Below are 288358 nucleotides of genomic sequence, written 5' to 3'. Positions count from 1 at the left end.
TGGGCTTGCTCCTACCTACCTCTCTGATTTGGTCCTGCCGTACATACCTACACGTACGCTACGGTCACAAGACGCAGGCCTCCTAATTGTCCCTAGAATTTCTAAGCAAACAGCTGGAGGCAGGGCTTTCTCCTATAGAGCTCCATTTTTATGGAACGGTCTGCCTACCCATGTCAGAGACGCAAACTCGGTCTCAACCTTTAAGTCTTTACTGAAGACTCATCTCTTCAGTGGGTCATATGATTGAGTGTAGTCTGGCCCAGGAGTGGGAAGGTGAACGGAAAGGCTCTGGAGCAACGAACCGCCCTTGCTGTCTCTGCCTGGCCGGTTCCCCTCTTTCCACTGGGATTCTCTGCCTCTAACCCTGTTACGGGGCTGAGTCACTGGCTTGCTGGGGCTCTCTCGTGCCGTCCCTGGGGGTGCGTCACCTGGGTGGGTTGATTCACTGTTGTGGTCGGCCTGTCTGGGTTGCCCCCCTTGGGTTGTACCGTGGCGGAGATCTTTGTGGGCTATACTCGGCCTTGTCTCAGGATGGTGAGTTGGTGGTTGAAGATATCCTCTAGTGGTGTGGGGGCTGTGCTTTGGCAAAGTGGGTGGGGTTATATCCTTCCTGTTTGGCCCTGTCCGGGGTGTCCTCGGATGGGGCCACAGTGTCTCCTGACCCCTCCTGTCTCAGCCTCCAGTATTTATGCTGCAGTAGTTTATGTGTCGGGGGCTAGGGTCAGTTTGTTATATCTGGAGTACTTCTCCTGTCCTATTCGGTGTCCTGTGTGAATCTAAGTGTGCGTTCTCTAATTCTCTCCTTCTCTCTTTCTTTCTCTCTCTCGGAGGACCTGAGCCCTAGGACCATGCCCCAGGACTACCTGACATGATGACTCCTTGCTGTCCCCAGTCCACCTGGCCATGCTGCTGCTCCAGTTTCAACTGGCCTGGGCCCCTAGGACCATGTCCCAGGACTACCTGACATGAGGACTCCTTGCTGTCCCCAGTCCACCTGGCCATGCTCCTGCTCCAGTTTCAACTGTTCTGCCTTACTATTATTCAACCATGCTGGGTCATTTATGAACATTTGAACATCTTGGCCACGTTCTGTTATAATCTCCACCCGGCACAGCCAAAAGAGGACTGGCCACCCCACATATGCTCTCTCTAATTCTCTCTTTCTTTCTCTCTCTCTCTCGGAGGACCTGAGCCCTAGGACAGTGCCCCAGGACTACCTGACATGATGGCTCCTTGCTGTCCCCATTCCACCTGACTGCTGCTGCTCCAGTTTCAACTGTTCTGCCTTATTATTATTCGACCATGCTGGTCATTTATGAACATTTGAACATCTTGGTCATGTTCTGTTATAATCTCTACCCGGCACAGCCAGAAGAGGACTGGCCACCCCACATAGCCCGGTTCCTCTCTAGGTTTCTTCCTAGGTTTTGGCCTTTCTAGGGAGTTTTTCCTAGCCACCGTGCTTTTACACCTGCATTGTTTGCTGTTTGGGGTTTTAGGCTGGGTTTCTGTACAGCACTTTGAGATATCAGCTGATGTACGAAGGGCTATATAAATAAATTTGATTTGATTTTGATTTGATCTACTGTCTCTATTATAAAATGACAGACCAGGTAGATATACTGTCTCTATTATATTATGACAGACCAGCTAGATCTACGATTTCTATAATATAATGACAGACCAGCTAGATCTACTGTCTCTATTATATTATGACAGACCAGCTAGATCTACTATTTCAATAATATAATGACAGACCAGCTTGATCTACTGTCTCTATTATATTATGACAGATCGGCTAGATATAATGTCTCTATTGTATTATACCAGACCAGCTAGAACTACTGTCTCTATTGTATTATGACATACCAGCTAGATATACTGTCTCTATTATATTATGACAGACCAGCTAGATCTACTGTGTCTATTATAATATGACAGACCAGCTCGATCTACTGTCTCTATTATATTATGACAGACCAGCTAGATCTACTGTCTCTATTATATTATGACAGATCAGCTAGATCTACTATTTCTATAATATAATGACAGACCAGATGGATCTACTGTCTCTATTATATTATGACAGACCAGCTAGATCTAATGTCTCTATTATATTATGACAGACCAGCTAGAGCTAATGTCTCTGTTATATTATGACAGACCAGCTAGATCTACTGTCTCTATTATATTATGACAGATCGGCTAGATCTAATGTCTCTATTAGATTATGACAGACCAGCTAGATCTACTGTCTCTTTTATATTATGACAGACCAGCTAGATCTACTGTCTATATTATATTATGACAGATCGGCTAGATCTAATGTCTCTATTGTATTATGACAGACCAGCTAGATCTACTGTCTCTGTTGTATTATGCCAGACCAGCTAGAACTACTGTCTCTATTGTATTATGACATACCAGCTAGAACTACTGTCTCTATTGTATTATGCCAGACCAGCTAGAACTACTGTCTTTATTATATTATGACAGACCAGCTAGAACTACTGTCTCTATTGTATTATGACATACCAGCTAGATATACTGTCTCTATTATATTATGACAGACCATCTAGAGCTAATGTCTCTATTATATAATGACAGACCAGCTAGATCTACTGACTCTATTATATTATGACAGACCAGCTAGATATAATGTCTCTATTATATTATGACAGACCAGCTAGATCTACTGTTTCTATTATATTATGACAGACCAGCTAGAGCTGTCTCTATTATATTATGACAGACCAGCTAGATCTACTGTCTCTATTATATTATGACAGACCAGCTAGATCTACTGTTTCTATTATATTATGACAGACCAGCTAGATCTAATGTCTCTATTATATTATGACAGACCAGCTAGATCTACTGTTTCTATTATATTATGACAGACCAGCTAGATCTACGATTTCTATAATATAATGACAGACCAGCTAGATCTACTGTCTCTATTATATTATGACAGACCAGCTAGATCTACTATTTCAATAATATAATGACAGACCAGCTTGATCTACTGTCTCTATTATATTATGACAGATCGGCTAGATATAATGTCTCTATTGTATTATACCAGACCAGCTAGAACTACTGTCTCTATTGTATTATGACATACCAGCTAGATATACTGTCTCTATTATATTATGACAGACCAGCTAGATCTACTGTGTCTATTATAATATGACAGACCAGCTCGATCTACTGTCTCTATTATATTATGACAGACCAGCTAGATCTACTGTCTCTATTATATTATGACAGATCGGCTAGATCTACTATTTCTATAATATAATGACAGACCAGATGGATCTAATGTCTCTATTATATTATGACAGACCAGCTAGATCTAATGTCTCTATTATATTATGACAGACCAGCTAGAGCTAATGTCTCTGTTATATTATGACAGACCGGCTAGATCTACTGTCTCTATTATATTATGACAGATCGGCTAGATCTAATGTCTCTATTAGATTATGACAGACCAGCTAGATCTACTGTCTCTTTTATATTATGACAGACCAGCTAGATCTACTGTCTATATTATATTATGACAGATCGGCTAGATCTAATGTCTCTATTGTATTATGACAGACCAGCTAGATCTACTGTCTCTGTTGTATTATGCCAGACCAGCTAGAACTACTGTCTCTATTGTATTATGACATACCAGCTAGAACTACTGTCTCTATTGTATTATGCCAGACCAGCTAGAACTACTGTCTTTATTATATTATGACAGACCAGCTAGAACTACTGTCTCTATTGTATTATGACATACCAGCTAGATATACTGTCTCTATTATATTATGACAGACCATCTAGAGCTAATGTCTCTATTATATAATGACAGACCAGCTAGATCTACTGACTCTATTATATTATGACAGACCAGCTAGATATAATGTCTCTATTATATTATGACAGACCAGCTAGATCTACTGTTTATATTTTATTATGACAGACCAGCTAGATCTACTATTTCTATAATATAATGACAGACCAGATAGATCTACTGTCTCTATTATATTATGACAGACCAGCTTGATCTAATGTCTCTATTATAATATGACAGACCAGCTAGATCTACTGTCTCTATTGTATTATGACAGACCAGCTAGATCTACTGTCTCTATTGTATTATGACATACCAGCTAGATATACTGTCTCTATTATATTATGACAGACCAGCTAGATCTACTGTCTCTATTATATTATGACAGATCGGCTAGATCTAATGTCTCTATTATATTATGACAGACCAGCTAGATCTACTGTCTCTTTTATATTATGACAGACCAGCTAGATCTACTGTCTTTATTATATTATGACAGACCAGCTAGATCTACTGTCTCTATTGTATTATGACATACCAGCTAGATATACTGTCTCTATTATATTATGACAGACCAGCTAGATCTACTGTGTCTATTATAATATGACAGACCAGCTCGATCTACTGTCTCTATTATATCATGACAGACCAGCTAGATCTACTGTCTCTATTATATTATGACAGATCAGCTATATCTAATGTCTCTATTATATTATGACAGACCAGCTAGATCTACTGTTTCTATTATATTATGACAGACCAGCTAGAGCTAATGTCTCTATTATATTATGACAGACCAGCTAGATCTACTGTGTCTATTATAATATGACAGACCAGCTCGATCTACTGTCTCTATTATATTATGACAGACCAGCTAGATCTACTGTCTCTATTATATTATGACAGACCAGCTAGATCTACTGTTTCTATTATATTATGACAGACCAGCTAGATCTACGATTTCTATAATATAATGACAGACCAGCTAGATCTACTGTCTCTATTATATTATGACAGACCAGCTAGATCTACTATTTCAATAATATAATGACAGACCAGCTTGATCTACTGTCTCTATTATATTATGACAGATCGGCTAGATATAATGTCTCTATTGTATTATACCAGACCAGCTAGAACTACTGTCTCTATTGTATTATGACATACCAGCTAGATATACTGTCTCTATTATATTATGACAGACCAGCTAGATCTACTGTGTCTATTATAATATGACAGACCAGCTCGATCTACTGTCTCTATTATATTATGACAGACCAGCTAGATCTACTGTCTCTATTATATTATGACAGATCGGCTAGATCTAATGTCTCTATTATATTATGACAGACCAGCTAGATCTACTGTTTCTATTATATTATGACAGACCAGCTAGATCTACTATTTCTATAATATAATGACAGACCAGATGGATCTACTGTCTCTATTATATTATGACAGACCAGCTAGATCTAATGTCTCTATTATATTATGACAGACCAGCTAGAGCTAATGTCTCTATTATATTATGACGGACCAGCTAGATCTACTGTCTCTATTGTATTATGACAGACCAGCTAGATATACTGTCTCTATTGTATTATGACAGACCAGCTAGATATACTGTCTCTATTGTATTATGACAGACCAGCTAGATATACAGTCTCTATTGTATTATGACAGACCAGCTCGATCTACTGTCTCTATTGTATTATGACAGACCAGCTAGATCTACGGTCTCTATTGTATTATGACAGACCAGCTCGATCTACTGTCTCTATTATATTATGACAGACCAGCTAGATCTACTGTCTCTATTATATTATGACAGACCAGCTAGATCTACTGTTTCTATTATATTATGACAGACCAGCTAGATCTACGATTTCTATAATATAATGACAGACCAGCTAGATCTACTGTCTCTATTATATTATGACAGACCAGCTAGATCTACTATTTCAATAATATAATGACAGACCAGCTTGATCTACTGTCTCTATTATATTATGACAGATCGGCTAGATATATTGTCTCTATTGTATTATACCAGACCAGCTAGAACTACTGTCTCTATTGTATTATGACATACCAGCTAGATATACTGTCTCTATTATATTATGACAGACCAGCTAGATCTACTGTGTCTATTATAATATGACAGACCAGCTCGATCTACTGTCTCTATTATATTATGACAGACCAGCTAGATCTACTGTCTCTATTATATTATGACAGATCGGCTAGATCTAATGTCTCTATTATATTATGACAGACCAGCTAGATCTACTGTTTCTATTATATTATGACAGACCAGCTAGATCTACTATTTCTATAATATAATGACAGACCAGATGGATCTACTGTCTCTATTATATTATGACAGACCAGCTAGATCTAATGTCTCTATTATATTATGACAGACCAGCTAGAGCTAATGTCTCTATTATATTATGACGGACCAGCTAGATCTACTGTCTCTATTGTATTATGACAGACCAGCTAGATATACTGTCTCTATTGTATTATGACAGACCAGCTAGAGCTAATGTCTCTATTGTATTATGACAGACCAGCTAGATATACTGTCTCTATTGTATTATGACAGACCAGCTAGATATACGGTCTCTATTGTATTATGACAGACCAGCTCGATCTACTGTCTCTATTGTATTATGACAGACCAGCTAGATCTACTGTCTCTATTATATTATGACAGATCGGCTAGATCTACTGTCTCTATTATAATATGACAGACCAGCTCGATCTACTGTCTCTATTATATTATGACAGACCAGCTAGATCTACTGTCTCTATTATATTATGACAGATCGGCTATATCTAATGTCTCTATTATATTATGACAGACCAGCTAGATCTACTGTTTCTATTATATTATGACAGACCAGCTAGAGCTAATGTCTCTATTATATTATGACAGACCAGCTAGATCTGCTGTGTCTATTATAATATGACAGACCAGCTAGATCTACTGTTTCTATTATATTATGACAGACCATCTAGATCTACTGTCTCTATTATATTATGACAGACCAGCTAGATCTACTGTTTCTATTATATTATGACAGACCAGCTAGATCTACAATTTCTATAATGTAATGACAGACCAGCTAGATCTACTGTCTCTATTATATTATGACAGACCAGCTAGATCTACTATTTCAATAATATAATGACAGACCAGCTTGATCTACTGTCTCTATTATATTATGACAGATCGGCTAGATATAATGTCTCTATTGTATTATACCAGACCAGCTAGAACTACTGTCTCTTTTATATTATGACAGACCAGCTAGATCTACTGTCTTTATTATATTATGACAGACCAGCTAGATCTACTGTCTCTATTGTATTATGACATACCAGCTAGATATACTGTCTCTATTATATTATGACAGACCAGCTAGATCTACTGTGTCTATTATAATATGACAGACCAGCTAGATCTACTGTTTCTATTATATTATGACAGACCAGCTAGATCTACTGTCTCTATTATATTATGACAGACCAGCTAGACAGACCAGCTCTACTGTCTCTATTATATTATGACAGACCAGCTAGATCTACAGATTTCTATATATATACAGACCAGCTAGATCTACTGTCTCTATTATATTATGACAGACCAGCTAGATCTACTGTCTCTATTATATTATGACAGACCAGCTAGATCTACTGTCTCTATTATATTATGACAGACCAGCTAGATCTACTGTCTCTATTATATTATGACAGACCAGCTAGATCTAATGTCTCTATTATATTATGACAGACCAGCTAGATCTACTGTCTCTTTTATATTATGACAGACCAGCTAGATCTACTGTCTTTATTATATTATGACAGACCAGCTAGATCTACTGTCTCTATTGTATTATGACATACCAGCTAGATATACTGTCTCTATTATATTATGACAGACCAGCTAGATCTACTGTGTCTATTATAATATGACAGACCAGCTCGATCTACTGTCTCTATTATATCATGACAGACCAGCTAGATCTACTGTCTCTATTATATTATGACAGATCGGCTATATCTAATGTCTCTATTATATTATGACAGACCAGCTAGATCTACTGTTTCTATTATATTATGACAGACCAGCTAGAGCTAATGTCTCTATTATATTATGACAGACCAGCTAGATCTACTGTGTCTATTATAATATGACAGACCAGCTCGATCTACTGTCTCTATTATATTATGACAGACCAGCTAGATCTACTGTCTCTATTATATTATGACAGACCAGCTAGATCTACTGTTTCTATTATATTATGACAGACCAGCTAGATCTACTATTTCAATAATATAATGACAGACCAGCTTGATCTACTGTCTCTATTATATTATGACAGATCGGCTAGATATAATGTCTCTATTGTATTATACCAGACCAGCTAGAACTACTGTCTCTATTGTATTATGACATACCAGCTAGATATACTGTCTCTATTATATTATGACAGACCAGCTAGATCTACTGTGTCTATTATAATATGACAGACCAGCTCGATCTACTGTCTCTATTATATTATGACAGACCAGCTAGATCTACTGTCTCTATTATATTATGACAGATCAGCTAGATCTAATGTCTCTATTATATTATGACAGACCAGCTAGATCTACTGTTTCTATTATATTATGACAGACCAGCTAGATCTACTATTTCTATAATATAATGACAGACCAGATGGATCTACTGTCTCTATTATATTATGACAGACCAGCTAGATCTAATGTCTCTATTATATTATGACAGACCAGCTAGAGCTAATGTCTCTATTATATTATGACAGACCAGCTAGATCTACTGTCTCTATTGTATTATGACAGACCAGCTAGATATACTGTCTCTATTGTATTATGACAGACCAGCTAGAGCTAATGTCTCTATTGTATTATGACAGACCAGCTAGATATACTGTCTCTATTGTATTATGACAGACCAGCTAGATATACGGTCTCTATTGTATTATGACAGACCAGCTCGATCTACTGTCTCTATTGTATTATGACAGACCAGCGAGATCTACGGTCTCTATTGTATTATGACAGACCAGCTCGATCTACTGTCTCTATTGTATTATGACAGACCAGCTAGATCTACTGTCTCTATTATATTATGACAGATCGGCTAGATCTACTGTCTCTATTATAATATGACAGACCAGCTCGATCTACTGTCTCTATTATATTATGACAGACCAGCTAGATCTACTGTCTCTATTATATTATGACAGATCGGCTATATCTAATGTCTCTATTATATTATGACAGACCAGCTAGATCTACTGTTTCTATTATATTATGACAGACCAGCTAGAGCTAATGTCTCTATTATATTATGACAGACCAGCTAGATCTACTGTGTCTATTATAATATGACAGACCAGCTAGATCTACTGTGTCTATTATAATATGACAGACCAGCTAGATCTACTGTTTCTATTATATTATGACAGACCAGCTATATCTACTGTCTCTATTATATTATGACAGACCAGCTAGATCTACTGTTTCTATTATATTATGACAGACCAGCTAGATCTACGATTTCTATAATATAATGACAGACCAGCTAGATCTACTGTCTCTATTATATTATGACAGACCAGGTAGATCTACTATTTCAATAATATAATGACAGACCAGCTTGATCTACTGTCTCTATTATATTATGACAGATCGGCTAGATATAATGTCTCTATTGTATTATACCAGACCAGCTAGAACTACTGTCTCTATTGTATTATGACATACCAGCTAGATATACTGTCTCTATTATATTATGACAGACCAGCTAGATCTACTGTGTCTATTATAATATGACAGACCAGCTCGATCTACTGTCTCTATTATATTATGACAGACCAGCTAGATCTACTGTCTCTATTATATTATGACAGATCAGCTAGATCTACTATTTCTATAATATAATGACAGACCAGATGGATCTACTGTCTCTATTATATTATGACAGACCAGCTAGATCTAATGTCTCTATTATATTATGACAGACCAGCTAGAGCTAATGTCTCTGTTATATTATGACAGACCAGCTAGATCTACTGTTTCTATTATATTATGACAGATCGGCTAGATCTAATGTCTCTATTATATTATGACAGACCAGCTAGATCTACTGTCTCTATTGTATTATGACAGACCAGCTAGATATACTGTCTCTATTGTATTATGACAGACCAGCTAGAGCTAATGTCTCTATTGTATTATGACAGACCAGCTAGATATACTGTCTCTATTGTATTATGACAGACCAGCTAGATATACGGTCTCTATTGTATTATGACAGACCAGCTCGATCTACTGTCTCTATTGTATTATGACAGACCAGCTAGATCTACGGTCTCTATTGTATTATGACAGACCAGCTCGATCTACTGTCTCTATTGTATTATGACAGACCAGCTAGATCTACTGTCTCTATTATATTATGACAGATCGGCTAGATCTACTGTCTCTATTATAATATGACAGACCAGCTCGATCTACTGTCTCTATTATATTATGACAGACCAGCTAGATCTACTGTCTCTATTATATTATGACAGATCGGCTATATCTAATGTCTCTATTATATTATGACAGACCAGCTAGATCTACTGTTTCTATTATATTATGACAGACCAGCTAGAGCTAATGTCTCTATTATATTATGACAGACCAGCTAGATCTACTGTGTCTATTATAATATGACAGACCAGCTAGATCTACTGTTTCTATTATATTATGACAGACCAGCTAGATCTACTGTCTCTATTATATTATGACAGACCAGCTAGATCTACTGTTTCTATTATATTATGACAGACCAGCTAGATCTACGATTTCTATAATATAATGACAGACCAGCTAGATCTACTGTCTCTATTATATTATGACAGACCAGCTAGATCTACTATTTCAATAATATAATGACAGACCAGCTTGATCTACTGTCTCTATTATATTATGACAGATCGGCTAGATATAATGTCTCTATTGTATTATACCAGACCAGCTAGAACTACTGTCTCTATTGTATTATGACATACCAGCTAGATGTACTGTCTCTATTATATTATGACAGACCAGCTAGATCTACTGTGTCTATTATAATATGACAGACCAGCTCGATCTACTGTCTCTATTATATTATGACAGACCAGCTAGATCTACTGTCTCTATTATATTATGACAGATCAGCTAGATCTACTATTTCTATAATATAATGACAGACCAGATGGATCTACTGTCTCTATTATATTATGACAGACCAGCTAGATCTAATGTCTCTATTATATTATGACAGACCAGCTAGAGCTAATGTCTCTGTTATATTATGACAGACCAGCTAGATCTACTGTCTCTATTATATTATGACAGACCAGCTAGATCTACTGTCTCTATTATATTATGACAGACCAGCTAGATCTACTGTCTCTATTGTATTATGACAGACCAGCTAGATATACTGTCTCTATTGTATTATGACAGACCAGCTAGAGCTAATGTCTCTATTATATTATGACAGATCGGCTAGATCTACTGTCTCTATTATATTATGACAGATCGGCTAGATCTACTGTCTCTATTGTATTATGACAGACCAGCTAGATATACTGTCTCTATTGTATTATGACAGACCAGCTAGAGCTAATGTCTCTATTGTATTATGACAGACCAGCTCGATCTACTGTCTCTATTGTATTATGACAGACCAGCTAGATCTACTGTCTCTATTATATTATGACAGATCGGCTAGATCTACTGTCTCTATTATATTATGACAGATCGGCTAGATCTACTGTCTCTATTGTATTATGACAGACCAGCTAGATATACTGTCTCTATTGTATTATGACAGACCAGCTAGAGCTAATGTCTCTATTGTATTATGACAGACCAGCTAGATATACTGTCTCTATTGTATTATGACAGACCAGCTAGAGCTAATGTCTCTATTATATTATTACGGACCAGCTAGATATACTGTCTCTATTATATTATTACGGACCATCTATCAGGTGGTGATGTTGTACTGTAGAATCAGGTGGTGATGTTGTACTGTAGAATCAGGTAATGTTGTATTGTAGAATCAGGTAATGTTGTACTGTAGGGGGTTGGGGGTGAATTTTAAATAGTCCGGTGGCCATTTTATTAATTGTTATTGGGGTAGAAGCTGTTAAGGAGCCTTTTGGTCCTGGACTTGGTGTTCCGGTACCGCTTCCCGTGCGGTAGCAGAGAGAACAGTCTATAACTTGGGTGGCTGGAGTCTTTGACAATTTATTTGGGCCTTTGACACCGCCTTGTATAGAGGTCCTGGATGGCAGGAAGCTTGGCCCCAGTGATGTACTGGGCTGTATACACTACCCTCTGACACCGCCTGGTATAGAGGTCCTGGATGGCAGGAAGCTTGGCCCCAGTGATGTCCTGGGCAGAGAGACAAAACACACACTACTCACAAGACTTCAACTTTCAGCTTTTATTTCAAAATAATGTTTTCCCCCAGGCAGAGAGGTTCTTGAATCCACAGCGTTCTAGAACTGAAACACCACTTGTTATTGCTATGCCACTGCTCTGCCAGTTTCAAACACAGGAGTGACAATTCTCAAACTTTTCTACATCTGCTTAAAAAGCCGCAAATATTCTCCATGGCAACACCTCAGTTCAGGGTCAAAGGTCACCTGTGATGTCATAGGAGCCTAGTTTGACCGCTGGGTCTCTGATGTCATAGCCGGAGATCAAATTAATTTACAGTGATGTCATCAAAAAGAGCTATCTTAGTAGAGGATATGACGTCATTATTTAGAAAGGACGTGAGATACATTATAATGGTGACCCTGTGAGGCTCCTCCCACTGCCAGAGGAAGAATAGTTGCAGCCATTTTTTAAAAACATGTCACTTCATTCTGTCTTTCAAGAAAAGGAAGAGGAGAAAGAGGGTGAGGAGTAAAACAACAAAATGGAAGAGAGAGGAAAGGATTGGAAAATAGAGCGAGTGATAGAACTGCAAGGAGGAGTGTGGACATGGGGTGTTGGTTTATCTTCGCTAATATCACAGGACCCAAAAAATTCAGCATTTTACAAAATCCTCGTAAAAAAAGATCCTTTCTTTGTTTCCATGGTACCGGTTTGGGAGAAGTCAGAGAAAGACACACCCCCAATTTCCTCATTCCTTCTCCTCGTCAGACCCCGCCCCCACAGCCTCAGTCTCCTGCAGACAGACACAAACACTTAGAATTAGGAATCAGAACACTAGAATGGACATGAACCTTCCTATGATGGGATGAAAGGTCAGCCATGCTGGTCAGGGAGTTGGTCAACCATGGTTTGCCAGTGCTGTGATAAGATAGTGTAAAATAATGAATTTGAAGAATGTATCTACACTGTATGTTTGTTAGCTAGCTTCTAGCTTCTAAGCTAGCTTCTAATCCTGTATGCTGATTGGTTAAAATCACATTCCAGGCGGTGTCTACTCACAAGTTACCACCTGTTAAATCTATTACTTTAAAATGCTTATTTACTCTGTTCCATCTGACTGCTGCAATACACTGCCTCCTCAGCCCAGCCAGGCAATTTATAAACTTGATCTCCACTATAAAAAGCATCTAGACATTGTCTCACATTTCTTTTTCGACCAACATATAGTTTTCAACATTTGTATAAACCTTGCTGTCTGTCTCTCCGACATTTGCAACATTGTTTCAATATTCAAATTGGATCACCAGCTGTCCCATAGTAATATACAAGTCGGTGCAGAGACAGACAGGCAGGCAGCGTTTCTCAGCCAGTCCAAATCATGAATCAGCTGGCATTATTTTTATGGATATATACAAAAGAAATGCTCATTGTTATAGATGCAGCTAGTTTGCAGTATTTCCAGCTTCAGTTTAAAGTGATTGAGTGACTGTGGCTGTGTTGCTGGCTAGCTCCTCCGAGAGAGAGCACATGTTCTATGCCAGGCCAAATCACACCTCAGTAGCTCATTGTTACTAGATGTAGCTCCAAATAAATGTCACTAGAAAACACCTTAAACAGATGAGTCCATAGAAACTAAATGTCACTAGTCAAGTATGACAATGGAACATTTAGATACTGAACGACTGGGTCGAAAGATAGATGCCGCTGGGTCTTTGCTGTTATTCTGGGTCGAGTCCATGCTGACTTTTGGACCATTTTGGGTGACCATAGATACTGAACTGGGTAGTCCATGGGTAGTTGACTAGCGACTGGGTCAAGGTACTGAAACTGGGTCGAGTCCATAGATACGAACGACTGGGTGGAGCCAGTATGACAATGGGTCATTTAGATACTGAACGACTGGGTCGAGTCCATAGATACTGAACGACTGGGTCGCCATAGATCCATAGATAGATACTGAGCGACTGGGTCGAGTCCATAGATACTGAACGACTGGGTCGAGTCCATAGATACTGAGCGACTGGGTCGAGTCCATAGACTGAACGACTGGGTACCATGAGCGAAGGACTGGGTCGAGTCCATAGATACTGAAGGACGACTGGGCCGGGTCCATAGATGGGTCGAGTCCATAGATACTGAAGGACTGGGCCATAGGGTCCATAGATACTGGACGACTGGGTCGAGTCCGACTGAAGGACTGGGTCGAGTCCATAGATACTGAGCGACTGGGTCGAGTCCATAGATACTGAACGACTGGGTCGCGTCCACTGGGTCGAGATACTGAGCGACTGGGTCGAGTCCATAGATACTGAACGACTGGGTGGCGTCTCTGGCAACCTGGAGTGGTCCATAGATACTGAGCGACTGGGTCGAGAGGGTCGAGTCCATAGATACGAATAAGATACCATGGAGTCGGCTCTGGGTAACAAACCCGAATAACCATAGATTTGTGTCGGGACGATATCTGGTGGCAGGATGAAATGTTATGAATAAATTCATCAAAATAACTATTTCATTCAAATATGTCGATCATTATTTGAATATGTTGGTAACCCATTGTATAAAAGGGATAATGCCCACGAAGACTGCGTTTGGAAGATGTACTGGCATGGTTCGACTTCTCGGGCCCAGCAACACCAGCGTCAATATATCATCCAAACACTGGCTCAGTTGGTAGAGCATGGCGCTTGTAACGCCAGGGTAGTGGGTTCGATTCCCGGGACCACCCATACGTAGAATGTATGCACACATGACTGTAAGTCGCTTTGGATAAAAGCGTCAGCTAAATGGCATATATTATTATTATTATATTATTATTATTATCAGGACATTACACTTAAATATTTTAGTATTTTATTTTATACAGAAAATGTATATAAAACCTGTATCCCCTGTATTCATAATTATATGACAATATTTTAGGTTGACAATTCAATTACACAATTAAGAAATAAGGCCTGGGGGGGTGTGGTATATTGGCCAATATTGGCTATTATATTATTATTATTATTATTATTATTATTATTATTATTATTACACCCCCGGAGGTGCTTTGTTGCCATTATAAACTGGTTACCAATGTAATTAGAGCAGTAAGAGGTGAAGAGGGACTGTCGTACTACTATGACCCTTGTAATACATCACATTACACAGTGATAATATATATTATTATTATTATTATTATTATTATTCATTTAGCTAGTGACAACCTAGTTCCATGGCCGAGGAAAAGAGTTAGTAGTATCACTAGTGATCCTGATGTGTTAACAGACTGTACATACTGAAGAGTGAGCACACACACATTTCATACAATTACTGTGTAGTAACAAGGACACACAATGTTAGTGCCCACACACTCAGTGGTTAAATCACACACTCAGTTTACAACACACAGTGGTTAAATCACACACTCAGTCCGCATCCCAAATCGGACTCTGTTCCCTATGTCTATGGCTAGGTCTAGGTCTATGGCTAGGTCTATGGCTAGGTCTATGGCTAGGTCTATGGCTAGGTCTATGGCTAGGTCTAGGTCTATGGCTAGGTCTATGGCTAGGTCTATGGCTAGGTCTATGGCTAGGTCTAGGGCTAGGTCTATGGCTAGGTCTAGGTCTATGGCTAGGTCTATGGCTAGGTCTATGGCTAGGTCTAGGTCTATGGCTAGGTCTATGGCTAGGTCTATGGCTAGGTCTATGTCTAGGTCTATGGCTAGGTCTATGGCTAGGTCTATGGCTAGGGCTAGGTCTATGGCTATGGCTAGGTCTATGGCTAGGTCTATGGCTAGGTCTATGGCTAGGTCTAGGTCTATGGCTAGGTCTATGGCTAGGTCTATGGCTAGGTCTAGGTCTATGGCTAGGTCTATGGCTATGGCTAGGTCTATGGCTATGGCTAGGTCTAGGGCTAAGTCTATGGCTAGGTCTAGGTCTATGGCTAGGTCTATGGCAAGGTCTAGATCTATGGCTAGGTCTATGGCTAGGTCTAGGTCTATGGCTAGGTCTAGGGCTAGGTCTATGGCTAGGTCTATGGCTAGGTCTATGGCTATGGCTAGGTCTATGGCTAGGTCTAGGTCTAGGTCTATGGCTAGGTCTAGGTCTATGGCTAGGTCTATGTCTATGGCTAGGTCTATGTCTATGGCTAGGTCTAGGTCTAGGTCTATGGCTAGGTCTAGGTCTAGGTCTAGGTCTAGGTCTATGGCTAGGTCTAGGGCTAGGTCTAGGTCTAGGGCTAGGTCTATGGCTAGGTCTATGGCTAGGTCTATGGCTATGGCTAGGTCTAGGTCTATGGCTAGGTCTATGGCTAGGTCTATGGCTAGGTCTATGGCTAGGTCTAGGTCTATGGCTAGGTCTATGGCTAGGTCTAGGTCTAAAATAATGCTCTACGGAGGGAATAGTGTGCCATTTGGGAGACCCCCTAACAACTCTGGTTCAAATCCACAGCACTCTGTCGGTCTGTCTGTCATACCGTTGACTCGGACTGTCTCACTCGGTCCTCTGACAGACATGGAGTAGGGAGCAAGACTTCTGTAGTAGGTCACACTGACACTGGAGCGAGACACACAGATCTGTGTGTGTGTGTGTGTGTGTGTGTGTGTGTGTGTGTGTGTGTGTGTGTGTGTGTGTGTGTGTGTGTGTGTGTGTGTGTGTGTGTGTGTGTGTGTGTGTGTGAGAGAGACAGATATTGAGACAGGAGAACATTGAAGGAAGACATGTTAGATGATTATAATCCCACAACCAGCCCCCTCCTCCGATGGAGGTGTGGCCTAGCGTATCTCCTCTACATTCTTTGATGGAGGTGTGGCCTAGCGTATCTCTACATTCTCTGATGGAGGTGTGGCCTAGCGTATCTCCTCTACATCCTCTGATGGAGGTGTGGCCTAGCGTATCTCCTCTACATCCTCCGATGGAGGTGGCCTAGCGGCATTCTCCGATGGAGGTGTGGCCTAGCGTACCTCTACATTCTCCGATGGAGGTGTGGCCTAGCGTATCTCCTCTACATTCTTTGATGGAGGTGTGGCCTAGCGTATCTCCTCTACATTCTTTGATGGAGGTGTGGCCTAGCGTATCTCCTCTACATCCTCCGATGGAGGTGTGGCCTAGCGTATCTCCTCTACATTCTTTGATGGAGGTGTGGCCTAGCGTATCTCCTCTACATCCTCCGATGGAGGTGTGGCCTAGCGTACCTCTACATTCTCTGATGGAGGTGTGGCCTAGCGTACCTCTACATTCTCGGATGGAGGTGTGGCCTAGCGTACCTCTACATTCTCTGATGGAGGTGTGGCCTAGCGTACCTCTACATCCTCGGATGGAGGTGTGGCCTAGCGTACCTCTACATTCTCTGATGGAGGTGTGGCCTAGCGTACCTCTACATTCTCTGATGGAGGTGTGGCCTAGCATATCTCCTCTACATTCTCTGATGGAGGTGTGGCCTAGCGTATCTCCTCTACATCCTTTGGAGGTGTGGCCTAGCGTACCTCCTCTACATTCTCTGATGGAGGTGTGGCCTAGCGTATCTCCTCTACATCCTCCGATGGAGGTGTGGCCTAGCGTACCTCCTCTACATCCTCTGATGGAGGTGTGGCCTAGCGTACCTCTACATTCTCTGATGGAGGTGTGGCCTAGCGTATCTCCTCTACATTCTCTGATGGAGGTGTGGCCTAGCGTATCTCCTCTACATCCTCTGATGGAGGTGTGGCCTAGCGTACCTCCTCTACATTCTCTGATGGAGGTGTGGCCTAGCGTATCTCCTCTACATCCTCTGATGGAGGTGTGGCCTAGCGTATCTCCTCTACATCCTCTGATGGAGGTGTGGCCTAGCGTACCTCTCTACATCCTCTGATGGAGGTGTGGCCTAGCGTATCTCTGATGGAGGTGTGGCTCTACATCCTTTGATGGAGGTGTGGCCTAGCGTATCTCCTCTACATCCTCTGATGGAGGTGTGGCCTAGCGTACCTCCTCTACATCCTCCGATGGAGGTGTGGCCTAGCGTACCTCTACATCCTCTGATGGAGGTGTGGCCTCGCGTATCTCCTCTACATCCTCTGATGGAGGTGTGGCCTAGCGTATCTCCTCTACATCCTCTGATGGAGGTGTGGCCTAGCGTACCTCCTCTACATCCTCTGATGGTGTGGCCTAGCGTACCTCCTCTACATCCTTTGGAGGTGTGGCCTAGCGTATCTCCTCTACATCCTTTGGAGGTGTGGCCTAGCGTATCTCCTCTACATCCTTTGGAGGTGTGGCCTAGCGTACCTCCTCTACATCCTCCGATGGAGGTGTGGCCTAGCGTACCTCCTCTACATCCTCCGATGGAGGTGTGGCCTAGCGTACCTCCTCTACATCCTCCGATGGAGGTGTGGCCTAGCGTACCTCTACATCCTCTGATGGAGGTGTGGCCTAGCGTACCTCTGTAAGAGTCTGTCGGTTATGGGAGGGGCCATCTTCCCTCTTCAATTTAGCTCCTCCTTTCTTTCCCTTCATGGCCTTGTCGTCCACCTTGTCCACCGGCTTCTAGGCAGACAGAGCCAATCAGAACACAGCATAGAAACAGAGAATACCAATCCCAACAGAGGACAGAGACAACCAATTAAAAACAGCTCTGAGAACATTCAAACGGACAGAAACTTTGAGACTTTAAAACAAACACAACATGCATTTATGGATACGCACTTTAACACCTGGACAGTGTGTGTGTGCTCGATTGCATTACCTTGGCGATAGCCTTCTTGACTTGACCTCAACCGGTTTGGGAGGAGCTGGTTTCTGTAGGTCAGAGAGAGAGAGCCATTAGCTTTAGCATTAGCCTAGTTAAAGAGTGGGGAAACGCTATAGAATTAGCTTAGCCTAGCACAAAAAGTGGGAAACACCATACAATTATCTTAGTTTAGAATGGGGCATTTCTATAGAATTAGCTCAGCTGAGTGAATTGGACATTTCAATGGAATTAGCTTAGCTGAGTGAATGGAGCATTTCTATAAACATAGCTTAGCAAAGACAATGGGAAAACACCATAGAAATAGCTTAGCATAGGAATATGTGTATCACCTGAACAATAGTGCATTGTGGGCTATAGGGGAGGCCATACAATACCCACTATGAGACGGCAACACCTCAGCTGAAGGTACGTACAGACAGCGTAATCATAGTTACCACGTCATCATTATGTAAACAGGGAAGACTATCACTGGATCCTTTTGGTTATTAAAATGACTAAAATAGAGCCGTGAGAACCTGTTGGTTAATAACCTGATCACATAATCAGCTATAACAGTAATATTGAGATAAGGTCATGTATTAACATGGCTGTGATAATGTAATATATAAACATGGCTGTGATAATGAGTTATATAAACATGGCTGTGATAATGCATCATATAAACATGGCTGTGATAATGCATCATATAAACATGGCTGTGATAATGTGTTATATTAAATATGGCTGTGTAATAATGTTATATAAACATGTTATATTAATTAACATGGCTGTGATAATGTGTTATATAAACATGGCTGTGATAATGCATCATATAAACATGGCTGTGATAATGCATCATATAAACATGGCTGTGATAATGCATCATATAAACATGGCTGTGATAATGCATCATATAAACATGGCTGTGATAATGCGTCATATAAACATGGCTGTGATAATGTGTTATATTAACATGGCTGTGATAATGCATCATATATTAACATGGCTGTGATAATGCATCAATATATCATATAAACATGGCTGTGATAATGTGTTCATATAAACATGGCTGTGATAATGTGTTATATTAACATGGCTGTGATAATGTGTTATATTAACATGGCTGTGATATTAACATGGCTGTGATAATGAGTTATATTAACATGGCTGTGATAATGAGTTATATTAACATGGCTGTGATAATGAGTTATATTAACATGGCTGTGATAATGAGTTATATAAACATGGCTGTGATAATGAGTTATATAAACATGGCTGTGATAATGAGTTATATAAACATGTTAATGATGAAGGGCTAACGTTCACAACAAGCTGAAGTTACCAAGACCATATATCCCAAATGACACCCTATTCTTTATGGGGTCAAAAATAGTGCACTACAAAGGGAATATGGTGCAGTTTGAGATCCGGCCCATGTGCGCCATGCTTGAAGACAGTGAAATCACGACAGACCGAGGATGAACAGAACAGATAGATGTCAAGTCTGGTAAAGGAAATGAGGACGAGAGAGAGAAAACAAGCGCAGGACCAGAAGCAACCTGCAGGGACCTTTTCCCCCCCACCACCTTTACAACACTGAATTCTGTCATGATACCCTGATGAAGACAGCTTGCTGTTACGATACCCTGATGAAGACAGCTTGCTGTTGATACCCTGATGAAGACAGCTTGCTGTCGCGATACCCTGATGAAGACAGCTTGCTGTCGCGATACCCTGATGAAGACAGCTTGCTGTCGCGATACCCTGATGAAGACAGCTTGCTGTTCAAACGATACACTCGATAAGACAGTCTGAATGAACACTCCGATAACCCTGATGAAGACAGCTTTGTAACCCAGTCTGAATAGAACCTTCTGAATAGAACACTCCTTTATAACCCCGTCTGAATAGAACACTCCTTTATAACCCAGTCTGAATAGAACTCTCCTTTATAACCCCGTCTGAATAGAACACTGTCTGAATAGAACACTCCTTTATAACCCAGTCTGAATAGAACACTCCTTTATAACCCAGTCTGAATAGAACTCTCCTTTATAACCCCGTCTGAATGGAACACTGTCTGAATAGAACACTCCTTTATAACCCAGTCTGAATAGAACTCTCCTTTATAACCCCGTCTGAATAGAACACTCCTTTGTAACCCAGTCTGAATAGAACACTGTCTGAATAGAACTCTCCTTTATAACCCAGTCTGAACACTAATAGAACACTCCTTTATAACCCAGTCTGAATAGAACACCTTTATAACCCAGTCTGAATAGAACACTCCTTTATATCTGGTGACAGTCTGAATAGACTGCTTCTGTCTGAATAAGAACACTCCTTTATAACCCAGTCTGAATAGAACTCTCCTTTATAACCCGACTGAATCACTGAGACAAAGGGGAATAGAACACTCCTTTATAGAGGGGGAGAGAGTCTGAATAGAACACAGCAAGGGGGAGAGGGGACCAGCAAGAGAGGGGGAGAGAGACAGCAAGAGAGAGGGGGAGACTGCTTCTGAATAGAACTCTCCTTTGAGAGAGAGACAGAGGGAGAGGGAGAGAGACTGAATAGAGGGAGACTGACAGCAAGAGAGAGAGGAGAGACAGACAGCAAGAGAGAGAGAGGGAGAGAGACAGCAAGAGAGAGAGGGAGAGACAGACAGCAAGAGAGAGAGGGAGGGGAGACACAAGAGAGAGGGGAGAGACAGAGAGAGGGAGGGAAGAGAAGAGGGCTCCTTTATATTGAGGGTCCGTTAGTCTGGTGACAGTGAGAAGAGATGACCCACAGACTGCTTCTGGGGCTGGAGAGGGTAAGCTAGAGAGAGAGGGGTAGAGAGAATAGAAGGCTCCTGTACTAGGGCAAGGCAGGACTGATAGAAGGGGCAGTGTACTAGAATGACATACTCTCTAGACCGTCTGAGTGAGAGACAGAAGGGGAGAGAGAGGGGGGTCTGTAGAGGGGTAGAGAGACAGCAAGGGAGAGAGGTCAAGAGGGGCAGTTAGAGAGTCTGAAGGGGAGAGAGGGAGACAGCAAGGGGGAGAGAGACAGCAGGGGAGAGGGGAGAGAGACAGCAAGAGAGGGGAGGAGAGAGAGACAGCAAGGGGTGAGAGGGGAATGTACTCCTTAGTAAGAGAGAGAGAGGGGGAGAGAGACAGCAAGGGGAGAGGGTAGAGGAGGGAGAGAGGGGTAGTGACTGAGAGAGAGAGCACAGCAAGGGGAGAGGTAGAGAGGGAGGGGGAGAGAGACAGCAAGGGGAGAGGGAGAGAGACAGCAAGAGAGAGAGGGAGAGAGGACAGCAAGAGAGAGGGGAGAGAGACAGCAAGAGGAGGCAAGAGAGAGGAGGGAGAGGCAGACAAGCAGAGAGAGGGAGAGACAGACAGCAGGGGAGAGAGGAGAGACAGCAAGAGAGAGAGAGAGGACAGCAGTAGGGGTAGAGACTAGGGGAGTGAGGAGGAGCAGAGGGGGTGTAGAGGGCAGTGTACAGGGGGCATTGAGTCTGTTGTAGTGTACTAGGGTAGTGTACTAGGGCTAGTGTAGGAGGGGTAGTGTACTAGGGGTAGTGTACTAGGGGTAGTGTAGTGTACTAGGGTAGTGTACTAGGGTAGTGTACTAGGGGTAGTGTACTAGGGGTAGTGTACTAGGGGTATAGTGTACTGGGGGTAGTGTACTAGGGGTAGTGTACTAGGGGTAGTGTACTAGGGGTAGTGTACTAGGGGTAGTGTGGATGTGTGTACTAGGGGTAGTGTACTAGGGGTAGTGTGGATAGTGTACTAGGGGTAGTGTACTAGGGGTAGTGTGGATAGTGTACTAGGGGTAGTGTACTAGGGGTAGTGTGGATAGTGTACTAGGGGTAGTGTACTAGGGGTAGTGTGGATAGTGTACTAGGGGTAGTGTACTAGGGGTAGTGTGGGTAGTGTACTAGGGGTAGTGTACTAGGGTAGTGTGGATAGTGTACTAGGGGTAGTGTACTAGGGGTAGTGTGGATAGTGTACTAGGGGTAGTGTGGGGTAGTGTACTAGTGTGGATAGTGTACTAGGGGTAGTGTGGGGTAGTGTGGATAGTGTGTTCGTATAAAGATCCTCTTCATGTATCAGGGTGTATAAGCGTTTGCTGTATGTGTTTGTGTGGTGAATCCGATACATACATAATGAGCGTGTTTGCGGTTGTGTAAAACACACACACACTGTACACTGCACACACACACACACACACTGCACACTGCACACACACACACAGAGCTCCTACCTCTTGTTAGCGACCTCCTGCTTAGCGACCTCCTGCTTAGCGACCTCCTGCTTAGCGACCTCCTGCTTAGTGACTTTAGAGGCGTCCTTGGCACCAGCCCCTTCGGCAGACTAGAAGAAACAGAGAGAGGACTGAATACACAACACACCCGGTATCCACGGCTAATGAACGGCCTGAGATGTCTGTCACGTTGTACGGTGAGCCAGTGGTCACCAACCAATCAAGATCACTTTCACAGTCAAAAAGCAAACCGAGATCTATTAAATCGGATTTTATTTTAAAACATGAAGCTAATATAAACAGTTGTGTAGAAATTGTGTTTGTGCCGTCGACCTAATGCATTGTTACCTCATATGGGCTATATAACTGGTCTGCCAATATCATTATTCTCAGAACATGTTATATTTCAACACTCAAGTTTTGATAACAAAATAGATCAGTTGGTGTAGCAATTGCGAGGCACAGCTGAGCATAAATGGAGCAAATCATTTTATTTTTTATTTTCCTGGACTGATGGTACGGGACAAATGCATGTGATGGCATGGTGCTTTCAAGAAAACTGGGAACTGAACGAGGGAAAATCATCACGTCAGAGTTTCCGAGGTAGGTGACCGTTGAAAACTATTTTTTCTCGTCGGATCTCGTTTATTTTCTGAGTTCCCAGTTCTTGAACACACCGAAGTCTGAGATTTCCGAGTTTCCAGTTGCTTTGAACACGGCATTAGTCTCAGCGGAGGGAGGGAGGGAGAGAGAGCACTGTGAAGGGGCCGTGTAGTGAGGAGGGGCCGTGTACTAGGGGTCGTGATGAGGGGTAGTGTTCTAGGTGTAGTGAGGAGGGGCCGTGTACTAGGGGTCGTGAGGAGGGGTAGTGTTCTAGGTGTAGTGAGGAGGGGTAGTATTCTAGGGGTCGTGAGGAGGGGTAGTGTTCTAGGGGTCGTGAGGAGGGGTAGTGTTCTAGGGGTCGTGAGGAGGGGTAGTGTTCTAGGGGTCGTGAGGAGGGGTAGTGTTCTAGGGGTCGTGAGGAGGGGTAGTGTTCTAGGGGTCGTGAGGAGGGGTAGTGTTCTAGGGGTCGTGACGAGGGGTAGTGTTCTAGGGGGTCGTGACGAGGGATAGTGTTCTAGGGGTCGTGACGAGGGATAGTGTTCTAGGGGTCGTGACGAGGGATAGTGTTCTAGGGGTCGTGAGGAGGGTAGTGTACTAGGTGTAGTGAGGAGGGATAGTGTTCTAGGGGTCGTGACGAGGGATAGTGTTCTAGGGGTCGTGACGAGGGATAGTGTTCTAGGGTCGTGAGGAGGGGTAGTGTACTAGGGGAAGTGAGGAGAGGTAGTGTACTAGGGGTAGTGTGCTAGGGGTAGTGTACTAGGACTCATGCGGAGGGTAGTGTCTCAGGGTAGTGTACTAGGGGTAGTGTACTAGGGATGGGTATATGAATACACTCCTGATCACACGCAAACACAGTTCACTGTCATAGCAGCCACACACAAACAGCATGATCACTGTCATAGCAGACACACACAAACAGCATGACCACTGTCATAGCAGCCATCATACAAACAGCATGACCACTGTCATAGCATCCATCATACAAACAGCATGACCACTGTCATAGCAGCCACATACAAACAGCATGACCACTGTCATAGCATCCACATACAAACAGCATGACCACTGTCATAGCAGACACATACAAACAGCATGATCACTGTCATAGCTACAAACAGCATCACTGTCATAGCAGACACATACAAACAGCATGATCACTGTCATAGCAGACACATACAAACAGCATGATCACTGTCATCAGAGCAGAAACACATACAAACAGACACATACAAACAGCATGATCACTGTCATTCAGACACATACAAACAGCATGATCACTGTCATCAGACACATACAAACAGCATGATCACTGTCATTCAGACACATACAAACAGCATGATCACTGTCATTCAGACACATACAAACAGCATGATCACTGTCATTCAGACACATACAAACAGCATGAGACACATACAAACAGCATGACCACTGTCATTCAGACACATACAAACAGCATGACCACTGTCATAGCAGACACATACAAACAGCATGACCACTGTCATTCAGACACATACAAACAGCATGACCACTGTCATAGCAGACACATACAAACAGCATGATCACTGTCATTCAGACACATACTAACAGCATGACCACTGTCATAGCAGACACATACAAACAGCATGATCACTGTCATTCAGACACATACTAACAGCATGACCACTGTCATAGCAGACACATACTAACAGCATGACCACTGTCATTCAGACACATACAAACAGCATGATCACTGTCATAGCAGACACATACTAACAGCATGATCACTGTCATTCAGACACATACTAACAGCATGACCACTGTCATAGCAGACACATACTAACAGCATGACCACTGTCATTCAGACACATACAAACAGCATGATCACTGTCATAGCAGACACATACTAACAGCATGACCACTGTCATTCAGCCACATACAAACAGCCACTGTCATAGCACATACAAACAGCATGATCACTGTCATTCAGCCACATGTGATCATTCAGCAGACACATACAAACAGCATGATCACTGTCATAGCAGACACATACAAACAGCATGATCACAGCCACATGTCACTGTCATAGCAGCCACATACAAACAGCATGATCACTGTCATAGCAGACACATACAAACAGCATGATCACTGTCATTCAGACACATACTAACAGCCCGTTGTGTATATATAATTCCTTCTCGCATCTATCTACTGTTCTCATCCTCTCACCTTTCCCCTTTGCTTGTGGACTTCAGTGCACAACATCATCTGCTGTCTGTGACCGGGGAAAAAAACTTTCCAAACCTTCATATCATGACTGCTAATCGCACACAGCCACATTGTTGTCATGTCATAGTCAACATAGCTACTAGAACTAACGCGTTAGTGAACCCGCCATAGCCAGCTAGCTAACATAGCATCCGTCTCTGAGCTGGTTTTTTAAAATTAAATTTAACCTTTATTTTCAATGGTGGGAACAGTGGTTTAACTGCCTTGTTCACGGGAAGAACAACAGATTTTTACCTTGTCAGCTCAGGGATTCAATCCAGCAACCTTTGGGATACTGGCCCAACGCTCTAACCTGCCGCGTAGGTTAAACTAGCTAGCTGCATTTGACACCAGCCGAGTAAAGAGAAAGTGAAAGTCAAAATATATATTCTATGATAGCTCTCCTCTTCCTCTCTGCTTCTCCTTCATTTTGGACGAAGTTCAGTTGTTAAACTGGTTACCTATTGTCCTTCTCTCTCTGAGTCAATCTTGATTTCAAACAAGGTTTGATTTCGGTCGGTTTGATCATGTTTATGGTAATAAAGTTAGCTAGTGATAGAACAGAGCAGCCTTTGTCTGGAGGAAAGATTCAACTCCGTTTCTCTGACCTCACTCATAGCATGAGGTGTCTCCTCCTCTTCATTTATAACACACTTAACCCCGGGAGGCAGAATGTGTGTGTAGCAGGTCCGTGTGCAGAGGAGGCCCATCCTCCTCAGTGAATTTCATTATAGTAGTCATTAAAAAGTCACCTTTTTTGATAAAACTATACTAAATATATTCACATCACCAAATAATTAAATAAAATACAGTTTTGCAATGAAGGTCTATCTCACCCTCTCGCTTCTATTTCATTGTGGAAGAAATTAATTTGTTCAAAACCTTTCAACTATTGTCTTTCTGTCTCTGAGTTAACTACTCACCTCATGTTATGCACTGCAGTGCTAGGTAGCTGTAGCTTATCCTTTCGGTACTCGAGCCATTCTCTGATCCTTTAATTGAGTGGACAAATGTCAGTTCAACTATGCAAGAGCTCTGATAGGTTGGAGGACATCCTCCGGAAGTTGTCATAATTACTGTGTAAATCTATGGAAGGGGGTGAAAACCATGAGCCTCCTAGGTTTTGTATTGTAGTCAATATACCCAGAGGAGGACGGAAGCTAGCTGTCCTCCGGCTACACCATGGTGTTGTTTTCCAAGCAACTGTAGATCTTCATGGTAAAACCGTGTAATCAATCAATCAATTTAATCAATTATTTGGTGACGTGAATATATTTTTATTAAAGTTTTATCTAATAGAAAACTTTTATAATGTCTAGAGATCACTATTTAAATTTTTCTCACCGAGTCCAAACAGACTTTACTGAGTTCCTCCCCTTCCTCCTCTGGTAGGCAGCCTCCTCTGGTGTTTGTATCCCAGATCGATCAAGGCGGAGACCAAACATCCATTTGATCATAAAATACTAATGAATATTAACAAAGTCTCTCAGAAACACCACCTCACTAAGACATTAGGCAGAGTTTAGAGTTGGCTCACAGGTAGACAGATCGGCGACACAGATTACTGTAAACAGGTTGTCCTGGACGGGGCCAGGAGAATCTCAGGATTTCTTAGTCCAGTGGACCTGGCAGAATCAGGAAGTTTCATGACTAATAGTAATTATGCAAACACCCTGATGGTTTAGCCAGAGGACAATGCATCATTTACATAGCAGCAACCTCTTTCACTATGTCCCCCCTCCCGCCTCTCTGCCTCACTCTCCATGCCCCTATCTCTCTCTGCCTCATCCCCCTCTCTCCATGCCCCCTATCTCTCTCTGCCTCACTCTGCCCCCCTATCTCTCTGCCTCACTCCATGCCCCCTATCTCTCTCTGCCTCACTCTCCATGCCCCCCTCCTCTCTCTCTGCCTCACTCTCTCCTGCCCCTCCCCCTCTCCATGCCCCCTATCTCTCTCTGCCTCACTCTCTCTCTCTGCCCCCTCCTCTCTCCCCCCTCACTCTCTCTGCCTCACTCTCCATGCCCCCCTCACTCTCCATGCCCCCTCACTCTCTCTCTCCTCACTCTCCATGCCCCCCCTCACTCTCTCTCTCTGCCTCACTCTCCATGCCCCCCCACTCTCCTCTCTGCCCCCCTCACTCTCTCTCTCTGCCTCCCTCTCTCTCTGCCTCACTGCCTCTCTCTGCCTCTGCTCTCTGCCTCACTCTCTCTCTCTTGATACATCCCACTCACTCTCTCTTCATACGTCCCCTCCCTCTCAATTTAATTTCAATATATGGGCTTTATATGTTTACATTGCCAAAGCAAGCAAGTGAAGTAGATAATAAACAATAGTGAAATTAACAATATAAAATTAACAGTAAACATTACACTCACAAAAGTTCCAAAAGAATAAAGACATTACAAATGTCATATTATATGCAAATATTTAAAGTACAAAAGGGAAAATAAATAAACATAAATATGGGTTGTATTTACAATGGTGTTTGTTCTTCACTGGTTGCCCTTTTCTTGTGGCAACAGGTCACACATCTTGCTGCTGTGATGCAACACTATGGTATTTCACCCAGTAGATATGGGACTTTATCAAAATGTCAAATTCTTTGTGGATCTGTGTAATCTGAGGGAAATATGTCTCTCTAATATGGCCATACGTTGGGCAGGAGGTTAGGAAGTGCAGCTCAGTTTCCACCTCATTTTGTGGGCAGTGAGCACATAGCCTGTCTTCTCTTGAGAGCCATGTCTGCCTACGGCGGCCTTTCTCAATAGCAAGGCTATGCTCACTGAGTCTGTACATAGTCAAAGCTTTCCTTAAGTTTGGGTCAGTCACAGTGGTCAGGAATTCTGCCACTGTGTCCTCTCTGTTTAGGGTCAGTCACAGTGGTCAGGTATTCTGCCACTGTGTAGTCTCTGTTTAGGGTCAGTCACAGTGGTCAGGTATTCTGCCACTGTGTAGTCTCTGTTTAGGGTCAGTCACAGTGGTCAGGAATTCTGCCACTGTGTAGTCTCTGTTTAGGGTCAGTCACAGTGGTCAGGTATTCTGCCACTCTCTGTTTAGGATCAGTCACAGTGGTCAGGTATTCTGCCACTGTGTACTCTCTGTTTAGGGTCAGTCACAGTGGTCAGGTATTCTGCCACTGTGTACTCTCTGTTTAGGGTCAGTCACAGTGGTCAGGTATTCTGCCACTGTGTACTCTCTGTTTAGGGTCAGTCACAGTGGTCAGGTATTCTGCCACTGTGTCCTCTCTGTTTAGGGTCAGTCACAGTGGTCAGGTATTCGGCCACTGTGTACCTCTCTGTTTAGGGTCAGTCACAGTGGTCAGGTATTCTGCCACTGTTACTCTCTGTTTAGGGTCAGTCACAGTGGTCAGGTATTCTGCCACTGTGTACTCTCTGTTTAGGGTCAGTCACAGTGGTCAGGTATTCTGCCACTCTCTGTTTAGGGTCAGTCACAGTGGTCAGGTATTCTGCCACTGTGTACTCTCTGTTTAGGGTCAGTCACAGTGGTCAGGTATTCTGCCACTATGTACTCTCTGTTTAGGGTCAGTCACAGTGGTCAGGTATTCTGCCACTGTGTACTCTCTGTTTAGGGTCAGTCACAGTGGTCAGGTATTCTGCCACTGTGCACTCTGTTTAGGGTCAGTCACAGTGGTCAGGTATTCTGCTGTTTAGGGTCAGTCACAGTGGTCAGGTATTCTGCCACTGTGCACTCTCTGTTTAGGGTCAGTCACAGTGGTCAGGTATTCTGCCACTGTGCACTCTCTGTTTAGGGTCAGTCACAGTGGTCAGGTATTCTGCCACTGTGTCCTCTCTGTTTAGGGTCAGTCACAGTGGTCAGGTATTCTGCCACTCTCTGTTTAGGGTCAGTCACAGTGGTCAGGTATTCTGCCACTCTCTGTTTAGGGTCAGTCACAGTGGTCAGGTATTCTGCCACTGTGTCCTCTCTGTTTAGGGTCAGTCACAGTGGTCAGGTATTCTGCCACTCTCTGTTTAGGGTCAGTCACAGTGGTCAGGTATTCTGCCACTCTCTGTTTAGGGTCAGTCACAGTGGTCAGGTATTCTGCCACTGTGTACTCTCTGTTTAGGGTCAGTCACAGTGGTCAGGTATTCTGCCACTGTGTCCTCTCTGTTTAGGGTCAGTCACAGTGGTCAGGTATTCTGCCACTCTCTGTTTAGGGTCAGTCACAGTGGTCAGGTATTCTGCCACTATGTACTCTCTGTTTAGGGTCAGTCACAGTGGTCAGGTATTCTGCCACTCTCTGTTTAGGGTCAGTCACAGTGGTCAGGTATTCTGCCACTATGTACTCTCTGTTTAGGGTCAGTCACAGTGGTCAGGTATTCTGCCATTGTGTACTCTCTGTTTAGGGCCAAATAGCATTCTAATTTGCTCTGTTTTTTTGTTAAGTCTTTCAATTTTGTCAAGTAATTATCTTTTTTGTTTTCTCCTGATGATTTGGTTGGGTCTAATTGTGTTGCTGTCTTTGGCTCTGTGGGGTCTGTTGGTGTTTGTGATCAGAGCCCAGGACCAGCTTGCTTAGGGGTGTCACGCCCTGGTCGAAGTATTTTGTGTTTATCTCCATGTATTGGGTCAGGCCAGGGTGTGGCATGGGTTTTGTATGTGGTGTGTATATATTGGGATTGTAGCTAGTGGGGTGATCTAGCAAAGTCTATGGCTGTCTGGAGTGGTTCTCAATCAGAGGCAGGTGTTTATCGTTGTCTCTGATTGGGAACCATATTTAGGCAGCCATATTCTTTGAGTTTGTCGTGGGTGATTGTCCTGAGTTAGTTGACACAAGTATAGGCTGTTTTCGTTTCATTATTTACGTTCTTTGTTTTGTAGTGTTTGTTCATGTTTATGTTTTTTATTAAACATGGATCGCAATCTACACGCTGCAGTTTGGTCCGACTCTCCTTCACCACAAGAGAACCGTTACAAGGGGACTCTTCTCCAGGTTCATCTCTCTGTAGGTGATGGCTTTGTTATGGAAGGTTTGTGAATTGCTCCCTTTTAGGTGGTTGTAGAATTTAACGTCTCTTTTCTGGATGTTGATAATTAGAGGGTATCGGCCTAATTCTGCTCTGCATGCATTATTTGGTGTTCTACGTTGTACACAGATGTTTTTGCAGAATTCTGCATGCAGAGTCTCAATTTGGTGTTTGTCCCATTTTGTGAAGTCTTGGTTGGACCCCAGACCTCACAACCATGAAGGGCAATGGGTTCTATAACTGATTAAAGTATTTTTAGCCAGATACTAATTGGGATGTCAAATATTATCAAATGTATTTACAAAGCCCTTCTTACATCAGCTGATGCCACAAAGCTCTGTACAGAAACCCAGCATAAAACCCCAAACAGCAAGCAATGCATGTGTAGAAGCACATTATGTTCCTTTTGATGGCATAGAAGGCCCTTCTTGCCTTGTCTCTCAGTTCGTTCAAAGCTTTGTGGAAGTCACCTGTGGCGCTGATGTTTATGTCGAGGTATGTATCGTTTTTTTTGTGTGCTCTTGGGCAACGGCGTCTATATTGAATTTGTATTCGTGGTCCTTTTTTGAAACATTGTTATTTTTGTCTTACTGAGATTGACTGTCAGGGCCCAGGTCTGTCAGGGCCCAGGTCTGTCAGGGCCCAGGTCTGTCAGGGCCCAGGTCTGTCAGGGCCCAGGTCTGTCAGGGCCCAGGTCTGTCAGAATCTGTGCAGAAGATCTTGGTGCTGCTGTAGGCCCTCCTTGGTTGGTGACAAATGCACCAGATCATCAGCAAACAGTAGACATTTGACTTCAGATTCTAGCAGGGTGAGGCCAGGTGCTGCAGACTGTTCTGGTGCCCGTGCCAATTCATTGATATATATGTTGAAGAGGGTGGGGCTTAAATTGCACCCCTGTCTCACCCCACGGTCCTGTGGGAAGAAGTGTGTTTTTTGGCCATTTTAACCGCACACCTGTTGTTTGTGTACATGGATTTTATAATGTCGTATGTTTTACCCCCAACACCACTTTCCATCCATTTGAATAGCCAAATGCCTCATGCCAAACTGAGTCGAAGGCGTTTTTAAATCAACAAAGCATGAGAAGACTTTGCCTTTGTTTTTGGTTTGTTTGTTTGTCAATTAGGTCTGCAGGGTGAATACGTGGTCTGACTTATGGTCATTTGGTAAAAGACCATTTGACATTTGATAAGTACATTGTTTTCACTGAGGAAATGTACGAGTCTGGTGTTAATGATAACGCAGAGGATTTCCTCAAGGTTGCTGTTGACGCTTCTCCCACAGTAGTTATTGGGGTCAAATTTGTTGGGGAAGATGTTAAAGAGTTGAGGATGATGTTAAAGAGTTTAAGTATAGCCAATTGGAATTGGTGGTCTGTATATTATAATTATAATTCATCAACATGTGTTTTTGCTGTCTGTTCTTTATTATAGTTTCAAACAGATTGGAGGTTTAGTTATATTATTATATTAAATATACCCAAATAGTGGGTTGAGGAAGCAAAATAGTGATTGCTTTGCATCACAGTTAGCCACTGAATCCTTCCAAACCACTCATTGTTGAATTTGTGATTTCCGACTTGCTGTGTAATGTCCAATGGCCGATGAGCACCGATACGTTTTATCTATAATTTCTCTGAATATGACAAGGATTGAAAAGGATTTGCCAGTAGATTGTCAACGTGATTCATGATGATGACTGCTTGTCTGGCTAGCATGTTAGCCAATATTTTTTAAGTATGCTGTTGACATGATCAGTCCTAATCAAAGCTACGGCAGAAATAACCTGATTTGTCGTAATTGTATCTGTGGCCAATGATCTTGAGCCTTCATGGACAGGCACTTCTAATGTAAATGTATGGCAGCACCCAAATGGGCTTGAAGTGCCTTGCTTTCCCTGGAGATTCTGCGGTGACAGCGTCCCCATGAGTGACGGAACACTGAGCCAATCACCACATAAGTAGAGAGAATGACCAACGCCTATGTTCTCGCTGCCTGCCTCTCCACCACAGTCAGCACCGAGCCGGGCTGAAACGCCTGCATTTAACAGCCTTACCCAAGAGACCATGCTTCTATGCATCTTTAGCAACTCAAGGATTACATTTTTTGTTTACATTGTTTGCAAATTTATATTTTTAGGTAAACAGGTAGGGAAACAAAATGACAGGTCGCCACAGTGAGAGAGAGAGAGGAAGAGGCTGTCCTTCTAGAGGGAAAAAACATCTGAAATCCTTCTTCCGTCGACAGATTTAAAATCCCTACCGGTAGACAGGAGGTCTAACACGTTAAAATGCACTAAAGGCACAATAATCTCCAAGCAGTCACTACGGGGATAAAGCGGCCACTTCAAACCGCCAGCGGCGGTGGTACGGCACGCATCCCTACCGGTCGGTATTCCGGAGCGCGAGCTGTGCACTGCGTGGTTACAGACAGTCCGGTATGTGTGAACAGGGAGTACACACCGGCCATGAACAGCGAGAGCAGGGCTTCGACTGAAAACACACCGAATAACATGGAGGAACGCTGCCATGTCCCGCGCATCCACTCTACACTCCCATCAGACCGAAAAGGTCCCAGTTGAACCGTTCTAACAGGCGGTGCTCGGGTTTGGAAACTTTCGCATCAGCTCACCTGCTAGGAGAGACGCGCCGCTTATCCTGTCTCTCACAGATACACCGTTTTAATAAAACTAAAATAAACAGAGCGACTCACCTTCCTTTTAGGCATGATGTTACAGAGATACTATTTCCGTCAGAAAGGATCAGATAGTCCACCCTGCAGGTCCACAGCTCGAGTTTAGAAGTAACCTTCCACCAGATACCGGATCAATACTAAACACCTTCTATAATCACATGGTAATCATATGCAGACCTTTATCTCTGCATCCCGCCCACCCATAGGCCAGAACCCGCAAAACCAGCTCCTGTAGTGACAAGGGATTGGTCAAGCCCCCTGTATGCAAATATCACCGCTGCGCACATTGGTTGAAGCGTAAGAATAGGGGATCCCATGGCTTGTCTGATTGGCTACGCACTCTTTGTAAGCAAATCATGGCCGCTCGTGGGTGATGGCCAGATGTGTAGGTTGAAAGAAAGCGAGAAGAGTAGAGAAGGGAAGAGAAGAGAAGAGAAAAGTAGAGAGGCCAATAGAAAGATGATGGGGCTCTAAGTGGTTCTGGGAAGTCTAGGCGGGAAGTAAAGGTCTTCACGGGTCTGGCTGGACCCAATATACCTGAGGCCTGACCTGGGCACGATTTGCTTTCGGGTCTGAAATTGTAATTTGTCCCTCAGGTCCGGGTTGGGTTCTGTTTGATTGTCATCTGGTCTATCAAACTACAGCCGATAGACCCGAGTGGACCTAAATGGACCCGACCATGGCTCTGCATAGACTATATAAGATTTATTTTAAGCTAATAAGATGAATTTATTGACTTATAGGTCCTCATATGTTGACTAGGACTTCTATTTGTTAACCAGAAGAGCAACTTGGCTGATCTCTATTTTTTTTTTTTTTTTTGTCACTCGGGTCTAATCAGGTCTGGACCTGACCTAATAGGGTACGGGTCGGGTCTAGGTTGAGTTGTCTTCGGGTCCATTCGGGTTCGGATCTGGTTTTTGTCAGGGTCCTTCCGAGTCCGGGTTTCCATTTTAAAAAGGAATTATTAGGTCCATTCGGGTCGGGTCTGACTGTCCTCTGGGCCGAGTCCAAGTTCTTACCAGCTGGCAGGGACCAGGCCAGAAGAATGAGACTATAGCAGTCTAAAGGGAAGTACAAACACTATCGATCACTATCAATCAATAAGGGCTGTGTTATAAATACTATCAATCATTAACAATCAATAAGGGCTGTGTTATAAACACACTATCAATCATTATCAATCAATAAGGGCTGTGTTATAAACACACTATCAATCATTAACAAATCAATAAGGGCTGTGTTATAAACACACTATCAATCATTAACAAATCAATAAGGGCTGTGTTATAAACACACTATCAATCATTAACAATCAATAAGGGCTGTGTTATAAACACACTATCAATCATTAACAAATCAATAAGGGCTGTGTTATAAACACACTATCAATCATTAACAAATCAATAAGGGCTGTGTTATAAACACATCAATCATTAACAAATCAATCATTCATTAACAAATCAATAAGGGCTGTGTTATAAACACACTGTCAATCATTAACAAATCAATAAGGGCTGTGTTATAAACACACTATCAATCATTAACAAATCAATAAGGGCTGTGTTATAAACACACTATAATATTAACAAATCAATAAGGGCTGTGTTATATAATATATATATAATAATTTAGCAGACGCTTTTATCCAAAGCGACTTACAGTCATGTGTGCATACATTCTACGTATATAAACACACTATCAATCATTAACAAATCAATAAGACAAACATTGACAGAGTAGCTATATTGAACAGTCAATATTGCCACGTCTTCCACAGTATGACACAGTACAACTCAATTAAGTGGTGTGTGTTATAACTTTACATGAAACATGCCAAAGGTCTGAACAATATAAACATTCACACACAACTTACTTATGCCACTTAATCACCACAACTCTTTCAGTATCCCCAAATGTACATTTTGTCATGTTTTTCACTTGTATTTTAACTTTAATGTTTTATTGTCTATTTATCAATGCAATATCCATGTATTTATAGTATATATATATATATATATATATATATGACTGCCAAGTTGAAACACAGATTAATTGATACATCTATTGGATCCATAATAGCAGCATTGGCTTACTCAACACATTTCTACACACAACAACTTAGAAGTCCAGGGAAACTCTGGAATGAATGAATGATTCCACCACCACATCCCTGACGATATTTCCAGAGTAGCTATAGACTATAGGCACTAAGGCTACTATGACACGTGACAACAGAACTCAGCCCAGTTCACACAACCATTCTACTCTACTATGACGTCATAATGGTTGGATCTCACACAACGTTCTACAAAAGCATCACAATGGAGCTCACTTCACACAACATTCTACAGAAAGAACCCTCTGAAAAAACAATGGCTATTGGCCATCGCATCGCAACATTCTACAGTGACATCACAATGGGGAAAACCACAGCACAGCACAGCACACCACAATAGGCTACAATACAGACACACACACACACACACAACAAACCCCCCCCATCCAGGCTAACTGCATGTGTGGACCAGAACCATACAATAGCGTTTCAGGAACTAGAATACTCAGGAGCAGCCAGGTAAGACTATGGGTATGTTAGTAAATCCGCTCTGGCAGATGAGGTGGGTTGATGCACTCAAGCTAACTGACTAAAGTTGGCGAGCTACTTCCAGACACAAATATGAGAATACCTCAACCTGACCGTTTTACTCGCCCTAGCAGAGCCGGTTAGGCATATATATTTTTTTAATGTGATCTAGAGCGCTGGTGACTGTAATTGTGCTGCTGGCAGGAATTTAATTACGTTTTTTTTCTCCAAAATGTACTGACACAGGTCATATTCAACAGGTGTTGCGCATTACACAATTCCTCAGTTATTCTGTGCTCTGGCACACTCAGACAAGAGTGCTCTGAAATATGAGTTGATAGCCAGAGTTAATTTTGGAACGCACCCTATATAATTAACTAATAAGGCTCGAGGTGAAGTGGTATATGACCAATATACCACGGCTAAGGGCTGTTCTTATGCACTACACCTCCTCGGGCCTTACTTTACACAATACAATATATCAGGGTCTAACTTTACACTATATAATATACAGTATATCAGGGCCTAACTTTACACTATATCATATACGATATATATCAGGGCCTTACTTTACACAATACAATATATCAGGGTATAACTTTACACTATATCATATACAGTATATCAGGGCCTAACTTTACACTATATCATATATGATATATATCAGGGCCTTACTTTACACAATACAATATATCAGGGTATAACTTTACACTATATAATATACAGTATATCAGGGCCTAACTTTACACTATATAATGTACAGTATATCAGGGCCTAACTTTACATTATATAATGTACAGTATATCAGGGCCTAACTTTACACTATATCATATACAGTATATCAGGGCCTAACTTTACACTATATCATTATATAATGGGCCTTACTTTACACTATATCATATACGTATATCAGGGCCTAACTTTACACTATATCATATACGATATATATCAGGGCCTTACTTTACACTATATCATATACGATATATATCAGGGCCTTACTTTACACAATACAATATATCAGGGTCTAACTTTACACTATATAATATACAGTATATCAGGGCCTAACTTTACACTATATCATATATGATATATATCAGGGCCTTACTTTACACAATACAATATATCAGGGCCTAACTTTACACTATATCATATACGATATATATCAGGGCCTTACTTTACACTATATAATATACAGTATATCAGGGCCTAACTTTACACTATATAATGTACAGTATATCAGGGCCTAACTTTACACTATATAATATACAGTATATCAGGGCCTAACTTTACACTATATCATATACGATATATATCAGGGCCTTACTTTACACTATATAATATACAGCATAAAGGCCTAACTTTACACTATAAGGTAGAGTATATCATGGCCTAACTGTACACTATATAATCAACAGTATAAAGGCCTAACTTTACATTATATAATATACAGTATATCAAGGCCTTATTTTACACTATATAATATACAGTATATCAAGGCCTAACTTTACACTATATAATATACAGTATATCAAGGCCTTATTTTACACTATGTAATATACAGTATATCAAGGCCTAACTTTACAATATATAATATACAATATATCAGGACCTAACTTTCCATTATATAATATACAGTATATCAGGGCCTAACTTTACATTATATAATAAACAGTACATCAGGGCCTTACTTTACACTATATAATATACAGTATAAAGTCCTAACTTTACATTATATAATATACAATATATAACTTTACACACTGAACAGAAATATAAACACAACATGTAAAGTGTTGGTCCAACGTTTCATGAGTTGAAATAAAATATCACAGAAATGTTCCATACGCATACGCACAAAAAGCTTATTTCTCTCAAGTTTTGGGCACACATTTGTTTACATCCCTGTTAGTGAGCATTTCTGCTTTGCCAAGATAATCCATCCCCCTGACAGGTGTGGTATATCAAGAAGCTGATTAAACAGGATGACCATGACACAGGTGCACCTTGTGCTGGGGACAATAAAAGGCAACTCTCACACAACACAATGCCCTTTTTCAGACTGCAGTCCACCAGAGCTGTCAAATACTTTTCAAGTTGTATTTCCAAATACATTAAAATATGAAAATACTCTTGTCTTTTAAAATAAAAATATCAGAATACTAACTTTGAACGTATGTGAAAGTAATTGAGATATTTAAAATTTTATTTGAACCAAGGTCTGTTTTAATAAATAGAGAGCTGTATTACAAATGTAGTGTCTCTTTCGTTATTATTTAATCAGTTTATCCATGAGGATTAGCATGGTCCTTAATATACATGGTCCTAAATATACATGGCCCTAAATTCCCATGAAAACTATGCTTCAGAGCCCATTAAGGTCCTGATAGAGGCGGTCAGTAAGGCACTGTGATGTTACCTTTAACCCAGAGTGATACTGTGACCTTACCTTAGAACCAGTGTGTCTCTGATGTTGCTAGGTCCACTGGTCAAGGTCAGGGTCTCAGTCTGTTACAGGCATTACAGCTAAACACTGACCTGTGCATGGATAACTGACTGACTGGCTAGCTGGCTGGCTAGATAGCTGGCTGACTGGATAACTGACTGGCTGGCTGACTGGTTAGCTGCCTGACTGGATAGCTGACTGGCTGACTGACTGGCTAGCTGGCTGGCTAGATAGCTGGCTGACTGGATAACTGACTGGCTGGCTGACTGGCTAGCTGGCTGACTGGCTAGCTGCCTGACTGGATAGCTGACTAGCTGGCTGACTGGCTAACTGACTGGCTGGCTAACTGGCTGGCTAGATAGCTGGCTGACTGGCTAGCTGCCTGACTGGCTAGCTGGCTGACTGGCTAGCTGCCTGACTGGATAGCTGACTAGCTGGCTGACTGGATAACTGACTGGCTGGCTGACTGGTTAGCTGACTGGCTGACTGACTGACTAGCTGGCTGGCTGGATAGCTGGCTGACTGGATAGCTGGCTGACTGGATAGCTGGCTGACTGGATAGCTGACTGGCTGACTGACTTACTAGCTGCCTGACTTACTGGCTAGCTGACTGGCTGACTGGCTAGTTGACTGACTGGCTAGGTTGCTAACAAGCTAACTGGCTGGCTGGATGGCTAGCTGACTGACTGGTTGACTGGCTGGCTGACTGGCTTACTAGCTGCTGACTGACTGGCTGGCTAGTTGGCTGACTGACTAGCTGACTTACTGGCTGACTGGCTGGCTGACTGTCCAGCTGGCTGATTGACTGACTAGACTGAATTAATGACTGACTGACTGGGTTGTGTTTTTATCTGAAGGGTCACAAAAGCATCTAACAGTCTTTAGTCGATGGGATTCCCTATGGGCCCTGGTCAAAAGTAGAGCCCTAAATAGGGAATAGTCTGTTATCTGGGATGCAGACTCTGTTTCCCAAAGTCTTTCTGGGTCCCAGACGACTTGATCCTCAGACACCTGAATGTCATTATGACAAGCCAGCGGAGGACACACAACTAAGTTGTTGATTGTTCATTGATCATGTATTACGCTGGCATGGGAATTGGTGAATGAGAGAATTGGAATGTAAAGACCAAGCAGCGGGAGATTTCATTATGTTGAAACCTGCTTCAGTCCGTCCAGACATCTCGCTAGACCAGTCTGTTGTGGTGTCATCAGATCCATGACATCATTGGTTGTAGTCGAGCCACAAGATCAGCTCTACACCTGACTGACACCTTGTGGACAAAGCAGTACTGTATCCAAACAACATCATGGGTACAACATCATGGGTACAACATCATGGGTACAACATCATGGGTACAACATCATGGGTACAACATCATGGGTAAAACATCATGGGTACAACATCATGGGTACAACATCATGGGTACAACATCATATGTACAAGCAGAAATCAATTAGAATATTGTAGTAATAGTCTAGGACCTGGTGGTGGTGGTGTCTCTGTTCCCATAGTAATAGTCTAGGACCTGGTGGTGGTGGTGTCTCTGTTCCCATAGTCTAGGTGGTATGGTGTCTCTGTTCCCATAGGACCTCTCTGTCCCCATAGTACTAGGACCTGGTGGTGGTGGTGTCTCTGTCCCCATAGTAATAGTCTAGGACCTGGTGGTGATGGTGTCTCTGTTCCCATAGTAATATTAGGACCTGTCCCCCATAGTAATAGTCTAGGACCTGGTGGTGGTGGTGTCTCTGTCCCATAGTAATAGTCTAGGACCTGGTGGTGGTGGTGTCTCTGTTCCCATAGTAATAGTCTAGGACCTGGTGGTGGTGGTGTCTCTGTCCCCATAGTAATAGTCTAGGACCTGGTGGTGGTGGTGTCTCTGTCCCCATAGTAATAGTCTAGGACCTGGTGGTGGTGGTGTCTCTGTTCCCATAGTAATAGTCTAGGACCTGGTGGTGGTGGTGTCTCTGTTCCCATAGTAATAGTCTAGGACCTGGTGGTGGTGGTGTCTCTGTTCCCATAGTAATAGTCTAGGACCTGGTGGTGGTGGTGTCTCTGTTCCCATAGTAATAGTCTAGGACCTGGTGGTGGTGGTGTCTCTGTTCCCATAGTAATAGTCTAGGACCTGGTGGTGGTGGTGGTGTCTCTGTCCCCATAGTAATAGTCTAGGACCTGGTGGTGGTGGTGGTGTCTCTGTCCCCATAGTAATAGTCTAGGACCTGGTGGTGGTGGTGTCTCTGTCCCCATAGTAATAGTCTAGGACCTGGTGGTGGTGGTGTCTCTGTTCCCATAGTAATAGTCTAGGACCTGGTGGTGGTGTCTCTGTTCCCATAGTAATAGTCTAGGACCTGGTGGTGGTGGTGTCTCTGTCCCCATAGTAATAGTCTAGGACCTGGTGGTGGTGGTGGTGTCTCTGTTCCCATAGTAATAGTCTAGGACCTGGTGGTGGTGTCTCTGTCCCCATAGTAATAGTCTAGGACCTGGTGGTGGTGGTGTCTCTGTTCCCATAGTAATAGTCTAGGACCTGGTGGTGGTGGTGTCTCTGTTCCCATAGTAATAGTCTAGGACCTGGTGGTGTCTCTGTTCCCATAGTAATAGTCTAGGACCTGGTGGTGGTGGTGTCTCTGTTCCCATAGTAATAGTCTAGGACCTGGTGGTGGTGGTGTCTCTGTTCCCATAGTAATAGTCTAGGACCTGGTGGTGGTGGTGTCTCTGTTCCCATAGTAATAGTCTAGGACCTGGTGGTGGTGGTGGTGTCTCTGTCCCCATAGTAATAGTCTAGGACCTGGTGGTGGTGGTGTCTCTGTTCCCATAGTAATAGTCTAGGACCTGGTGGTGGTGGTGTCTCTGTTCCCATAGTAATAGTCTAGGACCTGGTGGTGGTGGTGTCTCTGTCCCCATAGTAATAGTCTAGGACCTGGTGGTGATGGTGTCTCTGTTCCCATAGTAATAGTCTAGGACCTGGTGGTGGTGGTGTCTCTGTTCCCATAGTAATAGTCTAGGACCTGGTGGTGGTGGTGTCTCTGTTCCCATAGTAATAGTCTAGGACCTGGTGGTGGTGGTGTCTCTGTTCCCATAGTAATAGTCTAGGACCTGGTGGTGGTGGTGTCTCTGTTCCCATAGTAATAGTCTAGGACCTGGTGGTGGTGGTGTCTCTGTCCCCATAGTAATAGTCTAGGACCTGGTGGTGGTGGTGTCTCTGTTCCCATAGTAATAGTCTAGGACCTGGTGGTGGTGGTGTCTCTGTTCCCATAGTAATAGTCTAGGACCTGGTGGTGATGGTGTCTCTGTTCCCATAGTAATAGTCTAGGACCTGGTGGTGGTGGTGTCTCTGTTCCCATAGTAATAGTCTAGGACCTGGTGGTGATGGTGTCTCTGTTCCCATAGTAATAGTCTAGGACCTGGTGGTGGTGGTGTCTCTGTTCCCATAGTAATAGTCTAGGACCTGGTGGTGGTGGTGGTGTCTCTGTCCCCATAGTAATAGTCTAGGACCTGGTGGTGGTGGTGGTGTCTCTGTCCCCATAGTAATAGTCTAGGACCTGGTGGTGGTGGTGGTGTCTCTGTCCCCATAGTAATAGTCTAGGACCTGGTGGTGGTGGTGTCTCTGTTCCCATAGTAATAGTCTAGGACCTGGTGGTGGTGGTGTCTCTGTTCCCATAGTAATAGTCTAGGACCTGGTGGTGGTGGTGTCTCTGTCCCCATAGTAATAGTCTAGGACCTGGTGGTGGTGGTGTCTCTGTCCCCATAGTAATAGTCTAGGACCTGGTGGTGGTGGTGGTGTCTCTGTCCCCATAGTAATAGTCTAGGACCTGGTGGTGGTGGTGTCTCTGTTCCCATAGTACTAGTCTAGGACCTGGTGGTGGTGGTGTCTCTGTTCCCATAGTAATAGTCTAGGACCTGGTGGTGGTGGTGTCTCTGTTCCCATAGTAATAGTCTAGGACCTGGTGGTGGTGTCTCTGTCCCCATAGTAATAGTCTAGGACCTGGTGGTGGTGGTGTCTCTGTTCCCATAGTAATAGTCTAGGACCTGGTGGTGGTGTCTCTGTCCCCATAGTAATAGTCTAGGACCTGGTGGTGGTGTCTCTGTCCCCATAGTAATAGTCTAGGACCTGGTGGTGGTGGTGTCTCTGTTCCCATAGTAATAGTCTAGGACCTGGTGGTGGTGGTGTCTCTGTTCCCATAGTAATAGTCTAGGACCTGGTGGTGGTGGTGTCTCTGTTCCCATAGTAATAGTCTAAGACCTGGTGGTGGTGGTGTCTCTGTTCCCATAGTAATAGTCTAGGACCTGGTGGTGGTGGTGTCTCTGTCCCCATAGTAATAGTCTAGGACCTGGTGGTGGTGGTGTCTCTGTCCCCATAGTAATAGTCTAGGACCTGGTGGTGGTGGTGTCTCTGTCCCCATAGTAATAGTCTAGGACCTGGTGGTGGTGGTGTCTCTGTTCCCATAGTAATAGTCTAGGACCTGGTGGTGTCTCTGTTCCCATAGTAATAGTCTAGGACCTGGTGGTGATGGTGTCTCTGTTCCCATAGTAATAGTCTAGGACCTGGTGGTGGTGGTGTCTCTGTTCCCATAGTAATAGTCTAGGACCTGGTGGTGGTGGTGTCTCTGTTCCCATAGTAATAGTCTAGGACCTGGTGGTGGTGGTGTCTCTGTTCCCATAGTAATAGTCTAGGACCTGGTGGTGGTGGTGTCTCTGTTCCCATAGTAATAGTCTAGGACCTGGTGGTGTCTCTGTCCCCATAGTAATAGTCTAGGACCTGGTGGTGGTGGTGGTGGTGTCTCTGTCCCCATAGTAATAGTCTAGGACCTGGTGGTGGTGGTGTCTCTGTCCCCATAGTAATAGTCTAGGACCTGGTGGTGTCTCTGTCCCCATAGTAATAGTCTAGGACCTGGTGGTGGTGGTGGTGGTGGTGTCTCTGTCCCCATAGTAATAGTCTAGGACCTGGTGGTGGTGGTGTCTCTGTCCCCATAGTAATAGTCTAGGACCTGGTGGTGGTGGTGGTGGTGTCTCTGTCCCCATAGTAATAGTCTAGGACCTGGTGGTGGTGGTGTCTCTGTTCCCATAGTAATAGTCTAGGACCTGGTGGTGTCTCTGTCCCCATAGTAATAGTCTAGGACCTGGTGGTGGTGGTGTCTCTGTTCCCATAGTAATAGTCTAGGACCTGGTGGTGTCTCTGTTCCCATAGTAATAGTCTAGGACCTGGTGGTGTCTCTGTCCCCATAGTAATAGTCTAGGACCTGGTGGTGGTGGTGGTGTCTCTGTTCCCATAGTAATAGTCTAGGACCTGGTGGTGTCTCTGTCCCCATATTAATAGTCTAGGACCTGGTGGTGGTGGTGGTGTCTCTGTCCCCATAGTAATAGTCTAGGACCTGGTGGTGGTGGTGTCTCTGTTCCCATAGTAATAGTCTAGGACCTGGTGGTGGTGGTGGTGTCTCTGTTCCCATAGTAATAGTCTAGGACCTGGTGGTGGTGGTGTCTCTGTTCCCATAGTAATAGTCTAGGACCTGGTGGTGGTGGTGTCTCTGTTCCCATAGTAATAGTCCTAGACTACCTGTGCTGAGTGGGCTCTATCTGTGAATTATTTTTTAATTTGAACGTTTATTTTATCAGGGAGTCATACTGAGACCAATATCTATTTTACCAATGAGCCCTGAATTACAGAAATGACAGATGATACACACTTTAAATGTGAATGTTAAGTCTCTATTTTGATTTGGCCGGGGTGGGCATTCTATGTTCCTATTTCTATGTTTTTGTATTTCTATGTTTTGGCCGGGAATGGTTCTCAATCAGGGACAGGTAGCTTTTTCCCCGCAGGGTTTTTGTGTGTAGTTCATTTCTGTTTAGTGTTTTGCACCTTTCAGGACTGTTTTGGTTACCACACATTCACCAGTAACACGATCCTCCATCAGCTTTCTGAATTTACCTCGAGACACCAGAACATCACATTCATCAGTAACACGATCCTCCATCAGCTTTCTGAATTTACCTCGAGACACCAGAACATCACATTCATCAGTAACACGATCCTCCATCAGCTTTCTGAATTTACCTCGAGACACCAGAACATCACATTCACCAGTAGTAAGATCCTCCATCAGCTTTCTGAATTTACCTCGAGACACCAGAACATCACATTCATCAGTAGTAAGATCCTTCCTTGGTTTTATTTTAGTTTTTTATTTCACCTTTATTTAACCAGGTAGGCCAGTTGAGAACAAGTTCTGATTTACAACTGCGACCTGGCCAAGATAAAGCAAAGCAGTGCGACACAAACAACAACACAGAGTTACACATGGAATAAATAAATGTACAGTCAATAACACAATTGAAAGGTCTATATGCAGTGTGTGCAAATGAGGCAAGAGTAGGGAGGTTAGGCAATAAATAGGCCATAGTGGACCTGGTAATTATTACCAAAGTAATTACAATTTAACATTAGAGTGATAGATGAGCAGATGATGATGTGCAAGTAGAGTTACTGGGGTGCAAAAATAAAAAAATAAAAATAACAATATGGGGATGAAGTTTTTGGGTGGGCTATTTATAGATGGGTGCAGCGATCGGTAAGCTGCTCTGACAGATGATGCTTAAAGTTAGTGAGGGAGATATGAGTCTCCAGCTTCAATGATTTTTGCAATTTGTTCCAGTCATTGGCAGCAGAGATCTGCAAGGAAAGTCGGCCAAAGGGGGAGTTGGTTTTGGGGGTGACCAGTGACATATACCTGCTGGAGCGCGTGCTACAGGTGGTTGTTGCTATGGTGACCAGTGAGCTGAGATAAGGCAGGGTTTTACAGAGCAAAAACTTATGAATGACCTGGAGCCAGTGGGTTTGGCGATGATTATGAAGCGAGGGCCAGCCAACGAGAGCATACAGGTCGCAGTGGTGGGTAGTATATGGGGCGTTGGTGAAAAAACAGATGGCACTGTGATAGATTACATCCAATTTGCTGAGTAGAGTGTTGGAGGCAATTTTGTAAATGACATCGCCGAAGACAAGGATTGGTAGGATGGTCAGTTTTACGAGGGTATGTTTGACGGCATGAGTGATGGATGCTTTGTTGTGAAATAGGTAGCCGATTATAGATTTCATTTTGGATTGGAGATGCTTAATTAATGTGAGTCTGGAAAGAGAGTTTAAAATCTAACCAAACACCTACATTTGAAGTCGGAGGTTTACATACATTGAGGTTGGTGTCATTAAAACTAATTTTCAACAAATATCTTGGTGACAGGGGGCAGAATTTTCACATCTGGATGAAAAGCCAAAGTAAACTGCCTGCTACTCAGGCCCAGAAGCTAAGATATGCATATTATTAGTAGATTTGGATAGAAAACACTCTGAAGTTTCTAAAACTGTTTGAATCATGTCTGTGTATAACATAACTTATTTGGCAAAATTCCGAGGACAAACCATTCAGATTTTCAGATTTTTTTTTTTTTTTTAGGTCATTGGGAATCCAGATTTCTAAGGGACTTGCTTGCAGTTCCTATCGCTTCCACTGGATGTCAACAGTCTTTAGCAATTGGTTGAGGTTTTTCATTTGAGAAATGAAGAAGTAGCACTGTTCCGAACGAGGGTAGATAGAAGTGTACTCTTTGTTAGAGGCCTGAAAGCTACACTTTGTTTTCCGTCTGAACACCGTCTATCCCGTCTTAAATTTTATTGATTATTTACGTTAAAAAATACCTAACGTTGTATGAGGAAAGTTGTTTGGACAAAGATTACAGGTGACTTATGAGATATTTGTGGTCATGTTGCGCGAGTTGGAACCGGTGTTTTTCTGGATCAAACACGCCAAATAAATGGACATTGGATATATATATCGAGTTAATCGAACAAAAGGACCATTTGTGACGTTTATGGGACATATTGGCCAACAGAAGAAGCTCGTCAAAGGTAAGGCATGAATTATGTTTTTATTTCTGCGTTTTGTGTCGCGCCTGCAGAGTTGAAATATGATTGTCTGTGTTTGTTTTCTGGGGTGCTGTCCTCAGATAATAGCATTGTTTGCTTTCGCCGTAAAGCCTTTTTGAAATCTGACACGTTGGCTGGCACAACAAATGCTTTAATTTGGTGTATTGCATGTGTGAATTCATGAAAGTAAAAAAAAAAAAGTCATTTATTTGAATTTGGCGCTCTGCATTTTCACTGGATGTTGGCCAGACGCAGAGAAGTTAATAAGCTATAGTTTTGGCAAGTTGGTAAGGACACCTACTTTGTGCATGACACAAGTAATTCTTCCAACAATTGTTTACAGACAGATTATTTCACTTATAATTCACTGTATCACAATTCCAGTGGGATAGAAGTTTACATACACTAAGTTGACTGTGCCTTTAAACAGCTTGGAAAATTCCAGTAAATGATGTCATGGCTTTAGAAGCTTCTGATGTGCTAATTGAAATCATTTGAGTCAATTGGAGGTGTATCTGTGGATGTATTTCAAGGCCTGGCTTCAAACTCAATGCCTCTTTGCTTGACATCTTGGGAAAATCAAAAGAAATCATCCATGACCTCAGAAAAAAACATCTAGACCCCCCCCCCCACAAGTCTGGTTCATCCTTGGGAGCAATTTCCAAATGCCTGAAGGTACCACGTTCATCTCTATAAAGAACAGTACCAAAGTATAAATACCATGGGACCACGCAGCCGTCATACCCCTCAGGAAGGAGACACGTTCTGTTTCCTAGAAATGAACGTACTTTGGTGCGAAAAGTGCAAATCAATCCCAGAACAAAGGACATTGCTGGAGGAAACAGGTACAAAAGTATCTATATCCACAGTAAAACGAGTCCTATATCGACATAACCGGAAAGGCCGCTCAGCAAGGAAGAAGCCACAGCTCCAAAACATCCATAAAAAAGCCAGACTACGGTTTGCAACTGAACATGGGGACAAAGATTGTATTTTTTGGAGAAATGTCCCCTGGCCTGATGAAACAAAAATATAACTTTTCGGCCATAATGATCATCGTTATGTTTGGAGGAAAAAGGGGGAGGCTTGCAAGCCGAAGAACACCTTCCCAACCGTGAATCACAGGGGTAGCAGCATCATGTTGTGGGGGTGCTTTGTTGCAGGAGGGACTGGTGCACTTCACAAAAAGATGGCATCATGAGAATGAAAATTATGTAGCTATATTGAAGCAACATCTCAAGACATCAGTCAGGAAGTTAAAGCTTGGTCGCAAATGGGTCTTCAAAATGGACAATGACGCCAAGCATACTTCCAAAGTTGTGGCAAAATGGCTTAAGGACAACAGTCAAGGTATTGGAGTGGCCATCACAAAGCCCTGACCTCAATCCTATAGAAAGTGTGTGGGCAGAACTGAAAAAGCGTGTGCGAGCAAGGAGGCCTACAAACCCGACTCAGTTACATCAGCTCTGTCAGGAGGAATGGGCCAAAATTCACCCGACTTGTTGTGGGAAGCTTGTGGAAAGCTACCCAAAACGTTTGACCCAAGTTAAACCATTTAACAGCAATGCTACCAAATACGAATTGAGTGTATGTAAACTTCTGACCCACTGAGAATGTGATGAAATAAATAAAAGCTGAAATAAATCATTCTCTCTACTATTATTCTGATATTTCACATTCTTAAAATAAAGTGGTGACCAGGAATTGTGAAAAACTGAGTTTAAATGTATTTGTCTAAGGTGTATGTAAACTTCCGACTTCAACTGTATGTATTTGTAGTTGTCCACATATAAGTCAGAACCGTCTGGAGCAGTAATGCTAGTTGGGCGGGCGGGTGCGGACAGCGATCGGTTGAAGAGCATGCATTTAGTTTTACTTGTATTTAAGAACAATTGGAGGCCACGGAAGGAGAGTTGTATGGCATTGAAGCTTGGAGGTTTGTTAACACAGTGTCCATATAAGGGCATACACAGAAGTATACAGAATGGTGTCGTCTGCGTTGAGGTGGATTGGAGAATCACCAGCAGCAAGAGCGACATCATTGATATTTACAGATAAAAGAGTTGGCCTGAGAATTGAAGCCTGGGGCACTCCCATAGGGACTACCAGAGGTCCGGACAACAGGCCCTCCGATTTGACACACTGAATTCTATCTGAGAAGTAGTTGGTGAAGCAGGCGAGACAGTCATTTGAGAAAGCAAGGCTATTGAGTCTGCCGATAAGAATGCGGTGATTGACAGAGTCGAAAGCCTTGGCCAGGTCGATTTTGACGGCTGCATAGTAATGTCTCTTATCGATGGTGGTTATGATATTGTGTAGGCCCTTGAGCGTGGCTGAGGTGCACCCATGAGCAGCTCAGAAACCAAATTGCATAGCAGAGAAGGTTTGGTGGAATTCGAAATGGTCAGGGATCTGTTTGTTAACTTGGCTTTCGAAGACTTTGGAAAGGCAGGGCAGGATAGATATGGGTCTGTAGCAGTTTGAGTCTAGAGTGTCTCCCCCTTTGAAGAGGGGGATGACCGCGGCAGCTTTCCAATCTTTAGGGATCTTAGACGTTACGAAGAGGTTGAACAGGCTAGTAATAGGGGTTGCAACAATTGCGGCAAGGGTAATTTCAGTGTAGGAAAGGATGAAACAGCGTCTGTGCCACCAGTAAGTACAGATAGTAGTATAAATCCCCTGGCACAGTCCCCGCAGCCGGACAACTTTCTCACGGTTTCTGGAAGGAAATGCTGTAGGAATGCTCAACCGGTGTCGCTCATTCAGCAGACAGAAACTTTCAACCGGTTCTCCCCATTAAGCAGCGGGTCGGTGTCAGAGGCCGAGTCTTCTCTGGTCTCTACTCCTCCCGTTACGGGGTCTGAGACGCCGAAGCTTCCCACCATTAGCTCTGACAAATTGAAAACTCTAGTCATTGGCGACTCCATTACCCGCAGTATTAGACTTAAAGCGAATCATCCAGCGATCATACACTGTTTACCCGGGGCAGGGCTACCGACGTTAAGGCTAATCTGAAGATGGTGCTGGCTAAAGCTAAAACTGGCGAGTGTAGAGAGTATAGAGATATTGTTATCCACGTCGGCACCAACGATGTTAGGATGAAACAGTCAGAGATCACCAAGCGCAACATAGCTTCTGCGTGCATATCAGCTAGAAAGATGTGTCGGCATCGAGTAATTGTCTCTGGCCCCCTCCCAGTTAGGGGAGTGATGAGCTCTACAGCAGAGTCTCACAACTCAATCGCTGGTTGAAAACTGTTTTCTGCCCCTCCCAAAAGATAGAATTTGTAGATAATTGGCCCTCTTTCTGGGACTCACCCACAAACAGGACCAAGCCTGACCTGCTGAGGAGTGACGGACTCCATCCTAGCTGGAGGGGTGCTCTCATCTTATCTGCCAACATAGACAGGGCTCTAACTCCTCTAGCTCCACAATGAAATAGGGTGCAGGCCAGGCAGCAGGCTATTAGCCAGCCTGCCAGCATAGTGGAGTCTGCCACTAGCATAGTCAGTGTAGTCAGCTCAGCTATCACCATTGAGACCGTGTCTGTGCCTCGACCTAGGTTGGGCAAAACTAAACATGGCGGTGTTCGCCTTAGCAATCTCACTAGGATAAAGACCACCTCCATTCCTGTCATTACTGAAAGAGATCATGATACCTCACATCTCAAAATAGGGCTACTTAATGTTAGATCCCTTACTTCAAAGGCAATTATAGTCAATGAACTAATCACTGATCATCATCTTGATGTGATTGGCCTGACTGAAACATGGCTTAAGCCTGATGAATTTACTGTGTTAAATGAGGCCTCACCTCCTGGCTACACTAGTGACCATATCCCCCGTGCATCCCGCAAAGGCGGAGGTGTTGCTAACATTTACGATAGCAAATTTCAATTTACAAAAAAAAAAAAAAATGACGTTTTCGTCTTTTGAGCTTCTAGTCATGAAATCTATGCAGCCTACTCAATCACTTTTTATAGCTACTGTTTACAGGCCTCCTGGGCCATATACAGCGTTTCTCACTGAGTTCCCTGAATTCCTATCAGACCTTGTAGTCATTGCAGATAATATTCTAATCTTTGGTGACTTTAATATTCACATGGAAAAGTCCACAGACCCACTCCAAAAGGCTTTTGGAGCCATCATCGACTCAGTGGGTTTTGTCCAACATGTCTCTGGACCCACTCACTGTCACAGTCATACGCTGGACCTAGTTTTGTCCCATGGAATAAATGTTGTGGATCTTAATGTTTTTCCTCATAATCCTGGACTATCGGACCACCATTTTATTACGTTTGCAATTGCAACAAATAATCTGCTCAGACCCCAACCAAGGAACATCAAAGTCGTGCTATAAATTCACAGACAACACAAAGATTCCTTGATGCCCTTCCAGACTCCCTCTGCCTACCCAAGGACGCCAGAGGACAAAAATCCGTTAACCACCTAACTGAGGATCTCAATTTAACCTTGCGCAATACCCTAGATGCAGTTGCACCCCTAAAAACTAAAAAAATGTCTCATAAGAAACTAGCTCCCTGGTACACAGAAAATACCCGAGCTCTGAAGCAAGCTTCCAGAAAATTGGAACGGAAATGGCGCCACACCAAACTGGAAGTCTTCCGACTAGCTTGGAAGGACGGTACCGTGCAGTACCGAAGAGCCCTTACTGCTGCTCGATCGTCCTATTTTTCTAACTTAATTGAGGAAAATAAGAACAATCCGAAATTCCTTTTTGATACTGTGGCAAAGCTAACTAAAAAGCAGCATTCCCCAAGAGAGGATGACTTTCACTTTAGCAGTGATAAATTCATGAACTTCTTTGAGGAAAAGATTATGATTATTAGAAAGCAAATTACGGACTCCTCTTTAAACCTGCGTATTCCTCCAAACCTCAGTTGTCCTGAGTCTGCACAACTCTGCCAGGACCTAGGATCAAGAGAGACGCTCAAGTGTTTTAGTACTATATCTCTTGACACAATGATGAAAATAATCATGGCCTCTAAACCTTCAAGCTGTATACTGGACCCTATTCCAACTAAACTACTGAAAGAGCTGCTTCCTGTGCTTGGCCCTCCTATGTTGAACATAATAAACGGCTCTCTATCCACTGGATGTGTACCAAACTCACTAAAAGTGGCAGTAATAAAGCCTCTCTTGAAAAAGCCAAACCTTGACCCAGAAAATATAAAAAACTATCGGCCTATATCGAATCTTCCATTCCTCTCAAAGATTTTAGAGAAGGCTGTTGCGCAGCAACTCACTGCCTTCCTGAAGACAAACAATGTATACGAAATGCTTCAGTCTGGTTTTAGACCCCATCATAGCACTGAGACGGCACTTGTGAAGGTGGTAAATGACATTTTAATGGCATCGGACCGAGGCTCTGCATCTGTCCTCGTGCTCCTAGACCTTAGTGCTGCTTTTGATACCATCGATCACCACATTCTTTTGGAGAGATTGGAAACCCAAATTGGTCTACACGGACATGTTCTGGCCTGGTTTAGGTCTTATCTGTCGGAAAGATATCAGTTTGTCTCTGTGAATGGTTTGTCCTCTGACAAATCAACTGTACATTTCGGTGTTCCTCAAGGTTCTGTTTTAGGACCACTATTGTTTTCACTATATATTTTACCTCTTGGGGATGTTATTCGAAAACATAATGTAAACTTTCACTGCTATGCGGATGACACACAGCTGTACATTTCAATGAAACATGGTGAAGCCCCAAAATTGCCCTCGCTAGAAGCATGTGTTTCAGACATAAGGAAGTGGATGGCTGCAAACTTTCTACTATTAAACTCGGACAAAACAGAGATGCTTGTTCTAGGTCCCAAGAAACAAAGAGATCTTCTGTTGAATCTGACAATTAATCTTAATGGTTGTACAGTCGTCTCAAATAAAACTGTGAAGGACCTCTGCGTTCCTCTGGACCCTGATCTCTCTTTTGAAGAACATATCAAGACCATTTCGAGGACAGCTTTTTTCCATCTACGTAACATTGCAAAAATCAAACTTTCTGTCCAAAAATGATGCAGAAAAATTAATCCATGCTTTTGTCACTTCTAGGTTAGACTACTGCAATGCTCTATTTTCCGGCTACCCGGATAAAGCACTAAATAAACTTCAGTTAGTGCTAAATACGGCTGCTAGAATCCTGACTAGAACCAAAAAATTTGATCATATTACTCCAGTGCTAGCCTCTCTACACTGGCTTCCTGTCAAAGCAAGGGCTGATTTCAAGGTTTTACTGCTAACCTACAAAGCATTACATGGGCTTGCTCCTACCTACCTCTCTGATTTGGTCCTGCCGTACATACCTACACGTACGCTACGGTCACAAGACGCAGGCCTCCTAATTGTCCCTAGAATTTCTAAGCAAACAGCTGGAGGCAGGGCTTTCTCCTATAGAGCTCCATTTTTATGGAACGGTCTGCCTACCCATGTCAGAGACGCAAACTCGGTCTCAACCTTTAAGTCTTTACTGAAGACTCATCTCTTCAGTGGGTCATATGATTGAGTGTAGTCTGGCCCAGGAGTGGGAAGGTGAACGGAAAGGCTCTGGAGCAACGAACCGCCCTTGCTGTCTCTGCCTGGCCGGTTCCCCTCTTTCCACTGGGATTCTCTGCCTCTAACCCTGTTACGGGGCTGAGTCACTGGCTTGCTGGGGCTCTCTCGTGCCGTCCCTGGGGGGTGCGTCACCTGGGTGGGTTGATTCACTGTTGTGGTCGGCCTGTCTGGGTTGCCCCCCTTGGGTTGTACCGTGGCGGAGATCTTTGTGGGCTATACTCGGCCTTGTCTCAGGATGGTAAGTTGGTGGTTGAAGATATCCCTCTAGTGGTGTGGGGGCTGTGCTTTGGCAAAGTGGGTGGGGTTATATCCTTCCTGTTTGGCCCTGTCCGGGGTGTCCTCGGATGGGGCCACAGTGTCTCCTGACCCCTCCTGTCTCAGCCCCCAGTATTTATGCTGCAGTAGTTTATGTGTCGGGGCTAGGGTCAGTTTGTTATATCTGGAGTACTTCTCCTGTCCTATTCGGTGTCCTGTGTGAATCTAAGTGTGCGTTCTCTAATTCTCTCCTTCTCTCTTTCTTTCTCTCTCTCGGAGGACCTGAGCCCTAGGACCATGCCCCAGGACTACCTGACATGAGGACTCCTTGCTGTCCCCAGTCCACCTGGCCATGCTGCTGCTCCAGTTTCAACTGGCCTGGGCCCTAGGACCATGTCCCAGGACTACCTGACATGAGGACTCCTTGCTGTCCCCAGTCCACCTGGCCATGCTCCTGCTCCAGTTTCAACTGTTCTGCCTTACTATTATTCAACCATGCTGGTCATTTATGAACATCTTGGCCACGTTCTGTTATAATCTCCACCCGGCACAGCCAGAAGAGGACTGGCCACCCCACATATGCTCTCTCTAATTCTCTCTTTCTTTCTCTCTCTCGGAGGACCTGAGCCCTAGGACCGTGCCCCAGGACTACCTGACATGATGGCTCCTTGCTGTCCCCAGTCAACCTGACTGTGCTGCTGCTCCAGTTTCAACTGTTCTGCCTTATTATTATTCGACCATGCTGGTCATTTATGAACATTTGAACATCTTGGTCATGTTCTGTTATAATCTCTACCCGGCACAGCCAGAAGAGGACTGGCCACCCCACATAGCCCGGTTCCTCTCTAGGTTTCTTCCTAGGTTTTGGCCTTTCTAGGGAGTTTTTCCTAGCCACCGTGCTTTTACACCTGCATTGTTTGCTGTTTGGGGTTTTAGGCTGGGTTTCTGTACAGCACTTTGAGATATCAGCTGATGTACGAAGGGCTATATAAATAAATTTGATTTGATTTTGATTTGAGATCATTTTAGAAAGAGGGGGTCCAGATTGTCTATCCCAGCTGATTTGTAGGGGTCCAGATTTTGCAGATTTTGCAGCTCTTTCAGAACATCAGCTATCTGGATTTGGGTGAAGGATAAGTGGGGGTGGCTTGGGCAAGTTGCTGCGGGGGGTGCAGAGCTGTTGGCCGGGGTAGGGGTAGCCAGGAGGAAAGCATGGCCAGCCGTAGAAAAATGCTTATTGAAATTCTCGATTATCGTAGATTTATCAGTGGTGACAGTGCTTCCTAGACTCAGTGAGGTGGGCAGCTGGGAGGAGATGCTCGTATTCTCCATGAACTTTAACGTGTCCCAAAATTTGTGTTACAGGATGCACATTTCTTTATGAAAAAGCTAGCCTTTTTGTAGTTGGGGATGGAAATTTCTGAATTTTTGGTGGCCTTCCTAAGCCAGGATATAGATACGGCTAGGACATCATGGTTGGTGGAGTGTGCTAAAGCAGTGAATAAAACAAACTTAGGGAGGAGTTTCCTGATGTTAACATTGCATGAAACCAAGGTTTTTACAGTTACAGAAGTAAAAAATGAGAGCGCCTGGGGAATAGGTGTGGTAGTGGGGGCTCTAGGGCCTTGGTTAACCTCTACTTCACCAGAGGAACAGAGGAGGAGTAGGATACGGGTATGGCTAAAAGCTATAAGAACTGGTCATCTAGTGCGCTGGGAACAGAGAATAAAGGGGCAGATTTCTGGGCGTGGTAGAATAGATTCAGGGCATAATGTACAGGCAAGGTTATAGTAGGAAGTGTGTACATTGGAGGTTAACCTAGGCATTGAGAGATTGCATCTCTGGAGGCACCAGTTAATTAAGCCAGGTGAGATCTCCACGTGTGGGGGGGGTGGGACAAAAGCTAAGGCATTTTGAGGGGGACTGGGGGCTCTACAGTGAAATAAAACAATAAGTACTAACCGAGACAGCCGTAGACAAGGCATTTTGACATTAGAGAGAGACATAAAGCAATCACAGGTTTTGATCGGGAGAGCTAAGACAACAACGGATATATGGCGATGAATGGGCAGAGAGGGTCGTTAGGTACGCACAGGACCTGAGTTCGGGACTGGGGCGACAGATAAATGGCGATGAATGGGCAGAGAGGGTCAGTTAGGTACGCACAGGACCTGAGTTCGGGACTGGGGCGACAGATAAATGGCGATGAATGGGCAGAGAGGGTCAGTTAGGTACGCACAGGACCTGAGTTCGGGACTGGGGCGACAGATAAATGGCGATGAATGGGCAGAGAGGGTCGTTAGGTACGCACAGGACCTGAGTTCGGGACTGGGGCGACAGATAAATGGCGATGAATGGGCAGAGAGGGTCGGTTAGGTACGCACAGGACCTGAGTTCGGGACTGGGGCGACAGATAAATGGCGATGAATGGGCAGAGAGGGTCGGTTAGGTACGCACAGGACCTGAGTTCGGGACTGGGGCGACAGATAAATGGCGATGAATGGGCAGAGAGGGTCAGTTAGGTACGCACAGGACCTGAGTTCGGGACTGGGGCGACAGATAAACAAAAAGAGGTACCGTGTTAATGAACAGTCCAGCAGGCATCAGCTGTGTAGCCGACTGATCATAGGGTCCAATGAGCAGCAATAGGTGATTCAGGGAGCTGTTCGGTAGTCGCTACTAAGCTACTACTACGGTATTCAGAAAGCTAGTGGGCCGGGGCTAGCGGATGGGTCTTCGGCGACATCGCAACGGAAAAGCCTGTTGAAACCACATCCGACGATTACTTCGGCAGACCATTCGTGATGGATCGACGGGGCACCGTGTCGACAATAAAGAGTCCAGGCCAATTGGCAAAAGAGGTATTGTAGCCCAAGAAGTTAGCTGGTATATGGGCCTAGTGTAACTGACAGTTAGACTTACAGGTTATGTCGTTGTCTTTTGTTTGAATTGTTTATGTGTCCGCTGTGCGGGGGAAATGATAATACAAGCGGAACTACGTAGCTAATACTGTTGTAACGGGGATCCTTATTGTAGCAACACACCTTTGGAGGGAAGGCAATCCTGCGCTGCGTTAGCTAAGTTTTCATGTCATCGGGTGTAGTTCATAAAGGTTGAAGCGTGTATGTTAGGATGAAGTGTGAATTCATGCCAGGAATAATAAGTGTGAAGTTTGATTTCCTCCCTTCTGTAATAAGCAGCCAATGAGGTATTTGTTCCTTTATTCATGTGTTAATCTGAACCTGTTATAACGCCGGTTAAACTGTTATGTATGTAAGCACTTCAGAGTTATACCAAGCTAATAAGTCACTCGTAAGATAAGGTCGTAAGAGTGTGCTTAACTGTATTTTTCATTTACTTTATAGTTCTCACGGAAGGTGATAATTCTGACTAAAACTACAGAATAAAGCCGCCAGTTAAAATCAAGGAACGGTTGTGCTCGTGGTTACTGAAGGGAGCTACACCTAGCTCGAGGCTAGCTCGTGCTTGCTTCAGGACAGAGGCTTTAGCTAACAGTAGCCACTCGATTGCAGCTCGCTAGCTGCGATGATTCAGTGTAATGGTCCAGAGCTTGCGGCAGGAATCTGGAGATGTGGTAGAGAAAAGCAGTCCGATATGCTCTGGGTTGATATCGCGCTGTGCAGACTGGCAGATATTGACCAAGCTGAGGCTGGCTGGTGTCCGAGTTAACGGTGAGGACGGCTAGCAGTGGCTAACTGGCTACTAGCTAGCTAGGTATGACCGAGTATCGAAGAAACAAACGTTTATTTCTAAAACAGGGACAGGCCAACCACAGGTCAACTGCAGGCAGGGGTCAGTAATCCAGATAGGTGTAAGGGTCCAGAACAGCAGGCAGTCTCAGGGTCAGGGCAGTCAGGGGTCAGTAATCCATAGAGGTGGTGTAAGGTCCAGAACAGCAGGCAGTCTCAGGGTCAGGGGTCAGTAATCCAGACAGGTGGGGTAAGGTCCAGAACAGCAGGCAGTCTCAGGATCAGGGCAGTCAGGTGTCAGTAATCCAGATAGGTGTAAAGGTCCAGAACAGCCGGCAGCCTCAGGGCAAGGTCAAAACAAGGCAAGGTCAAAACCAGAGGGTTAGAAAACAGCAGCAAGAAACAGGCAGGGGGGGAAATGAACTGGCAACAAACAGAGAACACAGGTATAAATACACAGGGGATAATGGGGAAGGTGGGCGACACCTGGAGGGGGGTGGAGACAAGCACATAGACAGGTGAAACAGATCAGGGTGTGACAGAAGCTTCTGAATTAGCAGTGAGTGATCAACAGTATTGAAATCCTTTGACCAGTCAATGAAGAAGACAGCAGTAGTTACAGTGCCTTGCGAAGGTATTCGGCCCCCTTGAACTTTGCGACCTTTTGCCACATTTCAGGCTTCAAACATAAAGATATAAAACTGTATTTTTGTTGTGAAGAATCAACAACAAGTGGGACACAATCATGAAGTGGAATGACATTTATGGGATATTTCAAACTTTTTTTAACAAATCAAAAACTGAAAAATTGGGCGTGCAAAATTACTCGCTCGCTTTATTTGTGCATATTTGTTTTGTGCTCTGATTACACACAAGTTTTTTAGGTCAGCAATTTACACATGATGACTTCATCCGTAATATGAAAAACCGTTCTTGGCTAAATATAGCTATCTAGATGTCCTCGCAAGTTGGTTAGCTATCTAGCCAACGTTAGTTCTCATCTTTCACTATTAAACAGTAACACGCAAAACACTAAAAAATGCCACAAAGAAATAAGAAAAAATATAAAATAATGCAAATCCACATTATATCAATTCAAATACAGACATGTAGCGAATAAATAATTTTGACATTTTTTTTGTGTGTTTTAATTTTATTATTTTTATTTAATTTCATTTTAATGATTCTAAATCAGATGTCAAGTTAAACCAAATCTTCATCAAGTTTGATTTGTGAAAAAATAAAGAAAAAAAAAATAAAAAAATAAATAAAGAGATGAATGACATTTTCACGTTAAATTGTGGATTCAGTATTGTGAAAATAACATGGCAAACTGAGATATTTCAATGGTTGTTGCCAAGATATAGTTTATTTAAAAAAAACATGTTTTATATATTTTTATTTTTACCTTTATTTAACCAGGCAAGTCAGTTAAGAACAAATTCTTATTTTCAATGACAGCCTGGGAACAGTGGGTCAACTGCCTGTTCAGGGGGAGAACCACAGATTTGTACCTTGTCAGCTCGGGGGTTTTGAACTTGCAACCTTCCGGTTACTAGTCCAACGCTCTAACCACTAGGCTACCCTGCCGAACACTTCACTATATAAACAATGACAGAATAAGTGTTCAATAGAGTCAGTTTCTAGTTCACAAAAACTGCATTCACTGGTAACATCAGGTATATATTTAGAAATCAAGCTACGACACGGATAGAATCTATGGAGCATCTTAAAGGAGATCTCCTTTAAGAATCTATGGAGCATCTTAAAGGAGATCTCCTTTAAGAATCTATGGAGCATCTTAAAGGAGATCTCCTTTAAGAATCTATGGAGCATCTTAAAGGAGATCTCCTTTAAGAATCTATGGAGCATCTTAAAGGAGATCTCCTTTAAGAATCTATGGAGCATCTTAAAGGAGATCTCCTTTAAGAATCTATGGAGCATCTTAAATGAGATCTCCTTTAAGAATCTATGGAGCATCTTAAAGGAGATCTCCTTTAAGAATCTATGGAGCATCTTAAAGGAGATCTCCTTTAAGAATCTATGGAGCATCTTAAAGGAGATCTCCTTTAAGAATCTATGGAGCATCTTAAAGGAGATCTCCTTTAAGAATCTATGGAGCATCTTAAAGGAGATCTCCTTTAAGAATCTCTGGAGCATCTTAAAGGAGATCTCCTTTAAGAATCTCTGGAGCATCTTAAAGGAGATCTCCTTTAAGAATCTATGGAGCATCTTAAAGGAGATCTCCTTTAAGAATCTATGGAGCATCTTAAAGGAGATCTCCTTTAAGAATCTATGGAGCATCTTAAAGGAGATCTCCTTTAAGAATCTATGGAGCATCTTAAAGGAGATCTCCTTTAAGAATCTATGGAGCATCTTAAAGGAGATCTCCTTTAAGAATCTATGGAGCATCTTAAAGGAGATCTCCTTCAAGAATCTATGGAGCATCTTAAAGGAGATCTCCTTTAAGAATCTATGGAGCATCTTAAAGGAGATCTCCTTTAAGAATCTATGGAGCATCTTAAAGGAGATCTCCTTTATGTTATTGATGATCACCATACATTTGTTCTGAGTGAGCCAAGCACAGCGCCAGTCTACATCAAACAATGAAGCTCAACAAAATATTGCAGAGGGAATAGACTTCCTGTAGAAAATATCCCATAATAAACAATTGTTGATTTTCTTATCTAGTAAATCTTTGCCATTCACCTGGATATCGCTTACTCTTACTGGTATAATGTCAGAAATGGGCTTGCTACCAAATCAAATCAAATTTTATTTGTCACATACACATGGTTAGCAGATGTTAAATGCGAGTGTAGCGAAATGCTTGTGCTTCTAGTTCCGACAATGCAGTGATAACCAACAAGTAATCTAACTAACAATTCCAAAACTACTGTCTTATACACAGTGTAAGGGGATAAGGAATATGTACATAAGGGTATATGAATGAGTGATGGTACAGAGCAGCATACAGTAGATGGTATCGAGTACAGTATATACATATGAGATGAGTGTGTAGACAAAGTAAACAAAGTGGCATAGTTAAAGTGGCTAGTGATACATGTGTTACATAAGGATGCAGTCGATGATGTAGAGTACAGTATATACATATGCATATGAGATGAATAATGTAGGGTAAGTAACATTATATAAGGTAGCATTGTTTAAAGTGGCTAGTGATATATTTACATAATTCCCATCAATTCCCATTATTAAAATGGCTGGAGTTGGGTCAGTGTCAATGACAGTGTGTTGGCAGCAGCCACTCACTGTTAGTGGTGGCTGTTTAACAGTCTGATGGCCTTGAGATAGAAGCTGTTTTTCAGTCTCTCGGTCCCAGCTTTGATGCACCTGTACTGACCTCGCCTTCTGGATGATAGCGGGGTGAACAGGCAGTGGTTCGGGTGGTTGATGTCCTTGATGATCTTTATGGCCTTCCTGTAACAACGGGTGGTGTAGGTGTCCTGGAGGGCAGGTAGTTTGCCCCCGGTGATGCGTTGTGCAGTCCTCACTACCCTCTGGAGAGCCTTACGGTTGAGGCGGAGCAGTTGCCGTACCAGGCGGTGATACAGCCCGCCAGGATGCTCTCGATTGTGCATCTGTAGAAGTTTGTGAGTGCTTTTGGTGACAAGCTGAATTTCTTCAGCCTCCTGAGGTTGAATAGGCGCTGCTGCGCCTTCTTCACGACGCTGTCAGTGTGAGTGGACCAATTCAGTTTGTCTGTGATGTGTATGCCGAGGAACTTAAAACTAGCTACCCTCTCCACTACTGTTCCATCGATGTGGATAGGGGGTGTTCCCTCTGCTGTTTCCTGAAGTCCACAATCATCTCCTTAGTTTTGTTGACGTTGAGTGTGAGGTTATTTTCCTGACACCACACTCCGAGGCCCTCACCTCCTCCCTGTAGGCCGTCTCGTCGTTGTTGGTAATCAAGCCTACCACTGTTGTGTCGTCCGCAAACTTGATGATTGAGTTGGAGGCGTGCGTGGCCACGCAGTCGTGGGTGAACAGGGAGTACAGGAGAGGGCTCAGAACGCACCCTTGTGGGGCCCCGTGTTGAGGATCAGCGGGGAGAAGATGATGTTGCCTACCCTCACCACCTGGGGGCGGCCCGTCAGGAAGTCCAGTACCCAGTTGCACAGGGCGGGGTCGAGACCCAGGGTCTCGAGCTTGATGACGAGCTTGGAGGGTACTATGGTGTTGAATGCCGAGCTGTAGTCGATGAACAGCATTCTCACATAGGTATTCCTCTTGTCCAGGTGGGTTAGGGCAGTGTGCAGTGTGGTTGAGATTGCATCGTCTGTGGACCTATTTGGGCGGTAAGCAAATTGGAGTGGGTCTAGGGTGTCAGGTAGGGTGGAGGTGATATGGTCCTTGACTAGTCTCTCAAAGCACTTCATGATGACGGAAGTGAGTGCTACGGGGCGGTAGTCGTTTAGCTCAGTTACCTTAGCTTTCTTGGGAACAGGAACAATGGTGGCCCTCTTGAAGCATGTGGGAACAGCAGACTGGTATAGGGATTGATTGAATATGTCCGTAAACACACCGGCCAGCTGGTCTGCGCATGCTCTGAGGCGCGGCTGGGGATGCCGTCTGGGCCTGCAGCCTTGCGAGGGTTAACACGTTTAAATGTCTTACTCACCTCGGCTGCAGTGAAGGAGAGACCGCATGTTTCCGTTGCAGGCCGTGTCAGTGGCACTGTGTTGTCCTCAAAGCGGGCAAAAAGTTATTTAGTCTGCCTGGGAGCAAGACATCCTGGTCCGTGACTGGGCTGGATTTCATCTTGTAGTCCGTGATTGACTGTAGACCCTGCCACATGCCTCTTGTGTCTGAGCCGTTGAATTGAGATTCCACTTTGTCTCTGTACTGACGCTTAGCTTGTTTAATAGCCTTGCGGAGGAATAGCTGCACTGTTTGTATTCAGTCATGTTGCCAGACACCTTGCCCTGATTAAAAGCAGTGGTTCGCGCTTTCAGTTTCACGCGAATGCTGCCATCAATCCACGGTTTCTGGTTAGGGAATGTTTTTATCGTTGCTATGGGAACGACATCTTCGACGCACGTTCTAATGAACTCGCACACCGAATCAGCGTATTCGTCAATATTCCCATCTGACGCAATACGAAACATGTCCCAGTCCACGTGATGGAAGCAGTCTTGGAGTGTAGAGTCAGCTTGGTCTGACCAGCGTTGGACAGACCTCAGCGTGGGAGCCTCTTGTTTTAATTTCTGCCTGTAGGCAGGGATCAGCAAAATGGAGTCGTACCTTTTTCCACTGTTCGTTAGCTTTTCTTTCAGCTGACTGGTGTTCGTTAGCTACAGAGGTTAGCTACTGGACTTTGTACAAGCTAGTTAACGTTAGCTAGGTAATGTTAGCTACTTAGATACCTCGCTAATCAAAATATCTGTTTGCATTTATTGAATAGTTACAGTTACAGTTTAAAGAAGTGGTGTAAAGTACTTAAGTACTTTTACTTTTAATACTTATTAAGTATATTGTATCAATTATATTTACATTTGATGCATAAGTATATGTAAAACCAAATAGTTTTAGACTTTTCCTCAAGTAGAATTTTACTGGGTGACTTTAACCTGAGTCATTTTCTATTAAGGTATCATTACTTTTACTCAAGTATGACAATTGGGTACTTTTTCCACCACTGGTTTTAAAGCACATTCTCTTGCAATTCTATTCCTTTTTCCATGTCTATTGTGTATTCATGTGATATTTGAGAGACTCGAAAACTACCACAATATCTATGGAATAAAAAACGTGAGCTGACTTGGGATAGTTGATCTGGACATTACCCCCACGCCCCTCCAGCTGACCCTGCCTGACAACCACGGGGCGCACCCCACAGTTTGGGAACCACTTGGTTACAGTGTCTCTGGTCTATTCAGTAGGTCAGGGTTTCGCAAACTCGGTCCTGCCCCCCATCTCCCGGTGCACGGTTTTTTTTAAGGGGGGGGGGGGGGTGCTAGCACTACACAGATCAAGTGTAGTGATCAAGCTTTGGTTATTTTGGGGTGGGGGCAGGAACCGAGTTTGAGAAACCCTGCCGTCGGGCTCGGTACCGTCGGGAGGGTGTACGTCTTTAGTCGACGACAGTGTGTCTGGGTAATGAATACAGAGGTCCATTACGTCATTCAGACAGGTGCTTTTTTACTCAGTGTTTTCAGACTATACAGCAGCTGTCCATTTAGCACTTGCAGCATAGCTTTTATAGTTGATGCACGTCGATAACTTATATTACGTTAACATTTAATTAAATAAGCCAAATATTCAGTCTCTTGACTAGAATAACATTTGCGCTGTGCAATTGGAGACTGCTGTATATGGGCGGGACTTCCTTGTAGCCTACACTGTTTATTTGTGCGTGTTGCAGAAATAGCAGAGAGATCTTGCACGGAGCAGATACGAAGGTAAGTTTGACTTTAGTTCGTCTTTTTAGTCTTTATAAATATCCGCACTCTAAAACGACGTTTAGTCTTGTTGAATCTTCATCTCGAACATTATACATTATTATGAACGTCTCCCTTTGACCGTGTTAGTGACAGTTGGGCAGCAGTCACTTCGGGGATAGTAGATTAACAGCTGATGATTAATACCATAATAATACCATTTTGCAGTAGGTAACTACCGAGCTACGGTATATTGGTTACATTTCCGACTGTTGCATTATTGGGAGGTCGGTCGAGGTGACCGCTGTCATTTAGATGCAGTTTGTGCCCAGTAACCCTCCGGATAACTCATAGGTAGCTACATCATAACAGTCCTACTACTGTCTGTCGTTTTACTCGTTGCAATGTGATGTGTGCGGTACAGCTGTGAGTGGGTTTGCTTTTGCACTCGTTTCATATGGATTGTCATTGTTTGTACATTGTTTTAATAAGAGTGCAGTAATAAACATGTTGTGCGACATCATTCTACTGTAGCAGTAACGCAGGACTAGTAGCCGTCTCTTCTCCAAGCACATAGGCCAGGATACTGTAGCAAGTCACAACGTGTTTTGTAAACAAGCCAAGGAGGATCATTAGCGAAGTGCACGTAGACACACTACTGGACACTCAACACTGTCTATATCCACCACAACACTATATTCAACACTGTCTATATTAACCACAACACTATATTCAACACTGTCTATATTAACCACAACACTATATTCAACACTGTCTATATCAACCACAACACTATATTCAACACTGTCTATATTAACCACAACACTGTCTATATTAACCACAACACTATATTCAACACTGTCTATATTAACCACAACACTATATTCAACACTGTCTATATTAACCACAACACTATATTCAACACTGTCTATATTAACCACAACACTATATTCAACACTGTCTATATCCACCACAACACTATATTCAACACTGTCTATATTAACCACAACACTATATTCAACACTGTCTATATTAACCACAACACTATATTCAACACTGTCTATATCCACCACAACACTATATTCAACACTGTCTATATTAACCACAACACTATATTCAACACTGTCTATATTAACCACAACACTATATTCAACACTGTCTATATTAACCACAACACTATATTCAACACTGTCTATATTAACCACAACACTATATTCAACACTGTCTATATTAACCACAACACTGTCTATATCCACCACAACACTATATTCAACACTGTCTATATTAACCACAACACTATATTCAACACTGTCTATATTAACCACAACACTATATTCAACACTGTCTATATTAACCACAACACTATATTCAACACTGTCTATATTAACCACAACACTATATTCAACACTGTCTATATTAACCACAACACTATATTCAACACTGTCTATATTAACCACAACACTATATTCAACACTGTCTATATTAACCACAACACTGTCTATATCCACCACAACACTATATTCAACACTGTCTATATTAACCACAACACTATATTCAACACTGTCTATATTAACCACAACACTATATTCAACACTGTCTATATTAACCACAACACTGTCTATATCCACCACAACACTATATTCAACACTGTCTATATTAACCACAACACTATATTCAACACTGTCTATATTAACCACAACACTATATTCAACACTGTCTATATTAACCACAACACTGTCTATATTAACCACAACACTATATTCAACACTGTCTATATCCACCACAACACTGTCTATATTAACCACAACACTGTCTATATCCACCACAACACTATATTCAACACTGTCTATATTAACCACAACACTGTCTATATCCACCACAACACTATATTCAACACTGTCTATATTAACCACAACACTATATTCAACACTGTCTATATTAACCACAACACTATATTCAACACTGTCTATATTAACCACAACACTGTCTATATCCACCACAACACTATATTCAACACTGTCTATATTAACCACAACACTATATTCAACACTGTCTATATTAACCACAACACTATATTCAACACTGTCTATATTAACCACAACACTATATTCAACACTGTCTATATTAACCACAACACTATATTCAACACTGTCTATATTAACCACAACACTATATTCAACACTGTCTATATTAACCACAACACTATATTCAACACTGTCTATATTAACCACAACACTATATTCAACACTGTCTATATTAACCACAACACTATATTCAACACTGTCTATATTAACCACAACACTATATTCAACACTGTCTATATTAACCACAACACTATATTCAACACTGTCTATATTAACCACAACACTATATTCAACACTGTCTATATTAACCACAACACTATATTCAACACTGTCTATATTAACCACAACACTGTCTATATTCAACACTGTCTATATTAACCACAACACTGTCTATATTAACCACAACACTATATTCAACACTGTCTATATTAACCACAACACTATATTCAACACTGTCTATATTAACCACAACACTATATTCAACACTGTCTATATCCACCACAACACTGTACTCAACACTGTCTATATTAACCACAACACTGTACTCAACACTGTCTATATTAACCACAACACTATATTCAACACTGTCTATATGAACCACAACACTATATTCAACACTGTCTATATTAACCACAACACTATATTCAACACTGTCTATATTAACCACAACACTATATTCAACACTGTCTATATTAACCACAACACTATATTCAACACTGTCTATATTAACCACAACACTATATTCAACACTGTCTATATCCACCACAACACTATATTCAACACTGTCTATATTAACCACAACACTATATTCAACACTGTCTATATTAACCACAACACTATATTCAACACTGTCTATATTAACCACAACACAATTCACTGTCTATATTAACCACAACACTATATTCAACACTGTCTATATTAACCACAACACTATATTCAACACTGTCTATATTAACCACAACACTATATTCAACACTGTCTATATTAACCACAACACTATATTCAACACTGTCTATATTAACCACAACACTATATTCAACACTGTCTATATTAACCACAACACTATATTCAACACTGTCTATATTAACCACAACACTATATTCAACACTGTCTATATGAACCACAACACTATATTCAACACTGTCTATATTAACCACAACACTATATTCAACACTGTCTATATTAACCACAACACTATATTCAACACTGTCTATATTAACCACAACACTGTCTATATTAACCACAACACTATATTCAACACTGTCTATATTAACCACAACACTATATTCAACACTGTCTATATTAACCACAACACTGTCTATATTAACCACAACACTATATTCAACACTGTCTATATTAACCACAACACTATATTCAACACTGTCTATATTAACCACAACACTATATTCAACACTGTCTATATTAACCACAACACTATATTCAACACTGTCTATATTAACCACAACACTGTCTATATCCACCACAACACTATATTCAACACTGTCTATATTAACCACAACACTATATTCAACACTGTCTATATTAACCACAACACTATATTCAACACTGTCTATATTAACCACAACACTGTCTATATCCACCACAACACTATATTCAACACTGTCTATATCCACCACAACACTATATTCAACACTGTCTATATCCACCACAACACTGTACTCAACACTGTCTATATTAACCACAACACTATATTCAACACTGTCTATATTAACCACAACACTATATTCAACACTGTCTATATTAACCACAACACTATATTCAACACTGTCTATATTAACCACAACACTATATTCAACACTGTCTATATTAACCACAACACTATATTCAACACTGTCTATATTAACCACAACACTATATTCAACACTGTCTATATTAACCACAACACTATATTCAACACTGTCTATATTAACCACAACACTATATTCAACACTGTCTATATTAACCACAACACTATATTCAACACTGTCTATATTAACCACAACACTATATTCAACACTGTCTATATTAACCACAACACTATATTCAACACTGTCTATATTAACCACAACACTATATTCAACACTGTCTATATTAACCACAACACTATATTCAACACTGTCTATATTAACCACAACACTATATTCAACACTGTCTATATTAACCACAACACTATATTCAACACTGTCTATATTAACCACAACACTATATTCAACACTGTCTATATTAACCACAACACTATATTCAACACTGTCTATATTAACCACAACACTATATTCAACACTGTCTATATTAACCACAACACTATATTCAACACTGTCTATATCCACCACAACACTGTACTCAACACTGTCTATATTAACCACAACACTGTACTCAACACTGTCTATATTAACCACAACACTGTATTCAACACTGTCTATATTAACCACAACACTATATTCAACACTGTCTATATTAACCACAACACTATATTCAACACTGTCTATATTAACCACAACACTATATTCAACACTGTCTATATTAACCACAACACTGTCTATATTAACCACAACACTATATTCAACACTGTCTATATCCACCACAACACTATAATCAACACTGTCTATATTAACCACAACACTATATTCAACACTGTCTATATTAACCACAACACTGTCTATATTAACCACAACACTGTCTATATTAACCACAACACTATATTCAACACTGTCTATATTAACCACAACACTATATTCAACACTGTCTATATTAACCACAACACTATATTCAACACTGTCTATATTAACCACAACACTATATTCAACACTGTCTATATTAACCACAACACTATATTCAACACTGTCTATATTAACCACAACACTATATTCAACACTGTCTATATTAACCACAACACTATATTCAACACTGTCTATATCCACCACAACACTATATTCAACACTGTCTATATTAACCACAACACTATATTCAACACTGTCTATATTAACCACAACACTGTCTATATTCAACACTGTCTATATTAACCACAACACTGTCTATATTAACCACAACACTATATTCAACACTGTCTATATTAACCACAACACTATATTCAACACTGTCTATATTAACCACAACACTATATTCAACACTGTCTATATTAACCACAACACTATATTCAACACTGTCTATATTAACCACAACACTATATTCAACACTGTCTATATTAACCACAACACTATATTCAACACTGTCTATATCCACCACAACACTATATTCAACACTGTCTATATTAACCACAACACTATATTCAACACTGTCTATATTAACCACAACACTATATTCAACACTGTCTATATTAACCACAACACTGTCTATATTAACCACAACACTATATTCAACACTGTCTATATTAACCACAACACTATATTCAACACTGTCTATATTAACCACAACACTATATTCAACACTGTCTATATTAACCACAACACTATATTCAACACTGTCTATATTAACCACAACACTGTCTATATTAACCACAACACTATATTCAACACTGTCTATATCCACCACAACACTATATTCAACACTGTCTATATCCACCACAACACTATATTCAACACTGTCTATATCCACCACAACACTATATTCAACACTGTCTATATCCACCACAACACTATATTCAACACTGTCTATATTAACCACAACACTATATTCAACACTGTCTATATTAACCACAACACTATATTCAACACTGTCTATATTAACCACAACACTATATTCAACACTGTCTATATTAACCACAACACTATATTCAACACTGTCTATATGAACCACAACACTATATTCAACACTGTCTATATGAACCACAACACTATATTCAACACTGTCTATATTAACCACAACACTATATTCAACACTGTCTATATTAACCACAACACTGTCTATATTAACCACAACACTATATTCAACACTGTCTATATTAACCACAACACTATATTCAACACTGTCTATATTAACCACAACACTGTCTATATTAACCACAACACTATATTCAACACTGTCTATATTAACCACAACACTATATTCAACACTGTCTATATTAACCACAACACTATATTCAACACTGTCTATATTAACCACAACACTGTCTATATTAACCACAACACTATATTCAACACTGTCTATATTAACCACAACACTATATTCAACACTGTCTATATTAACCACAACACTATATTCAACACTGTCTATATTAACCACAACACTATATTCAACACTGTCTATATTAACCACTATATTCACTGTCTATATTAACCACAACACTATATTCAACACTGTCTATATCCACCACAACACTATATTCAACACTGTCTATATTAACCACAACACTATATTCAACACTGTCTATATTAACCACAACACTATATTCAACACTGTCTATATCCACCACAACACTATATTCAACACTGTCTATATTAACCACAACACTATATTCAACACTGTCTATATTAACCACAACACTATATTCAACACTGTCTATATTAACCACAACACTATATTCAACACTGTCTATATTAACCACAACACTATATTCAACACTGTCTATATGAACCACAACACTATATTCAACACTGTCTATATTAACCACAACACTATATTCAACACTGTCTATATTAACCACAACACTATATTCAACACTGTCTATATTAACCACAACACTGTCTATATCTAACACTAATTCACAACACTATATTCAACACTGTCTATATTAACCACAACACTATATTCAACACTGTCTATATTAACCACAACACTGTCTATATTAACCACAACACTATATTCAACACTGTCTATATTAACCACAACACTATATTCAACACTGTCTATATTAACCACAACACTATATTCAACACTGTCTATATTAACCACAACACTATATTCAACACTGTCTATATTAACCACAACACTATATTCAACACTGTCTATATTAACCACAACACTATATTCAACACTGTCTATATTAACCACAACACTATATTCAACACTGTCTATATTAACCACAACACTATATTCAACACTGTCTATATTAACCACAACACTATATTCAACACTGTCTATATTAACCACAACACTATATTCAACACTGTCTATATTAACCACAACACTATATTCAACACTGTCTATATTAACCACAACACTATATTCAACACTGTCTATATTAACAACACTATATTCAACACTATATTCAACACTGTCTATATTAACCACAACACTATATTCAACACTGTCTATATTAACCACAACACTATATTCAACACTGTCTATATTAACCACAACACTATATTCAACACTGTCTATATTAACCACAACACTATATTCAACACTGTCTATATTAACCACAACACTATATTCAACACTGTCTATATCAACCACAACACTATATTCAACACTGTCTATATCCACCACAACACTATATTCAACACTGTCTATATTAACCACAACACTATATTCAACACTGTCTATATTAACCACAACACTGTCTATATTAACCACAACACTATATTCAACACTGTCTATATTAACCACAACACTATATTCAACACTGTCTATATTAACCACAACACTATATTCAACACTGTCTATATTAACCACAACACTATATTCAACACTGTCTATATCCACCACAACACTATATTCAACACTGTCTATATTAACCACAACACTATATTCAACACTGTCTATATTAACCACAACACTATATTCAACACTGTCTATATTAACCACAACACTATATTCAACACTGTCTATATTAACCACAACACTATATTCAACACTGTCTATATTAACCACAACACTGTCTATATTAACCACAACACTATATTCAACACTGTCTATATCCACCACAACACTATATTCAACACTGTCTATATTAACCACAACACTGTCTATATTAACCACAACACTATATTCAACACTGTCTATATTAACCACAACACTGTCTATATTAACCACAACACTATATTCAACACTGTCTATATTAACCACAACACTATATTCAACACTGTCTATATTAACCACAACACTATATTCAACACTGTCTATATTAACCACAACACTATATTCAACACTGTCTATATTAACCACAACACTGTCTATATCCACCACAACACTATATTCAACACTGTCTATATTAACCACGACACTGTCTATATTAACCACAACACTATATTCAACACTGTCTATATTAACCACAACACTATATTCAACACTGTCTATATTAACCACAACACTATATTCAACACTGTCTATATTAACCACAACACTGTACTCAACACTGTCTATATTAACCACAACACTGTACTCAACACTGTCTATATTAACCACAACACTATATTCAACACTGTCTATATCCACCACAACACTGTACTCAACACTGTCTATATTAACCACAACACTGTCTATATTAACCACAACACTATATTCAACACTGTCTATATTAACCACAACACTATACTGCAGTTTGTATTACAGGGTGGTATGATGTTGTGGAGCGTAATGCTGGGTTGCAGCTCACGAAGAGAAGGAAGCTGCTATCTGGGATGGCTTATGACCTTAACCCTGACCCTGCCTCTGGCCTCCCTACAGATGGACCGCCATGGACACCAAGGTAGGGTCAGGGAGCATGGAGTAGGGTCAAGGACCCGGGAGCATGGGCCAGGGAGCATGGGACAGGGTCAAGGGGCAGGGAGCATGGGAAAGGGTCAAGGACCCGGGAGCATGGGGCAGGGAGCATGGGGCAGGGAGCATGGGGCAGGGTCAAGGACCCGGGAGCATGGGGCAGGGAGCATGGGGCAGGGTCAAGGACCCGGGAGCATGGGGCAGGGTCAAGGACCAGGGAGCATGGGGCAGGGAGCATGGGGTAGGGTCAAGGACCAGGTAGGATGGGGTAGGGAGCATGGGGTAGGGTCAAGGACCAGGGAGCATGGGGCAGGGAGCATTGGGGTAGGGTCAAGGACCAGGGAGCATGGGGCAGGGAGCATTGGGGTAGGGTCAAGGACCAGGGAGCATGGGGCAGGGAGCATGGGGTTAGGGTCAAGGACCAGGGAGCATGGGGCAGGGAGCATTGGGGTAGGGTCAAGGACCAGGGAGCATGGGGCAGGGAGCATGGGGTTAGGGTCAAGGACCAGGGAGCATGGGGCAGGGAGCATTGGGGTAGGGTCAAGGACCAGGGAGCATGGGGCAGGGAGCATTGGGGTAGGGTCAAGGACCAGGGAGCATGGGGCAGGGAGCATGGGGTAGGGAGCATGGGGTTAGGGTCAAGGACCAGGGAGCATGGGGCAGGGAGCATGGGGCAGGGAGCATGGGGGTAGGGTCAAGGACCAGGGAGCATGGGGCAGGGAGCATGGGGTAGGGAGCATGGGGGTAGGGTCAAGGACCAGGGAGCATGGGGCAGGGTCAAGGACCAGGGAGCATGGGGCAGGGAGCATGGGGTAGGGAGCATGGGGGTAGGGTCAAGGACCAGGGAGCATGGGGCAGGGAGCATGGGGTAGGGAGCATGGGGGTAGGGTCAAGGACCAGGGAGCATGGGGTAGGGAGCATGGGGGTAGGGTCAAGGACCAGGGAGCATGGGACAAATGCAAGAGATATACATTGCCTACCCCTTTTACTAGCAGTGTTGGTCCCTCTTGTTGCAGGCTTTATGTTGCCTGTTGTCATTCTAACATTACCCTCTCCTCTCTCTATACCCCAGGACACCCCCTCCATCCTCACCACCAGGCTCGCCCCAAGCTACTGCTGCTGTCCTTCGATGGGTTCCGCTGGGACTACGTGAACCGTGTCCCCACCCCTAACTTCCATGCCCTGATGGAGGAAGGGTCAACAGTTGAGCAGGTTGAGAACACCTACATCACCAAAACCTTCCCTGACCACTACACCCTGGTCACCGGGCTGCATGCCGAGACGCATGGCATCGTGGGTAACGAGATGTACGACCCAGACCTTAACGCCTCCTTCTCCATGGAGACGCATAGCGCCTACGAGCCACGCTGGTGGGCTGGGGCAGAGCCTCTGTGGGTGACCAATCAGAAGCAGGGTGGGCGGAGCGGCGGGGTCATGTGGCCGGGGTCGGACGTGGAGATCGGGGGGGCGTACCCGTCACGCTACCTTCCGTACAACGTATCGCTGAGCTTCGAGAGACGCGTGGAGACGATGGTTGCCTGGCTGATGGGGGAGAGGCCAGGGGAGGGGGTTCGGTCTGTGCAGGGGGGTGTGGACTTTGGCGTGTTATACTGGGAGGAGCCTGACGAGAGCGGTCACAACCTGGGCCCAGAGAACCCTCTAATGGACGCGGTCATCGCTGATATCGACGACAAGCTGGGCTTCCTCCGCAATGAGCTGCGCAAGATGGGTCTGTGTACCTGCTGTCTATGTACATTATACATTATGATCTAGATAAGGGGTTGCTCATGTTCCCCCCTGCAATGTCTATTTGTATAGGCACAAGCACTGTGACAACTGTTCACCCCCTTCCAGTATTAAACTGTTCACACCCCCTTCCAGTATTAAACTGTTCACCCCCCTTCCAGTATTAAACTGTTCACCCCCCTTCCAGTATTAAACTGTTCACCCCCCCCCCCTTCCAGTATTAAACTGTTCACCCCCCTTCCAGTATTAAACTGTTCACCCCCCTTCCAGTACCCCCTTCCAGTATTAAACTGTTCACCCCCTTCCAGTATTAAACTGTTCACACCCCTTCCAGTATTAAACTGTTCACCCCCCCTTCCAGTATTAAACTGTTCACCCCCCTTCCAGTATTAAACTGTTCACCCCCTTCCAGTATTAAACTGTTCACCCCCTTCCAGTATTAAACTGTTCACCCCCTTCCAGTATTAAACTGTTCACCCCCTTCCAGTATTAAACTGTTCACCCCCCTTCCAGTATTAAACTGTTCACCCCCCTTCCAGTATTAAACTGTTCACCCCCTTCCAGTATTAAACTGTTCTGTTCACCCCCCAGTTCCAGTATTAAACTGTTCACCCCCCTTCCAGTATTAAACTGTTCACCCCCTTCCAGTATTAAACTGTTCACCCCCAGTTCCAGTATTAAACTGTTCACCCCCCTTCCAGTATTAAACTGTTCACCCCCCTTCCAGTATTAAACTGTTCACCCCCCTTCCAGTATTAAACTGTTCACCCCCCCAGTTTAAACTGTTCACCCCTTCCAGTATTAAACTGTTCACCCCCCTTCCAGTATTAAACTGTTCACCCCCTTCCAGTATTAAACTGTTCACCCCCCTTCCAGTATTAAACTGTTCACCCCCCTTCCAGTATTAAACCAGTATTAAACTGTCCCCCCTTCCAGTATTAAACTGTCCCCCCTTCCAGTATTAAACTGTTCACCCCCTTCCAGTTCCAGTATTAAACTGTTCACCCCCCTTCCAGTATTAAACTGTTCACCCCCCTTCCAGTATTAAACCGTTCACACCCCTTCCAGTATTAAACTGTTCACCCCCCTTCCAGTATTAAACTGTTCACCCCCCCCTTCCAGTATTAAACTGTTCACCCCCTCCCTTCCAGTATTAAACTGTTCACCCCCTCCTTCCAGTATTAAACTGTTCACCCCCTCCCTTCCAGTATTAAACTGTTCACCCCCCCTTCCAGTATTAAACTGTTCACCCCCCCCCCTTCCAGTATTAAACTGTTCACCCCCCCCCTTCCAGTATTAAACTGTTCACCCCCCTTCCAGTATTAAACTGTTCACCCCCCTTCCAGTATTAAACTGTTCACCCCCCCCTTCCAGTATTAAACTGTTCACCCCCCCTCCCTTCCAGTATTAAACTGTTCACCCCCCTTCCAGTATTAAACTGTTCACCCCCCTTCAGTATTAAACTGTTCACCCCCCTTCCAGTATTAAACTGTTCACCCCCTTCCAGTATTAAACTGTTCACCCCCCTTCCAGTATTAAACTGTTCACCCCCCCCTTCCAGTATTAAACTGTTCACCCCCTTCCAGTATTAAACTGTTCACCCCCCTTCCAGTATTAAACTGTTCACCCCCCCCTTCCAGTATTAAACTGTTCACCCCCCCTTCCAGTATTAAACTGTCCCCCCCCCCTTCCAGTATTAAACTGTTCACCCCCATTCCAGTATTAAACTGTTCACCCCTCCCTTCCAGTATTAAACTGTTCACCCCCCTTCCAGTATTAAACTGTTCACCCCCCTTCCAGTATTAAACTGTTCACCCCCCTTCCAGTATTAAACTGTTCACCCCCTTCCAGTATTAAACTGTTCACCCCCCTTCCAGTATTAAACTGTTCACCCCCCTTCCAGTATTAAACTGTTCACCCCCTTCCAGTATTAAACTGTTCACCCCCCTTCCAGTATTAAACTGTCCCCCCCCTTCCAGTATTAAACTGTTCACCCCCCTTCCAGTATTAAAAACTGTTCACCCCCTTCCAGTATTAAACTGTTCACCCCCTTCCAGTATTAAACTGTTCACCCCCCTTCCAGTATTAAACTGTTCACCCCCCTTCCAGTATTAAACTGTTCACCCCCCTTCCAGTATTAAACTGTTCACCCCCCCCTTCCAGTATTAAACTGTTCACCCCCCCCTTCCAGTATTAAACTGTTCACACCCCCCTTCCAGTATTAAACTGTTCACCCCCTTCCAGTATTAAACTGTTCACACCCCCTTCCAGTATTAAACTGTTCACCCCCCTTCCAGTATTAAACTGTTCACCCCCTTCCAGTATTAAACTGTTCACCCCCTTCCAGTATTAAACTGTTCACACCCCCCTCCCAGTATTAAACTGTTCACCCCCCTTCCAGTATTAAACTGTTCACCCCCTTCCAGTATTAAACTGTTCACACTGTTCCCCCCCTTCCAGTATTAAACTGTTCACACCCCCCCCTTCCAGTATTAAACTGTTCACACCCCCTTCCAGTATTAAACTGTTCACCCCCTTCCAGTATTAAACTGTTCACAGTATTAAACTGTTCCCCCCTTCCAGTATTAAACTGTTCACCCCCTTCCAGTATTAAACTGTTCACACCCCCCCTTCCAGTATTAAACTGTTCACCCCCCCTTCCAGTATTAAACTGTTCACACACCCCCCTTCCAGTATTAAACTGTTCACCCCCCTTCCAGTATTAAACTGTTCACCCCCCTTCCAGTATTAAACTGTTCACCCTTTCCAGTATTAAACTGTTCCCCCCTCCAGTATTAAACTGTTCACACACCCCCTTCCAGTATTAAACTGTTCACCCCCCTTCCAGTTCCAGTATTAAACTGTTCACACCCCCCCTCCCAGTATTAAACTGTCCACACCCCCCCCTTCCAGTATTAAACTGTTCACCCCCCTTCCAGTATTAAACTGTTCACCCCCCTTCCAGTATTAAACTGTTCACCCCCTTCCAGTATTAAACTGTTCACCCCCCTTCCAGTATTAAACTGTTCACCCCCCTTCCAGTATTAAACTGTTCACCCCCCCCAGTCCCAGTATTAAACTGTTCACCCCCCTTCCAGTATTAAACTGTTCACCCCCCCCCCTTCCAGTATTAAACTGTTCACACCCCCCCCTTCCAGTATTAAACTGTTCACACCCCCCCCCTTCCAGTATTAAACTGATCACCCCCTTCCAGTATTAAACTGTTCACACCCCCCTTCCAGTATTAAACTGTTCACCCCCCTTCCAGTATTAAACTGTTCACCCCCCCTTCCAGTATTAAACTGTTCACCCCCCCCTTCCAGTATTAAACTGTTCACCCCCCCCCCTTCCAGTATTAAACTGTTCACCCCCCTTCCAGTATTAAACTGTTCACCCCCTTCCAGTATTAAACTGTTCACCCCCTTCCAGTATTAAACTGTTCACACTCCCCTTCCAGTATTAAACTGTTCACCCCCCTCCCAGTATTAAACTGTTCACCCCCTTCCAGTTCCTGTTCAGTATTAAACTGTTCACACCCCCCTTCCAGTATTAAACTGTTCACACCCCCCCTTCCAGTATTAAACTGTTCACACCCCCACCCTTCCAGTATTAAACTGTTCACACCCCCTTCCAGTATTAAACTGTTCACACCCCCCCAGTTCCAGTATTAAACTGTTCACACCCCTTCCAGTATTAAACTGTTCACACCCCCCCCTTCCAGTATTAAACTGTTCACCCCCTCCCTTCCAGTATTAAACTGTTCACACCCCCCTTCCAGTATTAAACTGTTCACCCCCCTTCCAGTATTAAACTGTTCACCCCCTTCCAGTATTAAACTGTTCACCCCCCCTTCCAGTATTAAACTGTTCACTGTTCCCCCCCCTTCCAGTATTAAACTGTTCACACCCCCCTTCCAGTATTAAACTGTTCACAGTATTAAACCCCCCCTTCCAGTATTAAACTGTTCACCCCCCCCTTCCAGTATTAAACTGTTCACCCCCCCTTCCAGTATTAAACTGTTCACCCCCCTTCCAGTATTAAACTGTTCACCCCCCTTCCAGTATTAAACTGTTCACCCCCTTCCAGTATTAAACTGTTCACCCCCCCTTCCAGTATTAAACTGTTCACCCCCCCTTCCAGTATTAAACTGTTCACCCCCCTTCCAGCATTAAACTGTTCACCCCCTTCCAGTATTAAACTGTTCACCCCCCCTTCCAGTATTAAACTGTTCACCCCCCTTCCAGTATTAAACTGTTCCCCCCCCTTCCAGTATTAAACTGTTCACCCCCCTTCCAGTATTAAACTGTTCACCCCCCCTTCCAGTATTAAACTGTTCACCCCCCCTTCCAGTATTAAACTGTTCACCCCCCTTCCAGTATTAAACTGTTCACACCCCCTTCCAGTATTAAACTGTTCACCCCCCTTCCAGTATTAAACTGTTCACACCCCCTTCCAGTATTAAACTGTTCACCCCCCCTCCCAGTATTAAACTGTTCACCCCCTTCCAGTATTAAACTGTTCACACCCCCTTCCAGTATTAAACTGTTCACCCCCCTTCCAGTATTAAACTGTTCACCCCCCTTCCAGTATTAAACTGTTCACCCCCTTCCAGTATTAAACTGTTCACCCCCCTTCCAGTATTAAACTGTTCACCCCCCTTCCAGTATTAAACTGTTCACCCCCCTTCCAGTATTAAACTGTTCACCCCCTTCCAGTATTAAACTGTTCACCCCCCTTCCAGTATTAAACTGTTCACACCCCCCTTCCAGTATTAAACTGTTCACACCCCCTTCCAGTATTAAACTGTTCACACCCCCCCCTTCCAGTATTAAACTGTTCACACCCCCCTTCCAGTATTCCAGTATTAAACTGTTCACACCCCCTTCCAGTATTAAACTGTTCACACACCCCTTCCAGTATTAAACTGTTCACCCCCCCAGTATCTGTTCAGTATTAAACTGTTCACCCCCCTTCCAGCATTAAACTGTTCACCCCCTTCCAGCATTAAACTGTTCACCCCCCTTCCAGTATTAAACTGTTCACCCCCTTCCAGTATTAAACTGTTCACCCCCTTCCAGTATTAAACTGTTCACCCCCCTTCCAGTATTAAACTGTTCACCCCCTTCCAGTATTCCAAACTGTTTCCACCCCCCCTTCCAGTATTAAACTGTTCACCCCCCCTTCCAGTATTAAACTGTTCACCCCCCTTCCAGTATTAAACTGTTCCCCCCTTCCAGTATTAAACTGTTCACCCCCCTTCCAGTATTAAACTGTTCACCCCCCTTCCAGTATTAAACTGTTCACCCCCTTCCAGTTCCAGTATTAAACTGTTCACCCCCCCCAGTTCCAGTATTAAACTGTTCACCCCCTTCCAGTATTAAACTGTTCACCCCCTTCCAGCATTAAACTGTTCACCCCCCTTCCAGTATTAAACTGTTCACCCCCTTCCAGTATTAAACTGTTCACCCCCTTCCAGTATTAAACTGTTCACCCCCCTTCCAGTTAAACTGTTCATTAAACTGTTCACCCCCTTCCAGTATTAAACTGTTCACCCCCCTTCCAGTATTAAACTGTTCACCCCCCTTCCAGTATTAAACTGTTCACACCCCCCTTCCAGTATTAAACTGTTCACACCCCCCCTTCCAGTATTAAACTGTTCACCCCCCTTCCAGTATTAAACTGTCACCCCCCTTCCAGTATTAAACTGTTCACACCCCCCTCCCAGTATTAAACTGTCCACACTGTTCCCCCCCTTCCAGTATTAAACTGTTCACCCCCTTCCAGTATTAAACTGTTCACCCCCTTCCAGTATTAAACTGTTCACCCCCTCCCAGTATTAAACTGTTCACCCCCCTTCCAGTATTAAACTGTTCACCCCCTTCCAGTATTAAACTGTTCACCCCCTTCCAGTATTAAACTGCCCTCCCAGTATTAAACTGTTCACCCCCTTCCAGCATTAAACTGTTCACCCCCCTTCCAGTATTAAACTGTTCACACCCCCTTCCAGTATTAAACTGTTCACACCCCCCTTCCAGTATTAAACTGTTCACACCCGCCCCCCTTCCAGTATTAAACTGTTCACCCCCCTTCCAGTATTAAACTGTTCACCCCCCTTCCAGTATTAAACTGTTCACCCCCCTTCCAGTATTAAACTGTCACCCACCCCTTCCAGTATTAAACTGTTCACCCCCCTTCCAGTATTAAACTGTTCACCCCCTTCCAGTATTAAACTGTTCACCCCCCTTCCAGTATTAAACTGTTCACCCCCCTTCCAGTATTAAACTGTTCACCCCCCTTCCAGTATTAAACTGTTCACCCCCCTTCCAGTATTAAACTGTTCAGTATTAAACTGTTCACCCCCTTCCAGTATTAAACTGTTCACACCCCCCTTCCAGTATTAAACTGTTCACACCCCCCTTCCAGTATTAAACTGTTCCAGTATTAAACTGTTCACACCCCCCTTCCAGTATTAAACTGTTCACCCCCCTTCCAGTATTAAACTGTTCACCCCCCCTTCCAGTATTAAACTGTTCACCCCCTCCCTTCCAGTATTAAACTGTTCACCCCCTCCCTTCCAGTATTAAACTGTTCACCCCCCCCTTCCAGTATTAAACTGTTCACCCCCCCCTTCCAGTATTAAACTGTTCACCCCCCTTCCAGTATTAAACTGTTCACCCCCCTTCCAGTATTAAACTGTTCACCCCCTTCCAGTATTAAACTGTTCACACCCCTTCCAGTATTAAACTGTTCACACCCCCTTCCAGTATTAAACTGTTCACACCCCCCTTCCAGTATTAAACTGTTCACACCCCCTTCCAGTATTAAACTGTTCACCCCTTCCAGTTCCAGTATTAAACTGTTCACCCCCTTCCAGTATTAAACTGTTCACACCCCCCCCTTCCAGTATTAAACTGTTCACACCCCCCTTCCAGTATTAAACTGTTCACACTGTTCCCCCTCCCCCCTTCCAGTATTAAACTGTTCACCCCCCTTCCAGTATTAAACTGTTCACCCCCCATTCCAGTATTAAACTGTTCACACCCCCCCTTCCAGTATTAAACTGTTCACCCCCTTCCAGTATTAAACTGTTCACCCCCTTCCAGTATTAAACTGTTCACCCCCCTTCCAGTATTAAACTGTTCACCCCCCCTTCCAGTATTAAACTGTTCACCCCCCCTTCCAGTATTAAACTGTTCACTCCCCCTTCCAGTATTAAACTGTTCACCCCCCCTTCCAGTATTAAACTGTTCACCCCCCTTCCAGTATTAAACTGTTCACCCCCTTCCAGTATTAAACTGTTCACCCCCCCCTTCCAGTATTAAACTGTTCACCCCCTTCCAGTATTAAACTGTTCACCCCCCCCTCCAGTATTAAACTGTTCACCCCCCCTTCCAGTATTAAACTGTTCACCCCCCCCCTTCCAGTATTAAACTGTTCACCCCCCTTCCAGTATTAAACTGTTCACCCCCCATTCCAGTATTAAACTGTTCACCCCCTGTTCACCCCCCTCCAGTATTAAACTGTTCACCCCCTTCCAGTATTAAACTGTTCACCCCCCTTCCAGTATTAAACTGTTCACCCCCCTTCCAGTATTAAACTGTTCACCCCCTTCCAGTATTAAACTGTTCACCCCCCTTCCAGTATTAAACTGTTCACCCCCCTTCCAGCATTAAACTGTTCACCCCCTTCCAGTATTAAACTGTTCACCCCCCTTCCAGTATTAAACTGTTCACCCCCCTTCCAGTATTAAACTGTTCACCCCCCTTCCAGTATTAAACTGTTCACCCCCCTTCCAGTATTAAACTGTTCACCCCCCTTCCAGTATTAAACTGTTCACCCCCCTTCCAGTATTAAACTGTTCACCCCCCTTCCAGTATTAAACTGTTCACCCCCTTCCAGTATTAAACTGTTCACCCCCCTTCCAGTATTAAACTGTTCCCCCCATTAAACTTCCAGCATTAAACTGTTCAACCCCCTTCCAGTATTAAACTGTTCAACCCCCTTCCAGTATTAAACTGTTCAACCCCCTTCCAGTATTAAACTGTTCAACCCCCCTTCCAGTATTAAACTGTTCACCCCCTTCCAGTATTAAACTGTTCACCCCCTTCCAGTATTAAACTGTTCACCCCCCTTCCAGTATTAAACTGTTCACCCCCTTCCAGTATTAAACTGTTCCCCCCTTCCAGTATTAAACTGTTCACCCCCCCTTCCAGTATCTGTTCACCCCCCTTCCAGAGATTACCTTGTGCTTTAATCAATTTAGCAAGAAACGCATGTAATTGATCAATTCACAAAATAAATATTTAATTATTGGTCAATTTGAATGTAATTAGTTGTGTTTTGACGTATTCCTAGGTCTGTACGAAACTGTGAACCTGATTGTGACCAGTGATCATGGCATGACTCAGCTCTCCAAAGACAAGGTGATTGAGCTGGACCAATACCTGGACAGAGACCTCTACACCTGGGTGGACAAGAGTCCTGTGGTGGGGATACTGCCTAGAGACGGTAAGATCCTGGGGATACTGCCTAGAGACGGTAAGATTCTGGGGATGCTGCCTAGAGGAGGTAAGATCCTGGGGATGCTGAGAGGAGGTAAGATCCTGGGGGATAAGATTCTGGGGATGCTGCCTAGAGGAGGTACTACCCTAGAGACTGTAAGATCCTGGTGATGCTACCTCCTGGGGATGCTACTGTAAGATCCTGGGGATAGAGGAGGTAAGATCCTGGGGATGCTACGTAGAGACAGTAAGATCCTGGGGATGCTACCTAGAGGAGGTAAGATCCTGGGGATGCTACCTAGAGGTCCTGGGGATGCTGCCTAGAGGAGGTAAGATCCTGGGGATGCTGCCTAGAGGAGGTAAGATCCTGGGGATGCTGCCTAGAGGAGGTAAGATCCTGGGGATGCTGCCTAGAGGAGGTAAGATCCTGGGGATGCTGCCTAGAGGAGGTAAGATCCTGGGGATGCTACCTAGAGGAGGTAAGATCCTGGGGATGCTACCTAGAGACTGTAAGATCCTGGGGATGCTGCCTAGAGAGGTAAGATCCTGGGGGGATGCTACCTAGAGAGGTAAGATCCTGGCTGGGGATGCTACCTAGAGGAGGTAAGATCCTGGGGATGCTACCTAGAGGAGGTAAGATCCTGGCTGGGGATGCTACCTCCTGGCTGGGATGCTACTGAGAGGTAAGATCCTATGCTAGAGAGGTGATCCTGGGGATGCTACCTCGACTGTCCTTGCTACTTGTCCTGGGGATGCTAGGTAAGATCCTGGGGATTAGAGGTAAGGGGGATGCTACCTAGTAAGATCTGGCTGGGGATGCTACCTAGAGGAGGTAAGATCTGTCTGGCTGGGGATGCACCTGAGGAGGTCCTACCTAGAGGAGGTAAGATCCTGGTAAGATCCTATGCTACCTAGGAGGTAAGATCCTGGCTGGGGAGAGGAGGTAAGATCTGAGGAGGTAAGATCCTGGCTGGGGATGCTACCTAGAGGAGGTAAGATCCTGGCTGTGCTACCTAGACAGTGCGCTGGGGATGCTAGAGGAGGTGTACAGTGCGCTGGTTGAGGCCAATCCCAACATGGTGGTGTATAGGAGGGAACAGATCCCCGAGCGTCTCCACTACCGTCACAACAACAGGATCATGCCCATAATTATCGAGGCCAAGGAGGGCTGGACCATCACCCAGAACAGAACCACAGGACCACACATGTGTAAGGAAATACTAGATCAACTAAATTCCAATTTTGAAATATGCAGTATTATTGTAACTCTCAGACTTTCACAAGTTCAGATCTTTAGGCTGTCCGTTAAACATTTCAGAGTTACCAAATATTAGGATTCAGTGACAGCTAATTAAAGGTAAAGCTGTTCTAAATGTTTTAATCCTATTTAATGCTGTTCTCTCTCTGTGTTTCACAGTGGGTAACCACGGCTACGACAACACCCTACCCAGCATGCATCCTGTCTTGGTGGCGCGTGGCCCCGCCTTCCGTCAGGACTACGTGAAGAGTTCCATGCGTTCCGTTGACCTCTACCCCCTCATGTGTCACATCCTGTCTGTCCGGCCCCGCCCCAACAATGGTTCTCTAGCCCGGGTTATGGACCTCCTCTCCGAGCCCCCCCCCCACACACTCCACCCCGCTGGAGGGCAGATACCAGCCTTCCTTCGCCACCGCCCTGGGCGTGGTCCTGGGGGTTGTCATGGTGACAGGGTTCCTGGTGGTTATCGTCAAACAGATGACGCTCCGACAACTACCCAGCAGGCAGAGCGAGATGGCCCAGCCGCTATTACTTGAAGAACTACAGCTTTAGAGGAGAAGACAGGAGAGGGAGTTAGGAGAAGAGAGAGAGAGAGGAGGAGAGAAGAAAGTAGAAGGAGAGGAGAAGATGAGAGTTGGCTCCGTACACCGGTAAAGGACAGTAGCTTCAGTGTGGTGGTGGTGGAGGAGGAGGAGAGGATAAAGTGTGGCTTTGTTCTGATGGTTATTTTGTTGTTTATCTCATCAGAGAGGAGCAGTCATAGTAACAATAAGAACCAATAGTACACTGAACACAAAGCATAATGAGTGAGTAAATCTAGTATGTGGTTGAGTTGTAATGCTAAGCTGTACAGTGACTCAGAGGTTTTAGACCACTGTGGGATCTGAGTTCAGTTAGTCAGGCTGTTGCTTTCAGTCTTCAATAGATCCATGACTACCGCGTTACTGCTTTAGTCCATGTTGTTGTTGTCATGACTACTGCGTTACTGCTTTAGTCCATATAGTTGCCGTCATGACTACCGCGTTACTGCTTTAGTCCATGTTGTTGTCATGACTACCGCGTTACTGCTTTAGTCCATGTTGTTGTTGTTGTCATGACTACCGCGTTACTGCTTTAGTCCATGTTGTTGTTGTCATGACTACCACGTTACTGCTTTAGTCCATGTTATTGTCGTCATGACTACCACGTTACTACTTTAGTCCATGTTGTTGTCATGACTACCACGTTACTACTTTAGTCCATGTTGTTGTTGTCATGACTACCACGTTACTACTTTAGTCCATACAGTTGTCGTCATGACTACCACGTTACTACTTCAGTCCATATAGTTGTCGTCATGACTACCACGTTACTGCTTTAGTCCATATAGTTGTCGTCATGACTACCACGTTACTGCTTTAGTCCATATAGTTGTCGTCATGACTACCACGTTACTGCTTTAGTCCATATAGTTGTCGTCATGACTACCACGTCACTACTTGTTCCTGTTCAGTACTTACAGTTATCCTCTACTTCATAGGAGATCATCTTTCTTTTATATGTGTTACTGTCTGTAGGGGGCGTGTTTCTGTCTGTAGGGGGCGTGTTTCTGTCTGTAGGGGCGTGTTTCTGTCTGTAGGGGGCGTGTTACTGTCTGTAGGGGGCGTGTTTCTGTCTGTAGGGGGCGTGTTTCTGTCTGTAGGGGGCGTGTTTCTGTCTGTAGGGGGCGTGTTTCTGTACAGACGCATGTGTATTGCCCCTATAAAGAATCAGAAACCACTAATAACCATTCAGGGCTTGACATTCAGGTACATTTGTCAGTGGCACACCTTGCCAGTACCAAGTGGAAAACTACTTATAAAAAACTATATATATATATATATATATACACTACCGTTCAAAAGTTTGGGGTCACATAGAAATGTATTTTGTTTTTTAAAGAAAAGCACATTTTTTTTGTACCTTTTTTAAATTACATCAAATTGATCAGAAATAAAGTGTAGACATGACTATTGTAGCTGGAAACGGCCGTCTAGGCAGAGTTCCTCTGTCCAGTCTCAACGTCAACAGTGAAGAGGCGACTGGGATGCTGGCCTTCTAGGCAGAGTTCCTCTGTCCAGTCTCAACGTCAACAGTGAAGAGGCGACTCCGGGATGCTGGCCTTCTAGGCAGTGTTCCTCTGTCCAGTCTCAACGTCAACAGTGAAGAGGCGACTGGGATGCTGGCCTTCTAGGCAGAGTTCCTCTGTCCAGTCTCAACGTCAACAGTGAAGAGGCGACTGGGATGCTGGCCTTCTAGGCAGAGTTCCTCTGTCCAGTCTCAACGTCAACAGTGAAGAGGCGACTGGGATGCTGGCCTTCTAGGCAGAGTTCCTCTGTCCAGTCTCAACGTCAACAGTGAAGAGGCGACTCCGGGATGCTGGCCTTCTAGGCAGAGTTCCTCTGTCCAGTCTCAACGTCAACAGTGAAGAGGCGACTGGGATGCTGGCCTTCTAGGCAGTGTTCCTCTGTCCAGTCTCAACGTCAACAGTGAAGAGGCGACTGGGATGCTGGCCTTCTAGGCAGAGTTCCTCTGTCCAGTGTCTCTGTTCTTTTGTCCATCTTAATCTTTTCTTTTTATTGGCCAGTCTGAGGTGTGGCTTTTCTTTGCAACTCTGCCTAGAAGGCCAGCATCCCGGAGTCGCCTCTTCACTGTTGACGTTGAGACTGGTGTTTTGCGGGTACTATTTAATGAACCTGTAAGTTGAGGACTTGTGAGGCGTCTGTTTCTCAAACTAGACACTCTAATGTACTTGTCCTCTTGTTCAGTTGTGCACCGGGACCTCCCACTCTTTCTATTTTGGTTAGAGCCAGTTTGCGCTGTTCTGTGAAGGGAGTAGTACACAACGTTGTACAAGATCTTCAGTTTCTTGGCAATTTCTCACATGAAATAGCCATGATTTCTCAGAATAAAAATAGACTGAGTTTCCTTGCGTCAGGTCCTGAGGTACAGGATTAGATTTGGGTCGGATCCTTGAGTTGTTTTTTTTAACAATGTCTACACTTCAATTTGATACTTTAATGGGAAAAAAATGTGCTTTTCTTTCATAAACAAGGACATTTCTAAGTGACCCCAAACTTGTGTGTGTTACAGAATAGCATTCATACAATAGGGACCACCCATACGTAGAATGTATGCACACATGACTGTAAGTCGCTTTGGATAAAAGCGTCTGCTAAATGGCATATATTATTATTATTATTAACATAACTCCTAACCCTAACCCCTAGTTAATGTTAGCCACCTAGCTAACGTTAGCATTAGCCACTTAGCACATATATTATAATATTATTTTTCCTTTTTTTTTTTCTTGAAGAAGTGATTTGTGTAAAGATGTCTTGATAAGCAAGCAGCTACGCAGTGTAGGCCTAGTTCTAGGTAAACCTTTCCTTGCTAATAATGATATGAAATAATACTGACGATCAGGGGGAGGACTTTTTAAAAATTCTGCCTCTGCTGAGAAGGGTCTGACGCGAGTATCTAGGCCATACTGTGACGGGGCTTACTCCAGATGGAATTTCAGGCTTTGCCTCAGCTTGGAAACCAAATGCTGGTTGATAACAAGTGTGAATCGTCAGACGTCAGGAAGATTGTCAAGGATTAAATCCAAATATAAATAATTTATTTTCTGTTTTGTAGTTTGGAAATGTACTGGGCCAAATGGGTCATGTGAAAGCTTGATTTAATTGGCCCGATGAGCTTGGCAGAAGTTGCCAGCTCGCAGGCCTGAATATCAAGCCCTGCCCATTAGTTGGTGATGTCATAACCATTCGCTGGTGAAAATTGCTATATGTTTTAAGGACTGTGATGTGTGAAGTGCAATAGGTTTTAAGGACTAGGAGGGATTCTTAATTTAGGAGGGATTCTGAATAATATGTGTAATTCTTAACTTTCTGTGTTGATAGTTGACTACTGAGTTGTGTGGTCTGAGAGGCCATTTTGCGCTAAATGAACTGAATCGTGATGAAGGGGGAGCAGTGCGATGAACTGCTGTGTAGGACATGTATGTTTTTGCACTCTTTATTTACAGAGCCTTCGGGAAAGTATTCAGACCCCTTGACTTTTCCACATTTTGTTACGTTACAGCCTTCTTCTAAAATGGATTAAATAGCTCATTTTTCCTCATCAATCTAGACCCATTATCCCATATTGACATCACAATACCCCATAATGACATCACAATACCCCATAATGACATCACAATATCCCATAATGACAAAGCAAAAACTGTTTTTCTGAAATGTTTGCAAATTTATAAAAAAGCAACAAATGAAAACATTTACATAAATATTCAGACCCTTTACTCAGGACTTTGTTGAAGCACCTTTGGCAGCGATTACAACCTCCAGTCTTCTTGGGTATGACTTGCCTAGTTAAATAAAGGTTAAACATATATTTATAAATTCAAGCTTGGCACCCCTGTATTTGGGGAGTTTCTCCCATTCATCTCTGCAGATCCTCTCAAATTCTGTCAGGTTGGATGGGGAGTGTCGCTGCACAGCTATTTTCAGGTCTCCCCAGAGATGTTCGATCGGGTTCAAGTCCAGGCTCTTGCTGGGCCACTAAAGGACATTCAGAGACTTGTCCTGTTGGAAGGTGAACCTTCGCCCCAGTCTGAGGACCTGAGCACACTGGAGCAGGTTTTCATCAAGGATTTCTCTGTACTTGGCTCCGTTCATCTTTCCCTCGATCCTGACTAGTCTCCCAGTCCCTGCCACTGAAAAACATCCCCACAGCATGATGCTGCCACCACCATGCTTCACTAGTCTCCCAGTCCCTTCTGTTGAAAAACATCCCCACAGCATGATGCTGCCACAACCATGCTTCACCGTAGGGATGGTGCCAGGTTTCCTCCAGACGTGACACTTGGCATTCAGGCCAAAGAGTTCAATCTTGGTTTCATCAGACCAGAGAAACTTGTTTCTCATGGTCTGAGAGTCTTTAGGTGCCTTTGGAAAACTCCAAGTGGGCTGTCGTGTGCCTTTTACTGAAGAGTGGCTTCCGTCTGGCCACTACCATAAAGGCCTGATCGGTGGAGTGCTGCAGAGATGGTTGTCCTTCTGGAAGGTTCTCCCAGCTCCACAGAGGAACTCTAGAGCTCTGTCAGAGTGACCGTCTGGTTCTTTGTCGCCTCCCTGACCAAGGACCTTCTCCCCCGATTGCTCAGTTTGACTGGGCGGCCAGCTCTATGAAGAGTCTTAGTGGTTCCAAACTTCTCCATTTAATAATGATGGAGTCCACTGTGTTCTTGGGGACCTTCAATGCTGCAGAAATTTTTTGGTACCCTTCCCCAGATCTGTGCCTCGACACAATCCTGTCTCTGAGCTCTACGGATTCCTTTGACCTCATGGTTTGGTTTTTGCTCTGACATGCACTGTAAACTGTGGGACCTTTTTATATAGACAAGTGTGTGGCCTTTCCAAATCCTGTCCAATCAATTGAATTGACCAACGTGGGTGGACTCTAATCACATTGTAGAAACATCTCAAGGATGATCAATGGAAACAAGATGTCTGAATGCTTTGTTTTTGCTTTGTCATTGTGAGGTCATAATGTGTAGATTGATGGGGCTTTTTTGTCATTGTGAGGTCATAATGTGTAGATTGATGGGGCTTTTTTGTCATTGTGAGGTCATAATGTGTAGATTGATGGGGATGTTTTGTTGTATTAATCCGTTGTAGAATAAGTCTGTAACGTAACAAAATGAAAAGGTCGAGGGGTCTGAATACTTTGTAAATGCTTTTTGATGTTGATAACTGATAGGTGCCTCCTGTCAAAATGTTTTTTTTTCATGTATTCAAAGAGACGTAGCAGCTTCCTACTCTGCCATAGGATACCTTGTATTGTATTATATTTATTTAATTCTGATTATTGAGTGGTAGAAAATGTCCTTTGTGCGATTTTGTTAGACTCATTGATTGATTGATTTAATGAACACCAGACAAATAGACAACTTCACTGTGATGTAATAAATAAGGAAACACTCAACGTAGTCAGACCCCGTGACTTTTCCAAACATTTTTTTACAACCCAGTCTAAAATGTATGAAATTATTGTCCTCTTCAATCTACACACAATAAAACCATAATGAAGTGTTTTTAGAAAATAAAAATCAAATGTATTAAAAAATAAAAACAGAAAAATGCGATTAATATTAATTTGATCTAATATTAATAAAAAGGAAAGTAATATCTCAGTCTAGCGTTTTATGATATCTTACAGTATTAGATGTGTTGTAACTAATGAGGTACGTTAGAGGTGTTGCATTTAATGAGGTACGTTAAAGAGATGTAATTAATGAGGTATGATAAAGAGATGTACTTAATGAGGTATGATAAAGAGGTGTTGTAATTAATGAGATACGTTAAAGAAATGTTGTAATTAGTTATGTACATTAAAAGGAGAATCTGGGCTTGTTTTCTTCATGTCTGAGGCATTTTCCATGTTATACTGATTGCACTGTATGTTTTTGTGGGTGTCATGGCCAAACGTTTTGAGAATGACACAAATATTAATTTCCACAAAGTTTGCTGCTTCAGTGTCTTTAGATATTTTTGTCAGATGTTACTATGGAATACTGAAGTATAATTACAAGCATTTCATAAGTGTCAAAGGCTTTTATTGACGATTACATGAAGTTGATGCAAAGAGTCAATATTTGCAGTGTTGACCCTTCTTTTTCAAGACCTCTGCAATCCGCCCTGGCATGCTGTCAATTAACTTCTGGGCCACATCCTGACTGATGGCAGCCCATTCTTGCATAATCAATGTTTGGAGTTTGTCAGAATTTGTGGGTTTTTGTTTGTCCACCCACCTCTTAAGGATTGACCACAAGTTCTCAATGGGATTAAGGTCTCTGGAGTTTCCTGGCCATGGACCCAAAATATTGATGTTTTTGTTCCCTGAGCCACTTAGTTATCACTTTGCCTTATGGCAAGGTGCTCCAACATGCTGGGAAAGGCATTATTCGTCACAAGACTGTTCCTGGATGGTTGGGAGAAGTTGCTCTCGGTGTAACGTCTCTCTTCTATCTCCTCCTCTGACGAAGAGGTGGAACAAGGATCGGACCAAAATGCAGCGTGATGATGATTCATGATATATTTTAATGAAGAAAAAAACTATACATGCAGAAACTACAAAAATAAAGAAAATGTGAAAAACCGAAACAGCCCTGGTGCAAACACAAAGACAGGAACAATCACCCACAAAACACTCACAGAATATGGCTGCCTGAATATGGTTCCCAATCAGAGACAACGAAAATCACCTGCCTATGATTAAGAACCGCCTCAAGGCAACCATAGACTTTCCTAGACAACCCTACTCAGCCACAATCCCAATACCTACTAAAACCCCAATACAAAAACACACCACAAAATAAACCCATGTCACACCCTGGCCTGACCAAATAAATGAAGACAAGCATACATACTTCGACCAGGGCGTGACACTCGGAGGATGTGTTGGTACCATTCTTTATTCATGACTGTGTTCTTAGGCAAAATTGTGAGTGAGCCCACTCCCTTGGCTGAGAAACAACCCCACACATGAATGGTTTCAGGATGTTTTACTGTTGGCATGGCACAGGTCTGATGATAGCGCTCACCTTGTCTTCTCCGGACAAGCTTTTTTCCGGATGCCCCAAACAATCGGAAAGGGGATTCATCAGAGAAAATTACTTTACCCCAGTCCTCAGCAGTCCAATCCCTGTACCTTTTGCAGAATATCAGTCTGTCCCTGATGTTTTTCCTGGAGAGAAGAGGCATCTTTGTTGCCCTTCTTGACACCAGGTCATCCTCCTGCCATTCCTGAGCAAGCTCTGTACTGGTGGTGCCCCGATCCCGCAGCTGAATCAACTTTAGGAGACGGTCCTGGCGCTTGCTAGACTTTCTTGGGTGCCCTGAAGCCTTCTTCACAAGAATTGAACTGCTCTCCTTGAAGTTCTTGATGATCTGATAAATGGTTGATTTCGTTGCAATCTTATTGGCAGCAATATCCTTGCCTCCGAAGCCCTTTTTGTGCTGTGCAATGATGACGGAACGTGTTCCCTTGCAGGTAACCATGGTTGACAGAGGAAGAACAATGATTCCAAGCACCACCCTCCTTTTGAAGCTTCCAGTCTGTTATTCAAACTCAATCAGCATGACAGAGTGATCTCCAGCCTTGTCCTCGTCAACACTCACACCTGTGTTAACGAGAGAATCACTGACATGATGTCAGCTGGTCCTTTTGTGGCAGGGCTGAAATGCAATGGAAATGTTTTTTGGGGGATTCAGACCATTTGCATGGCAAAGAGGGACTTTGCAATTAATTGCAATTCATCTGATCACTCTTCATAACATTCTGGAGTATATGCAAATTACCATCATACAAACTGAGGCAGCAGACTTTGTGAAAATTAATATTTGTATAATTCTCAACTTTTTGACTAGATATGGTTGTCCTTGTTCGATAGAGTCATTGGACGTCTTTCAGTGATTCAAATTCATTGCTAAATATACAAGTCGACACGTTTTCTCCAATCTCTGAAAGTCTACAATTTGTGTGGGGCGATGCTTCATCCTTCCATCCCTCCCCCAAGGCATTTTTGAATAGGAAGCTGACGCTAACAACATAATCCTTTGGACCGTAAGAACTGACTAGACTACAATGGCTTCATGTGATTCCTTTCATCAACACAAATTTGCCGATGGAGCATCTATTAGCTACATGCTGACGTTCAACCATGCAAGTTTTTCAATTGAGTTAGTCTTATTTGCTAGCATTAGTTAGCGTGAATCCAAGATAGAACGAACAAACGTTTACTCTGCTGAAGGTTGCTACCACCTCTTCGATGTCAAAGGTTAAATTGATTGACGGCTATATCATTTAGCTGATGGCTTTCAGAGTTCAATACAGGACAGTAACGTCCAGATAGACTTGCAAGCTAGCTAATGTTTTTATTTTTATTTTATTTATTTCACCTTTATTTAACCAGGTAGGCTAGTTGAGAACAAGTTCTCATTTGCAACTGCGATCTGGCCAAGATAAAGCAAAGCAGTGTGAACAGACAACACAGTGGATGGAGTAAACAATTAACAAGGCGGTAGCGTAGTGGTTAGAGCGTTGGACTAGTAACCGGAAGGTTGCGAGTTCAAACCCCCGAGCTGACAAGGTACAAATCTGTCGTTCTGCCCCTGAACAGGCAGTTGACCCACTGTTCCCAGGCCGTCATTGAAAATAAGAATGTGTTCTTAACTGACTTGCCTGGTTAAATAAAGGTAAAAAAAATAACAGAGTAGAAAAAGCTAGCTAATGTTAAGTTACCTCTAATCGAGAATCATCTGTTTTGTTGTGAAGGGGGGAAAATGATGGGATCGCCTCACCTCTCAGCTTTTGTCGAAATGGATTCCCCATCCACTCAGCCTGAAAACCCCATCCACTCAGCCTGAAAACCCCATCCACTCAGCCTGAAAACCCCATCCACTCAGCCTGAAAACCCCATCCACTCAGCCTGAAAACCCCATCCACTCAGCCTGAAAACCCCATCCACTCAGCCTGAAAACCCCATCCATTCAGCCTGAAAACCCCATCCACTCAGCCTGAAAACCCCATCCACTCAGCCTGAAAACCCCATCCATTCAGCCTGAAAACCCCATCCACTCAGCCTGAAAACCCCATCCACTCAGCCTGAAAACCCCATCCATTCAGCCTGAAAACCCCATCCACTCAGCCTGAAAACCCCAGATCCTAACTCAGACTCAGAGCACAGCCCGACTCAGAGCACAGCCAGACTCAGAGCACAGCCCAACGCAGTGCACAGCCAGACTCAGAGCACAGCCAGACTCAGAGCACAGCCAGACGCAGAGCACAGCCAGACTTAGAGCACAGCCAGACTCAGAACACAGCCCGACTCAGAGCACAGCCAGACGTAGAGCACAGCCAGACGTAGAGCACAGCCAGACTCAGAGCACAGCCAGACGCAGAGCACAGCCAGACTCAGAGCACAGCCAGACGTAGAGCACAGCCCGACTCAGAGCACAGCCCGACTCAGAGCACAGCCAGACTCAGAGCACAGCCCAACGCAGTGCACAGCCAGACTCAGAGCACAGCCAGACTCAGAGCACAGCCAGACGCAGAGCACAGCCAGACTCAGAGCACAGCCCAACGCAGAGCACAGCCAGACTCAGAGCACAGCCCGACTCAGAGCACAGCCAGACGTAGAGCACAGCCCGACTCAGAGCACAGCCAGACTCAGAGCACAGCCCATCCAGTCAGCCTGAAAGAGCCAGCCAGACTCAGAGCACAGCCTGAAAACCCCATCTAGTCACAGCCAGACTCCCAGCCATTCAGCCAGACTCAGAGCCCCAGACTCAGCACAGCCCAACCCCATCCATTCAGCCAGCCAGACTCAAGCACAGCCAGACTCAGGCACAGCCCAACGCAGTCATTCTTGACTCAGAGCACAGCCATACTACACAGAGCACAGCCAGACACAGAGCACAGCCCAACGCAGAGCACAGCCAGACACAGAGCACAGCCAGACGCAGAGCACAGCCAGACGCAGAGCACAGCCAGACTAGAGCACAGCCAGACTTAGAGCACAGCCAGACTCAGAACACAGCCCGACTCAGAGCACAGCCAGACGTAGAAAGCACAGCCAGACGGGCACAGCCAGACTCAGAGCACAGCCAGACGCAGAGCACAGCCAGACAGAGCACAGCCAGACACAGCCCGACTCAGGGCACAGCCCGACTCAGAGCACAGCCAGACGTAGAGCACAGCCCGACTCAGAGCAGCCAGACTAGAGCACAGCCCGACTCAGAGCACAGACTAGCACAGCCCGACTCAGAGCACAGCCCGATGGTACTCAGACACAGAGCACAGCCCGACTCAGATCACAGCAGACGCACAGCCAGACTCAGAGCACAGCCAGACTCCGAGCACAGCCCAACGCAGAGCACAGCCAGACTCAGAGCACAGCCAGACGTAAAACAGCCAGACGTAGAGCACAGCAGCCAGACGCTAGAGCTGCCAGACTGAGAGCAGAGACAGGGATGTGCCAGACTCAGAGAACCTTTAGACAGCCAGACTGTGAGCTGCCAGACAGAGCACAGCCAGAGGATCAGAGCACAGCCAGACGTAGAGCACAGCCAGACTCAGAGCACAGCCAGACTCAGAGACACAGAGCACAGCCAGACTCAGAGCACAGCCAGACGTAGAGCACAGCCAGACGCAGAGCACAGCCAGACTCAGAGCACAGCCAGACGTAGAGCACAGCCAGACTCAGAGCACAGCCAGACTCAGAGCACAGCCAGACTCAGAGCACAGCCAGACGTAGAGCACAGCCAGACTCAGAGCACAGCCCGACTCAGAGCACAGCCCGACTCAGAGCACAGCCAGACTCAGAGCACAGCCCGACTCAGAGCACAGCCAGACTCAGAGCACAGCCAGACTCAGAGCACAGCCAGACTCAGAGCACAGCCAGACTCAGAGCACAGCCAGACTCAGAGCACAGCCAGACTCAGAGCACAGCCAGACTCAGAGCACAGCCAGACACAGAGCACAGCCAGACTCAGAGCACAGCCAGACTCAGAGCACAGCCAGACACAGAGCACAGCCAGACTCAGAGCACAGCCAGACGTAGAGCACAGCCAGACACAGAGCACAGCAAGACTCAGAGCACAGCAAGACTCAGAGCACAGCCAGACTCAGAGCACAGCCAGACGTAGAGCACAGCCAGACTCAGAGCACAGCCAGACTCAGAGCACAGCCAGACTCAGAGCACAGCCAGACACAGAGCACAGCCAGACTCAGAGCACAGCCAGACTCAGAGCACAGCCAGACACAGAGCACAGCCAGACTCAGAGCACAGCCAGACTCAGAGCACAGCCAGACACAGAGCACAGCCAGACTCAGAGCACAGCCAGACGTAGAGCACAGCCAGACACAGAGCACAGCCAGACTCAGAGCACAGCCAGACTCAGAGCACAGCCAGACACAGAGCACAGCCAGACACAGAGCACAGCCAGACTCAGAGCACAGCCAGACGTAGAGCACAGCCAGACACAGAGCACAGCCAGACTCAGAGCACAGCCAGACGTAGAGCACAGCCAGACACAGAGCACAGCCAGACTCAGAGCACAGCCAGACTCAGAGCGCAGCCAGACTCACAGCCAGCACAGAGCCAGAGACTCAGAGCGCAGCAAGACTCAGAGCACAGCCAGACTCAGAGCACAGCCAGACTCTGAGTCGTGGAGGTATTTGACAGCCTTGAGGTTAGCCTAGCATCGTGTAACACCGAGAGATAATTGCTTGGGAAGGTTTAACGAGTTCATGTTCCCATGGGATATCGGTTACGGCTAAGGAGTACTGTCTGCATTGATAGGTGTGCTTGCTGTGGATGTTGTGAGAAAACCTCAAGGAACTGCCATACTTCGCTGAAGGAATAGTAGTGAGTAGTCACAACGTGAGGTGCTTCTGGACTTTGTGTGTCGTCATTTTTTTTAAACTCCAACGCGTGCCAACGGGTTATTAAGCTTGGACTTGGGTTGTGCACGACTCATTGGGGTTTATTTTTTATATGTTTTGAAAATGTAATCATACACATATTGAACCTTATGTATGTTGCCTTGGTGGAGTCATTTAATGTTTCAATTTAATTTAATTAATTTAATTGAATGCATGGAATAACCTATCCTGACACAATAACATAAACCTATAATCACTTCATCTTTAGTTAATACCCTATTGTCATCACCCTAGACAGTTTACAATAGGAATCCTTATTGGTGATGTTGGTAATGTCCTTCCCACCTAACATCACATGCTGTTGAGATATTCTACGTAAGGTAATATCATGAGAGTCAAATTCGAGCCTGGTGAGAGGGTTACCTGTCTTAACAGAACACAGAAGGTGTTCTTTAATGGAAGCCTCTAAAACATAATCCAGATTGAATCAGGAATTCCCCAGGGCAGCTGTCTAGGCCCCTTACTTTTTTCGATATTTACTAACGACATGCCACTGGCGTTGAATAAGGCCAGTGTGTCTATGTATGCAGATGACTCAACACTATACACGTCAGTGTCATGTGTCAATGTGCAGCGGTTAGGAGGGAGTCAGGCACAGGACTGAGTAAAAGACATACTTTACTCGAAAATAAATAACATTTCCACGCAGGGAAAACACACCAGCTCACAGAAGTCTTGAACACTAAACAAAGAACAAGCACGCACAAAACCATGTGGGAACTAGAGGGTTAAATAGGGAATACATTATAACGTAATGGGAACCAGGTGTGTACAATCAAGACAAAACAAATGGAAAAAAGAAACGTAGATCGGTGGCAGCTAGAAAGTAGGTGACGCCGACCGCCAAACGCCGCCCGAACAAGAAGAGGCAGTCAGCTACTACAGCTAATGAAATGACTGCAACCCTTAACAAAGATCTGCAGTCAGTTTCAGAATGGGTAGCAATAAATAAGTTGGTCCTAAATATTTCCAAAACTAAAAGCATTGTATTTGGGACAAATCATTAACTAAACCCTAAACCTCAACTAAATATTGTATTATTATTAGTAGTAGTATAGTATTATTATTATTATTATTAGTAGTATGGTATTATTATTAGTATAGTATTATTATTAGTAGTAGTATAGTATACTTAGTAGTAGTAGTATAGTATTATTAGTAGTAGTAGTATAGTATTATTAGTAGTATAGTATTATTATTAGTAGTAGTAGTAGTATAGTATTATTATTAGTAGTATAGTATTATTATTATTAGTAGTATAGTATTAGTAGTAGTAGTAGTATTAATAGTGTGTAAATATTGTAATATTGTAATAAAGAATGTGTATTATTAGTAGTAGTGGTATAGTATTATTATTAGTAGTAGTATAGTATTAGTAGTAGTAGTAGTATTAATAGTGTGTAAATATTGTAATGTTGTAATAAAGAATGTGTATTATTAGTAGTAGTAGTATTAATAGTGTGTAAATATTGTAATATTGTAATAAAGAATGTGTATTATTATTAGTAGTATAGTATTAGTAGTAGTAGTAATAGTATTAATAGTGTGTAAATATTGTAATATTGTAATAAAGAATGTGGAAATTGAGCAAGTTGAGGTACAGTGGGGCAAAACAGTATTTAGTCAGCCACCAATTGTGTAAGTTCTCCCACTTAAAAAGATGAGAGAGGCCTGTAATTTTCATCATAGGTACACTACAACTATGACAGTGAGAAAAGAACTTCCAGAAAATCACATTGTAGGATTTTTTTAATGAATTTATTTGCAAATTATGGTGGAAAATAAGTATTACTAGTATTATTAGTATTAGTAGTATTAATAGTATTATTCGTATTAGTAGTATTAATAGTATTATTAGTATTAGTAGTATTATTAGTATTATTAGGATTAGTAGTATTAATAGTATTAATAGTATTAGTAGTATTAGTAGTATTATTAGTATTAGTAGTATTAATATTATTATTAGTATTATTAGTATTAATAGTATTATTAGTATTAATAGTATTATTAGTATTAGTAGTATTAATAGTATCATTAGTATTAGTAGTATTAATAGTATTAGTAGTATTAGTAGTATTAATAGTATTAGTAGTATTATTAGTATTAGTAGTATTAGTAGTATTATTAGTATTAGTAGTACTAATAGTATTATTAGTATTAGTAGTATTAATAGTAATATTAGTATTATTAGTATTAATAGCATTAATAGTATTATTAGTATTAGTTGTATTAATAGTATTATTAGTAATAGTATTATTAGTATTAATAGTATTAGTAGTATTAGTAGTATTAGTAGTATTATTAGTATTAGTAGTATTAATAGTATTATGAGTATTAGTAGTATTAGTAGTGTTAATAGTATTAGTAGTATTAGTAGTATTAATAGTACATTTACATTTACATTTAAGTCATTTAGCAGACGCTCTTATCCAGAGCGACTTACAAATTAGTGCATACACCTTATGACAACCAGTGGAACAGCCACTTGCATCTAAATCTTGTTGGGGGGGGAGAAGGGGGGTAGAAGGATTACTTACCCTTACTTACCCTATCCTAGGTATTCCTTGAAGAGGTGGGGTTTCAGGTGTCTCCGGAAGGTGGTGATTGACTCCGCTGTCCTGGCGTCGTGAGGGAGTTTGTTCCACCATTGGGGGCCAGAGCAGCGAACAGTTTTGACTGGGCTGAGCGGGAACTGTACTTCCTCAGTGGTAGGGAGTATTAGGCCAGAGGTGGATGAACGCAGTGCCCTTGTTTGGGTGTAGGGCCTGATCAGAGCCTGGAGGTACTGAGGTGCCGTTCCCCTCAGCTCCCAGCTGTAGGCGAGCACCATGGTCTTGTAGCGGATGCGAGCTTCAACTGGAAGCCAGTGGAGAGAGCGGAGGAGCGGGGTGACGTGAGAGAACTTGGGAAGGTTGAACACCAGACGGGCTGCGGCGTTCTGGATGAGTTGTAGGGGTTTAATGGCACAGGCAGGGAGCCCAGCCAACAGCGATGCAGTAATCAAGACGGGAGATGACAAGTGCCTGGATTAGGACCTGCGCAGCTTCCTGTGTGAGGCAGGGTTTTGCGGATGTTGTAGAGCATGAACCTACAGGAACGGGACACCGCCTTGATGTTAGTTGAGAACGTCAGGGTGTTGTCCAGGATCAAATGTTCTTGCGCTCTGGGAGGAGGACACAATGGAGTTGTCAACCGTGATGGCGAGATCATGGAACGGGCAGTCCTTCCCCGGGAGGAAGAGGAGCTCCGTCTTGCTGAGGTTCAGCTTGAGGTGGTGATCCGTCATCCACACTGATATGTCTGCCAGACATGCAGAGATGCGATTCGCCACCTGGTCATCAGAAGTAGTATTAGTAGTATTAGTAGTATTAGTAGTATTAATAGTGTGTAGCCCAAACTGTTTCGGACGCTACAGACGATTTTCAGGATGTCTCATGATCTGACACACCCCCCGCTCTAGCTCTGACACCTCTCACCGCAGATACGGAAATGTGACATCGAGGGCTGAAGGAGACACACCCAACAATGCAGATATCTCTAGCTTAAACTGACAGCTTTATTTTAGTTTTTAATATTCTAATTATGTTTCAGAGTCTAACGACTCTAACGGGTGAAATGGTTTGATTATAAAGATCTGTTTACACTTGACTAAAATATCCAGATACAAATGTTCCCTGTCTACCTCCGGAGGTCTGATCACAATGCAGCTTTTAATCGTCTACACCAGTCTCAAAATGTGGGCGCAATCAGAAATGTGGACAAAATCAGGACAAAGGATGCATGTTAGCAGCAGGTATAAATGGACCTCTTGAGGAAGGAGTTTCTCTGTAGTGATTTCAGACTATATGCTATGTGGTGATTATTGTGAAGGGTTTGCCCACCTGCACCCACCCTGCAGGGTGTTATGTCACATTCCAAATAGCACCCTATTCCCTATGTAGTGCACTACTTTAGACCAGAGCCCTATGGGGGTAGTGCACTACTTTAGACCAGAGCCCTATGGGGGTAGTGCACTACTCTAGACCAGAGCCCTATTCCCTACATAGTGCACTACTCTAGACCAGAGCCCTATGGCACCCTATTCCCTATATAGTGCACTACTTTAGACCAGAGCCCTATGGGGGTAGTGCACTACTCTAGACCAGAGCCCTATTCCCTACATAGTGCACTACTCTAGACCAGAGCCCTATGGCACCCTATTCCCTATATAGTGCACTACTTTAGACCAGAGCCCTATTCCCTATATAGTGCACTACTTTAGACCAGAGCCCTATGGGGGTAGTGCACTACTCTAGACCAGAGCCCTATTCCCTACATAGTGCACTACTCTAGACCAGAGCCCTATGGAACCCTATTCCCTACATAGTGCACTACTCTAGACCAGAGCCCTATGGCACCCTATTCCCTATATAGTGCACTACTTTAGACCAGAGCCCTATGGGGGTAGTGCACTATATAAGGCATTGGGGAGCCTATATGTTCCCGTCTGTACCAATGTTTTCACTTGTTCATAGACAGGATGTCACAATGATGTCATACCTTCCTTCCTTTAGAAGTATAGACATGTGACATCTCCAATGTTATTATTATTATTATCGGCTAATGGGGATCCTAATGGATCCAATCAAATAGTGTGAAATACCAGCCATCGTTAAAGGCTAGTCTTTCTAACCAGGTCTCCTTACAAGCAGCCAGCTAGGGCTTGAATCACCTGAGACCGGGCTGCTACTGTAGGATCAAAGTTCTGTCTGAGTTATCATTGCTAGAGCTCACTCATGCGAGTAATCAGGGGGAGGGGGAAGAGAGAGAGGGCAAGCCCATTGCACCGAGAGTGAGAGAGAGAGACCAGCGCGCCTACAGACTATCACCAGTCAGTTAGTTGCAGCAACCTTGTAACGGACAACTCTTCCCCCAGTCGGCCCTGAACATTTAGCCAGAGAAGCGGCCAGCATGGATAACTTGTACGAGACCGTAGCGGAGGGGAGCGTGTATGAGCGGCCCGACAGTCCTGCCAAGGCCACGTATGAGAACCAAGGAGCTATCTATGAAACTCCCAGTGAGGTGGAAGAGGCGTTGCACAGAGAGGAGCAGGTGTACTCATCCCTGAGAGGGAAGCAATCTTCACCGGACTACATGGACACCAGAGACGCGCCGGAACGGGCAGCAGATAAAGATTGTTCTTCTTCAGCCTCCTCGTACGGCAACAACGAGGACGATAAGTGCATGGTGGAGGAGATTAAATTAGCAGCAGAGGTTGAGGCTGTCCTCGAGGTTAACGGTGATGGAGCTGGCTCGAGACGGTCATCGTCATCATCATCCTCCTCTTCCTCCTCCAAGCACGAGGGCAACCTGCAGGACAGGCTGGCGGATGCCTATAGCCACAGTGAGAAGAGTCTGAGCGACAAGGAGGAGGAAGAACCGGTGGACTACAGTCTGAAGACCATCGAGACTCTAGAAGCCATTACTCTGAACGAGGACAGTGCCACTCCTGATGACCCCAATGCACCCGAAATCTCCCTGTTTGTCAAGGTAAGGAAGAGGAATTGTCAACTTTCTCAAACTGTCTCCAACTGTCTCAGAAGGGAACCGTGGAATAGGTATATACAGGCTCCGAGATAAACAGGAATGGGATTAAACAGCTGTTTCTCCAACTGTCTCAGAAGGTAGGCCTAAAGAATGGGATTAAACAGCTGTTTCTCCAACTGTCTCAGAAGGTAGGCCTAAAGAATGGGATTAAACAGCTGTTTCTCCAACTGTCTCAGAAGGTAGGCCTAAAGAATGGGATTAAACAGCTGTTTCTCCAACTGTCTCAGAAGGTAGGCCTAAAGAATGGGATTAAACAGCTGTTTCTCCAACTGTCTCAGAAGGTAGGCCTAAAGATTAGGATTAAACAGAACTCCCGTTGTGTTACAGTTGGAGAAACACAGATTATGTTGGCCTATATATATATATATATATATATGTGTTTATAACTGAGGAAGAGGAATATATATATAGGCCGACATAATCTGTATTTCTCCAACTGTCACAAATGGTTTCAAATGTTTTCAAATGTCATTAGTCTTCTGAGGGATAAAGGTGATGTTTAAAACAGCCATAAGAAAGCAAGCATTGACTAGCACGTGTGTTAACGGTTGTATATGGTCTGTATACGATCTATCTTCATCAGATAGTGTTTTTCAGGGAAAGACAGGGTCATTGAGTTACCGTCTAAGATTGGCCCGTACCCTCCTCACCACTCTGCAGTAGTCTGAAGGTCGTTATAAGGTGTGGCTGTGTGAGTGGTCATCCCCCTCCACATGGACTTTGCTATAGTAGGCCTCACAGCAGGATAGACCTCGTCCAGGGCTATTCACATCCGAGCCTGGAAGTCCAGACAACAGCAGGTTTCCTGTTCTACCTGATAATAAACCCACCTGGTGTCCCAGGTTTAAATCAGTTCTTGAAATAGAGGGTAAGAATGAAAATGGTGAAACTGTCTTCGACCCTCAGGTTTGAAAACACAAGAGTCCGACAGAACACAGTGGTCATAGAGAGTTCAGAGAGGCACTTGGCCTCCTATTAATGTTTTCTTTATCAACAAGCTCAGTTCTGTGTGTAGAGCAGTTACTGCTGTTTTATTCCACTGTGTCTATATCCTCTGTACACCGTCTTTGACTTTGACAAGCCCCGGAGACAGCCTTGTAATCATTAACTATAGTTCACTGTACCACCATAGAAACAAGAGGTGAGCTCTATGGCTCACACACACACACACACACACACACACACACACACACACACACACACACACACACACACACACACACACACACACACACACACACACACACACACACACACACACACACACACACACGCGCTGTAATCAGTGTTTTCTGTTCTAACACGGACACCCTGATAATTGAGCAACACAGATGAACAGAGAGAGAGAGAGAGCGGTTTGAACAAGAGAGTGGTTGGACAAGTTTGAGTCTGAGAAGGTCCAGATATTTTTTTGTATTTTTTTTTTTACCTTTATTTAACCAGGCAAGTCAGTTAAGAACATATTCTTATTTTCAATGACGGCCTGGGAACAGTGGGTTAACTGCCTGTTCAGGGGCAGAACGACAGATTTGTACCTTGTCAGCTCGGGGGTTTGAACTCGCAAGCTTCCGGTTACTAGTCCAACGCTCTAACGATGATGTCACCACACCTCTACTCCTCTATTGTCACCACTCTAGTGTCACCACTCCTCTAGTGTCACCACACCTCTATTGTCACCACTCCTCTAGTGTCACCACACCTCTATTGTCTCTACACCTCTAGTGTCACCACTCCTCTAGTGTCACCACTCCTCTAGTGTCACCACTCCTCTAGTGTCACCACTCCTCTAGTGTCACCACACGTCTATTGTCACCACTCCTCTACACCTCTAGTGTCACCACTCTAGTGTCACCACTCCTCTAGTGTCACCACACCTCTATTGTCACCACTCCTCTAGTGTCACCACATCTCTAGTGTCACCACTCCTCTATTGTCACCACTCCTCTATTGTCTCTACTCCTCTAGTGTCACCACTCCTCTAGTGTCACCACTCCTCTAGTGTCACCACTCCTCTAGTGTCACCACTCCTCTAGTGTCACCACTCCTCTAGTGTCACCACATCTCTAGTGTCACCACTCCTCTATTGTCACCACTCCTCTATTGTCTCTACTCCTCTAGTGTCACCACTCCTCTAGTGTCACCACTCCTCTAGTGTCACCACACCTCTATTGTCACCACACCTCTAGTGTCACCACTCCTCTAGTGTCACCACTCCTCTAGTGTCACCACTCCTCTAGTGTCACCACTCCTCTAGTGTCACCACACGTCTATTGTCACCACTCCTCTACACCTCTAGTGTCACCACTCCTCTAGTGTCACCACATCTCTAGTGTCACCACTCCTCTATTGTCACCACTCCTCTATTGTCTCTACTCCTCTAGTGTCACCACTCCTCTAGTGTCACCACTCTTCTAGTGTCACCACACCTCTATTGTCTCTACACCTCTAGTGTCACCACTCCTCTAGTGTCACCACTCCTCTAGTGTCACCACTCCTCTATTGTCACCACTCCTCTAGTGTCACCACTCCTAGTGTCACCACTCCTAGTGTCACCACTCCTCTAGTGTCACCACTCCTCTAGTGTCACCACACCTCTAGTGTCACCACACCTCTAGTGTCACCACTCCTCTAGTGTCACCACTCCTCTATTGTCACCACTCCTCTAGTGTCACCACTCCTCTAGTGTCACCACTCCTCTAGTGTCACCACTCCTCTAGTGTCACCACTCCTCTATTGTCTCTACACCTCTAGTGTCACCACTCCTCTAGTGTCACCACTCCTCTAGTGTCACCACTCCTCTAGTGTCACCACTCCTCTAGTGTCACCACTCCTCTAGTGTCACCACTCCTCTAGTGTCACCACTCCTCTATTGTCTCTACACCTCTAGTGTCACCACTCCTCTAGTGTCTCTACACCTCCACTCCTCTAGTGTCACCACTCCTCTAGTGTCACCACTCCTCTAGTGTCTCTACACCTCCACTCCTCTAGTGTCACCACTCCTCTAGTGTCACCACTCCTCTAGTGTCACCACTCCTCTAGTGTCTCTACACCTCTAGTGTCTCTACACCTCTATTGTCTCTACACCTCTAGTGTCTCTACACCTCTATTGTCTCTACACCTCTAGTGTCACCACACCTCTATTGTCTCTACACCTCTAGTGTCACCACACCTCTATTGTCTCTACACCTCTAGTGTCACCACACCTCTATTGTCTCTACACCTCTAGTGTCACCACACCTCTATTGTCTCTACACCTCTAGTGTCACCACACCTCTATTGTCTCTACACCTCTAGTGTCACCACTCCTCTAGTGTCACCACTCCTCTAGTGTCTCTACACCTCCACTCCTCTAGTGTCACCACTCCTCTAGTGTCACCACTCCTCTAGTGTCACCACTCCTCTAGTGTCACCACTCCTCTAGTGTCTCTACACCTCCACTCCTCTAGTGTCACCACTCCTCTAGTGTCACCACTCCTCTAGTGTCTCTACACCTCCACTCCTCTAGTGTCACCACTCCTCTAGTGTCACCACTCCTCTAGTGTCACCACTCCTCTAGTGTCACCACTCCTCTAGTGTCACCACTCCTCCACTCCTCTAGTGTCTCTACACCTCTAGTGTGATGGGTGATTGTTGTATGTTTTATTCCATGTTGAATTCAGGCTGTAACAACAACATGTGTAATAAGCCAGGGGGTCTGAATACTATCTGAAGGCACTGTATATATGTTTGTATAATAATATTATGAATCTAAATCAAATAATATTGTCATACTTAGTGTTATTTTGTTCCCAGTTACCGCAGTGTTCTACAACTAGAAGTGGGTAGAACACCTGTCACACCCTACCTTGATGTTTCAATGTCCATCCGGAAAGTATTTAGACCCAATTGTGATGTTTTTCGTCATCAATCTACACACAATACCCCATAATGACATCACAATACCCCATAATGACATCACAATACCCCATAATGACATCACAATACCCCATAATGACATCACAATACCCCATAATGATATCACAATACCCCATAATGACAAACTAAAAACGTGTTTTTAGAAATGTTTGCAAATGTATATAAAAAAAATCCCAACTGAAATATCACATTTACATTATTCAGACCATTTACTCAGTATTTTGGCATCGATTACAGAATCGAGTCTTCTTGGGTATGACGCTGCAAGCTTAGCAAACCTTTATTTGGGGAGTTTCTCCCATTTTCCTCTGCAGATCCTCTCAAGCTCTGTCATGTTTGTTGGGGAGTGTTGCTGTACAGCTATTTTCAGGTCCCTCCAGAGAAGTTCGATCGGGTTTAAGTCCGGGCTCTAGCTGGGCCACTCAAGGACATTCAGAGACTCGTCCCGAAGCAACTCCTGCTTTGTCTTGGCTGTGTGCTTATGGTTGTTGTCCTGATGGAAGGTTTAACCTTTCCCCAGTCTGAGGTCCTGAGCGCTCTGGAGCAGGTTTTCATCAAGGATCTCTCTGTACTTTGCGCCGTTCATTTTCCTCAATCCTGACTAGTCTCCCAGTCCCTGCCGCTGAAAAACATCCCCACAGCATGATGCTGCCACCACCATGCTTCACCGTAGGGATGGTGCCAGGTTTCCTCCAGACGTGACACTTGGCATTCAGGCCAAAGAGTTCAATCTTGCTTTCATCAGATCAGAGCATCTTGTTTCTCATGGTCTGAGTCCTTTAGGTGCCGTTTGGCAAACTCCAAGAGGGATGTCATGTGCCTTTTACTGAGGAGTGGCTTCCGTCTGGCCACTCTACCATACAGGCCTGATCGGTGGAGTGCTGCAGAGATGGTTGTCCTTCTGGAAGGTTCTCCCATCTCCACAGAGGAACTCTAGAGCTCTGTCTTTGTGACCATCTGGTTATTTTGACACCTCCCTGACCAAGGCCCTTGTCCCGATTGCTCAGTTTGGCCGGGCGGCCAGCTCTAGGAAGAGTCCTGGTGGTTCTAAACTTCTTTCATTTCAGAATGATGGAGGCTGCTGTGTTCTTGGGGACCTTCAATGCTGCAGACATTTTTTGGTACCCTTCCCCAGATCTGTGCCTCTCGGAGCTCTACAGACAATTTTTTCAACCTCTTTGGTGGAAATTTAGTTCTGAGAGACTTCTTTTATTTCTTCAAACAATCATCTTTATTTAATATCGATTAATTATTGCAATAATGAAACCGTCACCCCAACAGTCTTGACTGTTGGACTGAGAGCCTTCCCTTTACAGACAATGCACAGTTTATATGGCTAATACCCAGAATCCTTGGTTCCACCCCTCCCATATAGATTGGGGGGCACCATAAGCCACTTTGGCTTCATCCTCTGATGTGGTCTCCCAGATGCCAGGATAATTAGGAATATTGAGGCCTTTGTTCTGTTCCTCCAGACTCTATCGGTTACAATCACCCCACAACCTGTCCATGGAATACATCTCCCTAAGTTCACCACTGATCATAGAATGGAATGTGGCTGTAAAGTTTTATCGCCCTCTAGTAAAACCCATTTCCTCAGTTCACCACTGATCATAGAATGGAATGTGGCTGTAAAGTTTTATCGCCCTCTAGTAAAGCCCATTTCCTCAGTTCACCACTGATCATAGAATGGAATGTGGCTGTAAAGTTTTATCGCCCTCTAGTAAAACCCCTTTCCTCAGTTCACCACTGATCATAGAATGGAATGTGGCTGTAAAGTTTTATCGCCCTCTAGTAAAACCCATTTCCTCAGTTCACCACTGATCATAGAATGGAATGTGGCTGTAAAGTTTTATCGCCCTCTAGTAAAACCCATTTCCTCAGTTCACCACTGATCATAGAATGGAATGTGGCTGTAAAGTTTTATCGCCCTCTAGTAAAACCCTAAGTGCCCAGGCAAGCTGCAGGAAGCCAGAGTGGACACCATAAAACTCAGCCTTAGCAGGCCAGTCTTACTCTTAGTTAAATATATAATCATTTACTTTTAATATAAAAAAAATCAGGTAATTATGTAATAGTTCTATCATACCTCATGGCTTGGTTCTTTGCTGTGACATGAACTGTCAACTGTGTGACCTGTATAGACAGGTGTGAGCCTTTCCAAATAATGTCCAATCAATTGAATTTACCACAGGTGGACTCCAAAGTTGTAGAAACATCTCAAGGATGATCAATGGAAACAAGATGCAGCTGAGCTCAATTTCAAGTCTCATAGCAAAAGGTCTGAATACTTGTGCAATTAAGGTATTTCTGTTTTCAAATGTTTATACATTTGCAAAAATGTATATATTTAAAAATATATATATAAAAACCTGTTTTCGCTTTGCAATTATGGGGCATTTGTTAGGCCACAGAAGATGTTCTCATAATTCTATTAATTCCAAGTACGTTTTTGGAAATGTTTAGAATGTATAGAATAAATGTATAGAATATTTGTTTTAAGTTTAACACAATATTCAATTGATGTTCAAGCATTATACATTTTACCAAGTCTTATATTTAAGTTTGACCTAATATTACCACTAGACTCCCAGCATGCGCATTTCTATCTCATTAAAGGCATGATGAGATCAGACTGGAATGCATCCCCATTATGTTTCCCTCCAGATTAGAATTACATCCCCATTATGTTTCTATAGACTGGAATACATCCCCATTATGTTTATATAGACTGGAATACATCCCCATTATGTTTCTATAGACTGTAATACATCCCCATTATGTTTCTATAGACTGGAATACATCCCCATTATGTTTCTATAGACTGGAATACATCCCCATTATGTTTCTATAGACTGCTAGACTGGAATACATCCCCATTGTGTTTCTATAGACTGGAATACATCCCCATTATGTTTCTATAGACTAGAATACATCCCCATTATGTTTCTATAGACTGCTAGACTGGAATACATCCCCATTATGTTTCTATAGACTGCTAGACTGGAATACATCCCCATTATGTTTCTATAGACTGGAATACATCCCCATTATGTTTCTCTCCAGACTGGAATACATCCCCATTGTGTTTCTATAGACTGGAACACATCCCCATTATGTTTCTATAGACTGTAATACATCCCCATTATGTTTCCTTTCAGACTAGAATACATCCCCATTATGTTTCTATAGACTGTAATACATCCCCATTATGTTTCTATAGACTGTAATACATCCCCATTATGTTTCTATAGACTGTAATACATCCCCATTATGTTTCCCTCCAGACTGGAATACATCCCCATTATGTTTCTATAGACTAGAATACATCCCCATTATGTTTCTATAGACTGTAATACATCCCCATTATGTTTCTATAGACTGTAATACATCCCCATTATGTTTCCCTCCAGACTGGAATACATCCCCATTATGTTTCCCTCCAGATGGGAATACATCCCCATTATGTTTCTATAGACTGGAATACATCCCCATTATGTTTCTATAGACTGGAATACATCCCCATTATGTTTCTATAGACTGGAATACATCCCCATTATGTTTCCCTCCAGACTGGAATACATCCCCATTATGTTTCCCTCCAGATGGGAATACATCCCCATTATGTTTCTATAGACTGGAATACATCCCCATTATGTTTCTATAGACTGCTAGACTGGAATACATCCCCATTATGTTTCTATAGACTGGAATACATCCCCATTATGTTTCCCTCCAGATGGGAATACATCCCCATTATGTTTCTATAGACTGGAATACATCCCCATTATGTTTCTATAGACTGGAATACATCCACATTATGTTTCTATAGACTGTAATACATCCCCATTATGTTTCTATAGACTGTAATACATCCCCATTATGTTTCCCTCCAGACTGGAATACATCCCCATTATGTTTCTATAGACTGTAATAAATCCCCATTATGTTTCTATAGACTGGAATACATCCCCATTATGTTTCTATAGACTAGAATACATCCCCATTATGTTTCTATAGACTGTAATACATCCCCATTATGTTTCTATAGACTGTAATACATCCCCATTATGTTTCCCTCCAGACTGGAATACATCCCCATTATGTTTCCCTCCAGATGGGAATACATCCCCATTATGTTTCTATAGACTGGAATACATCCCCATTATGTTTCTATAGACTGGAATACATCCCCATTATGTTTCTATAGACTGGAATACATCCCCATTATGTTTCCCTCCAGACTGGAATACATCCCCATTATGTTTCCCTCCAGATGGGAATACATCCCCATTATGTTTCTATAGACTGGAATACATCCCCATTATGTTTCTATAGACTGCTAGACTGGAATACATCCCCATTATGTTTCTATAGACTGGAATACATCCCCATTATGTTTCCCTCCAGATGGGAATACATCCCCATTATGTTTCTATAGACTGGAATACATCCCCATTATGTTTCTATAGACTGGAATACATCCCCATTATGTTTCTATAGACTGTAATACATCCCCATTATGTTTCTATAGACTGTAATACATCCCCATTATGTTTCCCTCCAGACTGGAATACATCCCCATTATGTTTCTATAGACTGTAATACATCCCCATTATGTTTATATAGACTGGAATACATCCCCATTATGTTTCTATAGACTGTAATACATCCCCATTATGTTTCTATAGACTGTAATACATCCCCATTATGTTTCTATAGACTGGAATACATCCCCATTATGTTTCCCTCCAGACTGTAATACATCCCCATTATGTTTCCCTCCAGACTGTAATACATCCCCATTATGTTTCTATAGACTGGAATACATCCCCATTATGTTTCTATAGACTGGAATACATCCCCATTATGTTTCCCTCCAGACTGGAATACATCCCCATTATGTTTCTATAGACTGTAATACATCCCCATTATGTTTCTATAGACTGTAATACATCCCCATTATGTTTCCCTCCAGACTGGAATACATCCCCATTATGTTTCCCTCCAGACTGTAATACATCCCCATTATGTTTCTATAGACTGTAATACATCCCCATTATGTTTCTATAGACTGTAATACATCCCCATTATGTTTCTATAGACTGTAATACATCCCCATTATGTTTCCCTCCAGACTGGAATACATCCCCATTATGTTTCCCTCCAGACTGGAATACATCCCCATTATGTTTCTATAGACTGTAATACATCCCCATTATGTTTCTATAGACTGTAATACATCCCCATTATGTTTCCCTCCAGACTGGAATACATCCCCATTATGTTTCTATAGACTGTAATACATCCCCATTATGTTTCTATAGACTGTAATACATCCCCATTATGTTTCCCTCCAGACTGTAATACATCCCCATTATGTTTCCCTCCAGACTGTAATACATCCCCATTATGTTTCTATAGACTGTAATACATCCCCATTATGTTTCTATAGACTGTAATACATCCCCATTATGTTTCCCTCCAGACTGTAATACATCCCCATTATGTTTCCCTCCAGACTGTAATACATCCCCATTATGTTTCTATAGACTGTAATACATCCCCATTGTTTCTATAGACTGTAATACATCCCCATTATGTTTCCCTCCAGACTGGAATACATCCCCATTATGTTTCTATAGACTGGAATACATCCCCATTATGTTTCCCTCCAGACTGGAATACATCCCCATTATGTTTCTATAGACTGTAATACATCCCCATTATGTTTCTATAGACTGTAATACATCCCCATTATGTTTCTATAGACTGTAATACATCCCCATTATGTTTCTATAGACTGTAATACATCCCCATTATGTTTCCCTCCAGACTGTAATACATCCCCATTATGTTTCTATAGACTGTAATACATCCCCATTATGTTTCTATAGACTGTAATACATCCCCATTATGTTTCTATAGACTGTAATACATCCCCATTATGTTTCTATAGACTGTAATACATCCCCATTATGTTTCCCTCCAGACTGTAATACATCCCCATTATGTTTCTATAGACTGGAATACATCCCCATTATGTTTCTATAGACTGTAATACATCCCCATTATGTTTCCCTCCAGACTGGAATACATCCCCATTATGTTTCTATAGACTGGAATACATCCCCATTATGTTTCTATAGACTGTAATACATCCCCATTATGTTTCCCTCCAGACTGTAATACATCCCCATTATGTTTCTATAGACTGGAATACATCCCCATTATGTTTCTATAGACTGTAATACATCCCCATTATGTTTCTATAGACTGTAATACATCCCCATTATGTTTCTATAGACTGTAATACATCCCCATTATGTTTCCCTCCAGACTGGAATACATCCCCATTATGTTTCCCTCCAGACTGGAATACATCCCCATTATGTTTCTATAGACTGGAATACATCCCCATTATGTTTCTATAGACTGTAATACATCCCCATTATGTTTCTATAGACTGTAATACATCCCCATTATGTTTCTATAGACTGGAATACATCCCCATTATGTTTCTATAGACTGTAATACATCCCCATTATGTTTCTATAGACTGTAATACATCCCCATTATGTTTCTATAGACTGTAATACATCCCCATTATGTTTCCCTCCAGATTAGAATACATCCCCATTATGTTTCCCTCCAGACTGTAATACATCCCCATTATGTTTCTATAGACTGGAATACATCCCCATTATGTTTCTATAGACTGTAATACATCCCCATTATGTTTCTATAGACTGTAATACATCCCCATTATGTTTCCCTCCAGACTGGAATACATCCCCATTATGTTTCTATAGACTGGAATACATCCCCATTATGTTTCTATAGACTGGAATACATCCCCATTATGTTTATATAGACTGTAATACATCCCCATTATGTTTCTATAGACTGTAATACATCCCCATTATGTTTCTATAGACTGGAATACATCCCCATTATGTTTCTATAGACTGTAATACATCCCCATTATGTTTCTATAGACTGGAATACATCCCCATTATGTTTCTATAGACTGTAATACATCCCCATTATGTTTCTATAGACTGGAATACATCCCCATTATGTTTCTATAGACTGTAATACATCCCCATTATGTTTCTATAGACTGGAATACATCCCCATTATGTTTATATAGACTGGAATACATCCCCATTATGTTTATATAGACTGGAATACATCCCCATTATGTTTCCCTCCAGACTGGAATACATCCCCATTATGTTTCTATAGACTGGAATACATCCCCATTATGTTTCTATAGACTGGAATACATCCCCGTTATGTTTCTATAGACTGGAATACATCCCCATTATGTTTCTATAGACTGGAATACATCCCCATTATGTTTCTATAGACTGGAATACATCCCCATTATGTTTCTATAGACTGCTAGACTGGAATACATCCCCATTATGTTTCTATAGACTGGAATACATCCCCATTATGTTTCTATAGACTGTAATACATCCCCATTATGTTTCTATAGACTGGAATACATCCCAATTATGTTTCTATAGACTGGAATACATCCCCATTATGTTTCTATAGACTGTAATACATCCCCATTATGTTTCTATAGACTGGAATACATCCCCATTATGTTTCTATAGACTGGAATACATCCCCATTATGTTTCTATAGACTGTAATACATCCCCATTATGTTTCTATAGACTGGAATACATCCCCATTATGTTTCTATAGACTGCTAGACTGGGATACATTTACATTTACATTTAAGTCATTTAGCAGACGCTCTTATCCAGAGCGACTTACAAATTGGTGCATACACCTTATGACAACCAGTGGAACAGCCACTTGCATCTAAATCTTGTTGGGGGGGGTGAGAAGGATTACTTACCCTTACTTACCCTATCCTAGGTATTCCTTGAAGAGGTGGGGTTTCAGGTGTCTCCGGAAGGTGGTGATTGACTCCGCTGTCCTGGCGTCGTGAGGGAGTTTGTTCCACCATTGGGGGGCCAGAGCAGCGAACAGTTTTGACTGGGCTGAGCGGGAACTGTACTTCCTCAGTGGTAGGGAGGCGAGCAGGCCAGAGGTGGATGAACGCAGTGCCCTTGTTTGGGTGTAGGGCCTGATCAGAGCCTGGAGGTACTGAGGTGCCGTTCCCCTCACAGCTCCGTAGGCGAGCACCATGGTCTTGTAGCGGATGCGAGCTTCAACTGGAAGCCAGTGGAGAGAGCGGAGGAGCGGGGTGACGTGAGAGAACTTGGGAAGGTTGAACACCAGACGGGCTGCGGCGTTCTGGATGAGTTGTAGGGGTTTAATGGCACAGGCAGGGAGCCCAGCCAACAGCGAGTTGCAGTAATCAAGACGGGAGATGACAAGTGCCTGGATTAGGACCTGCGCCGCTTCCTGTGTGAGGCAGGGTCGTACTCTGCGGATGTTGTAGAGCATGAACCTACAGGAACGGGACACCGCCTTGATGTTAGTTGAGAACGTCAGGGTGTTGTCCAGGATCACGCCAAGGTTCTTAGCGCTCTGGGAGGAGGACACAATGGAGTTGTCAACCGTGATGGCGAGATCATGGAACGGGCAGTCCTTCCCGGGAGGAAGAGGAGCTCCGTCTTGCTGAGGTTCAGCTTGAGGTGGTGATCCGTCATCCACACTGATATGTCTGCCAGACATGCAGAGATGCGATTCGCCACCTGGTCATCAGAAGGGGAAAGGAGAAGATTAATTGTGTGTCGTCTGCATAGCAATGATAGGAGAGACCATGTGAGGTTATGACAGAACCAAGTGACTTGGTGTATAGCGAGAATAAGAGAGGGCCTAGAACAGAGCCCTGGGGACACCAGTGGTGAGAGCGCGTGGTGAGGAGACAGATTCTCGCCACGCCACCTGGTAGGAGCGACCTGTCAGGTAGGACGCAATCCAAGCGTGGGCCGCGCCGGAGATGCCCAACTCGGAGAGGGTGGAGAGGAGGATCTGATGGTTCACAGTATCGAAGGCAGCCGATAGGTCTAGAAGGATGAGAGCAGAGGAGAGAGAGTTAGCTTTAGCAGTGCGGAGCGCCTCCGTGATACAGAGAAGAGCAGTCTCAGTTGAATGACTAGTCTTGAAACCTGACTGATTTGGATCAAGAAGGTCATTCTGAGAGAGATAGCGGTAGAGCTGGCCAAGGACGGCACGCTCAAGAGTTTTGGAGAGAAAAGAGAGAAGGGATACTGGTCTGTAGTTGTTGACATCGGAGGGATCGAGTGTAGGTTTTTCAGAAGGGGTGCAACTCTCGCTCTCTTGAAGACGGGAGGGACGTAGCCAGCGGTCAGGGATGAGTTGATGAGCGAGGTGAGGTAAGGGAGAAGGTCTCCGGAAATGGTCTGGAGAAGAGGAGGAGGATAGGGTCAAGCGGGCAGGTTGTTGGGCGGCCGGCCGTCACAAGACGCGAGATTTCATCTGGAGAGAGAGGGGAGAAAGAGGTCAGAGCATAGGGTAGGGCAGTGTGGGCAGAACCAGCAGTGTCGTTTGACTTAGCAAACGAGGATCGGATGTCATCGACCTTCTTTTCAAAATGGTTGACGAAGTCATCTGCAGAGAGGGAGGAGGGAGGGGGGGGAGGATTCAGGAGGGAGGAGAAGGTGGCAAAGAGCTTCCTAGGGTTAGAGGCAGATGCTTGGAATTTAGAGTGGTAGAAAGTGGCTTTAGCAGCAGAGACAGAGGAGGAAAATGTAGAGAGGAGGGAGTGAAAGGATGCCAGGTCCGCAGGGAGGCGAGTTTTCCTCCATTTCCGCTCGGCTGCCCCATTATGTTTCTATAGACTGGAATACATCCCCATTATGTTTCTATAGACTGTAATACATCCCCATTATGTTTCTATAGACTGTAATACATCCCCATTATGTTTCTATAGACTGGAATACATCCCCATTATGTTTCTATAGACTGCTAGACTGGAATACATCCCCATTATGTTTCTATAAACTGGAATACATCCCCATTATGTTTCTATAGACTAGAATACATCCCCATTATGTTTCTATAGACTGCTAGACTGGAATACATCCCCATTATGTTTCTATAGACTGCTAGACTGGAATACGTGCTACGTGGAATATGTGCTAAGAACATCATAAAAATGTACTTATTTAGAAAATTGTGGAACATTATGTAGCATTGTGGGAATGTTCTGTGCAGCCTTTGAATATCACAATAATATTCTTGCAACATTAAGAGAATGTAATCTCTTGTAATGGTTCCTGCTCAACTCGACAGTCTTAGTGTTTTGGGAACATGTCTTTGGTTATGTCCCCATAATGTTCCCACAACCTAATGAAACATTGTGGGAACCTTTTAAAGAACAGACTAAATGGGTTCTGGGAATGTTCTTGCAATATCAGGCGAATGTTTTATGCAAACATTGTACAATCATCATCATGAATGGACAGTTTTGGTGTTATGAGAACATTTACCGCAACCTAGCGAATGTTCTTTCAGAGACACAATTTTGGTTTGCTGGGAAAACATTACTGTTCCATTGTGTTATTACATTCCCTGGAAACCTAATGAGAACGTTTGGGGAACGTTCTGTTGTAGTTGTAGTGCACAACATTTAAGGTGAATGTTAGGAGAACATTCCAAGGATAATTCATTTAAAACATATAAATATTTTGTTATCAAAAACGTTCTTTGAATGTTTTTGGGGATGTTATCCTCCTAACGTTCGATAAAACCCTAACTAGAAGTTAATAGGAATCGTTTGGTTATGTTCTTGGTTTGCTGGGATGTGAAACATTCCTGATATGAGTGACATCACAGTCTTTAGTGACATCACAATACATTCAACAGGTATTATATGTGAAGAGTTTTAATGTACCACTGGGTATTGAGAGGAAGAGACAGTGATGTTTGACTAGTCAAAGAACAAAAGGAGATCAGCTCTGAGATCACTGTGCTGTTTCACTAATCATTCACCTCAGCACTAAATCATTGACAGATGGGCTGTGTGTGTGTGTTGCACTGCGTCATAAGCTGCTCTGTACAGAGAGGCCTTTGAACCCTGTAGTTACTATAATAGAATAATAACGCCACTGACGGACTGACTGACTGACTGACTGACTGACTGACTGACTGACTGGCTGACTGACTGGCTGACTGGCTGGCTGGCTGACTGGGTAGCTGACTGGGTAGCTGACTTGTTGGCTGTCTGACTGGCTGGCTGACTGGCTGGCTGGCTGGCTGGCTGGCTGACTGGCTGACTGGCTAGCTGACTTGTTGGCTGTCTGACTGGGTAGCTGACTTGTTGGCTGTCTGACTGGCTAGCTGACTTGTTGGCTGTCTGACTGACGGACTGACTGACTGGCTAGCTGACTGGGTAGCTGACTTGTTGGCTGTCTGACTGGCTAGCTGACTTGTTGGCTGTCTGACTGGCTAGCTGACTTGTTGGCTGTCTGACTGGCTAGCTGACTTGTTGGCTGTCTGACTGGGTAGCTGACTTGTTGGCTGTCTGACTGGCTAGCTGACTTGTTGGCTGTCTGACTGGGTAGCTGACTTGTTGGCTGTCTGACTGGCTAGCTGACTTGTTGGCTGTCTGACTGGCTAGCTGACTTGTTGGTTGTCTGACTGGGTAGCTGACTGGGTAGCTGACTTGTTGGCTGTCTGACTGGGTAGCTGACTGGCTAGCTGACTTGTTGGCTGTCTGACTGGGTAGCTGACTGGCTAGCTGACTTGTTGGCTGTCTGACTGGCTAGCTGACTTGTTGGCTGTCTGACTGGGTAGCTGACTGGCTAGCTGACTTGTTGGCTGTCTGACTGGGTAGCTGACTGGCTAGCTGACTTGTTGGCTGTCTGACTGGGTAGCTGACTGGCTAGCTGACTTGTTGGCTGTCTGACTGGGTAGCTGACTGGCTGGCTGACATGCTGGCTGACTGTCTGACTGGCTAGCTGACTTGCTAGCTGTCTGACTGGCTGGCTGACTTGCTGGCTGACTGGCTAGCTGACTTGTTGGCTGTCTGACTGGGTAGCTGACTTGTTGGCTGTCTGACTGGCTAGCTGACTTGTTGGCTGTCTGACTGGGTAGCTGACTTGTTGGCTGTCTGACTGGCTAGCTGACTTGTTGGCTGTCTGACTGGGTAGCTGACTTGTTGGCTGTCTGACTGGCTAGCTGACTTGTTGGCTGTCTGACTGGCTAGCTGACTTGTTGGCTGTCTTACTGGCTAGCTGACTTGTTGGCTGTCTGACTGGGTAGCTGACTGGGTAGCTGACTTGTTGGCTGTCTGACTGGGTAGCTGACTGGCTAGCTGACTTGTTGGCTGTCTGACTGGGTAGCTGACTGGCTAGCTGACTTGTTGGCTGTCTGACTGGCTAGCTGACTTGTTGGCTGTCTGACTGGGTAGCTGACTGGCTAGCTGACTTGTTGGCTGTCTGACTGGGTAGCTGACTGGCTAGCTGACTTGTTGGCTGTCTGACTGGGTAGCTGACTGGCTAGCTGACTTGTTGGCTGTCTGACTGGGTAGCTGACTGGCTGGCTGACATGCTGGCTGACTGTCTGACTGGCTAGCTGACTTGCTAGCTGTCTGACTGGCTGGCTGACTTGCTGGCTGACTGGCTAGCTGACTTGTTGGCTGTCTGACTGGGTAGCTGACTTGTTGGCTGTCTGACTGGCTAGCTGACTTGTTGGCTGTCTGACTGGGTAGCTGACTTGTTGGCTGTCTGACTGGCTAGCTGACTTGTTGGCTGTCTGACTGGGTAGCTGACTTGTTGGCTGTCTGACTGGCTAGCTGACTTGTTGGCTGTCTGACTGGCTAGCTGACTTGTTGGCTGTCTTACTGGCTAGCTGACTTGTTGGCTGTCTGACTGGGTAGCTGACTGGGTAGCTGACTTGTTGGCTGTCTGACTGGGTAGCTGACTGGCTAGCTGACTTGTTGGCTGTCTGACTGGGTAGCTGACTGGCTAGCTGACTTGTTGGCTGTCTGACTGGCTAGCTGACTTGTTGGCTGTCTGACTGACGGACTGACTGACTGGCTAGCTGACTGGGTAGCTGACTTGTTCGCTGTCTGACTGGGTAGCTGACTGGCTAGCTGACTTGTTGGCTGTCTGACTGGCTAGCTGACTTGTTGGCTGTCTGACTGGGTAGCTGACTGGCTAGCTGACTGGCTGGCTGACATGCTGGCTGACTGTCTGACTGGCTAGCTGACTTGCTAGCTGTCTGACTGGCTGGCTGACTTGCTGGCTGACTGGCTAGCTGACTTGCCTGCTGTCTGACTTGCTGGCTGACTGGCTGGCTGGCTGATATGCTGACCGATTTTATTTATTAGGATCCCCATTAGCCGACACCAATGGCGACAGCTGGTCTTCATGGGATCCCCATTAGACGACACCTTAACCCTGAACGCAGGACAAGGGAGAGCTGTCTAACAGCTGACATGCTCTGCTGTTCCAGTTGAAGTCGGACGTTTACAGCAAAATACATTTAACTTTTTATGGCTGCAGAGGCAGTATTGAGTAGTTTGGATGAAAAGGTGCCCATTGTAAACGGCCAGCTCCTCAGTCTCAGTTGCTAATATTTGCATATTATTATTAGTATTGGATAGAAAACACTCTAAAGTTTCCAAAACTGTCAAAATATTGTCTGTGAGTATAACAGAACTGATATTGCAGGCGAAACCCTGAGGAAAATCAAAACAGGAAGTGGCGTCTATTTTGAAAACTCCATGTTCCATAGCCTCTCTTTGCTGGATTTAAAGAGATATGAACCAGATTCATTTTCCTATCGCTTCCTCAAGGTGTCAACACTCTTCAGACATAGTTTCAGGCTTTTATTTTGAAAAATGAGCCAGAAAGATAACATCTCGTCAAGTGGTCACATGAGTTTTGCTCGTGCAACAGAGTTTGGACAGCCATTTTTTTCCCCCTCTCCTACTGTGAAAGACATTTGCGGTTGATATATTATCAACATTTGACATGTTTCTGTGGACATTATGGAAACTATTTGGAATTTTCGTCTGCGTTGTCGTGACTGCTCTTTCCTGTGGATTTCTGAACATAACGCGACAAACAAATGGAGGTATTTTGGATATAAAAATCATCTTTATGAAAAAAACAGAACATTTGTTGTGTAACTGGGAGTCTCGTGAGTGAAAACATCCGAAGATCATCAAAGGTAAACGATTAATTTGATTGCTTTTCTGATTTTCGTGACCGAGCTACCTGATGCTAAGTGTACTTAATGTTTGTCGTGCTATCGATAAACTTACACAAACGCTTGGATTGCTTTCGCTGTAAAGCATCATTTCAAAATCTGACACAACAGGTGGATTAACAAAAGGCTAAACTGTGTTTTCCTATATTGCACTTCTGATTTCATGAATATAAATATTTATAGTAATATTTATTGTATGTAGCGCTATGCTATTCAGCGGTTGTTGATGACACTTATCCCGATATCGGGATTGCAGCCATAAAAAGTTAAACTGACATTTAATTCGACAAAAATTCCCTGTTTTAGGTCAGTTAGGATCACCACGTTATCTTAAGGATGTGAAATGTCAGAATAATAGTAGAGAGAATGATTTATTTCAGCTTTTATTTCTTTCATCACATTCCCAGTGGGTCAGGAGTTTACATGCACTCAACTAGTATTTGGTAGCATTGCCTTTAAATTGTTTAACTTGGGTCAAACGTTTCGGGTAGCCTTCCACAAGCTTTCCACAATAAATTGGGTGAATTGTGGCCCATTCCTCCTGACAGAGCTGGTGTAACTGAGTCAGGTTTGTGGGCCTCCTTGCTCGCACATGCTTTTTCAGTTCTGCCCACAAATGTTCCATAGGATTGAGGTCAGGGCTTTGTGATGGCCACTCCAATACCTTGACTTTGTTGTCCTTAAGCCATTTTGCCACAACTTTGGAAGTATGCTTGGGGTCATTGTCCATTTGGAAGTGGCTTCTTCCTTGCTGAGCGGCCTTTCATGTTATGTCGATATAGGACTCATTTTACTGTGGATATAGAAACAGATGTACCTGTTTCCTCCAGCATCTTCACAAGGTCCTTTGCTGTTGTCTGGGAATGATTTGCACTTTTCTCACCAAAGTACGTTCATCTCTAGGAGACAAAACGCATCTCCTTCCTGAGCGGTATGACAGCTGCGTGGTCCCATGGTGTTTATACTTGCGTACTATTGTTTGTACAGATGAACATGGTACCTTCAGGCGTTTGTATATGTCTCCCAAGGATGAACCAGACTTCTGGAGGTCTACAATTATTTTTCTGAGGTCTTGGCTTATTTATTTTGATTTTCCCATGATGTCTAACAAAGAGGCACTGAGTTTGAAGGTAGACCTTGAAATACATCCACAGGTACACCTCCAATTGACTCAAATGATGTCAATTAGGCTTTCAGAAGCTTCTAAAGCCATGACATTTTCCTGGAATTTTACAAGCTGTTTAAAGGCACAGTCAACTTAGTGTATGTAAATTCTGACCCACTGAAAATGTGATACAGTGAATTATAAGTGAAATAATCTGTCTGTAAACAATTGTTGGAAGAATTACTTGTGTCATGCACAAAGTAGGTGTCCTTACCAACTTGCCAAAACTATAGTTTATTAACTTCTCTGCGTCTGGCCAACATCCAGTGAAAATGCAGAGCGCCAAATTGGATGAATGGATACAGTGATTTACTGTAACGGTTGTCTGTGGTGAAGAAGGTGAGGACTTGTTGTTGTTCTGACTGACGAACTGACTGACCGACGCGCAGGTAAGTGTTCATTTTCTTTAATAGAACTCAGAGCACTAAAATACAAAACCAACAAGAGAACGAAATGAAACCGAAACAGTTCTGTCTGGTACAGATACGAAACAGAAAATATTCACCCACAACTCAAGGGTGAAAACAGGCTGCCTACGTATGGTTCTCAATCGGGGACAACGATTGACAGCTGTCTCTGATTGAGAACCATACCAGGCCAAACACAGAAATCCCAAATCATAGAAAAAAAGAACATAGACAACCCACCCAACTCACGCCCTGACCATACTAAAACAAAGACATAACAAAAGAACTAAGGTCAGAACGTGACAATTACAAGTGAAATAATCTAGTCTGAACAATTGTTGGAAAAAATGACTTGAGTTTCAATTATAATAAATATCAACTGTGTAGTGACTCTGGTCTTTCCCGGCCTTCTCAGTCCACACCCACTTCCCTAAGCCAACCAAGCCCTCATATCGGTTTAACCCACTAGGGAATATTCCCTATCATTTCCTTGTAACCATCTACTGTTTGTTTGTTGGTGCATTTCTGTGATTATTTTGTTAGTTTAGTAAATCAATGATTAAGACAATTGGTGTATGGATGATTCATAGTGAAGGCTGGGTTCGTGCAGATAACCAACAATTTACGACTTTTGGAATGAGACTAACGTGAGATAAAGAATAATTAATTTATTATTTAATTTTTTTTAAATATTTATTATTTATTAATTAGAAGACTAATTGATCAGATAATAAAATATCTGAAGAGTTATACTAGGAATATTATAACTTTGTAATTTGCAGATTTTCTTTGGTGCCCCGATATCCTAGTTAATTACATTTACATGATTAGTTTAATCACGTAATATTAATTACAGGGAATTTATTTGATAAAATAAAAGTCTTCACTTTAATGATGCCAAAGACACGACAGCAGCTATATACAGGGTCAGTAGTTATATACAGGGTCAGTAGCTATATACAGGGTCAGTAGTTATATACAGGGTCAGTAGCTATATACAGGGTCAGTAGTTATATACAGGGTCAGTAGCTATATACAGGGTCAGTAGCTATATACAGGGTCAGTAGCTATATACCGGGTCAGTAGTTATATACAGGGTCAGTAGTTATATACAGGGTCAGTAGCTATCTACAGGGTCAGTAGCTATATACAGGGTCAGTAGTTGAATACAGGGTCAGTAGTTATATACAGGGTCAGTAGTTATATACAGGGTCAGTAGCTATATACAGGGTCAGTAGTTATATACAGGGTCAGTAGTTATATACAGGGTCAGTAGTTATATACAGGGTCAGTAGCTATATACAGGGTCAGTAGTTATATACAGGGTCAGTAGTTATATACAGGGTCAGTAGTTATATACAGGGACAGTAGTTATATACAGGGTCAGTAGTTATATACAGGGTCAGTAGCTATATACAGGGACAGTAGCTATATACAGGGTCAGTAGCTATATACAGGGTCAGTAGTTATATACAGGGTCAGTTCCAGGGTCAGTAGTTATATACAGGGTCAGTAGCTATATACAGGGTCAGTAGTTATATACAGGGTCAGTTCCAGGGTTCCAGTCTGTCATCACCAAACCCCTCCCCTCATAAAATCTATAGATGTGTAGATATAATATACGTGTCATTCATTATTATCTAATTTAGTTTCTTTGGAACCAAAACTTTCCTCCTGAAACTTCCTCGTGGGCAGGGCGCTATCTCAACTCATCGTTCTACGATTCCTCACTTCCTGTCTCTTCTCCTCCTATCTCCTCGCCATTTTTCTCCAATGGGTTTTGAGAGGTGAGGATTTAAGGAATCAAGGATTTGATGGCTAGTTACATTTTCAGACAGATCCCATCACCAGGACAGAGAGAAGTGTAGTTTTTCAGGAATAAAACAAATATATAAACAGTTTAATTGAAGACATCAGCGAAAGGACCTCACCACAAAGATGTATAGAGAGTTTACCTTGTTTATTAAACATGTATATATTATCATAGTATTTCTGTAGTTAGTTGAGCTCTCTATGTACAGTAAATTGCTTTGGAAATTACTGTCATGTCCCCAGTCAATGTGCAGGCTGCAGAGAACACACTATACATTCAGTATATGACTGATTGGGGATGGATGGAGTTACAGTGTATCCTATCCCCCTGTCTCTCAGTGTATCCTAGTGCCCTGTCTCTCAGTGTATCCTATCCCCCTGTCTCTCAGTGTTACAGTGTATGCTATCCCCCTGTCTCTCAGTGTTACAGTGTATCCTAGTGCCCTGTCTCTCAGTGTTACAGTGTATCCTAGTGCCCTGTCTCTCAGTGTTACAGTGTATCCTAGTGCCCTGTCTCTCAGTGTTACAGTGTATCCTATCCCCCTGTCTCAGTGTATCCTAGTGCCCTGTCTCTCAGTGTTACAGTGTATCCTAGTGCCCTGTCTCTCAGTGTTACAGTGTATCCTAGTGCCCTGTCTCTCAGTGTTACAGTGTATCCTATCCCCCTGTCTCTCAGTGTTACAGTGTATCCTAGTGCCCTGTCTCTCAGTGTTACAGTGTATCCTAGTGCCCTGTCTCTCAGTGTTACAGTGTATCCTATCCCCCTGTCTCTCAGTGTTACAGTGTATCCTAGTGCCCTGTCTCTCAGTGTTACAGTGTATCCTAGTGCCCTGTCTCTCAGGGTTACAGTGTATCCTAGTGCCCTGTCTCTCAGTGTTACAGTGTATCCTAGTGTCCTGTCTCTCAGGGTTACAGTGTGTGCTATCCCCTGTCTCTCAGTGTTACAGTGTATCATATCCCCTGTCTCTCAGTGTTACAGTGTATCCTAGTGCCCTGTCTCTCAGTGTTACAGTGTATCCTAGTGCCCTGTCTCTCAGTGTTACAGTGTATCCTAGTGCCCTGTCTCTCAGTGTTACAGTGTATCCTATCCCCCTGTCTCTCAGTGTTACAGTGTATCCTAGTGCCCTGTCTCTCAGTGTTACAGTGTATCCTAGTGCCCTGTCTCTCAGTGTTACAGTGTATCCTATCCCCCTGTCTCTCAGTGTTACAGTGTATCCTATCCCCTGTCTCTCAGGGTTACAGTGTATCCTATCCCCTGTCTCTCAGTGTTACAGTGTATCCTATCCCCTGTCTCTCAGTGTTACAGTGTATCCTAGTGCCCTGTCTCTCAGTGTTACAGTGTATCCTAGTGCCCTGTCTCTCAGTGTTACAGTGTATCCTAGCCCCCTGTCTCTCAGTGTTACAGTGTATCCTATCCTCCTGTCTCTCAGTGTTACAGTGTATCCTAGTGCCCTGTCTCTCTCAGTGTATCCTAGTGCCCTGTCTCTCAGTGTTACAGTGTATCCTAGCCCCCTGTCTCTCAGTGTTACAGTGTATCCTATTCCCTGTCTCTCAGTGTTACAGTGTATCCTAGTGCCCTGTCTCTCAGTGTTACAGTGTATCCTAGTGCCCTGTCTCTCAGTGTTACAGTGTATCCTATCCCCCTGTCTCTCAGTGTTACAGTGTATCCTATCCCCCTGTCTCTCAGTGTTACAGTGTATCCTAGTGCCCTGTCTCTCAGTGTTACAGTGTATCCTATCCCCCTGTCTCTCAGTGTTACAGTGTATCCTAGTGCCCTGTCTCTCAGTGTTACAGTGTATCCTAGTGCCCTGTCTCTCAGTGTTACAGTGTATCCTATCCCCTGTCTCTCAGTGTTACAGTGTATCCTATCCCCCTGTCTCTCAGTGTTACAGTGTATCCTATCCCCCTGTCTCTCAGTGTTACAGTGTATCCTATCCCCCTGTCTCTCAGTGTTACAGTGTATCCTAGTGCCCTGTCTCTCAGTGTTACAGTGTATCCTAGTGCCCTGTCTCTCAGTGTTACAGTGTATCCTAGTGCCCTGTCTCTCAGTGTTACAGTGTATCCTAGTGCCCTGTCTCTCAGTGTTACAGTGTATCCTATCCCCCTGTCTCTCAGTGTTACAGTGTATCCTAGCCCCCTGTCTCTCAGTGTATCCTAGTGCCCTGTCTCTCAGTGTTACAGTGTATCCTATCCCCTGTCTCTCAGTGTTACAGTGTATCCTAGTGCCCTGTCTCTCAGTGTTACAGTGTATCCTAGCCCCCTGTCTCAGTGTATCCTAGCCCCCTGTCTCTCAGTGTATCCTAGTGCCCTGTCTCTCAGTGTTACAGTGTATGCTATTCCCCTGTCTCTCAGTGTATCCTAGTGCCCTGTCTCTCAGTGTTATAGTGTATCCTATCCCCCTGTCTCTCAGTGTTACAGTGTATCCTAGTGCCCTGTCTCTCAGTGTTACAGTGTATCCTAGTGCCCTGTCTCTCAGTGTTACAGTGTATCCTATCCCCTGTCTCTCAGTGTTACAGTGTATCCTAGTGCCCTGTCTCTCAGTGTTACAGTGTATCCTAGTGCCCTGTCTCTCACTGTTACAGTGTATCCTATCCCCCTGTCTCTCAGTGTTACAGTGTATCCTATCCCCCTGTCTCTCAGTGTTACAGTGTATCCTAGTGCCCTGTCTCTCAGTGTTACAGTGTATCCTAGTGCCCTGTCTCTCAGTGTTACAGTGTATCCTAGTGCCCTGTCTCTCAGTGTTACAGTGTATCCTAGTGCCCTGTCTCTCAGTGTTACAGTGTATCCTAGTGCCCTGTCTCTCAGTGTTACAGTGTATCCTAGTGCCCTGTCTCTCAGTGTTACAGTGTATCCTAGTGCCCTGTCTCTCAGTGTTACAGTGTATCCTAGTGCCCTGTCTCTCAGTGTTACAGTGTATCCTATCCCCTGTCTCTCAGTGTTACAGTGTATCCTAGTGCCCTGTCTCTCAGTGTTACAGTGTATCCTAGTGCCCTGTCTCTCAGTGTTACAGTGTATCCTATCCCCCTGTCTCTCAGTGTTACAGTGTATCCTAGTGCCCTGTCTCTCAGTGTTACAGTGTATCCTAGTGCCCTGTCTCTCAGTGTTACAGTGTATCCTAGTGCCCTGTCTCTCAGTGTTACAGTGTATCCTATCCCCCTGTCTCTCAGTGTTACAGTGTATCCTAGTGCCCTGTCTCTCAGTGTTACAGTGTATCCTATCCCCCTGTCTCTCAGTGTTACAGTGTATCCTATCCCCCTGTCTCTCAGTGTTACAGTGTATCCTATCCCCCTGTCTCTCAGTGTTACAGTGTATCCTAGTGCCCTGTCTCTCAGTGTTACAGTGTATCCTAGTGCCCTGTCTCTCAGTGTTACAGTGTATCCTAGTGCCCTGTCTCTCAGTGTTACAGTGTATCCTATCCCCCTGTCTCTCAGTGTTACAGTGTATCCTAGCCCCTGTCTCTCAGTGTATCCTATCCCCTGTCTCTCAGTGTTAGTGTATCCTATCCCCTGTCTCTCAGTGTTACAGTGTATCCTAGTGCCCTGTCTCTCAGTGTTACAGTGTATCCTAGCCCCTGTCTCTCAGTGTTACAGTGTATCCTAGCCCCCTGTCTCTCAGTGTATCCTAGTGCCCTGTCTCTCAGTGTTACAGTGTATCCTAGCCCCCTGTCTCTCAGTGTTACAGTGTATCCTAGTGCCCTGTCTCTCAGTGTATCCTATCCCCTGTCTCTCAGTGTTACAGTGTATCCTATTGCCCTGTCTCTCAGTGTATCCTATCCCCTGTCTCTCAGTGTTACAGTGTATCCTAGTGCCCTGTCTCTCAGTGTTACAGTGTATCCTAGTGCCATGTCTCTCAGTGTTACAGTGCATCCTAGTGCCCTGTCTCTCAGTGTTACAGTGTATCATCCTAGTACCCTGTCTCTCAGTGTTACAGTGTATCCTATCCCCTGTCTCTCAGTGTTACAGTGTATCCTATCCCCTGTCTCTCAGTGTTACAGTGTATCCTATCCCCTGTCTCTCAGTGTTACAGTGTATCCTAGTGCCCTGTCTCTCAGTGTTACAGTGTATCCTAGTGCCCTGTCTCTCAGTGTTACAGTGTATCCTATCCCCTGTCTCTCAGTGTTACAGTGTATCCTATCCCCTGTCTCTCAGTGTTACAGTGTATCCTAGTGCCCTGTCTCTCAGTGTTACAGTGTATCCTATGCCCTGTCTCTCAGTGTTACAGTGTATCCTATCCCCTGTCTCTCAGTGTTACAGTGTATCCTATCCCCTCAGTGTCTCCCCTCAGTGTTACAGTGTATCCTAGTGCCCTGTCTCTCACAGTGTATCCTATCCCCCTGTCTCTCAGTGTTACAGTGTATCCTATTCCCCTGTCTCTCAGTGTTACAGTGTATCCTATCCCCCTGTCTCTCAGTGTTACAGTGTATCCTATCCCCCTGTCTCTCAGTGTTACAGTGTATCCTAGTGCCCTGTCTCTCAGTGTTACAGTGTATCCTAGTGCCCTGTCTCTCAGTGTTACAGTGTATCCTAGTGCCCTGTCTCTCAGTGTTACAGTGTATCCTAGTGCCCTGTCTCTCAGTGTTACAGTGTATCCTAGTGCCCTGTCTCTCAGTGTTACAGTGTATCCTATTGCCCTGTCTCTCACTGTTACAGTGTATCCTAGTGCCCTGTCTCTCACTGTTACAGTGTATCCTCGTGCCCTGTCTCTCAGTGTTACAGTGTATCCTCGTGCCCTGTCTCTCAGTGTTACAGTGTATCCTAGTGCCCTGTCTCTCACTGTTACAGTGTATCCTAGTGCCCTGTCTCTCAGTGTTACAGGGTATCCTAGTGCCCTGTCTCTCAGTGTGACAGTGTATCCTAGTGCCCTGTCTCTCAGTGTTACAGTGTATCCTAGTATCCTCAGTGTTACAGTGTATCCTAGCCCCCTGTCTCAGTGTATCCTAGTGCCCTGTCTCTCAGTGTTACAGTGTATCCTAGTGCCCTGTCTCTCAGTGTTACAGTGTATCCTAGTGCCCTGTCTCTCAGTGTTACAGTGTATCCTAGCCCCCTGTCTCTCAGTGTATCCTAGTGCCCTGTCTCAGTGTATCCTAGCCCCCTGTCTCTCAGTGTATCCTAGCCCCCTGTCTCTCAGTGTATCCTAGCCCCCTGTCTCTCAGTGTTACAGTGTATCCTAGCCCCCTGTCTCTTAGTGTTACAGTGTATCCTAGTGCCCTGTCTCTCAGTGTTACAGTGTATCCTAGCCCCCTGTCTCTTAGTGTTACAGTGTATCCTAGTGCCCTGTCTCTCAGTGTATCCTAGCCCCCTGTCTCAGTGTATCCTAGCCCCCTGTCTCTTAGTGTTACAGTGTATCCTAGCCCCCTGTCTCAGTGTATCCTAGCCCCCTGTCTCTCAGTGTATCCTAGCCCCCTGTCTCTCAGTGTATCCTAGCCCCCTGTCTCTCAGTGTATCCTAGCCCCCTGTCTCTCAGTGTATCCTAGCCCCCTGTCTCTCAGTGTATCCGAGTGCCCTGTCTCTCAGTGTTACAGTGTATCCTATCCCCATCTCTCAGTGTATCCTAGTGCCCTGTCTCTCAGTGTTACAGTGTATCCTAGTGCCCTGTCTCTCAGTGTATCCTAGTGCCCTGTCTCTCAGTGTATCCTAGTGCCCTGTCTCTCAGTGTTACAGTGTATCCTATCCCCCTGTCTCAGTGTGTCCTAGTGCCCTGTCTCTCAGTGTTACAGTGTATCCTAGTGCCCTGTCTCTCAGTGTTACAGTGTATCCTAGTGCCCTGTCTCTCACTGTTACAGTGTATCCTAGTGCCCTTTCTCTCAGTGTTACAGTGTATCCTAGTGCCCTGTCTCTCAGTGTATCCTAGTTCCCTGTCTCTCAGTGTTACAGTGTATCCTATCCCCCTGTCTCAGTGTATCCTAGTGCCCTGTCTCTCAGTGTTACAGTGTATCCTAGTGCCCTGTCTCTCAGTGTATCCTAGTTCCCTGTCTCTCAGTGTTACAGTGTATCCTATCCCCCTGTCTCAGTGTATCCTAGTGCCCTGTCTCTCAGTGTTACAGTGTATCCTAGTGCCCTGTCTCTCAGTGTTACAGTGTATGCTAGTGCCCTGTCTCTCACTGTTACAGTGTATCCTAGTGCCCTGTCTCTCAGTGTTACAGTGTATCCTAGTGCCCTGTCTCTCAGTGTATCCTAGTGCCCTGTCTCTCAGTGTTACAGTGTATCCTAGCCCCCTGTCTCTCAGTGTATCCTAGTGCCCTGTCTCTCAGTGTTACAGTGTATCCTATCCCCTGTCTCTCAGTGTTACAGTGTATCCTATCCCCCTGTCTCTCAGTGTTACAGTGTATCCTAGCCCCCTGTCTCAGTGTATCCTAGCCCTGTCTCTCTCAGTGTTGCAGTGTATCCTATCCCCCTGTCTCTCAGTGTTACAGTGTATCCTAGCCCCCTGTTTCCCAGTGTATCCTAGCCCCTGTCTCTCAGTGTTACAGTGTATCCTAGCCCCCTGTCTCTCAGTGTTACAGTGTATCCTATCCCCCTGTCTCTCAGTGTTACAGTGTATCCTAGTGCCCTGTCTCTCAGTGTTACAGTGTATCCTCGCCCCCTGTCTCTCAGTGTTACAGTGTATCCTATCCCCCTGTCTCTCAGTGTTACAGTGTATCCTAGCCCCCTGTCTCAGTGTATCCTAGCCCTGTCTCTCTCAGTGTTGCAGTGTATCCTATCCCCCTGTCTCTCAGTGTTACAGTGTATCCTAGCCCCCTGTCTCAGTGTATCCTAGCCCCCTGTCTCCCAGTGTATCCTAGCCCCCTGTCTCTCAGTGTTACAGTGTATCCTAGCACCCTGTCTTTCAGTGTCACAGTGTATCCTAGCCCCCTGTCTCTCAGTGTTACAGTGTATCCTAGTGCCCTGTCTCTCAGCGTTACAGTGTATCCTAGCCCCCTGTCTCTCAGTGTTACAGTGTATCCTAGCCCCCTGTCTTAGTGTATCCTAGCCCCCTGTCTCTCAGTGTATCCTAGCCCCCTGTCTTTCAGTGTTACAGTGTATCCTAGCGCCCTGTCTCTCAGTGTTACAGTGTATCCTAGTGCCCTGTCTCTCAGTGTATCCTAGCGCCCTGTCTCTCAGTGTTACAGTGTATCCTAGCCCCCTGTCTCTCAGTGTATCCTAGTGCCCTGTCTCTCAGTGTTACAGTGTATCCTATCCCCCTGTCTCTCAGTGTTACAGTGTATCCTATCCCCCTGTCTCTCACTGTTACAGTGTATCCTAGCCCCCTGTCTCTCAGTGTATCCTAGCCCCCTGTCTCTCAGTGTTACATTGTATCCTAGCCCCCTGTCTCTCAGTGTATCCTAGCCTCTTTGTCTCCCAGTGGTGAGCTATTCTGAAAGCCCATTCAGTCTAGCTACGGCTGTCTCTCAGTGTTACAGTGTATCCTAGCCCAATGTCTCTCAGTGTATCCTAGTGCCCTGTCTCTTAGTATTACAGTGTATCCTAGCCCCATGTCTCTCAGTGTTACAGTGTATCCTAGCCCCCTCGGTTAATCCAACCGAGCCTTCCATCAGTATAGAGACCTGTGTGATGAAAGGTCGTAATTATACCTGTGAATAAATATTTCATATATTCAGGGATGAAGCGGTAATAAGGTGGGAGGTACTTATGTAGTGGACATTATCATCCCTTACAGTCAGAGCAGTGTGTCAGTCGACCACTAGAGGGGGGTGTTGTCTCTCTCTCCAGGGTTAATCCAACCGAGCCTTCCATCAGTATAGAGACCTGTGTGATGAAAGGTAGTAATTATACCTGTGAATAAATATTTCATATATTCAGGGATGAAGCGGTAATAGGGTGGGAGGTACTTATGTAGAGGACATTATCATCCCTTACAGTCAGAGCAGTTGTTGTTGTTCACATACTCTAGATCTTTCTACCTATATTGGTCATTTACAGACACCTTGAGGCCCCAGGGTTAGAGTCCTCACCAGGAGACACCTTGAGGCCCCAGGGTTAGTCCCCATGCAGCAGACACCTTGAGGCCCCAGGGTTAGAGTCCTCACCAGGAGACACCTTGAGGCCCCAGGGTTAGTCCCTATGCAGCAGACACTTTGAGGCCCCAGGGTTAGAGTCCTCACCAGGAGACACCTTGAGGCCCCAGGGTTAGTCCCCATGCAGCAGACACCTTGAGGCCCCAGGGTTAGAGTTGTCAACAGCAGACACCTTGAGGCCCCAGGGTTAGAGTCCTCACCAGCAGACACATTGAGGCCCCAGGGTTAGAGTCCTCACCAGGAGACACCTTGAGGCCCCAGGGTTAGTCCCTATGCAGCAGACACTTTGAGGCCCCAGGGTTAGAGTCCTCACCAGGAGACACCTTGAGGCCCCAGGGTTAGAGTCCTCACCAGGAGACACCTTGAGGCCCCAGGGTTAGAGTTGTCAACAGCAGACACCTTGAGGCCCCAGGGTTAGAGTCCTCACCAGCAGACACATTGAGGCCCCAGGGTTAGAGTCCTCACCAGCAGACACCTTGAGGCCCCAGGGTTAGTCCCCATGCAGCAGACACCTTGAGGCCCCAGGGTTAGTCCCCATGCAGCAGACACCTTGAGGCCCCAGGGTTAGAGTCCTCACCAGCAGACACCTTGAGGCCCCAGGGTTAGAGTCCCCACCAGCAGACACCTTGAGGCCCCAGGGTTAGTCCCCATGCAGCAGACACCTTGAGGCCCCAGGGTTAGAGTCCTCACCAGCAGACACCTTGAGGCCCCAGGGTTAGTCCCCATGCAGCAGACACCTTGAGGCCCCAGGGTTAGAGTCCTCACCAGCAGACACCTTGAGGCCCCAGGGTTAGAGTCCTCACCAGCAGACACCTTGAGGCCTCAGGGTTAGAGTCCCCATGCAGTAGAAACCGAGGCCCCTGGGTTAGAGTCCCCATGCAGTAAAAATATTGAGGCCCCTGGGATAGAGTCCCCATGCAGCAGAAACCGAGGCCCCTGAGTTAGAGTCCCCAGCAGCTAAAACCAAATCCAAGCATGAATAATGTAACAGGATTCCTCTCTCTGTCAGATCAGATATAAGCTGTGCTAGTTAGCTTGCCAGGCAGAACTGTGAACACACATTAAATATACATGATTCTCTCTCTCTCTCTCTCTCTCTCTCTCTCTCTCTCTGCTGCTGCTGGGGGGAAGTGTTCACCTGTTTATCTACGAGATTATAGTTACTCTAAGGGGTTAATTTATTTAGAATTCTAGGATTTGGAGGTTGAAGGGTGTGATTTCAGACTAGGTTGAAGGGTGTGATTTCAGACTAGGTTGAAGGGTATGATTTCAGACTAGGTTGAAGGGTGTGATTCCAGACTAGGTTGAAGGGTGTGATTTCAGACTAGGTTGAAGGGTATGATTTCAGACTAGGTTGAAGGGTGTGATTCCAGACTAGGTTGAAGGGTGTGATTCCAGACTAGGTTGAAGGTTGTGATTCCAGACTAGGTTGAAGGGTGTGATTTCAGACTAGGTTGAAGGGTGTGATTTCAGACTAGGTTGAAGGGTGTGATTTCAGACTAGGTTGAAGGGTGTGATTTCAGACTAGGTTGAAGGGTGTGATTCCAGACTAGGTTGAAGGGTGTGATTCCAGACTAGGTTGAAGGGTGTGATTTCAGACTAGGTTGAAGGGTATGATTTTAAGACTAGGTTGAAGGGTATGATTTCAGACTAGGTTGAAGAGTTTGATTTCAGACTAGGTTGAAGGGTTTGATTTCAGACTCGGTTGAAGGGTGTGATTTCAGACTAGGTTGAAGGGTTTGATTTCAGACGAGGTTGAAGGGTATGATTTCAGACTAGGTTGAAGGGTATGATTTCAGACTAGGTTGAAGGGTGTGATTCCAGACTAGGTTGAAGGGTGTGATTCCAGACTAGGTTGAAGGGTATGATTTCAGACTAGGTTGAAGACTAGTTTGATTTCAGACTAGGTTGAAGGGTGTGATTCCAGACTAGGTTGAAGGTATTGATTTCAGACTAGGTTGAAGGGTATGATTTCAGACTAGGTCGAAGGGTATGATTTCAGACTAGGTTGAAGGGTATGATTTCAGACTAGGTTGAAGGGTGTGATTTCAGACTAGGTTGAAGGGTGTGATTTCAGACTAGGTTGAAGTTTATGATTTCAGACTAGGTTGAAGGGTATGATTTTAAGACTAGGTTGAAGGGTATGATTTCAGACTAGGTTGAAGAGTTTGATTTCAGACTAGGTTGAAGGGTATGATTTTAAGACTAGGTTGAAGGGTATGATTTCAGACTAGGTTGAAGAGTTTGATTTCAGACTAGGTTGAAGGGTTTGATTTCAGACTCGGTTGAAGGGTGTGATTTCAGACTAGGTTGAAGGGTTTGATTTCAGACTAGGTTGAAGGGTGTGATTTCAGACTAGGTTGAAGTGAAGGGTTGTGATTCCAGACTAGGTTGAAGGGTGTGATTTCAGACTAGGTTGAAGGGTATGATTTCAGACTAGGTTGAAAGGTTTGATTTCAGACTAGGTTGAAGGGTGTGATTCCAGACTAGGTTGAAGGGTGTGATTTCAGACTAGGTTGAAGGGTATGATTTCAGACTAGGTTGAAGGGTGTGATTCCAGACTAGGTTGAAGGGTGTGCTTCCAGACTAGGTTGAAGTGTATGATTTCAGACTAGGTTGAAAGGTTTGATTTCAGACTAGGTTGAAGGGTGTGATTCCAGACTAGGTTGAAGGGTGTGATTTCAGACTAGGTTGAAGGGTGTGATTTCAGACTAGGTTGAAGGGTATGATTTCAGACTAGGTTGAAGGTTATGATTTTAAGACTAGGTTCAAGGGTGTGATTTCAGACTAGGTTGAAGGGTGTGATTTCAGACTAGGTTGAAGGGTGTGATTTCAGACTAGGTTGAAGGGTTTGATTTCAGACGAGGTTGAAGGGTATGATTTCAGACTAGGTTGAAGGGTATGATTTCAGACTAGGTTGAAGGGTGTGATTCCAGACTAGGTTGAAGGGTGTGATTCCAGACTAGGTTGAAGGGTGTGATTTCAGACTAGGTTGAAGGGTTTGATTTCAGACGAGGTTGAAGGGTATGATTTCAGACTAGGTTGAAGGGTGTGATTCCAGACTAGGTTGAAGGGTGTGATTTCAGACTAGGTTGAAGAGTTTGATTTCAGACTAGGTTGAAGGGTTTGATTTCAGACTCGGTTGAAGGGTATGATTTCAGACTAGGTTGAAGGGTATGATTTCAGACTAGGTTGAAGGGTGTGATTCCAGACTAGGTTGAAGGGTATGATTTCAGACTAGGTTGAAGGGTGTGATTCCAGACTAGGTTGAAGGGTGTGATTTCAGACTAGACTTCAGAGAGGAGGCGCTGTACCTGACCTGATTTCACTGACGAAAGTAGTGAGTTTTCAGTGATGCTGAGGGGGAGAGAGAGAGAGATGGAGGCAGGGAGACGAGAGGGGAGAGGGGGAGGGAGCGGGGAGAGAATGAGAGGAGGGTGAAGTGTGCAAGAGGTGAGGGAGAGAGTTGGTGAAGTGAGAGAGAGAGAGAGAGAGAGAGAGAGAGAGAGAGAGAGAGAGAGAGAGAGAGAGAGAGAGAGAGAGAGAGAGAGAGAGAGAGAGAGAGAGAGAGAGAGAGAGGTACAGAGCTCCGCCCCCTTGCTATAGTCTGCCACCTGTTCTGTTCCCCTCCCTCTCTCTCTGTGTGTGTCAGTCAGAGCTATCTGCTTCTCATCACTCAGCTGTAGCTAGGGCCAAATCAGAGTCACACCTGGTCTACACCTGTTACCTGTTTCACATCCTTCCTGACAACATTGTTGGAGCCTGGAGGAAACAGGAGGAAGGGAGAGCGGAGGAGTAGTACAGAACAAAGCATCCTAACCTAAGGACTGAGCCAGGACCAGGAGAGCAGTGAGCTCTGTCATCAGAACAGACAGGAGGATGTAGGTTTCAGGACGGGACTTGATTTTGAAGACGTGCAGATTTGTCTCTTACTGCAACGTAAGGGGACAGTAAACTCGAAGGACGGACAGACAGCCTGTCAGAAAGACAGACATGACCTCACCAAACGGAGAAGACAGAGACCCTGAGATAGAGCTTTTTGTCAAGGTAAGATGTGTGTGACAGGTGTGTGTAGTGTAGTAGTGGACAGTGTGTGTGTGTGTGTTCTGTAGTGTAGTAGTGGACAGTGTGTGTGTGTTCTGTAGTGTAGTAGTGGACAGTGTGTGTGTGTGTGTGTTCTGTAGTGTAGTAGTGGACAGTGTGTGTGTGTGTGTTCTGTAGTGTAGTAGTGGACAGTGTGTGTGTTCTGTAGTGTAGTAGTGGACAGTGTGTGTGTGTTCTGTAGTGTAGTAGAGGACAGTGTGTGTGTGTTCTGTAGTGTAGTAGTGGACAGTGTGTGTGTGTGTGTTCTGTAGTGTAGTAGTGGACAGTGTGTGTGTGTTCTGTAGTGTAGTAGTGGACAGTGTGTGTGTGTTCTGTAGTGTAGTAGTGGACAGTGTGTGTGTGTTCTGTAGTGTAGTAGTGGACAGTGTGTGTGTGTTCTGTAGTGTAGTAGTGGACAGTGTGTGTGTGTTCTGTAGTGTAGTAGTGGACAGTGTGTGTGTGTTCTGTAGTGTAGTAGTGGACAGTGTGTGTGTGTTCTGTAGTGTAGTAGTGGACAGTGTGTGTGTGTTCTGTAGTGTAGTAGTGGACAGTGTGTGTGTGTGTGTGTGTGTTCTGTAGTGTAGTAGTGGACAGTGTGTGTGTGTTCTGTAGTGTAGTAGTGGACAGTGTGTGTGTGTGTGTTCTGTAGTGTAGTAGTGGACAGTGTGTGTGTGTTCTGTAGTGTAGTAGTGGACAGTGTGTGTGTGTGTTCTGTAGTGTAGTAGTGGACAGTGTGTGTGTGTGTGTGTTCTGTAGTGTAGTACTGGACAGTGTGTGTTGTAATAGTAGGGTTAGAGTTACAGTAGCAACAGGTTCTGCTGAGGTCGAACCCAGGAGACACCAATACTCTAGGTGTTGCTGGCAGAGTAACACAGCCTTCTCCAACCTGCCCTATGGCTATAGCGGAACACACTACCTTATCTACAGTATATCCTCATACACACTATCCTACCTTATCTACTGTATATCCTCATACACACTATCCTACCTTATCTACAGTATATCCTCATACACACTACCCTACCTTATCTATACTGTATATCCTAATACACACTATCCTACCTTATCTACTCTATATCCTCATACACACTATCCTACCTTATCTACTGTATATCCTCATACACACTATCCTACCTTATCTACTGTATATCATCATACACACTATCCTACCTTATCTACTCTATATCCTCATACACACTATCCTACCTTATCTACTCTATATCCTCATACACACTATCCTACCTTATCTACTACAGTATATCATCATACACACTATCCTACCTTATCTACAGTATATCCTATATCCTCATACACACTATCCTACCTTATCTACAGTATATCCTCATACACACTATCCTACCTTATCTACTCTATATCCTCATACACACTATCCTACCTTATCTACTGTATATCCTCATACACACTATCCTACCTTATCTACTGTATATCCTCATACACACTATCCTACCTTATCTACAGTATATCCTCATACACACTATCCTACCTTATCTACAGTATATCCTCATACACACTATCCTACCTTATCTATACAGTATATCCTCATACACACTATCCTACCTTATCTATACTGTATATCCTCATACACACTATCCTACCTTATCTACTGTATATCCTCATACACACTATTCTACCTTATCTACTGTATATCCTCATACACACTATCCTACCTTATCTATACTGTATATCCTCATACACACTATCCTACCTTATCTACAGTATATCGTCATACACACTATCCTACCGTATCTACTGTATATCCTCATACACACTATCCTACCTTATCTACTGTATATCCTCATACACACTATCCTACATTATCTACAGTATATCCTCATACACACTATTCTACCTTATCTACTGTATATCCTCATACACACTATCCTACCTTATCTACTGTATATCCTCATACACACTATCCTACCTTATCTATACTGTATATCCTCATACACACTATCCTACCTTATCTACAGTATATCGTCATACACACTATCCTACCGTATCTACTGTATATCCTCATACACACTATCCTACCTTATCTACTGTATATCCTCATACACACTATCCTACCTTATCTATACTGTATATCCTCATACACACTATCCTACCTTATCTACAGTATATCCTCATACACACTATCCTACCTTATCTACTGTATATCATCATACACACTATCCTACCTTATCTACTCTATATCCTCATACACACTATCCTACCTTATCTACAGTATATCCTCATACACACTATCCTACCTTATCTACTGTATATCCTCATACACACTATCCTACCTTATCTACAGTATATCCTCATACACACTATCCTACCTTATCTACTGTATATCCTCATACACACTATCCTACCTTATCTACTGTATATCCTCATACACACTATCCTACCTTACATACAGTATATCCTCATACACACTATCCTACCTTATCTACTGTATATCCTCATACACACTATCCTACCTTATCTATACTGTATATCCTCATACACACTATCCTACCTTATATACAGTATATCCTCATACACACTATCCTACCTTATCTACTGTATATCCTCATACACACTATCCTACCTTATCTACAGTATATCGTCATACACACTATCCTACCTTATCTACTGTATATCCTCATACACACTATCCTACCTTATCTACAGTATATCCTCATACACACTATCCTACCTTATCTATACTGTATATCCTAATACACACTATCCTACCTTATCTACTCTATATCCTCATACACACTATCCTACCTTATCTACTGTATATCCTCATACACACTATCCTACCTTATCTACTGTATATCATCATACACACCTTATCTACTCTATATCATCATACACACTATCCTACCTTATCTACTGTATATCCTCATACACACTATCCTACCTTATCTACAGTATATCCTCATACACACTATCCTACCTTATCTACAGTATATCCTCATACACACTATCCTACCTTATCTACTGTATATCCTCATACACACTATCCTACCTTATCTACTGTATATCCTCATACACACTATCCTACCTTACATACAGTATATCCTCATACACACTATCCTACCTTATCTACAGTATATCCTCATACACACTATCCTACCTTATCTACTGTATATCGTCATACACACTATCCTACCTTATCTACTGTATATCCTCATACACACTATCCTACCTTATCTACAGTATATCCTCATACACACTATCCTACCTTATCTACTGTATATCCTCATACACACTATCCTACCTTATCTACTGTATATCCTCATACACACTATCCTACCTTATCTACTGTATATCATCATACACACCTTATCTACTCTATATCCTCATACACACTATCCTACCTTATCTACAGTATATCGTCATACACACTATCCTACCTTACATACAGTATATCCTCATACACACTATCCTACCTTATCTACAGTATATCCTCATACACACTATCCTACCTTATCTACAGTATATCCTCATACACACTATCCTACCTTATCTACAGTATATCCTCATACACACTATCCTACCTTATGTACTCTATATCCTCATACACACTATCCTACCTTATCTACTCTATATCCTCATACACACTATCCTACCTTATCTACAGTATATCATCATACACACTATCCTACCTTATCTACAGTATATCCTCATACACACTATCCTACCTTATCTACAGTATATCCTCATACACACTATCCTACCTTATCTACTCTATATCGTCATACACACTATCCTACCTTATCTACTGTATATCCTCATACACACTATCCTACCTTATCTACTGTATATCCTCATACACACTATCCTACCTTATCTACAGTATATCGTCATACACACTATCCTACCTTATCTACTGTATATCCTCATACACACTATCCTACCTTATCTACAGTATATCCTCATACACACTATCCTACCTTATCTATACTGTATATCCTAATACACACTATCCTACCTTATCTACTCTATATCCTCATACACACTATCCTACCTTATCTACTGTATATCCTCATACACACTATCCTACCTTATCTACTGTATATCATCATACACACTATCCTACCTTATCTACAGTATATCCTCATACACACTATCCTACATTATCTACTGTATATCCTCATACACACTATCCTACCTTATCTACTGTATATCCTCATACACACTATCCTACATTATCTACAGTATATCCTCATACACACTATTCTACCTTATCTACTGTATATCCTCATACACACTATCCTACCTTATCTACTGTATATCCTCATACACACTATCCTACCTTATCTATACTGTATATCCTCATACACACTATCCTACCTTATCTACAGTATATCGTCATACACACTATCCTACCGTATCTACTGTATATCCTCATACACACTATCCTACCTTATCTACTGTATATCCTCATACACACTATCCTACCTTATCTATACTGTATATCCTCATACACACTATCCTACCTTATCTACAGTATATCCTCATACACACTATCCTACCTTATCTACTGTATATCATCATACACACTATCCTACCTTATCTACTCTATATCCTCATACACACTATCCTACCTTATCTACAGTATATCCTCATACACACTATCCTACCTTATCTACTCTATATCCTCATACACACTATTCTACCTTATCTACAGTATATCCTCATACACACTATCCTACCTTATCTACTGTATATCCTCATACACACTATCCTACCTTATCTACTGTATATCCTCATACACACTATCCTACCTTACATACAGTATATCCTCATACACACTATCCTACCTTATCTACTGTATATCCTCATACACACTATCCTACCTTATCTACTGTATATCCTCATACACACTATCCTACCTTATCTACAGTATATCCTCATACACACTATCCTACCTTATCTACTGTATATCCTCATACACACTATCCTACCTTATCTACAGTATATCCTCATACACACTATCCTACCTTATCTACTGTATATCCTCATACACACTATCCTACCTTATCTACAGTATATCCTCATACACACTATCCTACCTTATCTACTGTATATCCTCATACACACTATCCTACCTTATCTACAGTATATCCTCATACACACTATCCTACCTTATCTACTGTATATCCTCATACACACTATCCTACCTTATCTACTGTATATCATCATACACACTATCCGACCTTATCTACTCTATATCCTCATACACACTATCCTACCTTATCTACAGTATATCGTCATACACACTATCCTACCTTACATACAGTATATCCTCATACACACTATCCTACCTTATCTACAGTATATCCTCATACACACTATCCTACCTTATCTACTGTATATCCTCATACACACTATCCTACCTTATCTACAGTATATCCTCATACACACTATCCTACCTTACATACAGTATATCCTCATACACACTATCCTACCTTACATACAGTATATCCTCATACACACTATCCTACCTTATCTACAGTATATCCTCATACACACTATCCTACCTTATCTACTGTATATCCTCATACACACTATCCTACCTTATCTACTCTATATCCTCATACACACTATCCTACCTTATCTACAGTATATCCTCATACACACTATCCTACCTTATCTACTGTATATCCTCATACACACTATCCTACCTTATCTACTGTATATCCTCATACACACTATCCTACCTTATCTACTGTATATCATCATACACACTATCCGACCTTATCTACTCTATATCCTCATACACACTATCCTACCTTATCTACAGTATATCGTCATACACACTATCCTACCTTACATACAGTATATCCTCATACACACTATCCTACCTTATCTACAGTATATCCTCATACACACTATCCTACCTTATCTACTGTATATCCTCATACACACTATCCTACCTTATCTACAGTATATCCTCATACACACTATCCTACCTTACATACAGTATATCCTCATACACACTATCCTACCTTACATACAGTATATCCTCATACACACTATCCTACCTTATCTACAGTATATCCTCATACACACTATCCTACCTTATCTACTGTATATCCTCATACACACTATCCTACCTTATCTACTCTATATCCTCATACACACTATCCTACCTTATCTACAGTATATCCTCATACACACTATCCTACCTTAACTACTGTATATCCTCATACACACTATCCTACCTTATCTACTGTATATCCTCTCACACACTATCCTACCTTATCTACAGTATATCGTCATACACACTATCCTACCTTATCTACTGTATATCCTCATACACACTATCCTACCTTATCTACAGTATATCCTCATACACACTATCCTACCTTACATACAGTATATCCTCATACACACTATCCTACCTTATCTACAGTATATCCTCATACACACTATCCTACCTTATCTACTGTATATCCTCATACACACTATCCTACCTTATCTACTCTATATCCTCATACACACTATCCTACCTTATCTACAGTATATCCTCATACACACTATCCTACCTTATCTACTGTATATCCTCATACACACTATCCTACCTTATCTACTGTATATCCTCATACACACTATCCTACCTTATCTACTGTATATCATCATACACACTATCCGACCTTATCTACTCTATATCCTCATACACACTATCCTACCTTATCTACAGTATATCGTCATACACACTATCCTACCTTACATACAGTATTCATACACACTATCCTACCTTATCTACAGTATATCCTCATACACACTATCCTACCTTATCTACTGTATATCCTCATACACACTATCCTACCTTATCTACAGTATATCCTCATACACACTATCCTACCTTACATACAGTATATCCTCATACACACTATCCTACCTTACATACAGTATATCCTCATACACACTATCCTACCTTATCTACAGTATATCCTCATACACACTATCCTACCTTATCTACTGTATATCCTCATACACACTATCCTACCTTATCTACTGTATATCCTCATACACACTATCCTACCTTATCTACAGTATATCCTCATACACACTATCCTACCTTATCTACTGTATATCCTCATACACACTATCCTACCTTATCTACTGTATATCCTCATACACACTATCCTACCTTATCTACAGTATATCCTCATACACACTATCCTACCTTATCTACTGTATATCATCATACACACTATCCTACCTTATCTACAGTATATCCTCATACACACTATCCTACCTTATCTACATTATATCCTCATACACACTATCCTACCTTATCTACAGTATATCCTCATACACACTATCCTACCTTATCTATACTGTATATCCTCATACACACTATCCTACCTTATCTACTGTATATCCTCATACACACTATCCTACCTTATCTATACGGTATATCCTCATACACACTATCCTACCTTATCTATACGGTATATCCTCATACACACTATCCTACCTTACATACAGTATATCCTCATACACACTATCCTACCTTATCTACAGTATATCCTCATACACACTATCCTACCTTATCTACTCTATATCCCCATACACACTATCCTACCTTATCTACTCTATATCCTCATACACACTATCCTACCTTATCTACTGTATATCATCATACACACTATCCTACCTTATCTACTGTATATCCTCATACACACTATCCTACCTTATCTACTGTATATCCTCATACACACTATCCTACCTTATCTACAGTATATCCTCATACACACTATCCTACCTTATCTACTGTATATCCTCATACACACTATCCTACCTTACATACAGTATATCCTCATACACACTATCCTACCTTATCTACTGTATATCCTCATACACACTATCCTACCTTATCTACTGTATATCCTCATACACACTATCCTACCTTATCTACTGTATATCATCATACACACTATCCTACCTTATCTACTGTATATCATCATACACACTATCCTACCTTATCTACATTATATCCTCATACACACTATCCTACCTTATCTACAGTATATCATCATACACACTATCCTACCTTATCTACTGTATATCATCATACACACTATCCTACCTTATCTACTGTATATCATCATACACACTATCCTACCTTATCTACTGTATATCCTCATACACACTATCCTACCTTATCTACTGTATATCCTCATACACACTATCCTACCTTATCTATACTGTATATCCTCATACACACTATCCTATCTTATCTACACACTATCCTACCTTATCTACAGTATATCATCATACACACTATCCTACCTTATCTACTGTATATCATCATACACACTATCCTACCTTATCTACTGTATATCCTCATACACACTATCCTACCTTATCTACAGTATATCCTCATACACACTATCCTACCTTATCTACTGTATATCCTCATACACACTATCCTACCTTATCTACTGTATATCATCATACACACTATCCTACCTTATCTACAGTATATCCTCATACACACTATCCTACATTATCTACTGTATATCCTCATACACACTATCCTACATTATCTACTGTATATCCTAATACACACTATCCTACCTTATCTACTGTATATCCTCATACACACTAATCTACCTTATCTACTGTATATCCTCATACACACTATCCTACCTTACATACAGTATATCCTCATACACACTATCCTACCTTATCTATACTGTATATCCTCATACACACTATCCTACCTTATCTATACTGTATATCCTCATACACACTATCCTACCTTATCTATACTGTATATCCTCATACACACTATCCTACCTTATCTACAGTATATCCTCATACACACTATCCTACCTTATCTACAGTATATCGTCATACACACTATCCTACCTTATCTACTGTATATCCTCATACACACTATCCTACCTTATCTACTGTATATCCTCATACACACTATCCTACCTTATCTACAGTATATCGTCATACACACTATCCTACCTTATCTACTGTATATCCTCATACACACTATCCTACCTTATCTACAGTATATCCTCATACACACTATCCTACCTTATCTACAGTATATCCTCATACACACTATCCTACCTTATCTACTCTATATCCTCATACACACTATCCTACCTTACATACAGTATATCCTCATACACACTATCCTACCTTATCTACTGTATATCCTCATACACACTATCCTACCTTATCTACTGTATATCATCATACACACTATCCTACCTTATCTACTGTGTATCCTCATACACACTATCCTACCTTATCTACTGTATATCCTCATACACACTATCCTACCTTATCTACAGTATATCCTCATACACACTATCCTACACTTACATACAGTATATCCTCATACACACTATCCTACCTTATCTACTCTATATCCTCATACACACTATCCTACCTTACATACAGTATATCCTCATACACACTATCCTACCTTATCTACTGTATATCCTCATACACACTATCCTACCTTATCTACAGTATATCCTCATACACACTATCCTACCTTATCTACTGTATATCATCATACACACTATCCTACCTTATCTACAGTATATCCTCATACACACTATCCTACCTTATCTACAGTATATCCTCATACACACTATCCTACCTTATCCCTTGAAAATCAGCCTGACATCACTGACACAGACACATCACTGACATGGTCTCAGGGGACAACAGACACATCACTGACATGGTCTCAGGGGACAACAGACACATCACTGACATGGTCTCAGGGGACAACAGACACATCACTGACATGGTCTCAGGGGACAACAGACACATCACTGACGTGGTCTCAGGGGACAACAGACACATCACTGACACAGCTAACATGGTCTCAGGGGACAACAGACACATCACTGACGTGGTCTCAGGGGACAACAGACACATCACTGACACAGCTAACATGGTCTCAGGGGACAACAGACACATCACTGACACAGCTGACATGGTCTCAGGGGACAACAGACACATCACTGACACAGCTAACATGGTCTCAGGGGACAACAGACACATCACTGAGACATCACTGACGTGGTCTCAGGGGACAACAGACACATCACTGAGACATCACTGACGTGGTCTCAGGGGACAACAGACACATCACTGACATGGTCTCAGGGGACAACAGACACATCACTGACGTGGTCTCAGGGGACAACAGACACATCACTGACATGGTCTCAGGGGACAACAGACACATCACTGACACATCACTGACACAGCTGACATGGTCTCAGGGGACAACAGACACATCACTGACATGGTCTCAGGGGACAACAGACACATCACTGACATGGTCTCAGGGGACAACAGACACATCACTGACATGGTCTCAGGGGACAACAGACACATCACTGACGTGGTCTCAGGGGACAACAGACACATCACTGACACAGCTGACATGGTCTCAGGGGACAACAGACACATCACTGACATGGTCTCAGGGGACAACAGACACATCACTGACATGGTCTCAGGGGACAACAGACACATCACTGACGTGGTCTCAGGGGACAACAGACACATCACTGACATGGTCTCAGGGGACAACAGACACATCACTGACATGGTCTCAGGGGACAACAGACACATCACTGACATGGTCTCAGGGGACAACAGACACATCACTGACGTGGTCTCAGGGGACAACAGACACATCACTGACATGGTCTCAGGGGACAACAGACACATCACTGACACATCTGACATGGTCTCAGGGGACAACAGACACATCACAGACACATCACTGACATGGTCTCAGGGGACAACAGACACATCACTGACGTGGTCTCAGGGGACAACAGACACATCACTGACATGGTCTCAGGGGACAACAGACACATCACTGACGTGGTCTCAGGGGACAACAGACACATCACTGACACATCACTGACATGGTCTCAGGGGACAACAGACACATCACTGACACAGCTGACATGGTCTCAGGGGACAACAGACACATCACTGACACAGCTGACATGGTCTCAGGGGACAACAGACACATCACTGACATGGTCTCAGGGGACAACAGACACATCACTGACGTGGTCTCAGGGGACAACAGACACATCACTGACATGGTCTCAGGGGACAACAGACACATCACTGACATGGTCTCAGGGGACAACAGACACATCACTGACGTGGTCTCAGGGGACAACAGACACATCACTGACATGGTCTCAGGGGACAACAGACACATCACTGACGTGGTCTCAGGGGACAACAGACACATCACTGACATGGTCTCAGGGGACAACAGACACATCACTGACATGGTCTCAGGGGACAACAGACACATCACTGACATGGTCTCAGGGGACAACAGACACATCACTGACATGGTCTCAGGGGACAACAGACACATCACTGACATGGTCTCAGGGGACAACAGACACATCACTGACATGGTCTCAGGGGACAACAGACACATCACAGACACATCACTGACATGGTCTCAGGGGACAACAGACACATCACTGACTATTCTCCACTGTACACGACCCTTGTTTTAAGAACTATGACCTGAAGGTAAAAACCAGAGAGTCTGAGAACCAGACATGTTGCATCTGTTTCCCATGCTGCCCTGGGGGACCTGCCCTATATAGACGGAGTGACAGACATCACATGGACCAGCGCTGCATCTCATAGGATCCAAGCGAACTCACATCACACATGTTAAAGGACCCACATATTTTAAGATCAGGAAGAGGAGGTTCACACATTAAGATCAGGAAGAGGAGGTTCACATATCAAGGTCTGGAAGAGGAGGTTCACACATTAAGGTCAGGAAGAGGAGGTTGACATATTAAGGTCAGGAAGAGGAGGTTCACACATTAAGGTCTGGAAGAGGACTATTGATTTGAAGAGATTCTGATACTACTTAACATTAGACAGCTCACAGTGCTTTAGCCTCAACTAAATCTCTCTTCTAAGACAAGGGGATTGACCTGGAATTTATTCACCCCAGCATAGTGTGGACAGTGGGTACTATCAAAACAAACCATGGCACCCTCATTGTAAACATCCTGGTGTCTTTGGTAAGAGGAGATGAGAGTTGTAGTGGGTTCATCAGGTCAATGTATCAGGTCAGTTCAGTCCAGTGCCCTAATATCAGGTTGATGCAGGTCAGTCTATCATATCTGCTGAACCACTGCTCTGAGAATCCATGACTAGCCTGGAGTTTATTCACCCCAAGGGACTGTGGGTAGTGGACACGCACCACAACAAACCTGCGGCAACTTCCTCTTATTTGATTGTAAATGTTTTGGATTTGAACAAACTGTCATCTCTCCAATGAACCTCAGGTTAATCCTGTGCTCTGTACTCTGTCAGTCCATCATCCTCAGGTCATTCCAGTTGAGTTTAATCCTGTGCTCTGTACCCTGTCAGTCCATCATCGTCAGGTCATTCCAGTTGACTTTAATACTGTGCTTTGTACCCTGTTTGTCTGTTGTCAACCCCTCCTCAGGTCAGTCTTATCATCCCCTCCTCAGGTTAGTCTGTTAGGTCAGTCTTGTCAGCCCCTCAGGTCAGTCCGTTAGGTCAACCCTTCCAAAGGTCAGTCTGTTGTCAGTCCTTCCTCAGGTCAGTCTGTTGTCAGCCCTTCATCAGGTCAGTCTGTTGTCAGTCCTTCCTCAGGTCAGTCTGTTGTCAGCCCTTCATCAGAGGTCAGTCTGTTGTCAGTCCTTCCTCAGGTCAGTCTGTCCTCAGGTCAGTCTGTTGTCAGCCCTTCCTCAGGTCAGTCTGTCCTCAGGTCAGTCTGTTGTCAGTCCTTCCTCAGGTCAGTCTGTCCTCAGGTCAGTCTGTTGTCAGCCCTTCCTCAGGTCAGTCTGTTGTCAGCCCTTCCTCAGGTCAGTCTGTCCTCAGGTCAGTCTGTTGTCAGCCCTTCCTCAGAGGTCAGTCTGTTGTCAGTCCTTCCTCAGGTCAGTCTGTCCTCAGGTCAGTCTGTCGTCAGGTCAGTCTGTTGTCAGCCCTTCCTCAGGTCAGTCTGTCGTCAGGTCAGTCTGTTGTCAGCCCTTCCTCAGGTCAGTCCTTCCTCAGGTCAGTCTGTTGTCAGCCCTTCCTCAGGTCAGTCTGTCGTCAGGTCAGTCTGTTGTCAGCCCTTCCTCAGGTCAGTCCTTCCTCAGGTCAGTCTGTCCTCAGTCCTTCCTCAGGTCAGTCTGTTGTCAGTCCTTCCTCAGGTCAGTCCTTCCTCAGGTCAGTCTGTCCTCAGTCCTTCCTCAGGTCAGTCCTTCCTCAGGTCAGTCTGTCCTCAGTCCTTCCTCAGGTCAGTCTGTCCTCAGTCCTTCCTCAGGTCAGTCTGTCGTCAGGTCAGTCCTTCCTCAGGTCAGTCTGTCGTCAGCCCTTCCTCAGGTCAGTCTGTCTTCAGCCTTCCTCAGGTCAGTCGGTCGTCAGTCCTTCCTCAGGTCAGTCTGTTGTCAGTCCTTCCTCAGGTCAGTCCTTCCTCAGGTCAGTCTGTCGTCAGGTCAGTCTGTTGTCAGTCCTTCCTCAGGTCAGTCTGTTGTCAGCCCTTCCAAAGGTCAGTCTGTCGTCAGGTCAGTCTGTTGTCAGCCCTTCCAAAGGTCAGTCTGTCGTCAGTCCTTCCTCAGGTCAGTCTGTTGTCAGTCCTTCCTCAGGTCAGTCTGTTGTCAGCCCTTCCAAAGGTCAGTCCTTCCTCAGATCAGTCTGTTGTCAGCCCTTCCTCAGGTCAGTCTGTTGTCAGTCCTTCCTCAGGTCAGTCCTTCCTCAGGTCAGTCTGTTGTCAGTCCTTCCTCAGGTCAGTCTGTCCTCAGGTCAGTCTGTCGTCAGGTCAGTCTGTTGTCAGCCGTTCCTCAGGTCAGTCCTTCCTCAGGTCAGTCTGTTGTCAGTCCTTCCTCAGGTCAGTCCTTCCTCAGGTCAGTCTGTCGTCAGCCCTTCCTCAGGTCAGTCTGTTGTCAGCCCTTCCTCAGGTCAGTCTGTTGTCAGTCCTTCCTCAGGTCAGTCTGTTGTCAGTCCTTCCTCAGGTCAGTCTGTCCTCAGTCCTTCCTCAGGTCAGTCTGTCGTCAGCCCTTCCTCAGGTCAGTCTGTTGTCAGCCCTTCCTCAGGTCAGTCTGTTGTCAGCCCTTCCTCAGGTCAGTCTGTTGTCAGTCCTTCCTCAGGTCAGTCTGTCGTCAGTCCTTCCTCAGGTCAGTCTGTCCTCAGTCCTTCCTCAGGTCAGTCTGTCGTCAGTCCTTCCTCAGGTCAGTCCTTCCTCAGGTCAGTCTGTCGTCAGTCCTTCCTCAGGTCAGTCCTTCCTCAGGTCAGTCTGTCCTCAGTCCTTCCTCAGGTCAGTCCTTCCTCAGGTCAGTCTGTCCTCAGTCCTTCCTCAGGTCAGTCTGTCCTCAGTCCTTCCTCAGGTCAGTCTGTCGTCAGGTCTGTCCTTCCTCAGGTCAGTCTGTCTTCAGTCCTTCCTCAGGTCAGTCCTTCCTCAGGTCAGTCTGTCGTCAGCCCTTCCTCAGGTCAGTCTGTCGTCAGTCCTTCCTCAGGTCAGCCCTTCCTCAGGTCAGTCTGTCGTCAGGTCAGTCTGTTGTCAGCCCTTCCTCAGGTCAGTCTGTTGTCAGCCCTTCCTCAGAGGTCAGTCTGTTGTCAGTCCTTCCTCAGGTCAGTCTGTCCTCAGGTCAGTCTGTTGTCAGCCCTTCCTCAGGTCAGTCTGTCCTCAGGTCAGTCTGTCCTCAGGTCAGTCTGTTGTCAGTCCTTCCTCAGGTCAGTCCTTCCTCAGGTCAGGTCAGTCCTTCCTCAGGTCAGTCTGTCAGTCCTTCCTCAGGTCAGTCTGTCCTCAGGTCAGTCTGTCGTCAGCCCTTCCTCAGGTCAGTCTCAGGTCAGTCTGTTGTCAGCCCTTCCTCAGGTCAGTCTGTTGTCAGCCCTTCCTCAGGTCAGTCTGTTGTCATCCTTCCTCAGGTCAGTCTGTTGTCAGCCCTTCCTCAGGTCAGTCTGTTGTCAGCCCTTCCTCAGGTCAGTCTGTTGTCAGTCCTTCCTCAGGTCAGTCTGTCCTCAGGTCAGTCTGTTGTCAGCCCTTCCTCAGGCCAGTCTGTTGTCAGTCCTTCCTCAGGTCAGTCTGTCTCCCAGGCCAGTCTGTTGTCAGCCCTTCCTCAGGTCAGTCTGTTGTCAGGTCAGTCTGTTGTCAGTCCTTCCTCAGGTCAGTCCTTCCTCAGGTCAGTCTGTCCTCAGTCCTTCCTCAGGTCAGTCTGTCAGTCCTTCCTCAGGTCAGTCCTTCCTCAGGTCAGTCTGTTGTCAGGTCCCTTCCTCAGGTCAGTCTGTCCTCAGTCCTTCCTCAGGTCAGTCTGTCCTCAGTCCTTCCTCAGGTCAGTCTGTCGTCAGGTCAGGTCCTGTCCAGTCCTTCCTCAGGTCAGTCTGTCGTCCTTCCTCAGGTCAGTCCTTCCTCTGTTGTCAGGTCAGTCCTGTCCTCAGGTCAGTCTGTTCAGCTCAGTTCAGTCTGTCAGTTTCAGTCCTTCCTCAGGTCAGTCCTTCCTCAGGTCAGTCTGTTGTCAGTCCTTCCTCAGGTCAGTCTGTTGTCAGCCCTTCCAAAGGTCAGTCTGTCGTCAGTCCTTCCTCAGGTCAGTCTGTTGTCAGTCCTTCCTCAGGTCAGTCTGTCGTCAGGTCGGTCTGTTGTCAGTCCTTCCTCAGGTCAGTCTGTCGTCAGGTCAGTCTGTTTTCAGTCCTTCCAAAGGTCAGTCTGTCAGCCCTGTCAGTCCTTCCAAAGGTCAGTCTGTTGTCAGCCCTTCCTCAGGTCAGTCTGTTGTCAGTCCTTCCTCAGGTCAGTCTGTCACCAGTCCTTCCTCAGGTCAGTCTGTCCTGGTCAGTCCTTCCTCAGGTCAGTCTTTCAGGTCAGTCCTTCCTCAGATCAGTCTGTCCTCAGTCCTTCCTCAGGTCAGTCTGTCGTCAGTCCTTCCTCAGGTCAGTCTGTCCTCAGGTCAGTCTGTTGTCAGTCTGTTGTCAGCCTTCTCAGGGTCAGTCTGTTGTCAGTCCTTCCTCAGGTCAGTCTGTCCCTCAGGTCAGTCTGTTGTCAGCCTTCCTCAGGTCAGTCTGTCCTCAGGTCAGTCTGTCTCAGGTCAGTCTGTTGTCAGTCCTTCCTCAGGTCAGTCAGCTTCCTCAGGTCAGTCTGTTGTCAGTCCTTCCTCAGGTCAGTCTGTCGTCAGGTCAGTCTGTTGTCAGCCCTTCCTCAGGTCAGTCTGTTGTCATCCCTTCCTCAGGTCAGTCTGTTGTCAGCCCTTCCTCAGGTCAGTCTGTTGTCAGCCCTTCCTCAGGTCGGTCTGTTGTCAGTCCTTCCTCAGGTCAGTCTGTCCTCAGGTCAGTCTGTTGTCAGCCCTTCCTCAGGCCAGTCTGTTGTAAGTCCTTCCTCAGGTCAGTCTGTCTCCCAGGCCAGTCTGTTGTCAGCCCTTCCTCAGGTCAGTCTGTTGTCAGGTCAGTCTGTTGTCAGTCCTTCCTCAGGTCAGTCCTTCCTCAGATCAGTCTGTCCTCAGTCCTTCCTCAGGTCAGTCTGTCGTCAGTCCTTCCTCAGGTCAGTCCTTCCTCAGGTCAGTCTGTTGTCAGTCCTTCCTCAGGTCAGTCTGTCGTCAGTCCTTCCTCAGGTCAGTCTGTCCTCAGTCCTTCCTCAGGTCAGTCTGTCGTCAGTCCTTCCTCAGGTCAGTCTGTCGTCAGGTCAGTCCTTCCTCAGGTCAGTCTGTCGTCAGTCCTTCCTCAGTTCAGTCTGTCTTCAGTCCTTCCTCAGGTCAGTCCTTCCTCAGGTCAGTCTGTTGTCAGTCCTTCCTCAGGTCAGTCCTTCCTCAGGTCAGTCTGTCAGTCAGTCCTTCCTCAGGTCAGTCTGTCCTCAGTCCTTCCTCAGGTCAGTCTTCTCAGGTCTGTCCTTCCTCAGGTCAGTCTGTCGTCAGCCCTTCCTCAGGTCAGTCTGTCCTTCCTCAGGTCAGTCTGTCTCAGTCCTTCCTCAGGTCAGTCCTTCCTCAGGTCAGTCTGTCGTCAGCCCTTCCTCAGGTCAGTCTGTCGTCAGCCTTCCTCAGGTCAGTCTGTCGTCAGTCCTTCCTCAGGTCAGCCCTTCCTCAGGTCAGTCTGTCGTCAGGTCAGTCTGTTGTCAGCCCTTCCTCAGAAGTCAGTCTGTTGTCAGTCCTTCTCAGGTCAGTCTGTCCTCAGGTCAGTCTGTTGTCAGCCCTTCCTCAGAGGTCAGTCTGTTGTCAGTCCTTCCTCAGGTCAGTCTGTCCTCAGGTCAGTCTGTTGTCAGCCCTTCCTCAGGTCAGTCTGTCCTCAGGTCAGTCTGTCGTCAGTCCTTCCTCAGGTCAGTCTGTTGTCAGCCCTTCCAAAGGTCAGTCTGTTGTCAGTCCTTCCAAAGGTCAGTCTGTCGTCAGTCCTTCCTCAGGTCAGTCTGTTGTCAGTCCTTCCTTAGGTCAGTCTGTCGTCAGGTCGGTCTGTTGTCAGTCCTTCCTCAGGTCAGTCTGTCGTCAGGTCAGTCTGTTTTCAGTCCTTCCAAAGGTCAGTCTGTTGTCAGTCCTTCCAAAGGTCAGTCTGTTGTCAGCCCTTCCTCAGGTCAGTCTGTTGTCAGTCCTTCCTCAGGTCAGTCTGTCACCAGTCCTTCCTCAGGTCAGTCTGTTGTCAGTCCTTCCTCAGGTCAGTCTTTCATCAGTCCTTCCAAAGGTCAGTCTGTTGTCAGTCCTTCCAAAGGTCAGTCTGTTGTCAGCCCTTCCTCAGGTCAGTCTGTTGTCAGTCCTTCCTCAGGTCAGTCTGTCACCAGTCCTTCCTCAGGTCAGTCTGTTGTCAGTCCTTCCTCAGGTCAGTCTTTCATCAGTCCTTCCTCAGGTCAGTCTGTTGTCAGCCCTTCCTCAGGTCAGTCTGTCATCAGTCCTTCCTCAGGTCAGTCCTTCCTCAGGTCAGTCTGTTGTCAGCCCTTCCTCAGGTCAGTCTTTCATCAGTCCTTCCTCAGGTCAGTCTGTCGTCAGTCCTTCCTCAGGTCAGTCTGTTGTCAGTCCTTCCTCAGGTCAGTCTGTTGTCAGTCCTTCCTCAGGTCAGTCTGTCGTCAGTCCTTCTGTTGTCAGTCCTTCCTCAGGTCAGTCTGTTGTCAGTCCTTCCTCTGGTCAGTCCTTCCTCAGGTCAGTCTGTCCTCAGTCCCAGGTCCTCCGTTCAGTCCTTCCTCAGGTCAGTCTGTTGTCAGCCCTTCCTCAGGTCAGTCTTTCATCAGTCCTTCCTCAGGTCAGTCTGTCGTCAGTCCTTCCTCAGGTCAGTCTGTCCTCAGTCCTTCCTCAGGTCAGTCCTTCCTCAGTTCAGTCTGTCATCAGTCCTTCCTTAGGTCAGTCTGTCGTCAGTCCTTCCTCAGGTCAGTCTGTCGTCAGTCCTTCCTCAGGTCAGTCCTTCCTCAGGTCAGTCTGTCGTCAGTCCTTCCTCAGGTCAGTCTGTCGTCAGTCCTTCCTCAGGTCAGTCCTTCCTCAGGTCAGTCTGTTGTCAGTCCTTCCTCAGGTCAGTCTGTTGTCAGTCCTTCCTCAGGTCAGTCTGTTGTCAGTCCTTCCTCAGGTCAGTCTGTTGTCAGTCCTTCCTCAGGTCAGTCTGTTGTCAGTCCTTCCTCAGGTCAGTCTGTTGTCAGTCCTTCCTCTGGTCAGTCCTTCCTCAGGTCAGTCTGTTGTCAGTCCTTCCTCAGGTCAGTCTGTCGTCAGGTCAGTCTGTTGTCAGTCCTTCCTCAGGTCAGTCTGTTGTCAGTCCTTCCTCAGGTCAGTCTGTCTTCAGCCTTCCTCAGGTCAGTCTGTTGTCAGCCCTTCCTCAGGTCAGTCTGTTGTCAGTCCTTCCTCAGGTCAGTCCTTCCTCAGGTCAGTCTGTCATCATTTACATTACATTTAAGTCATTTAGCAGACGCTCTTATCCAGAGCGACTTACAAATTGGTGCATTCACCTTATGACATCCAGTAGAACAGTCACTTTACAATAGTGCATCTAAATCTTTTAGGGGGGGTGAGAAGGATTACTTATCCTATCCTAGGTATTCCTTGAAGAGGTGGGGTTTCAGGTGTCTCCGGAAGGTGGTGATTGACTCCGCTGTCCTGGCGTCGTGAGGGAGTTTGTTCCATACTGAACAACAAAACCACAACATGTGAAGTGGTGGTGTCATGAGCTGAAATTAAAGTTCCCAGAAACGTTCCATACGCACAAAAATATAATTTTTCTTAAATTTCTTTACATCCCTGTTAGTGAGCATTTGATCCTTTGTCAAGATAATCCATCCACCTGACAGGTGTGGCATAAACAGAAGCTGTTTAAACAGCATGATCATTACACAGGTGCACCTTGTGCTGGGGACAATAAAAGGCCAAACTAAAATATACAGTTTTGTCACACAACACAATGCCACAGTCTCAAGTTGAGGGAGCGTGCATTTGGCATGACTGAGACTGAGAATTGAACATTCATTTCAAGTAAACCGTATCCAATGCCATTTTAGAGAATTTGTCCAACTGTAGACCACGTGTATGGGGTCATGTAGACGAGCAGTTGGTGTATGTCAATGTTGTGAACTGGTGGCGGTGGGATTATGGTATTGGCAGGCATAAACTACAGACAGTGAACACAATAGCATTTTATTGATTGCAATTTGAATGCACAGAAATACCTTGATCAAATGAAATGTTATTGGTCACATACACATGGCTATCAGATTTTATTTGTAGCAAAATGCTTCTGAGACCCATTGTGAGGTAAATTTTTATTAAAGGTGTTTGTGGCCAACATACAGTGCATTCAGAAAGTACTCAGACCCCTTGACTTTTTCCACATTTTATTATATTTACAGCCTTGTTTAAAAAATTGATTAAATGTTTCCCCCCCATATATATATCTACACAATACCCCATAATGACAAAGCAAATATCACATTAGCATAAATATTCAGACCCTTTACTCAGTATTTTGTTGAAGCGCCTTCGGCAGGCAATTACAGTCTCGATTCTTCTTGGGTGTGACGCTACAAGCTTGGCACACCTGTATTTGGGGAGTTTCTCCCATTCTTCTCTGCAGATCCTTTCAAGGTTGGATGAAGAGAGTCGCTGCACAGCTATCTTCAGGTCCCGCCAGAGATGTTCGATCGGGTTCAAGTCCGGGCTCTGGATGGGCCACTAAAGGACATTCAGAGACTCCTGCATTGTCTTGGCTGTGTGCTTAGGGTCGTTGTTCTGTTGGAAGGTGAAAGTCCTGAAGTCTGAGGTCCTGAGTGCTCTGGAGCAGGTTTTCATCAAGGATCTCTGTACTTTGCTCCATTCATTTTTCCCTCGATCCTGACTAGTCTCCCAGGCCCTGCCACTGAAAAACATCCCCACGGCATTATGCTGCCACCATCATGCTTGACAGTAGGGATGGTGCCAGGTTTCTTCCAGGCGTGACACGTGACACACAAAGAGTTCAAACTTGGTTTCATCAGACCGGAGAATCTTGTTTCTCGTGGTCTGAGTCCTTTCGGTGCCTTTTGGCAAATTCCAAGAGGGATGTCATGTGTCTTTCACTGATGAGGGGCTTCCGTCTGGCCACACTACCATAAAGGCCTGATTGGTGGAGTGTTGCAGAGATGATTGTCCTTCTGGAAGGTTCTCCCATCTCCACAGAGGAACTCTGGAGCTCTGGACCATCAGGTTCTTGGTCACCTCCCTGACCAAGGCCCTTCTCCCCCGATTGCTCAGTTTGGCCGGGTGGCGGCCAGCTCTAGGAAGAGTCTTAGTGGTTCCAAACTTCTCCATTTAATAATGATAGAGGCCACTGTGTTCTTGGGGACCTTCAATGCTGCAGAAATGTTTTGGTACCCTTCCCCAGATCTGTGCCTCGACACAATCCTGTCTCTGAGCTCTACGGATAATTCCTTGGCTTGGTTTTTGGTCTGACATTCACTCTCAACTGTGGGACCTTTATATAGACAGGTTTGTGCCTTTCCAAATCATGTTCAATCAATTGAATATACCACAGGTGGACTCTAATCAAGTTGTAGAAAATCAAGCTGTAGAAACATGAAGGATGATCAATGGAAACAGGAGCTCAATTTCGAGTGTCATAGAAAAAGGTCTATGTAAATAAGGTATTTCTTATTTTTTACTTAAATACATTTGCAAACATTTCTAAAAAACTGTTTTTTGCTTTTCATTCTCATGGATGAGGAGGGGGGGGGGAAATCAAGGCTGTAATGTAACAAAATGTAGAAAATGTCAAGGGGTCTGAACACTGTATATGTACACTGTGTATCATATATCTTATATGAACTGTAAACTCTAATTGTTGCATGTTGCGTTTTATATTGTTGTTCCATATACAGAATAGGATCAATAACCCAAAACAACTACTCCTTTTCTGGTTCATAAGAAAGCTCACTTTTGGTTTGTGTTTTTTGGTTGATTTGAAAAAAAAAAAGGTTTTTCTGAATATTTAGACAAGTTAAGCTGGCTCCTAACTCCTTGATCCTGCTTTTGTATTGGTCAGTTTAGTCAAGGAACGCCCTACAGATGTAGGATCTTAATCTGAGCCAGTCTCCTACAGCAGGAAAACAATCCCCGCAACAACCCTGTGTGTCCTGTAGCTCAGTTGGTAGAGCATGGCGCTTGTAACGCCAGGGTAGTGGGTTCAAAAATTCGGGACCACCCATACGTAGAATGTATGCACACATGACTGTAAGTCAGTTTATAAATCCTTAAATGGCATATATTATTATTATTATTATATTACAACAGGAAATGTGAATAATTAATTTGGTTCATAAATTTGTAGCAGTGGATACATTTTTTAGTAAAGGAAAAGTCTGAAATTTAAAAGTGGAAATGTAAAAAATATGGAAGCCTTTTAAACCTCAAGTACACTAAATGTTTAAAAATTGATGCAGTGAGCAAATTAAGTGTTTGCATAGTACAGGTCAGTGTATTAGGAGGGTCAGTCCTCTGCCCTGCTGTCCCTCTATAGCGTGTTCTATTGTCCTCAGTGTTCTAGATGTTGACTATCTATTATGATCAGCAGTGTATTGTGTTACCACAGGACCCATAGAACTCAGCTCAGCAACAAACAATACCCTTGTAGAAGCTTCAACGCACACACACACACACACACACACACACACACACACACACACACACACACACACACACACACACACACACACACACACACACACACACACACACACACACACACACACACACACACACACACACACACGCACACGCTCACACACACACACATAGACAGAAGCTTCACTACAGGGGGGGGGGCATTGGCATACAGTCTAGTCAGCATGGTACAGAGACAGTGGCTCATCAGATACAGTGATCCATCAATCTACACTAGCTATCCTGACCTCCCTGCCCCATACTACACTAGCTATCCTGACCTCCCTGCCCCATACTACACTAGCTAGCTATCCTGACCTCCACACCCCATACTACACTAGCTATCCTGACCTCCACACCCCATACTACACTAGCTATCCTGACCTCCCTGCCCCATACTGCACTAGCTATCCTGACCTCCACACCCCATACTACACTAGCTATCCTGACCTCCCACCCCATACTACACTAGCTAGCTCCTGACCTCCACACCCCATACTACACTAGCTATCCTGACCTCCACACCCCATACTACACTAGCTATCCTGACCTCCCTGCCCCATACTACACTAGCTATCCTGACCTCCCTGCCCCATACTACACTAGCTATCCTGACCTCCCTGCCCCATACTACACTAGCTACCCTGACCTCCACACCCCATACTACACTAGCTATCCTGACCTCCCTGCCCCATACTACACTAGCTACCCTGACCTCCACACCCCATACTACACTAGCTATCCTGACCTCCTGCCCCATACTACACTAGCTATCCTGACCTCCCTGCCCCATACTACACTAGCTATCCTGACCTCCCTGCCCCATACTACACTAGCTATCCTGACCTCCCTGCCCCATACTACACTAGCTATCCTGACCTCCCTGCCCCATACTACACTAGCTATCCTGACCTCCCTGCCCCATACTACACTAGCTATCCTGACCTCCCTGCCCCATACTACACTAGCTATCCTGACCTCCCTGCTCCATACTACACTAGCTATCCTGACCTCCCTGCCCCATACTACACTAGCTATCCTGACCTCCCTGCCCCATACTACACTAGCTATCCTGACCTCCACACCCCATACTACACTAGCTATCCTGACCTCCCTGCCCCATACTACACTAGCTATCCTGACCTCCCTGCTCCATACTACACTAGCTATCCTGACCTCCCTGCTCCATACTACACTAGCTATCCTGACCTCCCTGCCCCATACTACACTAGCTATCCTGACCTCCCTGCCCCATACTACACTAGCTATCCTGACCTCCCTGCCCCATACTACACTAGCTATCCTGACCTCCTGCCCCATACTACACTAGCTATCCTGAACCCCTCCCTGCCCCATACTACACTAGCTATCCTGACCTCCTGCCCCATACTACACTAGCTATCCTGACCTCCTGCCCCATACTACCCATACTACACTAGCTACCCTGACCTCCACACCCCATACTACACTAGCTATCCTGACCTCCTGCCCCATACTACACTAGCTATCCTGACCTCCCTGCCCCATACTACACTAGCTATCCTGACCTCCCTGCCCCATACTACACTAGCTATCCTGACCTCCCTGCCCCATACTACACTAGCTATCCTGACCTCCCTGCCCCATACTACACTAGCTATCCTGACCTCCCTGCCCCATACTACACTAGCTATCCTGACCTCCCTGCCCCATACTACACTAGCTATCCTGACCTCCCTGCCCCATACTACACTAGCTATCCTGACCTCCCTGCCCCATACTACACTAGCTATCCTGACCTCCTGCCCCATACTACACTAGCTATCCTGACCTCCACACCCCATACTACACTAGCTATCCTGACCTCCCTCCCCATACCACTCTATCCTGACCTCCCTGCTCCATACTACACTAGCTATCCTGACCTCCCTGCTCCATACTACACTAGCTATCCTGACCTCCCTGCCCCATACTACACTAGCTATCCTGACCTCCCTGCCCCATACTACACTAGCTATCCTGACCTCCAACTGCCCCATACTACACTAGCTATCCTGACCTCCCTGCCCCATACTACACTAGCTATCCTGACCTCCCTGCCCCATACTACACTAGCTATCCTGACCTCCATACTACACTAGCTATCCTGACCTCCACTGCCCCATACTCACTAGCTATCCTGACCTCCCTGCCCCATACTACACTAGCTATCCTGACCTCCACACCCCATACTAAACTAGCTATCCTGACCTCCCTGCCCCATACATACTACACTAGCTATCCTGACCTCCCTGCCCCATACTACACTAGCTATCCTGACCTCCTGCCCCATACTACACTAGCTATCCTGACCTCCACTGCCCCATACTACACTAGCTATCCTGACCTCCCTGCCCATACTACACTAGCTATCCTGACCTCCCTGCCCCATACTACACTAGCTATCCTGACCTCCACACCCCATACTACACTAGCTATCCTGACCTCCACACCCCATACTACACTAGCTATCCTGACCTCCCTGCCCCACTACTATCCTGACCTCCCTGCCATACTACACTAGCTATCCTGACCTCCCTGCTCCATACTACACTAGCTATCCTGACCTCCCTGCCCCATACTACACTAGCTATCCTGACCTCCCTGCCCCATACTACACTAGCTATCCTGACCTCCACACCCCATACTACACTAGCTATCCTGACCTCCTCAAGCCCCATATTACACTAGCTATCCTGACCTCCCTGCTCCATACTACACTAGCTATCCTGACCTCCCTGCTCCATACTACACTAGCTATCCTGACCTCCCACACCCCATACTACACTAGCTATCCTGACCTCCCTGCACTAGCCATACTACACTAGCTATCCTGACCTCCCACCCCATATTACACTAGCTATCCTGACCTCCCTGCCCCATACTACACTAGCTATCCTGACCTCCCACCCCATACTACACTAGCTATCCTGACCTCCACACCCCATACTACACTAGCTATCCTGACCTCCCTGCCCCATACTACACTAGCTATCCTGACCTCCCTGCCCCATACACCCCATACACACTAGCTATCCTGACCTCCCTGCCCCATACCATACTACACTATACTACACTAGCTATCCTGACCTCCCTGCTCCATACTACACTAGCTATCCTGACCTCCACACCCCATACTACACTAGCTATCCTGACCTCCCTGCCCCATACTACACTAGCTATCCTGACCTCCACACCCCATACTACACTAGCTATCCTGACCTCCCTGCTCCATACTACACTAGCTATCTATCCTGACCTCCCTGCCCCATACTACACTAGCTATCCTGACCTCCACACCCCATACTACACTAGCTATCCTGACCTCCCCCATACACTAGCTATCCTGATCCCTGCCCACACTAGCTATCCTGACCTCCCTGCTCCATACTACACTAGCTATCCTGACCTCCACACCCCATACTACACTAGCTATCCTGACCTCCACACCCCATACTACACTAGCTATCCTGACCTCCCTGCCCCATACTACACTAGCTATCCTGACCTCCCCTGCCCCATACTACACCTATCCTGATACTACACTAGCTATCCTGACCTCCCACCCCATACTACACTAGCTATCCTGACCTCCCTGCTCCATACTACACTAGCTATCCTGACCTCCACACCCCATACTACACTAGCTATCCTGACCTCCCTGCCCCATACTACACTAGCTATCCTGACCTCCCTGCCCCATACTACACTAGCTATCCTGACCTCCACACCCCATACTACACTAGCTATCCTGACCTCCCTGCCCCATACTACACTAGCTATCCTGACCTCCCTGCTCCATACTACACTAGCTATCCTGACCTCCTGCCCCATACTACACTAGCTATCCTGACCTCCCTGCCCCATACTACACTAGCTATCCTGACCTCCACACCCCATACTACACTAGCTATCCTGACCTCCCTGCTCCATACTACACTAGCTATCCTGACCTCCACACCCCATACTACACTAGCTATCCTGACCTCCCATGCCCCACACCCCATACTAGCTATCCTGACCTCCCTGCCCCATACTACACTAGCTATCCTGACCTCCCCTGCCCATACTACACTACCTGACCTCCCTGCCCCATACTACACTAGCTATCCTGACCTCCTGCCCCATACTACACTAGCTATCCTGACCTCCCTGCCCCATACTACACTAGCTATCCTGACCTCCCTGCCCCATACTACACTAGCTATCCTGACCTCCACACCCATACTACACTAGCTATCCTGACCTCCCTGCCCCATACTACACTAGCTATCCTGACCTCCCTGCTCCATACTACACTAGCTATCCTGACCTCCCTGCCCCATACTACACTAGCTATCCTGACCTCCACTGCCCATACTACACTAGCTATCCTGACCTCCACACCCCATACTACACTAGCTATCCTGACCTCCTGCCCCATACTACACTAGCTATCCTGACCTCCCTGCCCCATACTACACTAGCTATCCTGACCTCCCTGCCCCATACTACACTAGCTATCCTGACCTCCACACCCCATACTACACTAGCTATCCTGACCTCCTGCCCCATACTACACTAGCTATCCTGACCTCCCTGCCCCATACCTACACTAGCTATCCTGACCTCCCTGCCCATACTACACTAGCTATCCTGACCTCCCTGCCCCATACTACACTAGCTATCCTGACCTCCACACCCCATACTACACTAGCTATCCTGACCTCCCTGCCCCATACTACACTAGCTATCCTGACCTCCCCTGCCCCATACTACACTAGCTATCCTGACCTCCCTGCTCCATACTACACTAGCTATCCTGACCTCCCTGCCCCATACTACACTAGCTATCCTGACCTCCACACCCCATACTACACTAGCTATCCTGACCCCCCATGCTCCATACTACACTAGCTATCCTGACCTCCCTGCCCCATACTACACTAGCTATCCTGACCTCCCTGCTCCATACTACACTAGCTATCCTGACCTCCCACCCCATACTACACTAGCTATCCTGACCTCCCTGCCCCATACTACACTAGCTATCCTGACCTCCCTGCCCCATACTACACTAGCTATCCTGACCTCCCTGCCCCATACTACACTAGCTATCCTGACCTCCTGCCCATACTACACTAGCTATCCTGACCTCCACACCCCATACTACACTAGCTATCCTGACCTCCCTGCCCCATACTACACTAGCTATCCTGACCTCCCTGCCCCATATTACACTAGCTATCCTGACCTCCCTGCTCCATACTACACTAGCTATCCTGACCTCCCTGCTCCATACTACACTAGCTATCCTGACCTCCACACCCCATACTACACTAGCTATCCTGACCTCCCTGCCCCATACTACACTAGCTATCCTGACCTCCCTGCCCATACTACACTAGCTATCCTGACCTCCCACCCCATACTACACTAGCTATCCTGACCTCCTGCCCCATACTACACTAGCTATCCTGACCTCCCCACCTCCATACTACACTAGCTATCCTGACCTCCACACCCCATACTACACTAGCTATCCTGACCTCCCTGCCCCATACTACACTAGCTATCCTGACCTCCCTGCCCCATACTACACTAGCTATCCTGACCTCCATACTACACTAGCTATCCTGACCTCCTGCCCCATACTACACTAGCTATCCTGACCTCCCTGCCCCATACTACACTAGCTATCCTGACCTCCTGCCCCATACTACACTAGCTATCCTGACCTCCTGCTCCATACTACACTAGCTATCCTGACCTCCACACCCCATACTACACTAGCTATCCTGACCTCCCTGCCCCATACTACACTAGCTATCCTGACCTCCCTGCTCCATACTACACTAGCTATCCTGACCTCCCACCCCATACTACACTAGCTATCCTGACCTCCCTGCCCCATACTACACTAGCTATCCTGACCTCCCTGCCCCATACTACACTAGCTATCCTGACCTCCCTGCCCCATACCACTAGCTATCCTGACCTCCCCCCCATACTACACTAGCTATCCTGACCTCCCTGCCCCATACTACACTAGCTATCCTGACCTCCCTGCCCCATACTACACTAGCTATCCTGACCCTCTCCCCATCCCCATACTACACTAGCTATCCTGACCTCCTGCCCCATACTACACTAGCTATCCTGACCTCCACTGCCCATACTACACTAGCTATCCTGACCTCCCTGCCCCATACTACACTAGCTATTGGACCTCCTGCTCCATCCTGACCTCCACACCCCATACTACACTAGCTATCCTGACCTCCACACCCCATACTACACTAGCTATCCTGACCTCCACACCCCATACTACACTAGCTATCCTGACCTCCCTGCCCCATACTACACTAGCTATCCTGACCTCCACACCCCATACTACACTAGCTATCCTGACCTCCTGCACCCCATACTACACTAGCTATCCTGACCTCCCTGCCCCATACTACACTAGCTATCCTGACCTCCCTGCCCCATACTACACTAGCTATCCTGACCTCCCTGCCCCATACTACACTAGCTATCCTGACCTCCACACCCCATACTACACTAGCTATCCTGACCTCCCTGCCCCATACTACACTCCTGAGCTATCCTGACCTCCACACCCCATACTACACTAGCTATCCTGACCTCCACACCCCATACTACACACTAGCTATCCTGACCTCCCTGCCCCATACTACACTAGCTAGCTATCCTGACCTCCCTGCCCCATACTACACTAGCTATCCTGACCTCCACACCCCATACTACACCTGAGCTATCCTGACCTCCCTGCCCCATACTACACTAGCTATCCTGACCTCCACACCCCATACCACTAGCTATCCTGACCTCCCCTGCCCCATACTACACTAGCCCTGACCTCCCACCCCATACTACACTAGCTATCCTGACCTCCCACCCCATACTACACTAGCTATCCTGACCTCCCTGCCCCATACTACACTAGCTATCCTGAACTCCTGCCCCATACTACACTAGCTATCCTGAACTCCCTGCCCCATACTACACTAGCTACCCTGACCTCCCTGCCCCATACTACACTAGCTATCCTGACCTCCCTGCTCCATACTACACTAGCTATCCTGACCTCCACACCCCATACTACACTAGCTATCCTGACCTCCCTGCCCCATACTACACTAGCTATCCTGACCTCCCTGCCCCATACTACACTAGCTATCCTGACCTCCCTGCCCCATACTACACTAGCTATCCTGACCTCCCTGCCCCATACTACACTAGCTATCCTGACCTCCCTGCCCCATACTACACTAGCTATCCTGACCTCCCTGCCCCATACTACACTAGCTATCCTGACCTCCCTGCCCCATACTACACCTATCCTGACCTCCCTGCTCCATACTACACTAGCTATCCTGACCTCCTGCCCCATACTACACTAGCTATCCTGACCTCCCTGCCCCATACTACACTAGCTATCCTGACCTCCCTGCCCCATACTACACTAGCTATCCTGACCTCCACACCCCATACTACAGTAGCTATCCTGACCTCCCTGCCCCATACTACACTAGCTATCCTGACCTCCACACCCCATACTGACACTAGCTATCCTGACCTCCCTGCCCCATACTACACTAGCTATCCTGACCTCCACACCCCATACTACACTAGCTATCCTGACCTCCCTGCTCCATACTACACTAGCTATCCTGACCTCCCTGCCCCATACTACACTAGCTATCCTGACCTCCACACCCCATACTACACTAGCTATCCTGACCTCCACACCCCATACTACACTAGCTATCCTGACCTCCCTGCCCCATACTACACTAGCTATCCTGACCTCCTGCTCCATACTACACTAGCTATCCTGACCTCCCTGCCCCATACTACACTAGCTATCCTGACCTCCACACCCCATACTACACTAGCTATCCTGACCTCCACACCCCATACTACACTAGCTATCCTGACCTCCCTGCCCCATATTACACTAGCTATCCTGACCTCCCTGCTCCATACTACACTAGCTATCCTGACCTCCCTGCCCCATACTACACTAGCTAGCTATCCTGACCTCCACACCCCATACTACACTAGCTATCCTGACCTCCACACCCCATACTACACTAGCTATCCTGACCTCCCTGCCCCATATTACACTAGCTATCCTGACCTCCCTGCTCCATACTACACTAGCTATCCTGACCTCCCTGCTCCATACTACACTAGCTATCCTGACCTCCACACCCCATACTACACTAGCTATCCTGACCTCCCTGCCCCATACTACACTAGCTATCCTGACCTCCCTGCCCCATATTACACTAGCTATCCTGACCTCCCTGCTCCATACTACACTAGCTATCCTGACCTCCCTGCTCCATACTACACTAGCTATCCTGACCTCCACACCCCATACTACACTAGCTATCCTGACCTCCCTGCTCCATACTACACTAGCTATCCTGACCTCCACACCCCATACTACACTAGCTATCCTGACCTCCCTGCTCCATACTACACTAGCTATCCTGACCTCCCTGCCCCATACTACACTAGCTATCCTGACCTCCTGCTCCATACTACACTAGCTATCCTGACCTCCACACCCCATACTACACTAGATATCCTGACCTCCCTGCTCCATACTACACTAGCTATCCTGACCTCCCTGCTCCATACTACACTAGCTATCCTGACCTCCACACCCCATACTACACTAGCTATCCTGACCTCCTGCCCCATACTACACTAGCTATCCTGACCTCCCTGCTCCATACTACACTAGCTATCCTGACCTCCCTGCCCCATACTACACTAGCTATCCTGACCTCCCTGCCCCATACTACACTAGCTATCCTGACCTCCCTGCCCCATACTACACTAGCTATCCTGACCTCCACACCCCATACTACACTAGCTATCCTGACCTCCCTGCCCCATACTACACTAGCTAGCTAGCCTGACCTCCCTGCCCCATACTACACTAGCTAGCTAGCCTGACCTACCTGCCCCATACTACACTAGCTATCCTGACCTCCCTGCCCCATACTACACTAGCTAGCCTGACCTCCACACCCCATACTACACTAGCTACCCTGACCTCCCTGCCCCATACTACACTAGCTAGCTATCCTGACCTCCACACCCCATACTACACTAGCTATCCTGACCTCCACACCCCATACTACACTAGCTATCCTGACCTCCCTGCCCCATACTACACTAGCTATCCTGACCTCCCTGCCCCATACTACACTAGCTACCCTGACCTCCACACCCCATACTACACTAGCTATCCTGACCTCCCTGCCCCATACTACACTAGCTATCCTGACCTCCACACCCCATACTACACTAGCTATCCTGACCTCCCTGCCCCATACTACACTAGCTATCCTGACCTCCCTGCCCCATACTACACTAGCTATCCTGACCTCCCTGCCCCATACTACACTAGCTATCCTGACCTCCCTGCCCCATACTACACTAGCTATCCTGACCTCCCTGCCCCATACTACACTAGCTATCCTGACCTCCCTGCCCCATACTACACTAGCTATCCTGACCTCCCTGCTCCATACTACACTAGCTATCCTGACCTCCCCACCCCATACTACACTAGCTATCCTGACCTCCCTGCCCCATACTACACTAGCTATCCTGACCTCCCTGCTCCATACTACACTAGCTATCCTGACCTCCCTGCCCCATACTACACTAGCTATCCTGACCTCCCTGCCCCATACTACACTAGCTATCCTGACCTCCCTGCTCCATACTACACTAGCTATCCTGACCTCCCTGCCCCATACTACACTAGCTATCCTGACCTCCCTGCCCCATACTACACTAGCTATCCTGACCTCCCTGCCCCATACTACACTAGCTATCCTGACCTCCCTGCCCCATACTACACTAGCTATCCTGACCTCCCTGCCCCATACTACACTAGCTAGCCTGACCTCCCCACCCCATACTACACTAGCTACCCTGACCTCCCTGCCCCATACTACACACGCTAGCTAGTCTGACCTTCACACCCCATATTACACACGCTAGCTAGCCTGACCTCCACACCCCATATTACACACGCTAGCTAGCCTGACCTCCACACCCCATATTACACACGCTAGCTGGCCTGACCTCCACACCCCATATTACACACGCTAGCTAGCCTGACCTCCACACCCCATATTACACACGCTAGCTAGCCTGACCTCCACACCCCATATTACACACGCTAGCTGGCCTGACCTCCACACCCCATACTGCAATAGCTAGTACTTTCATTCATACCATGGTACTAATATGGTACTTTCATTCATACCATGGTACTAATATGGTACTTTCATTCATACCATGGTACTAATATGGTACTTTCATTCATACCATGGTACTAATATGGTACTTTCATTCATACCATGGTACTAATATGGTACTTTCATTCATACCATGGTACTAATATGGTACTTTCACTTATACCATGGTATAGTCTGAATCATATAAATGTACCATGGTTTAGCCTTGAAGCATGATGTTACTGCCATTGTACATAAATATTACCATGATATGGCATAATTTTCACCATGGTATATATATGTGGATCATGTGTAACCGATGGCTAGCTAGTTAGCGGTGGTGCGCGCTAATAGCGTTTCAATCGGTGACGTCACTCGCTCTGAGACCTTGAAGTAGTGGTTCCCCTTGCTCTGCAAGGGCCGCGGCTTTTGTGGAGCGATTGGGAATGATGCTTCGTGGGTGTCAGTTGTCTATGTGTGCAGAGGATCCCTGGTTCGAGCCCAGGTGGGGGCGAGGAGAGGGAAGGAAGCTATACTGTTACACATGGAAATAGCGTGGTTTTAACCTACATTCTACATTCTACCGTGGTAATGCACGATTGTGATTAATGGTACCATCTTTATTAATTGTGTGTTACCATGGTACAACAGTATAATGGCAGAGCCAAGCCAACTGAAAACCGTACCGTGATGATATCTATCACCGCGATGAAAACTGTACCGTGATGATAACTATCACCACGATGAAAACTGTACCGTGATGATAGCGACCCTAGCTCCATACCCAGCCCTGTGGACCCTAGCTCCATACCCAGCCCTGTGGACCCTAGCTCCATACCCAGCCCTGTAGACCCTAACTCCATACCCAGCCCTGTAGACCCTAGCTCCATACCCAGCCCTGTAGACCCTAGCTCCATACCCAGCCCTGTAGACCCTAGCTCCATACCCAGCCCTGTGGACCCTAGCTCCATACCCAGCCCTGTAGACCCTAGCTCCATACCCAGCCCTGTAGACCCTAGCTCCATACCCAGCCCTGTAGACCCTAGCTCCATACCCAGCCCTGTGGACCCTAACTCCATACCCAGCCCTGTGGACCCTAGCTCCATACCCAGCCCTGTAGACCCTTAGCTCCATACCCAGCCCTGTAGATCTTAGCTCCATACCCAGCCCTGTAGACCTTAGCTCCATACCCAGCCCTGTAGACCCTAGCTCCATACCCAGCCCTGTAGACCCTAGCTCCATACCCAGCCCTGTAGACCCTAGCTCCATACCCAGCCCTGTAGACCCTAGTTCCATACCCAGCCCTGTGGACCCTAACTCCATACCCAGCCCTGTGGACCCTAGCTCCATACCCAGCCCTGTGGACCCTAGCTCCATACCCAGCCCTGTGGACCCTAGCTCCATACCCAGCCCTGTAGACTCTAGCTCCATACCCAGCCCTGTAGACCTTAGCTCCATACCCAGCCCTGTAGATCTTAGCTCCATACCCAGCCCTGTAGACCCTAACTCCATATCCAGCCCTGTAGACCCTAGCTCCATACCCAGCCCTGTAGACTCTAGCTCCATACCCAGCCCTGTAGACCCTAGTTCCATACCCAGCCCTGTGGACCCTAGCTCCATACCCAGCCCTGTAGACCCTAGCTCCATACCCAGCCCTGTAGACCCTAGTTCCATACCCAGCCCTGTGGACCCTAGCTCCATACCCAGCCCTGTAGACTCTAGCTCCATACCCAGCCCTGTGGACCCTAGTTCCATACCCAGCCCTGTAGACCCTAACTCCATACCCAGCCCTGTAGACCCTAACTCCATACCCAGCCCTGTAGACCCTAGCTCCATACCCAGCCCTGTAGACCCTAGCTCCATACCCAGCCCTGTAGACCCTAGCTCCATACCCAGCCCTGTGGACCCTAGCTCCATACCCAGCCCTGTAGACCCTAACTCCATACCCAGCCCTGTAGACCCTAACTCCATACCCAGCCCTGTGGACCCTAACTCCATACCCAGCCCTGTGGACCCTAGCTCCATACCCAGCCCTGTGGACCCTAGCTCCATACCCAGCCCTGTGGACCCTAGCTCCATACCCAGCCCTGTGGACCCTAACTCCATACCCAGCCCTGTGGACCCTAGCTCCATACCCAGCCTTTGTGGACCCTAGCTCCATACCCAGCCCTGTGGACCCTAGCTCCATACCCAGCCCTGTGGACCCTAGCTCCATACCCAGCCCTGTGGACCCTAGCTCCATACCCAGCCCTGTGGACTCTAGCTCCATACCCAGCCCTGTGGACCCTAGCTCCATACCCAGCCCTGTGGACCCTAGCTCCATACCCAGCCCTGTGGACTCTAGCTCCATACCCAGCCGTGTGGACCCTAGCTCCATACCCAGCCCTGTGGACCCTAGCTCCATACCCAGCCCTGTGGACCCTAGCTCCATACCCAGCCCTGTGGACCCTAGCTCCATACCCAGCCCTGTGGACCCTAGCTCCATACCCAGCCCTGTGGACTCTAGCTCCATACCCAGCCGTGTGGACCCTAGCTCCATACCCAGCCCTGTGGACTCTAGCTCCATACCCAGCCCTGTGGACCCTAGCTCCATACCCAGCCCTGTGGACCCTAGCTCCATACCCAGCCCTGTGGACCTAGCTCCATACCCAGCCCTGTGGACCCTAGCTCCATACCCAGCCCTGTGGACTCTAGCTCCATACCCAGCCCTGTGGACTCTAGCTCCATACCCAGCCCTGTGGACTCTAGCTCCATACCCAGCCCTGTGGACCCTAGCTCCATACCCAGCCCTGTGGACTCTAGCTCCATACCCAGCCCTGTGGACCCTAGCTCCATACCCAGCCCTGTGGACTCTAGCTCCATACCCAGCCCTGTGGACCCTAGCTCCATACCCAGCCCTGTAGACCCTAGCTCCATACCCAGCCCTGTAGACCCTAGCTCCATACCCAGCCCTGTGGACCCTAGCTCCATACCCAGCCCTGTGGACCCTAGCTCCATACCCAGCCCTGTAGACCCTAACTCCATACCCAGCCCTGTAGACCCTAGCTCCATACCCAGCCCTGTAGACCCTAGCTCCATACCCAGCCCTGTAGACCCTAGCTCCATACCCAGCCCTGTAGACCCTAGCTCCATACCCAGCCCTGTAGACCCTAGCTCCATACCCAGCCCTGTAGACCCTAGCTCCATACCCAGCCCTGTGGACCCTAACTCCATACCCAGCCCTGTGGACCCCTAGCTCCATACCCAGCCCTGTGGATCTTAGCTCCATACCCAGCCCTTAGACTCTTAGCTCTACACACAGCCCTGTAGATCTTAGCTCCACACCCAGCCCTGTAGATCTTAGCTCCATACCCAGCCCTGTAGACCCTAACTCCATACCCAGCCCTGTAGACCCTAGCTCCATACCCAGCCCTGTGGACCCTAGCTCCATACCCAGCCCTGTAGACCCTAGTTCCATACCCAGCCCTGTGGACCCTAGCTCCATACCCAGCCCTGTAGACTCTAGCTCCATACCCAGCCCCGTAGACCCTAGTTCCATACCCAGCCCTGTGGACCCTAGCTCCATACCCAGCCCTGTAGACTCTAGCTCCATACCCAGCCCTGTAGACCCTAGTTCCATACCCAGCCCTGTAGATCTTAGCTCCATACCCAGCCCTGTAGACCCTAACTCCATACCCAGCCCTGTAGACCCTAGCTCCATACCCAGCCCTGTAGACTCTAGCTCCATACCCAGCCCCGTAGACCCTAGTTCCATACCCAGCCCTGTGGACCCTAGCTCCATACCCAGCCCTGTAGACCCTAGCTCCATACCCAGCCCTGTGGACCCTAACTCCATACCCAGCCCTGTGGACCCTAACTCCATACCCAGCCCTGTGGACCCTAACTCCATACCCAGCCCTGTAGACCCTAGCTCCATACCCAGCCCTGTGGACCCTAACTCCATACCCAGCCCTGTGGACCCTAACTCCATACCCAGCCCTGTGGACCCTAGCTCCATACCCAGCCCTGTGGACCCTAGCTCCATACCCAGCCCTGTGGACCCTAGCTCCATACCCAGCCCTGTGGACTCTAGCTCCATACCCAGCCTTTGTGGACCCTAGCTCCATACCCAGCCCTGTGGACTCTAGCTCCATACCCAGCCCTGTGGACCCTAGCTCCATACCCAGCCCTGTGGACCCTAGCTCCATACCCAGCCCTGTGGACTCTAGCTCCATTACCCAGCCGTGTGGACCCTAGCTCCATACCCAGCCCTGTGGACCTAGCTCCATACCCAGCCCTGTGGACCCTAGCTCCATACCCAGCCCTGTGGACCCTAGCTCCATACCCAGCCCTGTGGACCCTAGCTCCATACCCAGCCCTGTGGACTCTAGCTCCATACCCAGCCCTGTGGACCCTAGCTCCATACCCAGCCCTGTGGACTCTAGCTCCATACCCAGCCGTGTGGACTCTAGCTCCATACCCAGCCCTGTGGACCCTAGCTCCATACCCAGCCCTGTGGACCCTAGCTCCATACCCAGCCCTGTGGACTCTAGCTCCATACCCAGCCCTGTGGACTCTAGCTCCATACCCAGCCGTGTGGACCCTAGCTCCATACCCAGCCCTGTGGACCCTAGCTCCATACCCAGCCCTGTGGACCCTAGCTCCATACCCAGCCCTGTGGACCCTAGCTCCATACCCAGCCCTGTGTACTCTAGCTCCATACCCAGCCCTGTGGACCCTAGCTCCATACCCAGCCCTGTGGACCCTAGCTCCATACCCAGCCCTGTGGACCCTAGCTCCATACCCAGCCCTGTGGACCCTAGCTCCATACCCAGCCCTGTGGACCCTAGCTCCATACCCAGCCCTGTAGACCCTAGCTCCATACCCAGCCCTGTGGACCCTAGCTCCATACCCAGCCCTGTAGACCCTAGCTCCATACCCAGCCCTGTGGACCCTAACTCCATACCCAGCCCTGTGGACCCTGCTCCATACCCAGCCCTGTGGACTTAGCTCCATACCCAGCCCTGTGGACTCTAGCTCCACACACAGCCCTGTAGATCTCCATAGCTCCACTCCACCCAGCCCTGTGGACCCTAGCTCCATACCCAGCCCTGTGGACCCTAACTCCATATCCAGCCCTGTAGACCCTAGCTCCATACCCAGCCCTGTGGACCCTAGCTCCATACCCAGCCCTGTGGACCCTAGCTCCATACCCAGCCCTGTGGACCCTAGCTCCATACCCAGCCCTGTGGACTCTAGCTCCATACCCAGCCCTGTGACCCTAGCTCCATACCCAGCCCTGTGGACCCTAGCTCCATACCCAGCCCTGTAGACTCTAGCTCCATACCCAGCCCTGTGACCCTAGTTCCATACCCAGCCCTGTAGACCCTAGCTCCATACCCAGCCCTGTGGACCCTAACTCCATACCCAGCCCTGTGGACCCTAGCTCCATACCCAGCCCTGTAGACTCTAGCTCCATACCCAGCCCTGTGGACCCTAGTTCCATACCCAGCCCTGTGGACCCTAGCTCCATACCCAGCCCTGTAGACCCAGCCCATACCCAGCCCTGTAGACCCTAACTCCATACCCAGCCCTGTAGACCCTAACTCCATACCCAGCCCTGTGGACCCTAGCTCCATACCCAGCCCTGTAGACCCTAGCTCCATACCCAGCCCTGTGGACCCTAGCTCCATACCCAGCCTTTGTGGACCCTAACTCCATACCCAGCCCTGTGGACCCTAGCTCCATACCCAGCCTTTGTGGACCCTAGCTCCATACCCAGCCCTGTGGACCCTAGCTCCATACCCAGCCCTGTGGACTCTAGCTCCATACCCAGCCTTTGTGGACCCTAGCTCCATACCCAGCCCTGTGGACTCTAGCTCCATACCCAGCCCTGTGGACCCTAGCTCCATACCCAGCCCTGTGGACCCTAGCTCCATACCCAGCCCTGTGGACTCTAGCTCCATACCCAGCCGTGTGTACCCTAGCTCCATACCCAGCCCTGTGGACCCTAGCTCCATACCCAGCCCTGTGGACCCTAGCTCCATACCCAGCCCTGTAGACCCTAGCTCCATACCCAGCCCTGTGGACCCTAGCTCCATACCCAGCCCTGTGGACTCTAGCTCCATACCCAGCCGTGTGGACCCTAGCTCCATACCCAGCCCTGTGGACTCTAGCTCCATACCCAGCCGTGTGGACTCTAGCTCCATACCCAGCCCTGTGACTCTAGCTCCATACCCAGCCCTGTGGACCCTAGCTCCATACCCAGCCCTGTGGACTCTAGCTCCATACCCAGCCCTGTGGACCCTAGCTCCATACCCAGCCGTGTGGACCTAGCTCCATACCCAGCCCTGTGGACCCTAGCTCCATACCCAGCCCTGTGGACCCTAGCTCCATACCCAGCCCTGTGGACTCTAGCTCCATACCCAGCCCTGTGTACCTAGCTCCATACCCAGCCCTGTGGACCCTAACTCCATACCCAGCCCTGTGGACCCTAGCTCCATACCCAGACCTGTAGACCCCTAACTCCATACCCAGCCCTGTGGACCCTAACTCCATACCCAGACCTGTAGACCCCTAACTCCATACCCAGCCCTGTGGACCCCTAGCTCCATACCCAGCCCATTGCTATGTAAAGGTATCTCTGTGGTCGATGAAGCAGGTAATGGAATCAGTATTCATAATTCAGTCAGTCCATGGTGTCAGGTGACTGGGTTAGTTTCCACCGCTATAGAAACTACACACACACACATAGAGTGAGATACCTGATCTCTCCCCCTTCTCTCTCTCCCCCTCCTTCTCCCTCGCTCCCCCTACTACTCGCTCTCTCCCCTCTCTCTCTCTCTCTCTCTCTCTCTCTCTCTCTCTCTCTCTCTCTCTCTCTCTCTCCCCTTCACCCCCTTCACCCTCTCTCTCTCTCTCTCTCTCTCTCTCTCTCTCTCTCTCTCTCTCTCTCTCTCTCTCTCTCTCTCTCTCTCTCTCTCTCTCTCTCTCTCTCTCTCTCTCTCTCTCTCTCTCTCAATTAATTTCCATTTCAATTTAAGGGCTTCATTGGCATGGGAAACATATGTTTACATTGCCAAAGCAAGTGAAAGTGATAATAAAAAATATATAAAATAAACAAAAAAAATGAAGAGTAAACATTTATTTTAAGTCAGTTAAAGAACAAATTATTTTTTACAATGACGGCTTACCCCGGCAAAGCCTGGGCGACGCTGGGCCAATTATGCACCTCCCTATGGGACTCCCAATCACAGCCGGTTGGGATACAGCCTGGAATCAACCCAGGGTCTGTAATGACGCTTCTAGCACTGAGATGCAGTGCCTTAGACCTCTGCGCCGCTCGGGAGAATACAGATATTTCAAATGTCCTATTGTGTCTATTTACAGTGTTGTAATGATGTGCAAATAGGTAAAGTACAAAAGGGAAAATAAATCAACATAAATATGGGTTGTATTTACAATGGTGTTTGTTCTTCACTGGTTGCCCTTTTCTTGTGGCAACAGGTCACAAATGTTGCTGCTGTGATGCAACACATTCACCCAATAGATATGGGAGTTCATCAAAAACGTGTTTGTTTTCTAATTCTTTGTGGATCTGTGTAATCTGGGGGAAATATGTCTCTCTAATATGGTCATACGTTGGGCTGGAGGTTAGGAAGTGCAGCTCAGTTTCCACCTCATTTTGTGGGCAGTGAGCACATAGCCTGTCTTCTCTTGAGAGCCAGGTCTGCCTCCGGCGGCCTTTCTCAATAGCAAGGCTATGCTCACTGAGTCTGTACATAGTCAAAGCTTTCCTTGAGTTTGGGTCAGTCACAGTGGTCAGGTATTCTGCCACTATGTACTCTCTGTTTAGGGCCAAATAGCTTTCTAGTTTAGTTTTTGGTAAATTCTTTCCAATGTGTCAAGTAATTACCTTTTTGTTTTCTCATGATTTGGTTGGGTCTAATTGTGCTGCTGTCCTGGGGCTCTGTGGGGTGTGTTTGTGTTTGTGAACAAAGCCCCAGAACCAGCTTGCTTAGGGGACTCTTCTCCAGGTTCATCTCTCTGTAGGTGATGGCTTTGTTATGGAAGGTTTGGGAATCACTTCCTTTTAGGTGGTTGTAGAATTGAATGTCTCTATTCTGGATTTTGATAATTAGCGGGTATCAGACTAATTCTGCTCTGCATTATTTTGTGTTTTACGTGGTACACAGAAAATATTTTGGCAGAATTCTATATGCAGAGACTCAAGTATTTTTAGCCAGATCCTAATTGGTATGTTGAATTTGATGTTCCTTTTGATGACATAGAAGGCCCTCCTTGCCTTGTTTCTCAGATTGTTCACAGCTTTGTGGAAGTTACCTGTGGCCATGATGTTTATGTCAAGGTATGTATAGTTTTTTGTGTGCTCTGGGGCATCGGTGTCTAGATGGAATTTGTATTTGTGGTCCTGGCGACTGGACCTTTTTTGGAACACCATTATTTTGGTCTTACTGAGATTTACTGTCAGGGCTCAGGTCTGACAGAATCTGTGCAGAAGATCTAGGTGCTGCTGTAGGCCCTCCTTGGTTGGGGACAGAAGCACCAGATCATCAGCAAACAGTAGACATTTGACTTCAGATTCTAGTAGGGTGAGGCCGGGTGCTGCAGACTGTTTTAGTGTCCTCGCCATTTCCTTGATATATATGTTGAAGAGGGTGGGGCTTAAGCTGCATCCCTGTCTCACCCCACGGCCCTGTGGAAAGAAATGTGTGTATTGTTTGCCAATTTTAACCACACACTGGTTGTTTGTGTACATGGATTTTATAATGTCATACGTTTTCGCCCAACAACACTTTCCATCAATTAATATAGCAGACCCTCGAGGCAAATTGCCCTTGTTTTAGTTTGTTTGTCAATTAGGGTGTGCTGGGTGAATACGTGGCCTGTCGTACGGTAATTTGGTAAAAAAGCATATTTGACATTTGTTCAGTACATTGTTTTCACTAAGGAAATGTATGAGTCTGCTGCTAATGATGATGCTCTCTCTCTCTAGGCGGGTAGTGATGGAGAGAGTATCGGGAACTGTCCGTTCTCCCAGCGTCTCTTCATGATCCTGTGGCTGAAGGGAGTGGTCTTCAATGTAACCACCGTCGACCTCAAGAGGTATGCCAGGGGTTAGGGGTTAAGGGACAGGGGCTAAAGAGGTATGCCAGGGGTTAGGGGTTAAGGGACAGGGGCTAAAGAGGTATGCCAGGGGTTAGGGGTTAAGGGACAGGGGCTAAAGAGGTATGCCAGGGGTTAGGGGTTAAGGGACAGGGGCTAAAGAGGTACGCCAGGGGTTAGGGGTTAAGGGACAGGGGCTAAAGAGGTATGCCAGGGGTTAGGGGTTAAGGGACAGGGGCTAAAGAGGTACGCCAGGGGTTAGGGGTTAAGGGACAGGGGCTAAAGAGGTACGCCAGGGGTTAGGGGTTAAGGGACAGGGGCTAAAGGGATGCCAGGGGTTAGGGGCTAACAGGGGCTAAAGGTACGCCAGGGGTTAGGGGCTAAGGGACAGGGGCTAAAGAGGTACGCCAGGGGTTAGGGGTTAAGGGACAGGGGCTAAAGAGGTACGCCAGGGGTTAGGGGCTAAGGGACAGGGGCTAAAGAGGTACGCCAGAGGTTAGGGGTTAAGGGACAGGGGCTAAAGAGGTATGTTAGGGGTTAAGGGACAGGGGCTAAAGAGGTATGCCAGGGGTTAGGGGTTAAGGGACAGGGGCTAAAGAGGTATGCCAGGGGTTAGGGGCTAAGGGACAGGGGCTAAAGAGGTACGCCAGGGGTTAAGGGACAGGGGCTAAAGAGGTACGCCAGGGGTTAGGGGCTAAGGGACAGGGGCTAAAGAGGTACGCCAGGGGTTAAGGGACAGGGGCTAAAGAGGTATGTTAGGGGTTAAGGGACAGGGGCTAAAGAGGTATGCCAGGGGTTAGGGGTTAAGGGACATGGGCTAAAGAGGTATGCCAGGGGTTAGGGGTTAAGGGACAGGGGCTAAAGAGGTACGCCAGGGGTTAGGGGTTAAGGGACAGGGGCTAAAGAGGTATGCCAGGGGTTAGGGGCTAAGGGACAGGGGCTAAAGAGGTACGCCAGGGGTTAGGGGTTAAGGGACAGGGGCTAAAGAGGTACGCCAGGGGTTAGGGGCTAAGGGACAGGGGCTAAAGAGGTACGCCAGAGGTTAGGGGTTAAGGGACAGGGGCTAAAGAGGTATGTTAGGGGTTAAGGGACAGGGGCTAAAGAGGTATGCCAGGGGTTAGGGTTAAGGGACAGGGGCTAAAGAGGTATGCCAGGGGTTAGGGGCTTAAAGGGACGCCAGGGGTTAGGGGCTAAGGGACAGGGGCTAAAGAGGTATGCCAGGGGTTAGGGACAGGGGCTAGAGGTGCCAGGGGTTAGGGGTTAAGGGACAGGGGCTAAAGAGGTACGCCAGGGGTTAGGGGCTAAGGGACAGGGGCTAAAGAGGTACGCCAGGGGTTAAGGGACAGGGGCTAAAGAGGTATGTTAGGGGTTAAGGGACAGGGGCTAAAGAGGTATGTGGGAAAGAGGACACACCACAGAGGACAGGGACAGAGGACACACCACAGAGGACAAACCGTGTCTCTCTCTGCTTTAATAGGAGGAAACCCTGTCTCTCTCTGCTTTAATAGGAACAAACCCTGACCCTCTCTGCTCCAATTAGAAGTAACTCTATCTATCTGTTGTCCAATAGGAAGCCAGCTGACCTTCATAACCTAGCCCCAGGGACCCATCCTCCCTTCCTGACATTTAATGGAGAGGTGAAGACAGACATCAACAAGATAGAAGAGTTCCTGGAGGATGTACTGGCTCCACCCAAGTAAGGATACAGTAACACGCTGTATGAATACAACACCACAACGTCTCTCCAGCTAACACTGTCAACTTGTACACAGGCAGCTCTCCAACCATAATGTGTATCACACAGAAATCCTCTGGACCGTTCGGCTTCATATGCCATCAAAGTAGTGTCGGTGCAAGTCCTGATCCAGCTCGATTATATCCACTGAATACAGCTCAAGAGATGATACTGTGACCCAGATGTTTTCCACTGTCTCTGTGTCTGACTGTGTCTGGTTGTGTCTTAGTATCTCTGTATTCCTGTATCTGACTGTATCTCTGTGTCTTCCTCTTGCAGGTACCCTAAGTTGGCAGCCAAGCAGAGAGAGTCCAACACAGCTGGAAACAACATCTTTGCCAAGTTCTCAGCGTACATCAAGAACACCAAGCCTGAAGCTAATGGAGGTAGGACACATAGTCTAACCCTTGACCCCTACCCTTAACCCTTAACCCTAACACTTAGAACACCAAGTTAATGGAGGTAGGACACATAGTCTAACCCCTGACCCCTACCCTTAACCCTAACACTTAGAACACCAAGTTAATGGAGGTAGGACACATAGTATAACCCCTGACCCCTACCCTTAACCCTAACACTTAGAACACCAAGTTAATGGAGGTAGGACACATAGTATAACCCCTGACCCCTACCCTTAACCCTAACACTTAGAACACCAAGCCTGAAGCTAATGGAGGTAGGACACATAGTCTAACCCTTGACCCCTACCCTTAACCCTAACACTTAGAACACCAAGTTAATGGAGGTAGGACACATAGTCTAACCCCTGACCCCTACCCTTAACCCTAACACTTAGAACACCAAGTTAATGGAGGTAGGACACATAGTATAACCCCTGACCCCTACCCTTAACCCTAACACTTAGAACACCAAGTTAATGGAGGTAGGACACATAGTATAACCCCTGACCCCTACCCTTAACCCTAACACTTAGAACACCAAGTTAATGGAGGTAGGACACATAGTATAACCCCTGACCCCTACCCTTAACCCTAACACTTAGAACACCAAGCCTGAAGCTAATGGAGGTAGGACACATAGTCTAACCCTTGACCCCTACCCTTAACCCTAACACTTAGAACACCAAGCCTGAAGCTAATGGAGGTAGGACACATAGTCTAACCCTTGACCCCTACCCTTAACCCTAACACTTAGAACACCAAGTTAATGGAGGTAGGACACATAGTATAACCCCTGACCCCTACCCTTAACCCTAACACTTAGAACACCAAGTTAATGGAGGTAGGACACATAGTATAACCCCTGACCCCTATCCTTAACCCTAACACTTAGAACACCAAGCCTGAAGCTAATGGAGGTAGGACACATAGTCTAACCCTTGACCCCTACCCTTAACCCTAACACTTAGAACACCAAGTTAATGAAGGTAGGACACATAGCCTAACCCCTGACCCCTACCCTTAACCCTAACACTTAGAACACCAAGCCTGAAGCTAATGGAGGTAGGACACATAGTCTAACCCTTGACCCCTACCCTTAACCATAACACTTAGAACACCAAGCTAATGGAGGTAGGACACATAGCCTAACCCCTGACCCCTACCCTTAACCCTAACCCCTAGAACATGTCTTGTGGAGTATGCATGGGTGTCTGAGCTGTAGTTTAAACAGATAGCTCCGTGCTTTCAACATATCAACACTTCCCACAAATAACAAGTAGTGAGGAAGTCTAAAACTGTCTGGCGAGCTAGCAGTACAGACACACAGTACAGACACACAGTACAGGCACACAGTACAGGCACACAGTACAGACACACAGTACAGACACACAGTACAGGCACACAGTACAGGCACACAGTACAGGCACACAGTACAGACACACAGTACAGACACACAGTACAGGCACACAGTACAGACACACAGTACAGACACACAGTACAGACACACAGTACAGACACACAGTACACACAGAACAGACACACAGTACAGACACACAGTACAGACACACAGTACAGACACACAGTACAGACACACAGTACAGACACACAGTACAGGCACACAGTACAGACACACAGTACAGACACACAGTACAGACACACAGTACAGGCACACAGTACAGACACACAGTACAGGCACACAGTACAGACACACAGTACAGACACACAGTACAGACACACAGTACAGACACACAGTACAGGCACACAGTACAGACACACAGTACAGACACAGTACAGACACACAGTACAGACACACAGTACAGACACACAGTACAGACACACAGTACAGGCACACAGTACAGACACACAGTACAGACACACAGTACAGGCACAGACACACAGTACAGACACACAGTACAGACACAGTACAGGCACACAGTACAGGCACACAGTACAGACACACAGTACAGACACACAGTACAGACACACAGTACAGACACACAGCAGTACAGACAGACACAGTACAGACACACAGTACAGACACACAGTACAGACACACAGTACAGGCACACAGTACAGGCACACAGTACAGACACACAGCAGGCACACAGTACAGGCACACAGTACAGACACATAGTACAGACACACAGTACAGACACATAGTACAGGCACACAGTACAGACACACAGTACAGACACACAGTACAGACACACAGTACAGGCACACAGTACAGACACAGACACACAGTACAGGCACACAGTACAGACACACAGTACAGGCACACAGTACAGGCACACAGTACAGGCAGACACACAGTACAGGCACACAGTACAGACACACAGTACAGGCACACAGTACAGACACACAGTACAGACACACAGTGCAGACACACAGTACAGACACACAGTACAGACACACAGTACAGACACACAGTACAGGCACACAGTACAGACACACAGTACAGGCACACAGTACAGACACACAGTACAGGCACACAGTACAGGCACACAGTACAGACACACAGTACAGGCACACAGTACAGACACACAGTACAGACACACAGTACAGACACACAGTACAGACACACAGTACAGGCACACAGTACAGACACACAGTACAGGCACACAGTACAGACACACAGTACAGACACACAGTACAGGCACACAGTACAGACACACAGTACAGGCACACAGTACAGACACACAGTACAGACACACAGTACAGGCACACAGTACAGACACACAGTACAGACACACAGTACAGACACACAGTACAGGCACACAGTACAGACACATAGTACAGGCACACAGTACAGACACACAGTACAGACACACAGTACAGACACACAGTACAGACACACAGTACAGACACACAGTACAGGCACATAGTACAGACACATAGTACAGGCACACAGTACAGGCACCCAGTACAGACACACAGTACAGACACACAGTACAGGCACACAGTACAGACACACAGTACAGGCACACAGTACAGACACACAGTACACACAGTACAGGCACCCAGTACAGACACACAGTACAGACACACAGTACAGGCACACAGTACAGACACACAGTACAGACACACAGTACAGACACACAGTACAGGCACACAGTACAGACACACAGTACAGGCACACAGTACAGACACACAGTACAGACACACAGTACAGGCACACAGTACAGACACACAGTACAGGCACACAGTACAGACACACAGTACAGACACACAGTACAGGCACACAGTACAGACACACAGTACAGACACACAGTACAGGCACACAGTACAGACACATAGACAGGCACACAGTACAGACACACAGTACAGACACACAGCAGACACACAGTACAGACACACAGTACAGGCAGGCACATAGTACAGACACATAGTACAGGCACACAGTACAGGCACCCAGTACAGACACACAGTACAGACACACAGTACAGGCACACACAGACACACAGTACACAGTACAGACACACAGTACAGACACACAGTACAGGCAGACACAGTACAGACACACAGTACAGGCACATAGTACAGACACATAGTACAGGCACACAGTACAGGCACCCAGTACAGACACACAGTACAGACACACAGTACAGGCACACAGTACAGACACACAGTACAGTACAGGCACCCAGTACAGACACACAGTACAGACACACAGTACAGGCACACAGTACAGACACACAGTACAGACACACAGTACAGACACATTCTTCAAATTCATTATTTTACACTATCTTATCACAGCACTGGCAAACCATGGTTGACCAACTCCCTGACCAGCATGGCTGACCTTTCATCCCATCATAGGAAGGTTCATGTCCATTCTAGTGTTCTGATTCCTATGGACCTCGATCCCTCTGCAAACCTCTGTCACTATATCACTGAACTTTGAGGAAGGGCCGTAGCGATACGTTATTATTGTGTCTCATACTTACATTTAGCAGGTTTAGTCTCATTCTTCCATTGCAAAACTACCGTTCCAGTGTTTTACTGTATATTATATATATTATTATATATATTTTACTTGCTATATTGTATTTACTTTGCCACCATGGCCTTTTTTGCCTTTACCTCCCTTATCTCACCTCATTTCCTCACATTGTATATAGACTTGTTCTACTGTATTATTGACTGTATGTTTGTTTTACTCCATGTGTAACTCTGTGTCGTTGTTTGTGTCGAACTGCTTTGCTTTATCTTGGCCAGGTCGCAATTGCAAATGAGAACTTGTTCTCAACTTGCCTACCTGGTTAAATAAAGGTGAAATAAAAAATGAGATTGACTTTTTAAACTAGTGTAAATATCAGAAGCAATATCAGACATGTCCAACTGTCAGCTGCCACTAAATGGTAGCAGAATCAAGCCTGCTGCACAGAAGGAACCTGGCTTTGGCCTGCTATGGCTGTGTACTGTCCTGTACTGCCACCTGGTGGATATAATGGAGATGACTGTACTGTCCTGTGCTGCCACCTGGTGGATATAATGGAGATGACTGTACTGTCCTGTGCTGCCACCTGGTGGATATAATGGAGATGACTGTACTGTCCTGTGCTGCCACCTAGTGGATATAATGGAGATGACCATACTGTCCTGTACTGCCACCTGGTGGATATAATGGAGATGACCGTACTGTCCTGTACTGACCGTACTGTCCTGTGCTGCCACCTGGTGGATATAATGGAGATGACCATACTGTCCTGTACTGACCGTACTGTCCTGTACTGACCGTACTGTCCTGTACTGACCATAATGTCCTGTACTGACCATACTGTCCTGTACTGACCATACTGTCCTGTACTGACCATACTGTACTGACCGTGCTGTCCTGTACTGACCGTCCCTGTACTGACCATAATGTCCTGTACTGACCATACTGTCCTGTACTGACCTGTACTGACCGCACTGTCCTGTACTGACCGCATGTCCTGTACTGACCGTATATCCTGTACCCGTACCTGTACCATACTGCCCTCTGCCACCTGTGGATATAATGGAGATGACCGTACTGTCCTGTACTGACCATACTGTCCTGTACTGACCATATTGTCCTGTACTGACCATAATGTCCTGACCATACTGTCCTGTACTGACCGTACTGTCCTGTACTGACCGTACTGTCCTGTACTGACCATACTGTCCTGTACTGACCGTACTGCCCTGTACTGCCACCTGGTGGATATAATGGAGATGACCGTACTGTCCTGTACTGACCATACTGTCCTGTACTGACCATATTGTCCTGTACTGACCATAATGTCCTGACCATACTGTCCTGACCATACTGTCCTGTACTGACCATACTGTCCTGTACTGACCATACTGTCCTGTACTGACCATACTGTCCTGTACTGACCGTACTGTCCTGTACTGACCATACTGTCCTGTCCTGACCGTACTGTCCTGTACTCTGACCATACTGTCCTGTGCTGCCACCTGGTGGATATAATGGAGATGACCGTACTGTCCTGTACTGACTGTACTGTCCTGTACTGACCATACTGTCCTGTACTGACCATACTGTCCTGTGCTGCAACCTGGTGGATATAATGGAGATGACCGTACTGTCCTGTACTGACCATACTGTCCTGTACTGACCGTACTGTCCTGTACTGACCATACTGTCCTGTACTGACCATACTGTCCTGTACTGACCATACTGTCCTGTACTGACCGTACTGTCCTGTACTGACCATACTGTCCTGTACTGACCGTACTGTCCTGTACTGACACCTGGTGGATATGATGGAGATGACCGTACTGTCCTGTGCTGCCACCTAGTGGATATGATGGAGATGACCGTACTGTCCTGTGCTGCCACCTAGTGGATATGATGGAGATGACCGTACTGTCCTGTACTGCCACCTAGTGGATATGATGGAGATGACCGTACTGTCCTGTGCTGCCACCTAGTGGATATGATGGAGATGTGCTCCCTTTTCCTGATTTCTCTTTATATGCCAAATGGACTAAAATCTCTCTCTCCCTTCTAGTCCTGGAGAAGGGTCTGTTGAAGGCACTGAAGAAGTTAGATGACTACCTGGCTGGTCCCCTCCCAGAGGAGATCGATGCCGACAGCATGGAGGAGGAGAGGGGGTCCACAAGACGCTTCCTGGATGGAGATGAGCTCACCCTGGCTGACTGCAACCTACTGCCCAAACTACATATAGTCAAGGTACAGAGAGAGAGAGAGAGAGAGAGACAGACAGACAGACAGACAGACAGACAGACAGACAGACAGACAGACAGACAGACAGACAGACAGACAGACAGACAGACACAGGCTCACAGACGTTCTATTACCTGAGTGTGAGGTGTGTTCTCTCTGTGTTTTGTAACCAGGTGGTTGCTAAGAAGTATCGTAACTATGAGATTCCGTCTGAGCTGGGTGGGGTGTGGCGCTATCTGAAGAATGCCTACACACGAGACGAGTTCACCAACACCTGCGCTGCCGACAACGAGATAGAGATGGCTTACCTGGATGTGGCCAAGAGACTGGAGAAGTGACCTTTAACCCCTAACCTACAACCATGATTTTTAACCCCTGGCCTCTAACCCCTGTCCTCTAACCCCTGTCCTCTAACCTACAAGCCTGATTTTTAACCCCTTGAAACTTAATCCCTGATCTCTAACCCCTGACCTCTAACCCCTGACCTCTAATCCCTGACCTCTAACCCCTGTTCTCTAACCTACAAGCCTGATTTTTAACCCCTTGAAACTTAATCCCTGATCTCTAACCCCTGACCTCTAATCCCTGACCTCTAACCCCTGATCTCTAACCCCTGACCTCTAACCTTCAAGTGTGATTTTTAACCCCTTGACTCCTAATCCCTGACCTCTAACCCCTGATCTCTAACCCCTGACCTCTAACCTTCAAGTGTGATTTTTAACCCCTTGACTCCTAATCCCTGACCTCTAACCCCTGATCGCTAACCCCTGACCTCTAACCCCTGACCTCTAATCCCTGACCTCTAACCTTCAAGTGTGATTTTTAACCCCTTGACTCCTAATCCCAAAACCCATATCAGCAGTTATCATGAAGCCAGTCCACAGTGACCAGCTGGTTGTATTTATTCATCATTTCCCCTGCTGTAGTCTGCCGCCACCATCCACATCTGGCTACTGATTATACTAATATATTGATTGCTGTATTGATCTGTAAGCGTTGAAAGGTCCATTACAATCACGAGCTTCACTTGGTTGATTTTCATATCGTGTTGCTGTAGTCTCTCTATTTGAGACAGATCTTATGTTGAGAAGTTGATTTGATCATTTGTTAACAAATTTTAATGTATTTTAAAAACTTTGGAACAAACAAGGAGAAATGGCTATGGGTGTAGTCCAGTGGGTTACTATAGGAACAGGGTTACTATAGGAACAGGGTTACTATAGGGAACAGGGTTATTATAGGGAACAGGGTTATTATAGGGAACAGGGTTATTATAGGGAACAGGGTTATTATAGGGAACAGGGTTATTATAGGGAACAGGGTTATTATAGGGAACAGGGTTACTATAGGGAACAGGGTTATTATAGGGAACAGGGTTATTATAGGGAACAGGGTTACTATAGGGAACAGGGTTACTATAGGGAACAGGGTTATTATAGGGAACAGGGTTATTATAGGGAACAGGGTTACTATAGGGAACAGGGTTACTATAGGGAACAGGGTGACTATAAGGAACAGGGTGACTATAGGGAAGCACTTTATACTGTGTGTGGCCTCTGATAGAAGCCTGGAACAAAGCTCTCTTCTGGTTGATTCTCCTGAATAAACCTGTTGCTACGTTGTTGCTATAGTTTAACTTTGATTGTGCATCGGAACCAATTCTAGAATGGATCTCATCCTGAACCATGTGCCTATTTGGAAATGTCCAAATTCCAAGCCAAGTAAAAACGGATTGATTAACATGATAATAACATTCTTTATTCAATTAAATCCTAAACGTTTGTCTACCAGGTGTTTAGAATATTTAACCTCTAGCTATCAGTTGTTAGAACGTGTCCGTCGTGTTGGTTTAATGTGGAGTTAAAAGAGATTACTTTAGATTCAGAGAATATTTATTTAGAGTCCATTCAGGCTTGGGCGATGACAATGTACCAGATCCACCCTAGAGTGGTTAGAGTCTGGCAGGCGTCTGTAATGTAGTCAGCCTGGAACGCAGACACAATTTCCACGCAGCGAGTTCAGATTCTAAAACTTTATTGTCCATTCAGGGTAAAACAGTCATCAGTCTCTGTCTCATGGTCTTTGGCTGACTTCCTGTCTATAACCTGTGTGCTTCCTGTTCTGACCCATAGTGTTCTGGTGTGGTTTGGATGCTCATGTGATCTGAAATAAGAGCCATGTTTAGAGTGGCCCGCGAGGAAATAAAATCATATTTTCACAGATACTCTGTTTTCTGCTTCTGTCTCTGTGTCTTTTATTTCTGAAACACAAAACAGCAGCTACTGAAGATCATCAATCACCCATTACACCGACTGACCTACTGGAGTCTCAGAGGGAATAGTGTGCAACCCCAAATGGCACCCTATTCCCTTTATAGTGCACTACCTAAAGGCCTATAAGCAGTGGTCTAAAGTAGTGCACTATATATGGAATAAGGTGCAATTCGGGACACATTCTAATATGATGAAGGGTAAAGTCCTGTCTTCACTGTGTTTGGCAGAGAAAGAGTTAACTCTGCCTGGCATCACCGATCAGACGCAGTTGAGTAGATCGGTTTCTGCTCCGTGTGTTTAAGAGAGAGACAGGGGGAGAGACAGGGGGAGAGACAGGGAGAGAGATGGGGAGAGAGATGGGGAGAGAGACGGGGAGAGAGACGGGGAGAGAGACAGGGAGAGAGACGGAGAGAGAGACAGGGAGAGAGACGGAGAGAGAGACGGAGAGAGACGGAGAGAGAGACGGGGAGAGAGAGACGGGGAGAGAGACGGGGAGAGAGACGGGGAGAGAGACGGGGAGAGAGACAGGGAGAGAGACAGAGAGAGAGACAGGGAGAGAGAGACGGAGAGAGAGACAGGGAGAGAGACGGAGAGAGAGACGGGGAGAGAGAGACGGGGAGGGAGACGGGGAGAGCGACGGGGAGAGAGACAGGGAGAGAGACGGAGAGAGAGACAGGGAGAGAGACAGGGAGAGAGACGGGGAGAGAGACGGGGAGAGAGACAGAGAGAGAGACGGGGGAGAGAGACGGGAGAGAGACAGGGAGAGAGACGGAGAGAGAGACAGGGAGAGAGAGACGGGGAGAGAGACGGGGAGAGAGACAGGGAGAGAGACGGAGAGAGAGACGGGGAGAGAGAGACGGGGAGAGAGACAGGGAGAGAGACGGGGAGAGAGACGGGGAGAGAGACAGGGAGAGAGACAGAGAGAGAGACAGGGAGAGAGAGACGGAGAGAGAGACGGGGAGAGAGACGGAGAGAGAGACGGGAGAGAGACGGGGAGAGAGACGGGGAGAGAGATGGGGAGAGAGACGGGGAGAGAGATGGGGAGAGAGAGACGGGGAGAGAGACGGAGAGAGAGACGGGGAGAGAGACGGGGAGAGAGACGGGAGAGAGACGGGGAGAGAGACAGGGAGAGAGACGGGGAGAGAGACGGAGAGAGAGACAGGGAGAGAGACGGGGAGAGAGACGGGGAGAGAGACGGGGAGAGAGACGGGGAGAGAGACGGGGAGAGAGAGACGGGGAGAAAGACAGGGAGAGAGACGGGGAGAGAGACAGAGAGAGAGACAGGGAGAGAGACAGGGAGCGAGACGGGGTGAGAGACGGGGAGAGAGACTGGGAGAGAGAGACGGGGAGAATGACGGGGAGAGAGACGGGGAGAGAGACGGGGAGAGAGACTGAGAGAGAGACGGGGAGAGAGAGACTGGGAGAGAGACGGGGAGAGAGACAGGGAGAGAGACAAGGAGAGAGACAGAGAGAGAGAGAGACAGGGAGAGAGACGGGGAGAGAGACAGGGAGAGAGACAGGGAGAGAGACAGAGACGGGGAGAGAGACGGGGAGAGAGACAGGGAGAGAGACAGGGAGAGAGACAGGGAGAGAGAAAGAGAGAGAGAGAAGGGGAGAGAGACGGGGAGAGAGACAGGGAGAAAGACGGGGAGAGAGACGGGGAAAGAGACAGGGAGAGAGAGACAGGGAGAGAGACAGAGAGAGAGAGAGAGAAGAGAGAGAGACAGGGAGAGAGAGACAGGGAGAGAGACAGGGAGAGAGAGACGGAGAGAGAGACAGGGAAAGAAATGGGGAGAGAGACAGAGAGAGAGAGAGACAGGGAGAGAGAGACGGAGAGGGACAGAGAGAGAGACGGGGAGAGCGACAGGGAGAGAGACAGAGAGAGAGACGGGGAGAGAGACGGGGAGAGAGACGGGGAGAGAGACGGGGAGAGAGACGGGGAGAGAGACGGGAGAGAGACAGGGAGAGAGACGGAGAGAGACGGAGAGAGAGACGGGAGAGAGACGGGGAGAGAGACGGAGAGAGAGACGGGAGAGAGACGGGGAGAGAGACGGGGAGAGAGAGACGGAGAGAGAGACAGGGAGAGAGACTGAGAGAGAGACGGGGAGAGAGACGGGGAGAGAGACGGGGAGACAGAGAGAGAGACGGAGAGAGAGACGGGAGAGAGAGACGGGAGAGACAGAGGGAGAGAGACTGGGAGAGAGAGGGGGAGAGAGACAGAGAGAGAGAGAGACGGAGAGAGAGACAGGGAGAGAGACGGAGAGAGACGGGGAGAGAGAGAGACGGGGAGAGAGAGACGGGGAGAGAGACGGGAGAGAGACGGGGAGAGAGAGACGGGGAGAGAGACGGGGAGAGAGACAGGGAGAGAGACGGGGAGAGAGAGGGGGAGAGAGACGGGAGAGAGACAGAGAGAGAGACGGGGAGAGAGACGGGAGAGAGACGGAGAGAGAGACGGGGAGAGAGACGGGGAGAGAGACGGGAGAGAGACGGGGGGAGAGAGACGGGGAGAGAGACGGGGAGGGAGACGGGGAGAGAGACGGGGAGAGAGACGGAGAGAGAGACGGGGAGAGAGACGGGGAGAGAGACGGAGAGAGAGACAGGGAGAGAGACAGAGAGAGAGACAGGGAGAGAGAGACGGGGAAAGAAACGGGGAGAGAGACAGAGAGAGAGAGAGACAGGGAGAGAGAGACGGAGAGGGACAGGGAGAGTGACAGAGAGAGAGACAGAGAGAGAGAGACAGAGAGAGAGACGGGGAAAGAGACTGGGAAAGAGACGGGGAGAGAGACAGGGAGAGAGATGGAGAGAGAGACAGGGAGAGAGACGGAGAGAGAGACGGGGAGAGAGACGGAGAGAGAGACGGGGAGAGAGACGGAGAGAGAGACGGAGAGAGAGACGGGAGAGAGAGACGAGAGAGAGACGGGGAGAGAGAGGAGAGAGAGACGGGAGAGAGACGGGAGAGAGAGACGGAGAGAGAGACGGGGAGAGAGATGGGGAGAGAGACGGGGAGAGAGACGGGGAGAGAGACGGGGAGAGAGACGAGAGAGAGAGGGGAGAGAGACGGGAGAGAGACAGGGGAGAGAGACGGAGAGAGACAGGGAGAGAGACGGGAGAGAGAGACGGGGAGAGAGACGGAGAGAGACAGGGAGAGAGACGGGAGAGAGACGGGGAGAGAGACGGAGAGAGAGATGGGGAGAGAGACGGGAGAGAGACGGGGAGAGAGACGGGGAGAGAGACAGAGAGAGAGACAGAGAGAGAGAGACAGAGAGAGAGACGGGGAAAGAGACTGGGAAAGAGACGGGAGAGAGACAGGAGAGAGATGGAGAGAGAGACAGGAGAGAGACAGGGAGAGAGATGGGGAGAGAGACGGGGAGAGAGACAGGGAGAGAGACGGGGAGAGAGACGGGGAGAGAGACGGAGAGAGAGACGGGGAGAGAGAGGGAGAGAGAGACGGGAGAGAGACGGAGAGAGAGACGGGGAGAGAGACGGAGAGAGACGGAGAGAGAGACGGAGAGAGATGGGGAGAGAGATGGGAGAGAGACGGGAGAGAGACGGAGAGAGAGACGGGAGAGAGACGGGGAGAGAGACGGGGAGAGAGACGGAGAGAGACAGGGAGAGAGACGGGGAGAGAGAGACGGGGAGAGAGACGGAGAGAGACGGAGAGAGAGACGGGAGAGAGACGGGGAGAGAGACGGGAGAGAGACGGGGAGAGAGAGGGGAGAGAGACAGGGGAGAGAGACAGGGAGAGAGACAGGAGAGAGACGGAGAGAGAGACGGGGAGAGAGACAGGGAGAGAGACGGGGAGAGAGACGGAGAGAGACAGGAGAGAGACGGGGAGAGAGAGACGGGGAGAGAGACGGAGAGAGACAGGAGAGAGACGGGGAGAGAGACGGGAGAGAGAGACGGAGAGAGAGACGGGGAGAGAGACGGAGAGAGACAGGGAGAGGACAGAGGAGAGAGAGACGGGGAGAGAGACGGGGAGAGAGACGGGAGAGAGACGGGAGAGAGAGACGGGGAGAGAGACGGGGAGAGAGACGGGGAGAGACGGGGAGAGAGACAGGGAGGGGGACGGGGAGAGAGACAGAGAGAGAGATGGGGAGAGAGACGGAGAGAGACGGGGAGAGAGACGGGAGAGAGACGGGGAGAGAGACGGGGAGAGAGACGGGGAGAGAGACGGGGAGAGAGAGACGGGGAGAGAGACGGGAGAGAGACGGAGAGAGAGACGGAGAGAGACGGGGAGAGAGACGGGGAGAAAGACAGGGAGAGAGACGGGGAGAGAGACGGGGAGAAAGACGGGAGAGAGACAGGGAAAGAGACAGGGAGAGAGAGACAGGGAGAGAACGACAGGGAGAGAGAGACAGAGAGAGAGACAGGGAGAGAACGACAGGGAGAGAGAGACAGAGAGACAGAGAGAGAGACAGGGAGAGAGAGACGGAGAGAGAGACGGGGAAAGAGACGGGGAGAGAGACAGAGAGAGAGAGAGAGACAGGGAGAGAGAGACGGAGAGGGACAGAGAGAGAGACGGGGAGAGCGACAGGGAGAGTGACAGAGAGAGAGACAGAGAGAGAGACAGAGAGAGAGACAGGGAAAGAGACTGGGAAAGAGACGGGGAGAGAGACAGAGAGAAAGACAGGGAGAGAGAGAAGGAGAGAGACAGAGAGAGAGACGGGGAGAGCGACAGGGAGAGTGACAGAGAGAGAGACAGAGAGAGAGACAGGGAGAGAGACAGGGAGAGAGACAGAGAGAGAGACAGGGAGAGAGACAGAGACAGAGAGAGACAGAGAGAGAGACAGAGAGAGAGACGGGGACAGCGACAGGGAGAGAGACAGGGAGATCCACAAGCAGGGAGAGAGACAGGGAGAGAGACGGGGAGAGAGACAGAGACAGGGACACAGACAGGGAGAGAGACAGGGAGAGAGACGGGGAGAGAGACAGGGAGAGAGACAGGGAGAGAGACAGGGAGAGAGGGAGGGAGAGAGACAGAGACAGGGAGAGAGACAGGGAGAGAGAGAGAAAGACAGGGAGAGAGAGACAGGGAGAGAGACTGGGAGAGAGACAGGGAGAGAGACAGGGAGAGCCACAGGGAGAGGGACAGAGACAGACGGGAGAGAGACGGGGAAAGAGACAGGGAGAGAGACAGAGACAGGGACAGAGACAGGGAGAGAGACAGAGAGAGAAACAGGGAGAGAGACAGGGAGAAATACAGGGAAATAAACAGGGAGAGAGACAGGAGAGAGACAGGGAGAGAGACAGGGAGAGACACAGGAGAGAGACAGGAGAGAGACAGGGACAGAAACAGGGAGAGAGACAGGAGAGAGACAGGGGAGAGAGACAGGGAGAGAGACAGGGAGAGACACAGGAGAGACACAGGAGAGAGACAGGGAGAGAGACAGGGACAGAAACAGGGAGAGAGACAGAGAGAGAGACAGGAGAGAGAGAAGGAGAGAGACAGAGAGAGAGACAGGGGAGAGAGACAGGGAGAGTGACAGAGAGAGACAGAGAGAGAGACAGGGAGAGAGACAGGGAGAGAGACAGAGAGAGAGACAGGAGAGAGACAGAGAGAGAGAGAGACAGAGAGAGAGACAGGGAGAGAGACAGAGAGAGAGACGGGGACAGCGACAGGGAGAGAGACAGGGAGATCCACAAGCAGGGAGAGAGACAGGGAAGGACAGGGAGAGAGACAGGAGAGACGGAGAGAGACAGGGAGAGCGACAGGGAGAGAGACAGGGAGATCCACAAGCAGGAGAGAGACAGGAGAGAGACGGGAGAGAGACAGAGACAGGAGAGAGACAGGGAGAGAGACAGGGACACAGACAGGGAGAGAGACAGTGAGAGAGACGGGGAGAGAGACAGGAGAGAGACAGGAGAGAGACGGGGAGAGAGAGAGGGAGAGAGACAGGGAGAGAGACAGGGAGAGAGGGAGGGAGAGAGACAGAGACAGGGGGAGAGACAGGGAGCGAGACAGGGAGAGAGACGGGGAGAGAGACAGGGAGAGAGAGAGAAAGACAGGGAGAGAGAGACAGGGAGAGAGACTGGGAGAGAGACAGGGAGAGAGACAGGGAGAGCCACAGGGAGAGGGACAGAGACAGACGGGGAGAGAGACGGGGAAAGAGACAGGGAGAGAGACAGAGACAGGGACAGAGACAGGGAGAGAGACAGAGAGAGAGAGACAGGGAGAGAGACAGAGAGAGAAACAGGGAGAGAGACAGGGAGAAAGACAGGGAAATAAACAGGAGAGAGAGACAGGGAGAGAGACAGGGACAGAAACAGGGAGAGAGACAGGGAGAGAGACAGGGAGAGACACAGGGAGAGAGACAGGGAGAGAGACAGGGAGAGACACAGGGAGAGAGACAGGGAGAGAGACAGGGACAGAAACAGGGAGAGAGACAGGGAGAGAGACAGGGAGAGACACAGGGAGAGACACAGGGAGAGACACAGGGAGAGAGACAGGGACAGAAACAGGGAGAGAGACAGGGAGAGAGACAGGGAGAGAGACAGGGAGAGAGACAGAGAGAGAGACAGGGAGAGAGACAGGGAGAGAGACAGAGAGAGAGACAGGGAGAGAGACAGAGAGAGAGAGACAGAGAGAGAGACAGGGAGAGAGACAGAGAGAGAGACAGGGACAGCGACAGGGAGAGAGACAGGGAGATCCACAAGCAGGGAGAGAGACAGGGAGAGAGACGGGGAGAGAGAGACAGAGACAGGGACACAGACAGGGAGAGAGACAGGAGAGAGACGGGGAGAGAGACAGGGAGAGAGACAGGGAGAGAGGGAGGGAGAGAGGGAGGAGAGAGACAGAGACAGGGAGAGAGACAGGGAGAGAGACGGGGAGAGAGACAGGGAGAGAGAGACAGGAGAGAGACTGGGAGAGAGACAGGAGAGAGACAGGAGAGCCACAGGGAGAGGGACAGAGACAGACGGGGAGAGAGACGGGGAAAGAGACAGGGAGAGAGACAGAGACAGGGACAGAGACAGGGAGAGAGACAGAGAGAGAGAGACAAGGAGAGAGAGACAGGGAGAGAGACAGAGAGAGAAACAGGGAGAGAGACAGGGAGAAATACAGGGAAATAAACAGGGAGAGAGACAGGGAGAGAGACAGGGAGAGAGACAGGGAGAGACACAGGGAGAGAGACAGGGAGAGAGACAGGGAGAGAGACAGGGAGAGACACAGGGAGAGAGACAGGGAGAGAGACAGGGACAGAAACAGGGAGAGAGACAGGGAGAGAGACAGGGAGAGAGACAGGGAGAGAGACAGGGAGAGACACAGGGAGAGAGACAGGGAGAGAGACAGGGACAGAAACAGGGAGAGAGACAGAGAGAGAGACAGGGAGAGAGAGAAGGAGAGAGACAGAGAGAGAGAGGGGAGAGACAGGGAGAGTGACAGAGAGAGAGACAGAGAGAGAGACAGGGAGAGAGACAGGGAGAGAGACAGAGAGAGAGACAGGGAGAGAGACAGAGAGAGAGAGAGACAGAGAGAGAGACAGGGAGAGAGACAGAGAGAGAGACGGGGACAGCGACAGGGAGAGAGACAGGGAGATCCACAAGCAGGGAGAGAGACAGGGAGAGAGACGGGGAGAGAGACAGGGAGAGACGGAGAGAGACGGGGAGAGCGACAGGGAGAGAGACAGGGAGATCCACAAGCAGGGAGAGAGACAGGGAGAGAGACGGGGAGAGAGACAGAGACAGGGAGAGAGACAGGGAGAGAGACAGGGACACAGACAGGGAGAGAGACAGGGAGAGAGACGGGGAGAGAGACAGGAGAGAGACAGGGAGAGAGACAGGAGAGAGACAGGGGAGAGAGACAGGGAGAGAGACAGGGAGAGAGACAGGGAGAGAGACAGGGAGAGAGACAGAGACAGGGGAGAGACAGGGAGCGAGACAGGGAGAGAGAGACGGGGAGAGACAGGGAGAGAGAGAGAAAGACAGGGAGAGAGAGACAGGGAGAGAGACAGGGAGAGAGACAGGGAGAGAGACAGGAGAGCCACAGGGAGAGGGACAGAGACAGACGGGGAGAGAGACGGGGAAAGAGACAGGAGAGAGACAGAGACAGGGACAGAGACAGGGAGAGAGACAGAGAGAGAGAGACAGGGAGAGAGACAGAGAGAGAAACAGGAGAGAGACAGGAGAAAGACAGGGAAATAAACAGGAGAGAGACAGGAGAGAGACAGGGACAGAAACAGGAGAGAGACAGGGAGAGAGACAGGGAGAGACACAGGGAGAGAGACAGGGAGAGAGACAGGGAGAGACACAGGGAGAGAGACAGGGAGAGAGACAGGGACAGAAACAGGGAGAGAGACAGGGAGAGAGACAGGGAGAGAGACAGGGAGAGAGACAGGAAGAGACACAGGGAGAGACACAGGGAGAGAGACAGGGAGAGAGACAGGGACAGAAACAGGGAGAGAGACAGGGAGAGAGACAGGGAGAGAGACAGGGAGAGAGACAGGGAGAACCACAGGGAGAGAGACAGGGAGAGACACAGGGAAAAAGACAGGGAAAGAGACATTGAGAGAGACAGGGAAGAAGACAGGGAGAGAGACAGGGAGAGCCACAGGGAGAGAGACAGGGAGAGAGACAGGGAGAGAGACAGGGAGAGAGCCAGGGAGAGCCACAGGGAGAGAGACAGGGAGAGAGACAGGGAAAGCCACACGGAGACAGACAGGGAGAGACACGGAGAGACACAGGGAGAGACACAGGGAAAAATACAGGGAAAGAGACAGGGAGAGAGACAGGGAAAAAGACAGGAGAGCCACAGGGAGAGAGACAGGGAGAGAGACAGGGAGAGAGACAGGGAGAGAGCCAGGGAGAGAGACAGGGAAAGCCACACGGAGAGAGACAGGGAGAGACACGGAGAGACACAGGGAGAGACACAGGGAAAAAGACAGCGAGAGAGACAGGGAAAAAGACAGGGAGAGACAGGGAGAGAGGCAGGGAAAAAGACAGGGAGAGCCACAGGGAGAGAGACAGGGAGAGAGACAGGGAGAGAGACAGGGAAATAAACAGGGAGAGAGACAGGGAGAGACACAGGGAGAGAGACAGGGAGAGAGACAGGGAGAGAGACAGGGAGAGAGCCAGGGAGAGAGACAGGGAAAGCCACACGGAGAGAGACAGGAGAGACACGGAGAGACACAGGAGAGACACAGGGAAAAAGACAGCGAGAGAGACAGGGAAAAAGACAGGGAGAGACAGGGAGAGAGGCAGGGAAAAAACAGGGAGAGAGACAGGGAGAGAGACAGGAGAGAGACAGGGAAAGAGACAGGGAAAAAGACAGGGAGAGCTTCAGGGAGAGAGACAGGGAAAAAACAGGAGAGAGACAGGGAGAGAGACAGGGACAGAAACAGGGAGAGAGACAGGAGAGCCACAGGGAGAGAGACAGGGAGAGACACAGGGAAAAAGACAGGGAAAGAGACATTGAGAGAGACAGGGAAAAAGACAGGGAGAGAGACAGGGAGAGAGACAGGGAAAAAGACAGGGAGAGCCACAGGGAGAGAGACAGGGAGAGAGACAGGGAGAGAGACAGGGAGAGCCACACGGAGAGAGACAGGGAGAGAGACAGGGAGAGCCACAGGGAGAGGGACAGAGACAGACGGGGAGAGAGACGGGGAAAGAGACAGGGAGAGAGACAGAGACAGGGACAGAGACAGGGAGAGAGACAGAGAGAGAGAGACAAGGAGAGAGAGACAGGGAGAGAGACAGAGAGAGAAACAGGGAGAGAGACAGGGAGAAATACAGGGAAATAAACAGGGAGAGAGACAGGGAGAGAGACAGGGAGAGAGACAGGGAGAGACACAGGGAGAGAGACAGGGAGAGAGACAGGGAGAGAGACAGGGACAGAAACAGGGAGAGAGACAGGGAGAGAGACAGGGAGAGAGACAGGGAGAGAGACAGGGAGACACAGGGAGAGACAGGGAGAGAGACAGGGAGAGAGACAGGGACAGAAACAGGGAGAGAGACAGAGAGAGAGACAGGGAGAGAGAGAGAGGAGAGAGACAGAGAGAGAGACAGGGAGAGCGACAGGGAGAGAGACAGGGAGAGACACAGGGAGAGAGACAGGGAGAGAGACAGGGACAGAAACAGGGAGAGAGACAGGGAGAGAGACAGGGAGAGAGACAGGGAGAGAGACAGGGAGAGAGACAGGGAGAGAGACAGGGAGAGAGACAGGAGAGAGACAGGAGAGAGACAGGGAGAGAGACAGGGAGAGTGACAGAGAGAGAGACAGAGAGAGAGACAGGGAGAGAGACAGGGAGAGAGACAGGAGAGAGACAGGAGAGAGACAGAGAGAGAGAGACAGGAGAGAGACAGGGAGAGAGACAGGAGAGAGAGACAGGAGAGAGACAGGGATATCCACAACAGGAGAGAGACAGGAGAGAGACAGGGAGAGAGACAGAGACAGGGACAGAGACAGGAGAGAGACAGGGAGAGAGAGACGGGAGAGACAGGAGAGAGACAGGAGAGAGACAGGAGAGAGAGGGAGGGAGAGAGACAGGACAGGGAGAGACAGGAGAGAGAGAGACAGGGAGAGAGAGACAGGGAGAGAGACAGGGAGAGAGACAGGAGAGAGACAGGAGAGAGACAGGAGAGAGACAGAGAGAGACGGGGAGAGAGACAGGGAAAGAGACAGGAGAGAGACAGAGACAGGGACAGAGACAGGGAGAGAGACAGAGAGAGAAACAGGGAGAGACAGGGAGAAATACAGGGAAATAAACAGGAGAGAGACAGGGAGAGAGACAGGAGAGAGACAGGGAGAGAGACAGGGAGAGAGACAGGGAGAGAGACAGGGAGAGACAGAGAGACAGGGAGAGAGACAGGAGAGAGACAGGAGAGAAACAGGGAGAGAGACAGGAGAGAGACAGGGAGAGAGACAGGGAGAGAGACAGGAGAGAGACAGGAGAGACACAGGAGAGAGACAGGGAGAGAGACAGGGAGAGAAACAGGGAGAGAGACAGGGAGAGAGAGACAGGACAGAGAGAGACAGGAGAGAGACAGGAGAGAGACAGGGAGAGAGACAGGGAGAGAGACAGGAGAGAGACAGGAGAGCCACAGGAGAGAGACAGGGAGAGAGACAGGAGAGAGACAGGGAGAGAGAGCCAGGGAGAGAGACAGGGAAAGCCACACGGAGAGAGACAGGGAGAGACACGGAGAGACACAGGGAGAGACACAGGGAAAAAGACAGCGAGAGAGACAGGGAAAAGACAGGGAGAGACAGGGAGAGAGGCAGGGAAAAAGACAGGAGCCAAGGAGAGACAGGGAGAGAGACAGGGAGAGACAGGAGAGAAACAGGAGAGAGACAGGAGAGAGACAGGGAAAGAAACAGGAGAGAGACAGGAGAGAAACAGGAAGAGAGACAGGAGAGAGACAGGGAGAGAGACAGGGAGAGAGACAGGGAAGAAACAGGAGAGAGACAGGAGAGAAACAGGAAGAGAGACAGGGAGAGAGACAGGGAGAGAGACAGGGAAAAAAGACAGGGAGAGCCAGGGAGAGAAACAGGGAGAGAGACAGGGAGAGAAACAGGAGAGAGACAGGAGAGAGAGACAGGGAGAGAGACAGGGAAAGAGACAGGAGAGAGACAGAGACAGGGACAGAGACAGGAGAGAGACAGGAGAGAGACAGGAGAGAGACAGGGAGAGAGACAGGGAGAGACACAGGGAGAGAGACAGGGAGAGAGACAGGGACAGAAACAGGGAGAGAGACAGGGAGAGAGACAGGGAGAGAGACAGGGAGAGAGACAGGGAGAGAGACAGGGAGAGAGAGAGAGGAGAGAGACAGAGAGAGAGACGGGGAGAGCGACAGGGAGAGAGACAGAGAGAGAGACAGAGAGAGAGACAGGGAGAGAGACAGGGAGAGAGACAGGGAGAGAGACAGAGAGAGAGACAGGGAGAGAGACAGAGAGAGAGAGAGACAGAGAGAGAGACAGGGAGAGAGACTGAGAGAGAGACAGGGACAGCGACAGGGAGAGAGACAGGGAGATCCACAAGCAGGGAGAGAGACAGGGAGAGAGACGGGGAGAGAGACAGAGACAGGGACACAGACAGGGAGAGAGACAGGGAGAGAGACGGGGAGAGAGGGAGGGAGAGAGACAGAGACAGGGAGAGAGACAGGGAGAGAGAGAGAAAGACAGGGAGAGAGACAGGGAGAGAGACTGGGAGAGAGACAGGGAGAGAGACAGGGAGAGCCACAGGGAGAGGGACAGAGACAGACGGGGAGAGAGACGGGGAAAGAGACAGGGAGAGAGACAGAGACAGGGACAGAGACAGGGAGAGAGACAGAGAGAGAAACAGGGAGAGAGACAGGGAGACATACAGGGAAATAAACAGGGAGAGAGACAGGGAGAGAGACAGGGAGAGAGACAGGGAGAGAGACAGGGAGAGACACAGGGAGAGAGACAGGGAGAGAGACAGGGAGAGAGACAGGGAGAGACACAGGGAGAGAGACAGGGAGAGAGACAGGGAGAGAAACAGGGAGAGAGACAGGGAGAGAGACAGGGACAGAAACAGGGAGAGAGACAGAGAGAGAGACAGGGAGAGAGAGAAGGAGAGAGACAGAGAGAGAGACGGGGAGAGCGACAGGGAGAGTGACAGAGAGAGAGACAGGGAGAGCCACAGGGAGAGAGACAGGGAGAGAGACAGGGAGAGAGACAGGGAGAGAGCCAGGAAGAGAGACAGGGAAAGCCACACGGAGAGAGACAGGGAGAGACACGGAGAGACACAGGGAGAGACACAGGGAAAAAGACAGCGAGAGAGACAGGGAAAAAGACAGGGAGAGACAGGGAGAGAGGCAGGGAAAAAGACAGGGAGAGCCACAGGGAGAGAGACAGGGAGAGAGACAGGGAGAGCCACAGGGAGAGAAACAGGAGAGAGACAGGAGAGAGACAGGGAAATAAACAGGAGAGAGACAGGGAGAGAAACAGGAAGAGAGACAGGAGAGAGACAGGAGAGAGACAGGAGAGAGACAGGGAAATAAACAGGAGAGAGACAGGAGAGAAACAGGAAGAGAGACAGGGAGAGAGACAGGAGAGAGACAAGGAAAAGACAGGGAGAGCCACAGGGAGAGAAACAGAGAGAGAGACAGGGAAATAAACAGGAGAGAGACAGGAGAGAGACAGGGAAAGAGACAGGGAAAAAGACAGGGAGAGCTTCAGGGAGAGAAACAGGAAGAGAGACAGGGAGAGAGACAGGGAAATAAACAGGGAGAGAGACAGGGAGAGAGACAGGGACAGAAACAGGGAGAGAGACAGGGAGAGCCACAGGGAGAGAGACAGGGAGAGACACAGGGAAAAAGACAGGGAAAGAGACATTGAGAGAGACAGGGAAAAAGACAGGGAGAGAGACAGGGAGAGAGACAGGGAAAAAGACAGGGAGAGCCACAGGGAGAGAGACAGGGAGAGAGACAGGGAGAGAGACAGGGAGAGCCACACGGAGAGAGACAGGGAGAGAGACAGGGAGAGCCACAGGGAGAGGGACAGAGACAGACGGGGAGAGAGACGGGGAAAGAGACAGGGAGAGAGACAGAGACAGGGACAGAGACAGGAGAGAGACAGAGAGAGAGAGACAAGGAGAGAGACAGGAGAGAGACAGAGAGAGAAACAGGAGAGAGACAGGGAGAAATACAGGGAAATAAACAGGAGAGAGACAGGAGAGAGACAGGGAGAGAGACAGGGAGAGACACAGGAGAGAGACAGGGGAGAGAGACAGGGAGAGAGACAGGGAGAGACAGGAGAGAGACAGGGAGAGAGACAGGGACAGAAACAGGAGAGAGACAGGAGAGAGACAGGGAGAGAGACAGGGAGAGAGACAGGGAGAGACACAGGAGAGAGACAGGAGAGAGACAGGAGAGAGACAGGGACAGAAACAGGAGAGAGACAGAGAGAGAGACAGGGAGAGAGAGAAGGAGAGAGACAGAGAGAGAGACAGGGAGAGGAGACACAGGGAGAGAGACAGGAGAGAGACAGGGAGAGAGACAGGGAGAGCAGAGAGAGAGACAGGAGAGAGACAGGGAGAGAGACAGGGAGAGAGACAGGGAGAGAGACAGGGAGAGAGACAGAGGAGAGAGAGACAGAGAGAGAGACAGGGAGAGAGACAGAGAGAGAGACGGGGACAGCGACAGGGAGAGAGACAGGGAGATCCACAAGCAGGGAGAGAGACAGGGAGAGAGACGGGGAGAGAGACAGGGAGAGACGGAGAGAGACAGGGAGAGCGACAGGGAGAGAGACAGGGAGATCCACAAGCAGGGAGAGAGACAGGGAGAGAGACGGGGAGAGAGACAGAGACAGGGAGAGAGACAGGGAGAGAGACAGGGACACAGACAGGGAGAGAGACAGGGAGAGAGACGGGGAGAGAGACAGGGAGAGAGACAGGGAGAGAGACAGGGAGAGAGACAGGGAGAGAGAGAGGGAGAGAGACAGGGAGAGACAGGGAGAGAGAGGGAGGGAGAGAGACAGAGACAGGGGAGAGACAGGGAGCGAGACAGGGAGAGAGACGGGGAGAGAGACAGGGAGAGAGAGAGAAAGACAGGGAGAGAGAGACAGGGAGAGAGACTGGGAGAGAGACAGGGAGAGAGACAGGGAGAGCCACAGGGAGAGGGACAGAGACAGACGGGGAGAGAGACGGGGAAAGAGACAGGGAGAGAGACAGAGACAGGGACAGAGACAGGGAGAGAGACAGAGAGAGAGAGACAGGGAGAGAGACAGAGAGAGAAACAGGGAGAGAGACAGGGAGAAAGACAGGGAAATAAACAGGAGAGAGACAGGGAGAGAGACAGGGACAGAAACAGGGAGAGAGACAGGAGAGAGACAGGAGAGACACAGGAGAGAGACAGGGAGAGAGACAGGAGAGACACAGGAGAGAGACAGGGAGAGAGACAGGGACAGAAACAGGGAGAGAGACAGGAGAGAGACAGGAGAGAGACAGGGAGAGAGACAGGAAGAGACACAGGAGAGACACAGGAGAGAGACAGGGAGAGAGACAGGGACAGAAACAGGGAGAGAGACAGGGAGAGAGACAGGAGAGAGACAGGGAGAGCCACAGGAGAGAGACAGGGAGAGCCACAGGGAGAGAGACAGGGAGAGACACAGGAAAAAACAGGGAAAGAGACATTGAGAGAGACAGGGAAGAAGACAGGGAGAGAGACAGGGAGATAAACAGGGAGAGAGACAGGGAGAGAGACAGGGAGAGAGCCAGGAGAGACAGGGAGAGAGACAGGGAGAGAGACAGGGAAAGCCACACGGAGAGAGACAGGAGAGACACGGAGAGACACAGGAGAGACACAGGAAAAAGACAGGGAAAGAGACAGGAGAGAGACAGGGAAAAAGACAGGAGAGCCACAGGGAGAGAGACAGGAGAGAGACAGGAGAGAGACAGGGAGAGAGCCAGGGAGAGAGACAGGAAAGCCACACGGAGAGAGACAGGAGAGACACGGAGAGACACAGGAGAGACACAGGGAAAAGACAGCGAGAGAGACAGGGAAAAGACAGGGAGAGCCACAGGAGAGAGACAGGAGAGAGACAGGAGAGAGACAGGAAATAAACAGGAGAGAGACAGGAGAGAAACAGGAAGAGAGACAGGAGAGAGACAAGGAAAAGACAGGGAGAGCCACAGGGAGAGAAACAGGGAGAGAGACAGGGAAATAAACAGGAGAGAGACAGGGAGAGAGACAGGGAGAGAGACAGGGAAAGAGACAGGAAAAAGACAGGAGAGCTTCAGGAGAGAAGCAGGAAGAGAGACAGGAGAGAGACAGGAAATAAACAGGAGAGAGACAGGAGAGAGACAGGGACAGAAACAGGGAGAGAGACAGGGAGAGCCACAGGGAGAGAGACAGGTAGAGACACAGGGAAAAAGACAGGGAAAGAGACATTGAGAGAGACAGGGAAAAAGACAGGGAGAGAGACAGGGAGAGAGACAGGGAAAAAGACAGGGAGAGCCACAGGGAGAGAGACAGGGAGAGAGACAGGGAGAGAGACAGGGAGAGCCACACGGAGAGAGACAGGGAGAGAGACAGGGAGAGAGACAGGGAGAGAGACAGGGAGAGAGACAGGGAGAGAGACAGGGAGAGCCACACGGGGAGAGACAGTGAGAGCCACAGGGAGAGAGACAGGGAGAGAGACAGGGAGAGAGACAGGGAAAAAGACAGGGAGAGACAGGGAGAGAGGCAGGGAAAAATACAGGGAGAGCCACAGGGAGAGAGACAGGGAGAGAGACAGGAGAGCCACAGGAGAGAAACAGGGAGAGAGACAGGAAATAAACAGGAGAGAGACAAGGAAAAGACAGGAGAGCCACAGGAGAGAAACAGGGAGAGCCACAGGAGAGAGACAGGGAGAGAGACAGGGAAATAAACAGGGAGAGAGACAGGAGAGAGACAGGAGAGAGACAGGGAAAGAGACAGGGAAGAGACAGGGAGAGAGACAGGGAGAGAGACAGGGAGAGAGACAGGAGAGCCACACGGAGAGAGACAGGGAGAGAGACAGGAGAGAGACAGGGAGAGAGACAGGGAGAGAGACAGGGACAGAAACAGGAGAGAGACAGGGAAAGCCACACGGAGAGAGACAGGAGAGACACGGAGAGACACAGGGAGAGACACAGGGAAAAGACAGGGAAAGAGACAGGGAGAGAGACAGGGAAAAAGACAGGGAGAGCCACAGGGAGAGAGACAGGGAGAGAGACAGGGAGAGAGACAGGGAGAGAGCCAGGGAGAGAGACAGGGAAAGCCACACGGAGAGAGACAGGGAGAGACACGGAGAGACACAGGGAGAGACACAGGGAAAAAGACAGAGAGAGAGACAGGGAAAAAGACAGGGAGAGACAGGGAGAGAGGCAGGGAAAAAGACAGGGAGAGAAACAGGGAGAGAGACAGGGAGAGAGACAGGGAGAGCCACAGGGAGAGAGACAGGGAGAGAGACAAGGAAAAGACAGGGAGAGCCACAGGAGAGAAACAGGAGAGAGACAGGGAAATAAACAGGAGAGAGACATGGAGAGAGACAGGGAGAGAGACAGGGAAAGAGACAGGGAAAAAACAGGAGAGCTTCAGGAGAGAAACAGGAAGAGAGACAGGAGAGAGACAGGGAAATAAACAGGAGAGAGACAGGAGAGAGACAGGGACAGAAACAGGGAGAGAGACAGGGAGAGCCACAGGGAGAGAGACAGGGAGAGCCACAGGGAGAGAGACAGGGAGAGACACAGGGAAAAAGACAGGGAAAGAGACAGGGAGAGAGACAGGGAAGAAGACAGGGAGAGAGACAGGGAGATAAACAGGGAGAGAGACAGGGAGAGAGACAGGGAGAGAGACAGGGAGAGAGCCAGGGAGAGCCACAGGGAGAGAGACAGGGAGAGAGACAGGGAAAGCCACACGGAGAGAGACAGGGAGAGACACGGAGAGACACAGGGAGAGACACAGGGAAAAAGACAGGGAAAGAGACAGGGAGAGAGACAGGGAAAAAGACAGGGAGAGCCACAGGGAGAGAGACAGGGAGAGAGACAGGGAGAGAGACAGGGAGAGAGCCAGGGAGAGAGACAGGGAAAGCCACACGGAGAGAGACAGGGAGAGACACGGAGAGACATAGGGAGAGACACAGGGAAAAAGACAGCGAGAGAGACAGGGAAAAAGACAGGGAGAGCCACAGGGAGAGAGACAGGGAGAGAGACAGGGAGAGAGACAGGGAAATAAACAGGGAGAGAGACAGGGAGAGAAACAGGAAGAGAGACAGGGAGAGAGACAAGGAAAAAGACAGGGAGAGCCACAGGGAGAGAAACAGGGAGAGAGACAGGGAAATAAACAGGGAGAGAGACAGGGAGAGAGACAGGGAGAGAGACAGGGAAAGAGACAGGGAAAAAGACAGGAGAGCTTCAGGAGAGAAGCAGGAAGAGAGACAGGGAGAGACAGGAAATAAACAGGGAGAGAGACAGGAGAGAGACAGGGACAGAAACAGGGAGAGAGACAGGGAGAGCCACAGGGAGAGAGACAGGTAGAGACACAGGGAAAAAGACAGGGAAAGAGACATTGAGAGAGACAGGGAAAAAGACAGGAGAGAGACAGGGAGAGAGACAGGGAAAAGACAGGGAGAGCCACAGGGAGAGAGACAGGGAGAGAGACAGGGAGAGAGACAGGGAGAGCCACACGGAGAGAGACAGGGAGAGAGACAGGGAGAGAGACAGGAGAGAGACAGGAGAGAGACAGGGAGAGCCACACGGGGAGAGACAGTGAGAGCCACAGGAGAGAGACAGGGAGAGAGACAGGGAGAGAGACAGGGAAAAAGACAGGGAGAGACAGGGAGAGAGGCAGGGAAAAATACAGGGAGAGCCACAGGGAGAGAGACAGGGAGAGAGACAGGGAGAGCCACAGGGAGAGAAACAGGGAGAGAGACAGGGAAATAAACAGGGAGAGAGACAAGGAAAAAGACAGGGAGAGCCACAGGGAGAGAAACAGGGAGAGCCACAGGGAGAGAGACAGGGAGAGAGACAGGGAAATAAACAGGGAGAGAGACAGGGAGAGAGACAGGGAGAGAGACAGGGAAGAGACAGGAAAGAGACAGGGAGAGAGACAGGGAGAGAGACAGGGAGAGAGACAGGGAGAGCCACACGGAGAGAGACAGGGAGAGAGACAGGGAGAGAGACAGGGAGAGAGACAGGGACAGAAACAGGGAGAGAGACAGGGAAAGCCACACGGAGAGAGACAGGGAGAGACACGGAGAGACACAGGGAGAGACACAGGGAAAAAGACAGGGAAAGAGACAGGGAGAGAGACAGGAAAAGACAGGAGAGCCACAGGGAGAGAGACAGGGAGAGAGACAGGGAGAGAGACAGGAGAGAGCCAGGGAGAGAGACAGGGAAAGCCACACGGAGAGAGACAGGGAGAGACACGGAGAGACACAGGGAGAGACAGGGAAAAAGACAGCGAGAGAGACAGGGAAAAGACAGGGAGAGACAGGAGAGAGAGGCAGGGAAAAAGACAGGGAAATAAACAGGGAGAGAGACAGGGAGAGAAACAGGAAGAGAGACAGGGAGAGACAGGGAGAGAGACAAGGAAAAGACAGGGAGAGCCACAGGGAGAGAAACAGGGAGAGAGACAGGGAAATAAACAGGGAGAGAGACAGGGAGAGAGACAGGGAGAGAGACAGGGAAAGAGACAGGGAAAAAGACAGGGAGAGCTTCAGGGAGAGAAACAGGAAGAGAGACAGGGAGAGAGACAGGGAAATAAACAGGGAGAGAGACAGGGAGAGAGACAGGGACAGAAACAGGGAGAGAGACAGGGAGAGCCACAGGGAGAGAGACAGGGAGAGACACAGGGAAAAAGACAGGGAAAGAGACATTGAGAGAGACAGGGAAAAGACAGGGAGAGAGACAGGGAGAGAGACAGGGAAAAAGACAGGGAGAGCCACAGGGAGAGAGACAGGGAGAGAGACAGGGAGAGAGACAGGGAGAGCCACACGGAGAGAGACAGGGAGAGAGACAGGGAGAGAGACAGGGAGAGCCACACGGAGAGAGACAGGGAGAGAGACAGGGAGAGCCACACGGAGAGAGACAGTGAGAGCCACAGGGAGAGAGACAGGAGAGAGACAGGGAGAGAGACAGGAAAAAAGACAGGGAGAGACAGGGAGAGAGGCAGGGAAAAGACAGGGAGAGCCACAGGGAGAGAGACAGGAGAGAGACAGGGAGGCCACAGGAGACAGACAGGGAGAGAGACAGGGAAATAAACAGGAGAGAGACAAGGAAAAAGACAGGGAGAGCCACAGGGAGAGAAACAGGGAGAGCCACAGGGAGAGAGACAGGGAGAGAGACAGGGAAATAAACAGGGAGAGAGACAGGGAGAGAGACAGGGAGAGAGACAGGGAAAGAGACAGGGAAAAAGACAGGGAGAGAGACAGGGAGAGAGACAGGGAGAGAGACAGGGACAGCCACACGGAGAGAGACAGGGAGAGAGACAGGGAGAGAGACAGGGAGAGAGACAGGGAGAGAGACAGGGACAGAAACAGGGAGAGAGACAGGGAGAGAGACAGGGAGAGCCACAGGGAGAGCCACAGGGAGAGAGACAGGGAGAGAGACAGGGAAAAAGACAGGGAGAGCCACAGGGAGAGAGACAGGGAGAGAGACAGGGAGAGAGACAGGGAGAGCCACAGGGAGAGAGACAGGGAGAGCCACACGGAGAGAGACAGGGAGAGAGACAGGGAGAGCCACATGGAGAGAGACAGGGAGAGCCACACGGAGAGAGACAGGAGAGAGACAGGGAGAGAGACAGGGAGAGAGACAGGGAGAGAGACAGGGAGAGAGACAGGGAAAGAGACAGGGAAAGAGACAGGGAGAGAGACAGGGAGAGAGACAGGGAGAGAGACAGGGAGAGAGACAGGGAGAGCCACACGGAGAGAGACAGGGAGAGAGACAGGGAGAGAGACAGGGAGAGAGACAGGGAGAGAGACAGGGACAGAAACAGGGAGAGAGACAGGGAAAGCCACACGGAGAGAGACAGGGAGAGACACGGAGAGACACAGGGAGAGACACAGGGAAAAAGACAGGGAAAGAGACAGGGAGAGAGACAGGGAAAAAGACAGGGAGAGCCACAGGGAGAGAGACAGGGAGAGAGACAGGGAGAGAGACAGGGAGAGAGCCAGGGAGAGAGACAGGGAAAGCCACACGGAGAGAGACAGGGAGAGACACGGAGAGACACAGGGAGAGACACAGGGAAAAAGACAGCGAGAGAGACAGGGAAAAAGACAGGGAGAGACAGGGAGAGAGGCAGGGAAAAAGACAGGGAAATAAACAGGGAGAGAGACAGGGAGAGAAACAGGAAGAGAGACAGGGAGAGAGACAGGGAGAGAGACAAGGAAAAAGACAGGGAGAGCCACAGGGAGAGAAACAGGGAGAGAGACAGGGAAATAAACAGGGAGAGAGACAGGGAGAGAGACAGGGAGAGAGACAGGGAAAGAGACAGGGAAAAAGACAGGGAGAGCTTCAGGGAGAGAAACAGGAAGAGAGACAGGGAGAGAGACAGGGAAATAAACAGGGAGAGAGACAGGGAGAGAGACAGGGACAGAAACAGGGAGAGAGACAGGGAGAGCCACAGGGAGAGAGACAGGGAGAGACACAGGGAAAAAGACAGGGAAAGAGACATTGAGAGAGACAGGGAAAAAGACAGGGAGAGAGACAGGGAGAGAGACAGGGAAAAAGACAGGGAGAGCCACAGGGAGAGAGACAGGGAGAGAGACAGGGAGAGAGACAGGGAGAGCCACACGGAGAGAGACAGGGAGAGAGACAGGGAGAGAGACAGGGAGAGAGACAGGGAGAGAGACAGGGAGAGCCACACGGAGAGAGACAGTGAGAGCCACAGGGAGAGAGACAGGGAGAGAGACAGGGAGAGAGACAGGGAAAAGACAGGGAGAGACAGGGAGAGAGGCAGGGAAAAGACAGGGAGAGCCACAGGGAGAGAGACAGGGAGAGAGACAGGGAGAGCCACAGGGAGAGAAACAGGGAGAGAGACAGGGAAATAAACAGGGAGAGAGACAAGGAAAAAGACAGGGAGAGCCACAGGGAGAGAAACAGGGAGAGCCACAGGGAGAGAGACAGGGAGAGAGACAGGGAAATAAACAGGAGAGAGACAGGAGAGAGACAGGGGAGAGAGACAGGGAAAGAGACAGGGAAAAGACAGGAGAGAGACAGGAGAGAGACAGGGAGAGAGACAGGGAGAGAGACAGGGACAGCCACACGGAGAGAGACAGGGAGAGAGACAGGAGAGAGACAGGAGAGAGACAGGGAGAGAGACAGGGACAGAAACAGGGAGAGAGACAGGAGAGAGACAGGAGAGCCACAGGGAGAGCCACAGGGAGAGAGACAGGGAGAGAGACAGGGAAAAAGACAGGGAGAGCCACAGGAGAGAGACAGGGAGAGAGACAGGGAGAGCCACAGGGAGAGAGACAGGGAGAGCCACACGGAGAGAGACAGGGAGAGAGACAGGGAGAGCCACATGGAGAGAGACAGGGAGAGCCACACGGAGAGAGACAGGGAGAGCCACAGGGAGAGAGACAGGGAGAGAGACAGGGAGAGCCACAGGGAGAGCGACAGGGAGAGAGACAGGGACAAAGACAGGGAAATAAACAGGGAGAGAGACAGGGAGAGAGACAGGGACAGAAACAGGGAGAGAGACAGGGAGAGAGACAGGGAGAGACACAGGGAGAGAGACAGGGAGAGAGACAGGGAGAGAGACAGGGAGAGACACAGGGAGAGAGACAGGGACAGAAACAGGGAGAGAGACAGGGAGAGAGACAGGGAGAGCCACAGGGAGAGCGACAGGGAGAGAGACAGGGAGAGAGACAGGGAAAAAGACAGGGAGAGCCACAGGGAGAGAGACAGGGAGAGAGACAGGGAGAGAGACAGGGAGAGCCACAGGGAGAGAGTCAGGGAGAGCCACACGGAGAGAGACAGGGAGAGAGACAGGGAGAGCCACATGGAGAGAGACAGGGAGAGCCACAGGGAGAGAGACAGGGAGAGAGACAGGGACAGAAACAGGGAGAGAGACAGGGAGAGAGACAGGGAGAGCCACATGGAGAGAGACAGGGAGAGCCACAGGGAGAGAAAGTGGGAGACAATGCTGACAACTTTAAATAGAGGTTACCATGCCAAACACCACCTCTCCTCCTCTCCTCTCCTCTCCACTACCTCTCCTCCCCTCATTCCTCATCCCTACTCTCTCATTAGGCCATCCATTTGATCTGTCTCTGCCCTCTGAGGATTCTAAGGATCTGCTGCTGTGGACTCTACAATGAGACCAGCACTGTTTACTGAGATTAGCCCTCTGCCAGGAACAACCGGCTGTCCCAAATGGCACACTCTTCTCTATATAGTTCATAGGGCTCTGGTACAAAGTAGTGAACTATACAGGGAAAAGAGTGCTACAGGGCTCTGGTACAAAGTAGTGAACTATACAGGGAAAAGGGTGCTACAGGGCTCTGGTACAAAGTAGTGAACTATACAGGGAAAAGGGTGCTACAGGGCTCTGGTACAAAGTAGTGAACTATACAGGGAAAAGGGTGCTACAGGGCTCTGGTCTAAGGTAGTGCACTATATAGGGAATAGGGAGCTACAGGGCTCTGGTCTAAGGTAGTGCACTATATAGGGAATAGGGAGCTACAGGGTCCTTGTCTAAGGTAGTGCACTATATAGGGAATAGGGAGCTACAGGGCCCTTGTCTAAGGTAGTGCACTATATAGGGAATAGGGAGCTACAGGGCCCTTGTCTAAGGTAGTGCACTATATAGGGAATAGGGAGCTACAGGGCCCTTGTCTAAGGTAGTGCACTATATAGGAATAGGAGCCTGTCTATATAGGAAAAGGAGCTACAGGGCCCTTGTCTAAGGTAGTGCACTATATAGGGAATAGGGAGCTACAGGGCCCTTGTCTATATAGGGAATAGGGAGCTACAGGGCCCTTGTCTATATAGGGAATAGGGAGCTACAGGGCCCTTGTCTAAGGTAGTGCACTATATAGGGAATAGGGAGCTACAGGGCCCTTGTCTATATAGGGAATAGGGAGCTACAGGGCCCTTGTCTAAGGTAGTGCACTATATAGGGAATAGGGAGCTACAGGGCCCTTGTCTAAGGTAGTGCACTATATAGGGAATAGGGAGCTACAGGGCCCTTGTCTATATAGGGAATAGGGAGCTACAGGGCCCTTGTCTATATAGGGAATAGGGAGCTACAGGGCCCTTGTCTATATAGGGAATAGGGAGCTACAGGGCCCTTGTCTATATAGGGAATAGGGAGCTACAGGGCCCTTGTCTAAGGTAGTGCACTATATAGGGAATAGGGAGCTACAGGGCCCTTGTCTATATAGGGAATAGGGAGCTACAGGGCCCTTGTCTATATAGGGAATAGGGAGCTACAGGGCCCTTGTCTATATAGGGAATAGGGAGCTACAGGGCCCTTGTCTATATAGGGAATAGGGAGCTACAGGGCCCTTGTCTATATAGGGAATAGGGAGCTACAGGGCCCTTGTCTATATAGGGAATAGGGAGCTACAGGGCCCTTGTCTATATAGGGAATAGGGAGCTACAGGGCCCTTGTCTAAGGTAGTGCACTATATAGGGAATAGGGAGCTACAGGGCCCTTGTCTATATAGGGAATAGGGAGCTACAGGGCCCTTGTCTAAGGTAGTGCACTATATAGGGAATAGGGAGCTACAGGGCCCTTGTCTATATAGGGAATAGGGAGCTACAGGGCCCTTGTCTATATAGGGAATAGGGAGCTACAGGGCCCTTGTCTATATAGGGAATAGGGAGCTACAGGGCCCTTGTCTAAGGTAGTGCACTATATAGGGAATAGGAGCCACAGGGCCCTTGTCTATATAGGGAATAGGGAGCTACAGGGCCCTTGTCTATATAGGGAATAGGGAGCTACAGGGCCCTTGTCTATATAGGGAATAGGGAGCTACAGGGCCCTTGTCTATATAGGGAATAGGGAGCTACAGGGCCCTTGTCTATATAGGGAATAGGGAGCTACAGGGCCCTTGTCTATATAGGGAATAGGGAGCTACAGGGCCCTTGTCCAAGGTAGTGCACTATATAGGGAATAGGGAGCTACAGGGCCCTTGTCTATATATGGAATAGGGAGCTACAGGGCCCTTGTCTATATAGGGAATAGGGAGCCACAGGGCCCTTGTCTAAGGTAGTGCACTATATAGGGAATAGGGAGCTACAGGGCTCTGGTCTAAAGTAGTGCACTATATAGGGAATAGGGAGCTACAGGGCCCTTGTCTATATAGGGAATCATTGTTATTCTAACTTCCGCGACGCATATAAGGCCCTGCTCCGCCCTCCTTTCTGAAAAGCTGACCACGACTCCATTTTGTTGATCCCAGCCTACAGGCAGAAACTAAAACAAGAGGCTCCCACGCTGAGGTCTGTCCAACGCTGGTCAGACCAAGCTGACTCCACACTCCAAGACTGCTTCCATCACGTGGACTGGGATATGTTTCGTATTGCGTCAGACAACAACATTGACGAATACGCTGATTCGGTGTGCGAGTTCATCAGAACGTGCGTTGAAGATGTTGTTCCCAAAGCAACGATTAAAACATTCCCAAACCAGAAACCGTGGATTGATGGCAGCATTCGCGTGAAACTGAAAGCGCGAACCACTGCTTTTAATCAGGGCAAGGTGACAGGAAACATGACCGAATACAAACAGTGTAGCTATTCCCTCCACAAGGCTATTAAACAAGATAAGCGTCAGTATAGAGACAAAGTAGAATCTCAATTCAACGGCTCAGACACAAGAGGTATGTGGCAGGGTCTACAGTCAATCACAGACTACAAAAAGAAAACCAGCCCAGTCACGGACCAGGATGTCTTGCTCCCAGGCAGACTAAATAACTTTTTTGCCCGCTTTGAGGACAACACAGTGCCACTGACACGGCCTGCAACTAAAACATGCGGACTCTCCTTCATTGCAGCCGACGTGAGGAAAACATTTAAACGTGTCAACCCTCGCAAGGCTGCAGGCCCAGACGGCATCCCCAGCCGCGCCCTCAGAGCATGCGCAGACCAGATGGCTGGTGTGTTTACGGACATAATCAATCAATCCTTATCCCAGTCTGCTGTTCCCACATGCTTCAAGAGGGCCACCATTGTTCCTGTTCCCAAGAAAGCTAAGGTAACTGAGCTAAACGACTACCGCCCCGTAGCACTCACTTCCGTCATCATGAAGTGCTTTGAGAGACTAGTCAAGGACCATATCACCTCCACCCTACCTCCACCCTGGGTCTCGACCCCGCCCTGTGCAACTGGGTACTGGACTTCCTGACGGGCCGCCCCCAGGTGGTGAGGGTAGGCAACAACATCTCCACCCCGCTGATCCTCAACACTGGGGCCCCACAAGGGTGCGTTCTGAGCCCTCTCCTGTACTCCCTGTTCACCCACGACTGCGTGGCCACGCACGCCTCCAACTCAATCATCAAGTTTGCGGACGACACAATAGTGGTAGGCTTGATTACCAACAACGACGAGACGGCCTACAGGGAGGAGGTGAGGGAGGGCCCTCGGAGTGTGGTGTCAGGAAAATAACCTCACACTCAACGTCAACAAAACAAAGGAGATGATTGTGGACTTCAGGAAACAGCAGAGGGAACACCCCCCTATCCACATCGATGGAACAGTAGTGGAGAGGGTAGCAAGTTTTAAGTTCCTCGGCATACACATCACAGACAAACTGAATTCTTCACTGACAGCGTCGTGAAGAGGCTGAAGAAATTTGGCTTGTCACCAAAAGCACTCACAAACTTCTACAGATGCACAATCGAGAGCATCCTGGCGGGCTGTATCACCGCTTGGTACGGCAACTGCTCCACCCACATACCTTAAGGGAAGATTTCGGCAGTACCTGTATGGTTAGTGAGAAAGTCCATATTGCAAATGTACGGTCCCTTACTAGACGTCCGAAATCGTTTGTAAAATTCGCGGACGGCGTCGGGCCGAGCGGCAGGGCCGGACCTACCAGGAAGTCATCAAATGAACTTTGTCGGACATTCGGTTTCCGTTTTACAAAAATAATAAGATTTATGTCATTTTTCCGATGTCCCGGAAATTCCCACAAGAGGGCATAAGCAATCATATGGCTATTGCTACAAAACATCACGATTCACGACGGGGCCTTATCTCGAAAACTGAAAATATTTAGAAGCCGAAACTCGGTGAGCGTAGGGGCGGCATAATGGGCAGTTGGCCCCGAACAAGATGGCGTCTAGGCCTCAACGGTTTTTGAGTTATGGCCATTTATCTGGGATTAAAGGTCCAAAATGAAAATAGAGAAATTATTTTTCCACTTCACGTCAAAGTCAAGGAGCCTCCGGTGTCAATAAAAAAAGAACCAGCCATTTATCTATCGTCATTTAAGAGAAATCGTACAACGACACCTTGGTGATGTTCACGGATAGGTGTTTTTTTTTTCAACGGTTACAGATCCAGTTGCAGGTTGTTCTTACGAATCTTTTTAAAGTGTGCTGCGGAGCTCTGCGAGATTTCTGTGATTTTCTATGATTTTCTGAAATAACACACACTCACTAAACCCTCCTTAAATAACTCAGTTCTTAACGTAAAGACTTAAAACTCAGGATTCTGTAAAGGCATACCCCAATCATGATATGAGTTTATTTATAGCCTCCTGTGCCAACCGGAAGTGCCTTTAATGGTGTCACAGTGGCAGTTTCCATGGGTTAAAAAGGTCAGATCTTTTCAAAACTTCATATGTGTGACTAGGTAACCCTCATGAACTGTAAATCAGTCATTTCTCCCAACAGATGTCAAAGAAAATCTCTCACACGCACACACAGCAAGGATGGAGTGAAAAGTGCGGTTCTCAAAGACACAGAGAGCAGGCAATGGCATAAACATAATAATCTCTAGGCCGTGCCGAGTTCAACGAGATATCCCGCTTGACCGTAGCTCGCTCGGTCTAAGCGCAGCGACCATTAGAAAATTAGGCCCAAAATGAAGCCTGCCCCACAACGTCATTTGCTTTTGGGTGACAGTGAGAGAACCGTTAGGGTGAGAAGCACAATTCGACCTCAGGTACGTTCCTAAGGTCCTTCCGATCCGTGCAAGCCTAACGTTGACCGTGTGGCATTAACCCTTAATAGTTAAAAGAAGGTGTTTACTTCAAAGAGTTTGCATTGACTTCTCTCCCCATAGGAATACATTGCCTGCACCCCTAAATTCAACCTGAAGTCTATATGGGTTATGAATGCCGTATGAACCTGTCTTTGGTAACAGTCCATCAGGCCAGTATGAGGTCTACCTGTGTTGATTCTAAGCTTCCTGGACCAACCGGAAGTGGTTAAAATCACCCTAAAAGTGTTTTTCCATTACCTGCCTGCAGTTTGATAGACATAGTGCATTCAACCCTGTGTAAATCAGTCAATTCTTAACGTAAGGACTTAAAACTCAGGATTCTGTAAAAGCATAGCCCAGTGAGGATATGTGTTGACTTATAGCTTCCTGTGACAACCGGAAGTGCCTTAATTGGTGTCTCAGGGGCTGTTTCGAGGGGTTAAAAAGTCAGATCTGTCCAAAACTTCATATGTGTGATTAGGCAACCCCCATGAACTGTAAATCAGTCATTTTTCCCATAAAATTTCAAAGGAAAACTAAATCACACAGACACACAACTTGGAAGGAGGGACGTATTGGGGTTTGTAGAGACAGACAGTGCCTCCAATAGATAGCTTTGTTCGAGCTAAAAAGAACCGTCAGATCTAGAGTTCCGAAACTTTAGAATCCTGTTCTAGACCTCAGGTCGATAGTGCGTGGTGAGTTACGTGGCTCTAGACGGTTCTCGGACCGAGAAACAGCTTCGTACATTTGCAATGACTTCAATTCATTTTGACCATTACGAAAATGGTGACATTTAGAAATGTCTCAGAGACACAAGACTAGGTGCATTGCGACCGTCTCGGCCCATATAGACAGACCCCAACGTTTCTGTCCGATAGCTCATTCAAGGACCCCGTAGCAAGTCATGGAAAAAAGTGGATTTTCAGCACCAATTAGGGTTTTGCTCGGACACCAAATGACCGATCGAGCCGAAACTTAGGATTCGGGGTCGCCTCAGCTAGGCCTACACGTAACATAAGAAATGGACCCGCAGCTAGAACGTAACTACATGTTTTATGTTTTTTTTATGGTTTGAACCAAAGGCGTTGTGAATTTTGGGCCAGCTCTGAAGTGTGTGATAGTTGGCTACTAAACAGGTTGGAAAAAGTGGGTTTAGTGTCAATTTGTATCAGTTTGGTGTCAGAATGACATCTAATTGACTGGTGGACACTGACTTGCTAGTTGACTTTTGTACATTAGCAATATGTTTAAACGGTGAGGTACCATCACCAAAAGTGACATTCTGAAATCAACCCTAACGAGCCATTGAGATGAACCAGAATCACTGCCCAGCCATCCCGAGTTCATCGGGCCAGTCAATTTCACATTCCTGCAGGATTTTTATAGCATGACAAATTCGTGATGGTACCTGCCCATTGAACCATATTGCAAATGCACAGTGACTTTGCAAAAGTGAGAAAACATAAACAAATGGACATGATGAAATCAACACAACGAGTGATGGAAATGTACAACTATCACTGCTCGGCCATCCTGTGTTCATCAGACCAGTCAATTTTGCATTTTTGAGCATGTCAAATTTCATATGGTAAATGCACATTGAAACATATTGCAAATGCACGTGCACTTACAATATGATTCTATAGTGAAAAAAACACCTAACGGAGATAATGAAATCAACACAACGAGTGATGGAAATGTACAACTATCACTGCTCGGCCATCCTGTGTTCATCAAATGCACATTGAAACATATTGCAAATGCACGTGCACTTACAATATGATTCTATAGTGAAAAAAATCACCTAACGACCAGTCAATTTTGCATTTTTCAGAGCATGTCAAATTTCATATGGTAAATGCAAATGCATTGAAACATATTGCAAATGCACGTGCACTTACAATATGATTCTATAGTGAAAAAAATCACCTAATGGAGATGATGAAATCAACACAACGAGTGATGGAAAGGAACAACTATCACTGCCCGGCCATCCTGTGTTCATCAGGCCAGTCAATTTCACATTCCTGCAGGATTTTTATAGCATGACAAATTCGTGATGGTACCTGCCCATTGAACCATATTGCAAATGCACAGTGACTTTGCAAAAGTGAGAAAACATAAACAAATGGACATGATGAAATCAACACAACGAGTGATGGAAAGGTACAACTCTCACTGCTTGGCCATCCTGTGTTCATCAGACCAGTCAATTTTGCATTTTTGAGCATGTCAAATTTCATATGGTAAATGCACATTGAAACATATTGCAAATGCACGTGCACTTACAATATGATTCTATAGAGAAAAAACATCACCTAATGTTCATGATGAAATCAACACAACGAGTGATGGAAATGTACAACTATCACTGCTCGGCCATCCTGTGTTCATCAGACCAGTCAATTTTGCATTTTTGAGCATGTCAAATTTCATATGGTAAATGCACATTGAAACATATTGCAAATGCACGTGCACTTGCAATATGATTCTATAGTGTAAAAACATCACCTAATGGACATGATGAAATCAACACAACGAGTGATGGAAATGTACAACTATCACTGCCCGGCCATCCTGTGTTCCCATAGCGAGCATTAATATCAGAATGACCGGTAAATGCATTTACAAGCATATTTTTTGGGGGGTTACCAGGTGCCTATTTTCAATCACCAGTTGCACAACATGCGTATCCATCAGAATATTTTAAACAGTCCATAAAGCACTCAGGACGGACTCAATAGATAGAGGGCCGTAGTAGGGTACTCCCATAGCGGGCATGGACAATAGGCGTCCCGGTAAATGCATTTACAACCATATTTTTATTTTTGGGTTACCAGTTGCACAACAATGCACGTGCATTTGCAATATGATTCTATAGTGAAAAACATCACCTAATGGACATGATGAAATCAACACAACGAGTGATGGAAAGGAACAACTATCACTGCCAGGCCATCCTGTGTTCATCAGGCCAGTCAATTTCACATTCCTGCAGGATTTTTATAGCATGACAAATTCGTGATGGTACCTGCCCATTGAACCATATTGCAAATGCACAGTGACTTTGCAAAAGTGAGAAAACATAAACAAATGGACATGATGAAATCAACACAACGAGTGATGGAAATGTACAACTATCACTGCTCGGCCATCCTGTGTTCATCAGACCAGTCAATTTTGCATTTTTGAGCAAGGTCAAATTTCATATGGTAAATGCACATTGAAACATATTGCAAATGCACGTGCACTTACAATATGATTCTATAGTGAAAAACATCACCTAACGGAGATGATGAAATCAACACAACGAGTGATGGAAATGTACAACTATCACTGCTCGGCCATCCTGTGTTCATCAGACCAGTCAATTTTGCATTTTTGAGCAAGGTCAAATTTCATATGGTAAATGCACATTGAAACATATTGCAAATGCACGTGCATTTGCAATATGTTTCAATGTGCATTTACCATATGAAATTTGACATGCTCAAAAATCATGCAGAAATGCAAAATTGACTGGCCAGATGAACACAGGATGGCCTGACAGTGATAGTTGCTCCTTTTTCCATCCCGAGTTCATCTGGCCAGTCAATTTTGCATTTCTGCAGGATTTTTGAGCATGTCAAATTTCATATATTAATTGTCCATTGAACCATATTGCAAATGCACGTGCACTTGCAATATGATTATATAGTGAAAAAACATCACAAAATGGACATGATGAAGTCAACACAACGAGTGATGGAAAGGAACAACTATCACTGCCCGGCCATCCCGAGTTCATCAGGCCAGTCAATTTTGCATTTCTGCAGGATTTTTGAGCATGTCAAATTTCTTACTTCATTTGGCCCACAAAAAAATTCCTTATGCACAATTTAAAAAAATATATAAAAAAATATGATAATAAAATTGGACAAAAGTATATTCATACAGTTCTTACATATGTGTAATTGACAAAAAAAATGAAAGAATTTCAAAAAACGGTCCAGAAAGCACTTTTTTAAGGGTGTGTGAAGTTTTTTACAAAATTTTGACATTTTTGACTTTTGACTTTTGACTTCCTATGAAATCATATTGAAATTGGACAAAACATATTCCTTATGCGCATGTAAAAAAAAAAAATTATGATAATAAAATTGGACAAAAGTATATTCATACAGTTCTTACACATGTGTAATTGACAAAAAAATTGAAAGAATTTCAAAAACGGTCCAGAAAGCACTTTTTAAGGGTGTGTGAAGTTTTTACAAAATTTTGACATTTTTGACTTTGACTTTTGACTTCCTATGAAATCATATTGAAATTGGACAAAACATATTCCTTATGCGCATGTAAAAAAAAAAAAAAAATTATGATAATAAAATTGGACAAAAGTATATTCATACAGTTCTTACACATGTGTAATTGACAAAAAATCGAAAGAATTTCGAAAAACGGTCCAGAAAGCACTTTTTAAGGGGTGATAAGTTTTGAAAAAATTTCATTTTTTCAAAATTTTACTTTTGGACATTGACTTGGGTTACATATCCAATATGAAAAACCCCGGTGGAGCGCATTTGCCCCCTGTTGAATTTTTAAAGTGTTACAACTGGCAATTGCCATATGGCATTTGCAATACACTTTGCATGAATCAACGCCGAATTGGGTGGAATTGGCCAATGTGTATATGGTTTGTCCGATGCCAATGACTTGCCATTCATTTTTGTCCAATACAGGGGGGACTTCCCTTACAACCGTAAGGCTCTCCAGAGGGTAGTGAGGTCTGCACAACGCATCACCGGGGGCAAACTACCTGCCCTCCAGGACACCTACACCACCCGATGTCACAGGAAGGCCATAAAGATCATCAAGGACAACAACCACCCAAGCCACTGCCTGTTCACCCCGTTATCATCCAGAAGGCGAGGTCAGTACAGGTGCATCAAAGCTGGGACCGAGAGACTGAAAAACAGCTTCTATCTCAAGGCCATCAGACTGTTAAACAGCCACCACTAACATTGAGTGGCTGCTGCCAACACTCAACTCCAGCCACTTTAATAATGGGAATTGATGGGAAATTATGTAAAATATATCACTAGCCACTTTAAACAATGCTACCTTATATAATGTTACTTACCCTACATTATTCATCTCATATGCATACGTATATACTGTACTCTACATCATCGACTGCATCCTTATGTAATACATGTATCACTAGCCACTTTAACTATGCCACTTAGTCTACATACTCATCTCATATGTATATACTGTACTCGATACCATCTACTGTATGCTGCTCTGTACCATCACTCATTCATATATCTTTATGTACATATTCTTTATCCCCTTACACTTGTGTCTATAATGTAGTAGTTTTGGAATTGTTAGCAAGATTACTTGTTGGTTATTACTGCTACACCTGCATTAACATCTGCTAACCATGTGTATGTGACAAATACAATTTGATTTGATTTTATTTGATTTGAACAGGGTGCCACAGCTATGAACTGTGGCTGGTGCTCAGTATAGGGCTGAATGGGACTGGGATGAATGGGACTGGGCTGAAGGGGACTGGGCTGAATGGGACTGGGCTGAAGGGGACTGGGCTGAATGGAACTGGGCTGAATGGGTCTGGGCTGAATGGGACTGGGCTGAATGGGACTGGGCTGAAGGGGACTGGGCTGAAGGGAACTGGGCTGCATGGGACTGGGCTGAATGGGACTGGGCTGCATGGCTGAATGGGACTGGGCTGAATGGGACTGGGCTGAATGGGACTGAATGGGACTGGGCTGAATGGGACTGGGCTGCATGAATGGGACTGGGCTGAAGGGGACTGGGCTGAATGGGACTGGGCTGAATGGGACTGGGCTGCATGGGACTGGGCTGAATGGGACTGGGCTGAATGGGACTGGGCTGAATGGGACTGGGCTGAATGGGACTGGGATGAATGGGACTGGGATGAATGGCACTGGGCTGCATGGGACTGGGCTGCATGGGACTGGGCTGAAGGGGACTGGGCTGAAGGGGACTGGGATGAATGGGACTGGGCTGCATGGGACTGGGCTGAATGGGACTGGGCTGCATGGTTGAATGGGACTGGGCTGAATGGGACTGGGCTGCATGGGACTGGGCTGAATGGGACTGGGCTGAATGGGACTGGGCTGCATGGCTGAATGGGACTGGGCTGAATGGGACTGGGCTGCATGGGACTGGGCTGCATGGGACTGGGCTGAATGGGACTGGGCTGCATGGGACTGGGCTGAATGGGACTGGGCTGCATGGGACTGGGCTGAATGGGACTGGGCTGCATGGGACTGGGCTGAATGGGACTGGGCTGCATGGGACTGGGCTGAATGGGACTGGGCTGCATGGGACTGGGCTGAATGGGACTGGGCTGCATGGGACTGGGCTGAATGGGACTGGGCTGAATGGGACTGGGCTGAATGGGACTGGGCTGAAGGGGACTGGGCTGAATGGGACTGGGCTGAATGGGACTGGGCTGAATGGGTCTGGGCTGCATGGGACTGGGCTGAATGGGACTGGGCTGAATGGGACTGGGCTGCATGGGACTGGGCTGAATGGGACTGGGCTGCATGGCTGAATGGGACTGGGCTGAATGGGACTGGGCTGCATTGGACTGGGCTGAATGGGACTGGGCTGCATGGCTGAATGGGACTGGGCTGAATGGGACTGGGCTGAATGGGACTGGGCTGAATGGGACTGGGCTGCATGGGACTGGGCTGAATGGGACTGGGCTGCATGGGGCTGGGCTGAATGGGACTGGGCTGAATGGGTCTGGGCTGAATGGGACTGGGCTGAATGGGACTGGGCTGAATGGGACTGGGCTGAATGGGACTGGGCTGCATGGCTGCATGGGACTGGGCTGAATGGGACTGGGCTGAATGGGCCTGGGCTGAATGGGACTGGGTTGAAGGGGACTGGGCTGAATGGGTCTGGGCTGAATGGGACTGGGCTGCATGGGAGTGGGCTGAATGGGACTGGGCTGCATGGGACTGGGCTGAATGGGACTGGGCTGAATGGGACTGGGCTGCATGGGACTGGGCTGAATGGGACTGGGCTGAATGGGACTGGGCTGAAGGGGACTGGGCTGCATGGGACTGGGCTGAATGGGACTGGGCTGAATGGGACTGGGCTGCATGGGACTGGGCTGAATGGGACTGGGCTGCATGGGACTGGGCTGAATGGGACTGGGCTGAATGGGACTGGGCTGCATGGGACTGGGCTGAATGGGACTGGGCTGAATGGGACTGGGCTGAAGGGGACTGGGCTGCATGGGACTGGGCTGAATGGGACTGGGCTGAATGGGACTGGGCTGAAGGGGACTGGGATGAATGGGACTGGGCTGCATGGGACTGGGCTGAATGGGACTGGGCTGCATGGTTGAATGGGACTGGGCTGAATGGGACTGGGCTGCATGGGACTGGGCTGAATGGGACTGGGCTGAAGGGGACTGGGCTGCATGGCTGAATGGGACTGGGCTGAATGGGACTGGGCTGCATGGGACTGGGCTGCATGGGACTGGGCTGAATGGGACTGGGCTGCATGGGACTGGGCTGAATGGGACTGGGCTGCATGGGACTGGGCTGAATGGGACTGGGCTGCATGGGACTGGGCTGAATGGGACTGGGCTGCATGTGACTGGGCTGAATGGGACTGGGCTGCATGGGACTGGGCTGAATGGGACTGGGCTGCATGGGACTGGGCTGAATGGGACTGGGCTGAATGGGTCTGGGCTGAATGGGACTGGGCTGAAGGGGACTGGGCTGAATGGGACTGGGCTGAATGGGACTGGGCTGAATGGGTCTGGGCTGCATGGGACTGGGCTGAATGGGACTGGGCTGAATGGGACTGGGCTGCATGGGACTGGGCTGAATGGGACTGGGCTGAATGGGACTGGGCTGCATGGGACTGGGCTGAATGGGACTGGGCTGAATGGGACTGGGCTGAATGGGACTGGGCTGCATGGGACTGGGCTGAATGGGACTGGGCTGCATGGGAATGGGCTGAATGGGACTGGGCTGAATGGGACTGGGCTGCATGCGACTGGGCTGAATGGGACTGGGCTGAATGGGACTGGGCTGAAGGGGACTGGGCTGCATGGGACTGGGCTGAATGGGACTGGGCTGAATGGGACTGGGCTGAATGGGACTGGGCTGCATGGGACTGGGCTGAAGGGGACTGGGCTGAAGCGGACTGGGCTGAATGGGACTGGGCTGCATGGGACTGGGCTGAAGGGGACTGGGCTGAAGCGGACTGGGCTGCATGGGACTGGGCTGCATGGGACTGGGCTGAAGGGGACTGGGCTGAATGGGACTGGGCTGAATGGGACTGGGCTGAATGGGACTGGGCTGAAGGGGACTGGGCTGAATGGGACTGGGCTGAATGGGTCTGGGCTGAATGGGACTGGGCTGAATGGGACTGGGCTGAATGGGACTGGGCTGAATGGCTGCAAGGGACTGGTGTTTCTACATGGATATGTAGACAGACAGACAGACAGACGGACGGACGGACGGACGGACGGACGGACGGACGGATGGACGGAGGGATGGAGGTACGTAACTGGGCCTCCATAATATTTAGGACCATAACATTAGTCTCTCTGTCTGTCTATCCTTGGATCATATCCCTCCCATCACATAGGCTCTCTGAGGGAGATGAACTCACTATGCACAGGAAGGACTAGGGACACCAGCACAAACACACGCAAACACACAGACCTCCAAACACACTCACCTCCAAACACACACACCTCCAAACACACACACCTCCAAACACACACACCTCCAAACACACTCACCTCCAAACACACTCACCTCCAAACACACACACACCCAAACACACTCACCTCCAAACACACACACCTCCAAACACACACACCTCCAAACACACACCTCCAAACACACACACCTCCAAACACACACACCTCCAAACACACTCACCTCCAAACACACACACCTCCAAACACACTCACCTCCAAACACACTCACCTCCAAACACACAGACCTCCAAACACACTCACCTCCAAACACACTCACCTCCAAACACACACACCTCCAAACACACTCACCTCCAAACACACTCACCTCCAAACACACAGACCTCCAAACACACTCACCTCCAACCACACTCACCTCCAAACACACTCACCTCCAAACACACACACCTCCAAACACACACACCTCCAAACACACACACCTCCAAACACACTCACCTCCAAACACACTCACCTCCAAACACACTCACCTCCAAACACACACACCCAAACACACTCACCTCCAAACACACACACACCCAAACACACACACGTCCAAACGATGTTATGACAACGTAGAGTTGTGAGTGACATCACAGAGGAAGTTTTCAATCTAATGTGGGACGAGATAGAAAAAGACAGAGACAGGGAGAGAGGCCCAACCCCCACTCACACACTCACCCAAGCCAATGGCATGTACCAGATGCTCAGCAGGCTCTGCTCAAACTTACTGGTCTGAGGCCAAACCACACGACTAACAACATTTGACACTCTATGGAACACAAAGCCTTCACTATCTCATCCTGGAATCCAAGGCCTGAGGTCATCTGCTTTTGGCAGGAACCTGGAATTCACCAAAGAAATAAAAAATAGAGACTGTGTTGTCATCCTACAAGAAACATGGTATAGAGAAGATGGACCCACTGGTTGTCCTCCTATCATCATTAGTCATTCAGGTCAACATTGGATCATTCAGAGATCCTCACTGAACTTCTGGAGAGAGTTTGCTGCACTGAAAGTAAAGGGGCCGAATAATTTTGCACGCCCAATTTTTCAGTTTTTGATTTGTTAAAAAAGTTTGAAATATCCAATAAATGTCGTTCCACTTCATGATTGTGTCCCACTTGTTGTTGATTCTTCACAAAAACATACAGTTTTATATCTTTGTGTTTGAAGCCTGAAATGTGGCAAAAGGTCGCAAAGTTCAAGGGGGCCGAATACTTTCGCAAGGCACTGTATGTGGGAACTCCTTCAAGACTGTTGGAAAATCATTCCTCGTGAAACTGGTTGAGAGAATGCCAAGAGTTTGCAAAGCAAAGGGTAGCTATTTGAAGAACATATATTTAGATTTTTTTAACACTTTTTTGGTTACTATATGATTCCATATGTGTTATTTCATAGTTCTGATGTCTTCACCATTATTTTACAATGTAGAAAATAGTACAAATAAAGAAAAACCCTAAGTCAAACAAATCAATCAAATGTAATTATACATCCCGTCTTACATCAGCTGATATCTCAAAGTGCTGTACAGAAACCCAGCCTAAAACCCCAAACAGCAGGCAATGCAGGTGTAGAAGCACGGTGGCTAGGAAAAACTCCCTAGAAAGGCCAAAACCGAGGAAGAAACCTAGAGAGAGAACCAGGCTATGAAGGGTCACCAGCTCTATGGATGCTCTATGACAGCTCTATGGATGCGCTACGACAGCTCTATGGATGCTCTATGACAGCTCTATGGCTGCTCTATGACAGCTCTATGGATGCTCTATGACAGCTCTATGGATGCTCTACGACAGCTCTATGGATGCTCTATGACAGCTCTATGGATGCTCTATGACAGCTCTATGGATGCTCTACGACAGCTCTATGGATGCTCTATGACAGCTCTATGGCTGCTCTATGACAGCTCTATGGATGCTCTATGACAGCTCTATGGATGCTCTACGACAGCTCTATGGATGCTCTATGACAGCTCTATGGATGCTCTATGACAGCTCTATGGATGCTCTATGACAGCTCTATGGATGCTCTACGACAGCTCTATGGATGCTCTATGACAGCTCTATGGATGCGCTATGACAGCTCTATGGATGCTCTACGACAGCTCTATGGATGCGCTACGACAGCTCTATGGATGCTCTACGACAGCTCTATGGATGCGCTACGACAGCTCTATGGATGCTCTATGACAGCTCTATGGATGCGCTACGACAGCTCTATGGATGCTCTATGACAGCTCTATGGATGCGCTATGACAGCTCTATGGATGCGCTACGACAGCTCTATGGATGCTCTATGACAGCTCTATGGATGCGCTACGACAGCTCTATGGATGCTCTACGACAGCTCTATGGATGCTCTATGACAGCTCTATGGATGCGCTATGACAGCTCTATGGATGCTCTATGACAGCTCTATGGATGCTCTATGACAGCTCTATGGATGCGCTATGACAGCTCTATGGATGCTCTACGACAGCTCTATGGATGCTCTATGACAGCTCTATGGATGCTCTATGACAGCTCTATGGATGCTCTACGACAGCTCTATGGATGCGCTACGACAGCTCTATGGATGCTCTATGACAGCTCTATGGATGCTCTACGACAGCTCTATGGATGCTCTATGACAGCTCTATGGATGCTCTACGACAGCTCTATGGATGCTCTAAGACAGCTCTATGGATGCTCTATGACAGCTCTATGGATGCTCTATGACAGCTCTATGGATGCTCTACGACAGCTCTATGGATGCTCTATGACAGCTCTATGGATGCTCTACGACAGCTCTATGGATGCGCTACGACAGCTCTATGGATGCTCTACGACAGCTCTATGGATGCGCTACGACAGCTCTATGGATGCTCTATGACAGCTCTATGGATGCTCTACGACAGCTCTATGGATGCTCTACGACAGCTCTATGGATGCGCTACGACAGCTCTATGGATGCTCTACGACAGCTCTATGGATGCGCTACGACAGCTCTATGGATGCTCTATGACAGCTCTATGGATGCTCTACGACAGCTCTAATGATAAGCTATGATTGAATGATTGATTGATTGACAGAGACATAGTTGTCTGCTGAATGGCTAAAATGTAAATGTATAGTGGAAACAGCATTCTTGGACAACTGAACACTCACCCATCCAATCTGCAATAACGAGCTTCTAAATTATTGGTAGCATGCAAAGTCATTACCTTCCCTGTCCTTTTCCTTACCCACCCTGTCCTTTTCCTTACCTGTCCTTTTCCTTACCTGTCCTTTTCCTTACCCGCCCTGTCCTTTTCCTTACCTGTCCTTTTCCATACCTGCCCTGTCCTTTTCCTTACCTGTCCTTTTCCATACCTGCCCTGTCCTTTTCCTTACCTGTCCTTTTCCATACCTGCCCTGTCCTTTTCCTTACCTGTCCTTTTCCTTACCTGTCCTTTTCCTTACCCGCCCTGTCCTTTTCCTTACCTGTCCTTTTCCTTACCTGCCCTGTCCTTTTCCTTACCAGTCCTTTTCCTTACCTGCCCTGTCCTTTTCCTTACCTGTCCTTTTCCTTACCTGTCCTTTTCCATACCTGCCCTGTCCTTTTCCTTACCTGTCCTTTTCCTTACCTTACCTGCCCTGTCCTTTTCCTTACCTGTCCTTTTCCATACCTGACCTGTCCTTTTCCTTACCTGCCCTGTCCTTTTCCTTACCTGCCCTGTCCTTTTCCTTACCTGCCCTGTCCTTTTCCTTACCTGCACTGTCCTTTTCCTTACCTGTCCTTTTCCATACCTGCCCTGTCCTTTTCCTTACCCGCCCTGTCCTTTTCCTTACCTGTCCTTTTCCATACCTGCCCTGTCCTTTTCCTTACCTGTCCTTTTCCATACCTGCCCTGTCCTTTTCCTTACCTGTCCTTTTCCATACCTGCCCTGTCCTTTTCCTTACCTGTCCTTTTCCTTACCTGTCCTTTTCCTTACCCGCCCTGTCATTTTCCATACCTGTCCTTTTCCATACCTGCCCTGTCCTTTTCCTTACCAGTCCTTTTCCTTACCTGCCCTGTCCTTTTCCTTACCTGTCCTTTTCCTTACCTGTCCTTTTCCATACCTGCCCTGTCCTTTTCCTTACCTGTCCTTTTCCTTACCTTACCTGCCCTGTCCTTTTCCTTACCTGTCCTTTTCCATACCTGACCTGTCCTTTTCCTTACCTGCCCTGTCCTTTTCCTTACCTGCCCTGTCCTTTTCCTTACCTGCCCTGTCCTTTTCCTTACCTGCACTGTCCTTTTCCTTACCTGTCCTTTTCCATACCTGCCCTGTCCTTTTCCTTACCTGCCCTGTCCTTTTCCTTACCTGTCCTTTTCCATACCTGCCCTGTCCTTTTCCTTACCAGCCCTGTCCTTTTCCTTACCTGCCCTGTCCTTTTCCTTACCTGCCCTGTCCTTTTCCTTACCTGCCCTGTCCTTTTCCTTACCTGCCCTGTCCTTTTCCTTACCTGCCCTGTCCTTTCCCTACCTGTCCTTTTCCATACCTGCCCTGTCCTTTTCCTTACCTGCCCTGTCCTTTTCCTTACCTGTCCTTTTCCTTACCTGTCCTTTTCCATACCTGCCCTATCCTTTTCCTTACCTGCCCTGTCCTTTTCCTTACCTGCCCTGTCCTTTTCCTTACCTGCCCTGTCCTTTTCCTTACCTGCCCTGTCCTTTTCCTTACCTGTCCTTTTCCTTACCTGTCTTTTTCCTTACCTGCCCACATGAGCAGCACGACCACAATAAGGATCACCTCTCCTGTCTGGAGCTGCCGTGACTTGTCCAGACCTTCCACTGCAGGGTACCTGCCCTGTCCTTTTCCTTACCTGCCCTGTCCTTTTCCTTACCTGCCCTGTCCTTTTCCTTACCCGCCCTGTCCTTTTCCATACCTGCCCTGTCCTTTTCCATACCTGCCCTGTCCTTTTCCTTACCTGCCCTGTCCTTTTCCTTACCTGCCCTGTCCTTTTCCATACCTGCCCTGTCCTTTTCCTTACCTGCCCTGTCCTTTTCCTTACCTGTCCTTTTCCTTACCTGCCCTGTCCTTTTCCTTCCCTGTCCTTTTCCATACCTGCCCTGTCCTTTTCCTTACCTGCCCTGTCCTTTTCCTTACCTGCCCTGTCCTTTTCCTTACCTGTCCTTTTCCTTACCTGTCCTTTTCCTTACCTGCCCTGTCCTTTTCCTTACCTGCCCTGTCCTTTTCCTTACCCGCCCTGTCCTTTTCCATACCTGCCCTGTCCTTTTCCATACCTGCCCTGTCCTTTTCCTTACCTGCCCTGTCCTTTTCCTTACCTGTAGTGACGGACAGAGACCCATTTACTATTTTTTTGTTTATATCATTTTTTTGCACAAAATACTAATACTACTAATAATAATAATACTTTTTATTTTTTATTTCACCTTTATTTAACCAGGTAGGCCAGTTGAGAACAAGTTCTGATTTACAACTGCGACCTGGCCAAGATAAAGCAAAGCAGTGCGACACAAACAACAACACAGAGTTACACATGGAATAAAGAAACGTACATTCAATAAAATACAATAGAAAAAAAGTCTATATGCAGTGTGTGCCAATGGCGTGAGGAGGTAAGGCAATAAATAGGCCATAGTAGCGAAGTAACTACAAATTAGCAAATTAACACTGGAGTGATAGATGTGCAGATGATGATGTGCAAGTAGAGATACTGGTGTGAAAAAGAGCAAAAAGGTAAATAAAAACAATATGGGGATGAGGTAGATTGGCTGTGTACAGCTGCAGCGATCGGTTATCTGCTCAGATAGCAGATGTTTAAAGTTCGTGAGGGAGATAAAAGTCTCCAACTTCAGCAATATTTGCAATTCGTTCCAGTCATTGGCAGCAGAGAACTGGAAGGAAAGGCGGCCAAATGAGGTGTTGGCTTTGGGGAAGACCAGTGAGATATACCTGCTTGAGCGCGTGCTACGGGTGGATGTTGTTATCATGACCAGTGAACTGAGTCTGCCGATAAGAATATGGTGATTGACAGAGTCGAAAGCCTTGGCAAGGTCGATGAAGACGGCTGCACAGTACTGTCTTTTATCGATGGCGGTTATGATATCATTTAGTACCTTGAGTGTGGCTGAGGTGCACCCGTGACCGGCTCAGAAACCGGATTGCACAGCGGAGATGGTACGGTGGGATTCGAAATGGTCAGTGATCTGTTTATTAACTTGGCTTTCAAATACTTTAGAAAGGCAGGACAGGATGGATATAGGTCTGTAACAGTTTGGGTCTAGAGTGTCTCCCACTTCAAAGAGGGGGATGACAGCGTCAGCTTTCCAATCTTTAGGGATCTCAGACGATACGTAAGAGAGGTTGAACAGGCTGGCAATGGGGGTTGCAACAAAGCCGGATAATTTTAGAAAGAGAGGGTCCAGATTGTCTAGCCCAGCTGATTTGTACGGTCCAGGTTATGCAGCTCTTTCAAAACATCTGCTATCTAGATTTGAGTGAAGGAGAAGCTGGGGAGGCTCGGGCAAGTATTTGCGGGGGGTGCAGAGCTGTTGGCCAGGGTTGGAGTAGCCAGGAGGAAAGCATGGCCAGCCGTATAGAAATGCTTGGAGGGCAAGTTGGTCAGGATAATATCTATAAGGGTGCCCATGTTTACAGATTTAGGGTTGTACCTGGTGGGTTCCTTGTGTGAGATTGAGGGCATCTAGCTTAGATTGAAGGATGGCCGGGGTGTTAAGCATATCCCAGTTTAGGTCACCTAACAGCACAAACTCTGAAGATAGATGGGGGCAATCAATTCACAATGGTGTCCAGGGCACAGCTGGGAGCTATAACAGGCGGCAATTGTGAGAGACTTATTTCTGGAGAGATTCATTTTTTAAATTAGAAGCTCAAACTGTTTGGGCGAAGACCTGGAAAGTATGACAGAATTTAGCAGGCTATCTCTGCAGTAGATTGCATAATGTACAGACAGGGGTATGGTAAGGTGTGGGTACAGTGGAGGTAAACCTAGGCATTGAGTGACGATACGAGTGGTTGCATCTCTAGATGCACTAGTTATGCTGGGTGAGGTCACCGCATGTGTGGGAGGCTGGCTGGATTCGATGGATAACTGAATGGTTTGCTGGCATGTAAGGAAAAGCAGAAGGGGTGTTTTGAATATCTGGCGTCCCGTTCACCGTGGAGTTCAGCTGCGTTCCTGTCTGTTCTGAACTCTGAGGCACAGAGAGATGAGAGAGAGAAAAGAGAGAGAGAGAACGAAAGAGAAGGGAAGAGAGAGTGATAGGGGAGATAGGGGAGAGAGAGAGAGAGAGAGCTAAATAGAAAGAGAGAGAGAGAGCGAGAGAGAGGGAGAGAGAGAGAGAGAGAGAGAGAGAGAGAGAGAGAGAGAGAGAGAGAGAGAGAGAGAAAGAGAGAGAGAGAGAGAGAGAGAGAGAGAGAGAGAGAGAGAGAGAGAGAGAGAGAGAGAGAGAAAGAGAAAGAGAAAGAGAAAGAGAAAGAGAGAGAGAGCGAGAGAGAGAGAAAGAGAGATAGAGAGACAGAGAAAGAGGGGAGAGAGAGAGAGAGAGAGAGAGAGAGAGAGAGAGAGAGAGAGAGAGAGAGAGAGAGAGAGAGAGAGTAAGAGAGAGAGAGAGAGAGAGAGAGAGAGAGAGAGAGAGAGAGAGAGAGAGAATGGGGAGAGAGAGAGAGAGAGAGAGAGAGAAGAGAGAGAGAGAGAGAGAGAGAGAGAGAGAGAGAGAGAGAGAGAGAGAGAGAGAGAGAGAGAAAGAAAGAGAGAGAGAGAAATGAGGGAGAGGGAGAGAGAGAGAGAGAATGAGGGAGAGAGAGGGCTGGCCTGCAGCTCCTTGAGCCTGACAGAGATGATAGGATATGGTATAATTATAGGGTATAGTGTTTGCAACGGGAAGACAGAGGGGTGGGTGGAGGGGTGGAGGAGAGGAAGTGTTGGCACGGGGATGAAGCAGAGCTTTAGGACGAAGATGTCTATTGTTTGTTTGTTTGGTTCTGTCCATGTGGTCCTGTCACACCGGTACATTCACTGTCACTCCTGGTCTGGAGGACGAGTAGTAGTTCCAGTAGTTTATTCTCCTGGTCTGGAGGACTAGTAGTAGTTCCAGTAGTTTATTCTCCTGGTCTGGAGGACTAGTAGTAGTTCCAGTAGTTTATTCTCCTGGTCTGGAGGACTAGTAGTAGTTCCAGTAGTTTATTCTCCTGGTCTGGAGGACTAGTAGTAGTTCCAGTAGTTTATTCTCCTGGTCTGGAGGACTAGTAGTAGTTCCAGTAGTTTATTCTCCTGGTCTGGAGGACTAGTAGTAGTTCCAGTAGTTTATTCTCCTTTTTGCATTTATTAAAAGTAATGCATTCACAAAGGTTACACAAAGGACATTTCTCCGTAATTAATATTACCTGATTGAGCTAATCATGTAAATGTAATTAACTAGAGAGTCGGGCACCACAAAATAATATTTATAGAGCTGTTATCTTCCGAATAAACTCTTAAAGACCTAGTAATATTTTACATCAATAGCAGTTAATATTAATAGTCCTCTTATTTCAGTCTCATCTGAATGTTGTAAATTCTTGGTTATCTGCACGAACCCTGGCTAACAAGTTGAATCAGCAATACAAAATGTAATTATTTATTTACTAAATACCTAACTAATCACACAGAATTACACATACACTTATTTAAATCATAACTTAATTACAAATTACGTCATAAAGGAAAACGTCCCTGGCGGGCGGAACAGATATGACAGCTGGTTACACAAAAGAAAAGGGGCTGGGTTTGAGTGAAAGAGTGGGAAGACTGAGGAAAAAAGGGAGAAGCTTTGCTATCGTAAATACAGCATCTTAATCATTCTAAATAACTGCCCATTTGGAAAAGGAAAATGCAATTAATATTTACTCTGAGCTGCGCCTCAATATGTTGGTTGTAGATGGAAGGCCGTGTTGCCCAACATTTTCCTGTCCTCGGAAGAATGTCTCTGGTGGTAAACTGAATACGTTCGTCGTCGTCGTGTGTTAGACTGGATCCGTCGTCCGTCCTTTCCTAGTCCACGTTTACAGCGGCCGCTCCTAACTCAACGGCTAGGCTGTATCACTTCTGTAGTGAATAAGAGTTCAACGTTCATACCATTCGCAACCAAAGCTCACGCTGAGGTTGGCTTCATTCTGTTGTTATTATCTGAATCCTTCTGACATCGGACCGTCATCCTAATGTACTCGGAACAGGAGGTTACATTTTCATCAAGGGCTTATATCAATCACATTTTTCAATCAAATTTTATTTATATTGCCCTTCGTACATCAGCTGATATCTCAAAGTGCTGTACAGAAACCCAGCCTAAAACCCCAAACAGCAAGCAATGCAGGTGTAGAAGGGAGAGGGAGAGAAAGGTGTTTCATAGTTTATAACCCATGTCTCTTCACTGAGTGAGCAGAGATTTAAAACCTCTTTGGGATAGAGGGCAGCATTTTCACTTTTGGATAAATAGCGTGCCCAATTTCAACTTCCTGCTACTCATGCCAGGAATATATGATATGCATAGTATTAGTAGATTTGGATAGAAAACACTCTGAAGGTTCTAAAACGGTTTGAATCATGTCTGTGAGTACAACAGAACTTATGTAGCAGGAAAAACCCAGAGGACTAACCATCAGAATGTTTATTTTTTTGAGGTCACTGTCTATTCAATGAGTTTTCATTGGGAAACGAGATTTCTAAGGGACTTGTTTGCAGTTCCTACCACTTCCACTGGATGTCACCAGTCTTGGAAATTGGTTGAGGTTATTCCTTTGTGTAATGAAGAAGTACGGTCATCTTGGATCAGGGTAACGTTATGTGTACTGTTTGAGAGTTGCGCAAGACTAAAAAAGTAGCGTTAGTTTGTGATCCTCCTGTATTGAAAACAGATAGACCCGTCTTCAATTTGATCGATTATTAACATTTAAAAATAGCTAAAGTTGCATTACAAAAGTAGTTTGACATTTTTTTGGGCAAAGTTTACAGGTAACTTTTGAGATATTTTGTAGTCACGTTGCGCAAGTGGAACCGGTGTTTTTCTGGATCAAATGCGCCAAATAAATGTACATTTTGGACGGAATTAATCGAACAAATAGGACCATTTGTGATGTTTATGGGACATATTGGAGTGCCAACAAAACAAGCTCGTCAAAGGTAATGCATGTTTTGTATTTTATTTCTGCGTTTTGTGTCGTGCCTGCAGGGTTGAAATATGCATCAGATAATTGAACATCTTACATGTGTGATTTAATGAAAGCTTGAATTTCATAGTATTTTATTTGATTTTGGCGCTCTGCATTTTCCCTGGCAATTGGCCAAGTGGGACATTTGCGTCCCAGAGAGGTTTTAAGGTCAGATGGTCTTTAAGGTCAGATGGTCTTTAGGGTCAGATGGTCTTTAAGGTCAGATGGTCTTTAAGGTCAGTTGGTCTTTAAGGTCAGTTTATCTTTAACGTCAGATCTGCTCTGAGGAGAAACCACAGATCTAGGGACAGTTTCCTCCCCCGTATCCTAACCTTAACCATTTTAACACTGGTCTTAGATCAGTGTCTAAGGGCAACTTCCTCCTCTCTGAGTTGGGTGGGGGGGTGGGATTTGGAGGAGCGTTCTTCACTGGCAGACTACCCCATGTGAGCCGCTGGAAAAAGCCAGTTTCCAGGACAGAGAGTTAAAGTAGATGGATGAAGTGGCAACTGATCTGTTTGCTCTAAAAGCAATACGAACCGGGCTCCGTCTGCCTTTAATGATCCCATGGAAGAGGTTAGGACTTCAGGGGCACACGACTCACCACAGAGACAACCAGAGAAGTTTCCTAAAACAAGACTGGTGACGCCTGGGCCAGATGGACAGAAATGGAGGAGAGGAGGAGGGGAGAAGGAGAGTAGGATGAGGGGAGAAGGAGAGTAGGATGAGGGGAGAGGGGGATGAGAAGAGGAGAAGAGGGGGATGGGGGAGAGGGGGATGAGAAGCGGAGGAGAGGGAGATGAGGGGAGAGGGGGACGAGAAGAGGAGGAGAGGAGGATGAGGGGAGAGGGGGAGGTGTAAAAGAGAGGAGAGGAGAGGGGGAGGAGAAGAGGAGGTGGTGAGGATGAGAAGAGGAGGAGAGGGGAGGAGAAAAGGAGGTGGGGAGGAGGAGAAGAGGTGGAGAGGGGGAGGAGAAGAGGAGGTGGGGAGGAGGAGAAGAGGAGGAGAGGGGGAGGAGAAGAGGAGGTGATGAGGAGGAGAAGAGGAGGTAGGGAAGAGGAGAAGAGGGGGAGGAGAAGAGTTGGAGAGGGGGAGGAGAAGAGGAGGTGAGGAGGAGGAGAAGAGGAGGTAGGGAGGGAGGAGGAGCTGAGGAGGTGGGGAGGAGGAGAAGAGGAGAAGAGGGGGAGGAGAAGAGGAGGTGGGGAGGAAGAGAAGAGTTGGAGAGGGGGAGGAGAAGAGGAGGTGAGGAGGAGGAGAAGAGGAGGTTGGGAGGAGGAGAAGAGGAGGAGAGGGCGAGGAGTGTGTCTTAGTGTGTGTTAGTGAGTCAGTGTGTTAGTGTTAGTGTGTTAGTGTGTGTTAGTGTGTGTTGTGTGTTAGTGTGTGTTAGTGTGTTAGTGTTAGTGTGTTAGTGTGTGTTAGTGTGTGTTAGTGTGTGTTGTGTGTTAGTGTGTGTTAGTGTGTGTAAGGGAATACCCCCCTGAATTGGACAAAAATGAATGGGAAGTCATTGGCATCGGACAAACCATATACACGATGTCCAATACCACCCAATTCGGCGTTGATTCATGCAAAGTGTATTGCAAATGCCATATGGCAATTGCCAGTTGTAACACTTTAAAAATCCAACAGATTTGCGCTCCACCTTGGTTTTTCATGTTGGAAATGTAACCCAAGTCAACATCCAAAAGCAACATTTTGAAAAAATGATTTTTTTGTCAAAAACTTATCACCCCTTAAAAAAGTGCTTTCTGGACCGTTTTTCGAAATTCTTTCGATTTTTTTGTCAATTACACATGTGTAAGAACTGTATGAATACACTTTTGTCCAATTTTATTATCATATATATATATATTTTTTTACATGTGCATAAGTAATATGTTTTGTCCATTTTCAATATGATTTCATAGGAAGTCAAAAGTCAAAAGTCACTTTTTTGGGGCCAAATGCCATAAGAAATTTGACATTGCTCAAAAATCCTGCAAAAATGCTAAATTGACTGGCCTGATGAACACAGGATGGCCTGGCAGTGATAGTTGCTCCTTTCCAACGCTCGTTGTGTTGATTTCATCATGTCCATTTTGTGATGTTTTTTCACTGTTGAATCATGTTGCAAATGCACGTGCATTGTTGTGCAACTGGTAACCCAAAAATAAAAATATGGTGATTTCATTATGTCCATTTGTTTATGTTTTCTTACTTTTGCAAAGTCACTGTGCATTTTCAACATAGTTCAATGGGCGGGTACCATCACAAATTTGTCATGCTATAAAGTGATTCTGGTTCATCTCAATCGCTCGTTAGGGTTGATTTCAGAATGTCACTGTTTAAACATATTGCAAATGGACAAGAGTCACCAGCAAGTCACTGTCCATCAGACAATTAGATATCAACACCAAACTGATACAAACTGACACTAAACCCACTTTTTCCAACTCGTTTAGTAGCCAACTATCACATATTTATTTTTATTTTACCTTTATTTAACCAGGCGAGTCAGTTAAGAACAAATTCGTATTTTCAATGACGGCCTAGGAACAGTGGGTCAACTGCCTGTTCAGGGGCAGAACGACAGATTTGTACCTTGTCAGCTCGGGGGTTTGAACTTGCAACCTTCCGGTTACTAGTCCAACGCTCTAACTACTAGGCCCAATTTTTGAGCTGGCCCAAAATTCACAATGCCTTCGGTTCAAACCATAAAAAAAAACATAAAACACGTAGTTACTTTCTAGCTGCGGGTCCATTTCTTATGTTATGTGTAGGCCTAGCTGAGGCGACCCCGAATCCCAAGTTTCGGCTCGATCGGTCATTTGGTGTCCGAGCAAAACCCTAATTGGTGCTAAAAATCCACTTTTTTCCATGACTTGCTACGAGGTCCTTGAATGAGCTATCGGACAGAAACGTTGGGGTCTGTCTATATGGGCCGAGGCGGTCGCTATGCACCTAGTCTTGCGACTCTGGGACATTTCTAAATGTCGTCATTTTCGTGATGCAAAAATTAATTGAAGTCATTGCAAATGTACGAGGCTGTTTCTCGGTCATAGAACCTTCTAGAGCCACGTAACTCACCACGCACTATCGACCTGAGGTCTAGAACAGGATTCTAAAGTTTCGGAACTCTAGGTCTGACGGTTCTTTAAGTTGGGGACACACGTTCCCAACTAGGAACCCCCCCCACACCCTCATCTGGAATGTGGCGCATGGAACGCAAGAAATATTCCTAAAAATATTTAACCTCCACATTAACAAGTCCAATAGCTCAAATGAAAGATAAACAAGTTGTTTATCTAGCCAGCAAGTCAGATTTCTAAAATGTTTTACGGCGAAAACATAGCACATATTTATGTCAAACCACCACCGCAGACAGCTCATTTGCATAGCCAAGTAGGAAAAAATATGCAATCAACAAACGCAGGATTAAAAGAAAAATAATTTCACTAACCTTTTGAAATCTTCATCAGATGACAGTAATATAACATGTTACACAGTACATTCATTTTTTTTCCAATAAGCTGCAATATATATCCATAAATCTCTGTTTACAATGATGCATCGTTCAAAAAATGCTACTAAAATGACGATAGCTCCGGCAGATAACGTCAGCTAACATGGAATACACATCATAAACTTTGACTAAATATGCATGTTCTACATATGTATAGGAAGATACACTTCTTCTAAATGCAATCGCTGTGTTACATTTATTTTTAACGTTACAGGTTGCGTTCACTAGGCTATACTGGGAGTCGGCGCTCCAAAAGTAGCATTATGGCTCCTCTATCTTGGAGTCGACAGAAACCCAAATTTACCACATAAATATTCCCTTACCTTTGCTGTTCTTCCATCAAAAGACCTGGAAGGGATTATACTCACCAAAACAGCGTTTAGTTTTCAAGTCTGCGTCTTTCGGTTCTCAAAAACGACACATTTCGGTTGAAATGTAGCCAAAAGTCAAGTGGATGCGCACCAAAACGTCGAACTTACATATTATATGTCGACTAAACTTATCAAACTATGTTCATAATTATAATAATAATATAATATATAATAATATATAATAATTATTATTATTATATTATATTATATTATTCATAATTAAGCTTTAACATGTTATAAAGGTGCACAGAAATCGTGAGGACGAACAGAAACACAGTCATCGTTTAATCGATCCTGAGGAAAAGACAGAGCGCGCATAAGAGTAACCTTTTTTTTCGGCACGCTCAAACTTTTTTTTCGGCACGCTCAAACTCTCGTGAACGCGCGATTCTCACAATGAGAAGCCCCATTGAAAGCAGGGATCGCGCTGAACACTGTTTCTGTACAGCACTTTGAGATATCAGCTGATGTACGAAGGGCTATATAAATACATTTGATTTGATGATTTGAACACGTAGGAACTGTTCCCAGAGCTGTAACTGGTTGGGGAGGGTGTGTGCGATGACGTCAAAGTTGGGCCAACTTTTCTCATGGCAAGAGATAGTTTGGGAGAATGCATGCCCTGAGAGTTCTGCTTTACATAGAGACAAAATTTAAACGGTTTTAGAAGCTTTAGAGTGTTTTCTATTCAATAATATTTTTTTATATGCATATATTAGCAACTTTTGACAAAAATGTATCCTGTTTAATAAGGGCACCAAATTCATCCAGTAGGGGCAGTAAACAGCCCTAGCACTAACAGGTTAAAAGTTCCAACAAGGTTAACTAATGCAGGCAGTGTATGTCTCTACGAACCCCAATGGGTCCCTACTTCCAAGCTGTGTGTGTGTGTGTGATTTAGTTTTCCTTTGAAATTTTATGGGAAAAATGACTGATTTACAGTTCATGGGGGTTGCCTAATCACATATATGATGTTCTGGAAAGATCTGACTTTTTTAACCCCTCGAAACAGCCCAAGAGACACCAATTATGGCACTTCCGGTTGGCACAGGAAGCTATAAGTCAACACATATCCTCACTGGGGTATGCTTTTACAGAATCATGAGGTTTAAGTCCTTACGTTCAGAATTGACTGATTTACACAGGGTTGAATGCACTATGTCTATCAAACTGCAGGCAGGGTATGGATAAACACTTTTAGGGTGATTTTAACCACTTCCGGTTGGTCCAGGAAGCTTAGAATCAACACAGGTAGACCTCGTAGTGGCCTGATGGACTGTTACCAAAGACAGGTTCATACGGCATTCATAACCCATATAGGCTTAGGGTTGAATTTAGGGGTGCAGGCAATGTATTCCTATGGGGAGAGAAGTCAATGCAAACTCTTTGAAGTAAACACCTTATTTTAACTATTAAGGGTTAATGCCACATGGTCAAGGTTAAGCTTGCAAGGTTAAGCTTGCACGGATCGGGAGGACCTTAGGAACGTACCTGAGGTCGAATTGTGTCACCCAAAAGCAAATGACGTTGTGGGGCAGGCTTCATTTTGGGCCTACTTTTCTAATGGTCGCTGTGCTTAGACCGAGCGAGCTACGGTCAAGCGGGACAAGACTCTAATTTCTCTATTTTCATTTTGGACCTTTAATCCCAGATAAATGGCCATAACTCAAAAACCGTTGAGGCCTAGACGCCATCTTGTTCGGGGCCAACTGCCCATTATGCCAAACCTACGCTCACCGAGTTTCGGCTTTGAAATATTTTCCGTTTCCGAGATAAGGCCCCGTCGTGAATCGTGATGTTTTGTCCAATAGCAATATGATTGCTTATGCCCTCTTGTGGGATTTTCCGGGACAGCGGAAAAATGACCAAAACGTGATTATTTTTGTAAAACGGAAACCGAATGTCCGACAAAGTTCATTTGATGACTTCCCGGTAGGTCCGGCCCTGCCGCTCGGCCCGACGCCGTCCGCGAATTTTACAAATGTTTTCGGACGTCTAGTAAGGGACCGTACATTTGCAATATGGACTTTCTCATTATTATTATTATTATTATATTAACCATACAGCAACTGCCGAAATGTTCCCTTAAGGTATGTTAGTGTGTTAGTGTGTTTGTGTGTGTTAGTGTGTGTTAGTGTGTGTTAGTGTGGTGGTGTGTTGGTGTGTGTTAGTGTGTGTTAGTGTGTGTCAGTGTATGTTTGTGTGTTAGTGTGTGTTTGTGTGTTAGTGTGTGTTAGTTTATGTTAGTGTGTTAGTGTGTGTTAGTGTGTTAGTGTGTGTTAGTGTGTGTTAGTGTGTTAGTGTGTGTTAGTGTGTGTTAGTGTGTGTTAGTGTGTTGGTGTTAGTGTGTGTTAGTGTGTTAGTGTGTGTTAGTGTGTGTTAGTGTGTTTGTGTTGTGTGTTAGTGTGTGTTAGTGTGTTTGTGTTGTGTGTTAGTAGTGTGTGTTAGTGTGTTTGTGTGTGTGTTCGTGTGTGTTAGTGTGTGTTAGTGTGTTTGTGTTGTGTGTTAGTGTGTGTTAGTGTGTTTGTGTGTGTGTTAGTGTGTTTGTGTTGTGTGTTAGTGTGTGTAAGTGTGTTTGTGTGTGTGTTAAGTGTGTGTTCGTGTGTGTTAGTGTGTTTGTGTGTGTGTTAGTGTGTGTTAGTGTGTGTTAGTGTGTTTGTGTTGTGTGTTAGTGTGTGTTCGTGTGTGTTAGTGTGTGTTCATGTGTGTTAGTGTGTGTTAGTGTGTTAGTGTGTGTTAGTGTGTTGGTGTGTGTTAGTGTGTGTTAGTGTGTGTTAGTGTGTTAGTGTGTGTTAGTGTATGTTTGTATGTTAATGTGTGTTAGTGTGTGTTTGTGTGTGTTTGTGTGTTAATGTGTGTTAGTGTGTTGGTGTGTGTTAGTGTGTGTTAGTGTGTTAGTGTGTGTTAGTGTGTGTTAGTGTGTTAGTGTGTGTTAGTGTGTTGGTGTGTGTTAGTGTGTGTTTGTGTGTTAGTGTGTGTTAGTGTATGTTAGTGTGTTTGTGTGTTAGTGTGTTAGTGTGTGTTAGTGTGTGTTAGTGTGTTCGTGTGTGTTTGTGTGTGTTAGTGTGTGTTTGTGTGTTAGTGTGTTTGTGTTGTGTTAGTGTGTTTGTGTGTGTTTGTGTGTTAGTGTGTTAGTGTGTGTTAGTGTGTGTTAGTGTGTTAGTGTGTTCGTGTTGTTTGTGTGTTTAGTGTGTGTTTGTGTGTTAGTGTGTTTGTGTTGTGTTAGTGTGTTTGTGTGTGTTATTGTGTGTTAGTTTGTTTGTGTGTGTGTTAAGTGTGTGTTCGTGTGTGTTAGTGTGTTTGTGTTGTGTGTTAAGTGTGTGTTAGTGTGTTTGTGTTGTGTGTTAGTGTGTGCTAGTGTGTTTGTGTGTGTGTTAGTGTGTTTGTGTTGTGTGTTAGTGTGTGTTAGTGTGTTTGTGTGTGTTAGTGTGTTTGTGTGTGTTGTGTTAAGTGTGTGTTAGTGTGTTTGTGTTGTGTGTTAAGTGTGTGTTAGTGTGTTTGTGTTGTGTGTTAGTGTGTGCTAGTGTGTTTGTGTGTGTGTTAGTGTGTTTGTGTTGTGTGTTAGTGTGTGCTAGTGTGTTTGTGTGTGTGTTAGTGTGTTTGTGTTGTGTTAAGTGTGTGTTCGTGTGTTTCCTTCCTTCCTTATTCCTTCCTTATTTTCTCCTCCTTCCTTACTCCTTCTTTCCTTCCTTCCTTTCTCCTTCCTTCCTCTTTCCTTCCTCCTTCCTATCTCCTTCCGTCCTTCCTTCCTATCTCCTTCCTTATTTTCTCCTTCCTTCCTTCCTTCCTCTTTCCTTCCTTCCTTCCTCCTTCCTATCTCCTTCCTTCCTTCCTATCTACTTCCTTCCTTATTCCTTCCTTATTTTCTCCTTCCTTCCTTCCTCCTTCCTATCTCCTTCCTTCCTTCCTATCTACTTCTTTCCTTCCTATCCTCTTCCTTCCTTCCTATCTCCTTCCTTCCTTCCTATCTCCTTCCTTATTCCTTCCTTATTTTCTCCTTCCTTCCTTCCTCCTTCCTCTTTCCTTCCTTAGTGTGTTTGTGTGTGTGTTCGTGTGTGTTAGTGTGTGTTAGTGTGTTTGTGTTGTGTGTTAGTGTGTGTTAGTGTGTTTGTGTGTGTGTTAGTGTGTTTGTGTTGTGTGTTAGTGTGTGTTAGTGTGTTTGTGTGTGTGTTAGTGTGTTTGTGTTGTGTGTTAGTGTGTGTTAGTGTGTTTGTGTGTGTGTTAGTGTGTTTGTGTTGTGTGTTAGTGTGTGTTAGTGTGTTTGTGTGTGTGTTAAGTGTGTGTTCGTGTGTGTGTAGTGTGTGTGTTAGTGTGTGTTAGTGTGTGTTAGTGTGTTTGTGTTGTGTGTTAGTGTGTGTTCGTGTGTGTTAGTGTGTGTTCATGTGTGTTAGTGTGTGTTAGTGTGTGTTAGTGTGTTAGTGTGTGTTAGTGTGTGTTAGTGTGTTGGTGTGTTGGTGTGTGTTAGTGTGTGTTAGTGTGTGTTAGTGTGTTAGTGTGTGTTAGTGTATGTTTGTATGTTAATGTGTGTTAGTGTGTGTTTGTGTGTGTTTGTGTGTTAATGTGTGTTAGTGTGTTAGTGTGTGTTAGTGTGTGTTAGTGTGTGTTAGTGTGTTAGTGTGTGTTAGTGTGTGTTAGTGTGTGTTAGTGTGTTAGTGTGTGTTAGTGTGTTGGTGTGTGTTAGTGTGTGTTTGTGTGTTAGTGTGTGTTTGTGTTGTTAGTGTGTTAGTGTGTGTTTGTGTGTTAGTGTGTTAGTGTGTGTTAGTGTGTGTTAGTGTGTGTTAGTGTGTTCGTGTGTGTTTGTGTGTGTTAGTGTGTGTTTGTGTGTTAGTGTGTTTGTGTTGTGTTAGTGTGTTTGTGTGTGTTATTGTGTGTTAGTGTGTTTGTGTGTGTGTTCGTGTGTGTTAGTGTGTGTTAGTGTGTTTGTGTTGTGTGTTAGTGTGTGTTAGTGTGTTTGTGTGTGTGTTAGTGTGTTTGTGTTGTGTGTTAGTGTGTGTTAGTGTGTTTGTGTGTGTGTTAGTGTGTTTGTGTTGTGTGTTAGTGTGTGTTTGTGTGTGTGTTAAGTGTGTGTTAGTGTGTGTTAGTGTGTTTGTGTTGGTGTGTTAGTGTGTGTTAGTGTGTTTGTGTGTGTGTTAGTGTGTTTGTGTTGTGTGTTAGTGTGTGTTAGTGTGTTTGTGTAGTGTTAGTGTGTGTTAGTGTGTTTGTGTGTGTTAAGTGTGTGTTCGTGTGTGTTAGTGTGTGTGTTAGTGTGTGTTAGTGTGTGTTAGTGTGTTTGTGTTGTGTGTTAGTGTGTGTTGTGTGTGTTAGTGTGTGTTCATGTGTTTAGTGTGTGTTAGTGTGTGTTAGTGTGTTGGTGTGTTGGTGTGTGTTAGTGTGTGTTAGTGTGTGTTAGTGTGTTAGTGTGTGTTAGTGTATGTTTGTATGTTAATGTGTGTTAGTGTGTGTTTGTTTGTGTGTTAATGTGTGTTAGTGTGTTAGTGTGTGTTTGTGTGTTAATGTGTGTTAGTGTGTTAATGTGTTTAGTGTGTTAGTGTGTGTTAGTGTGTGTTAGTGTGTTTGTGTTGTGTGTTAGTGTGTGTTAGTGTGTTTTGTGTGTGTTAGTGTGTTTGTGTTGTGTGTTAGTGTGTGTTAGTGTGTTTGTGTGTGTGTTAGTGTGTTTGTGTTGTGTGTTAGTGTGTGTTTGTGTGTTTAAGTGTGTGTTAGTGTGTTAGTGTGTTTGTGTTGTGTGTTAGTGTGTTAGTGTGTTTGTGTGTGTGTGTTAGTGTGTTTGTGTTGTGTGTTAGTGTGTGTTAGTGTGTTTGTGTGTGTTAAGTGTGTGTTAGTGTGTGTTAGTGTGTGTTAGTGTGTTTAGTGTGTTTGTGTTGTGTGTTAGTGTGTGTTCGTGTGTGTTAGTGTGTGTTCATGTGTGTTAGTGTGTGTTAGTGTGTGTTAGTGTGTTAGTGTGTGTTAGTGTGTGTTGTGTGTTGGTGTGTGTTAGTGTGTGTTAGTGTGTGTTAGTGTGTTAGTGTGTGTTAGTGTATGTTTGTATGTTAATGTGTGTTAGTGTGTGTTTGTGTGTGTTTAGTGTGTGTGTGTTAGTGTGTTAGTGTGTGTTTGTGTGTTAATGTGTGTTAGTGTGTTTGTGTGTTGTGTGTTAGTGTGTGTTAGTGTGTGTTAGTGTGTTAGTGTGTTAGTGTGTGTTAGTGTGTGTTAGTGTGTTAGTGTGTGTTAGTGTGTTGTGTGTGTTAGTGTGTGTTTGTGTGTTAGTGTGTGTTAGTGTATGTTAGTGTGTTAGTGTGTGTTTGTGTGTTAGTGTGTTAGTGTGTGTTAGTGTGTGTTAGTGTGTGTTAGTGTGTTTGTGTGTTTGTGTGTGTTAGTGTGTGTTTGTGTGTTAGTGTGTTTGTGTTGTGTTAGTGTGTTTGTGTGTGTTATTGTGTGTTAGTGTGTTTGTGTGTGTGTTAGTGTGTTTAGTGTGTGTTAGTGTGTTTGTGTTGTGTGTTAGTGTGTGTTAGTGTGTTTGTGTGTGTTAGTGTGTTTGTGTTGTGTGTTAGTGTGTGTTAGTGTGTTTGTGTGTGTGTTAGTGTGTTTGTGTTGTGTGTTAGTGTGTGTTTGTGTGTGTTTAAGTGTGTGTTAGTGTGTGTTAGTGTGTTTGTGTTGTGTGTTAGTTGTGTTAGTGTGTTTGTGTGTGTGTGTGTGTGTGTTAGTGTGTTTGTGTGTGTTAGTGTGTGTTCGTGTGTTAGTGTGTGTTAGTGTGTTTAGTGTGTTTGTGTGTGTGTTAGTGTGTGTTCGTGTGTGTGTGTGTTAGTGTGTTAGTGTGTTAGTGTGTGTTAGTGTGTTAGTGTGTTAGTGTGTTTAGTGTGTTGGTGTGTGTTAGTGTGTGTTAGTGTGTTGGTGTGTGTTAGTGTGTGTTAGTGTGTTGTGTGTGTTCATGTGTGTTAGTGTGTTAGTGTGTGTTAGTGTGTGTTAGTGTGTTGGTGTGTGTTAGTGTGTGTTAGTGTGTGTTAGTGTGTTAGTGTGTGTTAGTGTATGTTTGTATGTTAATGTGTGTTAGTGTGTGTTTGTGTGTGTTTGTGTGTTAATGTGTGTTAGTGTGTTAGTGTGTGTTTGTGTGTTAATGTGTGTTAGTGTGTTAGTGTGTGTTAGTGTGTTGGTGTGTGTTAGTGTGTGTTAGTGTGTTAGTGTGTTAGTGTGTTAGTGTGTGTTAGTGTGTGTTAGTGTGTTAGTGTGTGTTAGTGTGTTGGTGTGTGTTAGTGTGTGTTTGTGTGTTAGTGTGTGTTAGTGTATGTTAGTGTGTTAGTGTGTGTTTGTGTGTTAGTGTGTTAGTGTGTGTTAGTGTGTGTTAGTGTGTGTTAGTGTGTTCGTGTGTGTTTGTGTGTGTTAGTGTGTGTTTGTGTGTTAGTGTGTTTGTGTTGTGTTAGTGTGTTTGTGTGTGTTATTGTGTGTTAGTTTGTTTGTGTGTGTGTTAAGTGTGTGTTCGTGTGTGTTAGTGTGTTTGTGTTGTGTGTTAGTGTGTTTGTGTTGTGTGTTAAGTGTGTGTTAGTGTGTTTGTGTTGTGTGTTAGTGTGTGCTAGTGTGTTTGTGTGTGTGTTAGTGTGTTTGTGTTGTGTGTTAGTGTGTGTTAGTGTGTTTGTGTGTGTGTTAGTGTGTGTTTGTGTGTGTTTGTGTGTGTTAGTGTTTTTGTGTTGTGTGTTCGTGTGTGTTAGTGTGTGTTAGTGTGTGTTAGTGTGTGTTCGTGTGTTCGTGTGTGTTAGTGTGTGTTTGTGTGTGTGTGTTAGTGTGTTTGTGTTGTGTGTTAGTGTGTGTTAGTGTGTGTTAGTGTGTGTTAGTGTGTGTTAGTGTGTGTGTTAGTGTGTGTGTTAGTGTGTGTTAGTGTGTTTGTTTGTGTTGTTAGTGTGTTAGTGTGTGTTAGTGTGTTAGTGTGTGTTAGTGTGTGTTAGTGTGTGTGTTAGTGTGTGTTAGTGTGTGTTAGTGTGTGTTAGTGTGTGCTGAGGAACAACCTTTCTTCGTTCCTTCCTGATTTGGTAATTGGACACCATATTAACAATTCAGCTCCTTCCGTTCTCCCTCTTTGTCCTTCCTTCCTTCCTTCTCCTTCCTTATTTTCTCCTCCTTCCTTACTCCTTCCTTCCTCTTTCCTTCCTCCTTCCTATCTCCTTCCTTCCTTCCTATCTCCTTCCTTCATATCTCCTTCCTTATTCCTATCTCCTTCCTTCCTTATTCCTTCCTTATTTGCTCCTCCTTCCTTACTCCTTCTTTCCTTCCTTCCTTTCTCCTTCCTTCCTCTTTCCTTCCTCCTTCCTATCTCCTTCCGTCCTTCCTTCCTATCTCCTTCCTTCCTATTTCCTTCCTTATTCCTTCCTTATTTTCTCCTTCCTTCCTTCCTTCCTTCCTTCCTTCCTTCCTCTTTCCTTCCTTCCTTCCTCCTTCCTATCTCCTTCCTTCCTTCCTATCTACTTCCTTCCTTATTCCTTCCTTATTTTCTCCTTCCTTCCTTCCTCCTTCCTATCTCCTTCCTTCCTTCCTATCTACTTCCTTCCTCTTTCCTTCCTATCCTCTTCCTTCCTTCCTATCTCCTTCCTTCCTTCCTATCTCCTTCCTTATTCCTTCCTTATTTTCTCCTTCCTTCCTTCCTCCTTCCTTTCTCCTTCCTTCCTTTGTTCCTCCTTCCTTTCTCCTTCCTTCTCCTCCATTTCTCCCTTTGTCTCTATGTAGTCTGGACGATAAAGAGGAAAACGATAACATAAGGAGCCGTGTTCATTCCAGCTTTCCCTTAGATGTATTCTGGTAGTCAACTACACATGTGTGAATAAAGCTTTTTTATGAACTCATTTGAATATCCAAATGGCTGATTATAAAGGCGGCATGCGTGAGCACACTCCTTTAGGGAGACATGGAGAGACGGAGAGATGGAGGGAGAGACGGAGGGAGAGATGGAGAGACGGAGGGAGAGATGGAGGGAGAGAGGAGGGAGACGGAGGGAGAGACGGAGGGAGAGACGGAGGGAGAGAGAGATGGAGGGAGAGACGGAGGGAGAGACGGAGGGAGAGACGGAGGGAGAGATGGAGGGAGAGACGGAGGGAGAGACGGAGGGAGAGATGGAGGGAGAGAGGGAGGGAGAGACGGAGGGAGAGACGGAGGGAGAGATGGAGGGAGAGATGGAGGGAGAGAGGGAGGGAGAGACGGAGGGAGAGACGGAGGGAGAGACGGAGGGAGAGACGGAGGGAGAGATGGAGGGAGAGATGGAGAGACGGAGGGAGAGACGGAGGGAGAGATGGAGGAGAGACGGAGGGAGAGACGGAGGGAGAGAGGAGGGAGAGACGGAGGAGAGAGGGAGGGAGAGGGAGGGAGAGACGGAGGGAGAGACGGAGGGGAGAGATGGAGGAGAGATGGAGGGAGAGATGGAGGGAGAGATGGAGGGAGAGATGGAGGGAGAGACGGAGGGAGAGATGGAGAGACGGAGGGAGATGGAGAGACGGAGGGAGAGAGGAGGGAGAGAAGGAGAGATGGAGGGAGAGAGGGAGGGAGGAAGGGAGAGATGGAGGGAGAGAGGGAGGGAGAGAAGGAGGGAGGAAGGGAGAGACGGAGGGAGAGAGGAGGGAGAGATGGAGGGAGAGATGGAGGGAGAGAGGGAGGGAGAGAGGGAGGGAGAGACGGAGGGAGAGACGGAGGGAGAGACGGAGGGAGAGATGGAGGGAGAGAGGGAGGGGGAGAGACGGAGGGAGAGACGGAGGGAGAGACGGAGGGAGAGATGGAGGGAGAGAGGGAGGGAGAGACGGAGGGAGAGAGGGAGGGGGAGAGATGGAGAGACGGAGGGAGAGACGGAGGGAGAGGGGAGGGAGACGGAGGGAGAGATGGAGGGAGAGAGGGAGGGAGAGACGGAGGGAGAGACGGAGGGAGAGGGAGGGAGAGAGGAGGGAGAGAGGAGAGAGAGACGGAGGGAGAGACGGAGAGAGATGGAGGGAGAGACGGAGGGAGAGGAGAGGGAGGGAGAGAGACGGAGGGAGAGACGGAGGGAGAGACGGAGGAGAGACGGAGGGAGAGAGAGGGAGGGAGACGGAGGGAGACGAGGGGAGAGACGGAGGGAGAGACGGAGGAGAGGAGGGAGAGATGGAGGGAGAGAGGGAGGGAGAGACGGAGGGAGAGGGAGGGAGACGGAGGGGGAGAGACGGAGGGAGAGACGGAGGGAGAGACGGAGAGGATGAGGGAGAGACGGAGGGAGAGACAGAGGGAGAGATGGAGGGAGAGACGGAGGGAGAGACGGAGGGGAGAGGAGGGAGGGGAGAGATGGAGAGAGACGGAGGGGGAGACGGAGGGAGAGACGGAGGGAGAGATGGAGGGAGGATGGAGGGAGAGATGGAGGAGAGAGGGAGGGAGAGAGGGAGAGATGGAGGGAGAGATGGAGGGAGAGACGGAGGGAGGAAGGGAGAGATGGAGGGAGAGAGGGAGGGAGAGAGGGAGAGATGGAGGGAGAGAGGGAGAGACGGAGGGAGAGAGGGAGAGAAGGAGGGAGAGACGGAGGGAGAGAGGAGAGACGGAGGGAGAGACGGAGGGAGAGACGGAGGGAGGAAGGGAGAGACGGAGGGAGAGAGGGAGGGAGGGAGAGATGGAGGGAGAGAGAGGAGGGAGAGACGGAGGGAGGAAGGGAGAGACGGAGGGAGAGAGGGAGGGAGAGAGGGAGGGAGAGATGGAGGAGAGACGGAGGGAGAGAGGGAGAGACGGAGGGAGAGAGGGAGAGAAGGAGGGAGAGACGGAGGGAGAGATGGAGGGGAGAGGAGGGGAGAGATGGAGAGAGATGGAGGGAGAGACGGAGGGAGAGACGGAGGGAGAGGGAGGAGGGAGAGAGGAGGGAGAGATGGAGGGAGAGGGAGAGACAGGGAGAGACGGAGAGGACGGAGGGAGAGACGGAGGGAGAGATGGGAGGGAGAGACGGAGGGGAGAGATGGAGGGAGAGATGGAGGGAGAGACGGAGGGAGAGAGGGAGGGAGAGAGGGAGGATGGAGACGGAGGAGGGAGAGATGGAGGGAGAGAGGGAGAGGAGAGGAGGGAGAGGGAGGGAGAGACGGAGGAGAGACAGAGGGAGAGAGGGAGGGAGAGAGGAGGAGAGACAGAGGGAGAGACGGAGGGAGAGAGGAGGGAGAGAGGAGAGGAGAGACGGAGGGAGAGACGGAGAGAGACGGAGGGAGAGACGGAGGGAGAGACGGAGGGAGAGACGGAGGGAGAGACGGAGGGAGAGACGGAGGGAGAGAGGGAGAGACGGAGGGAGAGAGACGGAGGGAGAGACGGAGGGAGAGACGGAGGGAGAGACGGAGGGAGAGAGGGAGAGACGGAGGGAGAGAGGGAGAGACGGAGGGAGAGAGGGAGAGACGGAGGGAGAGACGGAGGGAGAGAGGGAGGGAGAGGAGGGAGGAGAGACGGAGGGAGAGACGGAGGGAGAGACGGAGGGAGAGACGGAGGGAGAGAGGGAGAGACGGAGGGAGAGAGGGAGGGAGAGACGGAGGGAGAGAGGGAGAGACGGAGGGAGAGACGGAGGGAGAGAGGGAGAGACGGAGGGAGGGAGGGAGAGAAGGAGGGAGAGAGGAGGGAGAGAGGGAGAGACGGAGGGAGAGGGGAGAGACGGAGGGAGAGACGGAGGGAGAGACTGAGGGAGAGACGGAGGGAGAGAGGGAGAGACGGAGGGAGAGAGGGAGAGACGGAGGGAGAGAGGGAGGGATGGAGGGAGAGACGGAGGGAGAGATGGAGGGAGAGAGGGAGAGAGGGAGGGAGAGAGGAGAGATGGAGAGACAGAGGGAGAGAAGGAGAGACGGAGGGAGAGACGGAGGGAGAGACGGAGAGACGGAGGGGAGAGACGGAGAGACGGAGGGAGAGAGGGAGAGAGGGAGGGAGAGATGGAGGGAGAGAGGGAGAGATGGAGGGAGAGATGGAGAGACGGAGGGAGAGAGGGAGAGACGGAGGGAGAGACGGAGGGAGAGAGGGGAGAGACGGAGGGAAAGAGGGAGGGAGGGAGAGATGGAGGGAAAGAGGGAGGGAGAGATGGAGGAGAGATGGAGGGAGAGACAGAGGGAGAGAGGGAGAGATGGAGGGAAAGAGGGAGGGAGAGAGTGAGAGATGGAGGGAGAGACGGAGGGAGAGACAGAGGGAGAGAGGGAGAGATGGAGGGAAAGAGGGAGGGAGAGAGTGAGAGATGGAGGGAGAGACGGAGGGAGAGAAAGAGGGAGAGAGGGAGAGATGGAGGGGAAGAGGGAGGGAGAGAGTGAGAGATGGAGGGAGGAGGGAGGGAGAGAGTGAGAGATGGAGGGAGAGACGGAGGGGAGAGAGGGAGAGACGGAGGGAGAGAGGGGAGAGAGGGAGAGAGTGAGAGATGGAGGGAGAGACGGAGGGAGAGACAGAGGGAGAGAGGGAGAGACGGAGGGTAAGAGGGAGGGAGAGAGTGAGAGATGGAGGGAGAGACGGAGGGAGAGAGGGAGAGACGGAGGGAGAGAGGGAGAGAGGGAGAGAGTGAGAGATGGAGGGAGAGAGGGAGGGAGAGAGGGAGAGACGGAGGGAGAGAGGGAGAGAGGGAGAGAGGGAGAGATGGAGGGAGAGACGGAGGGAGAGAGGGAGGGACGAGAGGGAGAGACGGAGGGAGAGAGGGAGAGATGGAGGGAGAGATGGAGAGACGGAGGGAGAGAGGGAGAGAAGGAGGGAGAGACGGAGGGAGAGAGGGAGAGACGGAGGGAGAGAGGAGAGAGGGAGAGAGTGAGAGAGGGAGGGAGAGACGGAGGGAGAGACGGAGGGAGAGAGGGAGAGACGGAGGGAGAGAGGGAGAGACGGAGGGAGAGAGGGAGAGATGGAGGGAAAGAGGGAGGGAGAGAGTGAGAGATGGAGGGAGAGAGGGAGAGACGGAGGGAGAGAGGGAGATGGAGGGAGAGATGGAGGGAGAGAGGGAGGGAGAGATGGAGGGAGAGAGGGAGAGACGGAGGGGGAGAGGGAGGGACGGAGGGAGAGAGGGAGAGACGGAGGGAGAGAGGGAGGGACGGAGGGAGAGAGGGAGAGACGGAGGGAGAAAGTGAGAGACGCAGGGATAGACGGGGGGAGAGACGGAGCGAGAGAAAGACAGGAAGATGAAAGGAGTCTCCAACTAAATGTTTGTGAGTCTGGCTCCACACATCACACACTCTAAAGACAGGGGCAGTGTCCCAAATCGCACCCTATTCCCTACATAGTGCCCTAACTTTGCCCAAGGCCCTATAAAGGGAATAGGGTTAGTCACGTGTGATGTAGCCTGGGCTCTGACCTCAGTGTAGAGACATCAAAACAAACTGTTTATAAACATCCTCTCAGATCAAATGTTAATCCTCTTATTGCGTTTGAAGGAAACTCAGAGTTTAGTTTCACTTTATTTAAACATTTGCGCTCCTAAAAAGTAATGTGGTGAGGAATGATTTACATAAAGAACATCTTTAAAACCTATAAATGCCTATCTCTGCTCTGTTGTCTCTCTGCTCTGTTGTCTCTCTGCTCTGTTGTCTCTCTGCTCTGTTGTCTCTCTGCTCTGTTGTCTCTCTGCTCTGTTGTCTCTCTGCTCTGTTGTCTCTCTGTTCTTGTGTCTCTCTGCTCTGTTGTCTCTCTGCTCTGTTGTCTCTCTGCTCTGTTGTCTCTCTGCTCTGTTGTCTCTCTGCTCTGTTGTCTCTCTGCTCTGTTGTCTCTCTGCTCTGTTGTCTCTCTGTCTCTGTTGTCTCTCTGCTCTGTTGTCTCTCTGCTCTGTTGTCTCTCTGCTCTGTTGTCTCTCTGCTCTGTTGTCTCTCTGCTCTGTTGTCTCTCTGTTCTTGTGTCTCTCTGCTCTGTGTCTCTCTGCTCTGTTGTCTCTCTGTTCTGTGTCTCTCTGTTGTTGTCTCTCTGTTCTTGTGTCTCTCTGTTGTTGTCTCTCTGTTCTTGTGTCTCTCTGCTCTGTTGTCTCTCTGTTCTTGTGTCTCTCTGCTCTGTTGTCTCTCTCTGTTCTTGTGTCTCTCTGCTCTGTTGTCTCTCTGTTCTTGTGTCTCTCTGCTCTGTTGTCTCTCTGTTCTTGTGTCTCTCTGCTCTGTTGTCTCTCTGTTGTTGTGTCTCTCTGCTCTGTTGTCTCTCTGTTCTGTTGTCTCTCTGCTCTGTTGTCTCTCTGCTCTGTTGTCTCTCTGCTCTGTTGTCTCTCTGCTCTGTTGTGTCTCTCTGCTCTGTTGTCTCTCTGCTCTGTTGTCTCTCTGCTCTGTTGTCTCTCTGCTCTGTTGTCTCTCTGCTCTGTTGTCTCTCTGCTCTGTTGTCTCTCTGCTCTGTTGTCTCTCTGCTCTGTTGTCTCTCTGCTCTTGTGTCTCTCTGCTCTGTTGTCTCTCTGTCTGTTGTCTCTCTGTTCTGTTGTCTCTCTGCTCTGTTGTCTCTCTGTTCTTGTGTCTCTCTGCTCTGTTGTCTCTCTGTTCTTGTGTCTCTCTGTTCTTGTGTCTCTCTGTTCTTGTGTCTCTCTGCTCTGTTGTCTCTCTGTTCTTGTGTCTCTCTGCTCTGTTGTCTCTCTGTTCTTGTGTCTCTCTGCTCTGTTGTCTCTCTGTTGTTGTGTCTCTCTGCTCTGTTGTCTCTCTGTTCTTGTGTCTCTCTGCTCTGTTGTCTCTCTGTTCTTGTGTCTCTCTGCTCTGTTGTCTCTCTGTTCTTGTGTCTCTCTGCTCTGTTGTCTCTCTGTTCTTGTGTCTCTCTGCTCTGTTGTCTCTCTGTTCTTGTCTCTCTGCTCTGTTGTCTCTCTGCTCTGTTGTCTCTCTGTTCTTTGTCTCTCTGCTCTGTTGTCTCTCTGTTCTTGTGTCTCTCTGCTCTGTTGTCTCTCTGTTCTGTTGTCTCTCTGTTCTGTGTCTCTCTGCTCTGTTGTCTCTCTGCTCTGTTGTCTCTCTGCTCTGTTGTCTCTCTGCTCTGTTGTCTCTCTGCTCTGTTGTCTCTCTGCTCTGTTGTGTCTCTCTGTGTCTCTCTGTTGTTGTGTCTCTCTGTTGTCTCTCTGTTGTCTCTCTGTTGTTGTGTCTCTCTGCTCTGTTGTCTCTCTGTTATTGTGTCTCTCTGCTCTGTTGTCTCTCTGTTATTGTGTCTCTCTGTTGTTGTGTCTCTCTGCTCTGTTGTCTCTCTGTTATTGTGTCTCTCTGTTGTTGTGTCTCTCTGCTCTGTTGTCTCTCTGTTATTGTGTCTCTCTGTTCTGTTGTCTCTCTGTTCTTGTGTCTCTCTGCTCTGTTGTCTCTCTGTTCTCTGTCTTGTCTCTCTGCTCTGTTGTCTCTCTGTTCTTGTGTCTCTCTGCTCTGTTGTCTCTCTGCTCTGTTGTCTCTCTGTTGTCTCTCTGCTCTGTTGTCTCTCTGCTCTGTTGTCTCTCTGCTCTGTTGTCTCTCTGCTCTGTTGTCTCTCTGCTCTGTTGTCTCTCTGCTCTGTTGTCTCTCTGCTCTGTTGTCTCTCTGTTCTTGTGTCTCTCTGCTCTGTTGTCTCTCTGTTCTTGTGTCTCTCTGTTCTTTTGTCTCTCTGCTCTGTTGTCTCTCTGTTCTTTTGTCTCTCTGCTCTGTTGTCTCTCTGTTCTTGTGTCTCTCTGTTCTGTTGTCTCTCTGTTCTTGTGTCTCTCTGCTCTGTTGTCTCTCTGTTCTTGTGTCTCTCTGCTCTGTTGTCTCTCTGTTCTTGTTGTCTCTCTGCTCTGTTGTCTCTCTGTTCTTGTGTCTCTCTGCTCTGTTGTCTCTCTGTTCTGTGTCTCTCTGCTCTGTTGTCTCTCTGTTCTTGTGTCTCTCTGCTCTGTTGTCTCTCTGTTCTTGTGTCTCTCTGCTCTGTTGTCTCTCTGTTCTTGTGTCTCTCTGTTGTCTCTCTGTTCTGTGTCTCTCTGCTCTGTTGTCTCTCTGCTCTGTTGTCTCTCTGCTCTGTTGTCTCTCTGCTCTGTTGTCTCTCTGCTCTGTTGTCTCTCTGTTCTTGTGTCTCTCTGCTCTGTTGTCTCTCTGTTCTTGTGTCTCTCTGCTCTGTTGTCTCTCTGTTCTTGTGTCTCTCTGCTCTGTTGTCTCTCTGCTCTGTTGTCTCTCTGCTCTGTTGTCTCTCTGCTCTGTTGTCTCTCTGCTCTGTTGTCTCTCTGTTCTTGTGTCTCTCTGCTCTGTTGTCTCTCTGTTCTTGTGTCTCTCTGCTCTGTTGTCTCTCTGCTATGTTGTCTCTCTGCTCTGTTGTCTCTCTGCTCTGTTCTCTCTCTGTTCTTGTGTCTCTCTGCTCTGTTGTCTCTATGTTCTTGTGTCTCTCTGTTCTTGTGTCTCTCTGTTCTTGTGTCTCTCTGTTCTTGTGTCTCTCTGCTCTGTTGTCTCTCTGTTCTTGTGTCTCTCTGTTCTTGTGTCTCTCTGTTCTTGTGTCTCTCTGCTCTGTTGTCTCTCTGTTCTTGTGTCTCTCTGCTCTGTTGTCTCTCTGTTCTTGTGTCTCTCTGCTCTGTTGTCTCTCTGTTCTTGTGTCTCTCTGCTCTGTTGTCTCTCTGTTCTTGTGTCTCTCTGCTCTGTTGTCTCTCTCTGTTGTTGTCTCTCTGCTCTGTTGTCTCTCTGTTCTTGTGTCTCTCTGCTCTGTTGTCTCTCTGTTCTTGTGTCTCTCTGCTCTGTTGTCTCTCTGCTCTGTTGTCTGTCTGCTCTGTTGTCTCTCTGCTCTGTTGTCTCTCTGCTCTGTTGTCTCTCTGTTCTTGTGTCTCTCTGTTGTCTCTCTGTTCTTGTGTCTCTCTGCTCTGTTGTCTCTCTGTTCTTGTGTCTCTCTGCTCTGTTGTCTCTCTGCTCTGTTGTCTCTCTGCTCTGTTGTCTCTCTGTTGTTGTGTCTCTCTGTTGTTGTCTCTCTGCTCTGTTGTCTCTCTGCTCTGTTGTCTCTCTGCTCTGTTGTCTCTCTGTTGTTGTGTCTCTCTGTTGTTGTCTCTGCTCTGTTGTCTCTCTGCTCTGTTGTCTCTCTGTTGTTGTGTCTCTCTGTTGTCTCTCTGCTCTGTTGTCTCTCTGCTCTGTTGTCTCTCTGTTGTCTCTCTGCTCTGTTGTCTCTCTGCTCTGTTGTCTCTCTGTTGTTGTCTGTCTCTCTGTTGTTGTGTCTCTCTGTTGTCTCTCTGCTCTGTTGTCTCTCTGTTGTTGTGTCTCTCTGTTGTTGTCTCTCTGTTGTTGTGTCTCTCTGTTGTCTCTCTGCTCTGTTGTCTCTCTGCTCTGTTGTCTCTCTGTTGTTGTGTCTCTCTGTTGTCTGCTCTGTTGTCTCTCTGTTGTTGTCTCTCTGTTGTTGTGTCTCTCTGTTGTTGTGTCTCTCTGTTGTTGTGTCTCTCTGTTGTCTCTCTGTTCTTGTGTCTCTCTGTTGTTGTGTCTCTCTGTTGTTGTGTCTCTCTGCTCTGTTGTCTCTCTGTTGTTGTGTCTCTCTGTTGTTGTGTCTCTCTGTTGTTGTGTCTCTCTGTTGTTGTGTCTCTCTGTTCTTGTGTCTCTCTGTTGTTGTGTCTCTCTGTTGTTGTGTCTCTCTGTTGTCTCTCTGCTCTGTTGTCTCTCTGTTCTTTTGTCTCTCTGTTGTTGTGTCTCTCTGTTGTTGTGTCTCTCTGCTCTGTTGTCTCTCTGTTATTGTGTCTCTCTGTTGTTGTGTCTCTCTGTTCTTTTGTCTCTCTGTTGTTGTGTCTCTCTGCTCTGTTGTCTCTCTGTTATTGTGTCTCTCTGTTGTCTCTCTGCTCTGTTGTCTCTCTGCTCTGTTGTCTCTCTGTTGTTGTGTCTCTCTGTTGTCTCTCTGCTCTGTTGTCTCTCTGCTCTGTTGTCTCTCTGTTGTTGTGTCTCTCTGTTGTCTCTCTGCTCTGTTGTCTCTCTGTTGTTGTGTCTCTCTGTTGTTGTGTCTCTCTGTTGTCTCTCTGCTCTGTTGTCTCTCTGTTGTTGTGTCTCTCTGTTGTTGTGTCTCTGTTGTTGTGTCTCTCTGTTGTTGTGTCTCTGTTGTTGTGTCTCTCTGTTGTTGTCTCTCTGTTGTTGTGTCTCTCTGTTGTTGTGTCTCTCTGTTGTTGTCTCTCTGTTGTTGTGTCTCTGTTGTTGTGTCTCTCTGTTGTCTCTCTGCTCTGTTGTCTCTCTGCTCTGTTGTCTCTCTGTTGTTGTGTCTCTCTGTTGTCTCTCTGCTCTGTTGTCTCTCTGCTCTGTTGTCTCTCTGTTGTTGTGTCTCTCTGTTGTCTCTCTGCTCTGTTGTCTCTCTGTTGTTGTGTCTCTCTGTTGTTGTCTCTCTGTTCTTGTGTCTCTCTGTTGTCTCTCTGCTCTGTTGTCTCTCTGCTCTGTTGTCTCTCTGTTGTTGTGTCTCTCTGTTGTTGTGTCTCTCTGCTCTGTTGTCTCTCTGTTGTTGTGTCTCTCTGTTGTTGTGTCTCTCTGCTCTGTTGTCTCTCTGTTGTTGTGTCTCTCTGTTGTTGTGTCTCTCTGTTGTCTCTCTGCTCTGTTGTCTCTCTGTTGTTGTGTCTCTCTGTTGTTGTGTCTCTCTGTTGTTGTGTCTCTGTTGTTGTGTCTCTCTGTTCTTGTGTCTCTCTGTTGTTGTGTCTCTCTGTTGTTGTGTCTCTCTGCTCTGTTGTCTCTCTGTTATTGTGTCTCTCTGTTGTTGTGTCTCTCTGTTGTTGTGTCTCTCTGCTCTGTTGTCTCTCTGTTGTTGTGTCTCTCTGTTGTTGCTCTGTTGTCTCTCTGCTCTGTTGTCTCTCTGTTGTTGTGTCTCTCTGTTGTTGTGTCTCTCTGCTCTGTTGTCTCTCTGTTATTGTGTCTCTCTGTTGTTGTGTCTCTCTGTTGTTGTGTCTCTCTGTTGTTGTGTCTCTCTGTTGTTGTGTCTCTCTGTTGTTGTGTCTCTCTGTTGTCTCTCTGCTCTTTTGTCTCTCTGCTCTGTTGTCTCTCTGTTGTTGTGTCTCTCTGTTGTTGTGTCTCTCTGTTGTTGTGTCTCTCTGTTGTTGTGTCTCTCTGTTGTTGTGTCTGTTGTTGTGTCTCTCTGTTGTTGTGTCTCTCTGTTGTCTCTCTGCTCTGTTGTCTCTCTGCTCTGTTGTCTCTCTGTTGTTGTGTCTCTCTGTTGTCTCTCTGCTCTGTTGTCTCTCTGTCTGTTGTCTCTCTGTTGTTGTGTCTCTCTGTTGTCTCTCTGCTCTGTTGTCTCTCTGTTGTTGTGTCTCTCTGTCTGTTGTCTCTCTGTTGTTGTGTCTCTCTGTTGTCTCTCTGCTCTGTTGTCTCTCTGCTCTGTTGTCTCTCTGTTGTTGTGTCTCTCTGTTGTCTCTCTGCTCTGTTGTCTCTCTGCTCTGTTGTCTCTCTGTTGTTGTGTCTCTCTGTTGTCTCTCTGCTCTGTTGTCTCTCTGTTGTTGTGTCTCTCTGTTGTTGTGTCTCTCTGTTGTCTCTCTGCTCTGTTGTCTCTCTGTTGTTGTGTCTCTCTGTTGTTGTGTCTCTGTTGTTGTTGTGTTCTGTTGTTGTGTCTCTGTTGTTGTGTCTCTCTGTTGTTGTGTCTGTTGTTGTGTCTCTGTTGTTGTGTCTCTGTTGTTGTGTCTCTCTGTTGTTCTGTGTCTCTCTGTTCTTGTGTCTCTGTGTTCTCTGTGTCTCTCTGTCTCTTGTCTTACTCTCTCTGTTGTTGTGTCTCTCTGTTCTTGTGTCTCTGTTGTCTTGTGTCTCTGTTGTTCTTGTTGTCTCTCTGTTCTTGTGTCTCTCTGTTGTCTCTCTGCTTGTGTTGTCTCTCTGTTGTTGTGTCTCTCTGTTGTCTCTCTGTTTGTCTCTCTGTTGTCTCTCTGCTCTGTTGTCTCTCTGTTGTTGTGTCTCTGTTGTTGTGTCTCTGTTCTTGTGTCTCTCTGTTCTTTTGTCTCTCTGTTCTTGTGTCTCTCTGTTCTTGTGTCTCTCTGTTCTTGTGTCTCTCTGTTCTTGTGTCTCTCTGTTCTTGTGTCTCTAAGAGCCCGCTGTGATGATGTTTTTCACTATTCTGCCCTTGAGTTGCGTTCCCATGCAAAACTAGACAGATAGCTAACAACAAGTCTTCAATAAAACTCCCAAGGCGTTACTTTTCTTGAATGAATATATTGAAAACGTTTATGTTGTGAAACTGCAAAATACAGAAAAGAATATACTTTAGTGTTCAATTCACACCGACATACTGTAGCTGTACATTAAACATTTGAAGTTGCATAAATACAAAGCACGCGCTAAGGTACCATGCATCTGGGTATGATGCCAAACCATATAGCAAATTGTTACTCATATGGTAATTGGCTCCTTTCATTACTCTAATAATGTATAACCATCTATGTAGAATAACAGAGCATATTACACTAGAAACAGTAACAAAACTACAGTATTGTATATTTTACAATTCGTTTGCATGACGCTGAGCAAAGTAATACAGCGTACGACATACATTAAAGGCATTGCAATTTGTGAGTAAATGCAACCAACATTGATATGTAAGCAACTCTATCAATAACTGATTATTATCATTAGCTAAATGCTTGAATCGAACTTACAAACAAATATTTTTCCAAGGCTGAAGACCCTAGTTGAACTTCTGTTTGCGTTGTATTTCTAAGTACCAGAAATCGCCACTAGGGGGCAAATAACACCATTGAACACAATGAAAATCCAATTTAACCATTGTAATAAATTAATCTGTTACCTTCTAACAGGATGGCAGCACAGATTGAGACCAGGCTACATGATAGTTACTGGGTATGACATGGTTATTCATTCACAGGATGGCAGCACACCCTGGACCCTAGTTACTGGGTATGACATGGTTATTCATTCACAGGATGGCAGCACACCCTGGACCCTAGTTACTGGGTATGACATGGTTATTCATTCACAGGATGGCAGCACACCCCTGGACCCTGTTACTGGGTACATGGTTATTCATTCACAGGATGGCAGCACCTGGACCCTAGTTACTGGGTATGACATGGTTATTCATTCACAGGATGGCAGCACACCCTGGACCCTAGTTACTGGGTATGACATGGTTATTCATTCACAGGATGGCAGCACACCCTGGACCCTAGTTACTGGGTATGACATGGTTATTCATTCACAGGATGGCAGCACACCCTGGACCCTAGTTACTGGGTATGACATGGTTATTCATTCACAGGATGGCAGCACACCCTGGACCCTAGTTACTGGGTATGACATGGTTATTCATTCACAGGATGGCAGCACACCCTGGACCCTAGTTACTGGGTATGACATGGTTATTCATTCACAGGATGGTTACAGCATTCACCCTGGACCCTAGTTACTGGGTATGACATGGTTATTCATTCACAGGATGGCAGCACACCCTGGACCCTAGTTGTTTATTCTGGTCTGTTGGTCTGGTCAGCACACCCTGGACCCTTGGTCTGGCCATGTTGGTCTGGTCTGTTGGTCTGGTCTGTTGGTCTGGCCTGTTGGTCTGGCCTGTTGGTCTGGTCTGTTGGTCTGGTCTGTTGGTCTGGTCTGTTGGTCTGGTCTGTTGGTCTGGTCTGTTGGTCTGGCCTGTTGATCTGGCCTGTTGGTCTGGTCTGTTGGTCTGGCCTGTTGGTCTGGTCTGTTGGTCTGGCCTGTTGGTCTGGTCTGTTGGTCTGGTCTGTTGGTCTGGTCTGTTGGTCTGGTCTGTTGGTCTGGCCTGTTGGTCTGGTCTGTTGGTCTGGTCTGTTGGTCTGGCCTGTTGGTCTGGTCCTTTGGTCTGGCCTGTTGGTCTGGTCTGTTGGTCTGGCCTGTTGGACTGGTCTGTTGGTCTGGCCTGTTGGTCTGGCCTGTTGGTCTGGTTTGTTGGTCTGGTCTGTTGGTCTGGTCTGTTGGTCTGGCCTGTTGGTCTGGTCTGTTGGTCTGGTCTGTTGGTCTGGCCTGTTGGTCTGGTCTGTTGGTTGGTCTGGTCTGTTGGTCTGGCCTGTTGGTCTGGCCTGTTGGTCTGGTCTGTTGGTCTGGTCTGTTGGTCTGGTCTGTTGGTCTGGTCTGTTGGTCTGGCCTGTTGGTCTGGTCTGTTGGTCTGGTCTGTTGGTCTGGCCTGTTGGTCTGGTATGTTGGTCTGGCCTGTTGGTCTGGTCCTTTGGTCTGGCCTGTTGGTCTGGCCTGTTGGTCTGGTCTGTTGGTCTGGTCTGTTGGTCTGGCCTGTTGGTCTGGTCTGTTGGTCTGGCCTGTTGGTCTGGCCTGTTGGTCTGGTCTGTTGGTCTGGCCTGTTGGTCTGGTCTGTTGGTCTGGCCTGTTGGTCTGGCCTGTTGGTCTGGTCTGTTGGTCTGGCCTGTTGGTCTGGTCTGTTGGTCTGGTCCGTTGTTCTGGCCTGTTGGTCTGGTCTGTTGGTCTGGTCTGTTGGTCTGGTCTGTTGGTCTGGCCTGTTGGTCTGGCCTGTTGGTCTGGCCTGTTGGTCTGGTCTGTTGGTCTGGTCTGTTGGTCTGGTCTGTTGGTCAGGCCTGTTGGTCTGGTCTGTTGGTCTGGTCTGTTGGTCTGGCCTGTTGGTCTGGTCTGTTGGTCTGGCCTGTTGGTCTGGTCCTTTGGTCTGGCCTGTTGGTCTGGTCTGTTGGTCTGGTCTGTTGGTCTGGTCTGTTGGTCTGGCCTGTTGGTCTGGCCTGTTGGTCTGGCCTGTTGGTCTGGTCTGTTGGTCTGGTCTGTTGGTCTGGTCTGTTGGTCTGGTCTGTTGGTCAGGCCTGTTGGTCTGGTCTGTTGGTCTGGTCTGTTGGTCTGGCCTGTTGGTCTGGTCTGTTGGTCTGGCCTGTTGGTCTGGTCCTTTGGTCTGGCCTGTTGGTCTGGCCTGTTGGTCTGGTCTGTTGGTCTGGTCTGTTGGTCTGGCCTGTTGGTCTGGTCTGTTGGTCTGGTCCTTTGGTCTGGCCTGTTACTGGCCTGTTGGTCTGGTCTGTTGGTCTGGTCTGTTGGTCTGGCCTGTTGGTCTGGTCTGTTGGTCTGGCCTGTTTGTCTGGCCTGTTGGTCTGGTCTGTCCAATTTAACCATTGTGGTCTGGCCTGTTGGTCTGGTCTGTTGGTCTGGTCTGTTGGTCTGGCCTGTTGGTCTGGCCTGTTGGTCTGGCCTGTTGGTCTGGTCTGTTGGTCTGGTCTGTTGGTCTGGTCTGTTGGTCTGGTCTGTTGGTCAGGCCTGTTGGTCTGGTCTGTTGGTCTGGTCTGTTGGTCTGGCCTGTTGGTCTGGTCTGTTGGTCTGGCCTGTTGGTCTGGTCTGTTGGTCTGGTCTGTTGGTCTGGCCTGTTGGTCTGGCCTGTTGGTCTGGTCTGTTGGTCTGGCCTGTTGGTCTGGTCTGTTGGTCTGGTCTGTTGGTCTGGCCTGTTGGTCTGGTCTGTTGGTCTGGTCTGTTGGTCTGGCCTGTTGGTCTGGCCTGTTGGTCTGGTCTGTTGGTCTGGTCTGTTGGTCTGGTCTGTTGGTCTGGCCTGTTGGTCTGGCCTGTTGGTCTGGTCTGTTGGTCTGGTCTGTTGGTCTGGTCTGTTGGTCTGGCCTGTTGGTCTGGTCTGTTGGTCTGGCCTGTTGGTCTGGTCCTTTGGTCTGGCCTGTTGGTCTGGCCTGTTGGTCTGGTCTGTTGGTCTGGTCTGTTGGTCTGGCCTGTTGGTCTGGCCTGTTGGTCTGGTCTGTTGGTCTGGCCTGTTGGTCTGGTCCTTTGGTCTGGCCTGTTGGTCTGGTCTGTTGGTCTGGCCTGTTGGACTGGTCTGTTGGTCTGGCCTGTTGGTCTGGCCTGTTGGTCTGGTCTGTTGGTCTGGTCTGTTGGTCTGGTCTGTTGGTCTGGCCTGTTGGTCTGGTCTGTTGGTCTGGTCTGTTGGTCTGGTCTGTTGTTCTGGTGTGTTGGTCTGGTCTGTTGGTCTGGTCTGTTGGTCTGGCCTGTTGGTCTGGTCTGTTGGTCTGGTCTGTTGGTCTGGTCTGTTGGTCTGGTCTGTTGGTCTGGTCTGTTGGTCTGGTCTGTTGGTCTGGCCTGTTGGTCTGGTCTGTTGGTCTGGCCTGTTGGTCTGGTCCGTTGGTCTGGCCTGTTGGTCTGGCCTGTTGGTCTGGTCTGTTGGTCTGGTCTGTTGGTCTGGCCTGTTGGTCTGGTCTGTTGGTCTGGCCTGTTGGTCTGGCCTGTTGGTCTGGTCTGTTGGTCTGGCCTGTTGGTCTGGTCTGTTGGTCTGGTCTGTTGGTCTGGCCTGTTGGTCTGGCCTGTTGGTCTGGTCTGTTGGTCTGGCCTGTTGGTCTGGTCTGTTGGTCTGGTCCGTTGTTCTGGCCTGTTGGTCTGGTCTGTTGTTCTGGTCTGTTGGTCTGGTCTGTTGGTCTGGCCTGTTGGTCTGGCCTGTTGGTCTGGCCTGTTGGTCTGGTCTGTTGGTCTGGTCTGTTGGTCTGGTCTGTTGGTCTGGTCTGTTGGTTAGGCCTGTTGGTCTGGTCTGTTGGTCTGGTCTGTTGGTCTGGTCTGTTGGTCTGGCCTGTTGGTCTGGTCCTTTGGTCTGGCCTGTTGGTCTGGCCTGTTGGTCTGGTCTGTTGGTCTGGTCTGTTGGTCTGGCCTGTTGGTCTGGTCTGTTGGTCTGGCCTGTTTGTCTGGCCTGTTGGTCTGGTCTGTTGGTCTGGCCTGTTGGTCTGGTCTGTTGGTCTGGTCTGTTGGTCTGGCCTGTTGGTCTGGCCTGTTGGTCTGGTCTGTTGGTCTGGCCTGTTGGTCTGGTCTGTTGGTCTGGTCTGTTGGTCTGGCCTGTTGGTCTGGTCTGTTGGTCTGGTCTGTTGGTCTGGCCTGTTGGTCTGGCCTGTTGGTCTGGTCTGTTGGTCTGGTCTGTTGGTCTGGTCTGTTGGTCTGGCCTGTTGGTCTGGTCTGTTGGTCTGGTCTGTTGGTCTGGTCTGTTGGTCTGGCCTGTTGGTCTGGTCTGTTGGTCTGGCCTGTTGGTCTGGTCCTTTGGTCTGGCCTGTTGGTCTGGCCTGTTGGTCTGGTCTGTTGGTCTGGTCTGTTGGTCTGGTCTGTTGGTCTGGCCTGTTGGTCTGGTCTGTTGGTCTGGTCTGTTGGTCTGGCCTGTTGGTCTGGTCTGTTGGTCTGGCCTGTTGGTCTGGTCTGTTGGTCTGGTCTGTTGGTCTGGCCTGTTGGTCTGGTCTGTTGGTCTGGTCTGTTGGTCTGGCCTGTTGGTCTGGTCTGTTGGTCTGGCCTGTTGGTCTGGTCTGTTGGTCTGGTCTGTTGGTCTGGTCTGTTGGTCTGGCCTGTTGTTCTGGTCTGTGTGTCTGGTCTGTTGGTCTGGTCTGTTGTTCTGGCCTGTTGGTCTGGCCTGTTGGTCTGGTCTGTTGGTCTGGTCTGTTGGTCTGGTCTGTTGGTCTGGTCTGTTGGTCTGGCCTGTTGGTCTGGCCTGTTGTTCTGGTCTGTTGGTCTGGTCTGTTGGTCTGGTCTGTTGTTCTGGTCTGTTGGTCTGGTCTGTTGGTCTGGTCTGTTGGTCTGGTCTGTTGGTCTGGTCTGTTGGTCTGGTCTGTTGGTCTGGTCTGTTGGTCTGGCCTGTTGGTCTGGTCTGTTGGTCTGGCCTGTTGGTCTGGTCTGTTGGATGTCTCTCAGATTTTGTCTCAGAACTCTGCTCTCATTGGATATCTCTCTGATCAGAACTCTGCTTCATTGCATATCTCTCTGATCAGAACTCTGCTCTCATTGCATATCTCTCTGATCAGAACTCTGCTCTCATTGGATATCTCTCTGATCAGAACTCTGCTCTCATTGGATAACTCTATGATCAGAACTCTGCTCTCTTTGCATATCTCTCTGATCAGAACTCTGCTCTCATTGGATATCTCGTGATTCTGCATTAGAACTCTGCTCTCATTTGATATCTCTCTGATTTATAGACAGATGCTTTTCTCTATAGTGTTGTTAATGTGAAAGACCAATAGAAGCGAAGATGAGGAGTGAGGAGGAAGGAGTTAATGGCCTGTGACAACATGACATTCATTAAACATCACTCTGCTGATGAGATGAGATGACAAGCCAACATCATTACACATCACTCTGCTGATGAGATGAGATGACTAGCCAACATCATTACACATCACTCTGCTGATGACTAGCCAACATCATTACACATCACTCTGCTGATGACTAGCCAACATCATTACACATCACTCTGCTGATGACTAGCCAACATCATTACACATCACTCTGCTGATGACTAGCCAACATCATTACACATCACTCTGCTGATGACTAACCAACATCATTACACATCACTCTGCTGATGACTAGCCAACATCATTACACATCACTCTGCTGATGACTAGCCAACATCATTACACATCACTCTGCTTACGTAACTGTCATTATCTTATTAGCTAAACCTATTAGTTTTTTCTTCTGCTTATTTCATAATGTGACCTTGACAATGTAGAGATTTTGTGTTTTTTTGTGTCCTTCCTCAGTACAGCTACTGAACTAAGAGCATATGGACAAAACACCGTATGAACGAACTGGGCCAACGGGAGAAGACCGAACTGGGCCAACGGGAGAAGACCGAACTGGGCAAACGGGAGATGAACGAACTGGGCCAACGGGAGAAGAACGAACTGGGCCAACGGGAGATGAACGAACTGGGCCAACGGGAGAAGAATGAACTGGGCCAACGGGAGAAGAATGAACTGGGCCAACGGGAGATGAACGAACTGGGCCAACGGGAGATGAACGAACTGGGCCAACGGGAGAAGAATGAACTGGGCCAACGGGAGAAGAATGAACTGGGCCAACGGGAGAAGACCGAACTGGGCCAACGGGAGATGAACGAACTGGGCCAACGGGAGAAGAATGAACTGGGCCAACGGGAGAAGAATGAACTGGGCCCACGGGAGATGAACGAACTGGGCCAACGGGAGATGAACGAACTGGGCCAACGGGAGAAGACCGAACTGGGCCAACGGGAGAAGAATGAACTGGGCCAACGGGAGAAGAATGAACTGGGCCAACGGGAGATGAACGAACTGGGCCAACGGGAGATGAACGAACTGGGCCAACGGGAGAAGACCGAACTGGGCCAACGGGAGATGAACGAACTGGGCCAACGGGAGATGAATGAACTGGGCCAACGGGAGATGAACGAACTGGGCCAACGGGAGAAGACCGAACTGGGCCAACGGGAGAAGACCGAACTGGGCAAACGGGAGAAGAATGAACTGGGCCAACGGGAGATGAATGAACTGGGCCAACGGGAGAAGACCGAACTGGGCCAACGGGAGATGAATGAACTGGGCCAACGGGAGATGAACGAACTGGGCCAACGGGAGAAGACCGAACTGGGCCAACGGGAGATGAATGAACTGGGCCAACGGGAGATGAAAGAACTGGGCCAACGGGAGATGAAGTATGATAATCGCTTTTTTGTAAATTGTTGTATTTAATGGTCTTGGCACACAGCTATACAGCTTCATTTATGAGATTAAATCACATTTTAGAACTGAAACCAAAATAGTAAATCATTATGAGTTGATATTAGAATCAAGCTGTCAGATGTAATAGGACACATGTTGGGGAAAAGAAGAAAATAGATGTATTAACTCCAAACTGAATCCCAGTGCGGTAGGGGAAGGTGGAGAGGGAGGGGTGGAAATGGGAAAGAGGGGGAAGGGGGAGGAGAAGGAGGGGTTGAGGGGGTTAGGGAGGTGAGGGGAGGGGGAGGTGAGGTGAAGGGGAGGGGGGAGGGAGGTGTGGAGGGGGAGGGGGAGAGGGGAGGTGAGGGGAAGGGAGGAGAAGGAGGGTTGGAGGAGAGGAGATTGGAGGGGGAGGTGAGGGAGAAGGGGAGGAGTGGGAGGGGTGGAGGAGAAGAGAGGGTGAGGTGAGGGGGAGGGGTGGATGAGAGGGGGAAGTGAGGGGGAGGTGAGGGAGAGGAGAGGGATGGGATGGGTGGAGAGGGGGAAGGGGGAGGATAGGAGAGGGGGAAGGTGGAGGAGAGGGGGAGGTGAGGGGGAAGAAAGAGGAGAGGTTAAGGGGGAGGCCAGGAGGATGAGATGGGAGGAGAAGAGGAAAAGAGATGAGAAAGAAGTCTGTGGCCGGATGGCTCCTCTTGATGTGGGCTCTGAGCTCTGAGCTTCTCTGGCGAAATACAGCAGATTGTTTCCAAACACACGTTGTACACATACACAGACAAGGCCCGCCCCACAGACAAGGCCCCGCCCCACAGACAAGGCCCCGCCCCACAGACAAGGCCCCGCCCCACAGACAAGGCCCCCCCCCACAGACAAGGCCCCGCCCCACAGACAAGGCCCGCCCCACAGACAATAATACACTTTCTTTCAATCACTTTGGTGCAATTTTCACAACCCTAAGCACAACAAATAAAAATAAAAAGTCAAACAGATCATCTCTAACCACATTTTCTATTGACTGAGAACCAGAAACACTTTTTCAAATTCTCTTGTTCAATATTTCAGTTTCCATACGTATTCCATCTTGTAAGTATCTGCCTTTCACTTTAGTTTTTATATCATCTTCTTGTCATGTCGATAAAAATACAATTAACTATCACTTAAAGCGATTTTCACACACGACACACGTCTCGGGTTTAACCGAGAATGTGACGACAAAACAAAAAAAAAATCTAGTCAGCGGCAGTCCTGCGGGCGAAAACATCTCGTTGACGTGAGGTCAAAGGTCGAAGGAGAATGCAAAGAATCCTGCAATCTAACATAACGACGCAGTACAACAGCAGAACGGCATCTCGGAATTCAGAACTCATCGGTCCTTGTCACGGATTGGCTATTTCAGCAGATGACCACACCGGGTTCCACTCCTATCAGCTAACAACAAGAAGAAGCTGCTCCAGGGGACCCCCGATCAAATGTAACCAACAACACTGGACAACTGAGGCCTTGAAAAACATATTATTATTAATACAAATAGTTGCATTAATATTAACACTAATATTATTAATAATAACAATTGTAGTAATAATATTAATAACATTGATAATAATAGTAGTAATAATATCAATTATAATAATAATTGTATGAATACTCTTACTACTACTACTAATATTAATAATTATCTTAATAGTAATAATATCAATTTTAATAATGATAGTAGTAGAAATATTAATTATAACAATAATTGTAGTAATGCTATTAATAAACACAATAATAATATTAATATTAATAATTATGCTAGTGGTGATATTAATAAAAACAATAATAATATCAATATTCATAATTATGGTAGTAATGATATTAATAATAATTATTATAGTAGTAATAACATGAATAATAATTATACTAGTAGTATATCTGTACCTCATTTAAACAGTAGCTCCTGTTTGTTGACCTCTCTGAGGAGGCTATCAGGTGTGTGTGTAACCATGTGTCTGTCTGCGTGTGAGTAACCTTAGTAGGCACAAAATAAATGCCTGAGTGGAGTCCCCACATCCAGTTTTCATGGGAAAACAAGTTAGACAGAAACGACTGTATAGTTGAAGAGAAACATCCGGTTTCTTCTGTCACTGTGGAGGGTGGTTATGGGTGGTATTATGAGTTCAGCAGCAATTACACTTCACAGTGGGAATATAAAACAATCTGACTTTAACAACAGCATGAATCGCTCTCTCTCTCTCTCGCCCTCTCTCTCTCCCCCTCTCTCTCTCTCGCCCACTCTCTCCCTCTCTCTCTCTCTCTCTCTCTCTCTGTCTCTCTCCCTCTCTCTCTCTCTCTCTCTCTGTCTCTCTCTCTCTCCTCTCTCTCTCTCTCTCTCTCTCTCTCTCTCTCCCCGCTCTCTCTCTCTCTCTCTCTCCCTCTCTCTCTCCCTCTCTCTCTCTCTCTCTCTCTGTCTCTCCCTCTCTCTCTCTCCCTCTCTCTCTCTCTCTCTCTCTCTCTCTCTCTCTCTCTCTCTCTCTCTCTCTCTCTCTCTCTCTCTCTCTCTCCCTCTCTCTCTCTCTCTCTCTCTCTCTCTCTCTCTCTCTCTGTCTCTCTCCCTCTCTCTCTCTCTCTCTCTCTCTCTCTCTCTCTCTCTCTCCTCTCTCTCTCTCTCTCTCTCTCTCCCTCTCTGTCTCTCTCTCTCTCTCTCTCTCTCTCTCTCTCTGTCTCTCTCTCTCTCCCTCTCTCTCTCTCTCTCTCTCTCTCTCTCTCTGTCTCTCTCCCTCTCTCTCTCTCCCTCTCTCTCTCTCTCTCTCTCTCTGTCTCTCCCTCTCTCTCTCCCTCTCTCTCTCTCTCTCTCTCTCTCTCTCCCCCCCTCTCTCCCTCTCTCTCTCCCTCTCTCTCTCTCTCTGTCTCTCCCTCTCTCTCTCCCTCTCTCTCTCTCTCTCTCTCTCTCTCTCTCTCTCTGTCTCTCTCTGTCTCTCTCTCTCTCAATTCAATTCCAAGGGATTATTATTATTTATTGGCATGGGAAACACGTTAACATTGCCAAAGCAAGTGAAATAGATAATAAACCAAATTTAAATGAACAATATAAAATGAACAGTAAACATTATACTCACAAAAGTTTCAAAGGAATAGAGACATTTCAAATGTCATATTATGTCTATATACAGTGTTGTAATGATGTGCAAATATTTAAAGTACAAAAGGGAAAATAAATAAACATAAATATGGGTTGTATTTACAATGGTGTTTGTTCTTCACTGGTTGACCTTTTCTCGTGGCAACAGGTCACAAATCTTGCTGCTGTGATGTCACACTGTGGTATTTCACCCAGTAGATATGGGAGTTTATCAAAATTGTAATTGTTTTCGAATACTTTGTGGGTCTGTGTAATCTGAGGGAAATATGTGTCTCTAATATAGTCATACATTTGGCAGGAGGTTAGGAAGTGCAGCTCAGTTTCCACCTCATTTTGTGGGCAGTGAGCACATAGACTGTCTCCTCTTGAGAGCCATGTCTGCCTACAACGGCCTGTCTCCATATCAAGGCTAAGCTCACTCTCTCGTTCTCTCTCGCTCTGCACCCTCTCCCTCTCCTCATATCTATCTCTCTCTACTCTCTTCTCTCTCAAATCCCTTTAAAGTACTCTCTCTCTCTCTCTCTCTCTCCTCTCTCTCTCTCTCTCTCTCTCTCTCTCTCTCTCTCTCTCTCTCCCTCTCCCTCTCCATCTCTCTGCTCCCTCTCTCTCCCTCTCTCAGGGTCGGACTCTATAAACCCTGAAGCTCTCTGGTGCTGAGGCAGCACTTTTCCTCTCCTCCTTATTTCCTTTCCTCCACTCCTACCTCACTCTTGTCCTCCTCCCCCACTCCTCCTCTCCTGCTCTCCTCCACTCCTACCTCACTCTTGTCCTCCTCCCCCACTCCTCCTCTCCTGCTCTCCTCCACTCCTACCTCACTCTTGTCCTCCTCCCCCATTCCTTCCTGCTCTCCTCCACTCCTACCTCACTCTTGTCCTCCTCCCCCACTCCTCCTCTCCTGCTCTCCTCCACTCCTACCTCACTCTTGTCCTCCTCCCCCAATCCTCTCCTGCTCTCCTCCACTCCTACCTCACTCTTGTCCTCCTCCCCCACTCCTCCTCTCCTGCTCTCCTCCACTCCTACCTCACTCTTGTCCTCCTCCCCCACTCCTCCTCTCCTGCTCTCCTCCACTCCTACCTCACTCTTGTCCTCCTCCCCCACTCCTCCTCTCCTGCTCTCCTCCACTCCTACCTCACTCTTGTCCTCCTCCCCCACTCCTCCTCTCCTGCTCTCCTCCACTCCTACCTCACTCTTGTCCTCCTCCCCCACTCCTCCTCTCCTGCTCTCCTCCACTCAAGTCCTGACCACCAACCAAGTAGTCCCAGCACGATGAGAAAGAAACAAAACACAGACTACCCTATATATATAGTACATTGCCCCCTATTCCCTATATAGAGCCCTTTGGGCCCTGGTCTAATACAGTGGACAATAGAGGGACGCAGACTGAGAGTCAACAAGACAACAGGACAATAGGACAATAGGACAACAAGACAACAGGACAACAAGACAACAGGACAACAGGACAACAGAACAACAGAACAACAGAACAACAAGACAACAGGACAACAGAACAACAGGACAACAGGACAACAATATAACAGGACAACAGGACAACAATACAACAGGACAACAGGACAACAGGACAACAGAACAACAGAACAACAGAACAACAAGACAACAGGACAACAGAACAACAGGACAACAGGACAACAATATAACAGGACAACAGGACAACAATATAACAGGACAACAGGACAACAGGACAACAGGACAACAGAACAACAGGACAACAGGACAACAGGACAACAAGACAACAGGACAACAGAACAATATGACAACAGGACAACATGACAACAGGACAACAGGACAACAAGACAACAATATAACAGGACAACAGGACAATATGACAACAGGACAACAGGACAACAAGACAACAGGACAACAGGACAATATGACAACAGGACAACAGGACAACAAGACAACAGGACAACAGGACAATATGACAACAGGACAACAGGACAACAAGACAACAGGACAACAGGACAATATGACAACAGGACAACAGGACAATATGACAATATGACAACAGGACAATATGACAATATGACAATATGACAACAGGACAATATGACAATATGACAATATGACAATATGACAATATGACAATATGACAACAGGACAATATGACAATATGACAATATGACAACAGGACAATATGACAATATGACAACAGGACAATATGACAACAGGACAATATGACAACAGGACAATATGACAATATGACAATATGACAACAGGACAATATGACAATATGACAACAGGACAATATGACAATATGACAACAGGACAATATGACAATATGACAATATGACAATATGACAATATGACAATATGACAATATGACAACATGACAATATGACAATATGACAATATGACAATATGACAATATGACAATATGACAACAGGACAATATGACAACATGACAATATGACAACAGGACAATATGACAACAGAACAATATGACAATATGACAATATGACAACAGGACAACATGACAATATGACAACAGGACAATATGACAACAGAACAATATGACAATATGACAATATGACAATATGACAACAGGACAACAGGACAATATGACAACAGGACAACAGGACAATATGACAATATGACAACAGGACAATATGACAATATGACAATATGACAACAGGACAACAGGACAATATGACAATATGACAATATGACAACAGGACAATATGACAACAGGACAACAGGACAATATGACAACAGGACAACAGGACAATATGACAATATGACAATATGACAACAGGACAACAGGACAATATGACAACAGGACAATATGACAATATGACAACAGGACAACAGGACAATATGACAACAGGACAACAGGACAACAGGACAATATGACAACAGGACAATAGGACAACAGGACAATATGACAACAGGACAATATGACAACAGGACAACAGGACAATATGACAACAGGACAACAGGACAACAGGACAACAGGACAATATGACAACAGGACAACAGGACAACAGGACAATATGACAACAGGACAATAGGACAACAGGACAATATGACAACAGGACAATATGACAACAGGACAACAGGACAATATGACAACAGGACAACAGGACAACAGGACAACAGGACAATATGACAACATGACAACATGACAACATGACAACAGGACAACAGGACAACAGGACAACAGGACAACAGGATAATATGACAACAGGACAATAGGACAACAGGACAATATGACAACAGGACAATATGACAATATGACAACAGGACAATATGACAATATGACAATATGACAACATGACAATATGACAATATGACAATATGACAACAGGACAATATGACAACAGGACAATATGACAACAGGACAATATGACAACAGGACAATATGACAATATGACAATATGACAACAGGACAATATGACAATATGACAATATGACAATATGACAACAGGACAACAGGACAATATGACAATATGACAACAGGACAACAGGACAATATGACAATATGACAATATGACAACAGGACAATATGACAACAGGACAACAGGACAATATGACAACAGGACAACAGGACAATATGACAATATGACAACAGGACAATATGACAATATGACAATATGACAACATGACAACAGGACAACAGGACAACAGGACAACAGGACAATATGACAACAGGACAATATGACAACAGGACAACAGGACAATATGACAACATGACAACAGGACAACAGGACAACAGGACAACAGGACAACAGGACAATATGACAACAGGACAATAGGACAACAGGACAATATGACAACAGGACAATATGACAACAGGACAATATGACAACAGGACAACAGGACAATATGACAACAGGACAATATGACAACAGGACAATATGACAACAGGACAACAGGACAATATGACAACAGGACAATATGACAACAGGACAATATGACAACAGGACAATATGACAACAGGACAACAGGACAATATGACAACATGACAATATGACAACAGGACAATATGACAACAGGACAATATGACAACAGGACAACAGGACAATATGACAACAGGACAATATGACAACAGGACAATATGACAACAGGACAACAGGACAATATGACAACAGGACAATATGACAACAGGACAATATGACAACAGGACAATATGACAACAGGACAACAGGACAATATGACAACATGACAACAGGACAACAGGACAACAGGACAACAGGACAATATGACAACAGGACAACAACAGGACAATATGACAACAGGACAATATGACAATATGACAATATGACAACAGGACAATATGACAATATGACAATATGACAACAGGACAATATGACAACAGGACAACAGGACAACAGGACAATATGACAACAGGACAATATGACAATATGACAATATGACAACAGGACAATATGACAATATGACAACAGGACAATATGACAATATGACAACATGACAACAGGACAATATGACAATATGACAACAGGACAATATGACAACAGGACAATATGACAACAGGACAATATGACAACAGGACAATATGACAACAGGACAACAGGACAATATGACAACAGGACAATATGACAACAGGACAATATGACAACAGGACAATATGACAATATGACAACAGGACAATATGACAATATGACAATATGACAATATGACAACAGGACAATATGACAATATGACAATATGACAACAGGACAATATGACAACAGGACAATATGACAATATGACAACAGGACAATATGACAACAGGACAATATGACAACAGGACAATATGACAACAGGACAATATGACAATATGACAATATGACAACAGGACAATATGACAATATGACAATATGACAATATGACAACAGGACAACAGGACAATATGACAATATGACAACAGGACAACAGGACAATATGACAATATGACAATATGACAACAGGACAATATGACAACAGGACAATATGACAATATGACAACAGGACAACAGGACAATATGACAATATGACAACAGGACAATATGACAATATGACAACATGACAACAGGACAACAGGACAACAGGACAACAGGACAATATGACAACAGGACAATATGACAACAGGACAACAGGACAATATGACAACAGGACAACAGGACAACAGGACAACAGGACAATATGACAACAGGACAATAGGACAACAGGACAATATGACAACAGGACAATATGACAACAGGACAATATGACAACAGGACAACAGGACAATATGACAACAGGACAATATGACAACAGGACAATATGACAACAGGACAACAGGACAATATGACAACAGGACAATATGACAACAGGACAATATGACAACAGGACAACAGGACAATATGACAACATGACAACAGGACAATATGACAATATGACAATATGACAACAGGACAATATGACAATATGACAATATGACAATATGACAACAGGACAATATGACAACAGGACAACAGGACAATATGACAATATGACAACAGGACAATATGACAATATGACAATATGACAACAGGACAACAGGACAATATGACAATATGACAATATGACAACAGGACAATATGACAACAGGACAACAGGACAATATGACAACAGGACAACAGGACAATATGACAATATGACAACAGGACAACAGGACAATATGACAACAGGACAATATGACAATATGACAACAGGACAACAGGACAATATGACAACAGGACAACAGGACAACAGGACAACAGGACAACAGGACAACAGGACAATATGACAACAGGACAATATGACAACAGGACAACAGGACAATATGACAATATGACAACAGGACAATATGACAATATGACAATATGACAACAGGACAACAGGACAACATGACAACAGGACAATATGACAATATGACAACAGGACAATATGACAATATGACAATATGACAACAGGACAACAGGACAATATGACAATATGACAATATGACAACAGGACAATATGACAATATGACAATATGACAACATGACAACAGGACAACAGGACAACAGGACAATATGACAACAGGACAATATGACAACAGGACAATATGACAACAGGACAATATGACAACAGGACAATATGACAACAGGACAATATGACAATATGACAACAGGACAATATGACAACAGGACAATATGACAATATGACAACAGGACAACAGGACAATATGACAATATGACAATATGACAACAGGACAATATGACAACAGGACAACAGGACAATATGACAACAGGACAACAGGACAATATGACAATATGACAACAGGACAATATGACAATATGACAATATGACAACATGACAACAGGACAACAGGACAACAGGACAACAGGACAATATGACAACAGGACAATATGACAACAGGACAACAGGACAATATGACAACATGACAACAGGACAACAGGACAACAGGACAACAGGACAATATGACAACAGGACAATATGACAACAGGACAACAGGACAATATGACAACAGGACAATATGACAACAGGACAATATGACAACAGGACAACAGGACAATATGACAACAGGACAATATGACAACAGGACAATATGACAACAGGACAATATGACAACAGGACAACAGGACAATATGACAACATGACAATATGACAACAGGACAATATGACAACAGGACAATATGACAACAGGACAACAGGACAATATGACAACAGGACAATATGACAACAGGACAACAGGACAATATGACAACAGGACAATATGACAATATGACAATATGACAACATGACAACAGGACAATATGACAACAGGACAACAGGACAACAGGACAATATGACAACAGACAATAGGACAACAGGACAATATGACAACAGGACAATATGACAACAGGACAATATGACAACAGGACAATATGACAATATGACAATATGACAACAGGACAATATGACAACAGGACAATATGACAACAGGACAATATGACAACAGGACAATATGACAACAGGACAATATGACAATATGACAACAGGACAATATGACAATATGACAATATGACAACAGGACAATATGACAACAGGACAATATGACAATATGACAACAGGACAATATGACAACAGGACAATATGACAACAGGACAATATGACAACAGGACAATATGACAATATGACAATATGACAACAGGACAATATGACAATATGACAATATGACAATATGACAACAGGACAACAGGACAATATGACAATATGACAACAGGACAACAGGACAATATGACAATATGACAATATGACAACAGGACAATATGACAACAGGACAACAGGACAATATGACAACAGGACAACAGGACAATATGACAATATGACAACAGGACAATATGACAATATGACAACATGACAACAGGACAACAGGACAACAGGACAACAGGACAATATGACAACAGGACAATATGACAACAGGACAACAGGACAATATGACAACAGGACAACAGGACAACAGGACAACAGGACAATATGACAACAGGACAATAGGACAACAGGACAATATGACAACAGGACAATATGACAACAGGACAATATGACAACAGGACAACAGGACAATATGACAACAGGACAATATGACAACAGGACAATATGACAACAGGACAACAGGACAATATGACAACAGGACAATATGACAACAGGACAATATGACAACAGGACAATATGACAACAGGACAACAGGACAATATGACAACAGGACAATATGACAACAGGACAACAGGACAATATGACAACAGGACAATATGACAACAGGACAATATGACAACAGGACAATATGACAACAGGACAACAGGACAATATGACAACATGACAACGGGACAACAGGACAACAGGACAACAGGACAACAGGACAATATGACAACAGGACAATAGGACAACAGGACAATATGACAACAGGACAATATGACAATATGACAATATGACAACAGGACAATATGACAATATGACAATATGACAACAGGACAATATGACAACAGGACAACAGGACAACAGGACAATATGACAACAGGACAATATGACAACAGGACAATATGACAATATGACAATATGACAATATGACAACAGGACAATATGACAATATGACAATATGACAACAGGACAATATGACAACAGGACAATATGACAATATGACAACAGGACAATATGACAATATGACAATATGACAATATGACAACAGGACAATATGACAATATGACAACAGGACAATATGACAATATGACAATATGACAACAGGACAATATGACAACAGGACAATATGACAATATGACAACAGGACAATATGACAATATGACAACAGGACAATATGACAATATGACAACAGGACAATATGACAACAGGACAATATGACAATATGACAATATGACAACAGAACAATATGACAACAGGACAATATGACAATATGACAATATGACAACAGGACAACAGGACAATATGACAATATGACAACAGGACAATATGACAACAGGACAATATGACAACAGGACAATATGACAATATGACAATATGACAACAGAACAATATGACAATATGACAACAGGACAATATGACAATATGACAATATGACAACAGAACAATATGACAACAGGACAATATGACAATATGACAATATGACAACAGGACAACAGGACAATATGACAATATGACAACAGGACAATATGACAACAGGACAATATGACAACAGGACAACATGACAATATGACAACAGGACAATATGACACTATGACAACAGGACAATAGGACAACAGGACAATATGACAACAGGACAATAGGACAATAGGACAACAGGACAATATGACAACAGGACAATATGACAACAGGACAACAGGACAATATGACAATATGACAATATGACAACAGGACAATATGACAACAGGACAATATGACAACAGGACAATATGACAACAGGACAATATGACAACAGGACAATATGACAACAGGACAACAGGACAATATGACAACAGGACAATATGACAACAGGACAATATGACAACAGGACAATATGACAACAGGACAATATGACAACAGGACAATATGACAACAGGACAATATGACAACAGGACAATATGACAACAGGACAACAGGACAACAGGACAACAGGACAATATGACAACAGGACAATATGACAACAGGACAATATGACAACAGGACAATATGACAACATGACAACAGGACAACAGGACAACAGGACAACAGGACAATATGACAACAGGACAATAGGACAACAGGACAATATGACAACAGGACAATATGACAATATGACAATATGACAACAGGACAATATGACAATATGACAATATGACAACAGGACAATATGACAACAGGACAACAGGACAACAGGACAATATGACAACAGGACAATATGACAACAGGACAATATGACAACAGGACAATATGACAATATGACAATATGACAACAGGACAATATGACAATATGACAACAGGACAATATGACAACAGGACAATATGACAATATGACAACAGGACAATATGACAATATGACAATATGACAATATGACAACAGGACAATATGACAATATGACAACAGGACAATATGACAATATGACAATATGACAACAGGACAATATGACAACAGGACAATATGACAATATGACAACAGGACAATATGACAATATGACAACAGGACAATATGACAATATGACAATATGACAACAGGACAATATGACAACAGGACAATATGACAATATGACAATATGACAACAGGACAATATGACAACAGGACAATATGACAATATGACAATATGACAACAGGACAATATGACAATATGACAACAGGACAATATGACAACAGGACAATATGACAATATGACAATATGACAATATGACAACAGGACAATATGACAACATGACAATATGACAACAGGACAATATGACAACAGAACAATATGACAACAGGACAATATGACAATATGACAATATGACAACAGAACAATATGACAATATGACAACAGGACAATATGACAATATGACAATATGACAATATGACAACAGAACAATATGACAACAGGACAATATGACAACAGGACAATATGACAACAGGACAATATGACAACAGGACAACAGGACAATATGACAACAGGACAATATGACAATATGACAATATGACAATATGACAATATGACAATATGACAACATGACAATATGACAATATGACAACATGACAATATGACAATATGACAATATGACAATATGACAACAGGACAATATGACAACATGACAATATGACAACATGACAATATGACAACAGAACAATATGACAATATGACAATATGACAATATGACAACAGGACAATATGACAATATGACAACAGGACAACAGGACAATATGACAACATGACAACATGACAACAGGACAATATGACAACAGGACAATATGACAACATGACAACAGGACAACAGGACAATATGACAACAGGACAATATGACAACAGGACAATATGACAATATGACAATATGACAACAGAACAATATGACAATATGACAACAGGACAATATGACAATATGACAATATGACAACAGAACAATATGACAATATGACAACAGGACAATATGACAATATGACAATATGACAACAGGACAACAGGACAATATGACAATATGACAATATGACAACAGGACAATATGACAATATGACAACAGGACAATATGACAACAGGACAATATGACAACAGGACAACAGGACAATATGACAACAGGACAATATGACAACAGGACAATATGACAATATGACAATATGACAACAGAACAATATGACAATATGACAACAGGACAATATGACAATATGACAATATGACAACAGAACAATATGACAATATGACAACAGGACAATATGACAATATGACAATATGACAACAGAACAATATGACAATATGACAATATGACAACAGAACAATATGACAACAGGACAATATGACAATATGACAACAGGACAACATGACAATATGACAACAGGACAATATGACAACAGGACAATATGACAACAGGACAATATGACAACATGACAACAGGACAATATGACAATATGACAACAGGACAATAGGACAACAGGACAATATGACAACAGGACAATAGGACAATAGGACAACAGGACAATATGACAACAGGACAATATGACAATATGACAATATGACAACAGGACAACAGGACAATATGACAATAGGACAATATGACAACAGGACAATATGACAACAGGACAATATGACAACAGGACAATATGACAATATGACAATATGACAACAGGACAACATGACAATATGACAACAGGACAATATGACAACAGGACAATATGACAATATGACAATATGACAACAGGACAACAGGACAATATGACAATATGACAACAGGACAATATGACAACAGGACAATATGACAACAGGACAATATGACAACAGGACAATATGACAATATGACAACAGGACAACAGGACAATATGACAATATGACAACAGGACAATATGACAACAGGACAATATGACAATATGACAATATGACAACAGGACAATATGACAATATGACAACAGGACAACAGGACAATATGACAATATGACAACAGGACAATATGACAACAGGACAATAGGACAATAGGACAACAGGACAATATGACAATATGACAACAGGACAATATGACAATATGACAACAGGACAATAGGACAACAGGACAATATGACAACAGGACAATAGGACAATAGGACAACAGGACAATATGACAATATGACAACAGGACAATATGACAATATGACAACAGGACAACAGGACAATATGACAACAGGACAACAGGACAATATGACAACAGGACAACAGGACAACAGGACAATATGACAACAGGACAACAGGACAATATGACAATATGACAACATGACAACAGGACAATATGACAACAGGACAACAGGACAATATGACAACAGGACAACAGGACAATATGACAATATGACAACAGGACAACATGACAACAGGACAACAGGACAATATGACAATATGACAACAGGACAATATGACAACAGGACAATATGACAACAGGACAATATGACAACAGGACAACAGGACAATATGACAATATGACAACAGGACAACAGGACAATATGACAACAGGACAATATGACAACAGGACAATATGACAACAGGACAACAGGACAATATGACAATATGACAACAGGACAACAGGACAATATGACAACAGGACAATATGACAACAGGACAATATGACAACAGGACAATATGACAACAGGACAATGTGACTCTCCTCTCTCCACTCTCCTCTCTCCTCTCTCCTCTCTCCACTCTCCTCTCTCCACTCTCCACTCTCCTCTCTCCTCTCTCCACTCTCCTCTCTCCACTCTCCTCTCTCCACTCTCCTCTCTCCTCTCTCCACTCTCCTCTCTCCACTCTCCTCTCTCCTCTCTCCTCTCTCCTCTCTCCTCTCTCCTCCTCTCTCCTCTCTCGACTCTCCTCTCTCCTCTCTCCACTCTCCTCTCTCCACTCTCCTCTCTCCTCTCTCCTCTATCCTCTGTCCTGCCTCCTCTCTCCTTTCTCCTCTCTCCTCTAGCCTTTATCCTCTCTCCTCTCTCCTCTGTCCTCTATCATCTATCCTTTATCCTCTATCGTCTAATCTCTAGCCTCTAGCCTCTAGCCTCTAGCAGCCAGTCAGTCAATATCACTCCAGTACTTCAGCAGCACGGTGGCCCGGAGCTCATGTCTTAATTGAAACAGGACTTAAAGTTTGAAGGCAATCGCCTCATTTATTTATCTAGAGTTGTTTACATTCGCTGTCTCTGAGATCGTTGTCTCTGGGCTCTAATCGCTGCTTCCGACAGGAAGACTGACACAAGGAGGAGGTTATCTGATCGTCCTCCTCCTCTTCCTCCCTCCTCATAATCCTCTCTCAACCCCTCCTCTTCTTCTTCCTCCTCCTCTTCCTCCCTCCACCTCATGAGTGGGTTGAGTCACAGATGTGATTTTCCTGTCTGGTTTTGCGCCCCATCGGGCTCGTGCGGTGGGGGAGATCTTCGTGGACTATACTCAACCTTGTCTCAGGGTAGTAAGTTGGTGGTCTGTTGATATCTCTCTAGTGGTGTGGGGGCTGTACTCAGCCTGGTCTCAGGTTAGTAAGTTGGTGGTCTGTTGATATCTCTCTAGTGGTGTGGGGGCTGTACTCAGCCTGGTCTCAGGGTGGTAAGTTGGTGGTATGTTGATATCTCTCTAGTGGTGTGGGGGCTGTACTCAGCCTGGTCTCAGGTTAGTAAGTTGGTGGTCTGTTGATATCTCTCTAGTGGTGTGGGGGCTGTACTCAGCCTGGTCTCAGGGTGGTAAGTTGGTGGTATGTTGATATCTCTCTAGTGGTGTGGGGGCTGTACTCAGCCTGGTCTCAGGTTAGTAATTTGGTGGTAAGTTGATATCTCTCTAGTACTATAGACCAGGTCATCAGTACTATAGACCAGGTCATCAGTACTATAGACCAGGTACTATAGACCAGGTCATCAGTACTATAGACCAGGTCATCAGTACTATAGACCAGGTCATCAGTACTATAGACCAGGTACTATAGACCAGGTACTATAGACCAGGTACTATAGACCAGGTCATCAGTACTATAGACCAGGTCATCAGTACTATAGACCAGGTCATCAGTACTATAGACCAGGTACTATAGACCAGGTACTATAGACCAGGTACTATAGACCAGGTCATCAGTACTATAGACCAGGTCATCAGTACTATAGACCAGGTCATCAGTACTATAGACCAGGTACTATAGACCAGGTACTATAGACCAGGTACTATAGACCAGGTCATCAGTACTATAGACCAGGTATTATAGACCAGATCATCAGTACTATAGACCAGGTACTATAGACCAGGTCATCAGTACTATAGACCAGGTACTATAGACCAGGTCATCAGTACTATAGACCAGGTACTATAGACCAGGTCATCAGTACTATAGACCAGGTACTATAGACCAGGTCATCAGTACTATAGACCAGGTCATCAGTACTATAGACCAGGTCATCAGTACTATAGACCAGGTATTATAGACCAGATCATCAGTACTATAGACCAGGTACTATAGACCAGGTCATCAGTACTATAGACCAGGACATCAGTACTATAGACCAGGTAGTCAGTACTATAGACCAGGTACTATAGACCAGGTATTATAGACCAGGTACTATAGACCAGGTACTATAGACCAGGTACTATAGACCAGGTACTATAGACCAGGTACTATAGACCAGGTACTATAGACCAGGTCATCAGTACTATAGACCAGGTCATCAGTACTATAGACCAGGTACTATAGACCAGGTACTATAGACCAAGTACTATAGACCAGGTACTATAGACCAGGTACTATAGACCAGGTCATCAGTACTATAGACCAGGTCATCAGTACTATAGACCAGGTCATCAGTACTATAGACCAGGTCATCAGTACTATAGACCAGGTCATCAGTACTATAGACCAGGTCATCAGTACTATAGACCAGGTCATCAGTACTATAGACCAGGTCATCAGTACTATAGACCAGGTATTATAGACCAGGTCATCAGTACTATAGACCAGGTCATCAGTACTATAGACCAGGTCATCAGTACTATAGACCAGGTATTATAGACCAGGTCATCAGTACTATAGACCAGGTCATCAGTACTATAGACCAGGTACTATAGACCAGGTCATCAGTACTATAGACCAGGTACTATAGACCAGGTCATCAGTACTATAGACCAGGTCATCAGTACTATAGACCAGGTATTATAGACCAGGTCATCAGTACTATAGACCAGGTCATCAGTACTATAGACCAGGTCATCAGTACTATAGACCAGGTCATCAGTACTATAGACCAGGTACTATAGACCAGGTCATCAGTACTATAGACCAGGTACTATAGACCAGGTCATCAGTACTATAGACCAGGTTATCAGTACTATAGACCAGGTCATCAGTACTATAGACCAGGTCATCAGTACTATAGACCAGGTCATTAGTACTATAGACCAGGTTATCAGTACTATAGACCAGGTCATCAGTACTATAGACCAGGTCATCAGTACTATAGACCAGGTCATCAGTACTATAGACCAGGTCATCAGTACTATAGACCAGGTCATCAGTACTATAGACCAGGTCATCAGTACTATAGACCAGGTCATCAGTACTATAGACCAGGTACTATAGACCAGGACATCACGTCTCTGTGTGTATCTCTGTGTGTGTGTGTGTGTGTGTGTCTGGCTGTGTGTGGCTGTGTGTGTGTGTGTGTGTGTGTGTGTGTGTGTGTTGTGTGTGTGTGTGTGTGTGTGTGTGTGTGTGTGTGTGTGTGTGTTGACCCTAGCTGCTACTGCTGAACCAGCTGAACGGCAGGTGAGAGCTGAGCCGAGCGGAGAGCAAGGAAGTGTCTCCACGGTAACCGGCTCCCAGTTCAAAACATCTGGAGACCAGCTGTGTGTGTTTACACCTGGCCATGTCTGGGACTACTCTGCACCTCCTCCTCCCCCATCCATCCCCCCAACCCTCCATCCTCCTCTACGTTTTTCCTTCCTGCTGGCGAGGAAACCCTCGAAGCCTCATGCAGTTGAAATTAACTACTCCTGTACAGTAACATACCTCTTTTACCCTACTGTTCCATAACTTACTACAGCACTATACCTCACAAAGTGTAGGCTGGCTACCCCACAATCACTCTCACTGTCAGAGTGGTAGCTGTTTTTAACAGTAGCCTCTTTATATGAGCCCAGGTTAGGGGCAATAGGCATGCTGACTGCAGGAATGTCCACCAGAGCTGTTGCCAGATTATTTCATGGTCATTTCTCTACCATAAGCCGCCTCCAATGTCATTTTAGAGAATTTGGCAGTACGTCCAACCGGCCTCATAACCGTATACAATGTGTAATCACGCCAGCCTGAGACCAGCCACCTGAAAAGCTGATGAAATTGTGGGTTTGCACAACCTAAGCATTTCTGCACAAACTGTCAGAAACTGTCTCAGGGAGGCTCATCCGTGTGCTCGTTGTCCTCACCGGGGTCGTGACCTGACTGCAGTTCAGTGTCTTAACTGACTTCACGGGGCAAATGCTCAACCTCCATTGGCACACTGGAGATGTTCTTCACAGATGAATCCTGGTTTCAACTGTACTGGGCAGTATGGCGTCGTGTGGGCAAGTGGTTTGCTGATGTCGATGTTGTGAACAGAGTGCCCTATGGTGGGGGCGGGGTTATGGTATGGTCAGACATAAGCTGCGGACCCTGAACACAATTCCATTTTATCGATGGCAATTTCACTGCAAAGACATAACGTGAAGAGATCATGAGGCCCATTGACATGCTATTCATCCACATCCATCACCTCGTGTTTCAGCATGATAATGCACGGCCCCATGTCGCAAGGCTTTATTCAAAATTCCTGGAAGCTCAAAATGTCCTAGTTTTTCCATGGCCTGCGTACTCACCAGACATGTCACCCATTGAGCATGTTTGGGATGCTGTGGATCGACATGTACGACAGAGCGTTCCAGTTTCTGCCAATATCCATCAACTTCACACAGCCATTGAAGAGGAGTGGGACAATATTCCACAGGCCATAATCAACAGCCTGATCAACTCTATGTGAAGGAGATGTGTCACGCTGCATGAGGCAAATGTTGGTCACACCAGATACTGACTGGTTTTCTGATCCACGCCCCCCTACCTTTTTATTAAGGTATCTATGACCAACAGAGTCATATCTGTATTCCCAGTCATGTGATACCCATAGATTAGGGCCTAATACATTGACTGTTCTCCTTATATGAACTGTAACTTAGTAAAACCTTTGAAATTGATACATGTTGCGTTTATATTTTTGTTCAGTTTATTAAGAGTCTGACAGAGATGTGAGTGAAGGAGCTGAGCTGTGGAACAAAGCTGTGATGATAGGAGGACAGAGTTATGACCATGAGGCCAGATCTAACAACTGACCCTAACAGACCTCTGAGCCCCAGAACAGCTAAGGCATCGCCCCAGAACAGCTAAGGCATCGCCCCAGAACAGATAAGACATCGCCCCAGAACAGCTAAGACATCGCCCAGAACAGCTAAGACATTGCCCCAGAACAGCTAAGACATCGCCCCAGAACAGATAAGACATCGCCCCAGAACAGCTAAGGCATCGCCCCAGAACAGCTAAGACATCGCCCCAGAACAGATAAGACATCGCCCCAGAACAGCTAAGACATCGCCCCAGAACAGATAAGACATCGCCCCAGAACAGCTAAGGCATCGCCCCAGAACAGCTAAGGCATCTAACCCTAACAGCTAAGGCATCGCCCCAGAACAGCTAAGACATCGCCCCAGAACAGATAAGGCATCGCCCCAGAACAGATAAGGCATCGCCCCAGAACAGATAAGGCATCGCCCCAGAACAGATAAGACATCGCCCCAGAACAGCTAAGGCATCGCCCCAGAACAGCTAAGGCATCGCCCCAGAACAGATAAGGCATCGCCCCAGAACAGATAAGACATCGCCCCAGAACAGATAAGACATCGCCCCAGAACAGCTAAGGCATGCCCCAGAACAGCTAAGACATCGCCCAGAACAGATAAGACATCGCCCCAGAACAGCTAAGACATGCCCCAGAACAGATAAGACATGCCCCCAGAACAGCTAAGGCATCTAACCCTAACAGCTCTTGGCATGCCCCAGAACAGCTGACATCGCCCCAGAACAGATAAGGCATGCCCCAGAACAGATAAGGCATGAGAACAGATAAGGCATCGCCCCAGAACAGATAAGGCATCGCCCCAGAACAGATAAGGCATGCCCCAGAACAGATAAGGCATCGCCCCAGAACAGATAAGGCATCGCCCCAGAACAGATAAGGCATCGCCCCAGAACAGATAAGGCATCGCCCCAGAACAGCTAAGGCATCGCCCCAGAACAGCTAAGACATCTAACCCTAACAGACCTCTGATGCCCCAGAACAGCTAAGACATCGCCCCAGAACAGCTAAAGGCATCTAACCCTAACAGGCCTTGATGCCGAAGATGGCACCTTACTGCATGACTGCCGTCTTGCGAGCTCCGACCCAATTTTGCTATCTTGTGATTCTTTTGGTGTTTATAGTGTGTGGGCTTTACTTGGCTCATCACGCTCTTGTGGCGGTGCCTGCAAGCTGACTTCGTTCGTCAGTTGAACGTTGTTTCCTTTGACAAATTGGTGAGACTGGGTTATTAAGCGTTTTTTTTTTTTTAAGAAGCGCGGTTTGGTGGGTCATGTTTCAGAGGACTCGCCTCTCCCGAGCCCGTTGGGGAGTTGCAGCGATGAGACAAGATAGTATATCACGAAATTGGATATCACGAAATTGGGGAGAAAAAGGGCCCACAAAAAAAGATGAATAACTCTAAGGCTTCATGGCACAATGACTACCCCCCCCCCTTTAGCGCTCACATCTGTAATCATCTAGTGCTGGTTATGACCACCATCTCCATCATCCCAGACCCACTCCAATTTCTATACCACCCCAACAGATCCATAGCTGATGCAACAGACCACACCTACCTAAATATGAATGTCAAAATCATATCCAAATGTTATTTGCCACATGCTTCAGTGAAATATTTACTTATGTCCCAACAATGCAGAGAGGAAGAAAATAGAGAAAAAATAATGTTATAATGTTAACATGTTGTAATGTTATAATGTTATAATGTTATAATGTTGTAATGTTATAATGTTAACATGTTGTAATGTTATAATGTTATAATGTTAACATGTTGTAATGTTATAATGTTAACATGGTGTAATGTTATAATGTTATAATGTTAACATGTTGTAATGTTATAATGTTATAATGTTAACATGTTGTAATGTTATAATGTTAACATGGTGTAATGTTATAATGTTATAATGTTATAATGTTATAATGTTATAATGTTATAATGTTATAATGTTATAATGTTATAATGTTATAATGTTATAATGTTATAATGTTATAATGTTATAATGTTATAATGTTATAATGTTATAATGTTATAATGTTATAATGTTATAATGTTATAATGTTATAATGTTATAATGTTATAATGTTATAATGTTATAATGTTATAATGTTATAATGTTATAATGTTATAATGTTATAATGTTATAATGTTATAATGTTATAATGTTATAATGTTATAATGTTATAATGTTATAATGTTATAATGTTATAATGTTATAATGTTATAATGTTATAATGTTATAATGTTATAATGTTATAATGTTATAATGTTATAATGTTATAATGTTAACATGTTATAATGTTATAATGTTAACATGTTAACATGTTATAATGTTATAATGTTTTATTGTTGTAATGTTATAATGTTAACATGTTAACATGTTATAATGTTATAATGTTTTATTGTTGTAATGTTATAATGTTATAATGTTAACATGTTATAATGTTATAATGTTAACATGTTAACATGTTATAATGTTATAATGTTTTATTGTTGTAATGTTATAATGTTATAATGTTAACATGTTATAATGTTATAATGTTAACATGTTATAATGTTATAATGTTATAATGTTATAATGTTAACATGTTATAATGTTATAATGTTATAATGTTAACATGTTAACATGTTATAATGTTATAATGTTTTATTGTTGTAATGTTATAATGTTGTAATGTAATAATTTAACATGTTATAATATTATATTGTTTGTGTGTGTGGCCCAAAACTAAACCTAACCTCTTACCATGACCCCCTGACCCATGAACCCCTGACCCCCTGAGCCATGAGTCCCAGATCCCTGAAAATCTGATTCCTGACCACCGTTAACCCTGACCCCTGACCCCTGACCGCTGAAGCCGTGACCCTGTGAACCCCCTGAACCCCTGAACCATGAACCCCCTGAACCCCTTACTCCTGGACTGACACCACCATTATGGTCTGTCTCCATAAACATAGATTGGAGTGAAGAATAATAATAAGAAATATGTTGAATATCGGAAATAACTGGAAGGTAGGTAGTAGGCTCCGGTAGATCCTGGCTGGCTGGCAGATCTGGAAG

General features: G+C 46.0%; 2 protein-coding genes and 2 long non-coding RNA genes across 17 annotated transcripts; 3 read left to right on the top strand and 1 right to left on the bottom strand.

The window, feature by feature from the left end:
• Window positions 1–12676: 12676 nt before the first annotated feature.
• On the bottom strand, window positions 12677–19024 carry LOC127931574 (uncharacterized). Of its 2 annotated transcripts, none has more exons than XR_008141843.1 (4): window positions 19007–19024; window positions 18703–18807; window positions 16766–16865; window positions 12677–13100 (listed from the first exon to the last, which is right to left on the bottom strand). It is a non-coding gene; the product is annotated as an uncharacterized LOC127931574 (long non-coding RNA). The 2 variants fall into 2 exon arrangements; XR_008141842.1 differs by having other exon boundaries at window positions 18703–18804.
• Window positions 19025–63306: 44282 nt separating this feature from the next.
• Window positions 63307–90327, top strand: enpp5 (ectonucleotide pyrophosphatase/phosphodiesterase 5). The gene is given in 7 exon segments (XM_052524718.1): window positions 63307–63673; window positions 72235–72382; window positions 73466–74122; window positions 82495–82677; window positions 83679–83849; window positions 84058–84295; window positions 84297–90327. Coding segments are annotated over 6 exon segments (1533 nt in total). The 5' UTR covers window positions 63307–63673; window positions 72235–72252; the 3' UTR covers window positions 84451–90327.
• Window positions 90328–101255: 10928 nt separating this feature from the next.
• LOC118382193 (chloride intracellular channel protein 5-like) lies at window positions 101256–187596 on the top strand. 2 transcript variants are annotated; one of them, XM_052524716.1, is made up of 6 exons: window positions 101256–101955; window positions 176946–177055; window positions 178626–178751; window positions 179070–179176; window positions 185197–185378; window positions 185546–187596. In XM_052524716.1, the coding sequence occupies exons 1-6, from the start codon at window positions 101377–101379 to the stop codon at window positions 185708–185710; spliced, it is 1269 nt and encodes a 422-aa protein (XP_052380676.1). In that variant the 5' UTR covers window positions 101256–101376; the 3' UTR covers window positions 185711–187596. The 2 variants fall into 2 exon arrangements, with proteins under 2 accessions (XP_052380676.1, XP_052380677.1); XM_052524717.1 differs by lacking the exon at window positions 101256–101955 and adding an exon at window positions 135241–135543.
• LOC127931573 (uncharacterized) lies at window positions 132623–134264 on the top strand. 12 transcript variants are annotated; one of them, XR_008141835.1, is made up of 4 exons: window positions 132623–132749; window positions 133000–133024; window positions 133680–133705; window positions 133987–134264. It is a non-coding gene; the product is annotated as an uncharacterized LOC127931573 (long non-coding RNA). The 12 variants fall into 12 exon arrangements; XR_008141831.1 differs by having other exon boundaries at window positions 133887–134264; XR_008141833.1 differs by lacking the exon at window positions 133680–133705 and adding an exon at window positions 133604–133629.
• Window positions 187597–288358: the final 100762 nt, after the last annotated feature.

Source organism: Oncorhynchus keta, chromosome 8, assembly GCF_023373465.1.
Source record: "Oncorhynchus keta strain PuntledgeMale-10-30-2019 chromosome 8, Oket_V2, whole genome shotgun sequence".
Lineage (NCBI taxonomy): Eukaryota > Metazoa > Chordata > Actinopteri > Salmoniformes > Salmonidae > Oncorhynchus > Oncorhynchus keta.
Note: the sequence above shows the minus strand (reverse complement) of the source record. Positions and strands in the feature narration are given on the sequence as shown.

Bases quoted from the DNA above. Each gene is read 5' to 3' on its own strand.
- LOC118382193 (XM_052524716.1), top strand. From the start codon at position 101,377: ATGGATAACTTGTACGAGACCGTAGCGGAGGGGAGCGTGTATGAGCGG. The intron at 177,056-178,625 runs GTATGCCAGGGG...GTTGTCCAATAG, and splicing joins ACCACCGTCGACCTCAAGAG to GAAGCCAGCTGACCTTCATA. The intron at 185,379-185,545 runs GTACAGAGAGAG...TTTTGTAACCAG, and splicing joins CCAAACTACATATAGTCAAG to GTGGTTGCTAAGAAGTATCG.